A 288,358-nucleotide genomic window follows, 5' to 3' on the forward strand; every position below is an offset into this window, starting at 1 on the left:
GGCATGGGCCTGGGCATGGGTGTGGGCCTGGGCATGGGCATGGGCATGGGTATGGGCATGGGCCTGGGCATGGGCCTGGGCATGGGTATGGGCCTGGGCATGGGCCTGGGCATGGGCCTGGGCCTGGGCATGGCCATGGGCCTGGGCATCATTATGGGCCTGGGCATGGGCTTGGGCATGGGTATGGGCCTGGGCATGGGCATGGTCCTGGGCATGGGCCTGGGCATGGGTATGGGCCTGGGCATGGGCATGGGCCTGGGCATGGGTATGGGCATGGGCCTGGGCCTGGGCATGGGCCTGGGCATGGGCGTGGGCCTGGGCATGGGTATGGGCCTGGGCATGGGTATGGGCCTGGGCATGGGCCTGGGCATGGGTATGGGCCTGGGCATGGGTATGGGCATGGCATGGGTATGGGCCTGGGCCTGGGTATGGGCATGGGCCTGGGCATGGGTATGGGCCTGGGCATGGGTATGGGCATGGGCATGGGTATGGGCCTGGGCCTGGGTATGGGCATGGGCCTGGGCATGGGTATGGGCCTGGGCATGGGTATGGGCATTGGCCTGGGCATGGGTATGGGCCTAGGCATGGGTATGGGCCTGGGCCTGGACATGGGCCTGGGCATGGGCCTGGGCCTGGGCCTGGGCCTGGACATGGGCCTGGGCATGGGCCTGGGCCTGGGCATGGGCCTGAACATGGGCCTGGGCATGGGCCTGGGCATGGGCATGGGCATGGGTATGGGCATGGGCCTGGGCATGGGCCTGGGCATGGGCCTGCGTATGGGCCTGGGCATGGGCCTGGGCCTGGGCCTGGACATGGGCCTGGGCATGGGCCTGGGCCTGGGCATGGGCCTGGACATGGGCCTGGGCATGGGCCTGGGCATGGGCCTGGGCATGGGCATGGGTATGGGCCTGGGCATGGGCCTGGGCATGGGTATGGGCCTGGGCATGGGCCTGGGCATGGGTATGGGCCTGGGCATGGGCATGGTCCTGGGCATGGGCCTGGGCATGGGTATGGGCCTGGGCATGGGCATGGGCCTGGGCCTGGATATGGGCCTGGGCATGGGCCTGGGCCTGGGCCTGGACATGGGCATGGGCATGGGCTTGGGCCTGGGCCTGGGCCTGGGCATGGGCTTGGGCATGGGTATGGGCCTGGGCATGGGCCTGGACATGGGCTTGGGCATGGGCGTGGGCCTGGGCATGGGCCTGGACATGGGCCGGGGCATGGGCCTGGGCATGGGCATGGGCATTGGTATGGGCATGGGCCTGGGCATGAGCCTGGGCATGGGTATGGGCCTGGGCATGGGCCTGGGCATGGGCCTGGGCCTGGGCATGGGCATGGGCCTGGGCATGGTTATGGGCCTGGGCATGGGCTTGGGCATGGGTATGGGCCTGGGCATGGGCATGGTCCTGGGCATGTGCCTGGGCATGGGTATGGGCCTGGGCATGGGCATGGGCCTGGGCATGGGTATGGGCATGGACCTGGGCCTGGGCTTGGGCCTGGGCATGGGCGTGGGCCTGGGCATGGGTATGGGCCTGGGCATGGGTATGGGCCTGGGCATGGGCATGGGTATGGGCATTGGCCTGGGCATGGGTATGGGCATGGGCATGGGCATGGGCATGGGCCTGGGCTTGGGTATGGGCATGGGCCTGGGCATGAGCATCGGCCTGGGCATGGGTATGGGCCTGTGCATGGGCATGGGCCTGGGCATGGGCATGGGCCTGGGCATGGGTATGGGCCTGGGCATGGGTATGGGCCTGGGCATGGGCCTGGGCATGGGTATGGGCCTGGGCCTGGACATGGGCCTGGGCATGGGCCTGGGCCTGGGCCTGGGCCTGGGTACTGGCCTGGGCATGGGCCTGGGCATGGGTATGGGCCTGGGCATGGGCCTGGGTATGGGCATGGGCATGGGCCTGGGCATGGGCATGGGTATGGGCCTGGGCCTGGAAATGGCCTGGGCATGGGCCTGGGCATGGGTATGGGCCTGGGCCTGGACATGGGCCTGGGCATGGGTCTGGGCATGGGCATGGGCATGGGCCAGGGCATGGGCCTGGGCATGGGTATGGGCCTGGGCCTGGACATGGGCCTGGGCATGGGCCTGGGCCTGGGCCTGGATATGGGCATGGGCATGTGCCTGGGCCTGGGCATGGGCATGGGCATGGGTATGGCCCTGGGCATGGGCCTGGGCATGGGCCTGGGCATGGGCCTGGGCATGGGTATGGGCCTAGGCATGGGTATGGGCCGGGGCCTGGACATGGGCCTGGGCATTGGCCTGGGCCTGGGCATGGGTATGGGCATGGGACTGGGCATGGGCCTGGGCATGGGCCTGGGTATGGGCCTGGGCATGGGTATGGGCCTGGGCATGGGCTTGGGCATGGGCCTGGGCATGGGTATCGGCCTGGGCATGGGCCTGGGCATGGGCCTGGGCCTGGGCATGGCCCTGGGCCTGGACATGGGCCTGGGCATGGGCGTGGGCATGGGCATGGGCATGGGCCTGGGCAGGGGTATGGGCCTGGGCATGGGCCTGGGCATGGGTATGGGCCTGGGCATGGGCATGGGCCTCGGCATGGGTATGGGCCTGGGCATGGGCCTGGGCATGGGTATGGGCCTGGGCATGGGCATGGTCCTGGTCATGTGCCTGGGGATGGGCCTGGGCCTGGGCATGGGCATGGGCCTGGGCATGGGTATGGGCATGGGCTGGGCATGGGTATGGGCCTGGGCCTGAGCATGGGCCTGGGCATGGGCGTGGGCCTGGGCATGGGTATGGGCCTGGGCATGGGTATGGGCCTGGGCATGGGCCTGGGCATGGGTATGGGCCTGGGCATGGGCATGGTCCTGGGCATGGGCCTGGGCATGGGTATGGGCCTGGGCATGGGCATGGACCTGGGCAAGGGTATGGGCATGGGCCTGGGATGGGTATGGGCCTGGGCCTGGTTATGGGCCTGGGCATGGGCATGGGCCTGGGCATGGGTATGGGCCTGGGCATGGGTATGGGAATGGGCCTGGGCATGAGTATGGGCCTGGGCCTGGGCATGGGCATGGGCCTGGGCCTGGATATGGGCCTGGGCATGGGTCTGGGCCTGGACCTGGACATGGGCATGGGCATGGGCCTGGGCCTGGGCCTGGGCCTGGGCATGGGCCTGGGCATGGGTATGGGCCTGGGCATGGGCCTGGGCATGGGCCTGGGCCTGGACATGGGCCTGGGCATGGGCGTGGGCCTGGGCATGGGCCTGGATATGGGCCGGGGCATGGGCCTGGGCATGGGCATGGGCATGGGTATGGGCATGGGCCTGGGCATGGGCCTGGGCATGGGTATGGGCCTGGGCATGGGCATGGGCCTGGGCATGGGCCTGGGCATGGGCCTGGGCCTGGGCATGGGCATGGGCCTGGGCATGGGTATGGGCATGGGCCTGGGCATGGGTATGGGCCTGGGCCTGGGCATGGGCCTGGGCATGGGCGTGGGCCTGGGCATGGGCCTGGGCATGGGCATGGGCATGGGTGTGGGCCTGGGCATGGGTATGGGCCTGGGCATGGGTATGGGCCTGGGCATGGGCCTGGGCATTGGTATGGCCCTTGGCATGGGCATGGTCCTGGGCATGGGCCTGGGCATGGGTATGGGCCTGGGCATGGGCATGGGCCTGGGCATGGGCCTGGGCCTGGGCATGGGCATGGGCCTGGGCATGGGTATGGGCATGGGCATGGGTATGGGCATGGGCCTGGGCATGGGTATGGGCCGGGGCCTGAGCATGGGCCTGGGCATGGGTGTGGGCCTGGGCATGGGTATGGGCCTGGGCATGGGTATGGGCCTGGGCATGGGCCTGGGCATGGGTATGGCCCTTGGCATGGGCATGGTCCTGGGCATGGGCCTGGGCATGGGTATGGGCCTGGGCACGGGCATGGGCCTGGGCATGGGCCTGGGCCTGGGCATGGGCATGGTCCTGGGCATGGGTATGGGCATGGGCCTGGGCATGGGTATGGGCTTGGGCCTGGGCATGGGCCTGGGCATGGGCGTGGGCCTGGGCATGGGTATGGGCCTGGGCATGGTTATGGGCCTGGGCATGGGCTTGGGCATGGGTATGGGCCTGGGCATGGGCATGGTCCTGGGTATGGGCCTGGGCATGGGTATGGGCCTGGGCATGGGCATGGGCCTGGGCATGGGTATGGGCATGGGCCTGGGCATGGGTATGGGCCTGGGCCTGGGCATGGGCCCGGGCATGGGCATGGGCCTGAGCATGGGTATGGGCCTGGGCATGGGTATGGGCATGGGCCTGGGCATTGGTATGGGCCTGGGCATGGGTATGGGCCTGGGCCTGGGCATGGGTATGGGCATGGGCCTGGGCATGGGTATGGGCATGGGCATGGGCCTGGGCATGGGCCTGGGCATGGGCCTGGGCATTGTCATGGGTCTGGGCATGGGTATGGGCATGGGCATGGGCTTGGGTATGGGCATGGACCTGGGCATGGGCATGGGCCTGGTCATGGGTATGGGCCTGGGCATGGCCCTGGGCCTGGACATGCACCTGGGCATGGGCCTGGGCATGGGCTAGGGCATGGGCCGGGGCAGGGGTATGGGCCTGGGCATGGGCCTGGGCATGGGTATGGGCCTGGGCATGGGCATGGGCCTGGGCATGGGTATGTGCCTGGGCATGGGCATGGGCCTGGCCATGGGCATGGGCCTGGGCCTGGGCATGGGCATGGGCCTGGGATGGGTATGGGCATGGGCCTGGGCATGGGTATGGGCCTGGGCCTGGGCATGGGCCTGGGCATGGGCGTGGGCCTGGGCATGGGTATGGGCCTGGGCATGGGCCTGGGCATGGGTATGGGCCTGGGCATGGGCATGGGCCTAGGCATGGGCATGGGCCTGGGCATGGGTATGGGCATGGGCCTGGGCTTGGGTATGGGCATGGGCCTGGGCATGGGCATCGGCCTGGGCATGGGTATGGGCCTGGGCATGGGCATGGGCCTGGGCATGGGTATGGGCCTGGGCATGGGTATGGGCCTGGGCATGGGCATGGGCCTGGGCATGGGTATGGGCATGGGCCTGGTGGAGAGCCTTTGCAAATCTTGGCAGCTCTGTGGTCATTTCTCTCCCCTGCATTCTTCTTTGTCCTGTTCTTCTCAGAAATTCCTTATTCTGCACAGTGGTTTTCTTTAGTGACCGGTGGACCAAGAACCCGTTGTATTTGCCCGCATCCGGTTTGCTATGGGTCCTGGGGAAGGTCTTGCCACTGCCCTGCCCCAGAGCAGCAGGGATTTGGATGTGGCCACAAGCTCCTGGGGGCTTGCTGGTCCTAGGATGAAAGGGTAAGAAAAAGAATAGGCCTGGTTTCCAGGGGTCGACCACAGAGATGCGCTGCATCAAGGAGCCTATGAGTGTGGTCATGGTCCAGCTTTCTGCCTAGTTCACTCCTCCAGCATCACTCTTACACGTCCCCCCTGGGTGCTGTTATAGGCTGCACTACTCTTCTAGCACCAGGACGGCCATGGGTGAGATGTGCCGACAAAAACTGGAAACCCAGTGGGATTTGAGTGGGGAGGTCCTGCTCTCGGACCTCAGAGCAGCTCAGTCATTTAAGAAGGAATATTACTTTACACCGACATGTTGAACGACAACGATGTGCAGCGTGTCACACTCAGCCGTCCCAACTGCGAGGACGGGCGTGGGAGCAGTGCCCTGGGCGGCCACTTGTGACCGGGAGCTCTGCTTGGTGGGAGAGATGAGATTGCGTCTTCCATGAAGTAAGACTGGGAATCCCCTTCGATGGGATCCTGGGAGAGAGAAGATACCAGTCTGGAGCCATCACCCTGATGCTTGTTCTGCTCAGGCCAGGCTGCGTGCTGGCCTGCAGGCATGGGCTCTGAGCTTGTGTTCTAACAGGGGGAAAGGACTCTAACAGATGAGGGTGAAGGATAAACTTATCTAACCGACAGGCACAGAAATGAAACGTAACTCCTGAGCCTTGGGGATTGCTTGTTGCAAACTCGCAGTTCGCCTGCTCTGCAAGCCGCTCAGGAAGCAGCAGTGGCTCACAGCCGGGCTGGGGAGGGCCTGGGGGCAATGGGTTTGGAAACTGCTTTGCTGCTCAGCGCCCATCAGCATCTTTTCCCAGGACCCAGGCTCTAGGTGAGCAGGTGGTTTCTGAAGCACTGGGGTGGGGACCAGGGAGAGACTGGGGGTAATTTGCAAACGTATTTGGAAAAATGGGACTTTCCCTAGAAAATGTTTTGGAAAACACCGGCTTGGGACTACGTGGTCATCAGGCTTGAGCTACCATTTAGAGCAAAATTAATGGTGATGTTTGCCATTTTCTCCTTTTACTGAGACTTGCATTTTAATTTGAAGAAACTTCTTTCCTTTAGTACTGTAACATTTTTGAAACTGCCATGCTGCCCATAAGAGAAAATATCTTAAGTAAAGCAAAACAGAAATGAAAAAAAAAGGTAAAATTAACAACAATGAGCCCATTATTCCCTTGCATTTAAAAAAGACATGTGCTTAGTAGGCTTAATAAGGGTCACAAAAAAAATCCTTAATTTTGGATGGTGTAGTTGTTTTCATTTGTAAAAATATTTATTATTTGCATTGTGAAGATTTTTTAAAGTAAGCTAGACATAAAGATCTTTCTCTATATCCACCTGTATTTATAGCTATTTATCTCTGTATCAATCAATCAATCAATCATGTTGGTAGATTCCATCGGTAATGTATGGAATGCTAAAAAATTATAACAGTAAAATATAATGTAAAGATTTAAAATAGTTTAAAAAACTTTAGAAAGAAGGACATATATAGTACAAATTGGTTGATTAAGAATATAGATATAGCCAAAACCGGTTTGGCTCAGTGGATAGAGCATCGGCCTGCGGACTGAAGGGTCCCGGGTTCGATTCCGGTCAAGGGCATGTACCTGGGGTTGCGGGCACATCTCCAGTGGGAGATGTGCGGGAGGCAGCTGATCGATGTTTCTCTCTCATAGATGTTTCTAGCTCTCTATCTCTCTCCCTTCCTCTCTGTAAAAAATCAATAAAATATTAAAAAAAAAAAAAAAAGAATATAGATATAGGAGAAACCAAGATGGTGGCATAGGTAAACACCGGAGATTGCTGCCTTGCACAACCACTTCAAAAATACAACTAAAAGACAAAACGGACATCATCCAGAACCACAGGAAGGCTGGCTGAGTGGAAATTCTACAACTAGAAGGAAAGAGAAAAGCATACCGAGACTCAGAGGAGGTGCAGTGCAGAAGTAAAATACAGAGGTAGAGAGGCGCATGCAGAAAGGGTTGGCGGCTGAGGACACGATTGTCTTTTTCAATCAGGAGTGAGTCTCAAGCTCTGAGCTCAAGTTCCGGGCGAGTCTCTGGGGAACCAGCCTCATATGGGAGAAACTGGACTGTCTGGCATCAGTTGGAACTCGAGGGCAGCTTTCTCTCGGGGTGCTTGCAGCAATTGCCGGGACACTGAGAAGCATGGACTCTGAGGGCAGGACTGAGAGCAGCCATAACTGCTCCTCTGCCCTCCCTGTTGATCCCCTGGGACCCCGCCCCGCCCAAGCCGTGCACGGAGTCTTTTGCATATGAAAGGCCCGGCCCTTTGTAATCTGAAAATTACTTAACAAACTGCAGCTGCCCCAAGGCCCCAGGGCAACTTGCATTGCTTTACAGCTGGCTTCTGCTGGGTAGCCTCAGGCAGAGGCTAGATTAGCACCTCCTTAGATCCAAGAGCCAGTGTACCCAGTGGTCAGAGTGGGACCATCCAATTACAACTCCTCAGATACATAAGGGACACACTCAGGGGGCAGACTCAGTGAGCACCAAAGCCCCACTGAAGCAAGTCTTGCCCCATAAGGGTGTCTTCAGCACAGAAGTTCTCCCACTGTAGACACAGCTGATTCTCACAGCCAATTGGCCTGGAGGTCAAATCCTCCCAGCTTTAATTACAACAATCAAGGCTTAACTACAACAAGACTGTGCACAAAGCCCACAAGGGGGTGCACCAAGAGTGTCCACCTCAGGTAATTGGGGAGGCTGAGCCACTGGGCCCTATAGGACACCTAGTACAAAAAGCCACTCTATCGACACAGTGAAGCATAAAAAATTGCGGAGACAAAGAAACAGGACACAAATGACAGAAATGGAGGAAAGCAAACTGTTGGATATAGAGTTCAAAACCACACTTTTAAGGTTTGTCAAGAATTTTCTAGAAACTGCTGATAAACTTAATGAGACCCTCAAGAAATCTAATGAGACCCTCGAGGTTCTGATAAAGGACCAACTAGAAATTAAGCATCCACTGACTGAAATAAAGAATATTATACAGACCCCCAACAGCAGACCAGAGGATCGCAAGAATCAAGTCAAAGATTTGAAATACAAAGAAGCAAAAAACACCCAACTGGAAAAGCAAAATGAAAAAAGAATCCAAAAATATGAAGATAGTGTAAGGAGCCTCTGGGACAGCTTCAAGCATACCAACATCCAAATTATAGGGGTGCCAGAAGAAGAGAGAGAGCAACATATTGAAAACCTATTTGAAGAAATAATGACAGAAAACTTCCCCTACCTGGTGAAAGAAATAGACTTACAAGTCCAGGAAGCACATAGAACCCCAAACAAAAGGAATCCAAAGAGGACCACACCAAGACACATCATAATTTAAATGCCAAGAGCAAAAGACAAAGAGAGAATCTTAAAAGCAGCAAGAGAAAGACAGTCAGTTACCTACAAGGGAGTACCCATATGACTGTCAGCTGATTTCTCAACAGAAACTTTGCAGGCCAGAAGGGAGTGGCAAGAAATATTCAAAGTGTTGAATGCCAAGAACCTACAACCAAGACTACTTTATTCAGCAAAGCTATCATTCAGAATTGAAGGTCAGATAAAGAGCTTCACAGATAAGAAAAAGCTAAAGGAGTTCATCACCACCAAACCAGTATTATATGAAATGCTGAAAGGTATCCTTTAAGAAGAGGAAGAAGAAGAAAATGGTAAAGATACAAACTATGAACAACAAGTACACATCTATCAACAAGTAAATCTAAAAATCAAGTGAATAAATAATCTGATGAACAGAATAAACTGGTGATTATAATAGAATCAGGGGCATAGAAAGGGAGTGGATTGACTATTCTTGGGGGGGAAAGGGGTGTGGGGGATGCAGGAAGAGACTGAACAAAAATTGTGCACCTATGGATGAGGACAGTGCGGGGGGAGTGGGGGGGAGAGAGTGAGGGTGGAGGGGGGGGGGAACGGGTCGAGGGGAGCTATGGGGGCAAAAAGAGGAACAACTGTAATAATCTGAACAATAAAGATTTAATTTAAGTTAAAAAAGAATATAGATATAGTTTATGGTGTTTAAACCACAATTATGAATACATTAGTAAAGATTTGGTAGGGCTGCCGCAGTTCAAAAGCCGCCTGGGAGGACTGGGTAACGATACCATTTCCTGGGCTCCAGCCCCAGAGGTTCCAGTTCCATGGGTCTGGGCGAGGCCTGGGAACCTGCATTGTTAAGAAGCTTCTAGGTCCTTCCGATGCAAGGGTGCTGCTCTAGAGAATTAGGTTGGCGGTTAGGAAGCAATATGGGGTATGGGAAGTGTCTGATCAAGGCTTTAGATATGACACTCAACTACTGGAGTATTTAAAGTAGCCAATGTAAATCTGAAAACACATTAAAAATATGTATGCTTTATTATAAAATGTTTCCAGCAGCCCGGGTTCTGTGATGGGCATCGCAGTGTAAGTGGGCGTAGGGGAACTTCGGACCACGTGTCTCTCTGTTATTTCCCCGATGACAGCTGCTGTGTTTCTCGTGTCCCACTTTTATCTGCTTGGGAAGGAAAAGACATTGGTCAATATTTGCAATTTCAGGAACATTTTACATCTGCTTTGTGCGTTGAGTTTTATGGTATCTAAGGTTGCGAAACATTTTCCTCCATAAACACAGTTAACGGGCAGATTAGATTGGCCCTCCTGACCGATTAGATAGGTCTGGTCTTCGCCTTTGATGAAAGGCAGCCAGAGAGCATGGGATGGAGCTTTCTAAAGGCCCCCAGTAGAAAGTTCGGGATTAATCCTAACTGCGGCAGCTGGGAGGAAGTGGGCGAGTTGCTGGTACTGTGACTCTTGTGCACCAGGACCGTGGAAAAACAGTCCATTTTCTCCCGGAATAAGCATGGTCATTGCTGCCTTGTATGAAGACATCACTCCATCGACCGAAAGGAAGATGCTCATGTGAACTCTGAGGTCACTCACCACCCAAAGGGCATCGAAGGCTCCTTTCATTTTAAGAAACATTATCTATAGAAGCAGCTTCTTTCTACCCAATCAGTTCTACATCTTTGCTTTTCCCTGCACCTGATAGTAACGTGAGAAGAAAAGTGGTAGCAGGTGCAGGTGAGAACTTAGTAGAGAAAAGGAAAAAAACAATGGCCACGCTCCCCCCAGAAAATGAACGATGTGGTGAACCGGGACTGCATTTCCTGTCTCATCCACGCACCCGGGGCAAGTCTGCAAGCAGGCTAATGGGGGAAGATGGCCGTGGGCGTGCGTGTCCAGGGTTTGGCGTGAAGGTAAGCATCTTAGTTTGTCCAGGCTGCTCTAAGTACTGTAGGCTGGGTGGTTTATCATCAGCCAGTACGTCTTTCTCACAGTTTTAGAGTCTGCAAGTCATAGGTCAGGGGTCAGCGTGGGTGGATGAGGGCCACCTTCTCCCCGCAATCACATGGCCAGCACGAGGGACCGGCACCAGCCTCACCTCATCCTACTTCCCTTCCAAAGGCCTGCCTCCTCAGACCACTGCAGAGCGGGGTTTCAGCAGTTGAAGTTTGGGGGCCACGAACATCTAGTCCATCATAATAAGTTTTCATGTCTCTCTGGGATGAATGGCTGGGTTCGCTGTGCAGGCCGCATGGGAACTGCATGTCTCTGACATCTGACACTGCCAAGCTGCTCACCAGAGGGAGTGGGTCCTTTCTGCCAGCAAAGAGTGAGGGGCCCTTCCTTCTCCCGCGGGTGCAGCATTTGGTGTTGTCACTATTGTTTACCTTAGCCATTCTGAGGGGTGTGTAGTGAAAGCTAATTGTGGTTTTAATTTGCATTTCTTTGATGGCTAATGATGGTAAACATCTTTCTGTGTGCTATCAAAAGACCCTCTTCGGGGACCTGTGTGTTCACATCTTGACCCATCTTGCAGTTGAATTGTTTATGTTTCTCCCAGTGAGTTTTGAGAGATCGTTTCATTCCAGATGTCCGTCCTTCGCTAGGTGTCTCCCAGTCTGAGCTGGTCTTTCTTCCTGCTTTACAGGAGCTGCGGCCGAGAAACCTTTGCCTTGTATGTCACGGGCATCTTTTTGAGGAATTAAAGTAACTGTTATGCTAACCTTTTCTTGTCCTGATTCACATCACTGTTTACAGTACTCTTTATTTCTCCTTCTGACCTGTACTTATAGAATAGAGAGAAAAAAAACATTTTTTTTTTCCTTCAAGGGAGATTATTGAGGAAATAGTTTTAGAAGAGAAGAAATTTCTTTGGGGGAATTCAGCCTGTGGTCTTAGCTTTCGCAGAACTAACCATAAAGATTCTTTTAATTCATGAAAAGAAAGTGGACATGATTTCAGCAGAGAAAACATGCCCCTGTCTGCGCCTTGGGGCTGCTGGGAGGTGCCGTCTGTATAAAGGGAAGACCATGCATCACCGAATAGTAGAGACCAAAGGAGTGTTCAGGGAGGAAAAAATCAGAGAGGGGCAAGAGGCTGCTAGAGGGCTGGTCACCTGGAGACCGAGGCGGCCAGGGCCTCCTGCACTGCAGCCACCGCTCGGAGAGGACAGCGGGGCCGAGGTAGCAGAGGGGGAGGCCAGGCCTTGCTGGGCATGGACAGCGCTCTGGATTTGGGGGGTGTTTGCAGAGAGTTTAATTAACATAGCCAGGTGTGGATTTTAATTTCCTGTCTCCTAATCTAGGAGATCTTATATCCTTTAACTAAAAATAAAGTCAAATCTGTGATCTAATCCTTACCACACTGTATGGAAATGTAAGCACATGTATGTATATACTGCATATCTAGGCGATTCTTACACTTGTGGGCTGCATTCATAGTAGACACTAGCTAACACATGTGAATGTTTTTAGGACATGACTTCCTCACTCTTTAAAAGGCTATTTCAGTGTCAGTCTGTCCCTCACAAGCTGTGTCTTCCCTTTAGTTCTCAGTGTGAAGACTGACCTCTAGTGGCCGTTCCTGTAAGGACCAGTAGACTGAGCGGCTGTGAGCAGATTTGGATACACATTGCTTCGAGATCAATTCCACACACACGTTACCCACTCACCACGTGCTGACCCTGATGACCGTCTGATTCTAGAACTGCTTTCAACAGTGCCGGTCGTTGCCGGTGGCCTCGGCGAGCTGCTCGTGGTCAAACTGAAAGGCAGCCTGGGGCTAAGAGAGCAGAGCAGAGCTGGTTGTCACAAGTCAGATGGAGACGTGCAGGAGGCTGTGCATCCTGTTCACGGGTTCACCTCCGAAATGTTCACTTTTACAAAAATTCTACTCAGAGGTCAGCTCCCAACAGAGTTTCAAAGATACAATTTCTAAAATATACCAAACGTTCAGGAGCCTGGCTGGCAGCTTCGCGTGAGAACGGGCTAAGGGCTTTAAACCTTGTATTAGAGAAGAGTGTAAACACTCACAGAGGAGGAGAGAACGCACGCTCCACCTCCGGGTGCCCACAGCCTGGCCCCTGCCATCATTGCGATTCTGCCGATCTAATTCCATCGGCACCTCCCGCCTTCACTCCAACCCCCCATTTCAGTGATATTTTAATTAGTGAAGTGAATTGTCATATTATAAACATCAAAATTCGTCTTTCAGTGCTTAAAACTTTCTTAAAAATATCATCCAATGTCCTGAGATCTATTGGACTGAAGGGGAAAACAGCAGATTCGAGCAAGTAAAAGCAAGGTGCTGTGAAGCTGAGAGAGATGTCAGTGTTCAGCTGACTACGCACCATCACTAAGGCAAAGAAAAGGATGCCATCAGAAGAGAAAGAGAGAGAAGAAGAAGAAGAAGAAGAAGAAGAAGAAGAAGAAGAAGAAGAAAAGAGGAGGGGATGCAGGAGGACTGAAAGAATGGTACAGGAAATGTGTTTATTTTTCTACAGCCGCCTCCTTCAAGTAGCCTTCCCTAATAGGATGAAGCACCCTTTTCTTGGCTTGCTTTGGATTCCTCCATTCTGCTTTATTTTAGATACAGTGTTGAAGTCTGCTTTCCCCAGCAACTGCGCTGCACAGGCCAGAAGTGTGTCTTCCTCCCTGGCCTGCCTTCCCCTGTCGGTGATGAGAAGATGAAGGATGAACTTCCACGAAACCTCCCTGTGTCTGTGGTTGACACTCACTACCTCTCAGGCAGTGGTCAGGGAGAGCCCGTGAGAACCTGCCGGGGACCAGGCCACTCCTCTGTTCAAACCCTGTTCCCTGTCCCTCTGCCGGGGCCTCGCACAGCCTGTTTCCTGCCCGGAGTATTCTTCCCCAAATCCCCACTTGCTCAGTTCACTCACTGCTTGCAAGTTTTTGCTCAAATATTTTCTTTCACTCCCCTAATGCAGCACCTCTCACTTTTCTCCACAGCAGGTATGGCCCAGTGGCCCTGTGCCCCTGGGAACGCAGTCTCCATGTAAGGATGTGTCCTCACAGCCTTGCTGGGCACATGGACACAGCGGATGCTCCGGAGCCTCGTGGACGGGTCTGAAATGCATCGTGTCTCACTCTGGGTGCTGTGTGTAGGAGGCACACAGTACATGCATGTTGAGTGAGCCACTGAATACATTCTGACCCAAACTGGCTCAGATTAACCAAACCGCCTGAGAAAGGGGGAGAAATGCTCAAATGTGAGGCCAATTGCAAGTGAAGTGTAGAATCAGAGCATGGGGTGGCTCCGTCATCTCTGCAAAACTGCCCTGTGAAGCTGCAGCACGAATCCTGAGAAGTCAGTCACAGGGTCTGCCTGCTGTCCCATGTCCACTTCTGGTGCTAAAAGTTGCATTCGGGGAGAAACCAAGATGGCGGCATAGGTAAACACCGGAGATTGCTGCCTCGCACAACCACTTCAAAAATACAACTAAAAGATGGAACGGACATCATCCAGAACCACAGGAAGGCTGGCTGAGTGGAAATTCTACAACTAGAAGGAAAGAGAAAAGCATACCAAGACTCAGAGGAGGTGTGGTGCGGAAGTAAAATACAAAGGTGCGGAGGTGCATGCGGAGAGGGCTGGTGGCTGAGGACATGATTGTCTTTTTCAATCAGGAGTGAGTCTCAGGCTCTGAGCTCCAGTTCCGGGCGAGACTCTGGGAACCCAGACTCATACGGGAGAAACTGGACTGTCTGGCAGCTTTCTCTCGGAGGCACTCACAGCGATTGCCGGGGCCTCTGAGGGCAGGACTGAGAGCAGCCATACTGGTCCTCCGCCCTCCCTGTTGATCCCCTAGGACCCCCCCCCCCCCCCCCCCACGGAGGCTTTTGCATATGAAAGGCCCGGCCCTTTGTAATCTGAAATTACTTAACAAACTGCAGCTGCCCCAAGGCCCCAGGGCAACTTGCATTGCTTTACAGCTGGCTTCTGCTGGGTAGCCTCAGGCAGAGGCTAGATTAGCACCTCCTTAGATCCAAGAGCCAGTGTACCCAGTGGTCAGAGTGGGACCATCCAATTACAACTCCTCAGATACATAAGGGACACACTCAGGGGGCAGACTCAGTGAGCACCAAAGCCCCACTGAAGCAAGTCTTGCCCCATAAGGGTGTCTTCAGCACAGAAGTTCTCCCACTATAGACACAGCTGATTCTCACAGCCAATTGGCCTGGAGGTCAAATCCTCCCAGCTTTACATACAACAATCAAGGCTTCACTACAACAAGACTGTGCACAAAGCCCACAAGGAGGTGCACCAAGAGTGTCTACCTCAGGCAATTGGGGAGGCTGAGCCACTGGGCCCTATAGGACACCTAGTACAGAAAGCCACTCTATCGACACAGTGAAGCATAAAAAATTGCGGAGACAAAGAAACAGGACACAAATGACAGAAATGGAGGAAAGCAAACTACTGGATATAGAGTTCAAAACCACACTTTTAAGGTTTGTCAAGAATTTTCTAGAAACTGCTGATAAACTTAATGAGACCCTCAAGAAATCTAATGAGACCCTTGAGGTTCTGATAAAGGACCAACTAGAAATTAAGCATCCACTGACTGAAATAAAGAATATTATACAGACCCCCAACAGCAGACCAGAGGATCGCAAGAATCAAGTCAAAGATTTGAAATACAAAGAAGCAAAAAACACCCAACTGGAAAAGCAAAATGAAAAAAGAATCCAAAAATATGAAGATAGTTTAAGGAGCCTCTGGGACAGCTTCAAGCATACCAACATCCGAATTATGGGGGTGCCAGAAGAAGAGGAAGAGCAAGATATTGAAAACCTATTTGAGGAAATAATGACAGAAAACTTCCCCTACCTGGTGAAAGAAATAGACTTACAAGTCAGGGAACCACAGAGAACCCCAAACAAAAGCAATCCAAGGATGACCACACCAAGACACATCATAATTAAAATGCCAAGAGCAAAAGATAAAGAAAGAATCTTAAAAGCAGCAAGAGAAAGACAGTCAGTTACCTACAAGGGAGTACCCATACGACTGTCAGCTGATTTCTCAACAGAAGGGAGTGGCAAGAAATATTCAACGTGATGAATGCCAAGAACCTACAACCAAGATTACTTTATTCAGCAACGCTATCATTCAGAATTGAAGGTCAGATAAAGAGCTTCACAGATAAGAAAAAGCTAAAGGAGTTCATCACCACCAAACCAGTATTATATGAAATGCTGAAAGGTATCCTTTAAGAAGAGGAATAAGAAGAAAAAGGTAAAGATACAAATTATGAACAACAAATACACATCTATAAACAAGTGAATCTAAAAATCAAGTGAATAAATAATCTGATGAACAGAATGAACTGGTGATTATAATAGAATCAGGGACATAGAATGGGAATGGACTGACTATTCTTGGGGGGGAAAGGGGTGTGGGAGATGCGGGAAGAGACTGGACAAAAATCATATACCTATGGATGAGGACAGTGGGTGGGGAGTGAGGGCGGAGGGTGGGGTGGGAACTGGATGGAGGGGAGTTATGGGGGGGGAAGAGGAACAAATGTAATAATCTGAACAATAAAGATTTAATAAAAAAACAATAAAAAAACAAGATTAAAAAAATAAAAGTTGCACCCTAAACCGGCACAGCCTCTAGTCTAGGGGGTGTGAAAGCAGGCCTCTCTCTCCCTTCTGGATGCTTTCTGTGTTTCTCCTGGTGAGTGGCGACAGGCAGCCGTTACAAAAAGCGTTTTCCTCTTGGTCACCCTGTGGCCATTTCCTTGGGAACCAAGTAGTACATGCAGAAATATCCTGGAAAAAGCACAAGGCCCTTCTGAAATGGGTGGTCACTGTCACTTTAATTCTCCATCGTCACCCACACAGACCCAAAGCCCTGTGACCATGAAATTACTGTGGGGATTTCCTGTGCTCCTCACCCCAGCTGGGCTCAGGATGCTCTCGGAAACAGGCAGCTGGGGGAATGTTCCCTGAACACCTGTCACCTGCTTCAGACACGGATCTAAGGAGAATGTGGACACAAAGGCCTATTATCAGTTATGCAATGGCCAGCGTGGGCCTCCTCAGAGCGTGCGGCCTGTTCCCTCAGCGGACACATCACCACGCAGGGGGCAGGAGGGGCATGAGGATGGGTGCTGGCTCGGTGTGGCTCTGGGCATACGGAGATGATCCGGGGGTGGAGGAGATACTTGTGTGATGCTAAAGGCAGGGGCTCTGGGCAGGGCCTATGACGGCCACACTCTATGTGTGTGCGTGCGTGCGTGGCTCTGTGTGGCTGTGCACACGTGTGTACATTCATGAGCAGTTTTTTTCTCCTATGATGTTACACCAAGTTCTCTGGACTCCTGGAACTAGAACCCCGGCTTACCTTCCTCACCATCTCTACTCAGTGCCTGCCATGTCCAGGGCAGCCAGCTGTCTGTGTTCCACAGGACTGAGGGGCGCTGGGAAACTGGTCCAAGTTGGCCACCTGGAGTCATGGAAGTCAGTACTTGTATGGAGTCTCTTTTCAATGCACCAGCATGCGCACACCTGCCCTGGGATTCCCGGGACTCAGCCGATGTCACGGTACTCAGGAGCAGGCCTCCGAGCGGTAATTCCCAGCAGGTGGGGGTGCAGGGCTGGGAGCAGACGTCACCACAGAGGGCAGTGTCTGTGGAGGATTCCAAAACAATGATACAACTGACTAAAGGCCGGCACCAGCAGTTCCCCATGAAGTCCGTGTGAGATCCCCGGCTGGCGGAGGACCCTGCATCCTCCCCTTCTTATGCAGGAGGTGTTTGGTTTTTTAAATTGAGGCCTTGCTAACCCCCTTCCATGCTTTTCTCATTTAGTCCTCCCACCAATTCATAAGGAAGGGACTCTTACTTCCCCCACTTTGTAGATGAAGTGCTAAGGATGGAGGAGTCTTTTGCTCAAGGCCCCACAGGCAGTGGGTGGGTCACCCGAACCCCAGGTCCGGTTGAGGCGATTCTCTCAACCCGAGCTCTGCTGCCCCTGCACCGGCTCCCGCATGAAGACCAGGCTGACAGCTGACCTATGTTCCACACCCAGGTGGTGAACAGGGAGGTGGCACTGGTGATTCAGACCTAAGGGCTGCCTAACACATATTTGTGTGATAAATGAGTGAATGAAGGAATACATTGGTGATGAAAATTCTTTGGCTTCCCAAAGCCACCAGTTTCCAGAGACGTCATGTTCAAGTAGGACAGGATCTTCTTCATATTCCCACCAGCTGGGGGTTGCCACCGTGCTGCGGGCTTGGCATGTGAAGACTGACCTTGTTCCTGTCTCTGCCCCTCTCCTCTCTAGGGAGATGCTTACACCCGGGGATACTGAGTGTTGGGGACCAGCTGGGCCAGGAAACACTAATGTCTTTGCAAGGTTCTTCTGAGACCAGCTTATTTCAGCGTATGAACACGTGGAGTGGAACCCCCGAACAGACAGCTCCTGCAGACTCGATGTGAGGACCGAGGCCACCAGGAATGGGCCTCTCCGGAAGTCGCACCGCCTGCAGGTCTGACCGGAAACGCAGCAGCTGTGCTCCCTGCTCTGCCTTGGGGCAGTCTAATTTGGAGACTTCCACGATTGTAGGGGTGTGCTCTCAACTAGAGATTTCATGCTGATGTTCTGTGTCCGACATCTGGTCAGTGCACATGTCTGTTTGGCCTGAAGTGCTCCAACATCTTTAGAATTGATTGATGCTTTAAAGAATAGGGAGGCCTTTCCGGCTTCTTCTGAAACATGAGAAGAGCTGGGCATCCACCTACCTGGCAGCACTGGTTGAGGTGACTGGTGGCTCAGTCCTGTGGACAAGGTCTGTGTCTGTCGTTTCCACAGGCCCCACCACACCCTCTCATTGACTCAGCTCACTTCACTCATTCTTGTCACCTCTGCACTTGTAATCCTTGCTCTAGGTTTGCACTGTTCAGTACAGTAGCCACTAACACGTGACTAGTTAAATTTAAAGTTTAAAGTTTAGCTCCTTGGCTACACTAGCTATTCTTCAAGTGCCCTTAGCCACGTGTGGTCAGTGGTTCCCACAGGGGGTTAGAACATGGCCATGGTTACACGGCGTCTTGGGACAGTGCTGCTCTACACACAAACTGCTTCGGAGTCGTGGCTGGTACCACTTACCCAACAGAATTTAGAGCCAGCAGATTTCACACCCTGAAATCCTATGATGGCAAGAGCACGAGGGGGAGGGGGAGGAGGAGAAGGGGAAGGAGCAGGAACCATTTGTAGAGCATTACTCTCTGTCGAGCACTATAATAAGGTCATTCCATGAATTGTCTCCTTGGGTTCTTTCAACAGTCCTATGACATAAGGGAGACTCTAACTTTTCCTGGTTCTAAAGATGAAGAAACAGAGGCTTAAGAGTTAATTAATTGCCAAAGTTCACATCACTAATGTATGGCACAGCCAGGATTTAAACCAAGGTGTGTTTGGCCTAGAGCTCATGCTTTAATGACCATTCAATGCAGAGTCCATAGAAATGGATCGTATCTCCATCAGCAATGCTCCCACTGAGAAGCCAGGGGGAGGGATGTGGTACCTGGTGTTAGCATAGGAGGTGAATATTGACAAAGGAAGGAAGCAAGGGAATCAGACATCACTAAGCATAATCAATTAGGGAGCATAAGCCTGCTTATCCAGGGAGCTACAGCTTCACACACTCCAAGGGATCACAGCATTACCTGGTCTCCCCCAAGCCTGAGATATTACAGTCCCAGCTTAACAAGGAGGCGCTCTCTCTGGACATGTGTTCTGGCCCCTTCCTTCACATTCTCTCTCCATAGCAACCAGGTGGTACAAGCAGGTGGCAGCAACAGGGACTCCAAGCAGGAGTCTGGCTACAGCAGTGAGGCAGTGGGTCTCAGGGGACAGACTTCCACTGCTTGGACCGAGACTGAGACGGCTGGTGCCGGACCAATGGCACAGAATCATCTGGACACTAGCCTTTGTTTTGAGCTTGATGAAGACAAGACTGGGCTTTTTCCATGGTGGATGGATGGAGATGAGACATTGGGGTCCCAGGGGCAGCCATCCCATAATTCTTTCCACTAAACCTCATCCCCCACACATGAGTCTCCCAAAACACTTTTCTCTGGACTCCATGAAAGAACACGAGGACCAGCAGCATTTGGTCCACTGGAATCTGGCTGAAGCATGCACCAAATTAGGACAATTATATAACTTACTAGAGGCCCAGTGCACAAAAATTTGTGCACTCGGGAGGGTCCCTCAGCCCAGCCTGTGTCCTCTCGCAGTCTGGGACCCCTCAAGGGATGACCACCTGCTGGCTTAGGCCCGCTCCCCAGGGGATTGGGCCTAAGCTGGCAGTCAGACATCCCTCTGGAAGCCCGGGAGCCCTCGGGGGATGTCCACTTGCCAGTGGGGAGCAGGCCTAGCTGCAGTCGGACATCCTTAGTGCTGCTGAGGAGGCGGGAGAGGCTCCCATCACCACCGCTGTACTGGCAGCCGTCAGTCTGGCTTGTGGCTGAGCAGAGCTCCCCCTGAGGGAGCACAGTGACCACCAGGGGGCAGCTCGTGCATTGAGCATCTGCCTCCTGGTGGTCAGTGTGTGTCATAGTGACCAGTGATTCCTAGTCACTCTGCTGTTAAGGTCAATTTGCATATTATCCTTTTATTATATAGGATAGAGGCCTGGTGCATGGGTGGGGGCTGGCTGGTTTGCCCTGAAGGGTGTCCCGGATCAGGGTGGGGGTCCCGCTGGGGTGCCTGGCCAGCCTGGGTGAGGGGCTGATGGCTGTTTGCAGATTGGCCACAGCCCCTTCAGGGAGGAGGGTCCTGCTGGGGTCCCTAGCCAGTCTGGGTGAGGAGCTGATGGCTGTTTGCACGCTGGCCAAGCCCCCAGCGGGGACCCTCAGCCCATGAGGGTGTGGCCATCCTGGTTGAGGGGCTGATGGCTGTTTACAGGCTGGCCACAGCCCCTTCAGGGTAGGGGGCCCCTCTGGGGTGCCTGGCCAGCCTGGGTGAGGGGATGATGGCTGTTTGCAGGCTGGCCAAGCCCCCCAGCAGGAACTCTCACCCCATGAGGGTGTGGCCATCCTGGGTGAGGGGCTGATGGCTGTTTGCAGGCTGGCAACAGCCCCCAGCCACCCAAGCTTCCAGTGGAGGCTTGCTGGAAGCAGGTATCTGGGATTTATTTAGCTTCTATAATTGAAACTTTGTTGCCTTTTGTGGAGGCCACAGCCAGCCAGGGCAGGCGGGAAGCTTGGCTTCCTCCATCGCCGGGGCAACCAAGCCTCCTGCTTGCTCCAGCTCTGTGGCTGCCGACCACCATCTTGGTTGGATTAATTTGCATATAGTCACTCTGATTGGCTGGTGGGCGTGGCTTGGGAATAGTGAAGGTACGGTCAATTAGCATCTTTGTCTTTTATTAGTGAAGATATTCTTGGCCAATCCTGATGCCCACTTCAATTAAAAACTGGAAAATATCCTGTTAATGTTGACATTTATTTCTCCATTTCTGTAGTCATTCCATTTCTGCTTTCCCCCCTTGACTTGAGAATTCATAGTTGCCAATTATTAGCTGATTTTAAATATTGGTAGCTACTACATTTATTTATCAATAAGGGAATTTATTTTGATATTCAAGTAAAAAATGACATTTTTCTTTTTAAAAATTTTTAAAATACATTTTTTTATTGATTTCAGAGAGGAAGGGAGAGAGAGAGAGAAGGATGAAAACATCAGTGATGAGAGGGAATCATTGATCAGCTGCCTCCTGCAAGTCCCCTACTGGGGATCAAGCCCGAATCCTGGGCATGTGCCCTTGACCAGAGTCGAACCCAGGATCCTTCATTTCACAGGCTGACACCCTATCCACTGAGCCAAACAGGGTAGGGCTGACATTTTTCTTGTTTTGAAAGGGCTTATTATTAAATGTGTTGTTTCATTCTTATTTAGAATTGTCACATTCACAAATCAGCACTTACTTAATAACATTATGTGGCCAGAATAGGTGAAAAAAATTTTTTTTAGCTTTTGCCTACTATGTGGTAGTAGGAATTACTGATCACTTAGAAAGAGGGAAGATGTTAGACTAATTAATTTCATTATGGGTAAGAATTTGATATATTTTCATGTCTGTGGACAAAGTAATTATTATAGTCCAGGTGCACAAACATGTTTTTGTTGCTTTTCTGTGTATATGTTTAAAATTATTCTTGATATTTTTCCTGCTTTATTTGCAACTTTTTGCTATTTGATAGTACTTTTATTTACTAGCATTTTTTCCATTTGCATGTTTCAAAATTATCATTTTTCTTTAAAGAATGCGATATATAAGATTACATCAAGAGTTGCCATTAGCTGAAGAAGAGTGAAAAAAATTTTAATCAGGTAGAATTATTTTTAAATGTAAAGGGAATACATTCATTTGGTTTGTGTCAAACTTTTTTATGTTCTGTATTTGAAAATTATTTTGTAGCTTTCCAAAATATAAACATTTATCAGAAATATTTTTATGACAGGATTTGCTTTGCCAGGGCACATAATTATTATCAGCTTCACTTGAAAGAAGAACGCTTTCATCTGGAGGAATGTATGCATGGGTGGGGGCGGGAGGTTCCTTTTTGAGGGAGATCTTCATTTACTGCCTAGAGGCTGGGGGAAATTTAAAAAGTAGACAGTATTTGATTGACAAATTTCTCATTTAAGTTACACAGCTCATGACGCCAGTTCTCCCATAAATGCATCGACTGACATTGATCATAGTTTTCGTTTTTGATGGAGCTTTAAAATATCTCTGCTTTACTGTTCAGATGCATATTTGCCAACCAAATCTCTCACCAAGTTTAGGAAGAGTTTTCTTAGGAGGAAAATATACAAAAAGCAGATTTTGATATTAAAATTAGAGAGGAAAAAGATTTCTCAAAGCAAATATACTCACTTAGCAGTAAATGCTGAGCTGAACAAGTTATTTATTTAGTCTTTCAAGTAGCACTTGCCAAGTACCCATGGAGTGGCCCGCAGTGTGCCCTATGTCAGTGCTTCTCACACAATGTGCATATGATCACCTGGGATGTTGCTATAGTACAGGTTCTAGTTCAGTAGGTCATGGATGGAGCCTGAGAATTTGCATTTCTCACCCAGGTGAGGCCAATGTTGCTGGTCCAGGAATCACACGCTGAGCAGCAAAGCTTTTGGCATCCGTAATAGAGCCTTAATAGGCTCTTGAACAAATGGTAGAGAGGGGGGTAACTGAGGACTTATAAAGAGGATGGTAGGAGGAGACCAAGATGGCGGCGTAGGTAAACACCGGAGACCGCGGCCGCAAACAACCATTTCAAAAATACAACTAAAAGACGGAACGGACATCACCCAGAACCACAGGAAGGCTGGCTGAAGAGAGACTCTACAACTAGAAGGAAAGAGAACAGCAAATCGAGGCTCAGAGGTGGCGCAGTGTGGAAAATACAAAGGTACCGAGGTGCGCGCGTAAAGCGGGCTGGTGGCTGAGGGCGCGGTTGTCGTTTTCTGTCGGGAGTGAGTCTCAGACTCTGGGCTCCGGATCCGGGCGAGTCTCTAGGGACCCAGACTCAAACGGGAGAAGCGGGATTATCCGGCATCAGTTGGAACCTGAGGGCAGCTTTCTCTCCGAGGTTTGCAGCAGCTGCCGGGGCTCTGAGAAGCAGAGCCTCTGGGAACAGGACTGAGCGCGGCCATAACTGCTCCCTCCGCCCGCCCTGTTGATCCCGCCCCGCCCAAACCCTGCGCACAGCCATTTGCCGATCGCCTCAGGCAAAGGCTGGATTAGCGCCTCCCCAGAAGGCAGACGTTTTCCATACAGCTGATTCCTATAGCCAGTCGGCCTGGTGGTCAAATCCCTCTAGTGTTAACTACAACAATTAAGGCTTGGCTAGAACAAGACTGTGCACAGAGACCACAAGGGGGTGCACCAAGAAAGCATAAAAGATGCGGAGACAAAAAAACATGACAGAAATGGAGGATATGAAGCTAAGAATCGCAATTTTGAGGGCTTGCCATAAATTTGTGCAGAGCCTCACGAAAACTAATGAGACCCTCGATGCTACGATAAAGAAATTAGAAAGTAAGCATACACGGACTGAAATAAAGAATATTATACCCAATAGCAGACCAGAGGAGCACAATAATCAAACCAAAGATTCGACAAAAAACACCCAATTGGAAAAGCAAAATGAAAAAAGAATCCGAAAGTGTGAAGATAGTGTAAGGAGCCTCTGGGACAGCTTTAAGCGGTCTAATATCAGAATTATTGGAGTGCCAGAAGATGAGAGACAGCAAGATATTGAAAACCTATTTCAAGAAATAATGGCAGAAAACTTCCCCCATCTGGAGAAAGAAATGGACTTACAGGTCCAAGAAGCGCAGAGAACCCCAAACAAAAGGAATCCAAAGAGGTCCACACCAAGACACATCATCATTAAAATGCCAAGAGCAAAAGACAAAGAGAAAATCTTAAAAGCAGCAAGAGAAAGAGGCTCAATTACCTACAAGGGAATACCCATACGACTGTCAGCTGATTTCTCAACAGAAACTTTGCAGGCCAGAAGGGAATGGCAAGAAATATTCAAAGTGCTGAATACCAAGAACCTACAACCAAGATTACTCTATCCAGCAAAGCTATCATTCAGAATTGAAGGTCAGATAAAGAGCTTCACAGATAAGGAAAAGCTAAAGGAGTTCATCACCGCCAAACCAGTATTATATGAAATGCTGAAAGGTATCCTTTAAGAAGAGGAAGAAGAAGAAAAAGGTAAAGATACAAATTATGAACAACAAACATGCATCTATCAACAAATGAATCTAAGAATCAAGTGAATAAATAACCTGATGTACAGAATGAACTGGTGATTATAATAGAATCAGGGACATAGAAAGGGAATAGAATGACTATTCTTGGGGGGAAAAGGGGTGTGGGAGATGCGGGAAGTGACTGGACAAAAATCATGCACCTATGGATGAACACAGTGGGTGGGGAGTGAGGGTGGAGGGTGGGGTGGGAGCTGGAAGGAGGGGAGTTATGGGGGGAAAAAAGAGGAACAAATGTAATAATCTGAACAATAAAGATTTAATTAAAAAAAAAAAAAAGAGGATGGTAGGGTTCCACTTTTGGTAATGTTTATTTGGTGAAGCAATTCTTATCTGGTGAACATTCCTGGAAATAACTATAAACCCCGATCAAACCAAAGAAAACTACTGTCTAAAGGCCTGAGAGAACCAGAAGAGAGCAGATAAGAAAGGGACTGGGACACAGCGAGGTTCCCATTTTTTTTATAACCTTTAGCCTGAGGGCAATCCCTAGTCCGCTGTGTGAGTCAACTCAACACAGAGAGAAAGCCCTGCAGTACATGGGCTTAAACATCAGATGCCAGAGTTCCGGAGACGTAAAGCAGCTGGGAAATGAGGGGAGATGTCACAGAAAGGAGAGAGGTACAGAGAGGGAGTCCCCAATCTGAGTACAAATGTTTTCACAATTTGTGGCCGATCCCCAAGTCTCAAAAGGGGGAAGACTCCCAGCAATCCCGCTGAGGCTGGTTTCAGCTGCTGCTCCTGCAGGGAGGAAAACAATGCAGTTCGAGTTGAACAAAGCTAACTTTTTGCTCACAGAAATAATCAATTGTTTTCAAGGGAAAATAACAGAATCCTGAGGCTCTTTGATGTATTATTTTCAAAATCCAGGATACAATCTGTCAACTTATAAGAAACGTCCAAATCTATAGAAAATTTTTATAAAAATTATTTGAGCCAAACTAATGACAATTGCTGGGAAGCAAGATCGCCAATGCTCCAGAGAATAACAGTTTAGGGTTTATTGTTATGCATTTGAAATTAAGGAGGGAATTTAAGATTTCATGAAGGTGGGAAAAAGCAATGTGAGGATTGATTACAAGAGAGGTAACAAAATTATGTGCTCTCTTGAGGATGGTCATGTTCCAGGCTCCTCTCACAGACACCAGAGGCCTTATCCGACAGCCCCGAGTCCGAGGGAGAGAGCTGCCCCCCTTAATTCTTGTCTTCTCATGTGAATGAATTCGAACGAATGACGCCAGAAGCAAATTTGTGTTGTGTTGAAGCAAGTTCATTAAGAAAGTAACTTGTTAAAAAAGTAAAACATGAAAATTTATTAAAGGAACGAGGCAAGCAAATCTATCATCTGGCATAAAGCGAGGATGGTCTCCACTAATCTGAGGAGTGAATGGGGTAGGGGTTTCTGCCTTATATACTTTTCAGCCTATAGATTTTAAAATTATTCTGCTGAATATCTTGGTACAGATTAATTTTCAAGGTCCCCCTTTTACTTCATTGTGGCTTCCCCAGGATTTGTGAGAAGCGCATGGCAATTTTATCTTGTCAAGCCCTGAGACAGCTGGCTTTCCATTAGAGAGAGGGATGAGATAGGCCTGCATCTTCCTTCCCCTTCCTCCCTCCTCTCTGCTGTCTTTGGAGAGACATGAAGCCAATTGCTCTCAAGCGTCCTTGGTTGGGGGACGATAAGGGCTCACTACTTGCAAGCTGGCTGCAGGCTGCCAAACTGTTTGGCCTTGTTTAATTTTCTTGTCTCAGTTTCCCTAGTCCTCTTGCCTTGAAATTTTTCTAGCCTCTAACTATCCTGTAACATTTATGCTACAACAAAGGTATGTTAACCTAAATGCACAAACAAATGGACAGGGCTTGCTTGAGGCACAGATAAGCCTTTTACTAAAGAAGTTATATGCCTGGGGTGTGACTACCCACCATGACCTGCCCATTTAGGAATTTATGATCAGATCACCTTATGAGGTTATTTTCTGTTGAACCCTTTTTTTTGTCCACAAATCCAAATTTTCCTATAATAAGAAGAAACACGAAAGTGTGACCCATATTCAAGAGAAAAAGAGTATCAACTAAGATCAAACTTGAGATGAACCAGGTACTGGAAATAGCAGACAAGGATTTTAAAGCATCTCTTATATTCAAAGGACACAAAGGAAAATATGCTCTTTATAATAAAAAGATAAGAAATATCAGCAGCAAAATTAAACTATTATTTTAAAAACTCAATGGGAATTCTAGAACTGAAAATATAGTCTTTAAAATAGAAAGTTCATTGGGTGGTCATAAGAGCAGATTGGAGATGACAGAAAAGTCAGCCAATATGAAGATAGACCAATAGAAAGAATTCAATCTGAGGTTTAAAAAAATTAGCAGGTTTGTGAGAAACATGCTCATCTGTCCAAACTCAAATAATGGACTCAGAGACACGAAGTACAGTGAAAGGAAAACTTTTTTAAAAATATATATTTTATTGATTTTTTACAGAAATAAAGAGAGAGGGATAGAGAGTTAGAAACATCGATGAGAGAGAAACATTGATCAACTGCTTCCTGCACACCTTCTACTGGGGATGTGCCTGCAACCAAGGTACATGCCCTTGACCGGAATCGAACCTGGGACCTTTCAGTCCACAGGCTGACACTCTATCCACTGAGCCAAACCAGTTAGAGCTAAAGTAAAACTTTTAATGGCCGTCTTGCAAGATCGGGTGTCTGGTGGGTAGGCACACCTGGAACGAATACAACAAGCAATTAATCCCTAGTGCGCGAGTCCCTCCCCTGGTTCCTCATTGGCTGAGTACTATGGGGTGTACACTCTTCCCTGATGTCACCTAAGTTTCCTACTGGGTTATTTAAAAAGTGGTCTGTGGGCTTTTTAGTTGTCTCCACCTCCCTTTGTCTCTTTGTGGTGGGAAGGCCTTCCTGGGGTGTGTGCCTTCTGACATTACACAGTCTTTACCTACTTCCTCATTTCATCGTGACCCAACCTCCCCCTGTTGGTTAGCTCTTTCTAACTTCCTGTTTGCCCAGGGGCCTCTAGGTGCATGAGCTTTGTCACGTCCGCAGACCACCATGCAAGCAAACTACCAGTGACTTTCCATTCAGGGTTAAATGTCTTGCCTTGAAAATGGACCACTATTGGTTTTATTTCTAACAGGTTCTGTGGGTCAATAACCAAAGAGGTAACATTGTATAATTGAAGACCCAGGAAGAGAGGAGTGAAAGAATGAAGCAGGAAAACCATCTGAAGAAATAATGGCCCAATATTTTCTAAGTTTGGTGAAAGACCTAAGATACAGATTTATGAAACCAGTGAGTTTCAAGAAAGATAAATACAAGACAACCACGCCTGGGCACATTGTAGTCAAATGGCTAATTATACTGGGAGGTCTTCCTAATGGCTTGCCCTGAAGCTTGCCCTGGTGCTTTAATATCCATGTGACGTTGGGCAGATGCCTCTAAGTACTCAGCAGAGTTTGGGCTCATAGAGTACTTAAACTTAAGTTAAGGATCAACCGTTAGAAGAATGGTAAAGAGAGAATGGGAATATGGGATTAAAAATAAAAAAAGGTAAGAATCAGAGAGAGATTGCTAACTCTGGATCCAAAGCCTGATCCAACATACCCTTATTCACTGATGCTAGGGTTCTCTCCTGGCTAAATACTAGTAGACATTAGTTACCCTGAGTCTCCTTAGGCCAGCAGTATCATCAAAATACGATTATCTCATACGTATGTTCCCTCACAGCAAGCATAACTTGAGACAATCATGTTTATTTGTAATGTAACAAAAAGGGTGGGATGACAATATTTCTGAAATATTAATAGGTAGTTTTCCCCTAGCCTTCCTGCTTTGCATTTGTCCTTGCCTTCTTCCATGGATCCAGTTGGAGTGGGCTGGTCTGGGCTCATTGCTGCAGGGAAGTGTGGATGAAAAGGGCCACATGTTAATCTGACTAACTCAGGGGAGGCCTGCACGGCGGCCTTGCAAACTCAGAGACCTAAAGTAACCACAAAGGATGGTCTGAAATTAAAATTTTTAAATTTAAAAGCAGTTGATGGTAGTCATGTCCTAGGCCAGTGGACAAAGATCAACTTTGATCTTAACTGAGCCTATGTCTTTTTGCATCTATGATAACATACCTGTGGAATGTCAGGGTAACTAGTAAATCCATTTTTTAGACCCCTCACCGTATAATCAATGCTCCAGGGTAGAGATCACAAATTCCCTTATTGTTATTGTTATCGAGTTAATTGTTGACTGTTAACTACCTCCATCCCTTTTGCTTTCTCCCACCTCCCTAATCTATCACCAGTGGATTTCATGTAACCCACTTATGTCGCCTCCTTTGATGTTAATTTATAAAAATAGATGAAGAACTGCCATTCTCGGAGCATTATGTCAATACACTGTTAGTTTGCTTCCTGGCAATTGTTGATAGTTTGGCTCAAATAAACTCACAAAAATTCTTTACAGGCTTGACTGTTTCTTACGTTAACTGAAGGGATACGCTCCCTGGAAGGCAGAGAAAAAGGTGATTCTTTCCTTTTGAGATGAAAAGTCTGGGTCTTGAGGGGAAGGACAGCAATTCAGGGCCTTTTTCACAGATTGGGGAGACTACATGATCATTTAAGAGCAAGGATTTTAAACATTCAATCTATAAAATAATCTTAGAGCTGAGAAGAGAGAAAAACTTTGTAGGGGAAATGACAGAATCTTGGAAATGTTGAAACTCGGCACTTCTTATCATCTCTACTGCTGTCACCTTGAGTCCAAATATCTTGCATAGATTCTTGTGATAGCTTCTTAGCAGGTGCACCTGCTTCCACCCCTGCCCTTCCCCACCCCTGAGCGCTCCAGACTGCTTGCAGCAGATCAAAGTGATTCCTGTTGTAACCTATGCTAGATGGGGCCAACCTCTGCTCAAAACCCTGCGAAGTTCCCCGTGGTACTCCTTGCTGAAGCCAAGAAGTCCTTACACATCTGCCCTCAATCTGATCACACGCCTTTCCATTTCCAATAGGTTCCCTCTGTTGCCTGAGCATGTCAGCAGACCACTGTCTTCAGTGCATTGCATACTCTTCTCCTGGATACCCACATGGCTCATTCACTCTCCTCCTTCAGGTTTTTATTCACATCTCAACAAGGCCTGACCCAACACTCTCTATCCCCAACCTATAGCTCTCACTCTGTTTATATGTTCTTTTTATATTGCACTTTTAGTATATACATTTATTATGTACTTTTAGTATACAGATACTTTAGTGATTCATTATTTTCTATTGTCTATTATCTGCCTTCTTTTAGAATTATGGGAGGAATCTTTGTTTTGTTCACTGAAGTGCCTAGCACAATAAATGATGAATGCATCCTGAACCTCTTTCCTTTCTTGTCCAGGGGTGAGTCTAGGGGGAAACAGGACTGGCAGATAGGATGGGGATGTATGGGTAGAGGGGACCCTGCCCCTTCCCCAGCTATGACATGATATTGGCAGCAAAGAAAGGGGAGTGTGTGATGGAGCTGCATGGGGTTTCTGGGGGTAATATCTGTGGAGCTGAGAAGGATTGAAGCAGCAGAGGGCTGGATCCGGAGGGTCCTGTGTGGGGAGCAGGCAGAGTTAGCTGATTGCCCTTGTGGGCAGCAACAGCAGGGAGAACTGCAAGCCCCAAGGGAACTTCTGGATAGGAAAGGGGTATATTGTATGTCTGCTGGTGCCTGTTATCTAAGCAGGAGGGTAAATAGCTCTGAGGTTGTAAATCCAAAAAATAAAAAATGTCAACTGCCCGGCCAGTGCGGCTCAATGGTTGAGTGTCGACCTATGGACTAGAAAGTCAAGGTTTGATTTCCGGTCAGGGCACATGCCAGGGTTGTGGGCTCCATCCCCAGTAGGGGATGTGCAGGAGGCAGCCGATCAATGATTCTCTCTCATTATGGATGTTTCTATCTCTTTCTCCCTTTCCCTTCCTCTCTGAAATCAATCAAAATATACTTTTCAAAAAAAGATGGCAACTGAAGACTCTATGCTACCCCAACCCTTGCCTTTACCAAAGGTTGGCAAACTCTGTAAAGGTCCAGATGCCAAATAGTTTAGACTTCACAGGCCACATTTGTCTCTCTTGCATATTTTTCTTTGTTGCTTTTTAAAACAGCCCTTTAAAGATGTAAAACACATTCTAAGCTTGTAGGACATGAAAACAGGCAGCCCCCAGGCCACAGGTCACTGATCCCAGGGAAAGGGAAGGAGTCTCTGATGACACATGTGAGGACTAAAATCTTAAAGCAGAAGTTGCTGGGAAAAACAAGGAAATTTAAATGTTTCACACATTGAATTTATGGACTGAGGTTCAAATTACATGGAATAGCTTCAGGCTAAGCAGATACTATCCTTTGGCCCAAGTGACCAGGAGGAAATATGGCCAGCTGCTTCTCTGGCTCCAGGTTGGCCCAAGGGAGAAAGTATGTTCTGACTGATGGCCCCTCCAGGCCCACCAGGCCCTGGTAAAGTTGGGCAGAACTAAGAGCATTCCCGTTGTTAACTGCTGTGTGACAAATCACCCCAAACAAAGTCTCAAAGCAACAGTCATTCTATTATATTCCAGAATTTCATGGGTCAGGAATTTGGGCGTGGCTTGACAGGATGGTTCTTCTGCTCTTCATGGCGTTGACTGAGGTCACTTCCTGGTATTGGCTGACAGACAGGCTGGTCTGGAGGTCCATGCTGCCTTCCTTTTGTGTGCCTGGAACTTGGCTGGAAGGCTGAGCTTGTATGGGACTATTGCAAGAAACACCTGCCTATGGCTTCTCCAGCAAGGTCAAGGGTAGTCAGGCTTGTTCACGGTGACACAGGGCTCCAAAAGTGAGTTCTGAGAGAGCACGTAGAGCTGCCAGTCTACTCAGCCTGCGCCCTCAATCAGGCACCGTCAACCTTTCACCAAAGCTTATTGGTCAAAGCAGTCGCAGAGCCCACCCAGGCTCCAGAGAGAGGAGCTTCCACTCTCTAGGTTGGAGAATTAGCCAACACTGTTGGCTATCTTTAATCTACCGTAAGTGAAATTTGCACTGTTTTACCAAGAATAAGGTCATGGTGGATAGTTTCATGGAATGACATTTATCTTCCCCAATGCTATCAAGGCACAGGGAAAATGTCACTCTCACAAGAAATATACATTTCACTTAGTAAGCAGACCACATATTTTGTTCTATACTCTTTTGTAATTCTTGCCAACTGCCAGTGGGTAAAAGCAAGTAAACTTGATTTGGATTCTGATAGATTTGGATTCTTGGGAAGAAAAAGGTAAAGAAAAATAAAGAATTGGGAAATAGGGTTATAAAGAAACGAAGGCAGAATGAAACAGTTTATTTCAAAGAAGAGAGAAACCAAGATGTTCCTAGAAAGAGCAGGAAGGGGGAGGCAGCAAACTCAGGTGAGGAGACAAACAGCTGTAGGAAGCAGTAGAGATAAAAATCATTTCAAAGTCAGTTGAATATGGGAAAAGAAGAAATCAGGAAAAAGATATGCTTGAAGCCAAAGAAGAAAAATAGGATTAAACTTTAGTTCTAATAATTTCAATAGATGTTAAAATTATTTCTAAGGAACTCAGAGAGTATAGGAGAACAAATTACTGCAAAACAGACAACCAACTTCCTGCTTTACATTTGTCCTTGCCTTTTCATGGATCCAAATGTCCACCTTTACATTAGTGGCTATTATTATTTTTTTCTACACTCGAGAAGGGTCAATATAGAAGCACCTAGGTTTCCAATACAACATTGAAATACAAAAACTAAAGGACCAAATGCAAACAACACCCCCCAAATATTCCACCAGTACTTATTTTTGTTTTTTAATTACAGTTTACATTCAATGTTATTCTGTATTAGTTTCAGGTGTACAACATAGTGGTTAGACCAGTGGTTCTCAACCTTCTGGCCCTTTAAATACAGTTCCTCATGTTGTGACCCAACCATAAAATTATTTTCATTGCTAATTCATGACTGTAATGTTGCTACTATTATGAATCGTAATGTAAATATCTGATATGCAGGATGGTCTTAGGCGACCCCTGTGAAAGGGTCGTTCGACTGCCAAAGGGGTAGCGACCCACAGGTTGAGAACCACTGGGTTAGACAATCATCTACAGTATTTTACAAAGGGGTCCTCTTGATATTGCAAGGACCCACTCAGCCCCATGCCTAGGTGCTGCAACGTTATTGACTACATTCCCTACGTGCTTTATGTCCCTGTGACTGTGCTGTAACTTCCAATCTGTACTTGTCAATCCTTCAGTGTTTTCACCCAGTCCCCAACCTTGCTCCCCAACCTCGCTCCCCTCTGGCCTCCATCCGGCTGTTGCTATGTCCCACCAGTATTTTGAGAAGCCTCCTACATTCCTCACAGCCTTTCACCCACTGTGAAAAAAAATGAGAAAAATCTATTTTCTGTCTGTCCTGCAGTTGCCGCTGCATTTCCTTGTCGATGGAAGGCGTTTGTTCTCTGGCTACTGAATATGCATGTGAGCAGGGAGCCTCAGAAGGTTGTGACAAAAGAACTTTTTCTCAGAAAAGGCGCCTAACAGAAACAGCAGGCCCAACACAATTACTCTCGGAGCAGCAGGGCGGAGGGCCAGCGGCTGGCACAGCCCCAGGGAGGATAAAGCATAAGCAGACAAGCAGTGAGAAAGAAAATGCATCCTGTGTCCAGAAGAACTATGAAAAGATGGCCCAAGGTGGGAGTATATATTCATTTCACACACAGTAATGCACCACCTGAAACAATCAATGTACTTCTTCTCGTGTGCTGTTTCTCACCCCAATTTTCTCCTTGCTCTACTCCAGTCCCCTGATATTTTCCCTCAGATCAATAATCAGAGCTCAGTGTTAGAAAAAACTATAGTAACCCAGGTTTTATTTCTTATGTTGAGAGTTTATGTCTCCTTTTTCAAAGGAAGGTGCAAACTACTACTGTCCACTGCAGCCCAAGCTTTATAGCTTAAAATATGACACATCAAAGGCAAGAGAAGAAAGGAAAGGCAGCGAGTACATGTGTGGAGTGAGGAGACAGCAATAAAGGAGGATCTGGAGAAACTCGATGCCCCCAAGTAAATGTACACAAGCAATTTACTGAGCAGCAGCCTGCAGCCCAAAAAGGTCAATATAACTCCTGAAATTCCAGGGAAAATACATTCTCAGCTGCAATCTACCTTGCTCTCCAGTATTCCAGGTGGTGTTAGACTGAGGTCAAACCCACATGGAAACTTATCTATTTAGTGGCAGCAAAAACAGCTCAGTTTCATAGGACTGATTTTGGGGGGTAGACCCCTCCATGTGACAATGATGGCTTCTTTGAAAGACTCAGTTGTGAGTCAGGCGATGACTAAAGGCATGCCCTGCAAACAGAGCTTATGTACTGACAGACAGAATCTTCTCCATGCAAAATACTGTGTCTGTATCCGCATGAATTGATTCCATGACTCTTGATAGAGAAGATCCTTGTAGGACTTGCATAGTGAATGCATGTACTTGGATTTACATGAGTTTATCATTTACAATAATTAGGCGGGGCATAGGGAGGGGTGGAGCTATATACTCACAAGAGAAAACATGTGTTGGGCTTCAAAGAATTATGGGATGCTGGAGTTGAAAAAAAAAAAAGATCGTAGAGATCACGTAGCTCAATCTAATTTTACCTAAGGCTGGAGATAGTTTATGATTTCCTAATGGCACACACCTAGTAAGTGTTGGAGCCAAGACTTGAATCTGGGTCTTCTGACTCCAAATTAACTGGTGTTAGACTATCTTAATATTTTAGTTCCCAAACTTCCATGGTATTGATTGCTTATGTTGTATTATTCAGGGTAAGTAACTATAAGATTCTACAAAGACCAACTCCAAAAACTCAGTGGTTCAGCGAACAAAATTCATGGGAAGTCAAGTACAGGTAAGTGCGTACCTGCCCAGTGAAGTGGAGAAGCAGACTCTTCAACTTGCATGTCTGCCATATCAACAGGTGGCTAACAGTCACCATATCAGTGAACAGTGTGGATTATTACACCAATTCTTAAACACTTCTGCCTGGAAGTTTTATCTGTTACTTCCACTCACATTTCATTGGCTAGAATTAGTCATGTGGCCCCATCTAAACCATGTACCTAGGAAGGAGATGAGAAATAGACATGGGTGAGCACCTACCTCTTCCACATATGCATACCTGGTTTTCAAAAGCACACAGTAGAGAAATCTATATATATATATAAGCCTAATATGCAAATTGTCCCCACGGGAGTTCAACTGGGAAGCCAATTGCTCGCTATGACATGCACTGACCACCAGGGGGTGGCACGGAATGAAGAATGGCCTCTGCCAGCAGCTGGCAGCGGGGAGAGGGAGGCCCTGGCCGGCAGCCGGAAGGCCCTGATTGGCCCTGATTGCCAGCCAGGCCTAGGGACCCTACCCATGCACTAATTTCATGCACGGGGCCTCTATCTACACTAATAAAAGAGAAACATGGTAATTAGCGTACGACCGCTACCCTTTTCATTGGCTAATCAGTGAGTATATGCAAATTAACTGTCAGCCAAGATGGCGGTTAATTTGCATATATCCGCTGGGAGCGTAGCAAGCCAGGCGGCTGAAAACAAGCTGGGCGGCGGAGGTTGGAGCAAAACAAGCCAGCCGTGCAGCTGAGGGAGGCGGGAAGAAACAACCTGGGCGGGGCAGCTGAGGGAGGCGGGAACAAACAACCTGAGCCCGGGCTGAGGGAGGCGGACCGAAACAACCCAGACATCCCTGTGGGGTCCCAGACTGGGAGAGGGCACAGGCCAGCCTGAGGGACCCCCCCCTTCCCCGAGTGCACAAATTGTTGTGCACCGGGCCTCTAGTATTACTATAAAAGGTATGGAGCCATCCTGGGTGATTAGAAGGTAAGAATAAGACAGCATTCTTTCCACTAAATTCTTACTGAAGTATAAAGGCCTGGCAAGAAATGCTGATGGTTTATGTATTCATCTTTCTTAGCACAGTCACTCTAAATCCCCAAGGCAGACCTCACAAACACTATGATCCAAAACATCAGCCACCTGCTTTGTCTGTAAAATCTGCAGATCACCACTCTAAACTGGATCTTCCTTCCCAGGGCATAGTTGGCTCCATGTCAGGAGGAGCTGTATCTCCAATAAGATGGATAAAAACATTTGTGAAGCTCACAACAGCTGCTCCAAAGCTAGACTAGAGCCTGGCCCTGGAATCATGTGCTTTGTTGACACCTGACATGTCCTAGTCACATGGTCCAGGGAGCCCCTGGAGACTTTCTAGAAAACTCTGCAAAGTAATCCATGAGCTATTACAGCTAGTCATCTGCTTCTTGTTTTCCTGTGTGTAGTTTTTAAGACACAATACTTAGGTCCTTTGCCCATTTTTTGATTGGATTGTTTATCTTCCTTTTGTTAAGTTGTATGAGTTCCCTATAAATGTTGGAGATTAAACCCTTATCAGTGATAACATTGGCAAATATGTTCTCCCATGTAGTGGGCTTTCTTGTTGTTTTGTTGATGGTTTCTTTTGCTGTGCAGAAGCTTTTTATTTTGATGTAGTCCCATTTGTTTATTTTCTCTTTAGTTTCCAATGCCCTAGGATCTGTATCGGAGAAGAAGTTGCTTCGGCATATGTCTGAGATTTTGTTGCCTTTGGATTCTTCTAGTATTTTTATGGTTTCCCATCGTATATATAAGTCCTTTATCCATTTTGAGTTTATTTTTGTGTATGGTGTAAGTTGGTGGTCTAGTTTAATTTTTTTGCATGTATCTGTCCAATTTTCCCAACACCATTTATTGAAGAGACTGTCTTGACTCCATTGTATGTTCTTGCCTCCTTTGTCAAATATTAATTGAGCATATTGGTTCGGGCCGATTTCTGGGCTCTCTATTCTATTCCATTGATCTATATATCTGTTCTTGTGCCAGTACCAGGCAGTTTTGAGAACAGTGGCTTTGTAATACAGCTTGATATCTGGTATTGAGATCCCACCTACTTTGTTCTTTCTCAGGATCGCTGCAGCTATTCAGGGTCTTTTTTTATTCCAGATGAATTTTTGGAGAGTTCGTTCTAGGTCTGTGAAATATGCTGTTGGTATTTTAATGGGAAGTGCATTGAATTTATAGATTGCTTTGGGTAGTATGGACATTTGAATGATGTTGATTCTACCAATCCAAGAACATGGTATGTTCTTCCATGTCTTTATGTCTTCCTCTATCTCTTTTTCAACGTCCTGTAGTTTTCTGAGTAGAGGTCTTTTACCTCTTTTGTTAAGTTTATTCCTAGGTAGCTTAATTTTTTTTTAGACACCTTTCAAAAGAGGACATTCAGAAAGCCAAGAGACATATGAAAACATGCTCAAAGTCACTAATCATCTGAGAGATGCAAATCAAAACAACAATGAGGTACCATCTCACACCTGTCAGACTGGCTATCATCAACAAATCAACAAACGACAAGTGCTGGAGAGGATGTAGAGAAAAAGGAACACTCGTGCACTGCTGGTGGGAATGCAGACTGGTGCAGCCACTCTGGAAGACAGTATGGAGCTTCCTCAAAAAACTAAAAATGGAACTCCCATTTGACCCTGTGATCCCACTTCTAGGAATATATCCCAAGAAACCAGAAATACCAATCAGAAAGGATCTATGCGCCCCTATGTTCATAGCAGCACAATTCACCATAGCTAAGATCTGGAAACAGCCTAAGTGCCCATCAGTAGATGAATGGATTAGAAAACTGTGGTACATCTACACGATGGAATACTATGCTGCTGTAAAAAAGAAGGAACTCTTGCCATTTGCAATGGCATGGATGGAACTGGAGAGCATTATGCTAAGTGAAATAAGCCAGTCAATGAAGGAAAAATACCACATGATCTCACCCATTAATGGATAATAAAGACCATAATAAACTTTTGAACAAAAATAGATACAGAGGCAGAGCTGCCTTGAACAGACTGTTGAACTACACCGGGAAGGCCTGGAAGGGTTGGGGGACATGAGGGGGGGGTGGTAAGAGATCAACCGAAGGACTTGTATGCATGCATATAAGCATAACCAATGGACATAAGACACTGGGGGGTAGGGGAGGCCAAGGGATTGTGAAGGGTGGGGGAAAAAAAAGGAGACATATGCAATACTCTTTGTAATACTTTAAGCAATAAAAAAATAAAATAAATAAAAAACAAAACAAAATAATTACAAAGAGTAACTTATAGCTGAAGTCTCATAATTTTGTTTTTCTATAAAATATATCGTGTTGTAAAGACAGAGAATGTAGGTCAGTTTGTCTTTGCAGGAGTAAATTAAACATAGCATTTTTTATAGAAAAAAGAAATATGTTTTCCTTTTTTCCAGAGGTATGAATATCTCTCATGAGAGTATATTCGAATTCCATCATGCAGATTGGTCTTCACTGGAAAAGAATATATATATTTTTCAACTAGCATTTAATGCATCATTTGTACTAAGCTCTCCAAGAGATATAGAAGCACATGACAAGGTATCATATTGTTGAAAATTTTAGAAATGCAATTTTATGACAAATAAAAAACTGTGAATCTAGTTATGAGTGGTTTCAGAACTCTAATGGACAAGGCCAATAAAAATTGGAAATATGAAATTAAAAAAAAAGACACAATACTTGTTGCCTCCTCACCCATTTTCCAAAAGGGACACTGCAGATGTGGTTTACCAAATACTATGTTAGTGGAACAATGGGAATTCCAACTTTCTGATAGAAACACTTTTTGAGTTGGTTGTAATATTGAAGACTCATTCATACACACACTTACACACATACATACACTCAACTTCTTTAAAACACAGCTTGTCAACCTTGAATGTGCAAGTGCCTGGGGTCTTGGTTGAGTGCAGATTCTGATCTGGAAGGTCTGAGACAGGTCCTGAGATGTCTTTCAACAAGCTCACAGGAGATGCCATTGCTGCTGACCTCACCAGTGGGCTGTCCAGTGGGCGGATGTGGGCAGAGGCCGGTTGGAAGGGAGCCTGGAGAACGCAGTGAGCAGAGTGAGCCCTGCAGGCATGGTGAATGCAAACCTGCACCCAACCAGCTGAGTTATTGGCAGTGACGAGGGAAAGCCCATTGAACAGGGGAACCCAGGGACACTCTGGCTTCGCTGGCTTCTAACTTCCAGAGACCCACTAAGTTAAAGAGTCAACAAATGCAGCTGCTAATTTGTTATAACAGAATAATTATTTTAAAGCCAACCAAGTTCTGTTTCATGTGTTAGATTAGACCAATGACATCTAAGATCTTTATCATCCTATGATTTACCTCCACGTTTCTATGAATTCAAGGAAAATGTACCCTTGAAAGACTGAATGAGACTTTGAAAGCCAATTCATGTTTATCCATGGTGGACAGTTTCGCAACTGAGAGGCAGTCACTGTTTGAGAAGAGATCATTCAAAGAAACTGAATAGCAGTAGAAAGAAAAAGACCCATTGTATTTATTAAGAATAACATTCCATATTAGTTATAGGTAGAATATTCACTGCATTTAATGATTGTGTCACAATATGCTAAGGAGAGAGAAGAGATTTGTATTTGTGATGAGAGTGGTTTTACTTAAAATCAAACAAACCAAAGCGATCATAGTAATGATTCAGTGGGTACTTCCTACGCGTAAAGCTGTGCTCATTGCTCCAGGACACAGTTTCTCAGCCCCTGCAGTTGGCACGCCGGGCTGGATCATTCCTGGTAGTGAGGGCTGGCCTGTGCAGTGTGGAATTTGAGGATCATCCCTGGCTTCTACTATTGTATGTACCATTCCCCCTGTTGTGACAATCAGAGCTGTCTCCAGAGATTGCAAAATATCCCTTGGCGGGCAAAACTCAACCCCTGGTTGAGAAGCACTGCTCTAGGGCATTAACCCATTACCATGTCCAGAGCACAGATAAGGAGCCTGAGGCGTACAGCGGTTACATTTCTCCACGCCTCTTGGGCTAGTGAGAGGTACAGCCATCTTTCTAACCCAACTCTCAACCTGCTACTGAATCTCAGCACTGTGTTTTCTTCTTTCCTTTTACTTCTGATTCTCTCAGAGGTATTTGTGGATGATATTTTTTTAATTGGAGAAAAATATCAGGAAAGGAGCACTCATTTAGGGGATTTGAATCGGATTTCCGAAAAGATAGTGATTTTATGCTGCTTAGATCACAGAAATTCAGAAGTGCAGAAACCTCAGAGCTCATCTGTGTCAGAAAATGCTATGGTGGACAAGCAAGCCCTTAAAAACAACATCTGACAGCACCTGGTTCATTTCAGGTGAAGAAAGAATGTGCTGAAAGTCTCCCTATTTGTTTATGTGCCATGATTCTCATTGAATCTTTCTTCATAATGTTGAACTGCAGTGAATGGTCAATTTCAACCTGATGGCAGCCACCGTCAGCTGTGAGGGCACAGCAGCTTCTCTACTAGCACCAGGCAGGGATGATTTTTTGCCTTTGCAGAAGAGGACTCTTGACATGTGGAAAGTGTAATGTAATGTAAGAGTAATTAAGACATAGGTAGACTGCCGAACGATTGATTGGCATTGTCAGAAGCCTAATTAGCTTAGATGCTTCAAAAATGAATTTTTCCAGCTATGAACTAAAGGTTAGTAATTAAATCTGTGGGCCATGGCCACTGTCTCCAGATGGCATTTCATATAGAAATATTTGTGTTTGAGAGGACAGGCAAATAAAGCAAATGTCAGTTGACTCTTTACTACCAACTTTTGGTTAAAATGTCTCTTCAGAAACAAAAGGAAAAAAAATATTGAGTCAAATTTGTCCGTAAGTAAAGGTATTGCTTATTCTATCTGATAAAGTTTTAAGGATCAAGTTTTAACTATCTTCCAAATGGACCAAATCAAAGAGAGTTTAATAAAATGAATTCAGCCCTGGCCAGGTGGCTCAGTTGGTTGGAGCGTGGTCCCATGCATCAAAAGGTTAAGGGTTCAATTCCCAGTCAGGGCATATGCCTAGGTTGTGGGTTCCATCCCTGGTTGGGTGCATATGGGAGGCACTATTTTTCCTCTCTTACATTGATGTTTCTCTCTCTCACCCCCACCCTTACCCTTTCTCTAAAAGAATGAATAAAAACATATCTTCAGGTGAGGATCAAAATAATTAATTAAATAAAAAATAATAAAAGGAATTCATAACAGAGGGAATGAGGAATGGGTAAAAAAGGTGAAGCAATTAAGATGTACAAGTGGTAGCTACTGAATAGTCACAGGGATGTAAAGTACAGCATAGGGAATATAGTTAATAATATTGTAATGACTATATATGGTGCCAGGTGAGTACTTGAATATCAGGGGGACCACTTTGTAAAGTACGTGATTGTTTAACCACTATGCTGTGCATCTAAAACTAATACAGAGTAATATTGAGTGTCAACTGTAATTAAAAAATAAAAAAGTATTCATATCCATTGATTGAATACTTATTGGCTAGTGTGCTGTGTGTGAGGGAATGTTTAGTCATGAGTCACCTGTTTTTTTCTCCACACAGATGAACAGCTCTTTTAGAAAACTGCCCTTTCTCCTTCCCCATCCTTCCATCCATGTACTTATGGAAGCAGACATGTTCACAAAAAGTCACTTCTCTCCTCTGGCCATTGGCTGACAGGTTTAGGGGTAGACACATAGCCCAAACTAAGGTATTGGGAGTTCTTCCCTGGAAAATTTTTTCCCCGTTCAATGCTTTCTAATATATTCACAGAGTGTACAACTATCGCCATAATCAATTTTAGAACATTTTTATCACTCAAAAAATCCATACCCTCCTCCTTTCTCCCTACTCCGCCCCACCCCACCCAGTCCCCCCTCCAGGACTAGGCAATTGCTATGCTACCTTCTGTTTCTACAGATTTTTCTAGTCTTGACTTTTCATTACAGTGTAACCGTGCTGTAGATGGTCTTTTGTGACTGCTGTCTTTCATTTAGCATAATGATTTTGAGGTTCATCCACAATGTAGCATATATGAGCATTTCATTCTCTTTTATGGCTGAATAATGTTCCACTATCTGGCATACCATATCATATTTATGGACAGTTGGGTTGTTTCTGCTTTTGAGCTATTGTGAGTAAGGCTACTTGCTATAAACACTCCTGTATACATTTTTGTGTATTTGTGTGTTTTTATTTGTCTGGGTAGAATTGGTGGGTCATATGTTTTGAGTAATTGTCAAACTGTTTTCAAAGAGGCAGCACCGTTGTACATTCCCATCAGCAATGAATGAGAGTTCCTCCTCATCACTTGTTATTGTCCATCTTTTCTATTTTAGCTATCCCAGGGGATGTGAAGTGGCTTCTTATTGTGGTATTAATTTGTGTTCCCCTAACAACTAACGATGTTGATCACCTTTTCATGTGCTGATTGGCCACCTGTATATCTTCTTTGGATAAATGATTATTTAAATTATTTGCCCATTTTTTGATTGGGTCTTTTTATTATTGAATTGTAAGAGTTATTTATATATATTCTTGGTATCAGTCTCTTATCAGGTATATAATGTGCAGATATTTCCTCTCATTAATTAGGTTGCCTGTGCACTTTCTTTAGGATAAATGTTTGTTTTGATTTAGGCCAATTTATCTATGCTCTTCTTTTGTCATTTGTGCTTTTCGTATCTCATAAAGAAATCATTGCCTAACTCAATGTCACAAAGATATACTCACGTACTTTCTTCTAACAGTTTTATAGTTTTAGCCCTTACATTTAGGTCTTTGATTCATTTTGAGTTAATTTTTGTGTTTGTGTGATGTAGGGGTCTAACATCAATCTTTTGTATGTGGGAGCCCCGGTACCATTTGTTGAAAAGACAATTCTTTCTCCATCAAATTATTTTGGCACCTTTGTAGAAAGCTAACTATCTATAAATGAAAGGGTTTATTTCTGAATTCTCAATTCTATTCCATTGGCCTACATATGTGCCTAATGCTAGCACCACACTGTACTAGATATTGTAGCTCTGTAGTAAGATTTGAAATCAGAAAAGGTAGTCCTCTACCTTTGTTCTCTCATTTCAAGATTTGTACTATAATGGGTCAACTGAATTTCCTTATGAGTTTTAGGATGAGCTTGTCAATTTGTGCAAAGATAGAATCTAGGATTTTGACAGGGATTGTGATGAGTCTGTAGATTCACTTGGGGACTACCATCTTGACAAATATCGCTTCAGATCTATGAAGACCTAGGGAAAGATGAGATTTTTACATTTATTTTGATCTTTTAAAATTACTTTCATAATGTTTGATAGCATTCAGAGGGCAATTTTGTACATCTTTTGTTAAATTTATCTCTAAGTATTTTATTCTTGTTGATGCTATTATAAATTGTATATTGGAAACTTAAACTAAGGATTAAGCAATCTCAGCCTCAGTTTATCAAGTCTCTTGAATGGCAGACATGTACATCTAGCTAATGTCAGTGGCCATTTTTTGTTTTGTGGAGAAATACAAAAAGCCACAACATAATCCCCAACCACAAGGCAGACACAGAAATGAGAGCTGGAGAAGACTCCCAGGATTTCTTCTGGTGTGGAAGGCTCTGACTTTAGGTCATGTTTTAGGCCAGCTGCATCTCTATCGCTTGCTTAAACTACCTCAGTGCATTTCTGCTATACTCAACTTAAAGTCCCAAATAGCACACTATTGGCATGCAGAAAACAAGCCTGCTCTTGTTGTTGAGGACGAAGTGGGTCGTTTCAATGTCATCTCTACTCTCAGCTCTCAGATAATCACTCATTTTTTAATCTCAATTGAAATAAACAATATAATGTTTTAATGGTCACCATCTATCCTGTGAAATCACCCAGGCACATTAAGCTTTGGCACTCTTATTATGTTAAACTACCCAAATCACACCAGAAGTGCCTGAGCTGGCACTAGATTTCTAGAACCAAGCAGAGAAGGTCCAGTGCCTACCTCTGCAGTAACTGCATATTGTAACTGCATAAGTTAAATTAGTTATTTCACCATAGTTTATGGAATGGTGATCGTTGTTGGAATTTAGCAATGTAAGTGAAATCATTTTAGAAATCTTTTAGCAAAGTCACAAGCCTAAATCCTCTGCTAGTATTTGGGTCCTATGCCAATTATTCTCAAACTTGATTTTGATACATCTTTGTCACCAATTTTCTCAAAGGATATTAAGAAATTTTAAAAAAATAGAGACGCACGGCCTTCCAGCGGTCAGAAAGCGAGGGAGGCTCTGGCGCTCGGCTGCTCGCCGGCACTGGGGGACGCAAAGCCCTGGTGTCCTGGGTAGGCAAGGGGCCGCTGAGTCTCCGCCCCGGCGACTCCCTGTGACCCCGCCCTACGCAATTTACATTCCCATCTGGGCTGTGCCAGACTCACAAGTAGAAACGCCTTTGCTTCTGCAAACTTTCAAATCCACTGAGCTGGTTCAGGCGGGATCATGAGGCACCAGACCCTATGGGGAGAGGCAGCACGGCCTTGCAGCCATCAGAAAGCGAGGGAGACTCTGTTGCACAGCTGCTCGCCGGCACTGGGGGACACAAAGCCCTGGCAGAGATTCAAGGGGCCGCGGAGACTCAGCCAGTGCTATTTGCTCCGCCATGGCGACTCCCTGAGACTCAGCCTTAATCAATTTACATCCCCATCCAAGCTGTGCCAGGTGCACAAAAAGACCCACCTGCGCTTTTGCAGCCTATCCCAACAAATTGCAGACTTCAACTGCTCACAGCCATGGGAGACACACTCAAGAAGCAGACCCAGGAGAACCAGGATGGCGGCATAAGGAAGAGACCTGTGCGTGCTACCTCACACAACAACATCGAAACTACCAAATATCAGACAAACACCTATCATACAGAACCATGGGAAAGTTGGCCCAGTGGAAGCTCTACAACTGGAAGGAGAGAAAGAACATTGAGACTGAGTAAGATGTGACACCAAGTACAGAGCCCAACCCAACAAACTGCAGATTTCAACTCCTCGCATAGAAAGAAGCGCATTGAGACTGAGTAGGATGTGCAGAGGCACCAAGTACAGAGCCCATCCCAGCAGGCTGCAGATTTCAGCTCCTTGCATCTGGGAGGGACGCAATCGGGGGGCAGAGTCGGGTCCGGGGCCGGCCAGGGCTGGGCCTGACTGGGCCGGCACTGTGGAACTGCTGTACCAGCAAGCGCACAAACATGCCCACTGGTCCCAGTCTCTTGTGGGGCGCTGGGGGACAGCAGACAGGCAGTCTGTGCACTTGGTGGAGGGCAGGAGTGCTGGATGTTCAGCCACCAGGAACGCCTGGAGATTTTGTCTGGTGGGGAGCCACCGGCAGGGGACAGAGGGCCAAACTTCCTGTTTCCCCGGTAAGGCTGGGATGGCCCCGGTGAGGTCGGGATGGCCCCGGTGAGGTTGAAACGGTCCCGGTGTGGTAGGGACGACCCCGGTCAGGTCGAAACGGCCCCGGTGTGGTAGGGACAACCCCAGTCAGGTTGAAACGGCCCTCGTGAGGTAGGGACGACCCCGGTGAGGTTGAAACAGCCCCGGTGAGGTTGAAACGGCCCCCGTGAGGTAGGGACGACCCCGGTGAGGTCGAAACGGCCCCGGTGTGGTAGGGACAACCCCGGTCAGGTTGAAACGGCCCCGGTGTGGTAGGGACGACCCGGTGAGGTTGAAACGGCCCCCGTGAGGTAGGGACGACCCCGGTGAGGTTGAAACGGCCCCCGTGAGGTAGGGACGACCCCAGTCAGGTCGAAACAGCCCCGGTGTGGTAGGGACAACCCCGGTCAGGTTGAAACGGCCCCAGTGTGGTAGGGACAACCCCGGGGAGGTTGAAACGGCCCTGGTGAGGTCGGGACGGCCCCGGTGAGGTTGAAACGGCCCCCGTGAGGTAGGGACGACCCCGGTCTGGTAGGGACAACCCCGGTCAGGTCGAAACGGCCCCGGTGTGGTTAAACGGCCCTGGAGAGGCTCAGACGGCCCTGGTGAGGTTGAGACTACTCCAGTGAGGTTGGGACAAATAAAGGGGACCAGTATGGACTGATGAACAGGGGTAGATACAGAAGCAGAGCAACATTGAACAGAATGTTAAACTACAGTGGGAAGCCTGGGGAGGGTTGGGGGGGGGGGATTAAGAGACCAACTGAAGGACTTATATGCATGCATATAAGATTAACCAATGGACACAAGACACGGGGCGGGGGGGGGGGGGGGGGCGGGGGTTAGGGGCCGGGGGAATGTCAAGGGGGGGAAAAAAGGAGACATATGTAATACTCTTTGTAATACTTTAAGAAATAAAAATTATTAAAATATAAAAAAAAAAAAAAAGAAATTTTAAAAACATATAAGTTCAATTAATCACTTCAATGTGCATTTGTAATGTATAGATGATACACTTTGGGGCTATGTCATGTAAGACCGCTGCCATGTGAGTCATGGAACCGGAAAGACAGCATTCTAGTCAATGTATTTTATAAAAGCTCAGAAAGGCCTGGATTTTGTAGCTAGTAAACTCTTCAAACATTTGTCTATTAATAAAACTGTATAAGATAGCATGTAAAATTGTATAGACAACTCTTGATATGGTAAACTGACTTTGATAAAATTATTCTAAGGAAATTATCAGATATGTGCATTGAGATGTTCAATACTGCATCACCAATAATAGAATAAAATATGGAAAATAACAGTATAATAGAGATTAAATACATTAATTTTAGCCCATTTACATGATGGGACATTAAAGAGCCATTAGGAGTCATGTTTTACAACTTTTAATGACATGGAAAAGATTTTTTGATACAGTAAGTGGGGAAAAGGTAATATTATGCAATATTCCAATTTATTATAATAAATTTTATGTGTCTCTATTTATGCACAGAAAAAAAAACATAAAAAACTAACAAGTACCTTGGATAATAGAAAGGTCATTTTATTCTTGTGTTTGTTTGTATTTTTCACATAGCACTTATTACCATTCCCATAAGGAAAAGTGAGTGCCAGTCCATAGACTTTATAAAGACTAACGGTAATGTAGATGACAAGGGTCTCCTCAGGAGACAAAACACTGTGCTTCATTCCCCCTGCACTGAAGGAGACAGTGTCCTGGACCCGCTCAGCTGCTGAGTCCTCTCTATGCATTAGAGGGGAACCATGCTCCTGGGCCAGTTTCCATCCTGATAACACCTGTCCTGCCTACTTCCCAAGGTTATAAGAGGAGCTAACTTAAGAAGCTACTTTGAAAAATATAATAAAAGTGCAAGACATGATTATTAATGATCATTTGTGAAATAACAGGCTGTAATAAAAAGATAATATTATTATTATTTAGTAGACATCCAGCCTATTGTAACTGCATAAGCTAATGTCAAAAATTATTTTATAATAGAAGTTAGCTATTCTTTGAGTGTTTGGCAGAATGGGCTCTAATTTCCCAAGTGTTTAAGGTTACAGGAACTAAAAGATCTCGGTCTTCTTTGTTCCCTTTGCTTCCTTTTAAAAGAGGCCATGTGAAATGTGTACTAATTAATACTGCAGACTGACAGAAAACTAGTCATTTCATTCAGTACTTAAATATTTTGTGAAAATATTAACTACGATGTGGGAAAGCACATAGGGTAACTCTAGGTATTCTGTGTTCTGTAACAACGCCAACAGCGGTCTCTAGCTGCTAGAGAGGCCCAAATGGTCACTTAAACTTCCAAGACTGATGTCTTCTCCAGCTTCCCAGGATACTTTGGGCTCCACAACCCAAACCAAACACACAGAACTTCTTCACCCACTGCTTTGGCCCTGTACCAGTGAGAGAGGAGATATCAAAGAGCCCACAAACCCTTTTCTTTTGGTCCCCAATGACAGGGTAAATTAAATCACTTCCAAAGGGACGAAACAATTTATTTTCTTTTTGGTAATAATACATCATCATATCACATCATATCTCACACCATGGTGTAACATCAAATTTCTTCCAGTGAACCAACAGCCAAGAGCCCAGCATGTGGCAGAGTCTGAACTCAGATAATCACCTAATCCAGGCAGCCTCTCCATGCCAAATTCATCAGTGTAATCAAGCTACATAGATCCTATATGTATAGGGTGTCCCCCCAAAAGTATGCACATACTTTGAATAATTATACAGGCAGTGTTTATTAAAATACATTGCATTTTCAAAATTGAGCTATCAGCTGTTAAAGTGTGTATACATTCTTTGGGACACTGTATGTATGTACACATGTATGTATGTATACACATGCACAGCTAGCACTTAATAATATTATACTAAGTGCTAAAAAAATAAAATGTTCTTTCTTTTGTGTGCCGGGCCAGCTCAGCCAAGGGTTTGGCAAGCCTGAGGGGGGCGGCGAAATATGTAGAAAAGACAAAGAGAATAAGCTGGGTCTAGGTGGATCTCCTTTGCCTGGCTGAGGCCACAGAGAGAGACCCAGACAGCAAGCTGAGCCTTTATTTTATAGCCAGAGGTAAACAAGGTAGTGGTCACCATAGTTACAATGTTCTTGTGAGTTTCACTTGTTTTGGCAGCACTTGCTGCATCTCCCTCAGCCCATTAGCTACCCAGATAAGATCTAGGGAGCATCATAAAGTCAAGCCTAATTATGCTAAGAGGGCTGTGCCCTCTAAGCTGGGACTTGTTTGTGGCTTTGCCAACAGGTCAGTCTGAGGCTTAACCCTATAGCCTGCTCCCTACACTTTTGCAGATGAGGAAACTGACGACCCCTTGATCACAGTCACACAACTTACAAATTGTAGAGATGGAACCCAGATAAAGATTAAAGTCATCTTCGTGTGCATTACAATGCTTGGGAACCTGACTGCCTGATACAGAGAGATATTTATTCCTATAAGAAGTAGATGAGGTGCTCTGGCCAACAGAGCAAGACCACACATACACTTAATACATTATCGGAACCAAAAAACTATCTGAATATCCACCTCTAAGTTTCAAGGAATTTGGCCTATGTTCCTTGGGATGTTGTTATGGTTGGAAAAATACAATTAAAGAAGGTGCCACAATGAGGGGGAGAAGTGAGCATGTTATAGATACAGCAAATGCAGGGAAACCCAGCATGCTTCATTATGCCTTCAGATGATTCTCTGAGGAAGCCAGTCAGTGGTTACCTGGGGAGAATCATTGGTGGAGACAGGGCAGGGGGTGACCAAGGGGCACAAGGGAACTTTTAGGGGTGATGGATATGCTTATTATCTTGACTGTGGTGGGAGTTTCATGGGCATATACATGTTCCAAAACTCATCAAATTATTCACTTTAAATATGTACATTTCAGTGTACTTCAATTATACCTCCACACACTGCAAAGGGACGTCTCTCTTCAATAATGAAGATACCACAGAGGTCACGGTCAGGGGCTGCCATGGCATCATGTCACACCCAAGTGATTCAGGAGAACCTTCGGGTTCTGAATAATATCTGAAGATCATCATGACTTTCCTCACTGACATCACCATTTAAGTGTTCACTCTGCATAGAGCAGGAATTCTACAAAGTAGTGTCCTTGTATTATCTTGTTTAATGCTCCCACCACCAAAGGTTTATCTTCCTATCATTCCCATTTTATAGACCTAGGGAAACAAAGCCATGACAAAGGTGAAACTTGCCCTGGATTATAGGACTAGGAAGGGCATGAATATGTTGAGTCAGACACACTGGAGCGCCACCACCAGCGGGGGCTTTCTTGACAACGGTACTCAGGGACGTGGTTGGGTCCGGGTGTGAGCAGCATGCAGCTAGAGTGGCGGACAAGAGACAGAATTGCCTGCATTTAGTTTGATTATTTTATTACTTTTTTAGATAAAAGGATGGTGAATCAGAGTCCAGAGGGACTTGGAAACATTGAACATTTCCAAATATCTTGTTCTGGGTGAGGTTAACATTCTTGGTTATTGTTTTATTTTACTATGGTAAAATATACATAACATTTTAACCATTTTTAAGTATACAATTTAGTGACATTAAATATAACTGTTGCCTTATTGTTTAAAATATTTTAATTAATTTTTAGGAGAGAGAAAGGGGGAGGGAGAGGGAGAGAAACCCCAGGCATGTGCCCTGACCGGGAATCAAACCAGCAATCTCTCGGTGCACAGGACAACACCCAACCCACTGGGCCACCCCAGCCACGGCTCGATGGCCTTGTTTTCAAGGTGAGTATTTCATTCTGGGGAGACAGCATGCGTTGTGGTGAAGGGCGTGGGTGCTGAAGCCAGACAGGTTGGCATTTGATTTCCGCTACTAGTGTGTGACCTTGGACAACTGAATAACCTCTCTGTATTTCAGCTTCTTCGGCTTTAAAATGGGGGATGATGAAGAGCTACCAGACAGCGCTACTGCAAAGAGGAAGCAATAGGATGTAGGTAAATTGCTCAGCATAAGTTCTGCCAGAGAATAAAACCTTTCGCCATGGATAGAAATGGGGTTATAATTTTATCTAGCATTCCTGCGAGCCAGAGATCCTTGACCTGGGGAGTGTAAACCTTAGGGGGTCATGAACTGGGCTTGCGGAGAGCTGTGAGTCTGATGTGCAGGCTCGTGTGTCTCCCCTGTGTGAGGGTTTGGGAACTGGTACCCGGCTGTCAGCCAGATCTCAAAGTTAGACATGCAGGGCTAACCCAGAAAACGAATCAGAGAAACATGTACGATCGGATCAAGCTTGCTGCGCCTGGTCCCAGAGGCCCATGACCGCTGCAAACTGGGTGTCCGGGCCGGCAGGGTTGCTGTGGGAGTGTGACAGCCGGGCAAGGGGCTCACAGAGTCGGAGGCTCTGCCTTCCTCTGCCCACATGCCCCTCGGAAGCCTAGCTTTACATGGCACATCGCATGTGCCTCAAACAGCATGGTCATGTCCTTGCAAATCACTCAGGGAGGTAATTATTAGTTTACCTCCCTGTCTCTGGACAGCAGAAGGCAGAGGCAGGGGCAGGGGCAGGGACTTCGTACAGAGAGGACACAGAAGTTGAAAGTAAATGTTTATTAAGTGAATGAAAGGAAGAAAGGAAGGAAAAAAGGAAGAAAGGGAGGGAGGGGGGAGGGAGAGAGGGAGGGAAGGGGAGGGAAAGAGAGAGGGAGGGGGGAGGGAGGAAGGGAGGGTGGAGGCGCGCATTGGAAGAGCAAGGGCCTTTGTCTGAAAGCGTGAAGGTGTTTTCCTAGGGAACTTTCTCAGGGAACTTTCTCAGACACTTGTCTGCCTCGAAAGATGAAAAAGTCCTTCCTCCCTGGGGCTCCTGGAAGGCTCTCTCCTGAACCAGAAAACGTGGAGGGGAGGAAAGCCACATGCCGGCCACTAATAAAGACACTTGAACTTGTCAAACACCAGTTCTAAGAGAATAAGGACATTTACTGTGTGATGACATTCATCAGGCAGAATCTGCTGTCGGCATGAAAATCTGCAGGCCAGACCCTCCCAGAGCCCTCTGCATACCTCGTTTTGGAGCAGGCTGCTCTGGGCAGGGGTGCAGGTGTACCCTGGGAGTCACTGTGGATTCGCTGCTAATGCAGGGGAAGGCGAGACTGAGGAGGAAGGAAGGTGCTTCACAAACACAGGTACAAAAGAGGGTTGCAAAGCCCACGAACTTCTGTCACTTGATCACACCAGCTGAGGCAGCTGAGACCCTAGTGCGACCACACATTACCTCTTCTGCCCGTCACTGCTGCACGTACTTGCGAGCGGATCCTGTCACAGAGAATTCGAGGGCGTCGGTGGGAGAGTTGTGCCTGTCACGCTATTCACCGGCAGTGATGGATCGCCCCGGAGCCCCCACAGCTCCTTTCCCATGACCTCGGAGCAACAAGGGCAGCAGAGGAACAATTCGGGGCGTTGGCTTCCCCAGCACAGCCACAGAAGGCCCAGATGGAGCCGGCCTCTGAAACTTAAAAGGAACCACCATGTGTCACTTTTTAAGGAGCAAACTGATGAATGGGCAGTGAATACTCCCCAGACAATTCCCTGATGAGCGTGTAGCCATTGTACATCAGATCCAAACCCTTCGGAAGAAAGGAAGGCAGGCCCTTCTTCAGTTTGGCTGAGACTGCCTGTAAGTTTCATACTTTTAAAGGAAGTAAAAACTGCAAAGGAAATATTTGACGAAGTGCTCAAGGGACAGCAGGGGGAAAGCAAGCCTTTAGCATGAGTTCTGAATGCGGTCGGCTTACTGCACGTGGCCTTGACTGTCCCAGTCCACCTGTTGCCAACGCCCCCACCAGGGCCACAATAGCTGGAAAGGAGCAGCCGGTCTTCACAGCGTCAGTGCTGTCTGTCTGTCTGTCTGCAAGTTCCTGTGACGGTGGTAAAGGTGATGAAAACAACCAAGTACTCTCTTTTTTCCTAAGGGTTCTTCATTTATTAAATTATTTACTCCTCATGACAAAGTAAAATGGATGATTATTTAACCTCATTTTTGCAGATGAGGAATCTGGGTTTAGATAACTTGCCTAAAGTCACACAGCTGGTTAGTGAAGCAATTTACCCAAACTTGGGGAATATGGCTCGAGGACATCTGGTTCCACCCCCCCACCCCCACCCCCCCCCACAGCTTCACTGAGATGTAATTGACATCAAACAGTGTGTACATTTAAGCTGTAAAGTGTATTGATTTGATATTTATATTTTGCAATCCAGTTACCACCATGGCATTAGCCTCCATCACATCATAGATTACATGTCATTTTTTTGTGGTGAAATCTACTCTTAGCAACTTTCAAGCATAGAATGCAGGGTCAACTCTAATCAACACGCTGTGCACAGTATCTCCAGAGCTTTTTCATCTTCTTGGTGAGAATTTGTTCTTTTTAACCAACATCTCCCCATTCCCCCCACTCATACGCTCCTGGAAACCATCATTCACTCTCTGCTTATGCCAGTTTGGCTTTTTTAGATTCCATGGATAAGTGAGATCATACAGTATTTGTCTTTCTGTGTCTGGCATAATACTCTTTAGGTCCATCCCTGTTGTTGCAAATGCAGGATTTTCTTTTTTCTTTTGGCTGCATAGTATTCCATTGTGTGTGTATGTGCAAACATACATATCATATCTTCTTTACCCCCTCATCACAGACTGACTGTGTTGTCTCCATATCTTTGCTGTTGTGAATAATGCTTCGATGGGCATGGGCTTTTAATTCCTCCTAGCACTGATAATGAAGATGCCAGCCATCTATGAGGTAGCTCTTTTGGCTCCACTATTGCATAAGAGTCTGAGCTAACCATTGCTTCTACAGGTGGATGAGTTTACTGGTAATTGAAGTGGTTCAGTCCAAGTCAATCAAATAATGAGTATCTAGTAAGTCTTTGCGGTGGCAGAGGACAGAGGGCGATGGGAAAGGACATAAAAGACACCCATGCCATACCTTCTGCCCTCATGCCATATCTTCTAAAAGGTATGTTTGGATTAAGGGTGCTTGAACCTGACAGGCCTCACTAGGGGATGTCTGACCCTCAGGAAGGAAAGCTGAGGGGACCAGCACCCTTTAGCGCTTCTGTTGTTAACAGCACCTCAAACTTCTTTTGAAGCCCCTAATCTCCCTTTCTCCCAAGATGCACCTTTTAGTTTTGATGCCATGGGGCAGACAAGTGACTGGAACTATGTCACTTGTAGTCAACCTCTTGGGAATTCAAACCTGAGCAGAGTAATACAAGGACAAAAAAGAAAAAAAGAAAAAAAGAACAAAACCTCCAAAATATTAGCATCCACAGACACTGTACATCACTTGGAGAAGGTGTTGATTTGATTGTGAGCAGACTTCCAGATCCTAGAGCTAACCTGGCATGTCCCCTCTGGGTCTTGATCTTCACTGCTGCTTGGATTCTGCGTGAACTCCCCTGTGCCTCACACATTCGCTTTGGGCCTCAGTTGCCCAGTTTCTTCTGCTTGTAACCATACAACCCTAACTGGTACGCCAAAATTACACGTTCAGTTATTCCACCAAAGTCAGTGTTGAACTCCGCGTATCTCACATCACTTTGTGGGTCACAACGGGGAGCGATTGGGTAGGATGCAAATAAACTTGCTGATGGAAGTCAATGTGGCCATATTCCTAAAAGAAACATAGCATGTAAGTTCCTCAAACTCTCTATTTAGTCATTTCATTGACTGAACTGAGCACTGAATCAAGAACCAAAAGACCTTGCGGCTAGATCCAGCTCAACCACAAAAAGACCATGTGTCCTTGCGCAATCTCTTCCTCTTTCTGACCTTATTTCATATCTATAAAGTCAAGGTGGGGAGGGTCCTTGAGTATTCTATTCATCTCAGAGTTTCTAAGGTTCTAAACGAAAAAGATATGCTTCAGAAATTACTGAGGAATTGAATAGATGCATCTTAAGATCTTTTTATTGTCTGAAAACAGACATTTTTCTCACATGAACCAGTAAGATGCAGTTGAGTTCCAACATGACTCCTTGAAGTGGAAATCTGGTATGCATGCTGTAGAGCAGCCAGGATCTTTCTGTGCCTGTAAGGATGTCACCATTCAGTAGAAGCACTCCAACGGTCAGGATTATTAAATAGCTCTTCTGCTATTTAGCTGAAATCTAGTTACGGACCAACCCCAAGGAGGTCAGCAAAAATATAATTTAATTCTTAGCTATTAATAAATGAGTTTTAGATTAATTTACATCTTCCAAGAAACATTGTTGAAGCAAAATTTATCATGCAGTTTATTGGATTATTTTGTTGGCAACTATTCAATTTTTTTAGTCTCAGGTTCAAGCATATCACTATAGAGAAACAAAAATTACATCTCTCATTTGAAATAAACAGTTTGAGTCCTTATCATTTCATCATATTTCTTTGTCTTATACATACACCTTTGACCTCCAAATGCTAACCAAACCATATGTTTCTTAAAGGTACTCTTGACCCATTTCTGTTTGTTTTAGAGTTCTCTCCTTTTGTAATTTAATGACATCATTTCCCAGCCCTGTGGTCAGTGGCCTTGAGCTGAGCAAAATGGTCAGTTCATATGGTGAAAGGCTAAATATCAAAGGATTCAGATCAATTCCATCTAGATCCAAATACACCAGACAGATGACAGAACCTAACTGATGGGAAAGTTTACTTCTTCCAAGTATCATGAAAACTCACACACAAACTTATAAAACATAAAAACTACCGACGTATAGTCTTATACAATATACTATATTGTATATATAGTACTATATATACAATATATTGTACTATATATAGTACAACATATACTATATTGTAGTGTTTCTTTCAAAAATAATTTCAGAAGACACGCTTTCCCCATTATTCTTTTTTTCTGATTTCATCCATTGGCATCAAGATTAAGATTAAATATGATCTGTGGAAATCCATTAGCACAACTTTGGGGTTTTACAATAGCTGTCAAATCTTGAGCTCTGACATTGAACCAGGCACTGTCATGAATTGTACTGAAATCCCATCATTTGATCTTACTGCCCTTTGTTTTTTTAAAAAAATATTTTCATTGATTTCAGAAAGGAAGGGAGATAGAGAAAGAGAAACACCAATGATGAGAGAGAACCATTGATCGGCTGCCTCCTGCACACCCTCCCACTGGGAATTAAGCTTGCAACCCGGGTATGTGCCCTGACGGGGAATGGAACTGTGACCTCCTGGTTCATAGGTCGACCCTCGACCACTGAGCCAGGCCGGCCAGGCAATCTTACTGCCCTTTAAATCAGATGCTATACTGTTGCCTTTTCCTGGTAAGGAAAGTGAGCTTCAGAGTAGTAGAGAACATGCCCAAGGTCACACAGCGAGGGAGGTAGAGCTAGGGTTCACATCTAAGCCTATTATGGTTCATTATTGTAGTTACTCTGCCCAGTTAATAGACTCAAGGAGAATCTGAAGGAAAAAGAAGCAGACTTTGGATTCATGAAAAATTAACTGAATATTATAACAAAAGGGGGGAAAGGTATTTCCCTTTTTAAATGACATTGTTAATAATTACCGATGCTACTGTGTATGTACACTAGTATATGACACCTGATGTCTTCCCAAGAGCCCTGGCATACCTCCTGATTTTGCAGTTGACCCAAGAGTCTGGAATCCTCCTGGTTTAGAGGGAAGGGAGGTTGCAGCAATAATGTTGGCTCCTTGTCACTGAGAGGGAGAAGCTGGAGGTGTTGTGACTGTGGCTATGACTGGAGATGGCATTTTTCAGGGGACTCACCTGTGCTGTCCCCTCAGAGCAGGGGGCCCACATGTTTATCTCCAGAGGATTTGACACAGCCATTTGTCAGCCACAGTCACACGTGCTTGCTGTTGCCACGCTTTAGCCTCTCCGTCAAAGCAAGAATTCCTCGTTGTGACAGCAACTGTGGGATGCCAGGTGTTGATACTTTAGAAACAGCGGAAGCGACAGCTGCGGTGGCAGGTTTCAGTTTTTCAGCCACTGGCATAGCAGAGAGGCCGGATGAAATCAGTTTCACAGACGAAGCCTTTCATCTCCACCGTGTGTGAGGACCTTTCCCATGGGATTTACCTGCGTCCTGAGGCAGGTGCGTCAGAAAGTGGCTGCACCCCTGCCTGCTGCTGCCGGGGACCCCAGCTTTTCCTGTGTGAGGCTCTCCGCCACTGAGCCTGTTCTCAGCATCCCCCTTCAGCAACCTGCCTGCCTGCAGGGCAGTTCAGCCTCAATGTGACATTTGCTTTCCCTGTCCTCTGGGGGCCAATGCCCTCCTGAGCCTCCCAAGGGCTGGCTCTGGCAGAATGATGACTGCTTTGGGTCAGAATCATTTGTGTGTTCTAACTAAGAGAGAAATCATAATTCAAAGAGATTTTTACAGAAGTTTTTGTTTCTTAGGTGAGAGCAGTGCAGAGCCAACAAACATCAATGCTACATATTTTTTGATAGGTGGTAAAATCAAGCCATCAAATCCAACGATGATTCAGTTCAGTTCAGTTCAGGACTAGCAGAACATGACTTTGATACCTAATAATTCAGCTTTGTGGTTTGAAAAAAATGCTTAACCTCTTTGAGAATCTTATGAAAGCCATGCACAAGAAGATGCAACTATTTACATCAATCTTATTGCACAAGAAGATGCAACGAGGCTCCAAGTTTGGCAAACCCTCCTAGGTTTCCATGGAGCCAGCGAAAGCTTTACAGTGGCTGCTCTGGACGGGCTACCCAGGAGGACTTCCTGTGATGAGCATGTTCTGTATCTGCACTGTCAGTGGGGTAGCCACGGCCCACAGATGGCCATCCAGCAGCTGCAATACGACAGGTGCAATGAGGAACTGAATTTTTAATTTAATTTATTTAAAGAGTCACATGTGGCTCACAGTAATTAAAGACTAAAGATTCACAGACATCAATTTAAGAACCCGTTTCATAGAGACTTGTTTTATAAAACAGCTTTATTGAGATATAATCTATATACAGTATAATTTGCTCATGTAAAGTATTTAATTCAGTGGTATTTAGTCTACTCACAGTTATGCAACCATCACTTCAACTCATCTTAGAACATTTTTGTCACCCCTCAAAAAACCCAAAACTCAGAGGCAGCCATTCCTCATTTCCCCCGGTCTCAATCTCCCAGTGCCAGGTAAGCATTAATTTACTTTCTTTTCCTCCATAGATTTGTCTGTTCTGGACGTTGAATCATCCAGTATGTGGTCTTTTGTGACTTTTTTTTTACATCATTCTCTATAATGGTTTTAACCTTCACTCAGGATGCAGTATCATTGAAACTGATCGAGATGTATTAGTGATCATGGTGTATCAGTACTTGATTCCTTCATATTGTTGAATAACATTCCATTGTATGGATGGACTACATTATGTTTATCCATTCATCAATCGATCAACATTTTAATTGTTTGTACTTCTTGGCTCTTAAAAGATAGTGCAGCAATGAACATTCATGTGCAAGTATTTGTGTTCATGCATATTTTCATTTTCTTGGGTATGTACATAGGAGGAGAAGTGCTGGGTTACATGGTAACTCCATCTATAACATTTTGAGAAACTGTTGAGCTGTTTTTCTTAGTGGCTTTCCCATTTTGTTTTCCCATAAGAAAAGTATGAGGGCTTCAATTTCTCCACATCCTTGCCAATACTTTTCATTATCTACCTTTTTTATTTTAGCCACCTTAGTGGGGGTAAATTGGTATCTTATTATAGTTTTGGTTTGTATGTCCTAGGTAGTTAATGCTGTTGAGTATCTTTTCATGTGCTCATTGGCCATCTGTATATTTTCATTGGAAAAATACCTCTTCTAGTCCTTTGTTTATTTTTAATTTGGGCTGAATTTTTACTGTTGAGTTGAAAGAGTTCTTTATATATTCTGGACAAGTCCCTGCTCATATACATTTATTATTATTATTATTATTATTATTATTATTCCTCACTCAAGAATATTTTTCCATTGATTTTTAGAGAGAGTGGAAGAGAAAGGGAAAGACAGAGAGAAATATTGATGTGAGAGAAACACATTTATTGGTTGCCTCTTGCAAGCACCCTGACCAGAGCCCAGGCCAAGGAGGAGCCTACAACCCAGGTACGTTCCCTTGACTGGAATCAAACCCGGGACCCTTTCGTTTGCAGTCTGACGATCTATCCACGGAGCCAAACCAGCTAGGGTTATATATATTATTTGTAAATAGATTCTCTCATTCTCTAGATCTTCTTTTTACATTTTTATGGTGTCATTTGAAGCATATTTTAATTTTAATGAAGATCAGATTTTCTTTTATTTTGTCAGTTGTGATTTTGATGTCATATCAAATAAATTATTGTCTGATCCAGAGGTTATGAAGGCTTACTTTGATATTTTCTTACATCAGTTTCATAGATATAGCTCTTATATTTTGCCCAGGATGCACTTTGAGTTTATTTTTATGTCTGGTGTCGGGAAGGGATCCGACCTTATTCTTTTGCAGGTGCATACCCAATTGTCTCAGAATCCTTTCTTGAAAAGACTATATTTTTCCTGTTGAATTATCTTGGCATCTTTGTCAAAAATCAATACGCCATATATATAAAGGTGTTGTTTTTTTCTAGACTCTCAATTCTATTCTATTAATCTATGTCTATCCTTCTTCAGCCAACATCACCCTACTGTGGCTTTGTAGTGAGTTTTGAAATGGGAAAGTAGGACTTCTACAGCTTTGTTATTTTTCAAGACTGTTGTGACTATTCTGAGTCCCTTTCATTTCCATAGGAATTTTAGAATGAGTCAGCCAATTTCTGTAAATAAAAAAAAAATTCCAGTGAGGATTTTGATAGAAATTCTATTAAATCTGAAGATCAATTTGGAGAGTATTGCCATCGTGACTAACAATATCATGTCTTCTGCCCATAAATAAGGACCTGAATTACTGAATATATTTATTTGACATTCTTCTCCAACAATCCTGTTTCACAGTATTTTTCTTTCATTTACTTCAAAATTTTCATATTCATCTGCTAGCATAGAATCATTTTCAAACTTCAATAAAATAGTAATCATTAGAACATTTTTATGATAACTCTAATTACTTTTTGTTGACTTACGCAATAATTCTTGTGTGCTTACTATGTTCCTGTACTTTTCTGAGCGTTCTAGTTTTAGTAACTTGTCTTCCATTGTTTCCCTCATCATTCTGGCTAAATGCTTGTCAATTTTGCTGATCTTTTCAAAGAAACAACTTTTAGTTTTATTAATTTTGGGTGTTTTTAAAATTTTTAATTTTATTAATTTTTGCTTTGATATTTATTTTCTTCTTTTTGTTTGCTTTAGATTTATTAGCACTTCTTTCCTATAGGCATTTACAGCTATAAAATTTCATCTGAGAACTCCTTTACCTGTAGCTTATAATTTTGATATGTATGTTTCATTTTTATTCATCTCAAAGTATTTTTTTAAAATATATTTTATTGATTTTTTTACAGAGAGGAAGGGAGAGGGATAGAGAGTCAGAAACTTTGACCAGCTGCCTCCTGCACACCTCCCACTGGGGATGTGCCCGCAACCTAGATACATCCCCTTGACCGGAATCGAACCTGGGACCCTTCAGACCGCAGGCCGACGCTCTATCCACTGAGCCAAACCGGTTTGGCTCAAAGTATTTTTTAATTTCATTTGCAACTTTTTTGATCCATTAGTTATACATATAGGTTCATTTTGAAGTGTAATTTGGTTCATTACATTAATTATGGAAGGGAAAAATACCAATTTATCACCTGTTTTATTTTGATTTTTAGAAATTCGTCATTTGGAATAAACACATTCTGTCATTATCATGTACATTTTCACGACTGCATCTTTGTACTGGTCCTCAAGCTTTCCCCTGAGTACAAGTCATGTGGGGACTTTCCCAAAACACAGATTCTGTAGTTCTGGTGTGAGCCCCAAGAGTCTACCTTGCCGACAGGCTCCCTGCTGGCTCAGAGAACACAGCAGGAAGGCTCTAGGCAACTGCTTGGAATGCCCTCCACTTACTCTTTGAGATTAGGTGCAAATGGCCCTTTCCCTGAAAACTCCTGCCCTGGTCCCTTTCCCTATAACCTCTAGCACTGTCCTTGGACCCTCTATTTCCACTGGTCCCATTCTTGTATCATTTCTTACTACATTGCTTTCATCCAAAGGACTATGAGGCAAAGGGGAGCAGGTCTCTGTTCTCTTCATGACTTTATTGTCTGGCTTAGTGTTTGATGTCTCAGACTAGATGCTTATTAACTATCCATTGAACCAATAAAGATGACTAACACCATACATGTCTGCTGTGGGCCAGTGCAGTGGCAAATGCTTGCCCATGATGTCATTTAGCCAGAACAGCCCTATGAGAAAGAAACTGTCATTACCCCCATTTCACAGACAGGAAGTAAAAGCCTGTCAGAGCTCATGATTTCATCCTGGTTTCCTTAGAGAATGAACTCACTCCAATTTAATTACAAATCCCCGAGGAATCTAACACATTTTATTTGTGTATATTATGACAATCAGTTTAGAAAAAGGAAAACGATAAAACCTTTCTTTTTATGCTTGCCCTGGGCAGTAAAAAAACATGGGCAGCAACATTGATATTCCTAGTCTAGCCCTGCCCTCACCTCTTCCTGCTTGGTTGGAAGCAGGAAGCTCCCATCTGGGTCCAGACCCCTCTGTTATGTTTCCTCTAAAATGTGGACTTGATCCTGTCACTGGTGACCTCAGACTCACTCTATTTCTCACTCACTGTTCTGCAAGCATTTATTGAGCATCAGCTAAGCGTGAAGCACTGCGAGAGGCACCAGTAGCACAGAAGATTAGTAGAGATAACAGAATGTTTTAAAATAATATTTTCAACATCAAATGCAAGAAACATCATATGCAAACAGCAAGAATAACACCAGAAACTGCTTTAAGCCATATGAGCATTTGAAATCATACTTGCTGTTGGATATTGCAAAATCAATAGCTGAGATAACGATTCTAGCATTTATTATCAATATTGCCACTCGAAGACAGTGGTAATTAAAATTGATGTCACTGCTCCTAGGATGAAGACAAATATTAATATGGCCATAACCTCATGCCCCAGCACCTTCCTTCCCCCCAATGGACTCAGCCACACTGGTCTTTGTTCAGAGTCTTGAACACTTTCTGCTCCTATGATAAAGTTTGCACATACTATTTCTTCTGCCTGGAACCATCTAATTCTTCCCCCATTCACATGAATAACCCCTATTTATCCTCAAAAAAAGTCACTTCCCTGATTCCCTAATCAGGTCATATCCTCCTCTCATATACCTCCCTGCACCATACCTTCTCTTCATGGTATTGGTGGCAGTCACAATTTTTAAAGATCTTATTCTTATTTACTCCTCTGGCACTTCTACTAGACTCTAATTTCCATGAAAGTAGCATGCGATTTAGTTTTGTTCACCCCTGGTTCCCCATGCTCAGCAAAGCACAGGGAACACAGTGGGCAGCCAATCAAAATATTGTTGAATAAATGAATGAAAAATAATATTACTATAGTTATTACTATTATTATGTTAGAGTTTGAAAATTATTTTTTGTTAGCAGATAAATATGAAAATGTTTGAAGTGAATGAGATATGGATTCAATGTGGATTCTAAAAACACAAAAAATGCCTGACAAGTACATTATAACCAAAGGGAATTTATAGATGAATTATAATACCTTCTCCAAAAGCTCTGATGGTAAGAAAAATATGAACCATAGTCCTTTAAAACTCTAAGTAAAAGGAAGCAGGGACTGGCAAAACATCTCATTTATGTAGAAATGTAAACTTCTCTTAGACTGAGTCTTAAAAATGCATGAGAATATAAGTACTCTGGATATCAGTCAATCAAAACTCTAACTGAATCCACCCTAGAGATTTAACCAGTGTTAACTATAAACTAAGCACATAAATCATCTGTGCAAGAGTGAAGTGAGGGTGTGGGTATGTGGAAATGAAAAGTTGTGATTACACATCTGTCAGAAACTAGAATGCCATGCCAGTTGGTGATTTCCTTAAGCTTCTCTCCCTGCAAGCTCAGGCTGCAGAAGATGCCAGTTGTTCAGTTTGACACAACCATTTGTTTTTGCTGGACCACCTACAACTGGGTCTCAGTTCTACAATGAAAGAAGTAGGAAATTAATGGATGAATTATAATACTTCCCAAAAAGCTGTGATGGTAAGAAAAATATGAGCCATAGTCCTTTCAAACTATAAGTAAAAGGGCTATGGACAAGGCTTATTTATTAGCCTTGAAGAAGCCTGTGGGCCACCAGCTGCTTGCTATGCATGGCCAGGAAAACTTAGGTCCATAGTCAAACCCTATGGAAGTAGCTTGTAGAAAACTCTTGGCCAGGGGTGGCTGGGTGTTTGCCAAAGGTGACTCCAAAGTCCACAGGGACCTGGCGCAAAGAAACCTGGGTCCCCCAGGCACGACAGAGCCCCTTAAAGGAACAGGCTTGCACTGGATGGTTTAACACTTACAGGAGGCAGTTCAGGGGGTCCCCACCAGGTGAAGTCCCAGGCGCACAGGAACAGATTGGCTCTGGAATGACATTCTGACCTGGTTTCTCCACCTCCGCCATCCTCAACCTCCGTCCTTCCTCAATCCCGGCACCCCGTGCCTGCCTGGCTCTGCAGGTGGTGGGCTCTCTGCAACAGGACTCTGCAAAGAGCCTGTGGCTCATTACAGAAGAGACGAGGTTTGGAAAATCAGTTGTGCAATGCACCTGTTCATAACCGATTCCAGGCTTGCTCCCCGCTCTGAGTGGCACCTGGCCAGCTTCCTGAGGGCTTGGCGGGGGGCGGGGGAGGGGGGGGGGAATCTGCACATGTGGGGCAGCGGAAATCCTCTGGGCATCATGTCAGTGGCAGCGAACAGTTACTTGGCTGCACAAAACTTAACGGGATGACAGAGACACTCTTTTGGAAGGAAATTTGGTGATATTTACCAGCATCAGGAAACGTTCACAGCCTCTGACACAGCATTCACACTTTGCTTTAAAAGAAAAATGACTTTAAGGAAATAATCAATATACTGAGAAAAACTATATACATAAATATATTTATTGCTGCATTTTTATAACAGCAAAGAAACAGAAACAAATCAAATGGCAAATAGAGGAACTGTTAAGTAAAAGGTGGTTTATCCAATTGTGGAAACCAAGTGGTTTTCGTTGATGGTAGTTATCCAAGCCAGGAAGGATGCTCTTCCAGGATCAGCCTCCCAGGCAGCTGGACGGTGGCAGCTAGCCTCAAGGTGCCCTTTAGCTGAGTGACCCCAGGCCGGCACTGGGGGCAACCAGCCTTGGTTTGCAGTGTGGCCTCCCCCACATGTTTCGAGCCCAGCACAGATAGCTACCAACCATGGATCACTCTGTAGCACTCCTACAGGTAGGATGTCTACATGTAATACTTCACTTTTAGGTAGAATATAAAGAACAATATAAACACACAAAACAGAAACAGATTCACCGATACAGAAAACATACTATTGGTTGCCAGAGGGGTGGGGAGTGGGGGCTGGGGGGATGATGAAAAAGGTGAAGAGATTAAGAAGTTTAAAGTGGGTCTGGCTGGTGTGGCTCAGTGGTTGAGCATAGATTTATAAACCAAGATGTCATCTGCCTGGATTGCAAGCTCGATCCCTCATAGGAGGTGTGCAGGAGGTAACCAATTGATATTTCTCTCTCATTGATGTTTCTATCTTTCCATCCCTCTCCCTTCCTCTCTTTCTAAAATCAATAAAAACATTGATTACATAAGTGTAGGGTGACAGGTGGGTACTAGACCTATTGGAGGGTCACTTTGTAAATTATATAAATGTCTAAACACTATGCTATACACTTGAATCTAATATAAAATGCAATTGAATTTAACTGTAATTGATTTTTTTTTACTTTTTGAAAAAAGTCAATAATAGTTTCCATGACCTAGCAATTCCATTTCTCAACTATCACATGTGGGTTTGGGACCTACCCATTTTGTGTCTCCACCTTTACGATCAGTCTTGACTCGGTTTCTTCTTTATCTCCTTAGTTATAGGACTTCTGTCCAGTTAGTCTTCAGATGGTTCTCCAGGTTTATTGTTCTATGACGTAGTTGTAATTAAGATGTGGTCATGGGAGAGGTGAGCACAGTGTTTACTTACTCCACCATCTTAAGCAAACTTTATGCTTAACTTTTGATGATCTACCAAATTCTTTTCCAAAGTGGTGGCCACATTTTACACACCTGTGTGTGAGGTATTCCAGTTTCTCCACATCCTTACCAACACTTATTGTTTGTTTGTGTTTTTTAGACATCTGTGTGTGAAGTGTTATTTCATTGTGGTGTTGGTTTGCATTTCCCTGATGATCAATAATGCTGAGAATTCTTTCATGTGCTTATAGTTCATTTGTATGTCTTCTTTGGATAAATGTTTATTTAAATCCTCTACCCTTTGAGTTATTTATAGTTTTATTATTGAGTTGTAAGAGATCTTCATATATCCTTGATACAAGTCCCTTATCAGATATATGACTTGCAAATATTTTTCCATTTGAATGGTTATATGGATGGTGTCCTTTGAAGCCCAAATATATATATTTTTTAATCTTTATCCGAGGATATTTTTCCCATTGATTTTTAGAGAGTGAAAGGAAGGGGGGGGGGGGGGAAGAGAGATAGAGAGGAACATTGATGTAAGAGAGACATATTCATTGATTGCCTCCTGAACACACCCCAACTGGGGCTGGGGATGAAACCTGAGACCCTTTGGTCTGAGGGTCGATGCTGTAACCACTGAGTCAAATCGGCCAGGGCCCAAATATTTTTAATGTTGATAAAGTTCAATTTATTTTTTCTTTTGTCACTTGTGTTTTTGATGTAATAAATAAGAAACCATTGCCTGATTCAAGATCATGAAGATTTTCTCCTATGTTTTTTTTTCTAACTTTTATAATTTGAGCTCTTAAATGCAGATATATCATATATTTTTATTTAATTTTCTCTATGGTATGAGGAAGGGTTTCATTCTTTTGTAAGTGGATATCCAATTTTCCCAGGACAATTTTTTGATTATCCTCAACATAAACTGATGAACAAAAACAGATCCAGAGACAGAGAAGCATTGATCAGACTGTCAAACCTCAGAGGGAAGGTAGGGGAGGGTGGGGGTAAGGGGGAGAGATCAACCAAAGGTCTTGTATGCATGCATATGAGCCTAACCAATGGACACAGACACCAGGGGGGTGAGGGCATGAGTGAGAGGGGTTCGGGGGGGTGTTAGGGGGATGAGGACACATATGTAATACCTTAATCAATAAAGAAATTTAAAAAAAGATTATCCTTTGCCCATTGAATTTTCTTGGCACCCTTGTAAAAAATCAACTGACCATAAGTAAAAGAGCTTATTTCTGGACTTTTTGTTGTTGTTGTTAATCCTCACCTGAGGATATTTTTCCATTGATTTTTAGAGAGAGTGGAAAGGAGAGGGAGAGACAGAGAGAAACTTCGATGTGAGAAAGACACATCGATTGGTTGCCTCCCCTCCCGCACATGCCCCGACCAGGGCCAGGGATTGAGCCTGCAATTGAGGTACATGCCCTTGACTGAAATCTAACCCGGGACCCTTCAGTCTGCCGCAGGCTGACACTCTATTCATTGAGCCAAACTGGTTAGGACTATTTCTGGACTTTTGATTCTATTTTATTGATCCCTATTTCAATCCTTATGAAATAGCATACATACTGTCTTGCATACTGCAGCTTTTAGTAAGTCCTGAAATTGGAAAATGTAAATTGTCTAGCTTTGCTTTTTTTAAAGATTGCTTTGGCAACTCTGGGTTCTTGCATTTTAGATAAATTTTAGAATGTGGCTTTGCAACAAATGGCAGCTATATTTTGATAGAAATTCCATTGAGTCAGGACACAGTTTGGGGAAGTATAGCCATCTTAACAATACTAAGTTTTTTGGTCTGAGAACCTGGAGTTTCTTTAGATCTTTCTTAATTTCTTTGATGTTTTGTACCTTTCAGTGTATAAGTTTTATACTCCTTTTGGTTAAATATATTCCTAGGCATTTCATTATTTTTGATGGTATTGTAAATGAAATTTTTTTCTTAATTTCATTTTTGGATTGCTCATTGGTAGTCGATAGAAATACAGTTAATTTGATTTTGTATTCTATAATCTTGAATGAACCATCTAAAGCAGCCGTGGGCAAACTATGGCCCACGGGCCCGATCTGGCCCGTTTGAAATGAATAAAACTAAAAAAAAAAAAAGACCGTACCCTTTTATGTAATGATGTTTACTTTGAATTTATATTAGTTCACACAAACACTCCATCCATGCTTTTGTTCCGGCCCTCCGGTCCAGTTTAAGAACCCATTGTGGCCCTCCAGTCAAAAAGTTTGCCCACCCCTGAAGGATGTGGATACTCTGGGAATCTCTAGTTAGGCCTGAAGACGTTCATCTAGCTTAAGGTCCTGGCAAGATGGTGCACTCAGCTGGTGTGTTTAAAGGACGTGGATAAAATCTGATATAATTTTGTGCTATGTTTGTGTCCCCCCTCCCCAATCTGTATGTTGACACCCTAATCTCAAATGTGGTAGTATTTGCACGTGGACCTTTAGTAGACAATTAGGTTTAATGAGGTCATAAGAGTAGAGCTCTGATGATGGAGTTAATGTCCTTATAAGAAGAAGAGACCAAATTTCTCTCTCTCCACCATGCAAGGACAGAATGAGAAAGTGGCTGACTGCAAAACAGGAAGAGGACACTTACCAGACACCAACTCTGGCAGCACCTTGATCTTGGGCTTGCTAGCCTGTGGAACTATGAGAAATAAGTGTCTGTCACTTACACCAGCCAGCCTATTGTGTTTTGTTCCCACAGCCTCAGGGGACTGTGAGTATTTGTTTGTATATAGTTGAGATGGTAAGAAAGAAAGGCAAATCCCTGAGTACAGAATAAACAACAACAAGGATTTTTGAGAACCAAAGCCCCAGGCAAGTAAGTTGACTGGCACTAACAGAGATTTCTGAACTGGTAGCAGCTCTCAGTTTGGCTCTTAATGCACTAAGAACAGAAAACAAGTCCTACACTTGATAAGGCCAGATAAGCTGGGGAGAGAGCACCAAATCCCTGCACGAGGCGGGCCCTGAAAGAGTAAGACTCCAGTGCTAAGAGGACAATTAATCTATCTCCACCCACTGACTCAGGGAAGCGATAGGGAGATGATTTCTGGGTCCTGCCTTTGAGTGAAAAAAAGTCAAATTTCCTGGGAAAATAAAACTCTGCACTTGCCTAGGATCTAATGGACAGCATGGTGATTCTAGTTTTCAAAATTGTATGCTTGAAAGTTGTTCTGAGAGCAGAGCTTTCACCATAACAACAATGACAATATAGTGGTTACGTGAGATGAAGGAAATGGTAACATTTATTGTAGTAAACATTTTGCACTATATACTCATTTTACAGTGTTTTATGTCAATTATATCTCAATAAAGCTGGGAAAAAAATCCCACAATTCTGAATTTACACCCCTTGTGGGTTTAGAGTGAAACTGTTTGCTACTCAAGTGCAACAGGTACTACCCACACTGAGAAGGTAGTAGAAACTTGTATGGCCCAGGGGTACCCCGGGATTATCTGAGAAGAACTATAAAACCCACTCTGAAGGGGCACTTCACTTGCCCAGGCCACATGGGATTTATATAAACATACACAAAACACGCTCTATTGAAGACTAATACACAATCATCCGTAACAAAACATAGGACAGCCCTGGCCAGTGTGACTTGGTTGAACGTCATCCTGTGCACTGAAAGGTCACCTGTTCGATTCCTGGACAGGGCATATACCCAGGTTGTGGGTTTGATCCCAGGACAGGAGGCAGCCAATCAATGTTGTTTTTTTCTCTCTCTCCCTCTCCCTCCCCCTCTCTCTAAATCAATAAAAAACAACAACACAGAAAAAAAACCCAAAAACCCAAAACATAGGAGAAACTGACCCACCATGAGCAAAACTCAGCAAACAAACAAAAACAACAGAAAAAAGGAATAATTAGCATATTAAAGACTTTTGATGAATCTATAATAGTGACAGTAAATCAAATCTAACTAAAATGGGTAAAGTGATAAAACAAGTAGAAATAAAAAGGAAATGCACAAATAAACAATAAGAATATGTGTATCCCTAGCCGGTTTGGTTCAGTGGATAGAGCGTCAGTCTGAGGACTGAAGGGTCCCAGGTTTGATTCCAGTCAAGGGCACATGCCCGGTTTGTGGGCTCAATCCCCAGTGGGGGCATGCCGGAGGCAGCTGATCCATGATTCTTTCTCATCATTGATGTTTCTATTTCTCTCTCCCTCTCTCTTCCTCTCTGAAATCAATTAAAAAAAAAAGAATATGTGTAAAGTAGCTCAGTTAAAGATAAGAGAGCAAGTTCCAAGCAACCTGAAGAGATTTGTGGGTGGAAGGGGAGGGAAAAGCCACCTGGGCTTTTAAAAATGTATCCCTCTTTCTCAACAGCCCTGTTTTATTTTCAACGTATTAGGAAACACAATACGCCTTTTGGTAAATGGCATTGTATTAAATACTGATACTCTTATTCCAAAGAACTCAAACAGCTGTATTTCTTTAACAATTAGCAATGAGTTCTATAATTAGAGCATCATTATAGATCCATAAGCAGGAGTCAGGAAAGGATAACTAGGTGTCATAGCCACTTAGCTCCTCCTGCTTTGGGCATTCCACACCACTGGTGGCACCTCTCCATTCCCTGTGAATGCCCCACCATTGGCTGAATCAAATCTATTCCTTCCTTGCTACGTTCTATTTTTAAAAAGGCATAGATGGTGCTCTATTTTTTTTACAGCTTTCCTCTTTTGGAAGCTGGTTCAAGTCTCCCAATTTGGGAACATATTTAGGTTGCTATTTGAGATGTATTCATATTTCTACAATCAATGGAATTCTTCAGTGACCTGTCTACAGTGATTTATAACCTTTTGTGGCTATTCAATTATTTGTCACACATTTCAATAGATCTATTTTACTTTGCTTGTGTTGTGAATGCTACCACTTTGTTCATTACTCCCTCTGTCCCTTCAAAGTCATTCAGGTCATTTACTTTCTGCCCCACTTAAAAAAGAAAAAAATGCTGACTATTCTTTAAGAAACTTGTGGTTGCTTATGAATGCATGAAATGTATTTTTTTCTTAGAGAAAATCTAAGTCTCACAAATGTTAATTATTGGATGAACTTTAAAGTTAATCCATAAATAGGATCTCAGTATTCATACTTTATTTTCTTTAGACATATCCATAAAAGAATTCAAATGAATAGTTTGAGGATATAATATATATATATATATATATATATTTAAAGGGTGCCAAACTTCCTAAGAGTTACTAGATATACCTTTCCTCCTAGATTTTTGATGATTGAAGATTTGCTCATTAGAACCCCAGGCACAGAAAGTCATCATGTGCCAATATTTGAACATTTTGGTGTTGAAAATCTTGCCACCTGGAGTTAGATTTGCTGACTAACACATTCACTCATTGGGGCAGGCAGGTGGGTCAGTAGGAAGCATTTAGCATTTAGTACCTTCCCTTCCTGTAAAATCACTAAATGTCCCCAATCTTTCTACTCACAGCTGAGTCCTTTTTCCAATACAACAATAAGTGGTCCTATTCTCTCTGACAAGAGCGTGGGTCTTCATGAATCACTTCCGTTGTTGGGCTTGAGACTATAAAATAGGGGCAGCTGCATAACTAAACTAAAATAAAATGCTGTCTACTAGAGGGGCTCAACAGCATATATGAGTTAGTAGAATAAAGAATTAGCAAATTTGCCCTGGCTAGGTAGCTCAATTGGTTGGAGTATCATGCCAATACACCAAGGTTGCAGGTTTGATCCCCAGTCAGGGCATATGCAAGAATTAGCCAATGCATAGATAAATAAGTGGAACAATACATCAATGCCTCTCTCTCTTTCTCTCTCTCTCTCTCTTTCTCTTTCTCTCTCTACCTCCCTTTATCTCTCTCCCCCCAAAAAATCTACACTAATAAAAGAGAAAGATGCAAATTAACCATCACTCCATCACTCTGCCACTCAGTTACACCCACAAGCCATGCCCACCAGCCAATCAGGAGCAAGTATGCAAATTAACCCAACAAAGATGGCCACGGCCATGGAGCTGGAGAAAGCAGGAGGCTTGGGTTGCCCCTGGCTTTGGAGGAGGCCAAGCCTTCCACCTGCCCTGGCTGGCCCTGGGCTCCACTCAAGGCTACAAAGTTTCAATTATAGAAGATAAATAAATCCCAGATACTTGCTTCCAGTGGCCGTGGCCTCTGCTCAAGGAGGGACTGGGAGCCTGGGTTGCCAGGGAGCATGGCCAGCCTGCAAACAGCCATCAGCCCCTCATCCAGGCGGTCCAGGCACCCCAGTGGGGACCCCCACCCTGGTCCGGGACACCCTTCAGGGCAAACCAGCCGGCCTCCACCCATGCACCAGGCCTCTATCCTATATAGTAAAAGGGTAATATGCACTATGACACACACTGACCACCAGGGGGCAGACGCTCAATGCAGGAGCTGCCCCCTGGTGGTCAGTGCGCTCCCACAGGGGGAGCTCTGCTCAGCCTCAAGCCAGGCTGGTGGCTGCCAGCATAGCAGTGGTGGCGGGAGCCTCTCCCGCCTCCTCAGCAGCACTAAGGATGTCTGACTGCAGCTTAGGCCTGCTCTCTGCTGGCAAGTGGACATCCCCTGAGGGCTCCCGGGCTGCCAGAGGGATGTCTGACTGCCATCTTAGGCCTGATCCTCCAGGGAGCGAGCCTAAGCCAGCAAGTGGACATCCCCTGAGGGGTCCCAGACTGCGAGAGGGCACAGGCCGGGCTGAGGGACCCCTCCGAGTGCACAAATTTTTGTGCACCAGGCCTCTAGTTAGCAAATAAAATTTAAAAAAGAATTAGCAATCTTAAAAATTGATCATTGAGATTATCCAGTCAAGGAAAAGAAGTTAAAAAGAATGAGAAAAAAATTTTTAGTAGTCTCAGAGACCTGTAGAACACTGCCACATGCATCCATATATGCATAATAGGAATCCCTGAAAGAGAGAAGATAAAGAAAGGGGCAGGAAGAATATTTGAAAAATAATGGTTGAAAACTTCCCCCAAGTTTGATGAAGAATATTAATCTATATGTTCTAGAAGCTCAATAAGTTCTCAGAGAGATAAACTCAAAGAGATATACACTTGGAACATCATAATCAAACTGTCAAAAGCCAGGGACAAAGAGAGAATCATGAAAGTAATAAGAGAAAAGTGATTCATCATGTACAGTGGATCCTCAATAGAATTAATAGCTGATTTTTTAAATAAGAAACCATGGAGGCCAGAAGACAGCAGATGACATACTCAAGGGCTGAAAGAAAAAGACTATGAACCAATAATTATATATCTAATAAAATTATCTGTCAAAAACAAAGAAGAATTTAGAACATTATATTTTTTCTTTTAAAAATATTTATTGATTTGAGAGAGAAACATTGATTTTGCTGTTCCACTTATTTATGTATTCATTGGTTGTTTCTTGCATGTGCCTTGACCGGGGATCAAACCTAAATCTATGATCCAAATATATGCTGCCATCTTTTACATTTACTATGTAGTTGCCTTTTCTGGTTCTTTCTTGTCTTCATGTGCTTTCATGCTTTTGTCTGGCATCCTTTTATTTCAGCCTGCAGCATTCTGAATATGTTGAAAGCAAAGGAATGGAAAATGACATGCCAAGCCAACAATAACTAAAAGAACACTGCTGTGGCGATAGTATTAGACAAAATGCCAGTTGTTAATATAAAAAAAATACTTCATAAAAACGTTACTGAGACAAAGAAGGACATTTTATATAGTAAAATGATCAATCCATCAGGAACACATAACAATTATAAACATACTAGAGGTCCGGTGCGTGAAATTCGTGCACAGAGCCGGGGGGGGTGGGTGGGGGGGTCCCTCAGCCTGACCTGCACCCTCTCGCAATGTGGAACTCATTGGGGGATGTCTGACTGCCAGTTTAGTCAGCCATCCCTCTCGCAATCTGGGACCACTGGCTCCTAACCACTCACCTGCCTGCCTGCCTGATCACCCCTAACCACTCTGCCTGCCTGCCTGATGCCCCTAACTGCTTGCCTGTCTGCCTGATCACCTCTAACTGACTCTGCCTTGGCCTCCGCCACCATGGCTTCATCCAGAAAGACTTCCAGAATGATGTCCAGAAGGTCATTCGGCTGTCCAGTCTAGTTAGCATACTATGCTTTTATTATTATAGACTAGAGGCCCGGTGCACGGATTTGTGCACCAGTGGGGTCCCTCAGTGTGCCCTGCTGGGATCAGGCTGAAACCGGCAGTCCAACACCACCTGCCACTCCTGCCTGCCACTCCCATTCATCCTGGCCTTTCTGCACCTGCCGCGGGCTCATGCCCAGTCATTCCCAATTGGGAGAGGCTCACACTGCCACAGCAGTGCTTGCCAGCTGTGAGCCCTGTGTCTGGCATCTGTTGGTCAGCTGAATGGTGCTCCTGCTGTGGGAGCACACTGACTACCAGGGGGCAGCTCCTGCATTGAGCATCTGCCCCCTGGTGGTCAGTGTGTGTGTCATAGTGACCAGTCATTCGGCTGTTCAGTCTCTTAGGCTTTTATATATACAGATATGCATATAACAACAGAGCTTCAAAGTATGTGAGCAAAAACTGACAAAACTAAAAATAGTAATAATTCCACAATTATAATTGAGGACTTCAGTACTTCTTCACTTTCAGTAATAAATAGAACAACTAGGCAGAAAATAGACAAAGCAAAGAAAGGCTTGAACAGCATCATAAAGTAAAGTAGAACTAATAGACACCCACAGAATACGTCACTCAAGAACAGTAGAACATAAGGTTCTTCTGAAATGCATGTGAAATGATTTGTAAAAATTACCATATGTTAGGCCATAAAATAAACCATAATAAAAAACAATTAATTAAAAGTATGCCTTCTAGCTACAATGCAATGAAATTAGAAATCAAAAACAGATGGACATTCTAGAAATTCAAGAATATGTGGAAATTAAATGACAAATTCTTAAATAGCCAATGGGTCAAAGAAGAAATAAAAGGGAATTAGCCCTGGCCGGTAGCTCAGTTGGTTAGAGCATCATCCCAATATGCCAACATTGCAGGTTCGCTCTCCGGGCACATATAAGAATCAACCAATGAATGCATAAATAAGTGAAACAGCAAATCAATGTCTCTCTGTCTCTCTCTCTCTCTTCCAACCTCTCTTTCTCTAAAGTCAATCAATAAATAAAAATTCTGGCTTGGCAGCTCTGTTGGTTGGAGTGTTGTCTTGTACACCAAAAGGTTTCGGGTTCAATTCAGGGCACATACCTAGGTTGTGGGTTTGATCCGCAGGCAGGGTGCGTATGGGAGGCAATTGATCAATGTTTCTTATTCACATGGATGTTTCTCTCTCATTCCCCCTTCCTCTCTCTCTGAAATCAATAAAAAGCATGTCCTTAGGTGAGAATTAAAAATAATTAAATAAACAAATACATATTTTTAGAAAGGAAAGAGAAGAATAAAAATGAACACACATTTAAATTTATGAGATCAGTTAAAAGCATGTTTAGAGTAAAATTTTTAGATGCAAATGCTTTCATTAGAAAGAAAGAAAAAGTCTCAAATTAATAATCTAACCTTGCCCCTTTAAAAAAACTAAGGGCAAGTAGGGGTCAATGGGGGCAAAAGGGGATATATGTAATACGTTCAACAATGAAGACTTAATTTAAATAAATAAACAAACAAATAAATAAAAAAAGGGGGATAAAACCTCAACCCTAGCAGAGGGAAGTAAATTAATAAAGATTATAGTGGAAATTTATAAAATAGAGAATAGAAAAACAATGGAGAAAGTCAATAAAACCAAAAGTTGACCCTTTGAAAAGACAAACAACAAATGACAAAACCTTACCTTGACTAATTGAGAAAAAAGAGAGAAAATTCAAGTTATCACATCAGAAATAAAAGAGGTACATCATGACCACTCTTAGAGATAGAATAGGAAGCATAAAAGAATACTGTAATTGACAGCAACAAATTAGATAAATTAGATACAATAGGAAAATTCCTATGAAACTGATTCAATAAATAGAAAGTTTGAATAGATATATAACAAGTAAAGAGATTGATCAGCAATAAAAAAAATTCTACAAGATAAGCCAGGCTCGGATGGCTTCACAGATGAAATCTACGAAATGTTTAAGGAAGAATTATTACTAATATTTCACAAAATATTTCAAAAACTAGAAGTGGAGGAAATACTTCCCAACTTAATCTGTGTATCCAGTATTACCTTGGTACCAAAACCAGACAAAGACAGGACAAGAAAAAAAAACTATAGATCAATATTCCTTATGATTTATAAATGCAAAAATACTAGCAAACCAAACTCAGTAAGATATAAAGTATTATACAAAATCTGACAGAACTTCACAAGTCTAATTTATCCCCCAGGGATAGAAGATTGATTCAACATATGAAAAATATCAGTGTAATATGCTATATTAACAAAATAACTAACAAAAAACACATGACCATCTCAAGAAACCTAGGGAAAGCATTTGACAAAAATCCAACACCCTTTTATGATAAAACATTCTGCAAACTAGGAAGAGATGGGAATTTTCCCAACCTGGTAAATGTTATCTATAAAAAACTCATAGCTAACATCATACTAAATGATAAAGGGCAGAATGCTTTTTCCTAAGATCAGGAACAAGACAAAGGTACCCACTGAACACCTTTATTCAGCATTGTACTTTCAGTCAGGGCAATTAGGCAAGAAAAAGAAAGCATTCAGATTAGAAAGGGAAGTGTAAAAGTATCTCTATTTGTAAATCACATGATCCTGTATATAGAAAATCCAAGTAATCCACTTAAAAAATATTAGATCTAATAAATGAGTTCAGAAAGGGTACAGGACACAAGATCAATTGAAAACTCAATTGTATTTCTTTACACTAGTACTGAATGATTCTAAAATAAAACAATTATACTTACAATAGTTTATAATATTTATAAAGGTTCTGTTTATCAAAAATAATAAAATACTTATGAATAAATATAACAAAAGTGTATAACACTTATCACTAAAAACTATGAAACATTTTTGAAAGAAATTTAAGAAGACCAAATAAATGGAAAGACATCCCACAGTCATGGATTACAAGACTTAATATTGGTAAAATGGCAATACTCTCCAAGTTGATCTAAAAACTCAATCTATAGCCTATTAAAATCACAGCTGCTACTTTTACAGAAATGGAAAATGGTGAACCTAAAATTCATATAAAAATACAAGAGTCCCAGAATAGTCCAAAAAAACCTTGAAAATAATGTCTTTTTTGAGATGATGACAATGTTCTGAAATTAAATCACGCTGATAGTTGCACAACTCTGTGAACATTCTTAAGAAACCACTAAATTATATACTTTAAAGGGGTGAATTTTTTGGCATGTGAGTTATATCTCAATATAGCTGTTTTTAAGGAAACTTGTGGTAGACAGATCAGGTCAAATCCATTGATGGTGTAGAGTCTACTTTGCTTTCCCCCTATTTGTTTCACACTAAAATACATTGATGTACTTATGCTTTCTTTAGAATAATTGATCCAGAATTATTTTCTGTAAAATAATACTCAATGCCTGAATTCAGAGTAATTAGTTATTGCAGAAATGGATATTTCTAAGAATTTTCAGGAATGTCTTAATGAGCAACCTTCATCAGGTGTGGCCAGTGCTTGCCCTTTAAATGTTCTTCAATGGAACAAAGATTTCAAGGATCTTTATGGAAATTATAAGAGGTCTTGTTTTGCAAAGTGTTTAATGTGTAATATAAGATCATCAGTAGAAGGTCAGAATTGTTGGAAGCAAACCAGGTACCAAGGTTTTTCACTCTCGGCTAAAATCAAGGAAGCATAGTCAAACATCTTCCCTATTCCTCAGGACCAGATGTTGGTCTTTGTAAGATCAGCTCATCTGGCCTCCTAAATTATGGATTACTGACTTTCAAAAGTCGAGGCTAATAAGCTTCCTAGGATAAGTAATGAAATAAATATTTCATGAATGAAGAGCTGCAGGCTTAACTCTAATTTCAGATTCTGTTTCCCTGCTTGCTTCTTTTTTGACTTCTTAGATTAAGTAGACACAGAAGAGAAGAAGGAAAAAAGCCTGAGGCTATTTGAAGAAATCAGTTATCATATCCTGAAAGGTTCTTTTAAGATGTCTATGTCTTGTGGAGAGAATGTTAAAGAAAGGAAACAGGTTTTGCATAGCAAAGTTTATAGTAGAAACAATCCAATAGTCAGGAGCTAGATATTTATTTTCACTCGTGATATTTAGAAAATGTGGTATTGACTCTGAGATAATCCACTCACGTTCGCTCTGCTGGACACCTGACACCAGGATCAGCATCTTCACAGAGAGAGGTCACCTCCTAGGACATAAACTTGTCTATCAGGCACCCCTTCTATCAGCTTGGTGAGTGCTGTGTACATACCAGCAGTGGGGAAAACTGAAGGAGGACTGCGGAAGGGATATGTACAAACAAATGCACATACTTAAGGCATGTCCCATTGATGGTGGAGCTAAGGATGGAAGTTTTGTGGAAAACTTGTGAGGGGTCATTTATAAAACTGAAAAGCTACCTATTGAACATTTTCTACATCCTAGCTGTTTATATACATTATCTGATGTGGTAGATGCCAATATCTCTGTTTTAAAGATAAGGAAACGGAAGTTTAGAGAGATTTACTAACTAAACACAAGGTGACCAAGTTGGTCAGGTTTACCTGGGATAATGCACCAAGACGTGAGATTCAAAAGCTCAAGCGCTGGACCATAGTCCCATGTTGCCTCCCCAAACTAAAAGCAGACTACTCTTCATTTGTTTCCCTTTTCCAGATCTACTAATGCTGTGTAGGATAGTCTTTCATCCCACAATATCTATTAAGTCTTACTGTGGCACAGTCTTTAAGATGCTATGCATGCTTTGGATGGAAAATGAGTGGGGAGAGGAGGAGGGGAGAGTTGTGCTAAGTCGTTTTCACTCCCTGAGTTAGTGCTGTAGCTGCACGTCACCCAGAGGTTCTCTCTACAAACAGCTTTCTTACCAAGTAGCACACAAATACTCTGAATGATAAGAAAAAAGAGTCATATTTGTGTACCACAATGCTTTCACATATAAATACTCGTGTTCACTTGGATTATTATATGATACACAGATTTTTTTTAGTTAACTCTTAGAAGACAGCTATTGGTCTTCTGGTAACATTTTAAAGGGGAAACTAAACAGAGATGGCTAGGTTTATAACTAATCCTACCAGAGAATAACTACTAAGAATAGATGGCTGATGATGTTCCTGTTGTCATTTTTGCTTTTCTCCATCCCAATCCCTAATATGTGTAAGATGAAACATTGTCAGCCCACGCTCAGGCCTGAAAAGATGGGAAGTCCTTTGTGTTGAAGCACAGAACACACATAGTTTGCTTGTCCTTAAACATCCTCTGCAGCTTGAAAACCTTCCCACGTGCACCGCGGAAGGAATCAGCTTTTATCCGACGAGGCTGTGTAAGAAGTGTGACCCCGGCTTCCTTTACATCACCGAACTTCACTCCTCACGCAGTGTGGCCGGCACACTCTTTTTTTCATGCAAATTTCCTTGTCAAAATTACAAATGGACATTTGATCAAAGGCCAGTCCTCCTTCATATTCCTGTTTAGTAAAGAAACTTCCATTTCATCTTCGGCTTCAGGGCCAGTTTGAGAAAGTGTTACCTGACAGAGAAATTATTGATGCATTTCTTTCCTGCTCCTCCTTCAAGTTTTTCCTCCTCCCTCCTTTTTCTTCTTTTAAACCTGGTGGGTGTTTTACTTTGAATATGTTTTCACTTTTTAATGGGATACTTAAGTTAGCTGTGGAAGGAATCTTTGCTTGTTTACCGAGGTTGAGTTGCTGGTAGATAAGATCCAGCAACTGATAATAATCACCGAATTTTATTTTTTTATCCGCAGTTTTGAGTCCTGCTTAACTTATTGAACTGCTACAGTAGGCAGTTAGAGAGGAGCAGAGTCGGCACGATAGGCCAGGTGCAGAAGGTCACCAGGGCAGAAAGGCCTGGGTGCCGGGCAAGGGGCAAAAGTGGGAACACCAGTCCTGCAGGCGGGGACCTCCCTCCCAGGGTGACTTTTCTCCCCTCGAATATCCCTGGGCATGCGGTTTAGACGCCCTGACTAAGCAGCATTCTGGAATATTGTAAGTGCTCAGTACATGTTAATATTATTGTATTCACTCTTATTGTTCACGGGACTCTGCAGAATGGATTCCAGTTTACATAGTAACTCAACCTGCCACAGCTTAACAATGTCACTTTCCCCTAGTGAGGTGACTGGAGTTGTCACTTAACAGGTCAACTGTGAGAATGGCTTTAGAGTAAGTACTACGGAAGGAGACGATGCCAGGCCACAGTGGGTGGAGGAGAGAATAAGACGTGGCTCGCTCACATAGGTGTGCTGCACGTGTAACACACATGTGGAATGTAAAAGATTTCATACAGGAGAAATCTCATTAGTATTTCTTATATTGATTATATATTCAATGATGCTATTTTATTTTGTGTTTTTTATGGGTTGCTGGGTTAAAAGTTTTTTAATCTTTATTGTTGGAAGTATTACATATGTCCCTTTTTTTCCCTTTGATCCCTTCTAGCCCACCCCCACCCCCTGCCCCAGGCCTTCACCACCCTGTTGTCTGTGTCCATATGCATACAAGTTCTTTGGTTGATCAAATGAGACTATTTTAGATACACAGGGTTAAATAAAATGTGTTATTACAATTGTTTTCACCTATTTCTTTTTTTAAAAATGTGGCTCCTAGAAAAGTTAAAATTGCAGATGTGGCTGACACTATATGTCCCCAGATACTGACCTCTGTCACCTTCCCCAGACTCTCATTCTCACTTCCCAGGACTGCACTTCAGTTATCAGCCCCGTTCTTCCTAAAACACCCCCAAAGGTTCCTACCACAAGGCCTTGCGGTTTCTGTTTCCTCGGCCAAGAATGCTCTTCCCCAGCTTCTCCAGGCTTCTTCCTCCTGTCAGTCATGACTCCTCGCCATTCCCGGCCTCTCTGTGCAGACAGTGTCTCCATCGCTCCGCATGCCCTGACCTTGCTCTATTTTCTTTATAGCAATTTGATTGGTGTGGCTCCTCTGTCACGTCTATGTTTATATTAGAGTGAAGTGAATGGATTGCTGGGTGAAATGGGTTTTTGGAACCAACTTTTTGAGTAATGCTCAAATTTTTTTTACAGCATAACATTTTTTTTTTTTTTTTAGCATTAGGCTGCTGGACTCAGGTTAGATGATCCCAGTTGTGTTGGCAACATCCAAAGCATCATCGTCAGGAGGTGTTGAACATATGCCTTCTTCTCGCCATCAGGCCTGGTCAATGTCCTAGAGCTTCTCCACAGTCTGTTGATCTGGTGCTTGTTGGCCTTGACATCCACAAGGGACACAGTGTCTTGCTGTCTTCTCTCCTCTCCATGGCTGACGGTGGTCGGGGGAATGTGATGGTGGCACAGTGGGCCAGCTTGCTTCTCCTGGGGGTGCTCTGCAGAGGGTATTCAGGCGGCCTCCGGGCCGTCGGAAGGGGGGTGACGTGAGTGCGGATCTTCTTTCATGTGTGGCTCTGGACGCCTTTCAGCGCTGCTTTCTTTGCCTCCAAAGCCTTTGCTTTGGTTTCGGCTTTGGGAGGGAGGGGCAGGGGCTTCCTTCTTAGCTTCCAGTGCCAACTTCGTAAAAAAAAAAGGATAATGCTCAATTTTTAAAAGAAAGTTTGCCCACCTAGACACTTCAAACCTGCTGGAGCTCCCTCCTTTCCGTTAGGAGGAAGGACCCGCTTGCAGGGGAAGTCTTGTTGCCAGGTCTTCTCCCTCAGAAGGGATGCTGGCCCGTCCTGTCCCCAGGGCCTGGGGAGTCCTGTCCTCTCAGTTCTCAGGTGCTGGGGTTCCCTGTCCATCGGCGCCCTCTGCTTGAAGGGACAGTAGAGGGCAGCAGAGTCCTTCCCACCAGGGCATTTTGAGCAAAGACCAGCTAAAGATTCCGACTGTGCGCAGTTAAATGAAGCCCCTTTCAGAGAGAAATTGCTGCTGAGCCCTACCACGTGGAGATGGGACCCACGGCTGTGGCATATTTCCTTCCATCTCTGTTATATAGGCGGTGAGACTTCTGAAGACATGGGGTTTGCGTATCTGGAAGTTAGACCATTGTAACAACCTTGTCTGAAAAAAGCTGCAGTCACTATTTTCTGTTCTCCAACCTCCTTATTAAACATCTATTTTATCTGGCTTTTTATTTCCTCCTTTCCAGGTTATTTATAGCTGTTGGCTAGGGGTTTGTGGGACTGGAGCAAGTTGATTTTTCTGGACTCACATTTATTTGGTCCCCATCTCCTCCTACACTTTCATTCAAGAATTAAAGCTGGCTCCCTGTGGCATGTAATTCCCGTGTTTACCTGTCATGTTAGCTCAGGCTCCTTGTGGCATGTAACTCCCATATTTACCTGTCATGTCAGCTCGGGTTTCTTGTGGCATGTAATTCCCGTATTTACCTGTCATGTCAGCTTGGGTTTCTTGTGGCATGTAACTCCCCTGTTTACCTGTCATGTCAGCTCTGGATCCTTGTGGCATGTAATTCCCCTGTTTACCTGTCATGTCAGCACTGGCTCCTTGTGGCATGTAACTCCCATATTACCTGTCATGTCAGCTCTGGCTCCCTGTGGCATGTAACTCCCATATTTACCTGTCATGTCAGCTCTGGATCCTTGTGGCATGTAACTCCCATATTTACCTGTCATGTCAGCACTGGATCCTTGTGGCATGTAACTCCCGTATTTACCTGTCATGTCAGCTCTGGCTCCTTGTGGCATGTAACTCCCATATTTACCTGTCATGTCAGCTCTGGCTCCCTGTGGCATGTAACTCCCATATTTACCTGTCATGTCAGCTCTGGATCCTTGTGGTATGTAACTCCCATATTTACCTGTCATGTCAGCTCTGGATCCTTGTGGCATGTAACTCCCATATTTACCTATCATGTCAGCTCTGGCTCCTTGTGGCATGTAATTCCCGTATTTACCTGTCAAGAGCGCTCTGAAGGGCAGAAGATTTTAACTCTGACTTTCCACATGATCCACAAATAAGTGTCTTCACTCACCTATTATCATTGTAGCATCAAAAATTTTCAATACAAAACATATATGTTGGACAAGTGATTAATGACACACCAGGAGTGAGCAGATGCAATGCTTGTAAATGTTTTGGTTATGCTAGTCAGCTGTTCAGACATGCTTCGTAAGAACGTAAGAAGAAAGATCCAACTTCCCAAAACGTATTTTTAAAAGCCAGTAGGTGGTGAAGGTGCTAGTAAGGAGTTACAAAGTGTCTTGGACGATCAATGATTTTAGAATGAACTCTTAGCTAGAAACTTCCATAAACCAGCAGCTTACGTGTGTTTTACCTGCTCAATTTTTTTAATCTTTATTTTTTAACTTTGGTTATATTTACAAAAAAACAAAATCACAATTATTCCTTCATCTCTGTATTGAATGGATCAAAAAAAAACAAAAAAACCCAAAAAAACAAAAAACAGTTTAGAAAATGTCACCTGACCTTGCCATGTTGGTTGTGCATGTCAGCAGCGAGAAGGGACCTAGAGCGCCCTCTATTGGCTGGGCTCCTTCGGGCGCCACCTGGATGCTAGTTGCTGCATCTCAGTAACAGAATTTGGCTCAACTGAATTCATACATATATTGTGCCCCACTGTTTTGATACGTGGTACTTACATGGATACCTGTTATCATGTTCTGGTTGCTTTTATTATGAATGTTACGTTCTCTAAAAATTCTGTTTAGGAAAAGCAGATCCAGCATGCTTAGGGCCAGAAGAGAGAAGCTTGACTTTGCTAAGCTGTAATCATGGTGACTATGCCCATCGCCACTGGGAGATTTTGTTGCTGCTTATGGCCACACAAATCAGTCTCAGCCTGGATTGTTGGGGCTTTGTTTGAATTTGATACTTAACTTTGAACTCTAGGTTTTGAACATTTCCACTCAGTCTCAGGAACATAACTTTAGGAAATTAGATTCTCAAGAGATAGCTATAGATAGTGTTGAGCATGCCTTTTAGATATAAGATGGGATTAAAGTTGTTGAAGTTATTTGTCATTGAGCCTCTGAATATAAATGCACTCCTAAAGGCAGTGAAGCTTCAGGCAGCCAAAGGGAGAAGAGTACAAAAAGATTTCTATTATTATACACATGAGAGCCCGAGAGGAGAATCCTACAAGGCAAACATGAAATGGTTGTGAGATAAACATTCCGTTTGAATTGATGAAGATCCTGTCAAGGAACAACTCTATTTTCACTTCTAATAATTCCATGCCACACACATAAGCCAACCAGATCTTATTAAATAACCTAATTCTGGTTTAAGAAGTAAGAAAAGACCTGTGCCTCCTGAATCCGTACATGTATCGAGAAAGGACAGAATCACAGCGTGAACCCTTATGGAAGAGAACGCAGGACACTTGAAGTCTGTATTCAATAAAAATGCAACGAACCCTCCTTCATCCCAGGGCTGGTGTGTACCGGGTACTGTGGGCGCAAAAATGAGCACAAAGGAGAAAGAGCGCTCTGGCTGGCGGAGTTCACTCCTGGTCAGGAAGACTGAACAAATCAATTAACACATTTACTTAACCAATAATTACAGTACAAGAGCCAAAATATGGGCAAACCGGTGCAGGAACAGGAACAAAGAGGAGACGGTTTCTGGAAAACATCCTGCATACTCACCCATTCAAAACAATAGGATCTGAAAGTCAGTCAGCATAGACACACACGCGAAGGTTAGGCACTGTAACTTCCCATCACTCTGAGCACAATTATTTCTGTTTAATGACAGTCCAATAATTTAGTTTCTATGGCTCTTTGGGCTCCAGTTTCATGCAGTCAGTATATGATTCTCTCCCAGAAAACACAGTTCGCATCTGACGTGTTTTTTGGGGTTCCTTCACAGCATCTAACACTGGGTCAGCATTCGGCAAAAGTTTTGGAACTAAATTAAATGTAAATATGTCCTCATAGTCAGATGAAGTGGGAAAAGGTTAGTCATTGGTAATATTTGAAGCAAAACTGGATAAGGTCCTAATAAAAAGGAAAATTGCATATGTCCCCTATATATGGTCATGTGCCAAAACTCTACATTAAATACACCATTTAGGACTGAAAAAAAGATAACCTTACAATTTCCACCATTTGAGGCAGAGTTATTGTATTTTTGGCAGAAAATACGTATCAGGTAACTAAAGAGTAGAAAACGCTGACACAGAGATGACTTTGTCATTTGCCCAAGTTACATTCTCCATTATACAGATGGGACTGACCGCACAGCGTGGATTTGGAGTGGTCTGGTCTTAGATAGGAATGAAGCCTTACAGGATTTCAGCAATGAATTATTTCCCCCTTGTTATAAATATATGACTTTTCATACTTGCATCTTAAGCTTTGCTTCGTTAGGGTAAAGGCGCCCTGTCTAAAGCCTCCGCAAGAGGCTGGGCAATTCATTTGCAGGGTAGTGGTGGCTCTCCCTCGAAACCCTCTCCCAATGACCTCTCATAGATGTGTGCCATCCAGATCCAACTGAGATTTGGGCTTTCCAAACGGTTTCCTGTTTTTCTAAAACAGCAGCTCTTAGATCAACTGTCTGCCATGCAAGGAGCTGCCCAAACCACCGCAGAACCACTGGCTCCACTGTGCTAAAAGCCCGTGTGGCAGCCATGGGAACCCCAGCGCCCAGTGCTCTCCCCGTACAGCACCTCATACGAGTTGAGAAACATCACCGCCCACGTGCCGGGCCTCCACTCCTCAGATGAAGAACCGCTTACAGAGGTTACAAGAAATGAAAAACATACATGATGTGCACAAACTTAGCTCTTCCATCAGCTAGTGATGCCGGTCTCACTGGGTAACTTTTCCGCTCCAGGCCTGATGCTTTCTAAAGCTGAGGAAGATGCTGTCTATGTCACGGACCTACCCTTTGTGGGAACTTGAAATTGCTAACTCTAGTGAAAACCATCACACATGCAGATGGGGCGCCACCAGCAATGATTTCCTGGGAGCATTACAGACAGGATTTGAGAATGTTCTGATCCTGAATTCTGTAACAAACATTTAATGAGCACCTACTTCCCTAAAGATGTAGTATTAAAAGTACAAATTATATAAATTTATAACCTTCTTTAAGAAAACTTGCAATTACTTGCAGAGACTAATTATACACAGAAAAATTTAATCAGTGTTTTGGGGCATATTTCACAAGAACCGATGACAGATGAGAACATCAGCTCTGGAGGGCAGGGTGTTTTGTCTGTCACTGCCTATCCTTAGCTACTAGAACAGTAATGGGCACATAGTTAATGCTCCAGAAAAAAATGTTTTGAATGAATGAGCAGCACAGGCTGTAAGGGGTGATGGGGTTCACAGGGAGAGACCTGTCTTGAGAGAGGGGTCCTCAAAGGCACTATGGCAGAGGGGAGATTTGAGCTGGGCCCTCAAGTACACAGAGTGTAAAAGGTGGCTCATTCAATGCAGTGCCTTATTTTTTCAATGTCGCCTACATGCCAGGTACTGGTGGGAGGGCAGAGCAAAAAGCAAATCTCTAGGATGGTCCTAGAATGTAACTCATAGTCTAAAATCCTGTCCTGTGTTGCTCATAGTTCCTATAATTCAAACTATGCATAGAAAAGCAAAATTGGAGTGAAATAATGAACACACAGTTGCTTGTCTGCACGCAGAGGTGAGGCTGCAGAAGAGGAGACCACGCAAAGTTCCTGCCTTGCCTACCATGTCCTCTCACTGCTTTCTAAACTCGGTTCCAGAGTCCTGGGAAGGAGCGGAAACTCGGAGGGACAGACGCCACATCTTTGTCACTGCGTGGCGAAGGGCCCCTCTGCCTTTGTCTTGCAGCCCGTAGATCGGCCCCACATTAGGCATGGTTGTCTGGCTGGCTGTCCCCGCTCCTCACCCATCCCCAGCCCCCAGCCCAAGTCAGTGAATAGCAACACACACACATGCACTGGCTGTTTGAGTCCCTGCAAAATCAACTTGTGTTTGTTCTTAGTCATATGTCTTGCAAATCTAAAATTTCCCAGGTGGCTATGGGCTTTGGTGAGTTAGGAGGTAACTGGGAGGCCAGAAAAATACAGATACTGAGAGGAGGTCTGAAATCTCACCACCACCAGTTTTCTAAGTAGGAAAGCCAGTTTCAAGGTGCCAGATTTTAATGGAAGGGATCTCTCAGCATTCTTCCTGCTCTAGACAGCTAACCATGTTCTCTGGCATCTTGGTTGTGGCAAATCATTGCAGACTGTTTTATTTATTTATTTATTTATTTATTTATTTATTTATTTACTTAGTTATTTATTTATGTTAATCCTCACCTAAGGATGTTTTTTTCCATTGATTTTTTTAGACAGAGTGGAAGGGGGTGAGGGGAGGGAAGAGAGAGAGACAGAGAGAGAGAGGGAGAGAGAGAGAGAGAGAGAGAGAGAGAGAGAAAGAAACATTAATGTGAGAGGGACACATTAATTGGTTACTCCCTGCATGTTCCCTGACTGGAGTCAGGGATCAAACCTGCAACCGAGGTCTGTGGCCTTGACCAGCAATTGAAGCCGAGACCCTTTGGTGTGCAGGCTGAAACTCTAACCACTGAAGAATGCTGGCCAGGGAAGCAGATTGTTTTCATATGTTGCTAGACTCATGCTTTTAAAATATATATATATATATATATTTTTTTTTTAAATATATATTGTATTAATTTTAGAGAGTAAGGAAGAGAGAGAGCGAGAGAGAGAAACATCAATGATGAGAGAATCATTGATTGGCTGCCTCCTGCACGCCCCTACTGGGGATCGAGCCCACAACCCAGGCATGTGCCCTTGGCCGGAATCATTCCTGGGACCCTTCAATCCGCAGGCCAACACTTTATCCATTGAGTCAAACCAACTAGGGAAAAATATATTTTAAAATATATAATTATGCATGTATGTACAGTATTGTGTGTATGTATGTATGCATGTATGCAAGGAAAAAGTCACTCAAGTTCAGGAAACTCAGAGACTCCCAATCAAGATGAAACCAAAAAGATCCACACCTAATTAAAATGGCAAGCATTAAGAGAGAGACAGAAAGTTATCTACAAGGGAGCTCCCATTAGAATGTCAGCTGATTTCTCAATAGAAACACTTCAGGCCAGAAGGGTGTAGCATGAAGTATACAAAGTACTGAAAAGCAAGGGTCTGAATCCAAGACTACTCTATCCAGCAAGGCTATCGTTCAAAATTGGAGGTGAAATCAGGAGCTTCACAGGCAAAAAAAAAAAAAAGGCTAAAAGAGTTTATCACCACCAAACCAGGACTGCAAGAAATGCTAAAGAGAGTGTAATTAAAAAAAGAAGAAATAGAGAGATGCACAAGCATAAAGAACAAAAATGGCAATAAATAAGTACCTATTAACCTAACCTTAAATGTAAATGGATTAAATGCTCCAATCAAAAGAGATAGGGTAGCTGAATGGATAAGAAAATGTGACCCATATAAATGCTGTCTATAAGAGACCCACCTCAGAACAAAAGATTAACACAGGATAAAGTGAAGGGATGGAAAAAAATTTCCCATGCAAATGGTAATAATAAAAAAAAAGCTGGGGTAGCAATACCATATCTGACAAAACAGGCTTCAAAATGAAAGCCATAACAAGAGACAAAGGTTACTACAGGGGTTGATACAATGAGAAGATATAAACCTGGTAAACATATATGCACCCGATCTAGGAGCACCTAAATATATTTAAAAAACTTCTAGAGGACTTTAAGGTAGAGATCAACAGCAAAACAATCATAGTAGGAGATTTTAACATCCCACTGACATTGTTGGATTGGAACTCTCTGAGTTTAAGACAAAAAATCAACATGGAAACAGTGATCCTAAACAACACATTAGATCAGATGGAATTAATTGACATTTGCAGAACATTTCACCCCAAAGCTACAGAATATACATTCTCAAGTGCACAGAGGTCATTCTCAAAGATCGGCCATATGTTAGGACATAAATTAAGTCTCTACAAGTTCAAGAAGATTGAAATTATTTCAAGCATCTTCTTGGATCACATGGCATGAAATTAGAAATCAACTACAATAAAAACACTCAAAAACATTAAAAAACATGGAAGCTAAATAGAACATTATTAAACAATGAATGGGTTACCAAAGAGATCACAGAAGACATAAAAAAAATTCATGGAAACTAATTAAAATGAACACACAACAACCCAAAATTTCTGGGACACAGCAAAAGCAGTTCTGAGAGAGAAGTTCGTAGCACTACAGGCCTACCTCAAAGAACAAGAAAAATGATCTAATCCTACAACTTAAAGAATTAGAAAGAGAACAACAAGAAAAGCCCAGAGTAAATAAAAGGAGGGAAATAACTAAACATCAGAGTGAAAATAAGTGACATAGAGACTGTATATATATATATATATATATATAGATAGATAGATAGATAGATATATGTATTAGAGGCCTGTTGCATGAAGAGACTCATGCAATAGGCTTTCCCTTCCCCCTGGCTGCCGGCAACGGTTTTCCTCTGGCACCAGGGACCCAGGCCTTTCGCTCCGGCCAGAGCCGCCTTCAGTCTTCACTCCACCGCTTCAGGCCTCTGTATGCAAATTAGCCGCCATCTCTGTTGGCGGTTAATTTGCATATCACACTAATTAGCCAATGGGAGGCATAGCGAAGGTACAGTCAATTACCATGTCTGTCTATTATTAGACAGGATTTATTTATTTATTTATTTATTTATACAAAACATTAATGAAACCAAGAACTGGTTCTTTGAGAAGATAAACAACACTGATGAACCTTTAGCCAGACTCATCAAGAAAAAAAAGAGAGAGGATCCAAATAAATAAAATCAGAAATCAAAGAGAGGAAGTAACAACTGACACCACAGAAATACAAAGGATTATAAGAAAATACTATGAACAGCTATATTCTAACAATCTGCACAATCTGGAGAAAATGGACAAATTTCCAGAAGATGCAGAATGTCCAACAGGTCTTGGTTTAATGCAAGTCCCTCTGAGTTCTACAAGTGATCAAACCACCAATGTTCCCATCTATATATGGGGCATGTGAACACAGTCCTCAGAGCACTGCTGTGAAGACCTGAAGGGGCCGCCCAGTGTGCTGCTCCCAGTCCCCGAGGCGGTGCATGTGTTAACAAATGTTAGCTAGTGTTGTGATTGCTGTCTTGTGTTTCCAGTTCTGAGCCTGACCTCAAATAAATCACCTTAGACTGGCTTTCTATGTTGTTTATCCTAATTAGTTAGGCCAAACACCTTAGCAGGATTTCTCAGTCTGGACATTTTGGACCAGATAATTCTTAACTGTGGGGCTGTGCTGAGCCTTGTAGTATCTTTAGCAGCATCCCTGGCCTCTACCCACTAGATGCCAATAGCAATCATTCTCCCTCCCTCACTGTGACAACCAAATCTGTCTCTAGACATTGACATACATCCTGTGGGGGCAAAATAACCCCTGGTTGAGAACCACTGTGTTGGAGTCATACTTGATTCCTCCCTTTTGGGCACACTCTTTCACCGAATCCCTCAACAAACCCTGTTAGTTCTATTTGACAATGACCCTTTCTTGCTCTCTCCACTGTTCCTACCTTAGTTTAAGCCACTAACATCTCCCCTCCACGTTACTGCCTGGTCTTCTGCTGGTCTGCTCACCCACTAGCCCACCCCTCCACTCTCACTCAGTTCCAGCCACACTGGCCTCCTGGCTGCTCCCTATACCCAGCGACAGGCTCCCACTGTGCTGTTATTGTGCTGTTCCTTCTGTGAGAGCCATCCTTCCCACCCCCCCCCCCCCAGGTCCCTCCCCCTTCACTGTCAGGTCACTACTGAGATGTTGTTACCTTTGAGGGAAGGTCTTCCCAGTGGACCCCAAATTCTGGCAGTCTGACACTTTGTCCCAGAGCACTTTCTCCATCTAATATGTTTTATTTTGTTTGTGTTCCTTCCCTAGGTGGTCAACCCCACTAGGGTAAGAATTTTTGTATGCTCAGTTATTGTGCTCCCCAACATCAGTCATTGTGTTCCTGGGCCTCAGGGGGCACTCAAGTATTTATCAAATGAATAAATACATGTATTATCATCATTTAATTTTTAAAATTGTGGTAAAATAGACATCATATAAAATCACCACCTTCACTGTTTTAACTGTGCAGTTCAGGAGAATTAAGTACATTCACATTGCTGTTCAATCATCGCCAGAACTCTTTTGGTCTTGAAAAACTGAAACTCTATACCAGTTACACAACAGCTGCCTGTCCATTCCCCCCTCTGGCAACCAGCATTCGACTTCCCACCTGTGTGACTGTGACTACACTACGCACCTCATGTAAGTGGAAACACAGCAGAACTTGTATTTTTGTAACTGGCTTATTTCACTTAACAGAATGTCCTCAAGGTTCACCGATGTATCAGAACTTCCTTTCTTCTCATGGTGATTCTATTCCATTCCATGCATAGTTTTATCCATTCACTTGCCAATAGACAGAAGTGAAATTCCTGGATCCTATGGTCCTTCTAGCTTTGATCTTTTGAGAAGGAACCACTACATTGCTTTCCACAGTGCTGCACCATTTCACATTCCCATCAACAGTGCACAAGGGTTCACACGTCACACCCTCACCAACACTTGTCATTTTCTGCTGTTTTTTAGTTAATTATTTTTTGTAGTAGCCACCTGATTAAGTGAGAGCTGGTATGTCCTTGTAGGTTTGGTTTGCATTTCCCTAATAATTAGGGGTCTTGACCACGTTTTCATGTGTATCACCACTGTTTTAGCATCTGGTCCCTCTTCTTTGTGCCGGCCAGTGGCTGGCCCAGGCAGCATCCTGTAAATCTCCATCTCCCAGTCCAGTGCCTGTTCCACTCCATGTGCCTCTGGACTTGGCATCTGTCTCAGTCTCACCTCAGCAGGCTCTGCTCGTTAGTCCGGAAGGAGGCTGCCCGCTCTCATCTGAGAAACTATAAACCTCTGGACAAAGCCCGTTTTTGACTTGCACTGATGTCAGTCTTTATGCTTCTACAGACAATTATCTCACAGAAAAGTTACAAGAGCAAACAATTAAATGTTCAGATCAGGACTGTTGCTGGCAGGACTTTCAGCAGCTTTCTGAATAGATGACTCATTCAGTCAACTCATATAATTCCAATGTAACAATCAGATGTTTCATCTGGGACAGGGTTTCTTTCCCCTCTATCAACATTTTCTTCTTTTCAATCTTGCGACAGCTTGACTTTGAGCAGTTATTTGCAGTCAACTTTAACTATATCTTGTACATACTACCCATATTATTAGTAACATCCTCTCCACTAAATCTGGAACGAGTTGACGTGTGCTCGCTAGACACCTACCATAGATAAAGAATTCATGAATGAATCTCATATCATGCTAATTTTTCCCCATTTAGCATTGATGACTTCCTTTAAGAAACTCCAAAATGTTTCCTCCAAGAAATATTAATTTATACCTATAACATTCTATAGTGATCTGCCTTTAAGGGCTCATTCCAACCAACCCTTGCTCTTCCTTCACTATGGCTGAAGGTGGTGTTGGTACCACGATCCAAGGGCGATTGTACTGTCATGTGACAATATAAATTTACATATTGCTCAGCCTCGAGGACGCCAGATGATTGACTGCCCAGAGAGTAGATGGTATGTCATCTTTCCTGTTTACTGTCATCCTCTTCTCCTGACTTCTTGATTCCTCCTGTGACTTCTCCACATGCTGCTGTTTTCTCTTCTGCCTCCAAGAGCTCTTCTCAGTTCCTTTCACGAGTTCCTCTCCTTTTTTAGCCTGTAGACGCAGGTGCTCTTCAAGTCTCTTTGCTCAGTCTCCTGCTTTTTCTCTTTCTTGTCAGCCCCATTCACATTTCCATTTTCACCTCTCTGTATGAGACCCTAACTCACAGCCCTGGCAAGGCCTTTCCTGAACTCCAGCTCAGAGTCCTCAGCCAGGCATCTTGTCAAAGCCACCACAGCACCCTAACCCAGTCCTACTTTCTTTTTGATTATTGACTTAAGCTTCCCATTAATTTCAGTTTATTAAAAAAATCTTTTTGGTTAATCCTCTCCCAAGGATATTTTCTCCATTGATTTTTAGAGAAAGTGGAAGGGAGAGGGAGAGACACAGAGAGAGAAACATTAATGTGAGAGAGACACATCAATTGGCTGCCTCCTGCATGCACCCAACCCAGGGCCCGGCTAGAGCCTGCAATTGAGGTATGTGCCCTTGATTGGAATGGAACCTGCAATCCTTCAATCCATGGGCCAGCGCTCTAACCATTGAGCCAAACTGGCTAGGGCTCAGTTTATAAAAGTTAATGTCTTTTCTTTCATTCCCATTAGCAGCACAAATAGATAGTGCTTAAAGCATTTAAAGGAGAGGAAACATCTTGGGGCTGGAGAACCGAGGGAAGGCTCCAAGAAAGAAGTGGCTTTGAGCTGACTTTGAAAGGATCTGGAGAAGAATACGTGAGCTCGAGATGAAGGGGAAGCCAGTTTCCAGACAGAAGGTGAAAGGCAAAGAGGCCGTGTTTCAGGAGCAGAGGGAGCTGAACTGGCTGGAATGGACTGCAGAGAGGAGGGGAGTTTAAGGCAGAAACCATTCGGAACCAGGAGTTCAGAGTAAGGAGCTGACTTGAAGTGAGGAGGCCCCAGAACCCAGTAAAGGTTTCCTAGTGGGAATAACATCATTTGAATGTATAATCTATCCCATTGTATCCCCTGTTTTACCTTCCCTGGGACACGTTATGTTCTTGGGTAATTTATCTATTTATCCCTCCCTCTTTCTCTGGCTCTTCTCTGCATCCCTAGCATGCTACCTTACACACTGAATTTCAGAAAATGTTTGATAAATGGATAAACGAGTCATGCAAGTGTAAAGGTACAAGGAGCACAGACAGTAAACTGCTACAGAAATAAGTCCCCTTCAGCGCTTGGGCGTTTTAAGCTCTCAGGCTCCTCCTCCAGGGCTCCAGCTCCCCAATCCACACCCTCTAGCTGGGCAGCCGGTTCTGTGTGCTTGCAGTGCATCAGAGGCAATGGATACCAAAGAGTAAGAACTCAAGAAGCTGCCTGGAGGGATCAGAAACTCTGAAGCATGTGGCAAAGAGAACTATAAGAGGAAAATGCCTAAAGTAAATGGAAACACACTGAGAAGAACAACTAGCTACGTGGAATGACATCTGAGCCACACAGAAATTCATTCAAAAGATACAATCTCCTCTGTGCCTGTGATGAGGCGGGAGGTATCCGGAGGGGGATGTTCACTAAGTCGGGACCTCTAAGACCTCTTAGTCTAATTAATAGTCAAAAACTGTTGTTTATGCGGCAACCACCCTTTAACCCTGGACCCTCACATAAAGCCTTTCTACAGACAAAGGAACTAAGACTCAGAGAGGAGAGGTAACCTGACCTATTGGAGGTGGGGCTGGTTCCAAAGCTTATGCTCTTCGCTATACCATGCCTCTCACCGACAGTAAAGAGAAGGAGGTACGAAGTATTATGGAACTGAAAGGCGGAATAAGGGGGAGAGTCAGGGAAGTCTTCCTGGGTGGCTGTTACCTGTTATTTGCCTGAATGAGAACATTTTAATGTCCTGGCCTCCTGACAGAATATTCTTCACCAGCCCTGTCACGCACTGGAAGGGCGCAGAGGTGCCGTGTTGCTGTTCTGCTGCAGTTGGCAACCTGAGGCTGTGTGTAGAGGTGACTTGGGGGTGACATTTCCAGAATTTATTCACCTCAACAAAAGTCTGTTGCATGAGACCTCTTCTCTTTTATCCTAACACAGTGGTCGGCAAACTGCGGTTCGCGAGCCACATGCGGCTCTTTGGCCCCTTGAGTGTGGCTCTTCCACAAAATACCACGTGTGGACATGCATGTACAGTGCTATTGAAACTTCGTGGCCCATGTGCAGAAGTCGGTTTTCGGCCTGGGCGAGTCTATTTTGAAGAAGTACTGTTGATATTTGGCTCTGTTGACTAATGAGTTTGCCGATCACTGTCCTAACACAAGAACACAATGCGTGGGGCTCAGAGTTCACTACCTATTGTTACAGAAAACAAAGCCAGGGCCCTGAGGAAGGTAGGCTAGTGCACCCTCACCAGGCTCCACGGAAATGAATCCGTTTCTGTGCACTGGGTTTGAGATCAGACACTTGAGTCTTATGTGTGTAAAGGGCAAGGCTCCGTGTCCCTAGCCTGGATAATGAGTATTGTTTATAATGGCTCTGCTAAGCCTTTCTATTAAACTTGAAGACAAGCTTTTTTTCCCTGAATCAAAGTTTATTATGACTCAGGTTTTAACATCCCTCAAGCTGGACTGTTCCACTATTTGATTCAGTATTTGGGGGCTTTGGAACCTACTATAGCCATGGTCGGCAAACTGCGGCTCGCGAGCCACATGCGGCTCTTTGGCCCCTTGAGTGTGGCTCTTCCTAAGCCTTAGGAGTACCCTAATTAAGTTAATAACAATGTACCTACCTATATAGTTTAAGTTTAAAAAATTTGGCTCTCAAAAGAAATTTCAATCGTTGTACTGTTGATATTTGGCTCTGTTGACTAATGAGTTTGCTGACCACTGTACTATAGTATTCAGCGCCTCCCTACGTGGTGAATAGGTGGAAGCCTAGGAGGCTATTTCTAATTTCTCAAGGGTCTGATTACCACCTAATTTTCTTTTCATCAAGTGTTATTCACTAAGTAAGTCCAATCAACTGCTGTGGTGTTGTAGCTTGCTATGATTCTACAGATAGTAAATGTCAGCATGGGGAAGCTTAACGATCTGGGCCACAAATTTAATAATTGTGTTTGTTTGAAATTGGCTTCACTTTCATCATACCAGTCTCACAGGGGGCAAGACCTTTCCTCAGCCATCTTGATAAGATTCTGGGTGGTGTCTCTAGGATTTGCCACATTGCAAGAGAAGAAAAGATTTGAAAGAGCTAAGAAACAAAGCAATCTATTATTTGTCTTGAAAATCATATTATGTTCTATGTGTTACAGGCACAGTAGGCATATTAATGTGTAGTCCATCAAAGACAGGGACAAAGACGTTAAATTAATGTCACCTAAAGCGTGGCAAGGAACAATCCTTTCTACTTGGAAGACAGAAAGATTAAAGTGCGAGTCTCAGCAGCCCCTCTCCACCTCGGGAACCTTTCTGCACCAGACCAGGCTCCTTCACGCTGAGCTCAGAGGCAGCGCGGAATCCTTCTCAACACAGCCCACCAGGAGACCGCGGCCCATCTTGAGCTGTCGTGCCCAGGGAAAAGTTTACCCATCCCTGATCTCTTAGGTCAGTTATCCCCAAATTCAGGCACAGCTAAGGTCAATTGAGAAGCTGCCTGAGAGAAATGGCACTAAAATAACCTATCCGTGTGGGGTTCTAAGCCATCGCTTCCGCGGTGGTGGTATCAGACTCTGTAAATTCGAGGACCACACCCTGGTTCGCCTGAGGCAGGCCCGGTTCCACCTGTTGCCCTGGATTAGCTGTCAACAGCAAAAGTGTTCTGCTTTGGACAACAGGGACAGGGTTGCCAGATAAATGAGAAAATACCAACTATTGCATGGGACATACTTCTACTCAATTTTTCATTGTTTCTTTGAAATTCCAGTTTAAGTTAGTGTCCTGTATTTTTATTGGCTAAATCTGGCAACCCTATGAACCCTATGCAGTGGCACTCAGGGTCTACCACACTGTTGTCACCGCTCCTAGCCCTCCCTCCCCCCACCCCGCTCCAGCCCACCCTCCCCATCCTCACATACCTTAACGTTGGGACTCACTCCCTCCTGTGGACCTGCACCTGCCCTTGATGTCCCTGTGTCGCTCACCTTCTGATCTTCACCCAGCTGTCTCCTTCAGATCAACTGTTTCAGCAGGTGCCAGTTCAGAAAGACCTCCCACCTCCCAGCAAAAGCAGCCCTCTTCCTTCCCTTCTGCCGCCACAGGAAATAGCAGCATTTGTTTGCATGGCTGTCCTTGTCTCCCTGTTAGGGTGAGGCCAGGGGACCTTGTCTCCTCAGATCGCTGCTGCAGTGGCGCAGACAGGCCGAGAGCAGTGTCAGGAGCACAGCAGATACGCAGGAACTGACTGTGGGATGTTAAGTGGACACATACATGTGTGTCAAAACGTGTGTTCGGAGTGTCACGGGCACAGCGTCTCGGGCAGCCTTCAGAAAGGCCTGCGACTGAATCTGAACGATTTCCAAATGTGCAATGTTAGTGCACATGGTCATGGTTTCATAGAGTTAATCAAGGAACCACAAAAATCACTTCATCTAGGAGGTTTCCTCACCGCCATCACAAACTGACTATATTTACGCAGAAATGGCCTCATTATGTGCAGCTGACACACGTCGCCAAGGGAGAACCTGCAGAAGCAGACTTGCCGGAACGTCCGATGGCAGCTGCTGACGGAGGTAGTGATTGTAAAGATCGCCGCACAAAACAGGTGCATTCCTGCTTCCTCAGATGTCCTCTCTCTCCAGCAGAAAGCAAGGATTAATAAAGTTTATAAAAATATTAAAAAATAAAATGTTAAGGGTATGGAAATGTATGGTGATATAGGTGTGAAAATGTCCTAAATAGGAACTAAAATCACTGTGTAAATTTCTAAAAATCTACTGAGAATGTTAAGCTGTTAAAAAAAAAAAAAAAAACATGTAAGAAGATGGAGAATAATGAAGTGATTCCATGTCTCTTCTTTTTTTTAAAAAAAAAATATTTTATTGATTTTTTACAGAGAAGAAGGGAGAGGGATAGAGAGCTAGAAACATCGATGAGAGAGAAACATCGACCAGCTGCCTCCTGCACATCTCCTACTGGGGATGTGCCCACAACCAAGGTACATGCCCTTGACCGGAATCGAACCTGGGACCCTTCAGTCCGCAGGCCTACGCTCTATCCACTGAGCCAAACCGGCTAGGGCATCCATGCCTCTTCTAGTGGGTATGCATGCATGAAACCATTCTCTAATTCTGTATGGAAGTGAGCACACACAGACACGCACACACGGGAAGTAAAATTCTGTTTTCCTTAAGTTGAAACAATAGTGTGAAATGTTTATTTAAAGCTTCAAGCACATATTCTCGTCTAATTTGCATTCTTCAGTTTGTTTTTAAACAAGCCTCCTCCTCACTGATGCTGGAGATAATTTCAATGAGCACAGACTGTGCACAGGAATCTGGCTCCCCCTTGACCTGCAGTGGGAACCAGCGCTCCGCTGTCCTCCCTGCGGCCTGGGGTGGCTTCCCTGCCCCGCCCACAGGGGGCGACCTCGGTTATAAGCTACAGTGAGTGCTCGGTAAGGTCAGCCCTGCCGGCCTCAGAGGGGCGCTGTTTACAGCGCTCGCTTGTTCTAGAGAACGTGCCTAGGGCCTAAACTAATCGCTATGCTGCAAAATGTGTTATGTGATTAGACTTTAAGACTTAAGTGACATCAATATAGTGATTAATTTTCATTTCTTCTGATCTACGTCTCACTCAGATACATGTGAAATTACGATTTCAGCAAGTGATTTGCTGATAGTAAGTAATTAGCTCATGATTCTATAAAGAGACTTTCTACAAACTCTGCCTTCAGTGACATCTGAAACTGCAAACAGGTCCAGCAAACTGTGCTGAAGCTGAGTTGAAAGTTGTGGGAGGTGAGCCGGGAAGCGTGCTCTGCAGGGTGCAGCACCTAAGAGTCTGGGTGGCCTTTGCTTGCCTGTGGATCATGGAAGATATTTATATTTGTGTGACTCTACTCAAGGCAAACCTCTAGCTGACATTGTCAGCAAAGACGGCACGATTTAGGATGAGATTGTGTTCTATTCATTTTTATGTTCAAGCTACTCAATGACGTAGTTAAATTCAATACAAGGAAAATATTCTGCCTGCTCTCATGTGTAGCAGGAACAATTCTATCATCTCAATTGTATCAATCTGGGTGGGGGTGGGGGTGCGGGCACAAGCCAGAGTGTCAGGCAGAGGTGGGAAAAACCAGGCAGCAGCCTTGGCAGATGTGGTCAGGAAGGAAGCTCGCTTGAAATTGCCCAGCCTCACATCTGGAGGTGTATTTGATCCTAAGATATTTAGTTCTAGAGGAAGTTGTTCTGTAAAAGAATGCAGTACTGTGCATACAGGTAAACCACTTACCAGGAGCGTTTCCCAAAACTGAGTTAAGTCTATTACAGTCTTGTTTTAACAGTCTTGGGCAATTTTTGTGTGTGAAGTCAACCTTTAGCATTTACTTTTCCAGGCTTCAATCATTACTATAATTAAAATAACAAAAGACACATAACAGAATATTTCTTTTGGCCTATGTTTTCACTTATGAAGATTTACATAAAGTACAATTTAATGAATAATTCCAAAGCTTACAAGAATAAGAAATACATGTCCTCAGCTTTATTGAGATATAACTGATATGACATTGTGCATGTTAAAGTGTACCAAGTGTCTTGATATTCGTGTATATTGCAAAATGATGACCACCACAGTATTAGCTAACACTTGTATCACACCACATAACTAGCATTTCTTTTTCGTGATGAGAACATTTAAGACCTACTATCTTAGCAATTTTCAAATATATTCTAAGGTATCATTAACTATAATCACCATGCTGTATATTAGATCCCAAAACTATTCATATTTTAACTGGAAGTTTGTACCTTTTGACCAACATCTCATTTCCCCACCTCCCACCCCTTAAAACCACCATTTGAGTCTCTATTCATATTATTTGGCCTTATTTAAAGCTACATATATAAGTGATATCATTCAGTATTTCTGTAAGAAATACATTTTGATCCAATATTACACATTATGCACTTTTATTTTAAAACTATTCCAAACTTACAAGAGCTGCAAGTACAGTGTAAGGAACTTTATTCTCTTGAGCCATTTGGGAATAAATCGCTGGCCCCATACCCAAGGCCTCAGAGTGCATTTCCCACAAATAAGGACATAAGGACATTCTCCTATATGACCATAATACATATCCAAAATTGGAAAATTAACATTGACATATTACCACCATCTAATCCTCAAACCCTATTCAAGTTCCTCCAGTTACCCTACTAATGACCATTATAGCAAAATGATCCGGTTAAGAATGAAATGTTCTGTCTAGCCACAATGACGCTTCAGTTTCTCTCAGTCTGGAACAGTGCCCCTGCATTTTAAACACCTTGCTCGACTTGGCCACCTCTGAGGATGACTCTCCCTTGCTTTGTGTTTGTCTGACGTTTCCTGGCGGGTGGACTCCGGCTCTGAGCTCTGGCAGGATCCGGCATGTTGTGCTGTTTTCATTACACCCATCAGCTGTCTGTTCACCTCATTACCGATGCTGTCGACCTTGGCCGCTTGGATAAGGCAGCCTCTGCTGTAAAGTTGCTCTTTTTTTCTTTGTAACGTAACCATTTGGAGGAGGTACTTTGAAATCATCAAATATCTGATTCTTCATTAAACTTCCGATTTATGCATTCATTTACTTAAAGCAGCATGATGTAGGGTTTCCTGTGTTAGACAATGGGTTATAATCGTCACTGTCCTTTTTACTTAGAGGTTCACTTTACCCCAGATTTGGTCACTGGAGCCCCTTCGAACCAATAGGCCCCACCATTCGTTGAGCACTGCCTTGTTTCTGGCACAAGCTACACCAGGTTCACCTTCCACTTCGCCTATCCAGCCTTGGATCAGCCTTCTGTAAGAAGCCCCGGTTGGTTTCCGTGGAGATTGGTATGAAGCCAGGATGTGGGTGCTGGCTGGGCTCAGCGTACTGGGGTGTTGCTGCTTGCCAGGCTTCTCAGTGGGCAGAGCCAGGGAGCATGAACATGAACACACACACAGAAATCACAGGTGTATCAATATGAGTGTGTACACATGTATGTACATACATTTGCATCCATCTATATGTAAGAATGTGTATATTGACATCTCACTATATAGATGGATTTCTCTCTATAGATGGATTTATATTTATCTATATGTTGAAATCTATAAATTCATACCAATATATTGAATTTTACTCCAACACCACAGGATTCATTCTAGTCTTCTCCATTTCCAGATTTGTATTTTCCTTTTCAGAGAGTGAGAAACCAGGCTTCCATGTACTCATTTGGGCCATGCCCCTCTGCATCCCTAATTTCCATGTCCACCCACTCTCTCCCTGTATTGTTTCATCACCCAGCGTGGGCTCTGACTTTCCCTTCGGGCCACACTCTTGCCTGGCAGCCTTTTCACCAGCGTGGGCTCTAACAGCTGTGCCAGATCACCCCGGGTGCCATACCTTCCTCGGCTGCACCAACAAGCCACCCCATTCCCATGGGACCAATGTCCTCTTCTGTGTAGGCTGAGCCCACAGGCTGGCTCTTGGCCAGAATCTGTCCTCACCCCACCTGGGCTTCACACCCTGTGCAGGCCTTGCCCATCCATGGATGCCACCTTCACACTGCCCAGGCCCTGACTCCCCAAGCCTGCCCACACTCACCTGGCAGCCTCTTCACCTTGCAGGTCCCACCACCCACCAGGCCTTTGCTCTACACAAGGCCTACCTTGCTGTGCCCTACCTACTTGCCTGCAGCCTGGACTGGTAGGGAAGGGAAGAAAATGGAAAGAAAGGGAAAACATAGAGCTACTGGATTCTTAAAATTGTTTTCATTAAAATTTCATTTGTCATCAAGGAACTAGCAAAGAAGCCTTCATTGCACACTTGCAAACAACAAAGCAATACATGCATCTAATGAAAATTCAGGCAGCTCTAGGGACCTCAATGTCCCAACCCACCCCTATTCCCACCTGTAAGCATACACAAACATATGTAAGCACAGGTGTTTTCTTTTTATTCTATACTAGAAGCCTGGTGCATGAAATCTGTGCACTGGGCGGCGGGGAGGGGGGGGGGGGCAGGGGGTCTCTCAGCCGGCCTGCGCCCTCTCACAGTCAGGATCCCTCAGGGGATGACCAACTGATGGCTTAGGCCCAGATGGGGAGTGGGCCTAAGCCATCAGTTGGACATCCTTAGCGTTGCCGCGGAGGCGGGAGAGGCTCCCGCCACCACTGCTATGCTTGCCAGCCATGAGCCTGGCTTCTGGCTGAGTGGCACTCCCCCTGTGGGAGTGCACTGACCACCAGGGGGCAGCTACCGAATTGAGCGTGTGCCCCCTGGTGGTCAGTGCACATCATAGCTACCGGCCGTTCCGTTGTTTGGTCAATTTGCATAGTAGCCTTTTATTATATAGGATTAACTGGTCTACCACTTTTTCTTTTCTCATTATATACATATATATAAAATCTTGGATATATTTATAAGGCAGCATAAGACGTATTTTAATACTCGCATAACATTTTTCTGTTTGAATTATGAACGGATCTCAATCTTCTACTGATGTACACTTCAGCTGTTATCTATTCTTTCTTCCTATAAACAATGCTGCATTGTACATCCATGTGGAAGTATCTTTGGGTATGTGTCTATTCAATTTTTCATGCTTTAAAAGCTTAGTCTTAAAGTCAAGTAGTTTAAGTAAACAAGAATGTGAAATGCAGACTACTTAAAAGGTATTGTATGCTATGCTAACTGTGAATTTGTTTTGTGATCTTTAAAAGGGCACAAAACATCATTTTGTCCACACACCAGATTCTGCAAACATCTCTCTTGTAACAGATGAAGGAAGTCCCAGGGGAAAGGTAGAAGCAATTTATTGATGAACCCGGTCCTGGCACCCACGAGGCCAGAGGGCTGCACTCAGGAGTGAGTGCCCCCAGAGCACACTGCACACCCGAGCCGATGGTCTCGCCCGCTTGTGCCCAGCGCTCTGCCTGGCAGGGCAGTGCTCACACTCACAGGCCCCCGAAGCGCCATGCCTGCACTTACTCATCCACACAGAGACCCGGGAGTTGAAATCGAGTTAAGCATTTTGCTCTTGTTCTCTTTGCCTTCCAGGGCTAAATCAATGGCTGTTTCACACTTAATTATCATGATCATCCCCAAATACATCACATGTAATGGAGGGCCAGAGCCATATGAAAGAGAAAGATCAATGGAGATAGAACTGAAGACAGTACCTTACAGATGAAGCCATCCAGGGAAGAGGATAAAAATAAAACAAAACAAAATGAGGAAAAGTGGTTCTAAAGGGCAAATTACCTCATAAAAATGAGAGGGAAGTCCACTGGGGTACAGGAGATATAAAGGCAAAATAGGGATTTTGGAGAGATACATTTCTTAGGTAGGATTTGGAATAAGGAAAACAGAAATAGCAAGGAAGAAGGAAAAAAATAAATGCCTTGGCTTCTCCTCCTCCTCCCCCTTAAATGTTTCACCAATGTGTCGTCATTTCCCACTAAATCTTCCTAAATCTCAAACTGAGCAGCTACATCTAGGTCACATTTATTAACCCTTATCTTAAATCGTTCTTCATTGTATGCTCCTCGACCAAAACTCAGAGAAACCATTAACACAGGATAAAACACCAGGTCTACCTCACCAGGGAAATGTCCATCACAGCGTTTATTAACAATCTAGTTAATAAATTGAACTAAATTACCATGGGCCTCAGCCTACTTATGAAAAAGGAGATAGATCCATTTTTAAAACATTTTTCATACACATCTGAAGTTAATCCTTCATGTCTCGTATCATAGAAATAGAACCTGCAGGAATTTTTCAGTACATTCTTTTACAACTCTGAAATACACCAAGTCAAGTTTTTTATGTTTCTTAAAGTGGTAACAGCCTCAGGGGACTGCACTTGCACTGTTCCTTGTGATTCCCTTCCACCCTGCCCACACATTTACAAATAGTCCCTTTATTAAACCTTCCTTGAGTTACTCCAATTCCATTGTGCCACCTGCTTCCTGCTGGGGCCCTGGCTGGTGCAGAATGTGTGTGTGGAATGACCTCTTATAAAGAGACAGGCTATGGTAGGTACCAGTAGAGGGAGCCAACGGATGAAATCATTTTTTTTTCAATCTGTTAGAACATGTGTGCATCATATTATGTTATTTAGAGTGAAAAAACATAAAGCCATGTTTTTTAAAATTCTTAAAATGAATCTGGCTCCAGCTTTCCTTGCCGAGGCTAGGAGTCGCTCTCTAGAGCAACTGGGCTTGCAAGGGCCAGGAGCAAGGGGCAAGCCTGGCATGGCTGTCCCTGCGCCTTACTCGGCAGTTGTCCCTTCCCCAGAGCTTCTCCACCCAAGCCCTGCGTCTTGGCATGCACCGTGCCTCAGGCGACTGCCACCTGCACGCAGGCAGCCTTCCTCCTCCTCTCACCGGCCGTGGCCTGCAGCCCAAACGGATTCCCGATGGATTCCAGATGGATGGGAAGAGCACACAGTGCTTTCCTTCCGACCATCTTCCAGAGAACCTCGAGATCCCCTTCGTTAACTCAGGCTGACTTTAAAGCACAAACACCAAATAAAAAACTGTTTGCGATCCTGCCGCCAGCCTCCTTCTCGCCTTTCCTTGGGTCCTTCCTCACCAACAACTGTCTATATTTCAGCTTCGCAGAGCTACTGCTCATCCCCGAACGCCCGGGTAATAGGAGAGACGACAATGAAGGAGCATCGATGATGTGTTACTCACTGTGCCCTGCGTTTGGCATGTCTCTCATTGAATGCGCACAACGGATAAGGAGATGGAGGTCCAGACACATGATGTGGTTCACCCAAGGTTTTGTTAAGGGACCTTGAATGCCAGGTTCTTGAGCGTAGAGATGAGCACTGAACTCAGCTCAAGATCAAGCAGATAGTTTACTGGAAAGAGCTGTGCACAAGAGGGTCAGCCAGGAAAGGGAAGCCCGCCCCCAGGGTCTGGTGGACGGTCACAGAGGCCCTGGGTGGGCTGGGCTTGGGAATGAGGGTAAGGTCTGTTGCCCCACCATCGTCATCTGGTGGTGGTTGATCCCGGGGTGATCACAAGGCGTTCCCATGGTGGGTGGACCTGTGAGCTAAGGCTTCCATAAATATTCTAGTTACCATTTAAGTGAAAAAACAATGATTTTGCAGAATATGATGCTAAGAAAGATGTTATCATTATGCATTCTTTCCTTTAAGAATGTGGTTAGGTGAATTTCAACTATGAAATTTTATTGAAAGCAAGGAGTCAGGACTCCAAGATGGAGTTCTGCTAGTCAAATGGGGTCCAGTGTCACCTCTCTACTGTCTCAGTTTGAGAGCAGTGAGTGGTGGAGCCGGGGCCGAGGGGGGCCCGTCTTTCTGATACAGTGTGACCCCCAAGGCGCAGAGTCACCCCTGCAGACGCCCTTCTGACCCGTGACCGGTCCCACCTCCTCCACCTGGCAGAGCCTCTGCTGCCTCAGAGCCGAGCCCTATTCCCACCTCCCGGAATGCTTTCACACTACAGGAACAGGGTGGGTCCCTCCTCTCCCGCAGACCCCACACTGTTCAATGCCTCCCTATCACAGTGTTATCGCATGGCACCTCGTTACCTGCATTTGCACCAGTCTGTAATTTCTAATTGCAGGGGGTGTAGGTAAGTCAGCACTGAAAGCATACTATTCCTTTTTCATCCTCAGCTCTTGCACAGGGTGATAAGTATAAGATGCTCTATCAGTATTTGATAAGGGAAGGAGAAAAGGGATGGAGAAAACATGTTTTGCCCGGTAGGAAAAGTTCCTAACCATAAACAACATAATCATGACAAGTAATGGGATGTGCCGTATATATATGATACTGGGAATAAAATATTTATTAAAATGTCAGTGAAGCCTGGCAAGCGTGGCTTAGTGGTTGAGCATTGACCTATGAACCGGGAGGTCACGGTTTGATTTCTGGTCAGGGTTGCGGGCTCAATCCCCAGTGTGGGACGTGTGGAAGGCAGCTGGTCAATGATTCTCTCTCATCATTAATGTTTCTATCTCTCTCTTCCTCTCCCTTCCCCTCTGAAATCAATATATATATATATTTAAAAGTCAGTGAAAAAATAACATTTAATGAAAATAGTATTAAAAATAATGACAGAAGTACATCATGCCTTATGGTTCTGAGATATAAACTCTATTTCCCCAAATTGACCCAGAATATAGAATATAGAATTCCTGAATTGAGGTGAGAAAGCTTAGCAACAAAGATGAATTTTTTTTTTTCACATAAGGAAAAGGATAAGATATGATAAAACAAAGAGAAGAGACTTGTGGAAACAAAAGACTAAAAAAAAAGGAATTAATCATTTGCGATCAGAGCTGACTTCTCTAAGACCCTTAAGCTCAAATAATAATTTTTAAAAGTGGATTACAGTGATTATATATTATTTTATAGTGATGGAGATTAATAAGAATTAGCAGAAAGTAACACAATTAGGGTCAAAATTGTTATTTTCAGTGTTCTAATCTAAAATTAAAAGAAAAAATGAAATAAAATATATTAACAACTGTGTATTAGAAACTCAAAGCATATAGTATTAGTAAAATCTCACTTGAGAGATGTGGGATAAAATTATTTCCTTCTGAGGGGTGGAGGGAAATCTGTTTACACCGCAATCCTTCATAAGTCATGGTATAAAGAAATTTCCTTCTGCTTTCCCTGTGTATGGTGTATGAAAACTACAGCACTGAGAAGCTAACGTCAAGTGGAAACACTAAAGTAGTAATTATTATAAAGATATACTTTTCAACATTCAATACCCTGTCTTTCCACCGATTACAGTAAGCATGAAATAAAAACCACCAATTCTCAGAAAAAGCAGAATAGTCAATATCAGATGTTTATGAACAGCGGTCCCGCAGTTAGAAATCGGGGATGCTGTTGACCACAAAACAAGACCTATTTATGAAAGAACCTCAAGGTGACAATTTGCAAAGTTACTTTGCCCTTAATTAAAGAGTAGGAGTGTCCAGGACGATTATTTTCCTCTTGCATATATTTAATCAGTTGATTTTTAAGAATCTTCTTAAAAGTAACCAAGTACAAAACAGGCATATTTTTTTCCTGAGAAACAGTCCCTGATCTAGTTACCATACAGTGAATGCGCAATGAGAAAGTGTTTTATCCAACAGAGTTCAGGACCCGTTGTTTGTGGAGCGCAGCTCTCCCTCTGAGGCTTGGCACAGGGGCCGTGACGATAACACAAGTGCATTCAGGGTGACAAGTGGCCTCCAGTCACTGATTTTGTTCCCTGAGACCAAACAAGACCCTTGGTTCCAGAGGCAACACCATCAAAACCATTACCACGTAATTAATGCTCCCGTTGGGGAAAAAATGCTGCTGCCAATCACAGATGAGACCCAGTCAGAGCAGACTGTGGTTCAACAGGTCTCATTTGTAAACCTTTTTAATGAGGGATGTTTGTAATATGCTTTCTGGTTTCTGCTTTAAAATCCAGGACCTAAAAGTAAGATAATTATTTTAAATACCAGTCACACATTCCTCTCAATCTTGTATAATAAAAGCCTAATATGCAAATTGTCCCCTTGGGAGTTAGACTGGAAGTTTGACCGCTTGCTATGATGTGCGCTGACCACCAGGGGGTGGTGCAGAACATGGCGGGAGTCAGCGACGCAACACTGGCAGCGGGCAGCAGTGGAGGTGCTGCTGGCTCCGATGGGCCCTGATGAGAGTGGGACTGCAGTGGGATGGTGGAGCGGGTGAACAGGTGGCACCAGGCCAAGATGGGTGCTAGCGGGGACCCGATCATCCCACAGACGGTGACCAATGGCGGTGGCAGGGGGCGGGGCCGCCATCCGGCTCCCAGGCACTGAGGGAGCTGGGCAGGGGGCCTGGCCCTGATTGATGGCCCAGCAGGCGGGATGGTGGAGCAGGTGAGGGGGCGGCGACAGGCCAAGGCAGGGTGCCAGGCAGGGCTGTGGGGCTGTGAGCTGGGGCCTGATCCCCGCAGGTTACCCTGAGGGACCCCACCTGTGCACGAATTCATGCACCGGGCCTCTGGTATAAAATCAGACTTGAGCTTGACACCAAACTTCTACAACCATCCTCTTTAGCAAAGAGAGATTGACAGCCTAAAAATGTGTGTTTTGAAATAAGAGTGAAATGTTTATTTATGTTTCTAGTTCCTTGTTTCCCTGGTTTTTCACTAATTCCTACTTCTTGAGCACTTGCTGAGGATGCGGGGAGTGTGCTGGGGCAGAGAGCAGAGCAGAGAACGCAGACTCACTTCTGCTCTCCAGACTGCACAGGCTAATGGTGAGGACAGAGGGACACGATATTTGCAGGAAATCTAATTCCCGCATGCAGGGTGGTGCAATAGGAAGCTCTCAAGCTCTGGAACCAGGCAAGCCTGAAAGAAGATCATGCCGAGCAATAAACTTGTTACCACATTTGTCTCCTTGTTGTTAGCAAAATAGGGATTGTGACCCACTACAGAGAATTCTTCTAAAGACTAATCCTGTTAATGCCTGGAAAGGCATGGCAATTAATAGGTATTCCAATCACTCCCTCTTCCTCCCTTATTTTCATTCCCTCTCCTTAATTTTCCATCCACATAATACTGAATAACAAAAATTTGACAGTGAAAAACCTTTTCCTCTATCAAAGTTAAGAAGCTATTCATAAAACAACAAACAAACAAAACACTTCAGCCCGGCTGGCATGGCACAATGGTTGAGCATTGACCTATGAACCAGGAGGTCAGGTTTGATTTCCATTCAGGGCATATGCTTGTGTTGCAGGCTCGTTTTCCAATGTGGGACAAACAAGAGGCAGCCAATCAATGATTCTCTCTCATCACTGATGCTTCTGTCTCTCTTTCCTTCTTCCTTCCTCTCTGAGGCCAATAAAAAAATATATTAAACACACACACACACACACACACACACACACACACACTTTAAAACAAAGGTTAAAAACATTTTCTTAGTTAATGACGAAGTTATCTATATTGAGAATAAGTGTATATTGAACTTTGTTATCAACTGCCTCATCTATTCTCAATGCTCAATTTCCTTAAAATGGAAAACTCTTAAAAAGAATAATGTTTTTGTTGCCTTAGGGAAAACTAGATTTTACATTCAACATAACAAAACTCACAGAAAACAAAGAATAAAGTACGTGCACCCTGTACTATTTCTTCTTAGCTTTAAGAAAACTAAAGTTTATAGAATTAAAATTATTTAGGTATATGCAGTCAATATAAATTTGAACAAAATGCATTTAATGCAATTATCAGTAGTTTATAACAATAACTTTTTTGTTACAGGGTTGTTGGGTAAAATAAAATATTAATCTTTAATAGAACTGTTCGTGTATATTAAATATTCTCCTGGTATTTTTTTAGAAGATAATTTTATTTTTTATTTAAGAAGATATTTTTATTTTTTATTTTTTAAAATATTTTTTTATTTATTTCAGAGAGGACTCTCCAGGTATTTTTAAGACATTAAGCAGAACACTTGATCTTGCAGGTTCCGTTAAGGAGAATGGCAACCATACTCCTTCTTACATCTCTTCAGGTACTGAGGAGGCTTTCCCGTAGACTTACCTCTGTGTGCTATCGTCAGGATCAGCTAGCTGATATTAATAAGAGGAAGAGAGCAAAGGGGAAGCCAGACATTGAGAGCATGGTCATCACATGGAACCACGGGTCCATTCCCTGCACATCACTGGGGGAAAGGGACCAAACAATGGGAAGCTGTGCGCGTGCACAATGAAGTTGGGGTGACGTAGGGAAGGTGCTGGTCTGTCAGTCTAGCCTGGGGAAAAGATAATTGGCTGTGGGGGTAGAGCCACTGCAAACGTGCACAATTTTGAGAAGTTAACATCTGCAGACAAAGGAGTTCTGTCTCTTGCTTGTTTGCTTTTGTGCTCCTGTTTCTCACTTGCTCTGGAGCCCACACTGGCCCGTGCACTAGCCCACACATGGCCTTAGCAGCCTCATGGCCCATGGCCACTCGGACCCCACACGCAATGGCCTACAGCTGGTCTCCAGATGACCCAATCTATAATAATAAAAGCATAATATGCTAATTAGACCGGACAGCCCAATGACCTTCCAGACGTCATTCTGGACGTCCTTCCAGATGAAGCTGCGGTGGTGGGGGGCCGAGGCAGAGGCGGTTAGGGGTGATCAGGCAGGCAGGCGAGCAGTTAGGGGAGATCAGGCAGGCAGGCAGAGGCAGTTAGAGGCGATGAGGCAGGCAGGTGAGTGGTTAGGGGCATCAGGGAGGCAGGTGAGCAGTTAGGGGCGATCAGGCAGGCAAGTGAGTGGTTAGGGGTGATGAGGCAGGCAGGCAGAGTGGTTAGGGGCGATCAGGCAGGCAGGCAGGAGAGCCATTAGGAGCCAGAGGTCCCAGATTATGAGAGGGATATCGACTGCCAGTTTAGGCCCAATCCTGCGCTGTACCCTCTTGCTATCCAGGACCCCCTCTCCCCACCCCTCCCACCCCTCCCCCTACCCCATGCAGGAATATCATGCACCAGGCCTCTAGTAAATTTATAATCCCTTATCACTTTTGGCCTTGTGTGTTCCTCCTTCAGTGATGCTAACATTATTAATTCACAAATTACCACAAGCTTTGTGGTTTTAAACAACACAAATTATCTTATAATACTGGATGTTAGAAATTCTAAAACCAAAAGTGAGGGCACACTCCACTTCCATCATCACATCTCCTTTTTCTGACTTTGACCTTTTTTTCTCCTTCTTACAAGGACGCTTGTGATTGCATTGGCTCCACCTCCATAATCCAGGATATTTTCCCCATCTCACAGTCCCTAGTTTAACCACATCTGCAAAGTCTCCTCTGCTACAACAGAATACTATACATCGGGCGGCTTATACGCAACAGAAATTTATTTCTTATAGTTCCAGGGATGAGGGAGTCCAAGCTCAAGGCACTGGGAGATTCAGTTTCCAGGGAAGGCCACTTCCTGGTTGTCTCACTGTGTCCTCACAGGTGGAAGCTCTCTGCAGTCTCTTTATAATAAGGGCACTAATTCCACTCGTGAGGGCTCCACTCGCACACCTGATCCCTTCCCAAAGGCCCCACCTCTTAAAAGCAATGGAGATAAAGCTTCAACATGAATTTTGAAGTGATACAAACATTCAGTCTCACCCTAGCTGGTTTGGCTCACTGGATAGAGCGTCGGCCTGGGGACTGAAGGGTCCCAGGTTCGATTCCGGTCAAGGGCATGTACCTTGGTTGCAGGCACATCCCCAGTAGGGGGTGTGCAGGAGGCAGCTGATTGATGCTTCTCTCTCATTGATGTTTCTAACTTTCTATCCCTCTCCCTTCCTCTCTGTAAAAAATCAATAAAATATATTTAAAAACAAACAAACATTCAGTCTCTATTTATATCTACCTATCTATCATCCACACCTATTGTTTTTAGTATTAAAACTAGAACTTTGTACAATGCCTGCCCAGAATACAGGTTGGGTATAGGGTAATACATATTTTTGAGAAATCTAATATCCCTGCCACTAGTTTTACAGTCTCTTTTTTCACATGTATGCTAATTTTCAAATACTTAAAAGATAAATTAATGTGTTTTAATATCCAGTATGGTCAAATTCAGTTATTCCCAAAGCACCATCTTCTAGTTATTTCCATGTTGAATTTTTACATCACCTCAAAGGGAATAAAAATTAAAATACAACAAAGGTCAGTAATGTCTAATCAATAAGCCTGATGTTAATATCTATTTAGAGTTTTGTATTTAAAAGAAACTAAATCATATGAACTACACAAGGTTCTAGAAATTAAAACAACAATTTTGAAGTACGTGGTGTTATATTGAATTTATATTAATACAAATTTTGTTGCTTTATTTTAGGCATTAATCCAGGCAATACCAAAGTCTTCAGCAAGGAAAAGTGTCAGATTTTGTTGTAGCTGTAGCCTGAGAAAGATCAACATATAAGGATGTCACTTGCTAAAAGGGAAGAGTCACAGGTATTCTCTCGTTACTTTCATTTTCTATAGCTCTAGTCAATTTCACAGCCTATGCCCGGACCGAACAGGCAAATTGGAAAACGACAAAATCAATTTGCAGAAGTGAAGTCCTATTTTCTTTTACACCTTCTTCTCCAGAGCTGCTACCATTCCTGTGTTGTGTGGTATTATTTCCCACAGTAGCCTGGGCACAACTGATAAAAGTTATTATCTTAAAGTGGAAGCAGAAAAAAATAACCCAAAAAGGCCACTGGGCAATTTTCTCATTTTCTAAAGTTGCTGCTTTCATAATCCTTCATCTGTGCTAGAATTCAAATGTAAAGACTTTTGTACTCTCAAACAACCATGATTATAGCAATCTTCGTGGCTTCTGGTTCCTCGATAATAAATGTTAAAAGAATAAGGCTCTAAATGTCTAATTTAAGCTAAATATAATCCTTCAAATGTTCTGGTTTGCTTTTTCAATTTTCACCCTTACTAAATTTTACTTTAAACTGTAAATATATGAGAAAGTTATTTCAGAGGACAGTATAGTACTTAATACTTTAAGAAGAAAACTGGTTTACTTTTGTTGCTGCCTTCCTTGATTGACAGGTTTTTATTAAATTTCAAATTAGATCTTTTAAAAAAAACAAAGCTGTAGCCTTTGGCCATTTAGTATAAACCCTGAAACTATTGGCGCAATTTCCATATTCTTCTACTTATTCTGTTTTTTAGAAATGCATTTCTAATCATGAAGAAGTCTATCATGCAGTTCCATCTGATGGCAGAAAGTCATTTACAGTGCCACATTAACAGCAGCCTTGCAATGACAACATTGCTTTTTTCTATTTATATTTTATTTTATTTTTTTGTATTCTGTCCATCCCCAACTTCAGAAATTTTTGTCAGTCAAAAAAATCAGAAAACTTTTAGTTAACTAAACAATATTTGCAATTCTCTTTATTAACTAGGGGAGAATTAAAAAGAAAATTGGCCAAGTTTCTTAGGCTGAGATACATAGCTACAACAAAATCAAAACACAAAAGAAAACCTCTATTTTTAGAGGCTTGAATAGGCTGCAAGATAAAATAAGAACACCCAATTAAATTTTCATTTCAATAACAAATGATATTTTACTTTAAGTGTGTCCCAAATAAGTGTGGACGAAAAAGGGCCACTTGCTAACCTGACCAGCTCAGGGAAGGCCTGTCTGGCAGCCTTGCAAACTGAGAGGCCTAAAGTAACCACAAAAGATGGACTGAAATTAAAATTTTTTTAAACTAAAAAGCAGTTTAGGGTGGGTAGTCATGTCCTAGGCCAGTATCTTCCCTGACAAATGTCAATCTCTACCTTAACTGAGCCTGCCTATTGTCTTTTTGCATCTAGGACAGTGATGGCGAACCTTTTGAGCTCGGTGTGTCAGCATTTTGAAAAACCCTAACTTAACTCTGGTGCTGTGTTACATATAGAAATTTTTTGATATTTGCAACCATAGTAAAACAAAGACTTATATTTTTATATTTATTTTATATATTTAAATGCCATTTAACAAAGAAAAATCAACCAAAAAAACGAGTTCGCGTGTCACCTCTGACACGCGTGTCATAGGTTCGCCATCACTGATCTAGGATAACATATCGTTGGAATGTCAAAGTAATTTCCCTTTTTCTGGGCCCCTCAAAGCAGAGGCACCACTCTGCAGATCCACAAATCTCCTTATTGTTATTAATTGTTGACTGTTAATTATCACACACCCACCTAAATAAAAGTATGTGTCTGTCATCTTTTTATCCAACCCCAGAGGTTTCCCTGCTTTGCTTTCTCCCACCTCCCTAATCCACCACCAATGGATTTCATGTAACCCACTTCGTCTCCTCTTTTGATTATAATGCATAAAACCAGGTGCAAAACTGCCACTCTCTGGAGCATCACTTCAACCCACTGAGATTTTGCTTCCCAGCAATTGTCAACAGTTTTGCTCAAATAAACTCCCAAAAATTCTTCACAAGATTGAATGTTTCCTGTGTTAACAAGCATGTCCTTTTATTTGCTAAATCTGGCAACCCTAACGACTAATGCCATTTTTTTTCTTAATACCATCAATATTGTGAGTGAACCCACCACTATTTCCATAAGTTAGAAAGCAACTTGTAGAAAAGGGAATTTAAAGTTATGTGTAACAAAATCTAAATCAATTTATTGATTTCACCCATGCAGCACTGTGCAGGCAGGGTGCTCATTAAGGGGAGTTAGTTATAAGTGCTTATCGACAGCCATACATCCCAGCCCCAGGAAACACCAATTCTTGTTAACTCACAAGGAATTATATTTTTCTAAATGTAACTCTACATTTTTTTAGCAGATCAAAGGGAAAGAACTGGATTGTTTTTCATCATTTTATCTCTTTCTTCATGACAACTTAAATTCCAAGAGGCTTCATCAAGTTCAACTGTTTAATCTTTTCTGTTAGAAAAACTACAAGCATGGACTAACTCCATCCCTACTAGAAATTTCTTCCCAATTCTCTGATAATACTTCGTTACATTTCCAAGGGCTAGAAAGAGCATTTGCAATGTTAGTTCATTTGTGCCTGACATATTTTTTTGAAATATTAAGTACCTATAATGTACCAGACACCCTTTTAGATACCAGAAACACAAGACAAGTAAATCAAAACATGTCAACAGTAAAATTTCTACTTCCTTTCAAAAAGCTTGCAGCCTAGGAAGCAGAAAGAACAGGAAGTGTTATTCCCAATGCACAGGTGAAGAAGCTAAGTACTCAAGAATTATAGGGTCCCCTCTAAGGCCCCATATTCAGAAATCCTCCCTGGCTCCAATAGTTCTTCAAAGGAAATCCCACCTAGTATCCTAACTCTTCCACATGCTCTTTAGGTGGAACAGGTGTTCTCTGGGTGTCCCAGGAAAGCACGGTGTGAGTGGAAGTTAGGATCCCAAGCAGCCTGGTAACCAAGGGAATCTGAAGAAACCAGCGCACTGGGCCAAGGAGATGCTGTTTCAATCGGGTGTCACAGGTGACTCATCAGAGGTGGGTTGCTTTGGGGCCTCCGGATATTTTTCTGCAGGGTGAGGTGTCAGATTTCCTTCGCATCTTTTGGACAACATCGCCTTTGTCCATTTCCCAATTTTTCTGGTTTCACAGCCTGCTTTCATACTGGAAGCTAGTCATTGGCAGGAGGTTTAGGGAATGAAGAACAAGATTAAAAAACAAAAAATGAGCTGGGGCCCTGGGAGAGGCCTAACATGGGGAAATTTGCCCTTTAAGAGCTTCCCCTGCCCCAGCCCCTCAGAATGACAGCTATCTGGGCTGGAGGACTACCTCTCCTGGCAGGCACTGCGCGCCCCAAGGACACAGGCTGGCTGCCTCTACGCTCTCCACCTCCTCCAGAACCGACCAATAGGAATCCCCGGCTTTGGACTCCACCCGACCCGGACCACGCGGGAGCGGGGGCAATAAAACTACATTTCCCGAGGCGCCTTGCGCGTGTTCTGACCAATCAACGCCCGGAATTAGGAAACGAGGGGCGGAGCCGAATGCATAGGTCACCCCATTGGCTAGGGGAAGCATAGAAGAGCCGGAACCCGGGAGCAAGAGAAGCGAAATGACATTTCCTCTTTAAATAGCTGGAGCGGGGCCCCGTAGAGAAATGGCCGCGTCGGCAGGTGGGTCGTATCGTGGCTAGGGAGGTGTGTTGCGGGGGAGGCGGGCCGGGGCCAGGCTCGGGCTGGGAGCTGTGCAGGTGGCGATGCGGGGCCGGAGAGAAAGATGGAGAGGTGAAGAGGGATGAGGGGAGGAGATGGATGGCGAGGAGGGCGGTGGGCGGTGCGGTCGGACGAGGATGGGGAGGCCGGGTACCCGACGCCGGTCCGACCTCTCGGGAGGCGGTTGAAGCGGTCCTGGCGGCCGCCGTCCCTCGCGCGTCCCTCGCGCGTCCCTCAGGAGGCTCGTGCCCGCGGCGCACGGCCGGGACGGTCCGGCCGTTCGGTCCGCGCGGCCCCTCCGCGAGCGCGGGCTGCGGGCTGCGGGCTCGCCGGGCTCCGAGGCACGCGGGCGGGCGCGGGAACCCGCCTCGCAGCTCGCCTCGCCCGGGGGCAGCCTCGCGGCCCCGTTGGGTGGTAGGCATGTGTGCACACGTGCGTTCCGCGTGGGAATAAAACACGCCAAGCCGGCGAACGCACAATCACACACACACACACACACACACACACCCACACACACCCCACGCCGCCGTCCGCGGCCCCGCACTCCCGTGGTTGTCCGCTTTCTCTCCTAGATGGAAATAAGCCTTCCCCGCCTCCGCCCGGGACGCCGTCCGCAGACACCGCCGGCGAAGCCGTGGACCCCGCTCACGCGTGCAGTGTTCTTAGGCAGCTCAGAACCATGTACGAGGAAGGCCAGTTGACAGACATTGTAGTGGAAGTGGATCGCGGGAAAGCGTTTTCCTGCCATAGAAACGTCCTCGCTGCCATCAGCCCCTACTTCAGGTACGACGCGGCTGGGAGGGCGGAGGGGAGGGCCCCGCACACCGGCCCCCTCCCCGCAGACCGGCCCCCTCCCCGCACGGGCCGCTGATACCATATGGACGCGCTGCACGGAAATGACACCCAGGAGGTTGTTTCCTGGAAAAGGATAACAGTCCCTATTTTTTTCTTTTTCTTTCTTGTTTTTGACTTGTGGGATTCTTCTAGAATACAGGTGTTTGTTTGTTTGTTTTAAGTTAGTATGTTTCTGTTTGTTTGTTTCAGGTAAATGACCAGAAAATCTAGAATTGTGCTGCCTAGTATGGCAGCCATTAGCCACATGTGGCATCGAAACTTTATTTAAAATGAAACACAATTAAACACTTCAGTTCCTTAGGCACACTGTCCACTTTAAATAGTGCTCAGTAGCCACATGGAGGCAGTGGCTGCCACCTGCACAGCCCAGATAGGGCATTTCCATCCCTGAAAATGGTATGGGGCAGTGCAGGTCTAGAATTCGTTCCAAACATTTATCCATGATGCATACTCCTTTAGTGCATGTAACTCTTTTAGAGTTTAAAACATAATAGCCTGTTCTTTTGAAAAGAGACTACTATTAATAGATTGTTTTACTGCCTTGGGGATAAAAGCAGTGAAATAAAAATAAGTGAAATGTAGTTTTCTGTGTACCTTATGCCCCAGACAAATAATTATTTCTAAGATTTTGAAGCATTTCAAAGCTAAGTTCTCATTTTCATTTGTATCCATCTTTGTATGAAACTTTGAAAAGTTAAATTTTAAAACTGGAGTCTAAAATATAATTTCATATTCTAAGAAAAGATCAGTGATAAAGGCAGCTTCCTGCTTGAGTTTAATTTCTTTTGTTTCAAATGCTCTTTTTTTAAAAAAAAAAAATCCATTCAATGTCCAATAATGTGCATGAATGAACAGGAAGTAATTTTCTCAGCCACACTCTTTCCTTTTGAAGGTGCTTACCTTTATAGGGCATATAGCAGTGTAGTGTTCCCCATGGTAGTTTCTGGTTCCTGTTTCTCAGAACACAGTTAAATATAGTCACTTCCCCCTCATGCTTGTGAGGTAACCATTTAGACTTGCTAGGTAGGGTAGGTCATTGGACTATTAAGTATTAACCGTCACGAGGTAGTGAGCTGGAAAGGAAAAAAAAAGACACACACAAAAATTATGAAGTTTGGGCTGATAATGGAAACTATTGGTGAGATTCACTTACCCAGAGTATCCATTAGATATGGTTAGGGTATTTATGCATAAAAATATTGAAATATATGTCATAATTAAATACTTATCAAGCTCTGGGCTAAGCTTACTTTGCATATATTGCTTTATATCATGTTTAAAACTCTGTCTCTGCATAGTTGTTATTCCCAATCTACATTTGATAATACTGAGGTGAGGGTGCAGGTTAAGTGGCCTGTCTAAATCGTCTAGGAAGTGGCAGAGGTTGGATTTGATTCCAGAGCCAGGCTTCTTAGTCTCGATATGGCTTTTAAGAGTGTGGGTCCTCTTTAAAGTTGCCCTTCAGAAATTTTTATTACATAAGATATAAGTAGTTAAAAAAAACCCAAAACATTGAACTTCAAAGTGAAAATGTCTGTGCCTTACTGAAATGTTATACTGTCTTATATCATTGAATGCCATACTTAATTAAAATTAGTTTTGAAGACCTAGACAAATCACTTTAAAGGAAGTATGCTATAATACATTTTCTTAATTTCTAAGAAATTAGATCTCTGAATTCAAATGAAGATATTTGGCTAGAACACTTAAGGATTAGGTTTTTTCCTCTTGCTTGTCGTTTTTGTACAGAAGTTTCTTGGCACAGTGCAGTTGCGGTGAAATCTGGAAAGTCATACTTAATGGTTTCTAAGTCTTGCATCACTGGTGGAAGCATTAGAATAGCTTGGAATCTGGCATGGCTGATTCATGATCCCAATGACTTCTCAGAATTAAAATTCTATTATTACAAAGGCTTTGCTGCTCAGGGTTTTGTGTGATGAAGTGCTTCTGTTTTACACAGAGTTTACGTAAAGCACCTGTTAGAACCGAGGAGCGCTCATCAGGTGTCACACTGCTCCTGTTGGGAGACCCGCCTGTCAGGTCAGCAGTGGTTCCCATGATAAAGGGACCTGGACCAGTGCGCTCCTTTGGGAGCTCATCTGTACCTAATGAAGGGCGATATTTTTCTCTTTAATTGGTAACTGTGTTGCTGAGTTTTTCAGCACCTGAGTTGAAAACCAGCTCATACATGGGAACATCTAGTTTTCAGTCATCAAAAAAAGCCTGTGTGATATTAAACTTAACATTTACATTGTAGAAGTAAAAATAGGACTCAAAGATGGTTAACCCAGGCGGCAAGCTGAGTCCTTGTGATACCTTGTATACCTCCAGGATTTCTCAGACTGCATTTTTAAATTCATTTGATGGAGACCCAAAGGACTGGAAATCCTCCTATTTAAGAATATTTTCCTTAGCATGACACTTGAAAATAAAATGGGAGGTGAATGGGTCTGTATAGTTAACTTTATCACCAATGTTAGGTCAGTTTTTTTCAATAGACATCTAGTCAGCATTCTAGGGCACGCAGTCCCTTTTTGAAAAGGCTTTTAAAAGAGCTTTGGATTTGATTTTTATATTTTAATTTTAAGAGCAGCTTTGAAAGAAACCTTAAAGGAAGAAAAGAAACACAAATAATGTTTGTAAATAACTAATACTTAAAGAGCCAAGCTTTGGCTATTTAATGTTTAGGCCAAGAAAGGCCCATAAATGCACAGATATAAAAAAAACAAAAAACAAAGAGCTTGGCCTCAAAGGCAAAAGTTTTGGGTTTAAAAACCATTATCTCCAAGAATCAGTTAATTCCTAAATTCCCTTTAGAAGTAGACATTATTATCAGCCTACCATAATCTTTATTCACACACAGATATAATAGGTAAAATATTGCAACTATGAGAATATTACGTATATTTTTTGAAGAAAAGGTTTTCAAAATGTCCAAGGGTAAGTCATGCTCTGTATATTCCTTATTATGAATAAGGAAGCATGCATGAGATAGTTTTAAATACAAGTAGGTAGAAAATAAGAACTTATGAAGAGTGATTTGTTTTTCTAAGATGAAAATTATAAAGATATATTTTGGGCATGAGTTGCCTTGTAAATTTCCCCTGGGACATGAGAAGTTTTGCTAGACAGTCTCTGTATGCTAATGCATCACATTAACACCCTGTAAGTGTTAAACTTTCTGACTGGCCTGGGGATTTAAGATCTCAAGTCCCTAATGCAACTTGACCAGAAGCCTGGGTAAGAGCTCTAAGGAGTAGAAGGTGTCCTGGAATATGTTGTCTCAGAGCTGGCATAGAGTGGACTGATCCCGGTAAGATTTTCGAGATGAGGCAGACTACATTTTTCTGCTAGATGAGCAACTTTAATCCTCATTCAGAATATAAGGAAACACAATAGGAAATATTTTTCAGTTTCAAGGGTTATGTCTGTGGTAAATTTATACTGCTAAATATTTGCCACCATAATTTTTATTTATAGAGCACATATAATATTAAGTATTTTTTCCTTCGTAGATCCATGTTCACTAGTGGCCTTACAGAAAGTTCTCAAAAAGAAGTTCGAATCGTCGGTGTTGAAGCTGAATCAATGGAGTTAGTGTTGAAGTATGCCTACACCTCCAGAGTTGTTCTGACAGAGGCCAATGTTCAAGCCTTGTTTACTGCAGCTAGCATCTTCCAGATTCCTTCCATCCAAGACCAGTGCGCTAAGTATATGATCAGTCATTTGGACCCACAAAATTCTATTGGGGTCTTCATCTTTGCCGATCATTATGGTCATCAGGAACTCGGATATCGATCAAAAGAATACATTCGTAAAAAGTTTCTGTGTGTCACCAAAGAACAGGAGTTTCTCCAATTGACAAAAGACCAACTGATAAGTATACTAGACAGTGATGATTTAAACGTGGACCGAGAAGAGCATGTTTATGAAAGCATTGTAAGGTGGTTCGAATATGAACAGAATGAAAGAGAAGTGCACCTTCCAGAAATTTTTGCCAAATGCATACGTTTTCCTCTAATGGAAGATACCTTTATAGAGAAAATTCCACCTCAGTTTGCACAGGCTATAGCCAAAAGCTATGTAGAGAAGGGACCATCCAATACTAATGGCTGTACACAAAGACTTGGAATGACTGCATCTGAAATGATCATATGTTTTGATGCTGCCCACAAACACTCAGGAAAGAAGCAAACAGTGCCTTGTCTAGATATAGTCACAGGAAGAGTGTTTAAATTATGCAAGCCACCAAATGATCTAAGAGAAGTTGGGATTCTTATATCACCAGATAATGACATTTACATTGCAGGAGGATACCGGCCAAGCAGCAGCGAAGTATCCATTGACCATAAGGCAGAAAATGATTTCTGGATGTATGACCATTCCACCAATAGGTGGCTACCCAAACCATCCTTGCTGCGAGCCAGAATAGGCTGCAAGCTGGTGTATTGCTGTGGTAAGATGTATGCCATTGGAGGGCGTGTTTATGAAGGTGATGGGAGAAACTCACTAAAATCTGTGGAGTGCTATGACAGCAGAGAAAATTGTTGGACAACTGTTTGCGCAATGCCTGTTGCAATGGAGTTCCATAACGCTGTGGAATACAAAGAGAAGATCTATGTTTTACAGGGTAGGTGCCTAAGTGGCTTAGTTCTTCATGAAAGGGTAGCAGGTAAAGTTGTCAAATTGTGTTTTACTTATGTTCTTGTGTTTTGACATTATGTGGAATAAGTATTTTTGAAAGCATTCTTTAATAAGTAGTAGTTTAGTATTTTTGGAGGACTATTTCTAAGAGCTGTTTTTAAGACTTGAAACAAGAAAGCAAGGTTGATACATGACCTTTTTTTTGCTCTTCAATAATATATAATCAGGAGATGTAGCAACTATTTTTCTTATGGAACTTAAAGATTAGTTTAGAAGAGAAAGAACAAAGCATTAACTAAGGATATATTAATCAATCACCCAAGAATTTTGTATAAGCTTTATGATTGCAAAGGTTACAAAGTTTTAAATTACAGCCTTCCAATTTTAATTTTAGTGCAGTTTATTTTACCTTCCCTGATACGTTGTTTTCAGTTTTTTTTCCACTGGAAACTTTGAGATGTCACCTTTTTCTTACCTTTAACATTATAAATAAGAGGGAATATTCAATATACTTAGCTTTTTAAAAGATTTTAAATGATATAGGAGAGGTAGAAAAAGTGACTAGGTGAGAATAAATCAGACATTTGTTCCAGGGTTCTGATTTGAGATTACTAATGTTTTCCTTATGTTTGGGTTTACACATTTTAGTTGTTTGAATGTTGAATGCAATGTCAATAATACCGTCATCCTTATCTCTCTTCTGTGTTTCTTAATTGCTTACATATGAATGTTTTCTGTACTTATGACTTTAATAAAACAAGAAAAAAGGGGCAACTTTTTGTAGATACACATGAGTTTTTAGTTCTTATCCTCTTGTTTTCTTTAAGTTATGTTCTTTGCTCTAATCCTTTATTTGACTTAAATTTTCCTAGCAAAGCTTGAACTTATATATTTAAAGTTCAGTAAAAGTTAATTTTCCAGGAGTAGTACTCTCTAGTGCCTTATTTTAGTTGAGAAACACAGGCATGATTAAGGTGTGTTGGTCTTGCTGAAAACTGGAATATAAGAATGGATGTATAATCTATTGAGTGTGGTTGTATAGGTTGTAGCATCCAATATGAGGAAGCTCTCTTTACATGTATTTTGGTCTTACTGGCTAACCAGTTAGTTGATAAATGTAGAATTAATTGTAAGACACTCAATTGGAAGGTAAAGGTTGTATATTAATATAAATACTAAAGCAAAGTAGCATTGAATTAATAGAATTTCAGAGCTGGAATGAACATTGTTTGATCCAAGATTATATTTTATATAAGAGGAATCTGAGGCTCTGAGGATTTTCTTAACTGCCCATCATTGCTTTTAATTTATTAAAGTGGATTTTAGATTGTAAAAGTCAACTTTCTTTTATGTATCATCTTTGCTTTCCATAAGAAATTTGTAGAGGGGTAGTACACGTTAGAAAGTTTTGATTCCTATATTCTTTACTAAGAATCCTGTTAGAAGTTCATTATTTAAGGGCAGGTGATGTGCAAGTGAAGGCAGGGAGTTTAACAAGCTATTTTAAGAAAAATTGAAATTACAGCATCACTATTAAGCAGACAGTTAAATTTGTAGATCAGAGTAAACCTAGTTCAAAACAGTTTTCAAGGAGAAGCTCAATTTAGAAGTAGGTATTTCTAATCTAAACAAAGCTTCTTTATATAAATAAACTTGACATGAGTAGTCAGAAGCTCATGTAGGTATTTAATCTGTTCATAAAGGGTTCAGAGTTTTATATCAAGGATTTTATAGAAATGTTATAATTAGCTAAATTCTTATAAGTCTTCACTAGTTGAATTCTTTCAGACATTTTAATATTAGCAGTCTGACTCAGCACACCCTTTACTATTAAAATAGAATTGAAACAGACTCAAAGTCACCTCTATAAACTATGTGTGTGTTTTCTATCATGTAAAGCATGTTTTCACCTGTTGAATATTTGTCTTTGCATTTTGGCAATATTAAAATGAACACAAAATGCACCATAGACACAAATCTGAACAATTTCATGTACTATCTTCTAATTAAATAAATAATGAGCAAATAAATTTATAGTGGCTTATTCTTGATCAAGCTATATATAGACTTTGACCTCACTGACTAACCATCTATAATAATCAAAGCATAATATGCTAATTAGACCAGGCGTCCTTTTGGACGAAGCCGAGGCTGCGCGGGAAGCCAGTGCTGGCAGCCCGGGGAAGGAAGGCCTGCTCTTGCACAGCCTCGAGTTAGTAATAATGCTTCTGTAGAACTGGCTTAAAATACATTTTCTGAATATATAATTGGATAAAATAAATGAAAACAAGGTCTTTTTTTTAAGTTTTTTAGCTTATCTCTTTCAAAGTTTTATTGATTTTTTTCTAGAAAGAGGAAGGAAGAGAGGAAAGGGAGCAGGGAGCAGGAGGGAGGGTGAGAGAGAGAAAGAGAGAGAGAGAGAAACACTGATTTGTTGTTCCACTCATTTATGAATTCATTGGTTGCTTCTTGTATGTGCCCTGACCAGAGATTGAACCCACAACCTTGGCGTATGGGGACAACACTCTAACCTTTGCTACTTGGCCAGGTCCAAACCAGGTCTTAACTATTGTTCTGCCATCAGGCCAAAATCACTCCTCACCTCTCCCCATTATGAACACTCCCAATTCAGGCCGACTATAATATTCTGTGTTATGTTGTGCCATGGAACAAAGAAGTTTTAGGCTATTTTATAAATAATGTATCTCTGGAGATTATAAAAGCAATATTTTAGAAAGTGAAATATTTGAAAAATTGTTTTTTAGTCTTCAACATACAACCAAAAAGAGACATGTAAATGTACATAATCTTGTTTTCTCTTTTTCTTTTCTTTTTCAGGAGAATTTTTCCTCTTCTATGAGCCTCAAAAAGACTACTGGGGTTTTTTAACCCCTATGACTGTGCCTAGAATCCAGGGCTTAGCAGCTGTATACAAAGACTCTATCTACTACATAGCTGGAACCTGTGGAAATCATCAACGCATGTTTACTGTAGAAGCCTATGACATTGAGCTAAATAAATGGACTCGTAAGAAGGACTTTCCATGTGATGAATCCATCAATCCATACCTTAAACTGGTACTTTTCCAGAATAAACTTCATTTATTTGTTCGAGCTACTCAAGTGACCGTTGAGGAACTTGTCTTCAGAACCAGCAGAAAAAATTCTCTTTATCAATATGATGACATCACTGACCAATGGATGAAAGTATATGAGACCCCAGATCGGCTCTGGGACCTTGGCCGGCATTTTGAATGTGCTGTTGCTAAACTCTATCCTCAGTGTCTTCAGAAAGTACTTTGAGTAGCCGGCCTTAGTGAGCTCACTGACATCTACTGCTTGAGGAAACTTTGTCTTTCAATGGTATAAGAAGTGCTGTCAGTATTTAAGAAAGCTGGGAGTTTGTGCACGGAGTGAGTGCTCTGAAAGATTACAGTGTAGGGAGGGATGTCTTTTCATCCTTGTGATGTTTTCATTTCAGTAGCAAAAGGTAACAAAGTGCAATTATCAGCGCTTTTTTTTCTGGTATAAAAGCAATCATTTTCATTCTAGAATTTTGTGATAGTCTCTGAGATACCAGATGAATTAATAACTATGCAGTCTTATAAGAGCAATTAGGTATTATTGGTTAGAGAGTCATCCAAAATAGTGTGTGATGTGACTTTTTATTTTAAATACGGGTAAAACTCTGAGGCAATATCACTAGGACTTTAGCTGTGACCTCTCCAACACAGAGAAGCACTAACTTAGATTCTCATTTTTAATATATATATATATATACATATATATGTACAGCTTTCAAGTGTACTGAGATTTAAATGTGTTCTGTTATTAGAGTAAATCGAAGGGAAAAACAAATCATCTCAGAAAGAACTTTCAGTCTAATTATTTCATAATATTATTTCCCATATAGCTTTAAATTAAGCTGAAGTTTTAAAGTAGCTGTTTTCTGTTGATAACTTTCACGTGCTAACACTGTCTTATTTAAAAAATCCTGAGAAGGGTTCACATTCACAGGTGGCTGGTGCTAGCATAATAAGTTCATTCGTGTGTTTAGCTAGACGGATTTCAATGGTCTGAGCCTATGCCTGCCTTTCAAGTTGGTATGAGTTCTCTGGCCATCATACTTTACTGTTGAATTCTTGTGATTTCACAAGATTCTCTACTTACATGATAGCAAGATATGGCCAGTTATTGGTCTAACTCAGTCTTAGAATAGTGAGAAGATTGAACATAGTTTGCACTAACACAGGCCATTTTGTTACCTGATCTCCTTTTCCATCCTCTACTTGTCTAGTCTTAATCGGTACAATGAAAGGTAACTTATTTCTGTTCTGCACAGAGCATAATGTGAAGTTTTATACCTACTTTTAAAATTCTGTTTCACAGAAACAAAACTCGTGCAGTGGTTGAATTTCATGGCTTTTAAGTTACATGTGACAATTAAAACCTCATTTTCTTTTTAATTTTTGCACTTAACAGTGATAAATATTTTTACATTGAAAACTTTGCTCTAGCTGAAGGTGATTGAGAAGGAAAGAGTGAGTGAGTAGGACCATAGCATTATAGGTACTAAATCATGTTTCATATTTAACAGATGAATTTCTAACCATCAGTTAGGAATATTCACATAAAGGACAAACCAACTCGTTCATAATACCTTAGGTAGATATTTGGATCGGTAACTTATTTTTTACTATGCCTAGAATAATCAGTAAAGGATACAGGTATAGTGCAGAGTCTGTCCTCAACTAGAATATTTTGATTTTCTTTAAACAAATTGGCATGGTTTGTATTAGAAACTCTTGTACAAATTGTGATGTGATACTGTGAAACAATTTTAAAACATTGCCTCTTTGCATCACATACCTCGTTTTTCAGAAACTTTCCAATCTTAGACCTCTACTGTAGGAAATGTTTTCTGAAGAAGAATTCAAAGTAGACAGGATTTATAGAATTAACATTTTAAAATCTAGCCTTGTGAAGCTAGATATGTGGTTCTTTTTCTTACTGGCCTTGAGAATGTATATATAATCTCTTTATAAACTTTGTCAACCAATAACCTTTTTTTCTTCCCAGTTTTTCCTTCATCTTTATGCTGTTTGGGGACTATTTCTGTGAGTTTTTTCAAGCATCTTTAAAGTGTTGTATTGCAAAGGAGAAGAAAAAACAGAAGTAATTAACTTTTGCAAGAGATGTTCATGTAATTTATTTTGAAAGCTTTGTTGAGTATCTAAGATTTCCTGATGCTTTTTGACAATCTTCTGTATTTATTTAGGAAAAATACGTTACTTGAAAATATGACATAGAACGCTGAGTTAGTAATTTACATGTGCCGTGTGACCAATAGGAGTACAACATGCTGTGGTCCCACAATAGATTGTTTTCCTGTTGATCTGCACAACAGTTGATCCTTTTACTATAAAAATTTATGTTGGGAGTGTGATCTAAGTATAGTGTGTCAAAGCCAAGGTTTAGAATTTGCTATGGGAATAGAATATATGTTGAATTTTGTATGAATAACTATTTGTTTAAGTTATATAACTAGGATACTTTGCCACTTTTTAAATGATTTGGATATGAAACTAAGATGACTAAGAAAACTAAGATGAGTAATATGTGTGAATATATGTTTAGATAGTGAAGGTACATTTGCATAGTATGTTAAGAATATAAGTAAAATGCACAATGGGACCGAAGAATTAAATAAAATAAAGGTCTAAAATATGCCTGTCCCACTTTAACTTTGTTTTTACATTTGAAGAACGTATGTAGCACTTTCCTATATATTTTTTAGACATTAAAAACCGGGACTTGGTATAACTATATTATAGGAAAGTTTTAATTGTATTCTTTAGTTTCCCATCTTTGTTTTCTGTTATCCTGCAAAGTTGATCCATAAGATCAAGCTCATCTCATTGGTGCATGAAAAAAAGTGGAAGTGATCCGCAAGGAATCGGATTCCCTGTGTGAAGCAGTTTAAATGTCATTCAATGTTCAGTGCTCAGGTATGTAGTAAGTACTGTAGTCCTTTGGGGGCAAATGTGTAGATATTTTTAAACATTTTGCCAAAATTGCACAGTTTTTTGCATTTTTACATGATGGCATTGTTTCTTATAATAAAACTTTTTTTCTGATTGAAAACTTCCATTGTAAACTGACCTCTGATTAATGAATTTGCAGAATGAATATTTGGTGAAAATCAGGAAATACCTTATGTCATGGTGGACTAAAATGAGATTTTAATCTATCAAATATTTGGCTTCTGGTGCATAATGAGCTAGTTAATATCACCTTATATAATGCTCTTTAAATTCTAAAGCAAGCTTACTTATATTGGTAACCCCTTTGTTCCATTTGTTCTGGCCTAACCTCTTATTATTCTACTCCTCTCTCTTATATTTCATATCCAATCCATGAGAAAAGCCTATTGCCTCTTCCTTTAAAATATACCCAGACTCTGATCAGTTACCACTTGCACCACTGTCACAGTAGCCTAAACTAGCCTACCTTAGCCTACCTTATCTACCTGAACACATTCGCTAGTCTCCCTTTGATCACCTTTGACCCCCAGTAATCTATTCTGTTCTCCACACAGTAGCCAGAGTGACCCTGTTGAACTGTAAATCAGTTATGTTCCTCCTGCTCAAACCCCTCCAATGGCTTCCCATTTGCTTTTGTATGAGAGCAGGACTCTTTTCTTACATGATTTACACCTCCAACCCCACCTCTTGGACCTCATTGCCATTCCACCAGCTCACACTGCTGTTCCTCCAACATGCCAAGCCTTTCCAACTCATTTACTTTATTCAAGTCTATTGAAATTCCATAGAGGCTTCCCTGACCACTTTATGTAAAAAAAAAAACACACCTTTCTTCAGACTCGACCCCCCACCCATACCTCCTGTTTTTTATTGCTTTCTTTTTCATATATCTTCCCCCACGGAGGTGGAAGCTCCACGCAGGCTAGGAATTGGTTTTATTCATTATGTACCTCAGATCAATGCCTACTGTATACGAGGCAGTCAACAAATGTTTGTAACAAGAAATGAATTTTCAGATAAGTCTTAAAGCAACCTGAAAAATGGTAGGATTGGTAGTATCTATTTTATTGGACAGGAAACACAAAGACCAAGTGAATTGCCAAAGGGCCTCACCTGGGATAAGAATCAGGATTTTCACTTCCACCTTAACCTAGTTCCTACATGCTGCATTAGTTCCAAACAAAATTGATAGGAAAGGTAGATGTGTTGTATCTTGTGTTTAATGATTACTTTTTTTGAGTCCCAACTTTTCTCCTACACTATTATTTAAAACTAGTGTCCCCGTATATGGATTCGTGCACATTGAAAGGAAATTAATTAGAAGAAATACTTTATCGCTATTCACCCTTTCTCTATAATAGAAGTGTCAAATAAATTTACGATCGACAATGACAGATGGAAACACACGCATATGATTGGCGCCAGCGAGAGCTCTATATGTATTGCACAAGTGCGAGTCAACATAGCCTTTTATAGGTATACAATAAACTTGTTTAATTAGACCTGCTTTCTGATTTAGCTAAACTTTTTCTAGCCCAGTGAAGCATCCCGACTTCTCTTTCAGGTAATTGTCAGTAACACAGCAGTAAATATCAACATGAAGGAGATTATTATGTAGATAACACAGGGAGAACAAACGGTAAAATATTTAACTGTAGCAGTGTTTGACTATATTCTGCACAATGAGAAAACCTGAAGTCATTTTCAAGTTCCACCACTTTTTACCTCTTTTCAGTTGAGTCAAGTTTCTAAACTTTCTAAATCTCCACTTTCCGGCTAATGAAAAGAAAATGGGATTCTACCAAGTCTATCTATCTACTCCAGGACTTCTGTGAGGATCAAATGAGATGAGGCACATGAAAATGCTTTATAGACATTTGGTTAAAGTGTAAAATGTTTGCACCTGGCTATAAAGCAAGTCGTGTTCCTGGGCTGAAGAAACTCCAAGGAGGCTAGTGGCTAAGGCAGCCGTGGGCAAACTACGGCCCACGGGCCGGATCCGGCCCCTTTGAAATGAATAAAACTAAAAAAAAAAAAAAGACCGTACCCTTTTATGTAATGATGTTTACTTGGAATTTATATTAGTTCACACAAACACTCCATCCATGCTTTTGTTCCGGCCCTCTGGTCCAGTTTAAGAACCCATTGTGGCCCTCGAGTCAAAAAGTTTGCCCACCCCTGGGCAGGGAGAGGAAGCTGGGTGTTGCTATGTGACGTCATTACTCGGCACTCACAACCACCGTTTCCTGGCTGGACTGAGCTGTGGGCCACATTTTGCACCATGGGGTCTTCACAGCATTGGCTGCGATTTGGTGGGTGTCACTCTGGGGTGGTGGCGGGGCCTGTGTCCCACTTGGGGGAAGCCGAGTGTTGGCTTGTCGGTGCCAGGTGTGTGGTGCTGTTTCTTTATAAATGGCCAGTGCGCGTCATGGCAGCTCCTGCGTTGAGCGCCTGCCCCCTGGTCAGTGCATGTCATAGCTACCGGTAGGATGGTCGGACGGACACTTGGGCTTATATATATATGGATATCTACTGTAGTTTAACTGATTAATTCTCAATGAGGGAGTAGATGAGGTAGGAAAATACTTTCTCTTTGTTGACCCACTTACACCCCACCATCATGCTACTTATGAGTTCTGTCCCTCAAATAAGTTGAAGAGAAACAAAAAGAAAAGGCTTGTGAAATACTAGAGTGTAGTCATGCACCACATAATAACTTTTCAGTCAACAATGGGCCGCTTATACAATGGTATTCCCATCCTATATAATAAAAGGCTAATATGCAAGTCAACAAAATGGCAGAATGACCAGTCACTATGACACGCACTGACCACCAGGGGGCAGATGCTCAACGCAGGAGCTGCTCCCTGGTGGTCAGTGTGCTCCCACAGTGGGGAGAGCCACTCAGCCAGAAGCCAGGCTCATGGCTGGCGAGTGCAGCAGCGGTAGTGGGAGCCTCTCCCGCCTCCATGGAAGCACTAAGGATGTTCGACTGTCAGACATCCCCTGAGGGCTCCCAGACTGCAAGAGGGTGCAGGCCAGGCTGAGAGAGCAGGCTGGGCCTCTAGTAAGGTTATAATGGAGCTTAAAACAATTCCTACCACCTAGTGACAGAGCCGTTTAATATCACAGCACAACATATCACTCACATGTTTGTGGTGATGCTGGTGTAAGCCTGTGATGCCAGACATATAAAAGTATAGTACATACAATAATGTACAGTACTTAATACTTGATAAAAGATTATGTTACTGGCTTATACATTTGCTATACTAGTATTTTTATTTTAGAATGTACTATTTTTACTTATAAAAAAGGTTTGCTGTAAAACAGTATGCCATTATACCAGCAGCAGCCTCATGAATCTCGTGGTTACCTTGTCTCTGGGTTTTATGATTTTCTCTTATGCTTGGTTTAACCTGATATTGTTTTGTTAAATTACATTGCTGCATAGGCTTGTAGCTTAGGAACAACAGACTATACCATTGGCCAAGGTGTGCAGTAGGCTATACCACGCTGGTCCATACATTCTCCTCATAAGCAAAACCTTGTAGAAAGAGGCTTCCCCCTCCCTATCTACCTGGTCCAGTTATTCCAGGGCCAGTGGGCACCTTCATGGGGCAGGTGGGAGGTTTCATCATTGGCATGAGCAGCCTCAGTCCAGGAGGAGGAGGGGCAGTCATTGGCATCTTGGAACCCCACTCCCCACCCCCCTAGAGTGCTGGCATTATACCAGGGTGAGGAGGACTCAGAAAACTGGGGGAAGTGGGATCAGTGCTCCTGCAGGAGGAGAGTGGAATGGAGTAGAAGGTATCTTTCCTTGCTACAGTTGTTTTGTCAATCAAGCTCTGAGCCTGCTCGTCCATCCATTTCTGATAGTAGCCTTTTACATTCTCTTTGTTTCTGACCACTGCAGTGTGTCTTTCTCATAGATCAAGAGTCACAAGTGAGGTATGTATTGTAGTCATCACAATAAAACTCGGGCATTTTGTTCTGCCTACAATATATATATTTTAAACGAAGTTCACCTTCATGTGCAGTGCAGGTATCTTACAACAGAGTTCCCAATCCTTTCTTTTCATCCCTTATGACATTATTACTCATTTCACTTATCCTTATGCTATAACCACTCAATATATTTTGACTATTTTTAAAGTCTTTCCTTCCTAATGCCGCCACCCTTCAATACAGTTCCTCATGTTGTGGTGACCCCCAACCATAAAATTATTTTCGTTGCTACTCCATAACTGTAATTTTGCTACTGTCATGAATCATAATGTAAATATCTGATATGCAGGATATATTTTCACTGTTCGCGACCCACAGGTTGAGAACCGCTATTAGATCAATTAATATAAAAATTAAAATATTTTGTTTTGCCGTCATCTTTTGCCTTTTCTGACACTGTTTATTTCTTTATGTAGCTCTAAGTTGCTGACCTATATCATTTTGCCAGTTTCTGAAGAACTTTGTTTAACCTTGCTTACAGGGTAGGTCTGCAGTGATGAATTCCTTCAGATTTCTGCTTCATTTTTAAGGATAATTTTACTGGATCTGGAATTTTAGGTTGGTGGGGCTTTTGTTTAAACCTTTTAAATATTTTGTTCCACTCTCTTTTTGTTTGCATAGCTTTTCCAGAGAAGTATGATGTAATTCTTATTCTTGCTCCTCTGTAAGGCTTATTTTTTATTTTCTTTTTCTCTTTGGTTTTCTTCAGCTCAAATATGATATGCCTATGTAAAGTTTGTTGTTATTTATACTGCTTGGTGTTCTCCGAGCTTCCTGTGTCTGCAGTTTGGTGTCTGTCATTAATTTCAAAAAATTATCAGTCATTATTATTCAAATATTTCTTCTGCTTCCTTCTCTCTCTTTTTTTTTCTCCTGTACATGTTAAATCTTTTGTAATTTTCCACAGTTCTTGGGTATTTTGTCCCATTGTTTTCATTATATTTTTCTCTTTTCATATCAGTTTTCAAAGTTTCTACTGACATATATTAAAATTCATGAATTCTTTCCTCAGACGTGTCTAGGCTACTGATGAGTCCATTGAAGACATTTTTCATTTCTTTTACTGTATTTTTGACTTCTAGTATTTCCTTTTGATTCTTTCTTAGGATTTCTATCTCTCTGCTTAATCACCCATCTGTTCTTCCATTTGTCTGCCCTTTCCATTAAAGCCCTTACATGTTAATCAGGATTAGTTTAAAATTCCCACTCAGACAATTCCAAGATCTCTGACATATCTGAGTCATTCTGATGCTTGACTTTTCTCTTCAGACTATGTTTCCCTTGCCTTTTAGAGTGCCATAACTTTTGTTGAACACCAGACATGGTGCATCTAAGAACTGAGGTGAGTAGACCCTCCGTGTGAGGAGTGATGTTAACATGGCTAGGAGATTGGGCTGTATTTACCGATGGCTGTGCTTATTGGTACCAGAGGTGTCAGAGTCCTCTACCACCCTTGTTTTTTCTCCCCTCTTTCCTTTGGGCTTCTCTAAGTACTCAGAGATTCTGAGGCTGTGTTTTACAGCTTCTTCAGCTATCGTAATCTTACGTCAGCCCTATTGGTATTATGGACGAAAGAGGCTACATGCTAACCTGACAAGCTCAGGGAAGGCCTGCGTGGCAGTTTTGCAAATTCAAAGACCTAAAGTAACTACAAAGGATGGTCTGAAATTAAACTTTAACTAAAAACAGTTATGGTGGGTAGTCATGTCTTAGGCCCGTATCTTCATTGACAAGGGTCAATCTTTACCTTAACTGAGCCGATTGTCTTTTTGCATCTAAGATAACATACTAGTACCTCTGAAATGTCTGGGTAACTTGTAACTTCACTTTTTCCGGATCCCTCGGGGTACAACCATATGTACCTGGGCGCCAGGACAGAGACCGTAAATTCCTTCATTGTTATTGTTGCCATGTTAATCGTTGACTGTTAACTATTCTACACCCACCTAAGTAAAAGAAGTATGTGTCTATCACTTTACTTTTTATCCAATCCCAGAGGTCACCCCCCTACTTTGCTTTCTCCCGCCTCCCTAATCTATCGCCAATGGATTTCATGTGACCCACTTATGTCTCCTCCTTTGATCGTAATGTATAAAACAAGGTGAAAAACCGCCATTCTCCGGAGCATTCTCCCAGTCCATTGAGTTTCTGCTTCCGGCAATTCTCCACAGTTTGGCTCAAATAAACTCACAAAAGTTCTTTACCGGTTTGAGCGTTTTTACGTTGACATTACGCTGGTTGGTGTGGGTGAGGGAGCACACTGTCAGTACTCTGATTAAGTCTCGGTGTTTCTGTAGGCCTGTGCCAGGGCCTGTGACTCACAGACATAGCTCCAGCGGAATAGCTTTTCTCCCTTCGCCCCATCTCCCCTCCTCGCTGTAGCATTCCTAACTCATTTCCTTGAAACTTGACCCCTATTGACTATTTCTTCCTTTTCCTCTTAGGTGAGACAGGAAGGCTAGCTCTTCTCCCAGCCATTTATCAAGTTCTGTCAAAGTATTTTCTCCTGGACAGTAGACCTTTGTGATGCAACAGGCTTTGGGCATATTTCACAGTTATTAACCCCCCCCTCTCCCCCCCGCCACCAGAGGCACTCTCAGCCCTTCACCATGAAAGTCGAGTAGGCTTGCTGTAGGTAAAGCCCACACAGAGGGAGCGGTTCCTCCGAGATGGTGGCTCCCAGGAGCTTCTCTCTCTTGTGTCGTCCAAGCTCAGCCTTCAGAAATTCATCACAATTACCATTTAAGTGTCCTTACCAATCTATGGCTCTTCGGACTTCCGGTCCAAGTAAGCAGATTTTCACTGGAAGCACCAGGACTCACCTGGATTCGAGTTCAGGGTCACCGACCTGCAACCCAATTTCTCCGATGGGTCCAAGAAAAGTCACTGACTCAGTCTGAGCAGCATTTCCTTGTCGCAAATGTGGATGAAAAGAGGCCACATATTAAACCTCACAAGCTCAGGGAAGGTGTGCGTGGCAGCCTTGCAAACTCAGAGAACTAAAGTAACCACAAAGGATGGTCTGAAATGAAAACTTTGTGACTACACAGTTTATGGTGTGTAGTCATGTTCTAGGCTAGAAATCTTCCCTGACAAAGGTCACTTTTCACCTTAACTGAGCCTGTCTGTCATCTTTGTGCACCTAAGATAACATACCTTTGGAATGTCAGGATAATAATTTCCTTTTATCAGACCCCTCAAAGCACAGGCACCCCTGTGGAGAGCACAAATCCCCTCATTGTTATTGAGTTCATTGTTGACTGTTAACTACCCTATACCTACCTGTGGAAAAGAGGTAAGTGTCTATCATTTTCCTTTCTATCCAATCCCAGAGGTTTCCCTGCTTTGCTTTCTCCTGACTCCCTAATCCATCACCAATGGATTTCAGGTAACACACTTAGGTCTTCTCTTTTGATTGTAATGTATAAACAAGGTGCAAAACTGCCATTCTCTGGACCACTGTCTTAATCTATTGATATTTTGCTTCCCGGCAATTACCGAGTTTGGCTCAAATAAACTCACAAAAATTCTTCACAGGTTTGAATGTTTCTTGTGTTGACACACAGTTTGGAATGACAACTTCTGAGTTCTTTACATTTCAGTGCTGAGTCTGGAAGTCCCTATATTGAGTTTCAAAAATATATATTTGTTTACTAAGTGAATGAATTATTCTTTACTTATTAGTAAATATTTTTGCCCTCTTTTATATGTATGATATATTTCACAATAAAGAATAAGTTAGTCTCACTTTATAAAACATGTTCAAACCTTGATCATAGTTAAGTATTTTTTGTTTGTAATTTTATATGGTCATGGAATTATTTAACATATAGTTCAATGATTACTGAACCAATAACCTAGCTTTCTAGGACCAAATTAAAATTGTATATAATTTAATTAAAATCCAACACCTTGAGATATATTTTTATATATATGAAAACCATATTGAACATTATGATGGATGTAGTCATTGAAAATTATCCTTACCATGTATATACAGAGTGTTTTCCATTGTTTGTTTTGTTAGAAACAAGTGGGATTTAATAGATAATTTTCTTCCTTTCTTTCCTCTTCTATAAATATGTGCACAACTGTATGATTTGGTGAAAAAAAAACCTAGACATAAATATTAACTAATAGAAAATGTGCGATATATTTTCTAAGTGTTTTATATAGGTCTTATGAACAGGAATTATAGTGTTTTTGGTGACTATAAGCAGATTACTTAAACTCTCAGAGTTTCCGTTTTCTCATATATAAAGTAGGGCTACTAATATATTCCACTTTATAGAGTTTTCATAAGACTCAAGCATGAAAAACTATCATATGCCTGGCACTATGAACACTATAAGTATTCACTGTTAGTATTATTACTAATTATACTGCTGTCTTAGATATACTGAAAACAGCCTTAGAGGAACAATATTTCCTTAATAGCTAATAGAAGCTATATGCTGAAGCGGAGAGTCACCATGTGAACTCTCATTAATGAGACTGTGCTCATAATCCATGCATGAAAGCAATTGTCACAGTTTTGTAGTCGCACGGTTCTCACTTTCCTTTCTGCATTGTGTGTTTCTAGAGGATTGAAATTAAACTGTACTTAAAGCCATTATATGAAGCTTTTAACCTCTGTGTGCAAAATAAATATCAGGGTTTGGGGGGGGGGGAGTTTCTTGGCTTGTTTTTAAGGACTGAAAAAAGGGTCTGCCCTTAGAGTTTATCTTGTCCTCTACTTAGAGATAAAGTTCTAATAGAGTTTAGGTCACATAACTCAGTTCCTGAAATATGTGATTACAAAGATCCTTTAAGGATAAAAGGATAAGTTCAAAACATCTCATTCCAACACTTAGATTAGGGTGTCAAGACCTACCGTGAACCAAGTGCCACAGCTGCATTTTGAAGCTCAGGAGCCAGGAGGAGCAGGGAGCATGGAGCTTTCCCTGGGGATCTCACAGCATCTCAGATGGCAAGAAACCCACGGTGCTCTCTGATAAGAGTTCAGTCAAAATTAGCAACAGAACTGGGAGTTTGGGTTGAATTTGAGTGAATGGATACATGGGCTCAATGAGAAGAAAAAGTAGCTAAGAGGAGAATCTGAGAAATCCTGTTGAAGGGCAGAGGGAAGGGAACGGAGCAGTTATTGGGAAGAAGGGATCCCTGGAGAGCAGCACCCAGGAGAGAACTTCAGGGAGACCCAGCGAGAGCAGCGGGTGTGCAGCCTGCAGAGGCTCCTGGCCTGGCAGTGCAGGGGCAGGAGGAGGACAGGGACGGGCAGGGGGCTAGGGACAGGAATCCAGTTACTGTGAATAAGGTGCAGGCCCAGGTGTGTGTGGGGGCAGGAGCGGGGGGCGGGGGTCGGGGGGGTGAGAGTGCAGGCATCTTGTCCAGGGAGCCTAGAGGAGGGAAGTTCCAAGGCATGGGGTGCTGAAGACATGGAGTTAAAACTCAGAGCACTCAATACCTCCTCAGTAAAAACAGGAAATGAGAAATAGCCATGCAAAGAGACCCTGTCCCATTTCTAGACTATTCCCAGCTGAGAATTCTGCTTAGAACCCCCGTCCCACCCAAAAGTGATGAAAACCACAAAGACATGGACACACAAAAATCTACAGGCAGAGTCTGGACTGAGGAAAAACACCCCTACAAATAGGAGCAGAGTGAAAAAAGGAAAATAGTGAGTCAGAGAGAAATAGGAACACTTTTTGTGGCCTCACGTTTTTGCAAGAGTGCAAATGTTAACAGTTTTTGCAACGTCTTGCTACTTTGCCCCACAAGCCGTAAGAAATTCTGTTGAGAGCCAGATCTGGTTCCCACCCCTGACCCAAAGCATCTGGTTTGTGATAAAGACTGGAATATCCCTGTTCTCGAAAGTATGTGGTGGGTGTGGTGACGGCAGGAGCCACAGGCAGAGCAGTTGAACTAATCAGAGCACACACACAAGGTGGGAGGACCGGGTCCATCCCCAAGTGTGTGCCTCTGCAGAGGCCAGGGCGGTGGTGCCCTTCACCTAGGCCTGCCCCCCGTCATTCCTGGGTTCCCGGATTTCATCCGTGGTCTCTAGATTGCAACCCCAGGCTGTGCAGTATGTGACGGGCATTTAGGCCTGGGATGATTGTAGCCCACAGTTTATAAACACTCGGTAGAACTACAGCCGGAGTTAGTTCCGGCATGTGGCTGTACACGTTTACAGTCATACATGAACGTGACATACAGCTAGTAGGTGCATCTGTGTGTGTGTGTGCGTGCGTGTGTGTGTGTGTGTGTGTGTCTTGAAGGTTTCTGGGAGATGGTTAAAATCTTCTCTTCACCCTCCATTTCACTGTTCCAAAAGTAAATACTATCATACTTTCCTGGGTACTCAGCTGTACAAATACGATTTGCTGTTCAGCATGACAAAATCCTGTTTATCATATTTGTATGTATATATGTCAATAACCTCGCACATGAAAAAGATATTAACGTTTACGAGCTACTGGCTAACATCCTGTTTTTGCATGGCTTTCTACTTCCCAACATGCTTTTGTATATGCTATGTTTTTGGACCCAAGTCTGGGTCCTGCAGCCAATTGTCACTATCTCCATTTTTATGCCGAGGAAACAAACTGAAAGGGGACGTTAAACTTCTGGGATCCAATGTAGCTGTAAGGACAGTGGACGCGTTACATTCTTTCCGGAGCGAGTGGGGACCCAGGAGGACGCCTGTGGTTTATGCAGAAGCAGAGCGCGCTGGGCCAGGACGAAGGCAGATGGGAAGGAAGCGGGTGGGATGTAGAGAGCGTGAGCTCACTGTTGGAAGAGCTGAGCTCCGAGCCGGTGGGAACACTAGGTATGATGGCCGGGCGCGGGGCAGGAAACGCAAGGAAGGTGACGGGTCAGGCAAGATGTGGGCTTGGCAGCCTTCCCAATGCGATCCGAGCTCCGAGCCGAGGCCTGTGTGTGTGCTCACGAGGGAGTGTGCAGAGAGGGCGCGGGGGAAGCCAAGCTGGAGGCCCACGCGAGGCGCGGGAGGGGGGCGCCTTTCTAAGGAGCCAAGAGCAGAGGTCCTGGGAGAACCGGGAACTGAACCGAGAAAGGAGCGAGGCCACGTCATGAGGGGAAACTGATGCTCAAATGACCGATTCCTGAGAACTCGGGAGCACCTTTTGTTCACTACTTCACTTAAATCTTATATTCTGACTCTAAAAACTGCTTATTCATTTAGAATAACTGCATGATTTAAGGAATCAGAACCCCTCATTCTCTAACCAACTGGATGGCTCAGAGGCACTCTGTCGGTGAATGAATGTTGCCTGAAGTCGCTTACACCTGTGCACCCGGCGTGCACCCGTTCCTCCTCCGCCCCCCCGCCCCCCCCCCCCCGCCGCCCCGACTGGGACTGGCAGCCCCCAGGGCAGGGCCTGGGTCTGCGTTTGCTCTTGAGGGTATGCCTGCCCAGCAGGGCGGTGCCTGGCAGACGGAGGCCTTCATTGCATCACGGGGAGGCACGGATGCCCCTCCTCCTCACCACGAGCTTGTTTTTCAGCCCTGGGACTTTCTGACCCCACAGTTTCCCATTGTTTGGAAAGATACTTTGAGGCTTAGCAGGATTGGCAAACATTTTTCCATGGGGCTTGGCATTTCACATGTGTACAAGTTGTGAAATCAATTTGCTGCAGATAAAGATAGACAGATGGAAAGAGCTGGTGTTTTCCTACACATGTGCAATATGCATGATGAGGTCATTGCTTATCTGCTACACTTGCAGCCTGTTGCACCAGCGTTTTTGAAGGGTTGTCTTTTGTTTGGGAGCATGAGCTGAGCCCTGGGCAGAAGCATTGCCCCTGACTGAAATGAGAAGGGGTGGGGTGCAGAGGGGGGAATAGTTATCAGTGTTGCGTTTTCATACACTTGTCCTAAACAGCAAATCTCTTTGGAGAATTTAGATTTTCATTTCATTCAAGCAAGGTACACTTGTACTGATTCCATCTGTTTTCTAATGTAGTGGTGGAGGAGGGCGAAATTAACGGAGATGGGGAAGGAAACTAATATATTTTAATCACAGGTAGGAAACCATCTTGGCAACTAAAGCACAGGTATCCAGCATGAAGCAGGTCACAGAATTTTAGTACCGTGACTTACATATATGGGGAATATTTGTTTATACCCAGTCAGGCCTTCCTTCCAGGTCCCCACTCACTGGGGAGTGGGGGGAAATTAATAAAATGTCCACATTCATTTAAAGCCAAGTTTGATCCAATATGTGTAACAATTCCCTTTCAGGAGCCTTTCATTTCTTTATCTCTGCTGGACCAGGCTATCCTGCCAGTCAAGGCCTCTGTGCCCGGTCGGTGTGGGGCAGCCCCGGCTCCTCTGCTACATGGCTATCACAGCCCCTCCTCTTCCAGAAGAGACTATTGACAGTCCTCTTGACCACTCAGTTCCTTTCCTTCCACTGTACTTGTCACCACATCTCCCGTCCCCTGGAGTCCTGTCTGACAGAGACTTCTGTTCTGGGTGGGTAAGCCTGGCACCTGGTCAGGTGAAGTGACCCGTACAGGAATGGAGGACTGTCCTTTAAGAGAGAAGCTGGGCTTGCAAGATTATTTTCTTGCTGCATAATCCTAATTTGCATGCCATAAACTATTTTTTTCTGCATTCATTCTCTAAAAAATTCTAACCACCTGTAGGAGACAGTTAAATTCAAGGGGCTAGGGAAAAATTCCTGAATGAAAAAAGAAAAAATATTACCCCAATTTAAATACACACACTTAAGTTATTTTTCTAAATGCCCTTCTCTCTCTCTCTCTTCCTCTCCTGCTCTTCTTTCCTGGAGACCTCCAGCATCCCAGAGTTCCCCATATTCTGTCCCCAAAGTTCTCTTTTTCTCCTCCGCTGTTTTGGGTTTACTGTTTCATTTTTCTTGACCTCTGCCTGGTTTTACATGAGCGCATTCTCTAATAGTTTTCTTTAAAAAAGAACACTTGGATGTAAATTTTATTAAATCCCTGTTTATCTGCAGGTGTCCTCATTTTACTTTGGCATTTGATCAATAATTTTACTGAGAACAAAAATTCTATGTTGAAAATAATTTCCTTATCATACTGAAGCTACTGCTATGTCTAGTTTGCAGTGCTGTTGTCACAGGATAGGAGAGGGGCTCTCTCCCTGGTTGCTTGTGGAAGTGGGGTTCTTGGGGTACCACTGGAATAAGCATTTACAGAGGCCCCAAGGGAGGATGAGATATGGTGAAAGCTCTATTTCCATGGAATTACACCCGGGGTTTTCCTAGGTCCAGTCATAGAAGGGTAGCTGGGGTTTCAGTAGAACTGAAATCAGAGCCCGGGCCCAGAGTTTCCTTTCCATGTTGGATACGGGTCCAGTCCAGCATCAGGCGGGCTTAGCTTGTGTCCTGCTGCAGTCCATCAGTCCACTGCATGTGGGGTCCACATGGCCGTACATCATAGGGACCAAGGCAAGGAAGCAAAGAGCAAGCCACAAGCGAAGAGCAACAAGAGAGCACACTCCTTTGTTTAGGGGATTATGTGTTCCCAAATGTTGGCATGCTTGCTGTGACCACGCCCATTCTGGCCAATGACTTCTGTTCCCAGGTGTAGCTGGCAAACACTTACCTTCCCTATGTCATCCCAGCTTTATTGGGCATGCATCCATCTTCCTTTTGCTGAACCTCCCCCCCCCCACAGTGATCTGCAGGGAATGAGCCTGTGTTCCCTGGGGAGTGTGAAATTGCAGCTTCCTGGTGAAGCTGCTCAAATGACATGCCTATAATGACTGGCCTTCCTTTCTATAATAATAAAAGCATGATATGCAAATCGACCAAACGACCAAACAGCAGAACAACCGCTCTAACGACCTTCCGGACGACCACGCAATGACACACGCTGGTGCCAGGCCAGCCAAGGCGGGTGCGATGTGATTCATCTCAGGGGCCCCGCCATTGCCCCAAGATTGCCCCACAGAGGGAGACCCAGGCCACCCTCTGTGGGGCGATTGATGGGGGGCTCTGAGATCGAGCACCCCACAGAGGGAGGCCTAGGCTAAACAACCGGTGGCCTGCAGCAGATGGGCATGGCCTTGCTTCATGCAGTGACCAATCTATCTGGGGGTCCCACAATCGATCGCCCCACAGAGGGAGGCCCAGGCCACTGGCCAGCGATGCTGTGATGGGTGTGTGGGGCCAACCAGTGATTGCCCTGCAGAGGGAGGCCCAGGCCAGCCAAATGATCACACCCCATGCCTGTCCCCCACAGAGGAAGGTGACCGGTGGCGGGGGAGCGAGGGGCAGCACCATACAGATGGCAAGCAGTGGCAGTGATGGGGGTGGGGCCAGCTGCTGGCAGCCGAGGAAAGGAAAACCCTGATAGGCCTTGATCACTGGCTAGGCCTAGGGACCCTACCCAAGGGGTCCTGGATTGTGAGAGGGCACAGGCCGGGTTGAGGGACACCCCCCGCCTGTGCACAAATTTCATGCACTGAGCCTCTAGATATTAATAACTAGCTAATTACAATGATATCACTATCATTGGTAAGTCATAGGTCAGATGTCTTTATGTTCCCTATCCCATTTTCTTTATTATTATATATTATGGCATATATATACCATTTTATTTATACATGCAAACATAATATATATATATATATATATATATATATATATATATGTGTATATATATATATATATATATATATATCCTATATAATAAAAGACTAATATGCAAATCAACTGAATGGTAGAATGACTGGTCACTCTGATGTGCACTGACCACCAGGGGGCAGACACTCAATGCAGGGGCTGTCCCCCCCTCGTGGTCAGTGCACTCCCACAGTGGGAGCACTGCTCAGCCACAAGCCAGGTCCACAGCTGGCACCTCTCCCGCCTCCGTGGCAGTGCTAAGGATGTCCGACTGCGGGCCTAAGCTGTCAGACATCCCCTGAGGGCTCCTGGACTGCAAGAGGGTGCAGGCCAGGCTGAGGGAGCCACCCCCCAAGTGCACAAATATTGTGCATGGGGCCTCTAGTATATATATATATATATATATATATATATATATATATATATATATTTGCACGTATAAATAAAATCTTTCAACCATCATTTTGGTGATGGCTGAGGATGATCAGGAGAAATGTATGCATGGTTTATATACTGTTTTTTTTTATCAGAAAGTTTTCTCTTTTATTGTGTTGTTTTATGTTATATTAGGGTATGCTCAAGTGATGTTCATAAAGGTTCATGGGTAGTATACTTTCTCAGTCCTCATGTATCAGAAAATGTTTTTGTTTTATCTTTACCCTTGAGTATGAAAATTCATAATCTTTATTCTTAGGACTTTGTAGGCATTTCTTCATTATCTTCTAGCATTTGGTCTCATGGATAAGAAGTATGATGCTAGTTTAATTCTTATTTCTTTGTAAATAACAAGATTTTGCTTCATTCTATAACGTGTAGGATTTTAACTTTATTTTGGAAATTAGAAATATCAGGAAAGGCACCCATTCCTTCACATGAATCAGAAAGAGTATAGGGAATGGAGAAATGTGCTGTCACCATGCCCACCCAGGCACTCCATTACAGTCAGACCAAATGGCTTGCATTTCTGTGAACCCACCATACATTTTCATGCCTTGATGCCTGAGCATTGGTGCACCCTCCCTCCTCTTCTCTACTGGGTACTTTTGCTTGTCATGTAAGGAAAACCTCAATTGTCACTGCATTTAAGAGCGTTCTCCAGTTTGAGTTAAGTGCCACCCATTTGTTCCCCACAGAGCGCCCAACATACCACTTGCAGGGTTCTGTGTTCATCTCTGTAATCTCTTTGAGGACAATGACAAGACCTTTTTATGGGCAGTGACTGTGACCTACCCATATCTCTTCTCTCAACCCCTAGTGCAGTACCTGGTTACACAGTTGGGTGTTTTAAAATATTTATGGAAGGGAATTAGAATTTAAAAATATATGACTGCTTTTTAGAGCACTGCAATCCACATAAATTTGATGTCATTACAAATTATACATCCTGAGTTCCTTCATTCAATTGATCCCAGGAATATATAAGAAATAATACATAAGATTCATTGAACACTAACTGTGTGGTAGGTACTGTTCTAAGGCCTTAAAACATTAATTCATCTAAGCTTTACAACAACCCCGTGGGGTAGATACTATTATCATTCTCATTACAGATAAGGAAACAGACTTGTAGGAAGATTAAGATTCTTTTTAAAGATCACACAGTGGGTGAATGAAGTGGGAAAATTTTAACCAGGACAGTCTATCTCCACTTTAAATAACACTGTGATGGTCATTTGATAAATAGTTCAATTAAGTTTAGTTCTACTATCAGTATCATGGGAGTGATGTGTCAGTCATGAGCTAGGCACTGAGACACACAGTGATTCCTGCCTGAGGGAATCAATAATATTGAGAATGAAATGATTGTACAAGTAATTAAAATACCATGTGATAGTATAGGGGTAATAGGAGCTTATCTATTGCCAATAGGAGTCATCTCCTACTATGTGACAATCTTAACAGCTTAAAACAATAAATATTCTCATACTTTCTGACGGTCAGGAGTCTGACTTATCTGGGTGCCACTGTTTCCAGCTCTGTCCTCAAGCTACAATCATGTGTTGGCCAGGGCTGTGGTCTCATCTGAAAGCTCAGCTGAAGACCATATGGTTGCAGTTGAGATTCTCAGCTGTGTGTGAGCTCCAGGAATTGTTTATTCACCTTCTTAGGTTTCACCTACACATACATAAATTAGTATTTGGCCAAAGACCTTAGTACAGATTACTGGGGTCCCTATCTTTGGAGACTCTAACATGTACAGTGGAACCTCAGTTCTCAAACTTACTTCGTTCTGCAAGGCTGTTTGAGAAGTGATTTGTTAAAAAAAAAAAACAAACAAAAAAAACAAACAAACAAACAAAAAAAAAACACAAATCATTTTTTTCCACTGGAAATACTGTAAAATGAATTAATTAGTTCCAGACCCCAAAGGAATCACTTTCAGCTCTCATTCCAGGGGTGTCTTTTTAGATAGTCCGCATGGGCATCTTGGCTTTTTCAGATATCACTGCCTCTGAAGTGCTGTCAGGGGTTAACTGCTTTTTGCTTATCCAAATCAATAGCAGTTTTTCTAACTTTTCAATGGCCTGTGATCATTGTTTCTTTCACATCCTTATCAACATTAGCACTTGTGATGGCCTCTTTATGTTTTAAAATTGTGCTAATCATCCATTTCACCAGCAACAAAAGCAAAAAGCACTAAACATATATTCACAGCAAAATTTCCTGAGATGTTAGCGGTAGGTAAACTGACTGCATTCTCTCTTTCTTTTCTTTGTGGCCTGAGAGAAGCTTTTTGTCATGCCGACCTATTAGCATGAAAGGGTTGTCAGGTTGAGAACCAAAGTTTTGTTCAAAGACAGACATTTTTTCCCATGAACAACTTAGTCAAGAACCAAATTGTTTGAGATGGGAAACGTTTGAGAGGCGAAATTTGAATATATATTGTTGTTCCTTAGAATCAGGTGATTTATTCAATATAGCTGGAGTTATAGTATTCTGATATAAACATGTCTAGTGGCTCCATATTAGTGAATACCCCCATCTCCTCCTTTTCTCCCCTTCCTCTTTCTCTCCCCCTCACACACCCACCTCACTACCACAAATTATTGAATGACTCAATACTAGTGTGATAGAGAAAAGTATTGTTCAAATGTGGTGAAGATTGTTAACCAAGGTGAAGACACATTCTTTACTGTGACATGTATGGCACCAAATATTCTAGTCCGTACCTCCAAATATATTCTCTGCTCACTGTTACAAAAATATGCCTGATATAAATATTGCTTTAAACATGTTATTTAATCTAGAATGCCCTGCTTTCTGAAACAACCCTCTTACAAACACCCAGAGGCACAGACATAAGCACACACACACACACACACACACACACAGTCAGCATAAGACTCAGACACACAGAATGATATTGTCTCTATTGTCTTCAAATTCACATGGCATTTTGCTTATTTTAATGCCTGTGTTGCTTTTTCTAAAGTATAATTCTTTGTGTACATGTCTTTTATCCTTTGCCAGATTAGTAGTTCTCCAAGCCAGTGCTGAGTTTCAGTCCTTGCTTGCCTCCTCGGATGCTTCAGAAAGTGCACACTTAGTAAATCATTTTGATGCGTGACTTTGCTTTGTTTCTAATAGAGAAGTCCTTGAAATGAGAATCAGTGCCTCTTAGATAATTACTGTAAACATGGCCCTGGGTCCCACACAGCACTATCAAGAATGGACTGTAGTTTGTATCCAATTTGTTGCACATCAAACAATTATTTATCTGACATAAAATAGTGTCAGAAATAATTTTCCTTTATCATTAGAAAAAAAAGTTAGTATTAAGGAACAAAGTAAAAACACATAGATAGCCTATGGGGTCTGTACCTATTTAAATAGTAGCTTTTACTCTGCAGCTTTTTAAATCCCTTGACACCAAGGTATTTTAAGCACCTTTCTACCATTTAATTGTGTAAAATGACAATGGTTTTAGAGTTGAACTTCTAAGTAATTTTTCTCTTTTGTGTACTTTCCAGAATTCATCCCAAACATAATTTTTCAAGTTTGAATAATAACTTAAAAATCAACCCCAAGGTAAAAGTTGTAGGACAACATAAGAAATGAAGCCACTTTTCCTGTTTCCCGTTGGTAAATTACTGTGTTTTCTGCCATCAGGGCTTCATCTCATGACGTGACCTTTACTGTACTAATGGGCGGCAAACAGAATCTGCCAAACTGTGATAAAATAGAGGTTTTAAAGATAAAATGAATTACGCTAAGAAGATTTATAAAGGTCAAAAGCATGGGAAGAATTGAGTTGAAACAGTGATGTGTTTTGACATGTTATACTAGGATTTCTCCAAGGTTATTTTTTAAAATCATAGTAACCATACAAGGAAATGGTTTTTGTTTGTTTGTTCGTTTGTTGTTTTTAAAGTAACACTGGGTTCGTTTTGACTAATGTTTGCTTGGGCTCAAATGTTAGTTTTTTCAACAACTGTTTATTGTGCACATAATTCGTGCCAGGCAATGAGGACACCCTGGTGAAGAACTCAGTAATGATCCCTGACCTTTTGCAACTTATGTCTTAATGAGATGCAGACAAGCAAATGTTCAACTCTTCTACCTACCTCCTCAGACTTCTCAGTTAGCCCTGAGGAAGGATGGAGTGCACTGGGCATAAAGGAGGGGGAGAGCATTGCACTCATCCAGGGCATGGAAGGTAAGAAAGCACAGAGGAGAAAGAACAGTGTGTGCTCTGAAACCGAGAGTTCATTATGGCTGGAGGGTCAAGTCAAAGGCTGTAAAATACTATAAACGGGTGGTTCTCAGCCAGGGGGGAGTTGGGACCCCAGGAAACATTGTCAATGCCTAGAGATACTTCTGGTTGCCACAACTGAGTGTGGGGAAGAGGCCTAGGGTGCTGCTAAACATCCCACAATGCACAGGGCAGTCCTACAACAAAGATTTATCTGGCCCCAAAGTCAGAAGTGCCTTGGCTAAGAAACCCTGTTAGAGATAAACCTGGAGGCTTAGACTGCATTTAGATCACAAAGCTACTGGAAGGAATTTGGGATTTATTCTGGGAGTCACGGGGTGCCACTAAAGGATTTAAGCATGTGTTGTTTGTCAGCCCGATGGCCATTCGGTAACTATGGCTGAAATTATGTATTTGTTTCTTTATACTGAGTCTCACTTGATCAGAAAATTCTGCTTACCCGCTTACTGTGAATTACACCTACCTGTCTTACAAAGGTCAAATGAGCATCATTGTGGAAAGTTTGTTAAAAAGTTTAAGAGCAAAAAGAAAGGATGGCTTATTTCATTGGTCTTCACCAGTCACAATATCATTTTTAAAAAGAGTGTGTGTTTATTTTATTAACTCTCTCCTGCCACAGAAGGTCAAGCATGACCATCCACTCTCAGGACCATGAAGCACTGGCCATGCTGCCATTTCAACTGGAAACAAAAGGCTAGTGCATCCTGAGCAAAGAGGTGTCATTTAAGGCTCCAACGCAGGGCTTCTGAAATTGTTAAAGGTTGCAGTCCCTTTGGAACATCCCATGACACTTATGACCTCTCTTTTCAGAAATATGACTTATCCCCCCCAGGCTTTCACATGCCCTACAGAAATACAGTGATTTCTTATGTGATGCTGATGTTCCCAGAAATATCTACAGGTCAAATTGATAGCAACAAAAATTTGTGAAAGGAAATCTAGCATGATTTAGAGTCACCCAGAGAAAATCTTTGCCTTTTTTCACCAATGAGGAACCCTTTCCAAAAATGTTCACCAAGATACCATTTGTGTCATCTTGCAAAAACATAAGTAATATTGCATCACAGCCAAAAAATTCAATGGAAATGAGCAAGTTTTCTTATGATCCATAATGAAGACAATATGTTTCTCTGGTTACAATAACCTCTGTGATGAACAATTCTGTAAACCATGTGCTTTCTGCAGATTCCCATCCATTTAATCACTCCTCCTAAAAATAGTGATTGATTATAGGCCCAGTGTCTTGTAAATGGGAAGAAAAGGTGAATTGACCTGTGCCTGGGTCACACACACACACCTCCTCAGTTCTTTTGAGGAGAAAAGACATGTTTATGTTTCTATTTCTACTGACACCACTACCATGAGCTCAATGCATTTCCATGTCTTGATTGTCACTATGCCCATCACTTTTCACATTTCCTAATTCTGCACAGAGACTGAGTACCTGCTTCATCTCTAATTCTAGCTGCAATTTCTAGTTATTTGTTCATTTGATTGAGTAAAATCCTATATAATAAAAGCCTAATATGCAAATTATCCAAACAGCAGAACAACTGGTGGAATGACCAGTTGCTATGATGTGTACTGACCACCAGGGGGCAGATGTTCAATGCAGGAGCTACCCGCAGCCCACAGGCCCCAGGCCCCAGACCCCATAGATCGGCTCTAATCACCAGCCAGGCCTAGGGACCCTACCTGTCCACCAATTTCGTGCACTGGGCTTCTAGTTCCATTATAATGTCAGAATGTCCCTTAATGCTCTTTAGATTGGGATTTTGTGGATTCCAAAGTTAACATCTAGTTAGAATCAAGGTGGCAGCTGGGACTGCAATTCTGTCTTGGACTCAGGGTTTCTACAAGCTCCTTGGTCTTTGCAGGACTCATTTCATTCTCATGCTTTCCACGTGCAGTTCCATTGTGAAGCCAGCAATGGCAGTGAGAGTCCTTCTCATGCTCCCAGTTGCTCCCTCTTTCTGCCACATTTCTTTGACTTCTGAAGGAGAGAGCTCTCTGCTGTGAAGACCTCACATGATTATTTTGGGTCCACCTGAATAGCACAGGATATTTTATCTCAGGATTCCTAACCTTAGTTGCTTCTACAAAGTCCCTTTGCCATGCTTGTAGGTTAGATTCTAAGGAATAGGGTGTAGACAGCTTTGGGGGCCATTATGCTACCAGAGAGACCTACAAGGTAACATATTATGGACATTGAGAGAGAGAGAGAGAGAGAGAGAGAGAGGAAACTTCTAATTAGAACTATCATGAGAAACCAAAACCAAAATGAGTTATCACCTCACACCTGTTAGAACGGCTATCATCCAAAAAACAAGAGATAAAAAGTGTTGGCCAGAATGTGGTGTGAAGGGAACCCTTTGCACTGTTGGTGGGAATATAAACCGATACAGCCACTATGAAAACACCATGGAATTTTCTTGAAAAATTAGATGTAGAACTGCGGTGTGATTCAACAATCCCACTGTGGGTATATATGCAAAGGAAATAAAATCAGGATATTCATTGAAACATTATTCATAACAGCCATTATATGGAAACAAACTAAGGGTCGGTCAAGAGATGAATGGGTAATAAGGATATGGTATATACGCATGATGGAATGTTATTCCATCCTGAGAAAAGAGATTCTGCCACTTGTGACAATACAGACCTTGAGAACATTATGCTAAATAAAATAAGTCAGAGGAAGCAGGCTCCTGGTCCTGGTCTGGGGCATGCAGGAGGCAACCAATAAATGTGTCTCTCTCACATCAGTGTTTCTCTCTTTCTCTCCCTCTCCCTTCCACTCTCTCTAAAAATATGGAAAAATATCCTCGGGTAAGGATTATTAAAAAAATAATAATAAAATAAAATTTAATGTTATGATACCAATAAAAATACCAAATCTTTTTTTTTTTTTTTTACTGGATGAACTGAATATAAAATTCACATGGCAAAATCAAGAAGAATACACTCCTCAAACCATAAAAAAACAAAAAACAAAAAAAAACCAGAGAGGTGAGACTAGCCATTCCAGACAGTAAATCATACCCTAATGTCTTAATAATGTAAACACTATGGTAGCAGTCCAAGACTAGATAGAGAAACCGATGAAACAGGACAGGAACTACAGAAAGAGACCCAAACACGTGGTAAAGAGGCCATCTAAGGTTGGAGGGAAAATACAGATTAGTCAGTAAATAGTACTGATCCAGATGGTACTGGCTGGCTATCTAGAAAAAGTTTGTATCTACAGGATAAATTCCAAGTGGATTGAAAATGCAAGTGTAAAAAGTGAAATCATAAAAGCACTAGAAGAATCCATGAGAAAATTCCTGTATGAGCTTGAATGCTCAGAAGCCATGAAAGAAAAGGTATGTTTAATTACATTAAAATGTCTTCATAGCTAAACACAATGTTAGCTAAGTCAACATACACTAATTAAGTGGTAAATGTATTTGTAGCCATATTTGAAATAGCAATAATATTGGAAACATTTTCAATGTCTTCTGTAGGGACCAGTTAAAAAATCGTGTTTGATGCATATGCTGCTGTAAAAAAGAAGGGAGTTCTCTGTGTATTGATATATAAAAGAACACCGAGATATATTATGAAGTGAAAAATTCAAAAAAGAAATCACACACACACACACACACACATATATATATGCTTATAAATGGATGAAGAACCTACTTCTCATCTAGAAGTTGGAAAATTGGAGAAAGAGGGTCACAGGTGAGAGTAAGATTTTTCCCTGAATCCTTTTTATATTATTTTATATTATATTATTTATACTTTATTTTGTGTTGCTGATTCAAAAATTTAAATAATAAAAATATCAAGTAATACTTATCTTTTTCTAAGCAGCCCTAATTCATTCTTTCAATTCCTGTTTTATTAAGTTATCGTGGGGAACGCATACCGACAGCAGAACTCCTTTAAGGAGTCGGAATTCTACGGCGCTGATGGAAAGAAACCGCCAGTTTGACAGGGGTGAAGTCCTTCTGGGTTTTGGTCTTCTGTGGCTTCATTGCCAATGCCAAATGGTAGCTCACATTATGGTAGCTCTCTGGGTCCATCTAATGGTTATCCAGGTGGTAGGCTCTGGGGCCAGGAACTGAGCAGGTCAATTCATGAGTAAGACATAGAGTAGGAAACATAAGGGCCAGGACCTTCTTAGCTCCTTCTCTGTGTCTTGGCCTCAGTGAATGTACCCTGCCCTCCTGCTTCCCCCGGTCCCTGTGAGTTCCAGCATAGTATAGAGTCGAAGGAGAGAGGTAGCACATAAAACAGAGAGGAGGAAATTGCCATTTTCAGCTATTATGTGTACAAACGGTATTTTCAGCTAGTGAGAGGTTTTGGAGAAACTGCCTTATAGTTTCATGTAGACCATTTTTATATTGTGTTTAGGTGTGTCTTTCTTGAAACAGTTAAATTCTGGATCCTTTCAAATAGGGCAAGCTGTGACTCTCAGTACCATTATGCACATCTAGAGCGCAGAGGGCAGCAGGGCGCAGGAAGCTTGGAATAAATGACATTCTATTCCAATTAAGAAGGCTCCTGGAAGCCCCTCAAGCGAGCTGGAATTACTGTCCTGCCTGCGGATGTGTTAATCTCTCCTTTCTACTGGGTGAGAGGTATTGAAAGGAGTAGAGAAATAAGGCAAGTAACTTAGAAACCTGATGATTTTTTTTCTTTATAAATTTTAAGTAGAAAGAGGCTGGCTGAAGTTGAGATGAGATTACGGCATAAATGGTATTGAGAACAAAGGCTCTGTGGCTTAGATAACTGACCACAGTGGGTAGAATTTTAATTCCTTAAAAAAGCCCAAGGAAAAAGGAGAGAAACATAGTGAAAGGGACTCACTCAAGCTTTGAAGGGAAACTCAAGGTTAAATCAATGAGCAATAGAGCTGAGGATGAATTAGAAAACTGTAAATCTGATTTAAAAAGAGTATGTCTTCATGTTTCTGCTTTCTTGTTTAATAAAGAATTCTATTTCAGATAAACCCTGGTTAGAGAATTTGGCTAAATCTTAAGGCTGACTTAATGATGCCAGTGGGAAGCTATTCAGACCCTGTAGCTGTACCTTGATATTGCTGTGAATTGCATGGCAGTTTATCCCAACAGAGGACAGAAGACCAGGAGCAGGTAAAGGCCGCTGAGGACTAGTGGGACCGCGCTGACCTACAGAATAGCCTTGGTTATCGGCCCAGAGGGTGTGTATCTGTTGCGTAGGGACAGCACTGAAATTGGCTGTTTGGGCAAATGCTGTTTTCAAAATGAGAATTAGATCTTAGTTCTTCAGAACCCAAATGACAAGAAAAGCAAGCAAAACTTAGGGGTAATTGTTGAAGTATATTTAATGTTTATGTGTGCAACTGAAAAGCCAGTAATTTTGATCTTTGTATGCTTTTAACAAAATAATTTTCAAAATTTTTAAACAACAGTGAAACTCTTCTTTCAAATGTTACCTTTTACAGGATTTAGATACATAAAAAAATAGAATTTTAGTAGTTTGAACCCTATTTTTTAAGTTCATATTTATAATAATTTTTATTTATTGATGATACCAAAGAAAATAGGCTTTTTTTGACTACCTGATCACTTGAAAGCAAGGGTTATTATCACAGTTATATGACAGCTGTAGACTTTTATCAGCTTCAATATTCAATATATTTTTGTCTTTTGTTTTGTTTGCACAATGGGGATAAAATAAATTTTTTTTTTAATAAATTCATTAAACAGTAGCAGATAACACACTTCCCCTCAGTTTACAACTCAGGCTACTGGACAATTCAATCCCACTGATTCAGAACTATCACAGTAGATGCTAGATGTTTTCCTATATTTATTCATTAATGTTATCACACTAATAAAGTAATTCTTTTTTTGGTGGAAAGTACTTTACAAATTTATATTGTAACATAATGGGATGTTTGGTATAGTTTTTTAAAACGATCTTTTGTATACTTCACTGCTTGTCTATATTTAATAGAGTCACTTAACATTTCAAAGTAGTAAAATGAATTTAGTTTTGCACGTGACGTCTGAGATGTGGTTTCGTTGCTGATATTGTCTGCATCTGTGAGGATGGTACTGCTCCCCCTGAACAGCCTAATAAACTTCCTCATATTGGCAAAGTATTGGCAAGACCAGAACCAGATCCAAATGCGTCACCAAAGGTGACATACGCTGTCCTGAATAATTAATAAAAAGCCGTATGCAAAGCCACATAGATTTTTAAAGACTATATTGCTTTATAAGAAGTTCAACTTTATGCAAGAATAGGTCAAAACAAACAGTATTTTGACATTTGTACCTGAATGATTTTGCCTAAGAGCCTGACCTCAGGCAGGAACGCTCTCACGTGTGTTAAAATTCCAAAGGAGACACTTTTGAACAAGTGCGTTACAGTTTCAATAATATCTAAATATGCACAAAGCAGTGTTTGCCCTGAACCACCGTGGGACTCCGGAAGCACATTTTGAAATACCTCTTAAGATATCTCAATAGTGGAGTCAGTGCTGGGCTGCGGGGTTGGAAACAATTAGTGCAGGCCTCACATCCCGAGCTTTCATGTTGGTGAATAAATCCCATAAATCTCTTAATCACTCCTAGAGCAAGCTTTCATCTCCTTTCCCCACTGCAGAGCTATCAAAGCAGTTGCCGGAGCAGAATTAGGGCATGCGGAGCTCTTCCCAGGGCAGGGCTCAGACACTTCCCATAAATCAATGTCTCTCACGCTTGCTGCATAAAACAGCTGCGAACTTCATTTCTTCAGAGTGCTGTGCTATGGCATTATGTCTTCATAGTGTTATCACAAAAGATGAATTACTTGTCTCAACAATGTAAAAAGTTAACCCTTGTTTAAATAAATAATAGAGAATATTTTATAAGACTGTACATTTTTTTGGGGGGGGGGGGTGGCCTCTTAGTTAATTTTGACTTTTTCCATAACAGTGATTGGACTTTGATTTAAGATGTCAAGAACTGTCGCATCTTATGAAGAGAGAGCACTAACTTTTGTCAATAGGCTGGTAATCCAGTTAGAAGCAGAAAAGATTAGGGTGTGTCTCCTTTAGGTGGCTGATTGGACTAAGGGTCCATGGTCATCGCTGGATTACAGCTCTCACTTCCTGTGTCAGTTAGAGTATGAAACTGAAACAAAACCTACTAAAAACATAGTGTCTTCACATCTCAGTTTGCTCTCCTTCCTGTTCTGTTTCAGAAGAGGGATGAACTCTGGTTAGCAACTCCTCTCCGTAAGCAGGCAACGCAAAGCTAGGCACTTTCTTCTAAAGCGCGCATGCTAGTGATTTTAGCCATTCTTGAGCCTGGACTTGTACTCACTTTCCTCATTATGGTAATTTTCAAGCAATCTGTGAAAAGCTCATATCACAACTCTGACTCCATAGCTGGTTGTGAGAACTGTATTCCCACTCTCCCACCCTCTCCCTGTGTGTCCTTAGGTTGACCTGTAAGGGAAACACATCCTTTTTTTGTGGTAAGAATGCTTAACATGAGATCTCTCCCCTGAACAGCTTCTTAAGTGCACAATATATTATTGTTGACTAGAGGAACAATGCTGCATTCTCTTTGCCTCTGTATTTTAGTGGCCAGGTGAGGCTCCTGAAGGGGGCGTGGCACTACCTGGCATGGGGGGCAGTGCCAGGGGAAGGCAAAGAGAAGGTCAGGAGGGTCATTCAGAGCACTCCCTGTGAGAAGCAGGGGCTGCACTGGGTTGGGATTGACTGCAGCTGAAGGAGCCTGGACAGCCAGGTGTATCTTATCTGGTAGGAAAAGCTTATGGAATGTCTATGAAATAAATCCATCCACATCCCCAGATGTGAGAAGTTGTGTTAGCAGATTCTTGGTCTTATAGAAACCCCATTTTTCACCAAGGCACAATAAAAAGGCTCTGTTATAAAGCTATGTATAGCAATAACAAAGCCACACTAAACTGAGTGAAATAGTAGTCAAGCGAACATTACCTGACTCAAGAGCCTACAAATTTGTCTGTTTCCCATCTTTCTTTGCTGATAGGTCTCCATGTTCCGAGGCAGCACACCATTGACAAGCAAAGTGGTGACCTCATAAGTGTTGTTTCTTTTTTTCCATTTACTAATGGTCACCTTATCTACCATGTAGGGAAAAAGAAGTGCTTTATCATAGATTCCAGATTCCAGAAAAAGGTATATTTATATACATTAGGAAACTCTTAAAGTGAAGCAGGTGATATTGTCAATACAAGTTGAAGGCATGAGTTAGCATGGCTCACCAGACGTAGTCTCCAAGGTAAGGCCCCAGGCTGTGCCGCACGTAGCTCCTCTTTGACAGGTAACGTAGAGGCCTAATGATCCCATCCATGCTTTGTCTCTCGGGTTGCTTCACACAATATGCAGAAGGTATTTCAGGTGGATAAAAGACCTAAATGAGTAAAGCAAACTTCTAAAAATTTGTGTGTAGAATTTAGAATAGTTCTATGATATTGAAGCATAAAGGATCACATTGTGAAAGATATGTTTGACCACATGAAAATAAAAACTTGTGCCCCGGCTGGGTGGCTCAGTTGGTTGGAGTATTGTCTCATACACCAAAAGGTTTTTGTTTTTTTTTAATATATTTTTATTCATTTTTTTACAGAGAGGAAGGAAGAGGGATAGAGAGTTAGAAACATCGATGAGAGAGAGACATCGATCAGCTGCCTCCTGCAAACCCCCCACTGGGGATGTGCCCGCAACCAAGGTACATGCCCTTGACCTGACTCTAACCTGGAACCCTTCAGTCTGCAGGCCGACGCTCTATCCACTGAGCCAAACCAGTTAGGGCCCAAAAGGTTTTGAGTTCGATTCCTGGTCAGGTGACATACCTAGGTTTTGAGTTTGATCCCTTGTATGGGAGGCAAATGATTGATGTCTCTCTCTCACATGGATATTTCTCTCTCTCTCTCTCTCTCTCTCTCTCTCTCTCTTTCTCTAAAGATCAATAAAAACATATCCTTGAGTGAGGATTAAAATTAAAAAAAGAAAAACTTGTGTATAAAAAGACACTATAAATTAAGTTAAAAGACAATGACACATGGGGAAACAATATTTGCAAGATTTTAACAATAAAAAAAATCACTTTCCAGAACTTGTAAATAATTCCTACAAATCAATAAGAAGACATCCCAATAGAAAAATGGAAAAGGTTATGAATAGTAAGTTATAGATGAAAAAACCTAATAAAAATATTAAATGATGCTCAACCTCACTAGGAATTTGGGGAATGAAAATTAAAACAGCAATGACATTTCATGCTCTAAAATCTCCCAGTTGATTCATATCAGGTGTTAGCAAGCATATAGAGAAAGAGGGAACTCGCATGAACTCAGTCAGGAATGTAAATTGATACAACTACCTGGGAAAGTATTTTGATAATCAGTAAAGCTGAAGACATGTCCGCTTCCAGGTATGCACTCGTGCACGAGGAAACACTTAATATTCATCAGAGGGAATGGACACGTAAATGATAGAATTCTATCTGGAAGCTACATACAATGTTGGGTGAAAAGCAAGTTTCATAACGTTAACTATGCAGTTTATGTAAAAATATGTAACTACAGTTTATGTAGCAAATCTATACAGATATGAGCAGGGAGACACAGGCCATCTTCAGACAGAGGTTGCCTCTGGAGGGGAAAGCATGAAGGGAACTAGTTCCAGAGTTAAAAGGGGCTTTCAAACTTATTGGTAATATTGTATTTCTTTAAAAATAGTTGCTGATGCAAGCATGACAAAAGTTAATATCTATTATCCTGGGTCCTGGATACCTGAATATCTACCATATCATTCTCTGTACGGTTCTGCTGATTTCAATCATTTCATAACTAAATAATAAAATAGTAACGATACATCTTAAAGATAAATTAATAATAGAAGTTCACAACCAAAAATTCATACCATTACATTTTAAAATTTTATCTCCCAAAATAACTATTAGGTAAAAAATATTTTTAAAGTAAATAACTGACTTTAAAAATAATAAAAATTGAACATTACATAGGACTTGTGAAATGTGGTCAATGTGTTATTTAGACAAAAATTATCTTTAATGCATTTACTTCAATAATGAATTCAGAATATTTACTTTAAAACCTGGGGCAAGTAGCTAAAAGGAAAAATGAAGATGGTTATATAAATTAATGATTTCAAAACTTGGTCTTTATAAAATAAAGATAATGGACAAATTTCTAAACAAATCTAAGAATATAAGAAAAAAACCTAGCAAGCGAAATTAGAAAGAAAAAAGATGTAACTACAGAGAAAACAGAAGTAAAAATAAAAGAGAATACTGTGACACTGATCTAGTGTTTTTGAAAACACTAAAAATAAAAGGAGTATTTTTTTCTAAAAAAAAGTATATATAAAATATTGACTCTAGAAGAAATAGGAAACCCAATATAAGGGAAAATTAAGGAATTTATCAAAGGCTTTTGCCCGCAATAATAATGTAAAAGAATTGTTTAAGATTAAGCAATGGGTAATTCTTTTTTTTTTTTGTGCTCTACTTTTTTAAATTTTTTATTTTTTTATTTTATTTATTTATTTTTTTGTTGCTTAAAGTATTTCAAAGAGTATTACATATGTCTCCTTTTTTTCCCCCCCACCCTTGACAATCACCTGGCCTCCCCTACGCCCTCAGTGTCTTATATCCATTGGTTATACTTATATGCATGCATACAAGTCCTTCGGTTGATCTCTTACCCCCCATCCTGCTCCCCAACCCTCCCCGGCCTTCCCGGTGTAGTTTGACAGTCTGTTCGAGGCAGCTCTGCCTCTGTATCTATTTTTGTTCATAAGTTTATAATGGTCTTTATTATCCATAAATGAGTGAGATCATGTGGTATTTTTCCTTCATTGACTGGCTTATTTCACTTAGCATAATGCTCTCCAGTTCCATCCATGCTGTTGCAAATGGTAAGAATTCCTTCTTTTTTACAGCAGCATAGTATTCCATCATGTAGATGTACCACAGTTTTCTAATCCATTCATCTGCTGATGGGCACTTAGGCTGTTTCCAGATCTTAGCTATGGTGAATTGTGCTGCTATGAACATAGGGGTGCATATATCCTTTCTGATTGGTGTTTCTGGTTTCTTGGGATATATTCCTAGAAGTGGGAACACAGGGTCAAATGGGAGTTCCATTTTTAGTTTTTTGAGGAAACTCCATACTGTCTTCCATAGTGGCTGCACCAGTCTGCATTCCCACCAGCAGTGCACGAGTGTTCTTTTTTCTCCACATCCTCTCCAGCACTTGTTGTATGTTGATTTGTTGATGATGGCCATTCTGACAGGTGTGAGATGGTACCTCATTGTTGTTTTGATTTGCATCTCTCGGATGATTAGTGACTTTGAGCATGTTTTCATATGTCTCTTGGCTTTCTGAATGTCCTCTTTTGAAAGATGTCTATTTAGGTCCTTTGCCCATTTTTTGATTGGATTGTTTATCTTCGCAATGGATAATTCTTATGCATTAGGAATTATTTTGGACCACAGAAAAATAGAAAAAGCTACCTAGGCCATTTTCCACAGTTAACAAATCCTGAAATCTACTTGTATCAAATACAGAGTTTAAAATGTATTTTATAGTTCTTTCTTACTTACAGTATAAGATGCACTTATAAATATAACTAAAAATAGAATTAACTAAAATATTAAAATATTTCATCATTTGATATCAGTATGTTAACTCATCAATAGAACAAATTAAAAACCCCATAAAGCAGTCTCAGTAGGTTTTAATGGGCATTCTGATAAAATTCATTGCCTACTTAAATATCTCTTTAAAACTAATACTCAAACAAGTTATCCTTAATAAGACATCACATTTTCATTTTAAATGAATATTCAATGTCATACATAAAGATTAAATGCTAGAGGCATTTGTATTAAATTCTAAATGAAACCAGAATTCTGTATTTAGCTTAGTTCTTGAAATTCTGGAAAAGACAAAAAAGAAAAAGAAGGAGAAGAAGCAGAAGAAGCAGAAGAAGAAGGAGGAGGAGGAGGAGAAAAAGCAGAAAACAGTTGTATATGTGGCCTGGACGGTGTGGTTCAGTGGTTGAGCATTGACCTATGAACAAGGAGGTTCGAGATTCAATTCCTGGTCAGAGCACATGCCTGGGTTTTGGACTTGACCCATGGTGGGGGACATGCAGGAGGCAGCTGATCAATGATTCTCTCTCATTATTGATGTTTCTGTCTCTCTCCCTTTCCTTTCTCTCTCTGAAATCAATAAAAATATATTTTTAAAAATTAAAAGTTGTATATGTGGAGTAAAATAGAATACATAATATTTTTTGCAGGTGATACATTTTCATTTAAAAACTCAATAAAATCAATTGAAAGTCTATTAGAATTAATGAGTGTAATCAAGACTGAATATATATATATATATATATATACACACATATATAAATTACACATCCTAGTAGCTTCTCAACATATCAATCAGAAAAAGACATATTACACACACATATCTATCTATCTATCTACCTACCTAACTCATTCACAATAATATTACCTTGTGATAAACCTAAAATGGAATATTAATGAAATATATTGGGGAAATATCCTACTGCTTAAAAAAATCCACTTGTACATACTAAGAGAAAGCAATAAATATTGGAAGGATATTTGTTATTCCCAAATCAATACATTAATATAATAAAAATTTTCACTTGCTGAAATAATTCTAAAATTGTTGTGGAAGATTAAACAAGTGAGCCTGCAGCAGCGTGCCTGGTCTGTGTAAACACTCAGTCTGTTTAATAAAAGAGAAAGTTGAACCAGGAGCGGAGACTCACACAGTGTGCTGTCATGCAGCCTTATTTCTGGGCTCTTCACATGTCCCTGTGGGTCGGACGTTCCCTGAGTGATGTGATGACTCTATGCTTCTACCCTCTCTCAGGGAGGGGGCGGGGAGATACCAAGGAGCAAGGAAAGGTGGAGGCCAGCCGTGGAGGGGGGCTGAAAGGTTTTCTATTTTCACCTGGTCCGGTGGTAAATACGATGGATATTTCCTTTTATTTTTTATGGTTTTTTTTGGGGGGGAGCCTAATAATATAAAGATTAAAGCATGGAACTAGCATCTTATTTTAAAGCATAAGCATCTATGAGAGGACTTTACATTTTACCCTAAAATACAAAAGTACCCAGAGAAGGAGAAATGTGTGAATAAATATGTGGTCTTCACTTTTAAATTGATATTATTGACAACCCAGGAACAACACTAAATGTTGAACTAAATGGAAGTGTCAGCACATTCCTAAGCAGCTGACTTTATAAGGTAAAATACCACTTTGGGGGGCATCTATAAACATTTAAACAAGAATCAAGCCTTTTCGGCAGCTAAATAGTATTCATTTAGTATATAAAATATAACAAATCGATTACAAATTAGCTAATTTTTACTAAAACCAAAAGACCCCCAACTTGCAAATAATATTTATTTATAAATAATTAAAAAGAAAGAGAATATTTTTTAAGTATTGTTCATAAATCATATCTTTCTGGCATTAACTTGAAGTAATAAAATTTTACTTTATTTCAAACTCAAATTCTGATAATATATGTCAGCTTCTCTGGGTCTCTGAGTTGTAAAATGTATCCTTGTCTGATTGAGCCATTTACTAAGGTCAAAGCAAGTGTAAAATAGGAATTTGGGAAGTGTTTTGATGTAAAATGTGTAAGTTGTTAACGTGGTTGGTAGTTTATACTGTTGGTTTTAAGTATGTTCAAGATTAAGGTTAATGACTTTCACATGAACTGTGCGTAAAGCATTGCAGACTCTGCCCTCATGCCCACCTGGCGGCATCAGCCCGGCCCTCCAACGTGGCTGCATTGAAGAGACGCTGCCTGCTGACTCTCTCCATTGTACGCACCGGGTCTGGACAATTCCAAGACTTTGCTGCCTCAGAGATATGCTTCACTAAAAATGGTTTCAAAATACATCGAAAAAAGGTCATCTGCTAATGGCATTACAATGACAGGAGTCAGACTGGCTGCCACGGTATCACTGTGCTTGTGTTCAAGTATCACTTATTCTACTTAATAACGGCTCCAAAGTCATTCACATAACTTTTATTACAGTATATTGTTAAAAATTGTTCTATTCTATTATTTTTGTTAATCTCCTACTGTGCCTAATTGATAAATCAAACTTTATCATAGGTATGTGTGTATAGGAAAAACATGGTACTATAGGGTTCAATACTCCATGTAGTTTCAGGCATCCACTGGGGGGCTTGGTATGTATCCCCCATGGATGAGAGGGACTGCTGTATATAGAGATCACATAAATTAGCATACATTTTCTAGAACACATAATCTTTCAGTATTGTATTGTCTTGTTGCTAGGATGGCTTTATTGAGATATAATTCAAGTACCAAAAAAGTCACCACTTAAACTGTACAATTTAGTGACTTCTCGTGTATCCATGGAATTGTGCAACCACTTAACTAATTCCAGAACATTTTCGTCCCCCTGATTCTGCTGCAAAAACCTCACATCCATAAGCAGTCTCTCTCCTTTCCCCTTCCCCCAGCCTTTTGTAACCACTCACCTACTTTCTGTCTTTATAGATTTGCCTACTGTAGACATTTCATATAAATGGAGTCATATACTATGCCTTTTGTGACTTTTATTTGCCATGTTTTCAAGATTCATGCATTTTGTAGCCTGTATCAGTATGTCATTCCTTTTTTTGTAAAATATGTTTTTATTGATTTCAGAGAGGGAGAGAAACATCAATCGGCTGTCTCCTGCATGCCCTCTACTGGGGATCGAGCACACAACCCAGGTATGTGTCCTGACTGGGAATCAAACCAGCGAGCTCCTGGTGCATGGGGTGACAATCAACTGAGCCACACCTGCCGGGCTGTCTTTCTTTTTATTGCCCAATAATATTCTATTGTATAGCTACATGACATTCTGTTTGGATATATTTGTTTATTCATTCATCAGTTGGAGGACATTTGCATTATTTCCACTTTTTTTTTTTGCTATTATGAACAATTCTGCTATGAATATTCAAGTTTTTGTGTAGATACATGCTGTCAATTATCTTGGGCAATAAACTAAAGAGTGGAATAACTAGGTAATATGGTAACTTTCTATTTAACATTTTGAGTACTGCCAAACTCTTCCACAATGATTGCACCATTTTGCAGTCCCACCAGCAACGTGTAGGGGTTACAGTTTCTCCACGTTTTTGTCAACACTTGTTATAGCCGATCATTTTTATTTTAGACTCCCTGGTTGGTGGGTCTGAGAGTACATAGTGTATGATTCTTTCTATTCTGTTAAATTTGTTAAAGTGTGTTTTATGGTCCAGAATGTGAATTTTCTGTGAGTTTGAGAAAGATGTGTTTTGTGCTGTCTTGAAAAAGTAGTATGTAAATATCCATTATATTCAGTAGATTGATCATGCTGTTGAATTAAACTATGTTCTTACTAGTCTTCTGCCTGCTGGACCTGCCCATTTCTGATAGAGGGATGTTGAAGTCTTCAACTAACAAGTGGATTCATCTATTTCTCTTTTCAGTTTTATCAGTTTTTACCTCAAATTTTGACTCTGTTGTTAGACACACGCACATTAAAGATTGTTAGTCTCCTCGGAGAACCGAGCATTCATCATTATGTAATGCCCTTGTTTCCCTGATAACTTCCCTTACCTTGAAGTCTGCTCTGTCTGAAGTGACTACAGCTACTTTAACTTTCCTTTGACAAAGGATAACATGGTGTATTTTTCTCCATCCCTCTACTTTTAATCTATATGTGTGTTTACATTTAAAGTGGAGTTCTTGTAGACACCATATAGTTGTATCTTAGTATTTTTAAATCTTTTTTTATTATTATTGATTTCAGAGAGGAAGGGAGAGGGAGAGAGATATAGAAACATCAATGATGAGAGAGAATCATTGATTGGCTGCCTCCAGCACACCCCCCGGCATATGCACTGACTGGGAATCAAACCTTGACCTCCTGGTTCACAGGTTGAGGTTCAACCACTGAGCCACAACGACTGGGTGTATCTTAGTTTTTGACTCACTCTGACAATCTCTGTCTTTTCATTGGTATATTTAGACCATTGACACTTAAAGTGATTATTGACAAATCTGAATTAATATCTACCATATTTGTTACTGCTTTCTATTTGTTGCCCTTGTTCTTTCTTTATATTTTTGCTTTCCACTCTTTTTCTGACTTTCGTAGTTTTAATTGAGCATTTTTAATTCTATCCTCTCTCTTTTCTTAGTATATAAGCTATACTTCCCTTTTTAGGTTTGGGTTTTTTTTTTTTAGTAGTTGTCCTAGAGTTGTAATATACATTTACAACTAATCCAAGTCTACTTTCAAATAACACTATACTATTTCATAGGCAGTCCAAGCACCTTATAATAAAAAGCATTCCCAATTCCTTTAAGCTTTTCCTTATATCATTACTTACTATCATTCATCTTATACATAAGCTTTAAGCATTGAACAGACTGTTGTTATTATTCTTTTGGGCCAACTGTTATTTGTTAGCTAAAAGGAGAATCAGAAAAACAAAAATTTTAATTTAACCTTCACTTATTTCTTCTCTGTGCTATTTCTTTTTGTAAATTTGAGTTACTGGTATATTATTATTTTTCTCTCTGAAGAACTTCTTTTAACATTTCTTGCAAAGCAGATCTACTGTTTCTTTTTCAATTATGAAGGATAATTTCACAGGATACAGAATTCTAGTTTGGTGGGTTTTTCTCAACACTAAATATTGCACTCTACTCTCTTCTTGCATAGCTTCTGAGAAGTCAATGTAATTCTATTTGGCAAATCTACAGGGAAAGTGTTTTATTCCTTTGGCTTCTTTTAAGACTTTTTCTTTATTTTTGACTTTATGGCATTTGAATATAATATGTTTGGGTGTAGTTTTTGTTTTGTCTTGTTTTGAAGCTGCGGCGGCAGGGAGGAGTATTTATCATGCTGGGTAATGTCTGAGCTTCCTGGATCTGTGGTTTGGTGTCTGCCATTAATTTGGGAAAACTCTCAGTCATTATTGTTTCAAAGATTCTTCTGTTCCTTCCTCTCTTCGTTTCTTGTGCTCTCATTACATGTTGTTACACATTTTGTAGATATCCAGTTCTTGGGTATTATGGGTTTTTTTTTTACTTTTTCAGTTGTATTTTTTTCTTTTTGCTCTTCTGTTTTGGAAGTTTTTATTGACATATCCTTCAAGTTCAGAGAGTCTTTCCTCAGCTATGTCCAGTCTACTAATGAACCCATCAAAAGTATTTTTAAATTTTCTTTTTTTAGAATTCCCGTCTCTCTGCTTACATTAACCATCTGTTGTTTTCTTTTTTCAGCCCCTAGTATAAGTTCATCATAATTCTTTTTTAAAATTATACCTTTCAATTACAGTTTACATTCAATATTATCTTGTAATAGTTTCAGGTGTATAGCATAGTGGTTAAACAAAAATATACTTTACAAAGTGGTCTCCCCAATATTTCAAGTACCCACCTGGCACCGTACCTAGTTATAAAATTACTGACTATATTCCCTATGTTGCACCTTATATCCCCATGACTATTTTGTGATTACCAATTTGTACTTATTAATCCCTTCAACTTTTTTACCAGCTCCCATGCACAACTCTCTCCCCTCTGGCAACCACCAGTCTGTTCTCTGTAATCTATGAGTCTGTTTCTATTTTATTCTGCTTTTTAGATTCCACATATAAGTGAAATCAGATATATTTGTCTTTCCTTGTCTGGCTTAATTCACTTAGTATAATATCCTCTAGGCCAGTGGTTCTCAACCTTCTGGCCCTTTAAATACAGTTCCTCACGTTGTGACCCAACCATAAAATTATTTTCGTTGCTACTTCATAACTGTAATGTTGCTACTGTTATGAATCATAATGTAAATATCTGATATGCAGGATGGTCTTAGGTGACCCCTGTGAAAGGGTCGTTCGATCGCCAAAGGGGTTGCGACCCACAGGTTGAGAACCGCTGCTCTAGGCCCATCAATGTTATCACAAATGTTAAAGATTTCATTCTTTTCTTTGGCTGGGTAATATTTCATTGTATATATGTACCACAGGGTTGTTGTTTTTTTATCCACTCATCTATTGATTACCCATCTGTTGTTGCATATTGCTTACTTTTTGCATTAGAGCCCTTAGCATATTAATTATAGCTGCTTTAAACACATGCTCTGATAATTCTAACATCTCTGCCATAGCTAGTCTGATTCTGATGCTTGCTCTGTCTCTTCAAACTGATGCCTTTTTATGTTTGTTTGTTTGGTTGGTTTTTCTGCCTTTAGTATGTCTGTAATTTTTGTTGAAAGCCTGGCATGATGTACTGAGTAAAGGGGACTGAGTAAATAGGTCTTTAGCACCGTGGAGTAAAGTGGTGGTAGGTGTGGGAGAGGGAAAATGTTCTACAATTAGGTTTCAGTCCTTTAGTGAGCTTGTGCTTTTCAGTTCCTGAGTTTTATAAGTGCTTTTTGGTGTTTTGTCCCTCTTTGGAGGGACAGAATGTCTGGGGGGGGGGGGGGGGGCGGGGGGATGGAGGTAGGTATTTCCCTTCCCCAAGGTCAGCTAGGCGCTGATAAAACCTTACAAGTTAGGCTATGATCAAATAGCTTCTCTTGAGGTCAGACCTTGTTCAGAAGAACAGAATGCTCTGACATATTTCCTCTTACAGATCTTTACTATGAGAATCCAATAGAGCGCCTGGAGGTAGAACTCACAAAAGTGAGGGGGCCTCCCTAAGACTGGGTTCTCCTGGAGTTTATAACTCTCAGATTGTCCACAGTGAACTGCAACCGTTCCTCGGGGATAGCTCAGGTTTTCCTGCCCATCACTGGTTCTTGTGGGGGTCTCTGTGTCCACCTGTCTGTCTTTCCAGTTTGGTTTTCCCTGTGATCTCAATTTTCTGATGGAACTAAGAAGACTTGTTGATTTTGTTTGTTCAGCTTTTACTAGTTTTAGGATGAAGTGACAACTTCCAAGCTCCTTAGATGCCAGATCAGAAATCAACAACAACAAAAATTTTTTTAGCTCTAATACATACAGCAATAGCAAACAGCAAACACAGCCTAACTCACACGTCAGACTGACATAAAGTCACACACTTTCTATCTGATATAGTATGCCAGGCTTTCAATAAAAAAGGCTTACTAAATGATGTCACGCGACATCTCTGGAGATCAGTTTTTCTCTCCACTTTCAGGATTTGCTATGTTGTTTGTTGTTGTTATTGCTCTTTGCTTGTTTTGCGATTTTCCTGGTCAAATGATGTGAAGCCTGTATTCTTTGCCATGTACAGTCACCGAAGTTTGGTCAGTTAGGTAATGACTGACACAGCTCTTTGTGTTAGCTGGGGCACGTCCTCACTGCTCAGGCTGGCAGTTTAATACCGGCCTTAACCTTTAGTTCTTCCTGGAAGAGCCCCCTTGTCAGCCAAGGGTGACAGAAAAGGGCCTTCCCTGTGTCTCCGGGCCGCACATCACCCTGCCATGCTGTGTTCTAGATTCCCAGGAGTACGTCTGAGATTTCAAAGCCCTGTGGCCATCTAAGTTCCCAGTTTTCCCTTTAAGTGTTTTGTCAATCTCTTATTAGCCCCAACTGATATCACTGCTTCAGGCAAAAGTGATGTAAAACAGTTGCTACAGACTTTTATTTATTTTTTAAATCAATGCCCTAGTGATGGGGCTGTTTCCACAGAGTGAGCCCGGAATCTATTGTTTTCTTATCTCAAATAGAGATGAGCCCTGAAAACGGAGCTTCTCCAGGAGGTTTTCAAAGGAGTTGGAGAGTAGCAATTCCCTGGGGATGGTGACTTTCAGGCGACTCCACACCTGTTCCGCCCCCACCAGTGGCTGCAGGCTGCTGGTTTCATAGCCACCCTGGCTGTGAGCCTGTTGTCTTGGTGGCTACGGTAGAGCTGAGGGAATAGGGAGAGAGGAAAGCCACAAAGCTTACCGTTCTTATGCAGATTCACCTGTTTTTCTTGTATAAATGTGTAAGTTACCGAAGGACTGTTGCTAGGCTTTGGCTAATATCCAGAGTTTTGAAAACGCCAATTTTCATGATTGATTGATTGATTGATTGATTGCCAGTTGCTTTAAGGAAGAGCACTTTGTGGAGGCCCTCAGTTTACATTCCAGACGTGCTCCTCCCAGTGGTTTGGTGGCAGGTGTTTGGTGTGACAGACTCACTGCTGTTTGAAACTCTTTCCATCACAGTGAGGCCTCCCTGATACACAAGCTGCTGGCAGGCATCTTGGTGGCAGCGTTCTGCTCTCATTGCTTGATGTTCAATTTCTCCTCATGCCTTTTGTCTTAAATGTAGCTACAATAAGAATAGGTGAAGGCAGGTCTGCCAGGACAGGAGAATGAGTGCTGCTTCAGTTAACCAGAAACTCGAAGGATGAAACTGCTTGCTTGTCAGATCCAAAAAATGAAAATGTTCTATTGTTTGTTATCATTGCAGGAGAATACATTTTTCTTCAAAAAGCATTTAAAGTAAAATGCTATGTTACTTTTAAAGGTAGAAATCATTGGAAGATCAGATGAGTCAGGGTAAGGGCAAAGTAATTGCTTTTATCTTTCCCTTATTCTTAAAATATTCACTATTTTTATTTTTTAATTAAAATAGCAAGACATTAAGATTCTGACTTTAGGTCTGATGCTCGCTTATACAACACAAACTAATATTTTTTAAAGCAGGCCGGATACAAGGAAATTAATTACATTAAATGTGCTAATGATAACTTAGGAATATTTTAATAGAGAGAAGATTACTACAGTATTTCCTGTGATTTAAGAAAGCCAGTCTGCTGGCAAAGTTTGGAGATTATGGATGCTTTGTATCATATTAGGCATCATTACATAAGATACTTCCTATTTATAAACTGGAACAAAAGGAGGTGATATAATTGTCTAAATTAATTTTATAGAACAACTAAATTCAGATCATTGCAATTTAGAATGTCATTATTCTCACAATATTCAACTTAAAATGTCTTTGAATGAGCCCAAGTTTTTCTTTACTCTCTTCATATTTTAAAAAAAATGTTTGTAGAGCTAGTTAATTGAATAAGTAAATTCTCAGGAACAACCTATAAAATGTAAGAACATATAAATCTTTAACATACAAATTTGCATTGTTATTATTTATCTGTTAATCAGGGCAGAAAATTTCCCCACTTAGAAATACTTTAATACGTGTATCAAGGTATTTATTTGGTCATTCATCCATTCAACATGCAGTTTATTCAGTGCCAACTGTGTACCTGACACTTGCAATGTAACCGGGAAAAGAGAGACATGGGCTCCATGGAACACACAGAAGACCCCGCTCTTCTCCCCGCCATCCTCCCCAAGGCCAGCAGAGATCAGGTGGGTGCAAGCTGAGGTGAGTGTTACAAAGGAACCAAAAGATGCTGAAATATAGAAAACAGAATGGGTGTGAGAAGCGGGAGAAGTAGCCACTGGGAATGCTGGAGCCCGGGAGACCTCGCTGACATTGAATCCCGGGAGAGGAGAAGGCGGGGGGACGACAGCCTGCACAGAAGTCCTGAGGCTCGAGAGAACCCGATTATTCCATGAACCGAGAAGCGCCGGTGCAGGGTGTGACGCTGGTGGAAGGGGAGAGTGAGCTGGGCAAGGGGAATGTGATAAAGTTGGGAAACAGCGGAGTCCAGGTCAATGGAGGCCTCAGCATGGAGCTCAGGGCTTGCCCCTCAAGGATCCGGTGCTTACATTTATTCAGCAGATAAAGCAGGCATGTTTGGGGCTAAATGCAGAATGGAAAACCCTTAGGACTTGGTTCCTTTCATATGGAAAGAAAAACTTTGTCAGTGAAGTGGATACAATTGATTCCCTCCCTCAGTAAATAAAAGCATTTGCGTGTGTCTGGTAGGTCAAAGGAAGGTCAAAGGACTGCCACGTCAGATTCTCAGGACTTGAAACATTTTGGCTTATTAATGAAGGAAAGCAGTTTCAGGCTGAAAATCAAAGACTGTCTCAATAATAACAACAATGACTAACTGTTATCAGTGCTTTATATCAATTAACTCATTCAATCTCCATACCCTATATAATTTCTATTATTATTTCCATTTTAAACATGAGGGAAGACAGAAAGAACTTAACTTGCCCATGGCCATGCAGTTAGAAAGTGAAAGAACTGGGATTTGAACCCCCATAGTCTGATACATGTAGAATAGTATAGTCTATTGGTGACTTGTGTCCACACCTCCCTCACTACTACTAGGGTGATTCTTTGTACGTCAAGGTTTGGTTGAGGGATGTTGATGGCTGGAAGCTCTTGGTGGGGAAACCAAGTTAATGTGAGATGACTGCCTGAGACACATACAGAGTCCAAGTCAGAAAGGTGTCTGCTAGGCGGGAGGTGGCTGCTTGGGGTGCCCAGCCTCAGAGAAACAACCTGAGATGACTCACAAAGGAGGTGGCCATGGAACTGTAGCTGGAAAGCTAGCCCGACTACATTTACTAATAAAGGATGGAATGCTATTTGACATGAACACATTTTTAATAATCATATTTCTAAAATGTTGATTTTTCAACTCTGTCGATTCAAAACTATTATTCAAAAGCTATATTTTCAGTCTAAAGAAATTCAGAGATATGTAACTATTTGAGGAATAAGGGTGTTTCTTTTTGTGTGTGTGTGCGTTTTGGTTTTTTTTGCAGAATATACAAGATGCATATTTCCAGGATATGTCAAAACTTTACACCTTAGAACATTTTAAAAGTTATTTTCACATCTTTTTAAAACTTTGTTTTATTGTTGAGAGTATTATAAATACCCCCATTTTCTCCTCTTTGTCCCACTCCCCCAGCTCCCCCCCCCCCCCTCAGGCCTTCACCTGTCTATTGTCTGTGCTCATGGGTTGTGCATATCTGCTTATAAGTTCTTTGGTTAATCTCTTCCTACCCTCCTCCCCATCTTCCCTCTGAGATCTGTCACTCTGTCTCATGCTCCCATGTCCGTGGTCCTATCTTGTTGATCAATGTATTTTGTTCCTTAGATTCCATATATAAGAGAGGTCATGTGATATTTATCTTTTTCTGATGGCTCATTTTGCTTAGCATATTTTCCAGGTCCATCCATGCTATCTCAAAGGTCACTTTCACATTTTCTTTTAAAAATTAAATGTTGCCCTGGCTGATTGATTAGAACATTGTCCCAATACACCAAGGTTGTGGGTTCAATCCCTGGTCAAGACACATACAAGAATCATCCAATGAGTCCTGGCCAATGTGGTTCACTTGGTTGGGCGTCATCCCAACTGAAAGGTTCCTGGTTCAATTGCCTAGGATTTGGGCTCAATCCCTGAGTGCAGGAGGCAGCCAATCAATGTTTTGCTCTTACACAGATGTTTCTTTCTCTCTCTCCCTCACACTTCCTCTGTCTCTAAAAATAATAAAAAAAAGTATTAGAAAAAAGAATCAACCAATGAATGCATAAGTAAATGGAACAACCAATTGATGTTTCTCTCTCTCCAAAATTAATAAAAAACAAAAGCTTTAAAAAATTTAATGTTAACATGTAGAATAGTATAGTCTATTGGTGACTTTTGCAAATCAAAGGGCATATCTATAGTAATAAAAGCATAATATGCTAATTAGACCAGACAGCTGAACGACCTTCTGGACGAAGCCAGGGCTGTGAGTGCCGAGACAAGCTGCCCCACCTGCCAGGGACAAGCCCCTTGCACGAATTTTGTGCATCGTGCCTCTAGTGTTGCCAGTAAAATAAAATCCATTGCAGTAAAACACTAATATCCCAAGCCTTTCTTGTGAGCATTTGGGCCCCACCCCCCTGGGAGACATTGAAGACTGCCACCCTACTCAGAGGAAAGGAGAAAGAGTAGGAGACCAAACTAGAGAACCTTTGAGACCCTTGGGAAGTGGTGGTTGAGATGACAAAGGGCTGGACATAAGTGACAGGCTCTGCCTCTTAAAATGAGATTGCTTCAGGTCTGTATCCAAGCATATCCCCTCATAAGTGACACAGTATTTGAGGAATTCTGTTTTTCTGAACCGACTTGCATGTTTCTAGTGTTTCCTCTCAGTGTTTACCTGGTGGCTGAGTATGTTTCAGAGGACAGGCAGCACCGGCATTGCCAGGAATTTGTTAGAAATGCGGGCGCTGCACTTTAACAAGACTATTAAGTGAACTGTGTGCTGCTAACCTTGGAGATGCACTATCTTAGGGGACTATGAGAGAAGAGCAAGACCTCATGGTTCTCAGCTACACCATTTGGGAACGTGTTAGAAATGCAAATCCTTAGCCTTAGCCAGAACTTCTGCCTCAGGAAGTCTGGGGGTGAAGACAGTGATCTGTGTGCTAACAAGCCATCCAGGCGATGCTGGGACTCGCCAGTGCTTGATAAGCATCCATCCAGGCAGATGGCGAGTCATCAATCACGGGCAGGCAGGAGACCGAGGCTGGGTCTCTTTTGCCAGCTGCAACTAATTAACAGGGTGACCTTGGGGAGGGAGGTGGCCAGCTGCCTGGATCTAGTTTACTTAGCCTCAAAGAGAAACACCTGTAAATTCCTTAAAGTAAAAGCTCTTAAAGTGTGGTTTGTAGTGGTCCAGGTGGTTTACTGAGGGCCCTGTCCGCAGTGTAGTTATTTCAGAGATAGAAATAATAGCACGCATAATACATAGCACACATAATAGCAAAATGTATTTTGCTTAAATGCACTTGATGATTTTGAAGAGTAAGACCTGAAGCTACCAACTGACTCAACGTCGCTGCTGCCTCTGCTTTTAGATCCCAGTGAACAAGGCTAATTAGTTCATCTCAGCTGACTTTTAGCCAACAGGGTGCAGACAATTTTTCTAATGTGTTTGCACATCATTTACTTCTTACATTTACATTCGTTAATTTGCCATTTTTGTTTGTTGCAATTATATTATAATCAAAATTTGTGAAAGTGGTTAAATGGCTCAGAAGTGGTTCCCTGATGCAGACAGTACAATGTAGTAACTAGGTAAGTACTTCAGGGTAATCGTGAGGGTGTGATAAACAGGGCTTATTGTGGGCTAACAGCAGAATTTGAACCTGATCAAATGAGGACAAATGTCTTCAATGTAAGGATTTTGCTCAGGCCGTAGGAGTGTGAATATGGACTAAAAAGACGATCTATGTATTTTCTCTTAGTCTTCACCACGTTGTCTGTTAAGAAACATTGAAGATATGTACTGAGTGGCCAGATTATTACGACCACCTGACATTTGTAGGCAAATTAGCTATAATTTCACACTGAAGTTGCTAGAGGGCCAGACCATTATAAATAGGGAAGCAGGTTGTCTACCACGACAGTAGAAGTGATTTTTTCCTGAAGATATGGGTAAACAACACGATTTAACAGCCTTTGAACATGGGAGATACACACACACACACACACACACACACACACACACTGAGTGGCCAGATTATTATGACCACCTGACGTTTGCAGGCAAATTAGCTGTACACTGCATCGTATGGGATATGGAAGCCGAAGGCCTGTTCAAACACCTTTGCTGTCTGCAGTTACCAAGATAAAACATCTTCAATTCGCACAGGAACACAAGGATTGGACAGTCAAGCATTGAAAAAAAAGTTATGCGGTCTGATGAATCGCGTTTCCAGTTGCATCATGCAGATGGCAGAGTGAGAATTTGGGGGAAACAACATGAAAGCATGCACCCCACATGCATGAGTACAACCCTTCAAGTTGGTAGGGGCAGTGTTATGGTTTGGGCATGTTTTCCTGGCATGATTTGGGCCCTTTAATTCGTGTGGAACAACGTCTGAATAGCACAACATACCTAAGTATTGTTGCTGATCAAGTTCATCCTATCATGTTGATGGCGTATCCCAATGGAGATGGCTTCTTCCAACAAGACAATGCGCCATGCCATGGTGCTCGTATTGTGCAGGAGTGGTTTCAAGAACATGAGGGAGACTTTACCTTGCTTATGTGGCCCCCACAATCACCAGACCTCAATCCAATTGAGCATTTGTGGGACGAAGTTAAAAGAGCCATCAGGCAGCTGGTTCCACACCATCAAATCTCACAGAACTGGACAGTGCTATTCATCAGGCATGGTGTCAGATTCCTCGCATCACCTTTCAACATCTCATGGAGTCAATGCCAAGAAGAAACGCCGCAGTATTGAAGGCAAAAGGTGGGAAATTATATATATATATATATATATATATATATATATATATATATATCCCACGTTCAAAGGCTGTTAAATCACGTTGTTTACCCATATCTTCAGAAAAATATCACTTCTACTGTCATGGTAAACAACCTGATTCCCTATTTATAATGGTCTGGCCCTCTAGCAACTTCAGCGCAAAATTATAGCTAATTTGCCTACAAACGTCAAGTGGTCATAATAATCTGGCCACTCAGTATATATGCCTTCGTGTTCGTTGCTTTTCTCCTTGCCAAAGTGTAAAGGGCAAGGTCTTTCCAAGAAGCTTGTAAATGCAGCATCAGTGAGGTCCCATTGGAGTGGAAGGAGAACCCGCGGCTGTTCCTTTATGCGGTGCGGAGGGTGCTCAGATGGGCTTGTGCTAAGCCCCAGGCAAAGCGGGAGTCTCCATGGGGAGCACCGCTCAGCGCGTGGGTCCTGGAGGCGCGTGGGTGACGCTTCACCCCGCTGTGCACCTGCCACCACGTCATACAAGAGATCCGCCATTTAGCGCTGTTCTTCTCGCTGTGCGTGCCCTGGGAGGCAGCCGTGGTCAGTGCTGCGGGGTAGCAGTAGCTGTGAGAGCCTGAAAGAGCACTGCGGGGTGTGTGTGTGTGGGGGGGGGGGGGGGGGGGCAGAGTGCCCAGCGGCACAGGCTGGTTCCAGAGAAATAAGAAAGAACCGGCTTTCAGCGAGTGCCTCTCCACCTCGACTCGGCACCCATGACTCTAAGGACAGTTGTGAACACGATTGGATCGTGGCCCCTGGGTGAATGCATGTTCAATAGGGAAGAAATGGCAATGAGTTCCACTGTTCTCCACAGTGAGTCACTCTGGCTTTCCACGGCAGGAAGTGCTTTTGTGGATTGTTTTGTCATGTTTATTGCGGTATAATTTGCACCATCCTATAGCTGCCACTGAAATCCTGCCGTAGGACATCCCTGCTCCCCAAAGTTCCTTGTGCGTCTGCCTTCAGGTCTCCCTGTCACCCCAGTTCCTGACAACCACGGATCTCTTTTCTGACCCTGGTTTTGCTTTTTTCAGAATGTTATGTAGTATTCACGCTTGGGGCCTGGCTTCTGCTCAATTATATGTGGATTTGGGGCTGAAGAATATGATACAACAGTATTTGGAAAAGGCAGTGGGTTTATTTTTATTTATTTCATGTGGTGTGCTCAGGAGTGGCATCTCAGTAGAGTATTTATATCTTCAATACCTAAATGCATCACTTCACAGCCCAAACACTAGGATTTATCAAGAAAATCAAACTGTGGAATAGATGTCTTGATCAAGAGTCTAAGAGTCCAACAATAAAGATAAATATTAAAAAGTCTAAGAGCTAACTCTTTCCCACAAATTAGCTTTTTTTCCACTTTTTTTGAAAAAGAAATTCACAATCTTATTGGCCATTAAGCACACGCATATACACACACACACACACACACACACACACACACTTGTGCATGCACAGGAGGAGAGTATGAGGAATGTTGTCCAGAGCTCGGAACAGCCAGAGTGCAGTAAGGATCCATTAGCTATGATCTTTCAGGCCAGTCAACCTCACAGCTTTTGAGTGTGAGGTGAGTGTGAGGTGCATTGTAAATGGTCTCTAGTGAGAATCCTGAAATTTCTTAGTCCATCATGTTTAAGAAAAAGTCACTTGCCACTATTTTTACCTTGTGTTTCATATTCATATTTTATCCATAGCTTATAAAACTGGCTTATCTGCTTAACATTTCCTAAATTTATATTCATACCATCATGACTATTTTTGTTATGCTATGTGGCACACACATTTTGTATAATTAGCATGGCCCAGTTTCTCTCAAAGAAACCATGGATTTCTTTACTGTTTGATCTGCTTTCCTTTCTCTAGGCACTTAAATAAATCTCAACTCCCAGTTGAGATTTTCAGGGAAGCACTGAACTACTGGCTGATCCACTGGATCTTCATGAGAAATTGAATATGCAAATATTTTTACAGACACATGTATGTAGTAAAACACTGGCACATCTGGGTTCCCAGCAGCCCCTGTTGATTAATGTGCATGTGACCCAGAACTGCCCATTCCCTGCTGGGTGACGAGCATTTAAAATGCGCTCGGCTCAGTTTCAAGTAGATGCCCGGGTCTTCTGTGCAACAGTGACTTGCCAGGCTAGATGCTTGTTTTATATTAAATCAACTTCCTACCCAATGAAGAAGCTCCTCTGTTATATTCAATACTAGGGGCCTGGTGCACGAAATTCGTGCATGGGTGGGTCCCTAGGCCTGGCCAGTGATCAGTGCCAATCAGGGCCTTTCTTCCCCTGGCTGCTGGCTGCCGGCTGCCAGCTGGGACCTTCCTTCATTCTGCTCCACCCCCTGGTGATCAGTACACGTAAAAGCGAGTGGTCGAACTCCCGGTAGGTGGAACTCCCGAGGGGACAATTTGCATATTAGCCTTTTATTATATAGGATATGTATTTTTTTCCTCAATTTAGGAAAAACAATGACTCTGTTAACAGCAAACAATAGGCTTTTCATTGTAGAGTAAATCATCTGGCAAACAAGAATGTTTTACTGATTGAAAAAAATAGTAGGGAGATGACTCCTGCCAAGCAACAGCCAAAAGCCCAAATGCAACTGAAAAACACAAGTCAGGGGGCCAGCTTGCCCTGTGAATGACAGATCCTTGTTTTGTGGAGTAATTACAAAATTCCAACTGTACATTATTTCACCCGGGCATCTACCAAACCTTGGAGGTAGGTAGCAAAGAGTAGGTGTATTTTGAGGTGGAGAAATTAAGGTTGAGCATCATGGGGTCGCACTGAAGACCTTCCACGCTGGTGGAAATACAGGTCAGAAAGAGAGGGGATGCAGCTTGCTCCCCTCGGTGGGCCTTGGCCAGGCTGCATTGCTCTCCTGGGTCTGTGGTTCACTTAGTCCATCTTCACAGGAAACAGAAGCTTTAACCTATGACCTCTTAATATAAGTGAAATCATGTACATTTCAGTGTAAATTATTTTGTCTCCAAGAATCTCCAGGCATAAAATCTGCAGGAATTCATTACCTACCACACCGACTGAAAAGTATGAAGTTCAAACTGGTTGCCATTACCTGCAGGCAGGGGTGACCAGATAAGTCTAAGAAGTATTTGATAGCTAAACCTGACACTTCTCATGGCTGCCCTCCAGAAGGAATAGTTACTGTGAGTGTTTTATTTAAAACATTTATTCTTTTTGTGCCTCAGCAATACCATTTACCATCTATCATTAAAAATGTACACTCATATAAGACAGTACTAATAAAACTTGGTGTGAACCCAAGTGCATTTGTGGATTTACATAAGTTCTTTTTTATGTCAAGCATTATATCCTTAGTTTCATTTGTTTAATTTAATCTTCAAACCAATTTAAGGAGATTTGTAGCATTATTTTCATTTTGCATATGAGGGAAGTGATGGGGGGGATTTATAATCTGATAGAGCACCTGATTAATCTGAAAAAGTAATCATATTATTTTAATCTTAGAACACATGTACTTATGTGAATAGGGGATTAAGTATCCCTTTGAAGGCCTGTGCAAAGCGATTGGGGAGGTGACTCAGCTGGGAATCCAGCAAGAAGAACTGATAAGCATGATCAGACTGACCCACCAGGAGTCAAAACATCATCTTGTCAACATCATCTCATCAGTATCATCTCATCGCCTGATGACAATAGCTGAAGTCTGTTCCCCAGCCCCACTCCCCCCTTTATATCCTGTCCCCTGCACTTGCTGGAAGACAGGATTTGATGCCTGTAAGCGCCCTGTCTTCTTGGTGGGCTGGCCTTCTCAATAAACGCCTAATATGATTCAACTCTGCCTTCGTTATTGGACACAGCGACAGGCGGCCCAAGCCCAACCGGGAGTTCCCCGGTAACAGACCTAGACAAGGTGAGTGACTCGGCTTTTACCTGCCTCCCCGACCCTGACAACAAGGGTGCCCCATCCCTTCTCCCTCACATCCCACCTTTGGTTGATTAAATATACTTTTGTTCTTCTGAACTCAGGTGAGCACATATAATGTCATGAAGAGAAGCTAGTGAAGAAAAGCAATTAGGTTTAGCCCTGAAGAAGCAGCTTAGGTAACATAGGAAAAGAGGTGAGATCAATAAAATATGCTGAAGATTTGGTTCTAGTGTTTTAATGTTTGCTTGGCTAGTCTTGTTCTATATCTTACACTAACTTTTGGAATTATTGGCTTTACATCACTTCAGCCCCCATGTATAACCACATTTACACTTGTTAGTGACATCTTCCCTCTGGACACTGTAAACTCAGACATCTATGCTCAGTCACAACCTATTTTCTTCCAATTCTCTCCATTCTTCAGGAATTCAGTTCTTCTTCCTACTGCAACCTGGTCTCTGCTTTCTCTGGCAGCCTCCTTTTTAATTTTTTCAATATTTACTGTCTAGCTTAGAAATTTTTTCTCTTCGATTACTATCTTGCAAATATCTTTAACCCTCTTGACCGCTCTCTCATCCTTCTTTTACACTTGACTGACCAAAATGCCACCCACATGGGGATGAGCACCAGAGTCCACCTTCTCCACATCACGTTCCTGAGAAGTGCTGGGCACACCTGGAACGGGGCGATATGTTTGTGGCCACTGACCTGAAACAGCTTGTGCCTTTTCTCTGACAATCCTATTTTTATTCTGAGTCAGCTCACGCCCATTTTTCAAACCAGCCTTGCCAAGTCTTCAGTTCCCCATCTCATAATCTCCTTATTCTATATGATACTTTTGGTTCCTATATTACGCTGTCTTAGTTGGGGTCCGCAGAAAACCAAAGCCTATGTAAATGCAATACTGAAATGCTAATGCTTTACAGGGAAGTGCAGTCCCAGGGAAGTGGGCATGAAAAAAAAGGGATGCGAGTCAGGGGAGGGGGAAGAGAAAATACAAGATGATACCTCATTCAGCTGTCTAGTTCTTCACAAATGGACAGAGACATGGCCAGTCACTTACCCAAGTGGGCTCTCTCTCTCTTCTCTCTCTTATTTCTGCATGTGGTTTTTTATCACAAAATTCAGATTGGAACACTCAGAACAGAAGCATATCTTAGTCACTCCTAGACTCTGAGCTGGACTTGGTCTGATTTGACTTCCTCAAAATTTTTATCTCAAGGCCAGGGTGAGAATTTTGAGCAATAAATCAATTGAATAGTTGAAGTGAAGGATATGACATTGTCAGAGCTACTTGTCCAAAGAAAAGTAGGTGTGATGAAGATCTGACAATAGAAGTCATGGCTGAGCTAGACAGACTTGCCTAGAGACACCAGCAGGGTGACTGCACCAGACCAGGAGAGCAGGGAGGAAATTTGTGTCTCTTGTGGGTCTGGAACACTGATCCAGGCTTAGAGTTGCGGACCCATATCTATCTACACTAATAAAAGAGAAACATGGTAATTAGCATATGACCGCACCCTTTTCATTGGCTAATCAGTGAGTATATGCAAATTAACTGTCAGCCAAGATGGCGGCAGGCAGCCAGGCACTGAAGCGAGCATGAGGCTTGCTTGCTGCGGACTCCAACATTCCCCGCCTCACTTGCCGGCCTCACAGTTGCAACTCTAAGCAACTATGTACTATGTTGCAAATAAGAAGCTAAACAAAACACCAGAAACCAGCCAGACTAAAAGCCAGTGGACCGAAACTTTGTATCGATGTTTTCAGCAGCGAGGCCTCAGAGCTAAAGCTGGCCCAGAATAAAAAAAAAAGAAGAAAACAAGGAGCGGTTGGAAGCTTCAGTCACTCGCCAACGTGAAAATGGCCCTCAGCCCCTCACCCAGACTGGCCAGGCACCCCAGTGGAGACCCCCACCTTGATCCAGGACACCCTTCAGGGCAAACCAGCCGGCTCCCCCAATGCACCAGGCCTCTATCCTATATAGTAAAAGGGTAATATGCCTCCCAGCACCAGGATCAGCGGAGCAGCGAGGCTCCCGGCACTGGGATCAGCGTGACAGGGGGCAGCGCCCAAACCCCCTGATCACCATGCGGCTCTGTGTGTGACAGGGGGCGGGGCCACAACCTCCCTATCCTCCCTGCTCTGTTCATGACAGGGGAAGGTGCCCCAACCCCCTGATCAGCCCTGCTCAGCTTCTTGTTCCTGGAGATGTAGAGAAGGAGGGCAGTGAGTCAGCACAGGCGGTGAGGGAACTGAGTTCCCTGAGGGATGGGAACTTCCAATGATCATAGTCTGGTGGGCACCATAGAAATTCTGTTGGTACAAGCTCACATTCTATGTTCCAACACTGTTATTTCTGGTGTAGGGGAGGGTGACCACAGAAACCAAGGCCTCCTGCCTCAGCACAGACTAAGCCCAGCACCATTTCCCTGGGCCTGATGCATGGAAGGAGGATGGGGACTTTAGGTTTCACTGGTCAGTGAGGTCTAGTCTCATCCATCAGCTGTAATCAAGAGCTTCTGCTGTGACATGGAGACCAAACACAGGACCTACATCCAAAGAGGACATAGTTCTTCCAGTGGGTCCAGTGTTTTGATGAGACGCCACTGGTGCTGACACAGCAAAACCACCCACTCTATCCAGTGCTGCTGCTCTTGCCAAGGCAGTAGGCATGGGCTTTCTTTTCCGGGTTCCCAGTCTGGTCTCTTTTGAGACTGAATCGGCTCTTCCTGATTCCCAACTGGGCTGTCTCTTAGAAGGTTGTATAGAACACAGGTATTGCAGAATAGTCCAATGCAATGAGGAATGAAAAGAGAAGTTTCTAAAGGTTCCTACCCATCTCTTGTCTTGAGCCACTCATTAATAGCCACAATTGGCCTCATAGGTAGTTATCTCCTCCATACTTCTCTTTACACATTTTCGAAAATTTTTTTTCTATCCTCTGCTTTCTAGCCTCTCTTTTTTGGGATTCTATTTACTGATATATTTGGCTGTCTGAAATTTCTCAGGGTCCACTGATACCCCTTTTAATTTTCATAGCTGTTTATCTCTGTGATTTCTTTTAGACTAGTGGCCCGGTGCACGAATTTGGGCATGGGTGAGGTCCCTCTGGGTGGCCTGCAGGGATTGGGCCAAAACCTGCAGTCCAATGCCACCTGCAGCTTCTACCTGCTGCTTCTGCCCATCCCAGCCCCACTGTGCCTGCCATGGACTCATGCCCAATCAGTCCCAATTGGGAGAGGCTCGCGCTGCCACAGCAGCGCTCACCAGCCATGAGCCCTGCGTCTGATGCTCTCGTCTGATGCCCTCCCAAGGGGAGTGGCCTGCAGGATCAGGCTGAAACCAGCTCTTTGACATCCCCCGAGGGGTCCCAGACTGTGACAGGCAGGATGCAGGCCAGACTGAGGGACCCCACCAGTGCACAACTGGGCCAAGGAGGGATCACGGGAGGGCTCCAGGGTGTGTCTGGCCCATTTTGCTCTGTCCCATTTGGCCAGACCCCAGCAGCAAGCTAACCTACCCGTCAGATCATCTGCCCCCTGGTGGTCAGTGCACATCATAGTGAGTGGTTGAGCAGCCTTAGTATATCATTAGCATATTATGCCTTGATTGGTTGTTCAGTTGTTCTGCTATTCAGTCTATTTGCATATTACCCTTTTATTATATAGGATAATTTTTATTGTTATGTCTTTAAGTTTACTAATCTTTTCTTCTGCAATGGCTAATCTGTAATTATTTTCCTATTCAGTGTATTTTTTTATGTCTTGGCAATTGTAGTTTTCACCTGTAGAAGTTTGATTTGTCTTTTTTAAAAGTCTCTAGTTAACATATTCAATTTTTCCTTTAACTTCTTGAATATTCTATATAATAAAAGCCTGATATGCAAATCCACCGAATGGTGGAACGACCGGTTGCTATGATGCGCACTGACCACCAGGGGGCAGACACTAAATGCAGGAGCTGCCCCCTGGTGGTCAGTGCGTTCCCACAGGGGGAGCACCACTCAGCCAGAAGTTGGTCTCATGGCTGGTGAGCGCAGTGGTGGTGGCAGGAGTCTCTCCCACTTCTGCAGCAGCACTAAGGAGCAGCGAGCCGAGCAGTAAGGAGCAGCGAGCGGGTGGGCTGTAAGGAGTGAGGGGTCCCAGACTGCAAGAGGGATGTCTGCCTTCCGACTTAGCTGAAGGGTTCCCCAAGGGGTCCTGGACTGTGAGAGGGTGCAGGCCAGGTTGAGGGCCCCCCCCCCCCCCACCCCCCAGTGCATGAATTTTGTGCACTGGGCCTCTATTATGGAATAGATAAATAATTGTTTTAATATCTATATCTAATTAGTCTAACATTTCTAAGTGACTTTTGATTGTCTTTTCTCTTTATTATGGCTCACATTTTCTTGCTTTTTTGAAAGGTTGGTAGTTTTTGATTAGACAGATATTGTGTATTTTAGCTTGTTAGGTGTTGGATCTTTTTTCCCCACTAAAGTTGTTATTTGGCTTTTTTGGGGAGGGGGATTTGTTTTAAGACATGGTTAAATTGCTTTGAAACTGTGATATTTTAGGTCTTGCTTTTAAGCTTTGTGGGAAAGACTAGAATAGTGTTCAGTTTCAGTTTAATTCTCCCACTCTAACTGATGTGTTTAGTTCCTCATAGGTCCTCACACACCCTCCACAAAAGCTGTAGTAGAACTGGGTTAGCACTTGTGTCTGTGGTCCCCAAACTGCCGGGGTCCAGCCCCAGCAGTCCAGGGGTTCCCAAAGGTGAGGACGGCGTCGGCGAAGAAAGAAGGACATGGAGACAGCGTTCAGATCATCAGCATAGTTGGGTTCTTTTTTGTTGTCCTGTTACCGCTGTATTTATACTACTTGATTCTATAAGCATGCCTCTATATCATGGTATGTTTTGGGTCCTCCCTTGACCTTCTACAGTTCCTTATTTTATGTTTATAGTTTCTTCTCTGACCTTTGCTAAAAATCTTATCTCTATCTAGCTCTGCTGATTTTAATCCTATCCATTCTATTCCAAAGGTTAGGGCTAGTTTGTTATCTCCATTCCAAGGTCACTACTCTATTGCTCTACTGTTAAGCTACAAGGAAGTAACTGAAGGAGATTTTCCTATTCTATGGCCCAAGTAAAGGTTATGTCCCTTTAGCCTTGCTGGTGGTCTTCCTTGGGACTGCCCTGCTTCGGCGGGTTTTCAGGGGCATAGGCTTTGGTACTTTCTCTGGTGGGAAGACCCCTGGGGATGTGGGCCTACTAAGTCCCAAACTTATTGTCAACAGTCTTAGTCTAAGTTCTTCATAAGTAGTACATGGTATCTCTGTAACACTAGGGGGTTTTACTGATTTATTCCCTTCCTTAGTCCCCTTAATCCCTAATTCTAGGGAAACATCCCCACCTGGGAAAACAACCTTTCTAGGGGAGGTGGCCCTGGTTAGAACACACAGGGCTAAGAAGGGGAGCAAACATATTAAGAACAGTATGCCATATATGCCAGGTCCCTTGGAACATATGCTGTGCATATGTTTCTTCCCTTCATCGACTGTATCAAGCAGCAAGGATGGACCGGCTTCTGGCACCAAACCACCCAAAGATTCTATGATTTGCTAGGAGAAACCACTGAACTCATCACACCTTACAGTTATGATTTATTACAGCAAAAAGTAGGTCAACGTCCATGCAGGGAAGATACACAGAGTAAAGTCTGGAGAAAACAAGGCACAAGCTTCAAAGGGTCTTCTCTTCGTAGAGTCACATGGGACATGCTTCATTCTCCCACTAACAAGTTATGACAGCACATGTGAAGTGTCATCTACCAGGGAAGCTCACTCCTACTAAGTGTCCAGGGTTTTTACTGGGTGCTGGTCACACAGGCAGTATGTGCCTGGCACATACCAATATTCCAGATTCTCAGAAGGAAAACATACTATTTGTATGGTTAGTTTTGGCACAAGGAGCCATTCTTATCATGAAATGGATCAATCTTTGTAAAGTACAAGGGCCACTCTTATAATTAACCTGTTTAAGGGTAACAGTCTCAAGCTGCAGTATTAGCTCTTCTGACATTTTTTATTTATTTATTTATTTTTTAAAAATATATTTTATTGATTTTTTACAGAGAGGAAGGGAGAGACATAGATAGTTAGAAACATCGATGAGAGAGAAACATGGATCAGCTGCCTCCTGCACATCTCCCACTGGGGATGTGCCCGCAACCCAGGTTCATGCCCTTAACTGGAATCGAACCTGGGACCTTTCAGTCCACAGGCCGACGCTCTATCCACTGAGCCAAACCGGTTTTGGCTCTTCTGACATTTTAATAGCACCTAGTACTTTTCCTAAAACCCACTTGTCCAACTGCCTGTCTTTCATAGATGGTATACTTTGTGGGAAAAGAGAAAACTGATTTGTCCAATAGATTGTCTCCTGTACCTACCATAAGTTTAATGAAGACAAAAGTTTAATTAAGTTTAATACCGTGAGAGCATATAGAACTGTAAAAACTATAAGGAAAAAATGGGCAAGTGGCATAAACAACTATTCACTAATAAGCAGATATATCTCATTTAAAATCGAGGTATGTTGCCCTGGCTGGTGTTTCTATGTGGTTAGAGCATTGGCCCATGCACCGAAGGGTTGTAGATTCAATTCCTGGTCAATGGCCTGTACCTGGATTGCAGGTTTGGTCCCTGGTCCCAGTCAGGGCATGTGAGGGAGGCAATCGTTGTCTCCCTCTCACTTTGATGTCTCTCTCTCTCTCTCTCTCTGTCTCTGTCTCTCTCTGTCTCTCTATCTCTCCTCCCCTCCCTCCCTCCCTTCCTCCACTCTCTCTAAAAATCAATGGAAAAAATATCCTTGGGTGAGGATTAACAAAAAAAACCACTCCAAAACCTGAGATATGTTTTTATGTATCACAATGATAAAAATGTGTAAATGTTAATACTCAAAGTTAAGAATGTCATTAAATAATAACTGTTATACATTGCTGACAAGAATGTGTAATGTGTCTCAAGAGTTTTAAAGTGTTAATAATTATGTTTCAGAAAATTCTTCCTATAGTAATGTATTATGAGAAATGAATCAAGAGATAAAAAGGGAAAGAAATAAAGATGTTAACTGAAGCATTATTTATAATGGCAAATATCTGTTAACACCATAAATGTCCAATGATAGAAGATTAAATAAATGGTAGGATATAAATGTAACAACTATAGATTGTTTTCCATAAATATTTTATGACATGGAAAAATACTCAGTATAATAAGTGAAAAACTCAGAGCAAATAGTTATATTTTTACCCAAATTCTGTTACTATATGTGCATTTACATACATGTGTGTTTCACTTAAATATATAATATATGTGGATTATATGTGCTAAAATGTTAATCACTACTTCTGAAGAGTTTATTCATGGGGGTCATTGGTCTTTTCCTCTTTTTATTTATATGTGCTTTCTAGAATGGGTTTATTTTGTAATTAGGATATACACACATGCATATAAATACATCTATATTACTCATCGTTATCAATATTTTCTTTAAAGGTACACTTTTGGCAATGTGTTAATTTCAGTAGTTAAAACTTTTTCCATCTCTGCTTTTTACTTGTTTCCTTTATGATCTTAGGGTTATGTCTAATTCTGAAGTCTCATCTATTAAAATATTCACTAAATATTTTCTATCTCCTTTGAAAATTTAATTTTACTATCTTTCACATTTTAAATTTTAAAGTATTTGCTTTCAATATGTGAATAAGATGTGCAATAATCCAGGGTTAATTAAATTCATCCAATCTGGAAATCTGAACATTCTGAATATTTACATAGAATTAAAGGATTTGGACATACACACACATACACACACACAGAGACTTGTAATTCTGGCTCCAAAGTCCTTATAAGGATGGTTATGTAATTTGATGACAAATGATTTATTAAAAAGAATCTTTCCTGACAAGTTGTGTTTTCTGCAACATCTGTCATTTTCCTATCTGATTATAATGTTTACATTTCATTCAAATCATTACAGACCATGGATGTTTTTATTTTAGAGCTGAATTATCGCTAAAACCAGGCGTTCTTTCTGTCTTGGTTTGGGTTCCTCCTAAACCAAACCATAAGCCAAGGATTTGGGTACAAGTAATTTTTTGCGAGGCGATCCTAGGAGACATGGCGAGGGGAGGGGGATAAGAAGGGAAGGAGGAGTGCCAATGAAGAGGGTACACTTCAGAAATGCCCCACTTACGGACAAGGAAGCTGGGGTGTGAATCCATTTATTCATCAACACTTCTCGGTCATTGCCTGACTTAAACTTTCAGTTGTTTCCAGGCCTCCCCTGGACCAGGCCGCACCTGCCCACAGCAGAGAGGGCAGCAACCATCACTAGCTTTTCCCATCTCTGCTTGTTACTTGCTTCCTTTCTGATCTTAGGGTTATGTCTAATTCTGAAGCCTCATCAATTAAAATAGGTGACTCTGGTAGAGACTCGAAGGCTGTCAGGAGAGTGAGAAACAGGGAAGGCTGCCTGGCTGTGGCTGTCGGCCCGGGAGGCGGCAGATGGGCTGACTAGAAGCCAGGCTCCTATGGGATTGGCTCGGGGCATAGTTGGCTGTCCCTGTTTGGTCCTAGGTGCGAAGTGGGGCAAATATTAGAGGAGCTGTCAGTTATTAAGTACTGATGGCTCTGTGGTTTGGCTGACTGGCTGCTGCAGATGTGGATCAGAGTTTTGTTTTTAGATAAGGTCTGGCCACGATCCATGTGTTTATTCCATCTCTCAAAACTGAAGCTTAATTATGTGAAGTTGCTTGAGGTCTCACTCCGAGGGGCCAAGGGAAGACTCCACATTGCCCATGAAGTCCAGCCTCAGCTTAATGGTAAAGAGTAAATCTCCCTTGGTTAGGAAGTGACACAAACCCCCAAGACCCAGACCGGCTCCCTGCGAGTGCAACAGGAGGAGAGCTTGGCAGAAGGGCTGAAGGGCAGCTTGTAAATACAGGTGAGAACCCCCCAGGCCGCCCACAAAATGAGACTTCAAAAGGGGCAGGGAGAACTGAAAATGTAGGGGTTGCTTGAAGTTGGCTCCAGCCTTGGTGTTTAGGTGACCTCTAAAACCCCAGGCTCGGGGAACCCCTGAGGATGAAGGTTACATCTACATTTACACTTGAATAGCTCACAGTGGACCTTATTCCTTCCTCAGGGATCCGCACACAACCCTTGCAATCAGAGCCTGGCTTCTTCCCTATCTGAGAACAGCTTTACCCGCAGAACAGAAGGACTGCTTGCCAGGGGGATGGATCAAGAGACTCTTTGATCAGTCATTCCACTCGCGTGAGCCTGTTACTAAACCAGGATGGCAGCGAGAGTAATTTAACGTACATCTATAATTAATTCGTTACACTTTTCCTGCTGCTGGCAAATCATACTATTTTAGAAAAGTTTATGGAATTAATCTCCCCAAAGAGATATGAGATGGAAACCCTTCAAAAATAAATTATTTTGTTTACTCCCAAACATGTGAGTTTTAAGAGCCAATTTTGGCTATAGGTCAAGGTTGATTTAGCGTTTCAAATTTATCATTTAGAAAACTGTATAAAGTCAAGATCTTTCCACCACATACACAGGTGGTGTGCATCATAAAAAAACATTTTTCCTTCTCAAATGGCTCTTATGATCTGGTAAAGGCAGTAGATAATAAGGTTTTGGTTTTTTTTAACATGAAAACAATACAAAGTTAAGTAATGTTAGAAAAAGGACACTATTCAGTTGCACCTTGAGAATAAAGAGAATATTATACATTCCTGGTGTGGGTATTGCTTAAATAACGTAGATGACAAGAGTATGTGCTATTAAGTTTAGAGGTGGCCAAAGTTGGCCAGACTGCTAAGTGAGGTATTCAATTCATCCTGGCTTGGCCAGAATTTTCCTGGTTATAGTGACAGGGGCAGAAATAGAATGTTGGGGACCCAGCTAGAATTGTAAAATATTAATCATGATTGTTTTATTCTGATTAAAGAAGGCACATTCTAACCTGGCTGGCAGCTGCACTGGGGACCTGGGAGCTCACCTGGAAATGCAGCCCGATCTCCCCATTTGGAGCTGCCTGTCATCATGGAAAGATGAACAAGTTGGCTCCAGGAACCAGAATCACCAGCCCTTTGAAGATCCTCAGCCCTTGCATATCACTAATGGTGTAATATTGAATTGAGTCAGGACCCCTGCCCTCTGCTTACCTGTTCACTGCCCATTGGCATACCCTTTGGCTACTCCCCATGTAATCTCTGTCCTTTTACCCAATATAAGCAGCTGCCTTATGGTGGGGGGCAGAGCAGATTTTGTGGATGACCAGCTGCTCTCCCATGCTGCTGGCAGTATTGGAATAAACGCTCATAATGATTCAACCCTGTCTCTGTTTAATTGACTCAAGTAGTGACAGGCAGCATGGACCCATTGATTGTCTGGTTACAATAGCACTGAAATTCCTGTGTCCTAAGAACTGGGCAAACTGGGATGACTGGTCATCCTACCGAAGACTTCAGTCTAAACTGATTCAATTTTGAAAAATGATGAATGGTGTAATATTGAATTGAGTCAGGACCAGTCCTGGGCTGTATCCTTGAGAATGAGAAATAGATTTCTAGGTTATGGGACAGGAAATATTGACTGGAGAAAGATAAGAATTGAAGAGATCACAAATTGCGCAAAATTCCCAGAACTGGAGGTTTGAAGAAATCATTTAAGAGTTACCGCTCATCCTGGCCAGGTGGCTTAGTTGGTTGGAGTGTCAACCCATGCACCAAAGGGTTGCTGGTTCAATTCATGGTCAGAGTACACACCTAGGTTGTGTGTTGGATCCCCAGTCAGGGCATGTATGGAAGGCAACTGATTGATGTTTCTCTATCACATACATGTTTCTCTCTCTCTCTCTCTCTCTCTCTGTCTCTCTCTCTCTTTCTTTTTCTCTCTCCCCCCTCTTTATCTCCCCTCCACTCTCCCTTTCTCTCTCTCTAGTCAACAAAAGCATATCCTTGGGTGAGGATTTTTTTTAAAAAGTTACCTCCCATTTCATATCCAGCTAGCAATGCAATTACAAGGCAAGACATGACTTAAATTTTGTGATCCTCTTTTCTGTTTTCTCCCATCCCACTAGATGTTTTTTGTTTGTTTCTAAGAAAACCTAGAGCAGCGGTTCTCAAAGTGTGTTGCATAGACCATCAGCAATAGCATCCGTTGGATACTTATTAGAGATGCAAATTCTCAGGCCCACAGTTACTGAATCTGAAACTCTAGGGGAGGAGCAGAAATGTGCATTTCATCAAGCCCGGCAAGTGACCTTGATGAATGCTAAGTGCTGAGAACCACGGGTTGAGAACAGTCCTCCCTAATATTTTTTATATAAGGAGACATCACATAGGACAATTTGACACAGTGTATGGGGAAAATGGATGAGGCTCCGTGGGGCTCTCCCATTAGGGCTCAGGTTCCTGCCCGCCATGGGAAGGGAAGAGAAGGCTCCACCTACTTTCTCCACATTCCTGCCACTCTTTCCCATCTGTGATATCAGCCGATAACCAGGAACCAATGACCAGTAGCCATTAATGGACTGTTTCATGTTTCTGATGACTTCAAATCCCCTTGTGCGGATAAACCATAAAAACTGAAGGCAACCTAAATAGTAGATCTGTGCCTCAACAATGCTTCCAGAAACAGACCCTCTAAATCCTGGGCATCATGTGCACAAGGTCAGTCAAGGGATCAGGAGAGCATGTGAGTCATGCCCTGGTTTAGAGCCATATTGAATTGCATCCTTTTCTGTTTAATCTAATAGATTGGTTAGTCAATCTATATATTGATTTCAGAGAGGAAAGAAGAGGGAGATAGAGAGATAGAAACATCAATATGAGAGAGAATCATTGGTCAGCTGCCTCCTGCATGGCCCCTACTGGGGATCAAGTCTGCAACCTGGGCATGTGCCTTGACTGGAATCGAACCTGAGACCCTTCAGTCTGCAGGCCGACGCTCTATCCACTGAGCCAAACCAGCTAGGGCTATCTAATAGATTCTTGTGTTTTAGTGAAAAGAGTTTGAGTTTGTCATCTTCTTCGGTATCCAAAGGCAACCTTTGCCCTTTTGTCTGAGGGGGATGTTCTACTGATCAATAAAGCTGGATCTTGATCCCAATGTCCCAAAAAGCAATTAACTGGGAAAACAGCTCGATGAACTCTCCGTTTCTTGTTGTAAGAATCTCAATGTCATGGAGGAAGAAATGAGTTGAAAGAACTGATTTGTGATTCAGGGTGAATGATGTCAATGTATTAACCAGTATGTTTACAGGGGGAGTTGTACCAGAAAATACTTAGACCTAAACTAATCATTTAGATGGTCTCATACTGAAAAGTGTCCAGACATATACCAGCTGACTCCTCCCAAAGCAGCCCGAGTTTATTTAGCGCATGGCTTTCTGAAGATGTGTGTCTCAGCAACAAAACAGGAACTTCCCTGCCTTGAGAAGCATTCAGAGCCATTTAAAAGTATTCAGCTATGGACTAAATTAGAAAAAGGATGTCTGCCAATTAGGAGCAACTTCCAAAGCATTCTTTTCTTTTCAGATCATCAAAGCAATATTTTCAAAGTCTCGACAGAACACATGCATCTTCTAGTATGCTCATTGTTTCGTCATCCAAGTTAATTCAATAGTGAGATAACTTTCCGTCCATATTAGGTTGGCAGGGTGGCTGCCTCTGAGTGGGCCTAACATCGAAGACATCGTATAAGGTCAGAGAGGCAAACAGGATCAAAAATAGAGCCATTTCCACAAAAGAGCTGAATCCTAAAGCTGTGCTTATATTTAATATGTGGTCTTCAGCCAACATTTTTCTTATTTGGGGGGCGTTTTATTTTGGGGGTGTAGTGTTGATAAAGAACACTTTTGGTAGGAATGTGGTTTTATTTAAACCAACATCAAGGATATAGATGTTAATGTGCCCATGGAACTTCAACACAATTTTAATTTCAAACCAGCCTCCTAGAAATGAGCAGCAGAGCAGCAGCCAGTGTTGGCTGCACAGAATGGCATGGGACTCGTTTTCACTCCGTGAGAGTGTGTGTGTGGGGGGGGGGGGGGGGGGGGATTTGGGGAGGAGAGGGAGGCCTCTCTAAAACCAGTCTTCTCTTTCCAATACAATATTTCTGGGAGGAATATTACTTAAAGAAACTTACAATCAGGTATAGGCGATTTATTAGAGTCGCTCTCCTTCCTGAGAGAAAACCAAGGATAAAAGGGAAAGACCTCCAGTAAAGGAGGGACGAAAGGTGATCAAAAGGCCAACTTCTCAATTTTGTCCAGGGTCTGAACTAGCTAGGCACCCCCACCTATCGTGGGGCAGTGACATTTCACCAGGTGCTTCATCCAGGTGAGCGGACTACGGCGATGCCGGCCCGGGTGGGACAGCAGCCTGTTTCCTGACACTACAGTCCCCGGGTAGGACAGCAGCGTGTTGACTGAGCACAACAGGCACCGGAAATGCAATGGCTTATTGTTCATTTAAATAGGACAACTCTTCATATTAAACTATTATTACTCCAATTAAAAGACCAGGAACCAGAGATTTAAAAGCAATAAATAACTAAGTCAACTATCCACAAGAAATACTTGGTAAAATCAGGAAGTAACTTGGTGCTTTGAATAGAGAACTACGCTGCTCCACCCAGAAGCAAAGGCCTCCTTGCTCCGGGATCAGGGATGGACTCATCGAGGTGTAAGAGGAAATTTCAAAGGCCCACAGTTAGCAGGAGTTAATTTGCCTGTGAGTCAGAACAGAACCCAAATTGGAGGAAGGGTGTTCCTGGGATGGGCAGGCCTCTGCTCTCCTAAGAAATTCCAAACGCCTCACAAAGCCCTGATTCAGTCCACAGCCCGCGGTGTTGGCGTCCTCTGGCCCTCTCCCAGGGAACTGTTATGTTCTTGTTCTCAGATCTGCCCCAACTCAGAAAGAGGCGCAGAGCTCCCTGAAACGCTAACGCTGAGGTCGGCACTGGAACGGAGCACGTGCGTCACCCCCATGAACAACCACACAGCACGTGTTTCACCCCCACAGACAACCACACAGCACGTGTTTCACCCCCACAGACAACCACACAGCACGTGTTTCACCCCCACAGACAACCACACAGCACGTGTTTCACCCCCATGAATAATCACACAGCACGTGTTTCACCCCCACAGACAACCACACAGCACATGTTTCACCCCCATGAACAACCACACAGCACGTGTTTCACCCCTACAGACAACCACACAGCACATGTTTCACCCCCGTGAACAACCACACAGCACGAGTTTCACCCCCATGAACAATCACACAGCACATGTTTCACTCCCATGAACAACCACACAGCACGTGTTTCACCCCCATGAACAATCACACAGCACGTTTCACCCCCATGAACAATCACACAGCATGTGTTTCACCCCCACAGACAATCACACAGCACATGTTTCACCCCCATGAACAACCACACAGCACGTGTTTCACCCCCATGAATAATCACACAGCACGTGTTTCACCCACACAGACAATCACACAGCACATGTTTCACCCCCATGAACAACCACACAGCACGTGTTTCACCCCCATGAATAATCACACAGCACGTGTTTCACCCCCGTGAACAACCACACAGCACGAGTTTCACCCCCATGAACAATCACACAGCACATGTTTCACCACCATGAACAACCACACAGCACGTGTTTCACCCCCATGAATAATCACACAGCACGTGCTTCACCCCCACAGAAAATCACACAGCACGTGTTTCACCCCCATGAACAACCACACAGCACGTGTTTCACCCCCATGAATAATCACACAGCACGTGTTTCACCCCCACAGACAATCACACAGCACGTGTTTCACCCCCATGAACAATCACACAGCACGTGTTTCACCCCTACAGACAACCACACAGCACATGTTTCACCCCCATGAAAAATCACACAGCATGTGTTTCACCCCCACAGACAATCACACAGCACGTGTTTCACCCCCATGAACAACCACACAGCATGTGTTTCACCCCCATGAACAACCACACAGCACATGTTTCACCCCCATGAACAATCACACAGCATGTGTTTCACCCCCACAGACAATCACACAGCACGTGTTTCACCCCCATGAACAACCACACAGCACGTGTTTCACCCCCATGAATAATCACACAGCACGTGTTTCACCCCCACAGACAATCACACAGCAAGTGTTTCACCCCATGAACAACCACACAGCACGTGCTTCACCCCCATGAACAACCACACAGCACGTGTTTCACCCCCATGAATAATCACACAGCACGTGTTTCACCCCCACAGACAATCACACAGCACGTGATTCACCCCCATGAACAATCACACAGCACGTGTTTCACCCCTACAGACAACCACACAGCACATGTTTCACCCCCATGAACAATCACACAGCATGTGTTTCACCCCCACAGACAATCAAACAGCACGTGTTTCACCCCCATGAACAACCACACAGCACGTGTTTCACCCCCATGAATAATCACACAGCACGTGTTTCACCCCCACAGACAATCACACAGCACGTGTTTCACCCCCATGAACAACCACACAGCACGTGTTTCACCCCCATGAACAATCACACAGCACATGTTTCACCCCCATGAACAACCACACAGCACGTGTTTCACCCCCATGAACAACCACACAGCACGTGTTTCACCCCCATGAACAACCACACAGCACGTGTTTCACCCCTACAGACAACCACACAGCACATGTTTCACCCCCGTGAACAACCACACAGCACGAGTTTCACCCCCATGAACAATTATACAGCACATGTTTCACCCCCATGAACAATCACACAGCATGTGTTTCACCCCCATGAACAACCACACAGCACATGTTTCACTCCCACAGACAATCACACAGCACGTGTTTCACCCCCATGAACAACCACACAGCACGTGTTTCACCCCCACAGACAATCACACAGCAAGTGTTTCACCCCATGAACAACCACACAGCACGTGCTTCACCCCCACAGACAATCACACAGCACATGTTTCACCCCCATGAACAATCACACAGCACATGTTTCACCCCCATGAACAACCACACAGCACATGTTTCACCCCCATGAATAATCACACAGCACATGTTTCACCCCCATGAACAACCACACAGCTCGTGTTTCACCCCCATGAACAACCACATAGCATGTGTTTCACCCGATGAACAACCACACAGCACGTGTTTCAACCCCATGAACAGCCACACAGCACGTGTTTCACCTGCACAGACAATCACACAGCACATGTTTCACCCCCATGAAAAACGACACAGCACGTGTTTCACCCCCACAGACAATCACACCACACGTGTTTCACCCCCATGAACATTCACACAGCACGTGTTTCACCCACATGAACAACCACACAGCACATGTTTCACCCCCACAGACAATCACACCACACGTGTTTCACCCCCATGAACAATCACCCAGCACATGTTTCACCCCCATGAACAATCACACAGCATTTGTTTCACCAGCATGAACAACCACACAGCACATGTTTCACCCCCGCAGACAATCACACAGCAAGTGTTTCACCCCATGAACAACCACACAGCACGTGCTTCACCCCCACAGACAATCACACAGCACATGTTTCACCCCCATGAACAATCACACAGCACATGTTTCACCCCCATGAACAACCACACAGCACGTGTTTCACCCCCACAGACAATCACACAGCACGTGTTTCACCCCCGTGAACAACCACACAGCACGAGTTTCACCCCCATGAACAATCACACAGCACATGTTTCACCACCATGAACAACCACACAGCACGTGTTTCACCCCCATGAATAATCACACAGCACGTGCTTCACCCCCACAGAAAATCACACAGCACGTGTTTCACCCCCATGAACAACCACACAGCACGTGTTTCACCCCCATGAATAATCACACAGCACGTGTTTCACCCCCACAGACAATCACACAGCACGTGTTTCACCCCCATGAACAATCACACAGCACGTGTTTCACCCCTACAGACAACCACACAGCACGTTTCACCCCCATGAACAATCACACAGCATGTGTTTCACCCCCACAGACAATCACACAGCACGTGTTTCACCCCCATGAACAACCACACAGCACGTGTTTCACCCCCATGAATAATCACACAGCACGTGTTTCACCCCCACAGACAATTACACAGCACGTGTTTCACCCCCATGAACAACCACACAGCACGTGTTTCACCTCCATGAACAATCACACAGCACATGTTTCACCCCCATGAACAACCACACAGCACGTGTTTCACCCCCATGAACAACCACACAGCACGTGTTTCACCCCTACAGACAACCACACAGCACATGTTTCACCCCGGTGAACAACCACACAGCACGAGTTTCACCCCCATAAACAATTATACAGCACATGTTTCACCCCCATGAACAATCACACAGCATGTGTTTCACCCCCATGAACAACCACACAGCACATGTTTCACTCCCACAGACAATCACACAGCACGTGTTTCACCCCCATGAACAACCACACAGCACGTGTTTCACCCCCACAGACAATCACACAGCAAGTGTTTCACCCCATGAACAACCACACAGCACGTGCTTCACCCCCACAGACAATCACACAGCACATGTTTCACCCCCATGAACAATCACACAGCACATGTTTCACCCCCATGAACAACCACACAGCACGTGTTTCACCCCCATGAATAATCACACAGCACATGTTTCACCCCCATGAACAACCACACAGCTCGTGTTTCACCCCCATGAACAACCACATAGCATGTGTTTCACCCGATGAACAACCACACAGCACGTGTTTCAACCCCATGAACAGCCACACAGCACGTGTTTCACCTGCACAGACAATCACACAGCACATGTTTCACCCCCATGAACAACGACACAGCACGTGTTTCACCGCCACAGACAATCACACCACACGTGTTTCACCCCCATGAACATTCACACAGCACGTGTTTCACCCACATGAACAACCACACAGCACATGTTTCACCCCCACAGACAATCACACCACACGTGTTTCACCCCCACAGACAATCACACAGCACATGTGTCACCCCCGTGAACAACCACACAGCACGTGTTTCACCCCCATGAACAATCACCCAGCACATGTTTCACCCCCATGAACAATCACCCAGCACATGTTTCACCCCCATGAACAATCACACAGCATTTGTTTCACCAGCATGAACAACCACACAGCACATGTTTCACCCCCGCAGACAATCACACAGCACGTGTTTCACCCCCGTGAACAACCACACAGCACGAGTTTCACCCTCATGAACAATCACACAGCACATGTTTCACCACCATGAACAACCACACAGCACGTGTTTCACCCCCATGAATAATCACACAGCACGTGCTTCACCCCCACAGACAATCACACAGCACGTGTTTCACCCCCATGAACAACCACACAGCACGTGTTTCACCTCCATGAATAATCACACAGCACGTGTTTCACCCCCACAGACAATCACACAGCACGTGTTTCACCCCCATGAACAATCACACAGCACGTGTTTCACCCCTACAGACAACCACACAGCACATGTTTCACCCCCATGAACAATCACACAGCATGTGTTTCACCCCCACAGACAATCACACAGCACGTGTTTCACCCCCATGAACAATCACACAGCACGTGTTTCACCCCTACAGACAACCACACAGCACATGTTTCACCCCCATGAACAATCACACAGCATGTGTTTCACCCCCACAGACAATCACACAGCACGTGTTTCACCCCCATGAACAACCACACAGCACGTGTTTCACCCCCATGAACAATCACACAGCATGTGTTTCACCCCCACAGACAATCACACAGCACATGTTTCACCCCCATGAACAACCACACAGCACGTGTTTCACCCCCATGAATAATCACACAGCACGTGTTTCACCCACACAGACAATCACACAGCACATGTTTCACCCCCATGAACAACCACACAGCACGTGTTTCACCCCCATGAATAATCACACAGCACGTGTTTCACCCCCGTGAACAACCACACAGCACGAGTTTCACCCCCATGAACAATCACACAGCACATGTTTCACCACCATGAACAACCACACAGCACGTGTTTCACCCCCATGAATAATCACACAGCACGTGCTTCACCCCCACAGAAAATCACACAGCACGTGTTTCACCCCCATGAAAAACCACACAGCACGTGTTTCACCCCCATGAATAATCACACAGCACGTGTTTCACCCCCACAGACAATCACACAGCACGTGTTTCACCCCCATGAACAATCACACAGCACGTGTTTCACCCCTACAGACAACCACACAGCACATGTTTCACCCCCATGAAAAATCACACAGCATGTGTTTCACCCCCACAGACAATCACACAGCACGTGTTTCACCCCCATGAACAACCACACAGCATGTGTTTCACCCCCATGAACAACCACACAGCACATGTTTCACCCCCATGAACAATCACACAGCATGTGTTTCACCCCCACAGACAATCACACAGCACGTGTTTCACCCCCATGAACAACCACACAGCACGTGTTTCACCCCCATGAATAATCACACAGCACGTGTTTCACCCCCACAGACAATCACACAGCAAGTGTTTCACCCCATGAACTACCACACAGCACGTGTTTCACCCCCATGAACAACCACACAGCACGTGTTTCACCCCCATGAATAATCACACAGCACGTGTTTCACCCCTACAGACAACCACACAGCACATGTTTCACCCCCATGAACAATCACACAGCATGTGTTTCACCCCCACAGACAATCACACAGCACGTGTTTCACCCCCATGAACAACCACACAGCACGTGTTTCACCCCCATGAATAATCACACAGCACGTGTTTCACCCCCACAGACAATCACACAGCACGTGTTTCACCCCCATGAACAACCACACAGCACGTGTTTCACCCCCATGAACAATCACACAGCACATGTTTCACCCCCATGAACAACCACACAGCACGTGTTTCACCCCCATGAACAACCACACAGCACGTGTTTCACCCCTACAGACAACCACACAGCACATGTTTCACCCCCGTGAACAACCACACAGCACGAGTTTCACCCCCATGAACAATTATACAGCACATGTTTCACCCCCATGAACAATCACACAGCATGTGTTTCACCCCCATGAACAACCACACAGCACATGTTTCACTCCCACAGACAATCACACAGCACGTGTTTCACCCCCATGAACAACCACACAGCACGTGTTTCACCCCCACAGACAATCACACAGCAAGTGTTTCACCCCATGAACAACCACACAGCACGTGCTTCACCCCCACAGACAATCACACAGCACATGTTTCACCCCCATGAACAATCACACAGCACATGTTTCACCCCCATGAACAACCACACAGCACGTGTTTCACCCCCATGAATAATCACACAGCACATGTTTCACCCCCATGAACAACCACACAGCTCGTGTTTCACCCCCATGAACAACCACATAGCATGTGTTTCACCCGATGAACAACCACACAGCACGTGTTTCAACCCCATGAACAGCCACACAGCACGTGTTTCACCTGCACAGACAATCACACAGCACATGTTTCACCCCCATGAAAAACGACACAGCACGTGTTTCACCCCCACAGACAATCACACCACACGTGTTTCACCCCCATGAACATTCACACAGCACGTGTTTCACCCACATGAACAACCACACAGCACATGTTTCACCCCCACAGACAATCACACCACACGTGTTTCACCCCCATGAACAATCACCCAGCACATGTTTCACCCCCATGAACAATCACACAGCATTTGTTTCACCAGCATGAACAACCACACAGCACATGTTTCACCCCCGCAGACAATCACACAGCAAGTGTTTCACCCCATGAACAACCACACAGCACGTGCTTCACCCCCACAGACAATCACACAGCACATGTTTCACCCCCATGAACAATCACACAGCACATGTTTCACCCCCATGAACAACCACACAGCACGTGTTTCACCCCCACAGACAATCACACAGCACGTGTTTCACCCCCGTGAACAACCACACAGCACGAGTTTCACCCCCATGAACAATCACACAGCACATGTTTCACCACCATGAACAACCACACAGCACGTGTTTCACCCCCATGAATAATCACACAGCACGTGCTTCACCCCCACAGAAAATCACACAGCACGTGTTTCACCCCCATGAACAACCACACAGCACGTGTTTCACCCCCATGAATAATCACACAGCACGTGTTTCACCCCCACAGACAATCACACAGCACGTGTTTCACCCCCATGAACAATCACACAGCACGTGTTTCACCCCTACAGACAACCACACAGCACGTTTCACCCCCATGAACAATCACACAGCATGTGTTTCACCCCCACAGACAATCACACAGCACGTGTTTCACCCCCATGAACAACCACACAGCACGTGTTTCACCCCCATGAATAATCACACAGCACGTGTTTCACCCCCACAGACAATTACACAGCACGTGTTTCACCCCCATGAACAACCACACAGCACGTGTTTCACCTCCATGAACAATCACACAGCACATGTTTCACCCCCATGAACAACCACACAGCACGTGTTTCACCCCCATGAACAACCACACAGCACGTGTTTCACCCCTACAGACAACCACACAGCACATGTTTCACCCCGGTGAACAACCACACAGCACGAGTTTCACCCCCATGAACAATTATACAGCACATGTTTCACCCCCATGAACAATCACACAGCATGTGTTTCACCCCCATGAACAACCACACAGCACATGTTTCACTCCCACAGACAATCACACAGCACGTGTTTCACCCCCATGAACAACCACACAGCACGTGTTTCACCCCCACAGACAATCACACAGCAAGTGTTTCACCCCATGAACAACCACACAGCACGTGCTTCACCCCCACAGACAATCACACAGCACATGTTTCACCCCCATGAACAATCACACAGCACATGTTTCACCCCCATGAACAACCACACAGCACGTGTTTCACCCCCATGAATAATCACACAGCACATGTTTCACCCCCATGAACAACCACACAGCTCGTGTTTCACCCCCATGAACAACCACATAGCATGTGTTTCACCCGATGAACAACCACACAGCACGTGTTTCAACCCCATGAACAGCCACACAGCACGTGTTTCACCTGCACAGACAATCACACAGCACATGTTTCACCCCCATGAACAACGACACAGCACGTGTTTCACCCCCACAGACAATCACACCACACGTGTTTCACCCCCATGAACATTCACACAGCACGTGTTTCACCCACATGAACAACCACACAGCACATGTTTCACCCCCACAGACAATCACACCACACGTGTTTCACCCCCACAGACAATCACACAGCACATGTGTCACCCCCGTGAACAACCACACAGCACGTGTTTCACCCCCATGAACAATCACCCAGCACATGTTTCACCCCCATGAACAATCACCCAGCACATGTTTCACCCCCATGAACAATCACACAGCATTTGTTTCACCAGCATGAACAACCACACAGCACATGTTTAACCCCCGCAGACAATCACACAGCACGTGTTTCACCCCCGTGAACAACCACACAGCACGAGTTTCACCCTCATGAACAATCACACAGCACATGTTTCACCACCATGAACAACCACACAGCACGTGTTTCACCCCCATGAATAATCACACAGCACGTGCTTCACCCCCACAGACAATCACACAGCACGTGTTTCACCCCCATGAACAACCACACAGCACGTGTTTCACCTCCATGAATAATCACACAGCACGTGTTTCACCCCCACAGACAATCACACAGCACGTGTTTCACCCCCATGAACAATCACACAGCACGTGTTTCACCCCTACAGACAACCACACAGCACATGTTTCACCCCCATGAACAATCACACAGCATGTGTTTCACCCCCACAGACAATCACACAGCACGTGTTTCACCCCCATGAACAATCACACAGCACGTGTTTCACCCCTACAGACAACCACACAGCACATGTTTCACCCCCATGAACAATCACACAGCATGTGTTTCACCCCCACAGACAATCACACAGCACGTGTTTCACCCCCATGAACAACCACACAGCACGTGTTTCACCCCCATGAACAACCACACAGCACGTGTTTCACCCCCATGAACAATCACACAGCACATGTTTCACCCCCATGAACAATCACACAGCACATGTTTCACCCCCATGAACAACCACACAGCACGTGTTTCACCCTCACAGACAATCACACAGCACGTGTTTCACCTCCATGAACAATTACACAGCACATGTTTCACCCCCATGAACAATCACACAGCACGTGTTTCATCCCCATGAACAATCACACAACACATGTTTCACCCCCATGAACAATCACACAGCACGTGTTTCACCCCCATGAACAATCACACAGCACATATTTCACCCCCGTGAACAACCACACAGCACGTGTTTCACCCCCATGAACAATCACACAGCATGTGTTTCACCCCCATGAACAACCACACAGCACATGTTTCACCCCCACAGACAATCACACAGCAAGTGTTTCACCCCATGAACAACCACACAGCACGTGCTTCACCCCCATGAACAATCACACAGCACGTGCTTCACCCCCACGGACAATCACACAGCACATGTTTCACCCCCATGAACAATCACACAGCACATGTTTCACCCCCATGAACAACCACACAGCACGTGTTTCACCCCCACAAACAATCACACCACACGTGTTTCACCCCCACAGACAATCACACAGCAGGTGTTTCACCTCCATGAACAATCACACAGCACATGTTTCACCCCCATGAACAATCACACAGCACATGTTTCACCCCCATGAACAATCACACAGCACATGTTTCACCCCCATGAACAATCACACAGCACGTGTTTCACCCCCATGAACAATCACACAGCACGTGTTTCACCCCCATGAACAATCACACCACACATGTTTCACCCCCATGAACAACCACACAGCACAGTCAGTCCTCTTGTCTGCGGACATCTGAATGGTGTTTAAACAGGAAAAGTAAAATGAACTGTTGAAGCAGTTTCCTGAAACAGCTTAGGCAAAAACTTCAGATAAATGATCAATGTTCTCATTAGCCAAGTAATTGTCCAACTCTTGACTCTTCTGTACCTTGAAAATTTTTATTTTTTAATTGAGTCCACAGAGACTTTTACCACTGGGAACAACTATACACAACCCAGGAGCAATATGGCTCTGAAAAAATATGTCAGCACCAAACCAGAAGCATAACTTTTGGAGGCCTAAACAAAAATCCGCAATTCAAACCAGCCATAGTCAGATGTGTTTGCTTTATTTCTTTGAAGGAGAACTTCTATTACCAGATGCAAGTTATGAGTAGAAAGTTCCTATCTTTCTTTTAATCCTAGCTGCCCCATCAGGGAGGGTCACACCCCTGCAGAGATTCTTGCAGGGGTGGGGTGGGGAAAGGGCCTGGCAGCCTCCAATGCTTGAATCCAGGCTCCGCCCTCTGTGAACCCAGCACTTTTTCTCAGGAGTGTGCTATGAAGAATAACGAATGAATGATCATAAACCACTCAGACAATGTGGATGCTGCATAAGTGATGGGTCCTACTTTCCTCTCGTGGCTTTTTTTCTATTTTCTATGGAGCACCGAGAGTCTGGTTTGTGTCTGTGCTCTGTGATGTAATCCCTGCAGCTTTTTGCAAGTAACAAATGCCCCTCCTCAGCTCATACAGACATCGGAGCCCCACGTGCCTGTGTTCTGTGGAGACTGCTTTTATGGATGAGGGTGCAGGGTGTGACTCCGCCTTCTGTGGTAATGACCTTGTAACTTTTTCATATGTGAGGACCAAGCCAATGTGACGCGAGCCCCCAAATATATCTCTGCTCCATGGAAACAGCTGCTGAGGACAGGAACATTTAGAACAGATTTGCAGTAGCTGTCTGTCACTGTCAGAGTCAAGGCCGAGGCCAAGGTTTCTCCAGAACCCATTAGGAGGGAAAGGGAACACTGCTTGGGGCTGACCACCTTGTTAAACAACAGGAGAGTCTCAGAACATCATAGAAACATAAATTCACTCAATCTTCTGAGTAGGAAAGTACAGAGAGCAGAAAGTGGGTCCCAGAAGCCATTTGCTGGGGCCTCGGGTAAACAATCATCCGTGTAACCTCAGGGTTACAATCTTCCCAGTGGAAAGAAAGGTACAAGGGTCCCTCTCCTGAGCTGCTGATTGTTAACAGGAGCCTCAAAGAATGGATGAAACAGCTGCTTGTTTCAGCGTCTAGTTGTTTATTTTGAATTGGGCAGAGGCCACAGGAGAGCTAGGTTCCTGGGTTGAGTCTTTTATTCTGTGAAACTTATCCCAGCTCTGTCACAGCTCTGGAGATTTCATCTAAGTCTAGACCAGTGATGGCGAACCTATGACACGCGTGTCAGAGGTGACACACAAACTCATTTTTTTGGTTGATTTTTCTTTGTTAAATGGCATTTAAATATATAAAATAAATATCAAAAATATAAGTCTTTGTTTTACTATGGTTGCAAATATAAAAAAATTTCTATATGTGACACGGCACCAGAGTTAAGTTAGGGTTTTTCAAAATGCTGACACGCCGCCGAGCTCAAAAGTTTCGCCATCACTGGTCTAGACCATTACTTCTTGTTTCAGCTTAGACATTTAAAGAACATGGGGTTAACACTCGTGACAAGAAAAATACAGACAAACTAAAATTCAATGATTTTGTTGGACCCATCACAGTATCAAAGTTGCAAGGCAAACTCACACTCCAGATTATGGAGAGACAGGGCCTGCTTACATGGAGTGGATACTGCTGGAGCCACACACTGGGACGTGCATTTAAAATCAGAAGTGGGATGACTTGCTGTAGGTTGAGTGTAGACTAGTGTGAGAGTGACAAACTCCTGGATGCCAGTCCTGGGGATGCTCAATCCCTTCTATGGCTTTTACATATCGGATCTACCAGAAGATAAAAAATAAAGGTATTCTTGTGATTTTTGAAAGGGGAGAAAAAGGATAATCACAGCCTCTTCATAACAAAGGTCTATAGCTCAAGAGGAAAGACTTTGCCAGACTCGAATCTCAGTTGAGATAAGGGCATTTCTCTCAGCCCCGGTAGCCTTCCTGTCTCATCTAAGGGGAAACAGATCATCAACAGAGGTCATGCTTCAAGGAAATAGACTGGACTATTTCAGCCAGAGAAGAGAGTAGGAGCGGGGAGAGGGTGGACAAATGCTAGACCAAAGGAGAAACACTAGTCACAGGACTGTTACAGGAGAGCCTCCCAATTCAAAGGGCTCCGGGTCTCCTCATGTTGGCCCTTATCATGCTCCCAAGAAAGAATTCAGATGAGTGACAGAAAGCAGTGTTGAAGCAAAGCAAGTGAATTTATTAAGGAAGCAAAGCAAGCAAATTTATTAAGAATACGCTTGGCATAAAGCACAAGTGAGCAACTCAGCTAGTCTGAGTGCCTCACCTGTTGGGGGTTCAAGGGTTTTATACTTTTCCACTCTATGGGTTTCAAAGTTCCCCTCTGGATAGACTCAATTTCAAGGTCCCCCTTTTCATGTTGCAGTTTTCCCTAGAATTTATGAGAATAATCTGGCGATTTTATCTTGGTAAGTCCCAAGACTATTAACTTCTTTGTTCGGAGGGGAGATGAAATCCTCCTTTTCTTTCTTTGTTTTCTCTTTCTCCTCCCTCTGCCATAGCAGCTATCTTTCCTGCCTAACATACCCCTTCAGATGATACCATCCGAGTACTTTGGGGGTTTTATTATTTGTCCCCCAGACGTTATCTGTCCTTGGGTTTAGCTGGCGCAAATGGCATTAATTGGGTCTTTGTTTTCTATTTTCCCAAGCCAGCATGACATAAACTATGTATAATCTGATTAGGGAGAAGAGGTATAAACCATTTGCTCTCAAGTGTCTTTAGTTGGGGAAGTTAAAGTTTTGTGACTCATAAGCTGGCTGCAAGCTGCCCTAACTGTTTGGCCTTGTTTAATTTTCTTGCCTCAGTTTCCCCATTCCACTTGCCCAGGAATTTTTCTAGCTTCTTACTATCCTACCACAGGACCATTAAAACACTGAGATTTAATTGGAATGTATAGAATACTCCTCCTCTCCTACACCCCACTCCAGGACATACACTAGCAGGACTATGATATTATAACAGTGGATTACAGCAGAAAGAACTGTGAGACACAGACTCTCTCTGAGTAGTAATACTTAGGGAAGCCCAAAGTCAAGAAGGGAGACTCAAACAAAAACACTACAAAAATTTGTAGCCTTTGGCATCTATAGGTACAGTAAACCTTAAATGCAGCCTAAGTCCTAGGCCACTTAACAAACATCCTACACACTGAAAGCCTATTTATGTCAGTTCTTATTTGCCAATACAACATTTCCAGCTTTCAACAAAAAACTACAAGGCCTTTAGAAAGGCAAAACAAACCCCTAAACTACACACTATGATGAGACAAAGCAAGCATCACAACCAGACTCAGATATGACATAGATGCTGGAATTATCAAACAGAAATGTAAAATAACTGTGATTAGATGGACCTGGAGAGTATTATGCAGAGCAAAATAAGCCAATCAGAGAAAGATAAGTACCACACGATCTCACTCAGATGTGGAATCTAATGAACCAAATAAACTGATGATCAAAAATAGACCCAGAGCCATAGAAGCATGAACAGACTGTTGAATCTCAGAGGGGAGGCAGGGGAGGGTGGGGGGGAAGAGATAACCAATGAACTTGTATGCATATATGCATAATCTGTGGACATGGACAATGGGGTGGTGAGAGCCTGGGTGGGGAGGACGGGAGCAGGCTGGAAGAAGTTAATGGGGGAAAAGGAGGACCTATGCAATACTTTCAACAATAAAGAGTGAGAGATAAAATAATGAAATAAAAGTAACTGTGATTATTATGTTAAGGGCTCTAAGGAAAAGTAGATAACACACAAGAGCATGTGGGTAGTATAAGAGGAGAGATGAAAACTCTAAGAAAGAACCAAAAGGAAATGCTAGAATAAAAAAAATCACTGTAAAAGAAGTGAGGAACCAGTGACATTGAAGATAGATCAAGAAAAACTTTCCAAACAGAAATACAGAAATGGAGAAAGAAAGTGGGTAAGGAGGGGGAGAGGGAGGGCTAAGGTCCCACGGTAGAAAAGGATGGTCTCCAGCTTATTTAATGCCTCAAGAAAAGAAAGCAGCAGTCACCCTTCTTAGGGGGCCGCTTTGTTCATCTAGGAGGGATAGATTCAGGATTATAAACTTAGAGGACACCCCTCTGCCCCCCTAATGCCAAGAGGGACAGAATCTTAGGCTTAGAGTTTAGAAGTAAACTTGCAGTATTTGCTTGCAATAAAGTTTCTGTACTTTTTACCTACCACCTTTTGTCCATGGCTTCATTCTTTGAATCCATCTGAGCAAGTATTTGGGAAAGAAATCACCCTTGCATCCTGCTCAACAGAACAACCTGAATCAATGGGGTCTCTACAACCCTCTCGTCACTGAGATTTCCCGACTCATCTTGACTTCTGAATCCGTGATGGAAGCATCTTTCCCACTGGCTTGTAGGATGTTGATTTTTTATTCATCCTTAGTCCTCCCACTCCCTCGAATCCTATGTAGAATACAACAACCCAGTAACGTGAGGCTGAGTGACCTCCTTTCTCTTCCATTACCACTGCCCTAGCTTATGTCCACAGAGCCTAAACCCGAAGTCTCTTAGCTGCTTCTTCCCTATAATCCTCCTCCAAAAATGCTTTCTATAGCTGCCCTTTGGGTTTTCCTAGCAGAGTTTAGTAGCACAGACTGATACCATTTGCTCAAATCTTTTACCGTCTCCCCACTACATGATAATACTAAATTTGTAGCAACTCCCTTGATTCCTAGCTTTCTCACTTCCCCGCAAGTAAATTAGATGTATTTGCATCCCAGAGACTTTGCATGTACTGGCCCGGGATTCTCTGTGTCCGTTGTTCACATGGCCAGCCTCCTGCAGGCAAGCCCGCACTCAAATTTCACCCTCTCATGACCAGCCTATCTCATCCAGCTCCTACTTTACTTTCTGTTGTATTGTATTGTGTTTGTTTGTTTTTTTAAGCACTTGTCATTTCCTAACATTATTCAGCTATTGTTTGATAGTCGCTCTACTAGAATACAATTCAAGGGCCCATTTATTCACTGCTATACCCAGCACCTGGCACTGTGCCTGTGCACCCAATAAGCATCTGTGAACTGAATGAGGAATGTGAAACAGAAACCAGAATAGCTTTATTAAGTCAGACAAGCTGATTACGAGGGACAGAAACTCAGGATGGCAAAACTTAACATTTGGGAGCGGAAATAACTGATACATTCTGGAGTATTGGTCTCCAGCAGGGGTCCTCAAACTATGGCCCGTGGGCCACATGCAAATACAAATATTGTATTTGTTCCCGTTTTGTTTTTTTACTTCAAAATAAGATATGTGCAGTGTGCATAGGAATTTGTTCATAGTTTTTTTTTAAACTATAGTCTGGCCCTCCAACGGTCTGAGGGACAGTGAACTGGCCCCCTGTTTAAAAAGTTTGAGGACCCTTGGTCCAGTGTTGTATTTCCCAAATGGCCCTACCAAAGATTTCTTCTGCACAATCCACTGTGAAACAGTATCATGCTGACAAAAGATTTAATAAATGCTGCATTTCATAATCCTTTCATGAAGATTCACCATGCTCATTAGCATATTGAAGGTTCTGAGCAGTCCTACAGTTAATGAACTGAATTAATTTTATTTTAAAATTCCTTAAATATATCTTAGCAGACTCATGTTGGGATGGTCACCTGCATGCAATAATTCTACCCTACTGTCTTCTGATACACTATATCCTGGCACAGGCGTATGACCATGCTGGGTCAATCATAGTGACTTCTGGTTTGTGGAAAGGATGGGCATTTAACAAGCCAAGCCAATTAGGACATCTCTTGAATTAAAGTCTGAGATTGGCAGACAGACCCTCCTTGTCTCTTAGGCCATGGATTTAAGGCTGTAACTTTTAAGGGACCTGCTCCACACTCTTGGCTAAGTGGAGAAAGCCTGTGTATGGCAGGAGAGAAGCCACCATTCAGGGAGAGACTGACATGAGAGACAGGGAGGAAAAGAGGAAGAAAAAGCAAATAATTGAGAAAAACAGCGAGAAATACTAGTCAATGCCCATTTAAGCCTCTAAATCCAGGCATCCCTGAAGCCAGATTCGCCCCTGCCCTGATAGATCCTTTTGTTACATAAGAAAATAAATTTATTTTTTAAAATGTTCTATATTGGTTCAGTAATACACAGCCAACCCCATTTCCTGCAGAATGTGCTGTGGGAAATCCTGCCGTGTGGCAACCTCAGTAATAATCCTGAGCTGTTTACAGCACGGTCACATTTGAAAGGGCCAATCGAATACCTAGCTAATCAGCCAGAAGCAATGACATCCTTGTCTCTGAATTATGGACAGGCTTTACAAACATAGGTCCACTTCCTGGATGAAATCTCCTTAGATACTTAGCTTCGCGTCAGAACGAGGTATGCACCGTGTGATACTGCGCGGAGTCCAGGGAAAGTGCCCAGAGCGCGTAGTGCTGTCCTAGGGTTGGGTGGGTGCTGTTCGCAGCAGTCTGTGGGGTCTTCTTAGAGGAGCAAGCCGGGCTGGGAGAGTTCTATACCGCTGTTATCTTCCACCCAGGAAAGCAAGACACGTACCCCACACGTCTGTATGTCCCCCAACAGTGGCTCACGCCGAGAAAGGGCTGAATTCATGTTTGTGGATTGAATGAAACTCAGGCTGATCCTGTTCCTTGCTAACATGGTTGACTTAAGGAATTCTTAATAGCATTTATTTCCAGCACATTACTTCATGAATGCTATCCTTGTCGTTTCATATATATTCAGTGGTTGCTTTTGAGAAATCTAAAAATACCATCCCCTGGCATTTGCCCTAGAACAGTGTGCTGCCTTGATGTAGCCGTAGCAGCCCCGCCATATGGGAGGGAACCTGGCCGCTTCCACACAGGCTCTTCTTTTAGGATCCAGTCGGCTGGCTACTGTCGCTCTCTGCCCTCTGCCCGGCAGCCTCTTGAGCCTCATTTAGGTCAGCATTCCAGGGCTATTCTTTCCTCTGTGGAGGGGTTTTTAAACAGCTTGCAGTGTGGGCGCTTCACCACTAGAGTTCAATCTTGCTCTTGTCTAGATGACTTCATAGCCGAGAAACAAACTAAAACAGCACCCCCCTCCCCCAAACAAAACAAAACACAGAGAAATTCCCAAAGTGCTTTCTCTATTTCTGACCCTGACCTTTGACTATGAAGAGCTGACTTTATTAATGTGCCTTTTCAATCAGACAAGATTTTCCGGTTGGTATCGTCATCAAGTATAAAATTCTTGAATGCCTTTGCTTTGTTTCAAGTCATTTGTGAATGCTTGAGGAACCATTTCCTTTTAGGTTAAGTTTGTTTATTTCTAGGTACAATCTTCAGCTGCAATTACCTGGCTGATGGAAGGGTGAGTCTGCTTCTGGTCAGTGAACTTGGGGGCTCACGGCGGGGCAGTGTGGGCTACAGCAAACACAAGCGCTGCACTGGGTCTCCAAGGTGATCATTCATTTACAATTTCTTTTTTTCCAAAAAGTTTTCTGTGAGCCTGTGATTTCCAAATTAACAAACTGCCACTCCTTTCTCTTCCTTTGTGACCACAATCTTCAGATACATTTCTTATGAGACCAAAACCAAGTGTGAGGGCGTAAGTCCCAAACCTGGCTTCCTGTAGAAGCAGTGCTCCCAGGACTTTGTTACGTGCCCAGAGCAACTCAATCAAGCACATTAGCAGGTGCAGGTCTATGGGATGCAGCTGTGTCTATACCGTCATTCTCGCTGCCGAGGCTCTTCCTCTTCCAAGTAGCTCTTAGTATCGCAGGTGGCACTTGAAGGGCACGTTGGAATGAGTTCATCTTTGCTGGATGGAGAGGTTTTCCCAGAGTTTGGACCCAGAAATGATGAAAAGAAAATGACACTTAGTTACATAATATTAATTTTTGGACAAAAGGCTGAGAAAAAAGTTGAAAACACTACCTCATATTCCTAGATTTTGTTTTATAAACAAGCCAGTCCCGATTTACAAATTAAAATGCAAATAAGCCCGAGGCATGTTTTTCCATTATTTATCTTTGAGGGGAGGTGGGTGGTGGGAAATAAACTCAAAAGAAAAAGAACCCTGGCAAGAGAGGCACCAAAGACACAATTTTGTCACAATTTTGCTGCGGGTCAGGACCTCTAAAAACGGTGCTGTGCCCAATTAGGAATATCTAATAATAGCCAATATTTTCTGAGCATTTTCATAGCAGCCTCATGAATAAAGGTTGCTTATTAGTCCCATTTTACAGATAAATAAACAGAAGTAACTTGAAAAAGGGCACCCAGACAGTAAATAGTGAAGCAGCAAACATCGATGCTCACCTGAACAAGGTGGATGATAAGAGTTCCACATTCATGTGGTCTGAGTTTTTTGAAGTTACAGATGAAGAGAATGGTGACAATTCTAATATAGTGAGCGGCCATTTCTAGGCAGAGCAGTAAGAAACGTGCAAGAGAAGATGAGCAGGAATTAAATAAGACAAGTTTGCTAGGGTGAACATTACCATCACTGGGGTTTTGCACCAGCCCAGACATGCTGCTCAGACAGCTGAAGGACGGAGATGTCTCCATCTCTAACAACAGAAAGCAAGGTCTGTGGAGAGAACTCTTAGTAACACTGGCTACAGTTTTCATCAACTTTTCAAAAAGGAGAATCTTGAAATTGATCTTAAAAACTCATTATGTGCTATTTGCAGTTGCAACAGATAATTACACTCAGATTGGCTCTATAGTGAATTTTCTACATTCTCATTCCATAGTAGAGTTTGGACAGGTGCCATCTAATCTTTTTGTTATGATTTTAAGATTCTGGGTTAAACAATCTTACCTCCCATCAAAAACTATTGCAAATAGTTACTCATGATGAGCTGCTCATTCATTCATTCATCCATCAAATATGTATTAAGAATCTACTGCATATCAGGCACCATACTAGATACTGAGACAACAGAGGCAAACAAAACAAAACAAAAATTTTTAAAAATGAAAATCTCTGTCTACATTCTGGTAGGGGAGATGTGAAATGAATGAGCAAAGATATGGTACTAATGATTGTGATAAGTTCAATGGAGAAAAATAAAAGTGGGAAGGGAGATAAGGAGTGCTGTTTTGTTCTATTTGCTTGTCTTGCAATTTTGCGCATGGTGGTTCAGGAAAGATACTATTAGTAAAGTAATAATAAGAGTAGTTCTTATTATTGTGTCATGATAGGCATGATGCAGCTAACACTTATTGAGTGCTTACTATATATAAAGCCACTTTAATTTATATCTCATTTAATCATTATATCACCCTTTCTCACACAAAAAAGACCAGAAAAATCATCCAATTTGTCTGAATCACATAGCTAATAAGAAAAAGATGCATACATTCCGAGTCTTAGCCCAAGTTCTTAACCCCAAAAGAATATTTCTCTTTGGGTATCCCTGCTATACACTATAAATGCCTACACAGGAGACAACACCACGTGAACCATGCTAACCTAATTTTATGCTCCTGGTTTGTTTCGTCCATGGCATTATAAAGAGTAACTGCTTATTTTCCAATAATAACTCCTCAAGTATAGTTGTTACATAGATAAAGTTTATAGAAATTATGTTTTAATTATATGTCTAGAATATGTACCCCCTCTACATTATAATATTTATAGCAACTGACAATATGTGGTACAAAATAGACAATCTGTAAGAATTGTAAATTATAAATGATTAAAATGTTATTTGTCAGTGCACAGAAAGACAAAGAAGTCAGTTATTGATAAAAATAGAATACAGATCATAGGAGAGGCAGGGGGTGCTGAGAATATCCGGCATTTGAGATGAACTCATTGCTACTATTAGAAACTGGGTTTGGCTATACATTTCCTGGCAGCTAGGACTGAAAACCACACTAGGTTACATAATTTTTTTTTGAAAAAATGAAGGCAAAAAGTTTCCTTGGGAGAAACTTTTCTTGTAACCAAATCCCTTTTAAAGGTTCATGGATAACAGTGAAGAATACCTTTCACTCTGTAGAAGGCACAGACTCTGGGAAGAATCATCTTCACCAATCTTCTATAAATAATGTTGGTATTTCTGTGGAGAAGTAGCTGGGGTAATATGATTCAGGTATTCTGTGTTCTGCACATCTTATTTAATAACGGGTAAAGAATGAGAAAATGAATAGTTAACATTCCAATGGATTCTTCCTCATATTATTAATTATCGTAAGCAAAATTTTGGCAGGTGCTATATCAAAACCAGTTCCATGACTGGAAAAACTATAATCATATGACTAATGAAAATAATAGCAGCGGCCTCAAAATGAGAGTAGCAGCTAATAACTACTGCATGCTTACTGGAAGCCAAGATCTGTGCTGAACATTTCACAAGCATGTTTCATCTAAAGTTTTCCATGACTCTCTGCGTTAAGTACTTGCTATAGTTCCATTTTAAGGATGAGAAAACTGAGGGTCAGAGAAATTAAATGAGTCCCCCAAAGGTCCCAGCCTATTGAGCTCAGATTCAAACATAGTCAAACCGATTCCAAAGCTTGTTTGTGTGTGTGTGTGTGTGTGTGTGTGTGTGTGTGTGTTTGTTTTGTGTGTTTTTTTGGTGTGTTTTTTTAAATCCTCACCCAAGGATATTTATTCATCGATTCTTAGAAAGAGTGAAATAGAGAGGGAAAGACAGAGAGAAACATCGATGTGAGAGAGACACATTCATTGGTTGCCTACTGCATGCAACATGACCAGGGCCTGGGCTAGAGAGGAGCCTGCAACCGTGGTACGAGTCCTTGACCAGAATCAAACCCAGGACCCTTCAGTCCGCAGGCTGATGCTCTATCCACTGAGCTAAACCAGCTAGGGCCTAAGCTTGTGTTTTTAACTACTGATCTGTGGTTCTCTGCTACTTTTAGTATAATTATTCTATATTTTGGAATAATCTGTAGCATTGCAACAACCTACAGTCAAAGACCTAAACATTAGGATCAGAATGCATGAAGAAAAAAGCTTATGTGTTTCCAACTTCTTCAGTAAAAATAACCAGTGTAAGAAAAGTGACAGAACCATAAAAATTACATGAACTCAATTCTACTGCTTATCAAGACAGGAAAAAGAAACAAGGAACAATTCTTGGCAGTGTATAGCTCAGACCAGGAAACCTCCTTCGGCCCCAAGGCAATGAGAACCTGCCTTGACTCACGCTGAGTGCTATTTCAGAACCAAGGACAGAGGCACGCGTGCCTTCCACTAGGGGGCAGGGTGGTCATGCATTGCGAACTTGATTTTCCAACAGGCAAGATAACCAGCTCAATGCCCACAGTCTCAGAGTGAGCGGCCAGGGGCCAAGAGCCCATATTTGCCCCAGATAATAACTTTGGATCTCTTCAAGGATCTGTGCAGTGGACACCTCAGGTGTTGCACTTGGTAGTCAAAGTGCCAAAGAGTTAGAAAAAGTGCAAAATATCAAATTTTGGAAGATAGTTTTTGGAGGATGATGCCATTTTGAAACTGCCCTTTCTAGCCCCTGTACTAATGTTGATTTCATATTTACCTACTGACTGACAGCAGTAAACAGCATTTCTAGGGCATTATTTTGGAACTAGACTTATCTACGCTGTTAAAGGATCTGCAGGGGGAGTTCTGGGAGGAGTATAACAAACATGATTAAATAGGATTTTGAGTCAGATAGACCTGGATTTAAACTTGATTTCACCACTGACCTATGTGACTTTGGGTAAGTGATAACCTCTCGGCACCTCAGTTTTCTCAACTATGAAACAGAATAATAATAAAAAAAATAAACATCTTACAGAACTGCCATGGTGACTAAATGAGTCGGTAAAGCCTCGGCTGAAGCCTGGCACACATGCTCAAAGAGGATGACTACATGATGCTGGTGACGATTCTGACTCGTGATGTAAAAGAGAGAAGCAATACTTCAGGGTATGTCAACTTACATTACTCAAAAAAGTTTATACACTGCAAACAAATTTATATACAGAAAAAATATATATCCATTCACTTGTTTATTTATTCACTTATTCATCAGGCATTTATTAAGCATCTACTGTGTACCAGGCATGGTAAATACAAAACTAGTCATTAAGACAGCTCACAAATCTTGCAGCACACGGTAAAAACTGCTTTAGTCAACGGAACAAGAGCACTACATGCATCATTGCCAGGTGAGAGGGAGGAAAGCTGGTGTGTGCTTTGCCACACCATTTTCTCTTCCCCACAATAGTGCACAATGCTTCAGGCAGCACCTGCTCTACCAGCCTGGTCCCTGGGTGAGCATGAAGTCAATGTGGAGGAGGTACTCTAGGTGCCCCTTGATAGACATAAAATGTGCACAAGAAATCAACTTTTAAAAAAGTACTTTGGATTTAGGGTCATTTAGTCCTTCAGCATAAACATGACCTATCCTGGGTGAGGTCAGGCTATTGTTCTTAAAGCAACTCAGATAATCCAGGGGTGGGGGGAGGAGGTAAGCAAGCAGGGGAACAGCCATCTAAACTGTAGTGTAAATGCTGTAAGAGATTAAGAGCAAAGTACTATGGAGCAGAATCTAAAACTTCGTGATGTGGTGTGGCAGAGTTTCCCAAGAAAATGACATTGTTGGACTTGAAAGGGTGACTGTGAGCCTCTGGTGAGGGTCTAATGTGGAACTTCTTTCCAAGCAGAGGAGACACTGTCAGAGGAGACAGCAAAGCCACAGGATCCTGGAAATGTAAGGCTTGGAGCACGGGGTTGATAACAATCCACATTGTAACTCTATGAGGAACATGGAGAATGAGGCAAGGGTGAGGTTACCTTCCAACAACCTAGTGAAGATACCAGTCTTAGCGGCATATCCACTCAGATGCTATCTATACTAATAAAAGGGTAATATGCTAATAAGACTGGGAGACCTTCCAGGAGACCAGCCAGGGAGGGCAGTTGAGGGCCATGAGGCTGACAGGCAAGAGCAGTTGGGGGCCATGAGGCCAGCAGGGGAGGGCAGTTGGGAGTGATCAGGCCAGCAGGGGGGGGCAGTCGGGGGCAAGCAGACCAGCAAGGGAGGGGCAGTTGGGGGAGAGCAGGTTGGCAGGCAGAGTGGTTAGGGGCGATCGGGCAGGCAGGCAGGTGAGCGATAAGGAGCCAGCAGTCCCAGATTGCGAGGGGGATGTCCGACTGCCAGTTTAGGCCCGATCCCTGCCTAAACTGGCAGTCGGACATCCCCTGAGGGGTCCCAGATTGGAGAGGGTTCAGACCTGGCTGAGGACACCCCCCCCCCCAGCCCCCGCATGAATTAAATGCACCAGGCCACTAGTATTGTATATTTTGCTTGAATTCCACTCTTGATCAATAGCCACAAACAAGAGGCAATAAAGGACCATCTAATTTGGTCACAACAATGTTGGACTGCAAATCAGATGCTCTGGCTGCTCATACAAGGGCCTCAGTTATGTCACTGAGAACCAGTGTCAGAGCCTAGATAGTCACTGTCCCCTTTCCACTCTGAGACCATATGTTTCTAGAGTGCATGTGAAAACTCCACTGCCCTTTGAAGAGACTCCAAGCCTGAAAAACTCAGCTACTGGCATGATTATAAATGGGGAGCTATTGGCTTGCTGTCAGGAATGCACCATGACCTGTAGCAGGCCCTGCTGAGCGCTCACCATTCCTCTTTGGCCATTACCACTACAGCACACTCTGTGACTCAGTGGCCGAGGGCTTTCTCTGGTGGCAAGAATCTCTTCTGCCCCCTGGATAGGCTAGAAAGCCAGAGAATTCATGTTCTTTGAGAGCAGTCATCAACCATGACTGTTGTTGGTTGATATGCAAATGCCCAAGCTCCCTTCTCTCCAGGCAGGAAAATTCTGAGGCTGGAGCCCCTCGAGTTCCCCAGGATTATGTTCCCATCGCTCAGAGGGACAACACACATTTTATTGTGCCCCTTCCTGTGTCACTCCTCCTCCTTCTACTGGGTTTTCTGGGTTCACAACTAAAAGCCACCTGCCCTTGAATCCTTTTCTCACGATTTGCTTCTAGAGATCCCTGAGACAAATGCTAACACACGAGTGAAGGCACGCCTACACTTTTCTATCAATTATTTTTGTAATTGGTATAAATTTCCATTCTATACTTGGGTACAAACAAACACAGTTTAATTAATGAAGTCTGATTTTGAACGCTAATCATTATTTGGTGTCCCTGTTCCTTCTCCTATCTCAGGAGGCTAATGCCAACTAGGAAACTTGGAGAAAGACCTCTGGCCTCGGTGCAGCATGGTGGTCGCCTCAGTGCTCATTGTGCCGACCTTCATAATGACTCAGAGGTGAGTAACTCTACGGCCTCGATGCCAACCTGGGGCAAGGGGACATCTGCAGCTCTTCCCAAACACGGGAGCCTGCTGGCAGGTCAGGACGGCAGCCCCCGCTCCTTCTTCCTTTTCTGGGGCCGGGATCCATCTCTGAGTTGGAAGTGACCCAGCCTCCCGGTCCACGGCTCTGAATCACAGAAGCTGTTCCCTTCATGTCAGAGTGTGTCAGTTTGTGTTGAGTCTCGTGTGTGTGTGTGAGAGAGACAGAGATGGAGAGGATAACATTATTCTTCTGAAAACCCAGCAAGGCTGCCTGTTTCTCAGAGAGGAGAAATAAAACGTCTTATTCCTCCCTGATCAGCTACAGCCAAAAGAAAAGAAATTCGTGCTGAGGCGTGGTTGCTATTCTTGCTGTTAAAATAACTTGCCTACCACCCTGTGTAAGTTTGAAGGGCTTCATGGACCTGTGGGCTGGCAGGAATAGAGAAGAGGGGGAGGGGGAAAAGTCGAGTTCTAACTGACACTTTTTCATAAGAAGAGCTCAAATCATCAAGATTCGGCACTCCTTTAAGCATTTAAATCGTGACTACGTTTCTATTTCTTTGTATAGTAACCTGGGAGAGCCTGACAGTAGGTAGAGGAAACATGGGAAGGTTCTTTTGATGGCTACACCACTCTGAGAATAGTTGCTGTTTTTTGAGTAGATATAGACATTCACCTAATAGCTGATACTGCCATCTTCATACACACGCTGGGCACGGATTCCCTTCAGATGAATGAAAGCAGCCTTCTCAGGGGAAACAGAGTTCCAAGGTAGGGCTTTTCCCTCTCTCCAGCAGGCCTCCCTGCAGTGTGCGCTGCAGTGCAGACCCCAGGGGCTACATGTCTGAAAAGGGCCCATCTATGCACCCGAACAAAGAGCCGGCTTGACTAATGTGGCCCGGCTGCTGACGATGGCAGAGGCGCAGACTCAAGCTCCATCCGATTGATGACTTTCCACAGCCACCGCCCCCCTGGCTGTCCCCCCTGAGCATCTCCCAAGGCTTTCCAAAAGGTGCCTAGTCGTGCGTCTGGCTATCAACTCAAATACTGTCACCCAAAGTAACCAAAACAAAACTCTGAAATTCAGCTAAGGATGGAGGGGATCAGGAAGCAAGTCAGTAGCTAGGATATTCTTCATTGGCAGGATGAGGTTATAAGCGACTCACTCCCTGGGAGGGCAATTCATGTGATTCTGCCGAGTTACTTAGGAACATAATCTGATTCTAGTTGTTATGGCAACACACAAGGAAAAAGGTGGAAAGAGTTCTCGATTACATTTTTCTTGAAATGATCCAAAATATTAACTGTAAGGATGAGCCTTCTGTGGAAAATGCTATTTACACTCGCAGAGCTGTGGCTGGTCCCTCGGAGCTGCGCAGGCAGAGGGTCCCTCTGAGACAGAGCAGACAAAACGAGCATCTGGAGGAAATAGAAGCGGGCTTTGCCCTCAGGACATCTCTTTCTAACTCCTTCCTCCATCAGTCCGAGAGGTGTGGAACACTAACTGCACAGCCGTGTCATCCTCTGACGCCTATGAACCATGGAAGCAAAGGGGAGAATTCTTTTGCCAACATGACTTGGGCTAAAAAAAAAAAAAAAGAAAAGAAAAAAATCCCCATTAACCAGAAGAAAAGGTCAAAAACATAATTCTTAGTTTTTCTTCAAATTTTCCACTACAATGAGGACAAAGTAGGGAAATTATTTTCCAGGCTTTGAAGCCATCATTTTCTCAGTTTCCTAGTGGGAAATAGTGCCCTGGATAGAAAGGTCATGAAAAACCATCAAATTCTCTTTTATCAGACATGAATAAAAACATATAGCTTCACCCAGAGAGGGACTGATAAAACCTTTTAGGGAGAGAGCCACGGTTGTGTGTTCCTTGCAAATATTTTTTATTGCTATTATTTTGCACTATAGCGAGCTTATATTGTTTTCATAACCAGGCATTTAATGATGGCAGGACGGAAGGAAGGAAGGAAGGAAGGAAGGAAGGAAGGAAGGAAGGAAAGAAGGAAGGAAAGGAGAAGTGCCTCCCATAACCCGGGCATGTGCCCTTGACCAGACTTGAACCCGGGACCCTTCAGCCCACGCTCTATCCACTGAGCCAAACAGGCCAGGGCAGACCCTCTCTTTTAATGTGCCCCACACTCTATTAACCTTCCGCAGAACGACTATGACGCTAGCTGACTCCCAGGCAGAGGGAAAGGCAAGTGAGAGCCACGGCCAGCTGCTCTCTGTGACTCCATATACTCTGTGGGCGGCACCTCGTGTGTTCCAGGCGCTGGTCTATGTCCTGTACATGGATTATCCTATTTAATGCCACCAGGACCTGTTGAGATGGCCACTTTTATGATCCTGTTATTCTGATGGGAATGAGGCTCAGAGAAGTTGAGAGACTTGCCCATGGAAACCCAGCAGGACCTGGAGGAAGTGGGACAGGAAGCGGAGGGCCTCTGCTGCGAGGTTTCTCCTGGCGGCTATGCCAGCCCCACCCCTGACCCTCCTGCCTGACATGATCCCCCGTGGCTGCACAGCTCCCAGGGAAGCGAGACCACGGGCAGAGAACAGCTCCCAGCCAGACGCCCAGTTTCATGCTTACTCTCCGCGCGGCCTGGGCCAGGCACTCAACCCCTCTGAGCTCAGCTTCCTCCTGCTCCCAACTGGACAGATCACAGACTCTCCTTCCAAGGATGCGGGTGAGGGTGAAACAGACAATGTGCTTCGGGCAGCGCGGTGCAGGAGCGCTCCATAAGCACGCTGGCCATCGAGTTTGCTTCTTGGATAAGAGGCTTCGGCTGTCAGTTGTCTAAGGAGCAGCAAGGCCCTGGAGCTAAGGCCTGGCTGGATGAAGGCTGTGGGGCGGACACCAGCGGAGATGGCAGTTTGCGGCAAAGAGAAAGGCAAGGGCCAGGTCCTTGGAAGCGGGCGCCTGAAGAGCAGGTTCAGCAGAGCCCATCACACAGCTCCCACCCGCGGAATTGTACGTTTCCCTCTCCCATTAAAGAGTCTCATCTGGATCTGAAGTTCCAGCGCAGACTGAACACGGGGCACAGGAGCTGCTCCCGAGCTCTCTTGGCTGCGGTTCACGGCCCGGGCTTTCTGTCTCTTGTTGTCCCTGAATTATTTATCCCGAGCAGCTGCGCTCCATTATCTTTGCGTAATGGCACCGCCGAGTGGGAGAGCCGCGCCGGATGCCCCCCTCGAGTCCCCGGGACCGGGCGCCCTGCGGCTCCCAGGTGTCCTGCCTGCCATTCCTCCCTCCCTCTCCAGCTGTCTCTCCCTCTAGCCGGGCGCACCCCTGCGCCTCGGGGGCCACAGAGCCAGCCTCCAGGCAGCGCAGGCATCACTGGCGGCCCAGCGCCCACTTAGAGAGAAGGCAGTGGGTCTTTCTCCAGAGGACGCAGACCCCTGGGCAATCTGCACTGCAGACACGATGCCGGTCCTCCGCCACCAGAATACACACGCCTGCGGGTGCCTGGGAGGCAGAGGTTCCTGGAGCCCCTGAGAGCTTGGCACCCGCCTCAGAGGGTCTCAGCTAGAGCTTCTACACTGCACTGGAAACAGCACTAGCATCTAGCAACTGCTAATACTGAGTGGGCATTAAATATAGGCGGGGAACTATGCCATGTGCTTCACAGCGGCTCATTTAAATGTTACTCCAAGCCTATGAGGTACAGATCCTCATTTTAAACAAATGGAAGAAAACAGGGTTCAGAGAAGCTAAGTGGCCTAAGTTTGCCACTGCGCAGGCAGGGAAGCTAAGATTCGCCCCCGATCTCAGCCCATGCTCTTTGTTACTGCTTTTTTTTTATTTTTTATCCTCACCTAAGGACATGGTTTATTGATTTTAGAGAGAGAGAGAAACAGCCACGTGAGAAAGAAACATCGATGGGTTGCCTCCTCTGTGCCCCAACTACCTAAGCCACTCTGCCAGGCCTTTCTTACTCCTTTTTGATTAGTGTTGGCATGCGGTGTCTTTTTGCCAGTTTTAATTTTAACTGGTTTGTGTCTTTATATTTACAGTGGTTTTCTTGGAAGCAGCATGCAATTAAGTCTCAAATTTTGTCCAATTTAGAAATCTCTGAATTTTAATTAGAACAATTAGATCATTTGCATTTAATGTGATTATCAATATGTGAAATTTACTATTTTTATAAGTACCGCGCGCTAACCGATTGCGCCACTGGAGCTCCAATTTTTAAATCTTTGATGTATTTATTATTATTAGACTCGGGAGACATAAATTATTTGGTGGACTTGCTATGAAGAGTTCTAGGTGGTCGTGACTTCTGTATTTATCTTATTGTGAAAACAAACAACAATAAACTCAGTTTGCAGATTGGCTCTGAGCAGCGTGCTGGCAGCAGCTCTCATCATGCCCTCAGCTGACAATCCCACCCAGGCCCGCCCGCTGCCAATGCAGTCAGAGTATTTAGGGTGCTCCAAACCTCCTCTGTTGCTTTAAAACAAGATCTCCGGGGGACTCTGACCCGCAGCTTTATAGAGACCCAGTTGCTTCATTCAGTACATCGTCCGAAAGGGGCCCTGGAGGCTCCTGTCCTTAACTCAGCCCTAGTGTTTGGTGGTGGAATGTTTGGTGAAGCAGGGCCTTCTGACTCCTGTCCTTTTCTCAATTTTCACCAAATCCATGACCACGTTTCCTGAAGAATTTAGTGCATGGCAGAAAGTAGGTATTAGGATACATGTCAGAGCCGGGTAGATAGAGAGTGTGAGATACACAGGATGGCCCTTTTATGAGGGCGATGCTGGGATCAAGCTCTTGGGAAAGAATAAACACATTTGAATCCCCTTTGATGTCAAAGTCAAACGGGGCTGAGGTTGAATTTCCATAACTGAAAATTCATTCTTTCATTCGCTCAAAAAACGCCGTTGCCCAGGCCCTGGGGATGACTGAGTGTTAGATGGACGCCTGCCCTCCCGGGCTTAATGACCACGTTTATTTCCGAGAGAGCTGCGTTGGTGACTTTGTCTGTAAGACGTAATTCAATCGAGTTGAATTTGATCCATTAACTATCCTGATGTCCAGCAGATGCTAATGAGTTAGGACCAGACAAGGATAAGTCTATTGGAAAGAAAGATCAGGCTTTACCCACCTACAGGCTTGCCTCCTGCAAAGCTACAAGAGCAGCTCCAGCTGAGTGACTCAGGCCCTGGATCCTGACAGAGGGCCCAAGTGGTGAAAATGTCACCCACCCACCACATCATGTAAACTTCAACCTCCACACCCCTGACTTTGGGGAGGGGCTGGCTGCCCACCCCCGAATGCTGAGGTGCAAACATAAAAACAAGCCTTCCCTGACTCATTGTTATGGAAAGAATTATTGAAAGATAACTGCATGTCAGAAGCTGTACTAGGTAAGTACTGGGGATACAAAGGTAAAGATGAGTCTCTGTTTTTAAGTATGTTTTGTAAAGGAGGCCAACAGTAACATGATACATGTTACAATGGGCATGCATACAATGCTATGGGAGCACAGACAAATGAATAGCAAACACTATTTGAGAAAAGTCAGGAATGAGATCCCAAAAGAGGCAACATTTGAGGTGTCTCTGAGGATGGGTCTACAATCCACTTGAGGAAATCTCAAACAGGGCCCTCCAAACTGCGTGCGGTTAAGATACATCTGTTTCTAGTGGACACATGAAGCTTTTCCTCGAAACCTGGGTTCTACATGCATGGTACAACCTTGACATTTGCAAAGGAAATGTGTTGAGCCATTCTGAATCCTTAAATTCACAAATACTAATTAAAATGTAGAGACTTACTTCCCGGTGAAGTACTTGCTTCTGCACTTGAGCCACGAGGCAGCACATAGTCGTGGTCAGACTCTGAGGCTGCAAGTGCCAAATGCCTTGAGTCTGGGGTGCTTTAGAGGAGACGCTTCATGGTGGTGGGGTTGTCCCAGAGGGCACTGATGCTCAGGTCAGAGAGTGGGACCGTCCCCGAAGAGGACGACGGCCTGCTGGTGGAGCTTGTTTTGTGCTGAAGGCAAAGACCAGACCAGCAGGTCATAATAAATGCGAAAAGTCCTCAAAAGGCTGATGGACTTCATGATATTCAGCAGTGCTGAAAATCTGCTTATTATTACCTGCTGCTGGCTGAACAGCTGAAGGCAATTCCCCTAAACTGATAATCTTTTACTGTTACCAAACTGTACCTTTAATATGTATGTTTGCTTTGCTAAAGGGCAAAATGTGTAAATAAAAAGCCATGGGCCCAGAGATTCAGGGAGCCCAATTCACTAGAGGGTGAGGCCTCCACCTGGTTCCCCCATGCCTTCCAAATTTATATTTCTTGTCTAGTCTCTTCATTTATGTCGCAGCCCCTTCTCCAGATTCCTGAACCCTAGCTGCAAAAACACTGCGGCAGTTTTGCACACTTGGTTTCTTGGAGGCTACAGAGAAGGAGGAAATCGGTGTCTGGCCTCAAGTTATATGACCTAATGAGACATCATCGGCCAAAGTGGATTTCTTTCAGATTCCTATGGGTCAGAAGTCCAACACAGGTCTCATTAGGCTAGAATCAAGGTGTTAGCCAGGCTACAACTCTTCCTGAAGACTCTCAGGAGAATCACTTTCTTGCTCATTTGGGTTGTCGGCAGAAATCAGCTTCTCATGGCTGGAGAACCAAGGTCATCATTTTCTCACTGGCTATCACCTGGGAGTTTGTTCTTAGCATCCAGAGGCGTCCCTATTCCTTAGTTTGTGGCGGCCTTCCTCCAGCTTCAAAGCCAGCAATGGTGGGCCATATCCTCTTCACGTTGTACCTCTCTGACTGCTCTTCCATCCTTGCATCTCTTTCTCCTTTACTACTGATCTCCTATTTGATCTGTCCTGTGGTATTTTCTTTTAGTATTTCTTGCATTCTTTTAGCTGACTGCTGTTTATTACTTTATTTTATCCCCACTATTGGCTTATTGTCTCTTCATCTTGATTGTTTTATAGTGGCTGCTCTAGAGTTAACAATACGTACTTAACTAATCAAAACCTTCCAATAATTGTATACATCAGGAAACATCCATTCCTCCCTCCTGTCTTTTGTACTGTTATTATATATTTTACTTCTGTGTAGTCTATAATTCCCATGTTATTATTTTTGCTTTCAATAATCAAATTCCTTTTAAAAACTCTTTAAAATGAGAAAATATCTGTTATGTTTACCCACATATTTACCATTTTTGTGCTCTTCATTTCTTTGTGCTGTCCCCATTTTCATTTGGTGCCATTTTCCTTCTTCTTGACAGAAGGACTTTAAAGGTTGTCATAAAAGACAGGGGGCAACTCAGTCTGCCTGTGGCTGCTCCTCTGAAGAAACCCAGTGCCAGGCTCAGCATCCGGTATTGCTGTGTGGCAGGGGAGGAGGGCCATGCTAAAGCAGGCAGCTACAGAGGTTGTTCATGTGCACCTAGGAGCTGGAAACCTTGGCCAAATTCTGGGGTGGGGTCCTGGGGAGGAAGTCTCCAACAGGAAGCTCAGTTAGTCACCTATTGGGTCTCCTTGTCCTTGGTTGAGACTGAGCTCAGATTGTAAGAACATTTTAGGAGTCTATTTCTACCTTCCTGGGTCTGATGCCTTTCAGGAACAGCTAATTGATAAATGGGGGCTCCACCAGCCAGCTGTGTCTTTACAACAGCTGAGGATCCAAAGAATGGGGTGTGTCTTCTACACAGAAGCTGCCTCTCTGTCCTCCAAGGGCCAGGAACCAGTTCAGCCTCCGGAAATCTGTTCAGTGGCGATCATACTGCACAGAACGAGGCCTGGGGCCAGGCACTGCTGGGGCCTGGCTCTAAGAGCTACTGATGATTATGGTGGGTAATAATAATAATGCTGATAAATAACACTAATTGAAGATTTGATAAGGACCAAGCACTGATCTAAGGCCTTTATAGGCACTAATTCATTCAATCCTGATCATAACCCTACAAAACAGATCCTGTTGTTTGTGATCACTCCTACTTCCAGGACACAGAGAATCTAAATTTCCCAAGGCCATACAGTTACTAAATGGCAGAACATTCTTAAATACTATACTAGAATGCTTCTGAGCAAGCTGGAACTTCCTACTTTGCCCAACCCTGCCTTTCTTCTTCCTCCTCCTCCTCTTTCTCCTCCTCCTCCTCCTCACCCTCCTCCTCCTCCTTCTTCTAATATATTTTATTTTAGATAGGGAGAGGGACAGATAGAAACATCAATGATGAGAGAGAATTATTGATTTGCTGCCTCTTGCAGACCCCCTACTGGGGATCAAGCCCAGAAACAGGGTATGTGCCCTGACAGGAAATCGAACCTGGGAACCTTCAGTCCTCAGGCTGATGCTCTATCCATTGAGCAAAACAGGCCAGTGCTCTCTTCCTTCTCCACAAACTCCCTTATCTGCATTTTTTCTCCCTAGTGACCCTTAAGAAGCAGTGTTTCACTTGGCTCCACCTGGTCTGAAAGGATCTCATTCACTTGGAGGAAGAGAAGGCCACTGAGGCTTAATACTTCAAGGTCTCAGTTTTGGGTTCTCAATGCTGAACAAAATTTTTCAGGCCTCTCTTTTCCTGGAGTGAGTAGGAAAAAGGTAGGGGGTGCATATAGAGTTCATGTTTCTGTGTTTCTCTGGCAGCTTGGCCATGGGCCTGCGGTCTAGCTAGGGCTCCAGGGCTCAAAAGAAGTGATCCTTGCACAGGGAGCCTCACTTGTAGGGTTGCATTTCTGCAGAAAGCAGAAGTCACAGCAAGATGTGGTTCTTAAGGATTTGTGGGCCGAGGTTAAACAGGCCATGATTTTTGTTGGCATTCTTAGAGGAGATGCCTGAGGTATCATCCTTAAAGAGGAGATCTCTCTGATTGCAGGTCAGTAGTCCTGGAGGCCCCTTGAACCATGACATGCAGAAGCAGAAGCTGAAGTGTTGGATACTGAGTACCTTCAGGCAAATAGGGCAGAGGTCCCAGCCCTGGGAGCTATGAAGCTTGTGGCAGCTACCTACCTGGAGAAATCTTGGATTTTGGAACATAGAGACCAGGGCCAAGACTCGCTTCTGGACAGGGCATAGAGTATCCTACAAGGAAGAAGGGGGGGGGGCAGGGATGCTGGGATCCCATTTCTCTCCTCTGGTCTGTCTGCAACTCAACTCAGTGATATCCGATTCAGCTCTCACCAGTCACATCACTGCTTGTAAGGTCACATGACAAGTAATTCCTCAAGGTGGCTGGGATGATGTAGGGAATTCGTGGGGAGAGAGAAAAGCTGTGCCATTTGTCAAGCTGTTAATATGGGCAGTTTTGCTGCCCAGCAGCCAGTGTCTTTATTCCAGAACATCTGTCCCTCGCACCATACACTGAAGTAGGATTTGATAAAATTTTCCAGCCAAGAGAGGAGATAATGTTACAAATAAATTTGGATATGAGTGCCAGCACATGTTACTAACCAACCACCTTATCGCTACGATTCACATACCTTTCTAAGACAGTGGGTAAGGAGGAGGAGAACTACGTATGATGACATTGATTCTGCTATTCTTAGCCCCATAAGACAATCTGTAGCCCCCAAATTAATTTTGTCTATTTGGCTGCTGTGACACTAATATGATCCCTCCTGTCATAACAAGAGATTTGATTTTAAAAAAATGAATGCTACATGAGCAGGATTTGAGTAATCATGATTGGTGACTAAGATCAACAAGATAAACCAGTGAGGTCCCTGACTTGGGCCCTTACTTCAGAGGCCTTTCCTATTAAAATACGAACAAAAATAAATTTATTAAAGGGCATGCGGGTCTCTGCCCCTCGGTAGCCCCTGAGGCAGGGCAGCGTGGCCAGAGCCTGAGTCACTCGCTCTGGGGGCTGACCCTGCTCGGGTCAGGGAAAAGCTGTAACCGTCTGTGTGTCATAAACAGAGTGACGGCTTCCGAACACTGTGAGTATTGTGTGTAGTGACTATGCAATGTAGAGAGGGTTTTAGAGGTGGAAGAACTTAGGTGAAAGGTAAGACAAATGAACTCCTATACATTTCTCAGATTGTGAGGTTCTTACCAAAAAAATCATTTAACAGGAACATGAAAAGGTGCTCAATATTACTAATCATAAGGGAAATGCAACTCAAAACCATAATGAGATATTGCCTCCCATCTGTTAAAATGGTGATTACAAAAAAGATAAGAAATAACAAGTGTTGGTGAGGATGTGGGAAAAAGGGAACCCTTGTGTGCCGTTGGTGGGAATGCAAATTGGTGCAGCCACTATGAAAAACAGTGTGGAGCCCTAGCCAGTTTGTCTCAGTGGATAGAGCATCAACCTGCGTCCCGAAGGGTCCCAGGTTCTATTCAAGGACAGGTACCTCAGTTGCAGGCTCCTCCCCCGCCGAGGCCCTGGTCGGCTCGTGTAGGAGGCAACCGATCAATGTGCTTCTCTCACACTGATATTTCTCTGACTTTCCCTCTCTCTTTCACACTCTCTAAAAATCAATTGAAATATTTCCTCGGTTAGGAAATAAAAGAAAGGAAACAGTGTGGAGGTTCCTCAAAAAATTCAAAATAAAACTACCATATATCTAGCAATTCCAATTCTGGATATTTATCTGAAGGAAATGCAAGCTCTAATTAGAAAAGATATATGCACCCCTATGTTTATTGCAGCATTATTCACAATAGCCAAGATCTGGAACCAATCTAAGTGTCCATCATTGGATGCATGGATGAAAAATGTGAAATAAATATTATTTGGCCATAAAAGAAAGAAAATATTGCCATTTGCAACAATATGGATGATCTTTGAGGGCATTATGCTAAGTGAAATAAGTCAGACAAAGAAAGACAAATACTGCATGATCTCATATGTGGAATCTAAAACAAAAAGCAAACAATCAAAAAACCATACTCATAGGTACAGAGAAAGATGGGTGGTTTCCAGAGGCAGGAGTTGTTGGGTTAGCAAAATGAGTTAAAAGGTAGTCAAAAGTAATAAACTTCCAGTTATAAAACACATAAGTCCTGGAGATATAATATGCAGCATGGGACTACAGTAAATAATACTATAGTGTATGTAGATTTGAAAGTTGCTAAGAGTAGGTCTGACAAGTTCTCATCATCAGAAAACATACTTTGTAACTATGTGTGGTAATGGATGTTAACTAGACTTATTGTGGTGATCATTTTGTAAGACGTACAAATATTGAATCATTATGTTGTACACCAGAAACTAATATATCAAATGCCAATTATACCTTTAATAAAAAAAAATTAAAGGGAGAACTAAAGTTTCAAAACAAAACAGAACAAAGAGACATCATTTCCCATTAGTGTTGAATGTCTACTTTCTGGTTACTCTGGGTTTTCCAATTTATGGTTCTGGGGATAAATGCAAATTAGCATGGTGGTCACAGCAACTGCATGTGGCAGGTGAAGATATCTTGCAATTGAACTATCAATATTATTCCTAAATGTGTGAGCATGTTGCTCTACTCTTGATTGACCAGGGATGAACTGTCACTCATGCTTTGTATCGGCCACTAGGTGGATATTGAAGCCTAGCATTGCAAATAGTATGACTTTTAGAAATATTTATAGGATAATTTAATTGAAATAAAACTTTAGTTTTAAAAAATATATTTGAGTTATAATGTATAATTACTTTTTAACTCTTAATTTTAGCAAATACTTCTTCACAGTTAAAAAATTAAATTTTCATGCATTTGAAAATAATGTTGGGTTTAATTTTGTACATTTAGTTTAATTGATTTGTATTTCGGATGAAATATATTTAAATGTAAGTGGATGAAATACTATTACATTTCATTTTCAATCCTTTAGATTATGACTGTCACCAGAATGTAAAATAAGTAAAAATTATGATTATAACAATATAATTAGTTATTTTGCTGAAATGAAGACCAGAAAGATAATTTGTGCAATAAATAATTTTAAAATTATATCTTTATTTTATGCAAATATAACTATCTTAATAACAGACCACCCAGAACAACTCAATAATAATTCAATTCAGTTGCCTTTGATATTCTGCAAACTATCAAATGCATAAAAAAGATACAGTTTTTATTTTGTATAATGAAAATTCCTTTGTCAAGGTAAGAGGATAGATTATGCTTTATTTAATAGTTTACTAGACTGACTTGTAACTTTTAAGCATTCAGAGCTATTGCATGTGGGCTTCCATTTACTCTCTTGCCCAGAAATGTTAAGGTCATGAGTGAGGGAAACAAGAATTCTTTTCAAAGTCATGGTCTGTGATACATGTCTCTTGACAAGTGACTATGACCAGCTTCTGACAGGATTGTTGGCAGTGTCCCCTAGACTTGCCCTCAGCCAAAAACTCTTAACAGTAGCAGGCTCATGTTTACAGCCTAAAAGTTATGGGCATTGATTTCCTCTCCCATTAACCTTGACACACTTAATGGATTTCTGAGTAAGGAACCTGGAATTCATTTCTGCAAACACCACGAGGAATCCAGGGATCTTGCTCTGCTGCTGCCTTCCCAGGCCAAACCAGGCCTCTACCCTTTTCAAAGCCTCCTCTCCCCCTTAATGTTTTCCTCCTCCTCTGCCCTGGCCTCCTCTCTACATCACCTCCTCCTGCTGCTCCCTTTCCTGCTGGGCATGCCCTCAGCCTGGCACGCAGGCTCCCTGGGCCCGAGTGACCTCATTACCTGTCTGGCCATGAAAAGGAGCAAGGGGAGCACCTCTGGCTGAGAGAGCTGTCACTCCTCCTGGGCAGAAAGATGCTGGTAACTCCTGACTCGGCAAGGAGGAGCCCGAGGCAAGAGAAGAGCTGTACAGGTGTCAGTCTCTCTTATTGCAAGATGATGCCCAAAGATTGAGGCCAGGTGTGGGGAATCCCCACTATGTGTACTTTCTTAAGGTAAATACGTTCCTGGAGTCCCCATAATAAAGCAGTTTTCAATTATATACGTGGCAGGATAGTATATTTACACTTGGGTTGCAGGAAACGAGTTAAGTCGGCTCGCGTGAATTGCGCGTACTCGGCGGGAGCCGTCTTAACTCGGTTCATATAGATTTGCGGTGGAGTGCGGGAAACGTGTAAAGTCGGGCCGATTGTAACTGCGTATTACCAAATATTTGTTTCAAAGATACCTACCTGCGTATGCGAACCGTTTCATACCCATTTCAATCGAACCCATACTTCAAAAGATATAGGCATTTTAAACTAACTCTGATTTTGCGCGGGAAACCTAAATAATTGCCCGCGCCATCTTATATTTTGGCGGGAAATTCACCCGACACCGGAGTGTTTATATTCAATTCATGTTTGCTTTTGCTATAGTTTTCCCTGTACCCATTCCAACCAAGTAGCCACAGAGTCTTTGCATTTCTTGTGTGGAGGATTTGGGCGGGGCTGAGTAAGAAATGTCAGGAAGGTGACTCCCTTTTCTAAAAGCTTGAGCTCATGAGACACAGGACGTTCAGGATGTCCAGGGATGGGGGGAGAGGCAGCTGTCTTTCTTTCCCTAGACCGGGAGGCAGTGGGAGTCAGGAGGCCCAATGCCAGTTTCCTACAGAGGGACTCAACGCCCTGGGGCCCACTCTCTGTTCTCATGCCTTCAGATGGTGTAGGAAACTGGTTGTCAGCTCTGGGCTCCCATTTAGCCTGTGCTCCCCAATATGACAACACAGTTTTAAGTGACTTTGTTGGGGTAGACAATGATGACATCACTAATAATTGTTGTGGACAAAAATATAAAGAAGAAAAGAAAACTCTGAAGCCATGAGGATACAATGCCGGGGTTCTTGTCCCAGCATCAAGAAGGGTTCAGGAAATCTGGAGAAGGCTGTGCGTAGATTAAATAGGAGTCCAGAGACGAAATATAATTTTGAAAGGCATTTGGGGGTCAGAGGAGCTTAGCTAAAGGAGCTAAGTTCTAAGATCTTAAGTCTAAGGCTCCTTGTCCCAGGACCCCATGCTTTTTATTAACACAATTTGTCCTGAGGCAAGGCAGAGATATACACTTCAAAGGATCAGGTTTTGTAGAGAGTCCATTGTCAGAATGGGGGAATTAGCCTACGGCTGTACAGGTGTTTGGCCAGTAGGAGGCAATAACATGTAGATTAAGATGCCCTTTAGCTGTCTGGCAGCCACAATCAATTTAATGTATCCTATTCAGGTTTGGGGAAATGCCTTCAGCCATTCCCAGATGCAGCCCTGCTGTCATGCTGGAATTGGTCTCCGGCAATACAGGAAGGTCTAATGGTGACTGGGACTGAATGTAAGATTTGTTTTTTCTTTAACTTTTACTTTGGAATACTTTTAGATTTATACAAAAATTGCAAAGATAATAGAGAGAGCTCCCATATATACCTCACTGATTTCCCTATTGCGACTCTCTTATATTACTTTGGAACATTTGTCAACACCAGGAAATGGACATTGGTATATTACTATTAACTAAAGCCCAAACTGTATTTGGATTTCAGCAGTTTTTCCACTAATGCCCTGTTCCTGGCCCAGGACCCAGCCCAGGCCCACCTCACAGCTGTTGTCACATCTCCCGTCTCCTTAGTCTAGGACAGTTTCAGTCTTTCCTGGTTTCTCATGACCTTGGCAGTCTTGAGCAGTACTGGTCAGGTCCTTTGTAGAAATTCCCCCAAGAGGATTTTCTGATGTTTTTCTTATGATTATACTGGATTATGAGTTTGGGAGCAAATACATTGTATGGGAGGAGTAAATACATCAGTAAATGAAGAGTCCTTGTCACTTACACATTCACATGTAAATGGCGTTTAGAGCACTGCCTGGGAGAATCATTATGCTAATCATTACAATTGAAGAAGAATTCAACAGCTCCTACAGTCAACTTCCTTAAACATTTTCATCAAAGCTCCTAACAGACCTTATCTGTTCCACTGTGAATCTGGGACTGTTTAGATAAGAATTTTTTAAGTATTTGAGAAAGTCTATTGAAAACTCATCAAAATCAACTTCTTTACTTTCTATACCATTAATGTACCTTTTGGCCAAGTAAAATAAGTTTTGACCTGGCCACTGTGCTCAGTGGTTGAGTGTCCACCATGAACCAGGAGGTCAGGGTTCGATTCCTGATCTAGGCACATGCTCAGGTTGCAGGCTCAATCCCCAGTTGGGGGCATGCACAAGGCAGCCCATCAATGATTCTCTCTCATCATTGATGTTTCTAGCTCTTCCTCCCTTTCCCTTCCCCTTTTTGAAATCAATAAAAACATATTTTAAGAAATCAGTTTTGCATGAATCTAGAAAAAAAGGAAAGAAGTACCTAAACCTCAAACATATTATATATCAGGGGCTCAGACCATCAGTACCCTCTCAGTGTGGTATGTTTTATATATATATATATATATATATATATATATATATATATATATTTTTTTTTTTTTTTACCCTCCTTCTCCCAGCCCCTACCCCCACCCAGGCCATCACCACCCTATTGTCTGTGTCCATGGGCTATGCATATAAGTATATACATCTCATCATCCCCACTCATTATGGGTTTTCTAGAATACAGAAATTCATTTATAATAACATATTTGACTGGGTTACAATAGTGTAAAATAAAGTTAGAATTCATGATAAGAACCTTGAGAAGGACAATGACCAAGGTTATTAAAAACAATTATTCCATATCTCATTTTCAACACAACTTTCAGCCCTCAGCGTCATCCAGGTCACCGTGTGTGGCATCAATCAAGTGTTCCCTCTAGCCATGCTGGAAACTGACCCGTGGACGGTGATTGATGGTCCTTCCCAGGGCCTGGACACAGACTCCAGAGAGGCTGAATCTCTGACAGGGCAGAGAGCATTCACAAGGCTCAGCAACTGTCCAGCAAAAGGTCACATCTGTGCTGTGAAGAGGGCGCCCACCTCCCTTTGCCACACTTTCTTATTCTTATAAAAGAGTGCCCGGATGTTGACATAGATCTCCTTCCCTGGACATAGAGAAATCTAGAGACACAGAATGAGTGTTGGCTTAATTGTTATTATTCTTTTAAATGGCAACTTTCTGTTCACCAGGGAATGCTGAGATGATAGTTGAAGTTGACAGGCTCTGGTGTGTGATGATGGAGTCACTAGAGTACGAGAAGAGGGTCAAGAGGTGGAGGTATCTGCAGTCAGTGTTGACCACAGAACAATTGTTGGGGAGCACATGGGACTTAGTTGGAAAGTTTGTAAGGAGGACATTCTGAGAAAAGGGAAGTGTGCAGAAGGCCACCTGCCCTGTTTATTGGAATTCTGACTTAAGGAAGTGTCGAAGGCGATGCCCCTAATTATTCCTTGACCTTTCCAAACAATCCTGTGCACGTGCAGACCCCCAGGTAGTTTACTGGAATCCTTATTCTTAATATTTAGGTGTCCTTGCTTAAAGGACATTGCAGACGCATGTGTCCTCCCAATATTACTTACCCTACTGATTGTATTTAAACTGCTGTTACAATAAAAGCTTAACAAGGCAGACAATCAAGGCTGTCTGGTTCCTTTAGTCAAGCAGTCCCTTAACCCTCTCTTTCACAGCAAATGTATCAGAGTAATCATTCATCCATCACTCAGGGTCTGCTGGTCAGCCCCAGCAAACAATAACGCTGTGCTCTGTTGGTCAGCTTGGGAGAAAGGGACCATCTTTTTTTTCTGCCTTATAAGCACTTGCACACCACATGCCCCTCTCCACTGAGGGTAGGGAGATCTTTGCTTATTCCATAGTGGAATCTCTGCCATTAATGAATTGCCCATTGCTCATCCTTTCATTCACATGGAACAGTTTGATATTATTTCAAAGGAAAAAGTAGTAAGGATGTGTGCAATGGTTAAAACACCCGGTGGGGGTCCAATCCTTGCAGTGGGTGAGTGCCAGGTCCAAGGAGTCAGGCTAGGCCTGAGCAGACCTACAGAGAGAATCTTAAAAATAGGAAAACGATGAATATTCCAGTGACTCAAACCCTAATTTTGGGCTGATTTTAGGTCATGAATCAGTTAGCCTTTTATTTCCACAAAATGCAATTCCTACTCTCAATGCGGTTGGCTTACACTAATGGGTCTGCCAGGTGTAAGTTAGGTGGAGCCACTAACACAAAGATAAAATGAAAATGCATGTTTAACTTTGTTCTCCAAAGAATTAGAAGGACTGGTCTGGTTCCTGCTCAAATGCAAGTGGTAGTGGTCCGCTGTAGCCCTTGCACTCACACGGGTCCGTGGAACGAGAACGGAGCACCTGTCAGCATCAGCACTGCAGTAAGAGAGCCTCCTGGCAGACGGGTCACAGGTGCTGGGATGTTGCTCTCCTCCTCACTCCCTCGGCTGCTGTGAAGTCTCCACCCTGCTCCCTGCAAGCCAAGGAGGGAGGGAGAGTGTCAGGACACATCCAGTTCTCCCAAGTTCCTCTCTTCTGCTGAATACTCCTTATATGCTCTTCCAGAGGCAGAAAACGGCAAGCTGATCAGACAATTAGTGGGAGATTTAGGAGATACTACCTGCCTCTGTGTCTTCACAAAAAGGAGGAGAACAGCAATAATGCCAAGTTGAATGTCTTAAGTATATCTGGCACTTTCTGAAACTACCTAAATGGACATCACTGGTAAACCCCAAATTCAGGGAGAAAAATCAAAGCAAATTCTTATTTAAAAATCTGCAGTACAAACATGGTTTGAGTCTATTTCCCTTAGTTCCTAAGTCACATTAAAAACCCCTTGAAGAAAATAATGGACTTCTAATGCCTCTGACATTTTATCCACAGCAAACATAACAGAAATACAGTATAATGCCTAACAATGTGCACACTCTCAGATTTATTAATTCCACAGAAATGTTTGCTCAAGTACACCAAGATGTGTATACATGAATGTTCACTCCAACATGGTTTGTAAGAGTAAAAAGTTGGGAACAATTTAATGTCCACCAATAAAGAACTGGTGAAATATATTATGGCACATCCACAGAATGGAAATCTTTCCAGCAGTAGATATACACTTTCTAACATGGAGAAATGTGTGTACTTTATTACACAGAAAAGTGGTTAAGTTAAAAATATGTGTATAACAACACACCATATTGAAAATGTGTGTATGTGTGTACTTATTCACACATAATTACATATAAATACAGAATAAATGTTTAAAAAGACATTTACTTGAATGTTAATAGAATCTGAATGTGTACATTAGGGGCATTTAGTTTTTTTCATTTTTTTCTGTAATTTGTAAATAAGCTTACATCACTTTTTGCAATAATATAAAGATGAAAGCCAACACAATGTCTACAGTACAGAATTACAGATTATAGTTGCCAGTGGGAGTGTAGAATTCATTAAAAATTATCTAGTTCAAGAAACTCTTCCATGTTACAGATAAGAAAACTAAGACCCAGAAGGGAAATCGAATGGTCCATACACAGATGCATGACTCTGCCCCAACGTTCTCCCGCATTAACACCTGGCAGGTGCTCATTTAGGTGGTGACTGAGGTGATTGGTTAATGCTGATGGGGAGGAGCCTGAGGGCACTCATGGTCCACTGGGGGGCTGTAGCAGGAAGCTTCAGAGTGGACAGGGGTGGGTCAATTTCCCTCTGCACCAATCACACAGCCTCTGGATTTGCATTGATCAGGAAGTCTTTTTGGAGAGCAAAGGTGTTGATAGAAAAATGTTAATGTAAGGGTTCCTCTGACCAGAATGCCTTTAATTACCCTTGCACTCACTGGCAAATTTTTGGTGTTCATGAGACAAGCATTTGCCCAAAAAACACATTTTTTTCAGGCCTTAATTATTTTATATAAAGTCCATCTTGATACAGGGCCCAGATCTAACGTTGATAATAGAAATGTTCTACATAGAATTATTCTCTCCTGAGCTTGGAGAATAAAATAGTGATGTTGAGAAAGAACATATGTTGATAATGAGGAGTTTAAAAAATTACTTTCTATAAGGGGGCAAAAGTGCTTCAACAGACACTCAGATTCCAGTCGTGTATTCAGCTTGGAGTTTGTGAAGCTGACCTTTGCTATCTCCTGATAGAGGAGCCACAAAAAGGGGGCGAGAGCCTGCTGGAGCTTTCTGATTGTCAAAACACTATTAACTTTTTCAAACTGAAGTGGAGCAGAACTCTTGCATTTTGGCCAATTTTCCAGTTCAGTAGTTCACCAAGAAATGACCACAAGTTGTGGTAACCAGTGGTAGCATCTTCAGTCATCCTGCCAAGAACCAAAGTCACACAACCCTGTGCATCTTTAACAAAGAGTTAGCAAATGGAAATAGCCTTTTTGGCCTCAGTGTCAAGGACACTGGACATCAATGAATTGTTTGTACATAATGAGGAAAAGATATCGATCATGAAGGTAGAAATAACTACCGTCATCTTTCTTGCCCACAGCTTACTTCCTACAAAACTATTATTCAGAGAGAGGAAGTGCTGTGTTTATTAGGGAAATCAGAGCCAAGCCAGGGGTGCTTGACAGGAGACAGTCATCTCCTCCCCAGTAGGACGTCTCCTTCAATAGGCTGGCTGTGCAGACCCTCTCCCACAGCCTCTGCAGGAAAGCGGTGCGAACTGTGCGTTGATTGCAGTAAGTAACCAGGGCATTGAACTTTGTTGCTCTAGGTTTGCTTTTCTTTCTTTTCCTTCTTTTTAAAAACCTTCCACAGAATGAATTATCTGCACAGCAGTGTGACTCATGTGTCTGCCCTTTACCTTTTAGGACATTACCTACTTTGCACAAAATAGCCCCTTGTAAAAATCGCTGGACTGCGCATGTGGCTTTATTGTACCCCATTCTTTTGCAAATATGCGGCCCTGAAATATATAAGACCCCTGACATGCACTACTGCAAAGCAGCTCAGGAAGTCCTCCCTGTGCACTTACTTTTATGCCAACATAATATTCCCATCAATATAACTGCCATCAGCATCCAGAGCTCCGGAACGGAGACAAAGGCCTGGGTTCTTGTTTCAGCTGAGACTCCAAGTGGCTGTCAGACTTTGAACAAGTCACTGTATTTGCTTCCTATGGTGCCAGGAACAAATCCCCACAACGTTACTGCGTACAGCCATGCAACCGTGTGCCCTTAGGTTCTGTAGGCCGTAGTCCAGGCAGGTCTGCTCTGGTTCCACGAGGAGTCTCGGGGAGAGAACCCTCTTCCAAGCTCGTCTGTTCTTCACAGATTATTTGCAGGCTTCTGTCCATGCAGCCATAGGGTTCCTGCTGCTTCTCGCGGGGGCTAGTCTTGGCTTCTAGAAGTCTCCTACGTTCTCTGACTCTTGATTCCCTTTAGTTGAAAGCAGCATCAGTGGGGTGAGCCCCTCGCAAGCTTCGAATCTCTCCTCCCCCTCTGCTGCGTCCTCTCTGACTCCAGCAAGAGAAAATGTTCTGCTCCCAAGGGCTCAAGATGTTAGACTGGGCCCACCCAGACATTCAAGATTACCTCCCATAATAAAGATCAGAGCAGAAATAAATGACATAGAGACCAAAAAACAATAAAAAAGATCAAAGAAACCAAGAGCTGGTTCTTTGAAAGGATAAACAAGATTGATGAACCTCTAGCCAGGCTCACCAAGAAGCAAAGAGGACCCAAATAAACAAAATCAGAAATGATAGAGGCGAAATAACAACAGACCCCATAGAAATACAAATGATTGTTAAAAAATACTATGAACAACTCTACTCCAACAAACTAGACAACCTGAAGGAAATGGACATATTCCTAGAAAAATACAACCTTCCAAATCTCAATCAGGAAGAATCTAAAAATCTCAATAGGCCAATAATTATGGAAGAAATTGAAGCAGTCATCAGAAAGCTTCCAGCAAACAAAAGCCCAGGGCAAGAAGGCTTCACAGGGGAGTTTTACAAACATTCAAGGAATAACTAAAACCTATCCTCCTCAGACTACTACAAAAAATTCAAGAGGAAGGAACACTTCCAAGCTCATTCTATGAAGCCAGCATCACCTTAACACCAAAACCAGATAAAGACAACACAATGAAAGAGAATTACAGGCCAATATCCCTCATGAACATAGATGCCAAAATCCTCAACAAAATTCTAGCAAATCGGATCCAGCAGTACATCAGGAAGATCATACACCATGACCAAGTAGGTATTTATCCCAGGGATGCAAGGATGGTACAATATCCACAAATCAATAAGTGTGATACATCACATAAACAAATTGAGAGATAAAAATCACATAGTCATATCAATTGACACAGAAAAAGCATTTGACAAAATACAACACCCTTTCTTGATAAAAACTCTCAGCAAGGTGGGAATAGAAGGATCATACCTCAACATAATAAAAGCCATATATGACAAACCCACAGCCAACATCATACTCAATGGGCAAAAACTAAAACCATTTCCCCTAAGAACAGGAACAAGACGGGGATGCCCACTCTCACCACTCCTGTTCAACATAGTACTGGAAGTATTAGCCATTGTGATTAGATAAGAAGAAGAAATAAAAGGCATCCAAATTGGAAAAGAAGAAGTAAAACTGTCCTTATTCTCAGATGACATGATATTGTACATAAAAAACCCTAAAGACTCCATCAAAAAACTATTAGACTTAATAAATGAATTTGGCAATGTAGCAGGATACAAAATTAATGCCAATAAATCTATGGCATTTCTATACATCAATAGTGAACTTACAGAAAGAGAGACTAAAAAAGCAATCCCATTTACCATTGCACCAAAAAAATTAAGATACCTAGGAATAAACTTAACTAAAGAGGTAAAAGACCTCTACTCAGAAAACTACAGGACATTGAAAAAAGAGATAGAGGAAACATAAACAGTTGGAAGAACATACCATGCTCATGGATTGGTAGAATCAACATCATTAAAATGTCCATACTACCCAAAGCAATCTATAAATTCAATGCACTTCCCATTAAATTACCAACAGCATATTTCACAGACCTAGAATGAACTCTCCAAAAATTCATCTGGAATAAAAAAGACCCCGAATAGTTGCAGTGATCCTGAGAAAGAAGAACAAAGTAGGTGGGATCTCAATACCAGATATCAAGCTGTATTACAAAGCCACTGTTCTCAAAACTGCCTGGCACTGGCACAAAAACAGACACATAGATCAATGGAATAGAATAGAGAGCCCAGGAATCGACCCGAACCAATATGCTCAATTAATATTTGACAAAGGAGGCAAGAACATACATTGGAGTCAAGACAGTCTCTTCAATAAATGGTGTTGGGAAAATTGGACAGATACATGCAAGAAAATGAAACTAGACCACCAACTTACACCATACACAAAAATAAACTCAAAATGGATAAAGGACTTAAATGTAAGATGGGAAACCATAAAAATACTAGAGGAATCCAAAGGCAACAAAATCTCAGACATATGCCGAAGCAATTTCTTCACTGATACAGCTCCTAGGGCACTTGAAACTAAAGAGAAAATAAACAAATGGGACTACATCAAAACAAAAAGCTTCTGCACAGCAAAAGAAACCATCAACAAAACAACAAGAAAACCCATTGCATGGGAGAACATATTTGCCAATGTTATCACTGATAAGGGTTTAATCTCCAACATTTATAGGGAACTCATACAACTTAACAAAAGGAAGATAAACAATCCAATCAAAAAATGGGCAAAAGACCTAAATAAACACTTTTCAAAAGAGGACATTCAGAAAGCCAAGAGACATATGAAAACATGCTCAAAGTCACTAACCATCCGAGAAATGCAAATCAAAACAACAATGAGGTACCATCTCGTACCTGTCAGATGGCTATCATCAAACAAACGACAAATGCTGGAGAGGATGTGGAGAAAAAGGAACCCTCCTGCACTGCTGGTGGGAATGCAGACTGGTGCAGCCACTATGGAAGACAGTATGGAGTTTCCTCAAAAATTTAAAAATGGAACTCCCATTTGACCCAGTGATCCCACTTCTAGGAATATATCCCAAGGAAACAGTAACACCAATCAGAAAGGATATATGCACCCCTATGTTCATAGCAGCACAATACCATAGCTAAGATTTGGAAACAGCGTAAGTGCCCATCAGCAGATGAGGGGATTAGAAAACTGTGGTACATCTACATGATGGAATACTATGCTGCTATAAAAAAGAAGGAATTCTTACCATTTGCAACAGCATGGATGGAACTGGAGAGCATTATGCTAAGTGAAATAAACCAGTCAATGAAAGAAAAATACCACATGATCTCACTCATTTATGGATAATTAAGACCATTATAAACTGTTGAACAAAAATAGATACAGAGGCAGAGCAACATCGAACAGACTGTCAAACTACAGTGGGAAGGCTGGGGAGGGTTGGGGGGCGGGTAAGAGATCAACCCAAGGACTTGTATGCATGCATATAAGCATAACCAATGGACACAAGACACTGGGGGGTAGGGGAGGCCGGGGGGAGGTCAAGGGGAGAAAAAAAAAAGGAAACATATGTACTACTCTTTGTAATACTTTAAGCAATAAAACAAAATTAAATAAATAAATAAATAAATAAATAAAGCCAAAAAAAAAAAAGATTATCTCCCATGTCCAGTCTGACCTCAGTCACATCTGCTCTGTCCCCTATTCCAGAAGATGACCTATTGACTGGTGAGGGGATTAGAGTGTGGACATCTTTGGGGGGAGGGGGCGCTATTCCGCCTGTGTCACCTCTGTGGACTGCCGTGCTTCTTTGAAAGGAGGGGTTGAAGGGACAGTGTCTCTCAGTGCAGAAATCTTCCGCTGGAGACCAGCACTCCAGCTCAGGTGGGACCTGGCCTGGATCCCCCCGGGCACACGCTGTCTATGTCCTCATGTCAGGAGAAGGCAAACGTCTGTCTGGAGTCAGTATGTCCTGTAGACTGCTCTAAAACTTCACTGTTTCCTTTCTCATTGGGCTGGGGGTAGAGAAGATAAACAGGAGAGAGAATAGGACCCAGGCCCCAAATTTGGCCTAGTTACATTTAATAATGTGATTTTGATTTATTTAACTGCTATCTTCTATTTACGACAAGTTGATATTGGTTTTTCATTTACTATATTCATAAAATTTTCATTTTAAAAATCAATGTATGTAAAAATAAAGTGAGTCAAGTTAAATAAAAATATCAGGTAAATAACTGCAGACATACAGATAAGACGCACACTTGTAAAGGATGAGAGAAGATGGGAATATTTCTGCACAAGGTGACCACTTAAATTCCCTCAAGCTCTGAAAAAGTCAATTTAACCAATGGGAAAAAGGACCAAAGCTTGAGTAAGCACTGCAAAAAACAATGCTTAGTGTTATTAGTAACTAGGGAAATGCAAACTAAAACTCTAATGAGATACCATTACATGATTAATTATTATGCTACTCCTTCCATAATGCTTTTTGTGAACAAAAATATAAATGCAAGAAACAAATAAATCTAAGAAAAATTTGAAAAAAATAATGTGGCAAAGATTTACAGCAATGGGAACTCGCATAACCGCTGAGGGAGTGTGAAGTGGTCCTGTAGGGAAAAGTTGTGAAGACTTTTTTAAGAATCAGAAAGGTTACTATGCATCCTGCCTAGTGCCCTCCATCCCCCTTCCAGGTCATTGCTGGCTTTAGTTGTCTTTGAGCTATTTTACAGCTCTGTAAATTGTAGAAAACTGACAACGATACAAATAATTCTTGTCCATAGAAATGCAAACTGTGTCCTGTAGCATGGCATTGATTACTACCTACTGTACATCAGCCAATTTTGCGTTTGTTTGTAAAGTATTTTCAGCATTCCTGATATTTATATATTTGTCTGTTCTTTAAATTCTTCCTTGAACTGACTACAACACTGTCTGTTTCCTTCATTGATTAATGAGTTAAATAAAATCTTTGACATTTATTGAGTTTATATTGGTATGAGAGTCAGGATTCTTTATTAAAAATATATTTTAACAGTACAAACTAGAAATCAGTTGAATATTAACAAGTAAAGGTATGAGTAGCCCAGAACTCTGCTCTCTGTATACACCCTATATACTTGCTCACACATGCAACAGAACATACATATAAGAATATGAAAATACATTGTTTGTAAAAGCCAAAAATCCCTGGAAAAACCTATGTGTCTCCTCGGTAGAATGGATTAATATGATTATGATATAGTTGTATGATGACTGTTCATATTAAATGAAAATGAAGTACAACCGTGCATGCCATGGATGAACATATTTAGTAAAAGAATTCAGACACGAAGGAGTGTATATTTATAATTCCATGTATGTAAACTTCAGAAGAGAGGCAAAGCTAAACCATAGTGTTTAGAGAAACATACTTAGGTGTCAAAACTCTAAGGAAAAGCAAGATAACAAAATTGCGAAAGAGAGACAGGAGCGTGGCTCCCTGGAGAGGAGATGTGGCAGATGTGAGGTCTGGGCAACACTCTCTTTTGTAAGCTCAGCAGTGAATATGGAGGTGTTTCTTTTACTATCTATTTAAGATGTACATGTGCATTTTATATTTTCCTATATATATGATACACTTTACCCAAAAAAACCCCCACAAAGTCAATGAATTTATAATTCTGAGTCCTTTGGACAGCAAACTACTCACTGACATGTTAGAATAAATGACTTCAGAGATGGTCCTTTGAGCCCTGAAACTGGTATTTGATAATTACTCCTTCATGGGGGCTATGACATCACAGAGCCTAAGAGTAAGTTCTGGCTGCAAATGGCCTGCCTCACAGAAGGTCTCATCCACTCCGTTATCCTTGTTTCTTTTCCATGTTAAGTTGAATTTTGCTTAAACAATAAGTTTTCTTCATCTGACCGCTCTACTTTTCAATTTCTATTAATTTTGGAGATTGTTTAATGGAATATGAATAGATGGAGATATTAGATTTGAATGCACAACTGGTGTAGCATAGAACCTTATACTGTGAAGGTACCTGTTCAAGTTTCTCAACCCTTAGTTGGGTAATTTCATGAAATCAATGCTTTTGGCTAGTGAGATTCAGGAAAATTGAGATGTTAAAAAAGTATCAAAATTACCAGTAACACCAGGTATTCATTAATAGTCTTAAGAATACACCTAGTAGGACCTTTTAATGACTGAAAGTTAAGTGCTCTGGGTGTTAAGATTAAACCATGTAGAACAGAACTCTAACTGTGTTTAAGCCCAACACTTAATAGAAATCCCAGATTTTCTGTAATCTAGATTTCTTTTTAGTTTAGACTATGTAAGGAAAATTAATAATTAAACATTCTGAAGGAAAAATGAATGACTCTCCTTGAAAAATCACAAATTAGGATGTCAGGGTAATGAAATTATAGCCAGAACAAAGAACTCTCTCTCTCTCTAAATGACTGTTTATCATCCCCATTGAAATCATCTCTTAAAGAAAGGACCCTCAGATTCTAAAACAGCTTAATTATTCATGATAACACCTTAATTAGGGTCTTAGAAACCTTAAACCTCATGACAAATATGCTCTATCTTGGCTCAGAGAACACCTAGTATTTATTCAAAGAGATTTTTTTTTTAGTTGTGTCATCTATGATTATAATTACTACTTTGATCCATGACTATTACTGATCCTACTATTAAATGCTACGGCTCTCATTGTTTGAACACTTACTACAGTCTAAGCTTTATATATGAAGGCTTGAACCAAGTAGATGAGCCATTTATAGCAGCATTACCTTTTAGGTAGAGGTAGTTGCTGATGATTGCATGTAAGTTAAAAATTGAGTACAGTTAAAATTACCCTTAAAATGTATTTCAATCACCTACTCAATGTAGGTAATATTTTTGTCCATTGAATCATCTCTTAAAAGTCAACAAAGCCCATTTTTCCTGAGGCATTGGAACTGATCTCTCTTTGGTTACATGAAAGAGTGGGATAATATGAGGAGCCATGTGTATAAGTTAACATATGTATAATGTGAACATAATGTGATCTCTATTTTTTTTTAACATCCAGTGCTGTTTAATAAGTAGTGATAAATGTACCCTTTCTCTCTCTTCAAATTGGATTCTCTCTGTATAATATAGTTTTTGTTTGGAGTCAATTTATGTTTTAGGGAATTTGTAGGCTTAAATGAATGAAAAGAAAGAGTGTTTGCCTCATTTGCGGACCCACTGGTTCTATCATTCAAGGTCTGGAAGGGTTGATTTGTTAGCTTATTCATGACTTGAGTTAAGATCTCAGGCATTACTCTGGATGGCTGGAGACCCTGGGATTTAAACCAGTGATTAATGAGTCTTTACACAACTGGTCGCTTCTGTGTAACTATACAGCTCAGTACTATCTTATTTAGTTATTTTTAAACACACCTCAACAAGACAATAAATCTTGAGAGAAGGCTTTGTAAAGAGGGAAATCACATTCATGGACCATTTAGAATAATGATTACCATCCTCATCCCAGTGTTCCCATAACAATTACTGAGGGGTGTTTTAAGAGACACAAGATCATGCATGTTTTTAGACCATGACTTAGTTTCATCTCAGTCCAGAAAGAACCTCCACGTTCTGTCTTCCTCAAGACTCACCTGGAGAAAAACCTGTGTTCTGGCCTCCAAATACAAATTGAAGCTCTCTGTTCTAAGTTGTTAGTGTTGCTTGTGTTTCCCTCTCTTGGTCTCAGTTTTGACCAAGGACTTACTCCAACCTACCACATTTTTAAAATGTCCTCCAATTAAATAATACTCAAAGCAACTGAGATTTGTGGAACAATTTTAACTTCTTCAAACACTTCTATAGCAATACCCATTTCACCCTCCCAACCGTCAGATGAGACTCTCCGTATTTTACCAGTGCAAACAAAGCCAGAGATCAAGTGGCATATTTAAGGTTCCATAGTTATCCTGCATCTGACAGGAAACAGAACCCAAATATAGCTTCCCATCCTGTGCTCCTTTGGCCAACCTGTGCCCTGGTATGGAGTGGTTGCAGAGTTCCACTGTGCCTTTGCTCCTGCTCTATCCTCTGCCTGAGACACTCATTCATCACTCTTACTTGCCGGCTCCTTTTTTTCATTCACATCTCAGCTCAAATGTCATATCTTTGGAAAAGTCCTCTCAGACCTCAGCTACTGCTCATCTCAAGTCATTCCCCTATTCTATCTATTCATAGCACATCCAGTGTTTGCAATTACTTATGTTTTTACATATTTATTATTGGTTCTCCCACTGGAATGTGAACTACTTGGGAGCCATTGTTCACTCTAGTCTTCCACATCTAGAACATTAATTACTTCATTACATCTTCATAACACCCCTATGAGAGAGGACCATTATCATCACTGTTTCAAATCAGGGAAACTGAGGCTCCGAGAGCTGAAGAAGTTTTCTTGAGATCATGCAGTTAGAAAATAGTACCCTAGCTCCAGAACCTTTTCTTTACTATCTCTGCCTGCTGCCCAAACAAATAAATTTCTCAACTCACTCCTATATTAAACCATACTCATAACATCCAGGTTCAAATCCCAACTGTGTAGTTCTGGACAAGTGGTTAAATTAACTTCTATAATTTGGTTTCCTCATCCAAAAAATAGACATAATGTGGACTGTAACTCAGGATAATTCTGAAGTTAAATTAGTGTAGGTCCGTGGTTCTCAAAGTGTGGTCTCTGGACCAGCACATCAGCATCACCTGAGAAGTTGTAAAAAATACAATTTTCATACGTTTTTAAGTCATGTGTAGGTCCTCTTCAGAGAAGTGTCTATTCAGGCCCTTTGCTCATTTTTTCAATGGAATTTTGGTGTGTTTTTTATTTTGGTGTTGGGTTTTATAAGTTCTTAATAAGTTTAGATGAAAAGATGCTCAACATGACTATTCAGCAGAGAAATGAAAATTAAAACCACAATCAGATATCACCTCACACCTGTCAGAATGGCTATCAACAATAAATCAACAAACAAGTGTTGGAGAGGATGTGGAGAAAAGGGAACCCTTGTGCACTGTTGGTGGGAATGCAGATTGGTGCAGCCATTGTGGAAAGCAATATGGACTTACCTCAAAAAATTATAAATGAAACTGCCTTATGATCCAGCAATATCACTTCTGGGAATATATCCAAAGAATTCTGCAACACTAATTTGAAAGAACGTATGCACTCCTATGTTCATTGCAGCATTATTTACAACTAAGGGCCTGGTGCACAAAATTCGTGCAAGAGTAGGCCTTCCCTGTCACAGCAGCTGCCTCGGCCCTTGCAGCTGCGGCTTCATCTGGGAGGTTGTCCAGATGGTTGTTCTGCTGTTTGGCTGTTCGGTAGATTTGCATATTACGCTTTTATTATTATAGATAGTCAAGATTTGGAAGCAGCCCAAGTGTTCATCAGTAAATGAGTGGATAAAAAAACTGTGGTACATTTACACAATGGAATATTACTCGGTGTAAGAAAAGAAGAAACTCTTACCTTTTGGGACAGCCTGGAGGGACCTGGAGGGTATTATGCTAAGTGAAATAAGCCAGTCAGAGAAAGACAAGTACCATATTATTTCACTTGCATGTGGAATTTAATGAACAATATAAACTAACGAAATGGAGACAGACTCATGGATACAGAGAACAGACTGACAGCTGTCATGGGGGAGGTGAATAGGGGCTGGATGAGATGAGTGATTGATTAGCAAAGAAAAAAAAAGATAGACTCATAAACACAAACACAGTGTGGTGATTGCCAGAGAGAAGGGGTGTGGGTGGGAGGAGGTAAAAGAGGATAAAGGGGGGCTAAATGGTGATGGAATGAGACTTGACTGGGGATGGTGAACACACAATACGATATAGTATGGATGATGTATTGCTGAAATGTATACTTGAAACTTATATAATTTTATTACCCAAGGTCACTCCAATAAATTCAATTGAAATGCATTTTTTTTTCAGCCTTATCACCCTACAGCATTGCCCTAGCTGGTTTTTCTCAGTGGTTACAGCATCAGCCTGCCGACTGAAGGGTCCCAGGTTTGATTCCAGCAAGGGCACATGCCTGGGTTGTGGGCTCGATCCCCAGTGTGGGGCGTGCAGGAGGCAGCCAATCAATGATTCTCTTTCATCATTGATGTTTCTATCTCTCTCTCCCTCCCCCTTCCTCTCTGAAATAAATAAAAACATATTTTAAAAAATAAAAATAAATTAAAAAAGACCTACAGCATCAAAAACTCTAGGTGTTGGGAGCAGCAATCTGCATTTTAATCCATGTTGCAGGTGATGCTAATGCACACTAAATCCGAAGAATCATCGGTAGGTAAACAGTGTAGCTAGTGTCTGGTACAAAATAAGTGAACATAGTGAAGGCAATTATTAACCAAGCCAGGTGGAGTCCAACAATGTTCTCACAGGGACATTATTGACATGTTAGCAGGACAAGTTCTGGTTACCTAGGACTGTTCCCCACAATTCATATGTTTAATATCCTTGGACCCTCGGCACTTAAATGTCAGTTGGAACTCCTCCAAAGTTTATAATAAAAATGCCTTTCCTGCTTTCCAAAACCACTTGTCAGGGATTGGAGGTTCAGTAAGGTCCCCAGTTAAGAACCACAGCTCACTAATCAGAATGGTCTTCCAATATTCTGTCTGATTCAGGTTACAAATGAACTTCTGTCACAGTTGGATGTGAGTGTGAATTGAAAGAAATTTGAGTGACAAAACAATGCTGATATTTTGGATCCTCTGCAGGGAATGCAAAGATGGGTCAGAAATGGTTACTGTCCTGTAGGAGTTTCACTATAATTGGAGGAGTTATGGAAATTACAAAAATAATTATATCATGTGAAATAGTGGAAGTCTGTAAGAGATAGCAACTGATCTTGGAGTTCTGAAAGAGTAATCATTAATAGTATAGGGAAGTAGGATAGAGTACTTGGTGAGGGCAGTATTTGAGATGATAAATAAATACCTTTGGTTAAAAGATTTGCAAAGTCCTCAGTTTAAGTGGAACAGAATAATGACACTATGTCTATCTTTATGGATAACAACAGCACATTTGTATACGGATGGAAGAGAAAGCGAGAGGTAGAAAGACACAAGGCAATTACGAGGGAAAGAAATTCTAGCAGAACTAATGATCCACTGTTTCCCAATACAAACCAACTAACAAAGGTTTTGAAAAGACTCACAACATTATAACAATTCTGGTCAAATTCTCATCCATAGGGATCTCCATGTCTGCTTATCAAACTAGTGAGAGATTCTAACAGCCTTTAAACCAGTGGTTCTCAACCTTCTGGCCCTTTAAATACAGTTCCTCATGTTGTGACCCAACCATAAAATTATTTTTGTTGCTACTTCATAACTGTAACGTTGCTACTGTTATGAATCATAATGTAAATATCTGATATGCAGGATGGTCTTAGGCGACCCCTGTGAAAGGGTCGTTTGACCACCAAAGGGGTCACAACCCACAGGTTGAGAACCGCTGCTTTAAACAAATGCTGCCCCTCCCCCCAGTCAGGTGGAAACAATATTCCAATAGGGATTAGAAGTGTTGACAGGCAAGTTCAAATGTCTTCAACTTTCACAAGTTTCATGCTGACCCTAGTTCTGGTCTCATTGCAGAGACCCCAGGAAAGGCAGGAGGTGAGCAGTGAAGGCAACCTGCAGTGCTCATTTGGGAGGGTGGGTCTCCTTGAGGCTGGGATGGCAAAGTCCTGAGTGCCAACTGTAACTAACTGCCATTGGGTGTCTGGAAAGGATTCTGAGGCCACAGCTAATAAGAAAGAATGCCATGCAGAGGACCTGAATAGATTCTTCTCCAAAGAGGACAAACAGAAGGCCAACAGACATGTGAAAAGATGCTCAACATCACAAATCATCAGAGAAATGAAAACTAAAACCAGAATGAGATATCATCTCACACCTGTCAGAATGGTTGTCATCCATAAACAACAAGTGTTAGTGAGGATGTGGAGAAAAGGGAACCCTCATGCACTATTGGTGGGATTGTAAAATGGTGCAGCCACTATGGAAAACAGTATTGAGGGTCCTCAAAAATTAAAAATGGATCTGCCTATGACCCAGTGACTCCACTTCTGGGTATACATCCAAAGAAACCCAAAATACTAATTAGAAAGAATACATGTATCCCTATGCTAATTGCAGCATTATTTACAATAGCCAACATAAGGAAGCAACCTAAGAGCCCATCAGGAGACAAGTGGGCAAAAGAATTTGTGGTCCATATACACAATGGAATATTACTTGGCCACAAAAAAGAGTAAAATCTTATCATGTGTGACAGCATGAATGGACCTAGAGCAGTGGTTCTCAACCTTCTGGCCCTTTAAATACAGTTCCTCATGTTGTGACCCAACCATAAAATTATTTTCGTTGTTCCTTCATAACTGTAATGTTGCTACTGTTATGAATCGTAATGTAAATATCTGATATGCAGGATAGTCTTAGGCAACCCCTGTGAAAGGTCGTTCGACCACCAAAGGGGTCGCGATCCACAGGTTGAAAACCGCTGACCTAGAGGGTATTATGTTAAGTGAAATAAGTCAGACAAAGACAAATACCAGGTGATTTTACTTAAGGTAGAATAAAAAGAACAAAACAAATGAACAGACAAAAGAGCAAATACAGAGCTGGAATGAGGGTGTTGTGTCTGAGAAACAGCAAAAGGGCTGGTGGCAGGAGGAAGGTGGCCTGAGATGAAGAGTGAGAAGTAGGCTGGGGACAGATCCTGGGGGGCTTCAGGGCTAAGGTAAGGAGAAGGGATTGTGTTCCAGTCCAAGTGTAAGTTCATGAGGGGAGGCACTTACACTGCTTATTCATGGTTGCAACCCCAATGCCCAGAATTCTCCGCTTTGAGCTGGCACTCAGCTGAGATCTGCTGAATCAAGGACGAATGAAATCTCAGCATCTGCCCCCCTCCCCAGGCAAGCGCCACGTGGTGGGACATTTTCCCAGGTGACAAAGTGGGTGAGATCTCACTTTAAACCTTTAGCTCACCACTGGATGAGCCACACAACTGCATCTATTACCACCTAAGTGACAGCGCATAATTGGGAGCTAATTATAATGTGTCTTTCCCGGCTCTTGAAAAATTAAATGTTTTATTGTGATGTTACAATGTGAATTTATTATCCTTTGCTGGGGAACAAAATTAAGCATAATGAGGGCTGTTAGTCTCCTCTTCGTTCTGCCTGTATCCTGTACTTTACATCATTTTTACCACTTTGATTAATGGGTTTAATTTACTTTGACTAGATTATTCAGGAGTTGGTAGAGGGGAAGGTGAGATTATTAAAATCCTTTTAATTAGACTTATAATGCCAAATCTACATGTGTTAATAATGCTGTACTATTAATTAGCTTTTGTAGGTAGTTTCTGGAAAGGTAGCAGAGTAGCTTTGAAGTAATCCCTGGGGATACCAGAACTATTAGGTTGACAAAGAATGGCATTGCATATTCCCACAGGAAGAAGAGGCGTTAGTACACAGGGGGAGAGAATCACATGACAGGATGATAGGTGGACACATCCTTAACTTGTGTGGCACATCTTCTGTTTACCCCTCCCGGTCCAATCTCCGCCCCCCCCCCCCCCCCCCTTCCCCTGTTCTCTGCCTCAGTGCTGTCCTGCAAGGACTCCATGGGCCCCAGGCACTCCGCCTCCTGGTTGGATTGGCCCCAGGATGCTCAGCAGGAGACCCGGGGATTGATTCCTTGGCTGGGCTTTGAGATGCCAGGCCTGTCTTTGAAGCTGGGTGTGTTCTTTGGTCTAAGATCACGCTGCTCCTCCAGACAACTTTCCCTTCAAAACTCTCTAAGGCTGGGTTCTGTTGACATCTCCCTAATTGCGTCCCCTACAGGCCTAGAAGAGGTAATCGTGCACAGATCCTGGCTGTTCCCTACCCTTCCCCCAGCTTGGTAGATAGCAGTTCCTTTGAAAATGGACCCTCCTGCTCTGGGTGTGCTGTTTCCTGCCGGGACCCTGATTGTTGCCCCTTGGTTAATGCCAATGTTTGATTTATTTTATTAAAATTTAATTTTGCTTCATGAGAATTAAAATGACTGCATCATTTAAACAGGCTTCCTTGTTCTGTTTGTGAGATGAGATAGCATTATATTTAAAAACCTATGCATTTTCCTATGTAAGCTTTTTCTCTACTGAAAACATTTGTTTTAATAAGAAATAAGGAGTATTTTTGGTGGAGGGTAGGTGGGGTGCCATCTTTAATAGCTGAGACAAGTAGTCAAATAAATAAACCACTTTTTAAAATTGAAATTTCCCAAAATATATGAAACAAAATGTCATGATTCAATCAACAAATTTGCTTTTGGGTCACTTTAAAAAAATACCATATCAGCTATTTTCCATGATAATTCACAAACTCCAGTGTGTATGTGAAGTAGATATTAGACATTTTATTAATATAAAATCTACTCTACACACATGCCCATAAAACATGCTTCAAGGTTTTTGAGGCTCCAGTGATTTCACCCAAAACATGATGATGCTTGTGAGCAGCAGCTTCTGAAAGTGAGTCACCATTTTCTCGTGAAGTTTGCCAGAGAGAAGCGGGCCCCTGGGCCTCCTGGGGAGTCCCCGAGGTTGGCCTCCTTTGCTTGACTTGACTTCCATTCCCATACCCTCCTCCCCACTAAGAGGCTCCAACATGTTCTGGGGGACCCAGCGGCGGGTGATGCAGAGCAGGCAACCCAGTGCCCTTTCTCCCCTTGGAACGTCGCTAACAGATTCTCCTGGGAGCAGAGGTGGGCTCCCTCGTAGAGTGTGAAGCCCTGAGCCACAAGCAGAGAGGTTGGCTAGGGTTTCTGGAAAAAATACCTTTGAAACACGCCTTTCGATAGAGCTCCAGGACTATTTATTTATTTATTTATTATTTATTATTTATTAGTTGTAGGGTTAGATAGTTTATTAGTGCTTTTCTTGTCTCTTGAGGTCTGTATTGCTACAAACTTCCCTCTAGGACTGCCTTAGCCTTGTCCCCTAGGTATTTGGGTGGTTGTGTGTTCATTTTCATTTGTTTCCAGGGAGTTTTTAATTTCTTGCTTAATTTCATTGGTAACCCATTCATTATTTAATAACATGCTATTTAGCCTCCATGTATTTGAGTGTGTCCGTCACATACACACATACCCGCGCATGACCACACACTCGCCCTCTCTCCCCTCACTCACTCACACTCTCTCCCTCATCCACTCCTGCTGGCTGCCATGTTCCTGGAGTACTACTTTCATCTCCAGGACCCTCGAAAGCAGATGTCATATTAAAATAGAAAGGGCAGAAAAAGGCAAAATTCTAGGCACTAATGACATCTTGGGCCTACAGCAGCAGCCCAGGTGACTCACCATGGACAGTGTTAACAACCCTCTTGTTTAAACCACTGTTACTTGTAACTTAACGACATTTCAAAACAATGCCCAGAGGAAACTACCATGGGTAACATCTGTGCCATACTTGGGAGGACATTGGCGTATTTTATGATTAAGGGAAATTTCTGAAATGTAGGCTTAGGCAAGCTTCCACTCCTGAAATGGAATTAGATTATAGACACACCTGAACTTTTGTCCTGACAGAGTAGAAAGTTCCTCGATTCTCAGAATTCCCCTACAGGTTTCTGTGCCTGGATCTTTCTCCAGGTTCTTGATAACTTGTTCACCCTAATATTTCATACAACTTGTCAATTTTTTCAACAGTCGTATTAAATGTGACATCCTATGTTGAATTATTTATGGGCTCATGTGTGTAATGACTTCTTGAAATTCACAGTGAATCTATGAGGCCATAGACTGTGCATTTTTTTTCTCTAGTACTGAGTACAGTGGCATCAACAGGCAATGAATAAATAAGAGACATCAATTAAAAAATAAGTGAAAATAAGTCCAAACATAAAGACTTTTTAAATGAGAAATGAAGCAATGAGGGGAACTATGTAATAGAACTTAATTTTGACTTGGGGGTGGTGGAGAAGGGGCCAGCTAAATCCTGTGTGTATGTGAGGTGGAGGAGGCAGGAGCTTGGGGACCAGGGGACAATGTCTGTGAGATCTATTCTGTCTTGTTCCAGAAGCCAAACTGTGACCCAAGCCAGGGGGAATGACCTTCACAACTCAAAACAACCTCTAAACTCTGGCCAGAGCATTTAGGCCCACCATGACAAGAACATCAGAAAAACATCTTGGTCACTGTTCAGTCAACAGGTGACTCCAGTCAGTATGTGGGCAACAGAAACTCATTTCCCAGGGGCACCCGCACTTGGGCCTCCCTGGCCCGCTGCTGGGATCGGCAAGCTCACTTCTACAAGGAGCTCCCAACGCCACGGCTAAAGCTCATCTGAGTGTCTCCGGGGTTCCACAGTTTTAAGCATGTTTGCTTTTCTGATTTCTTGTTCTGACGGCTCACTTATCAGAAAAATGTTGTCAAGGTCCCGGCTAATGTGGAAGCAGAGCTTTTAGCTTGTAGGACTGAGTCGCTGAGTCCGCTGGGTCCTGAGACCCTCAGAAGGTCAGCATTACTCATGTTATTCTAACATATTCTTTCCTAAGAGATGGACGAGTGAGCGGTTCTTTGCATGTTCCTAGTTCCACATGGGCTTGTTTAGTACATATCACCAAAATATGTTTCACATGCAATCCAGAGCTTTACATTTGGTGATGTATGGTCTCCCCTATTTTTAAAGAAGGGGGGAGGGGAGAAAGAGGAAGACAGAAATGTCGATTGTTTTTCTACTTATTTATGCATCCGTTGGTTGATTGTTGTATGTGCCCTGACCAGAGATTGAACCCACAAAGTTGGTGTCTCAGGATAACGCTCTAACCAACTGAGCACTCGGCCAAGCCATGCACTCTCCTCCTGACTGGAGTTCTGAGCCACTCTGTTCAGCTCTCAGATAATACAATCAAATCCGCAATCAGTCAGGTTTTCTTTTCTTGCAGGAGCAACCTTGCTAATATGCCTCCTTTGGAGGTGCCAGGCAGTGAGCAGGTGGCTGCAGGCGGCAGGCAGCTGGCTGGATGGCATGGTGTGAAGGGCACTGAACGAGGAGTGAGGAGGACTGCTTTGGGCCTCTTCTGTCATCATCCAGGTCCTGAACTCAGATAACGCTCAAGTCACTCTTCCTTGAGGCAACCTTCCCAGGCCTCACTACTTCCTTCACGAACCCTAATCTGGGTTCTCCTCTTGTATCCCTGAAATTGATGAAGCACTTGAAACAAGGACAAAGCATGCCCACACAGGAAGGTAGAATGAGAACATAAAACACCCCATTACTCTCTCAAAATAGGATTTCTCATCACTTCCTTAAAATATGTATCAGATTTTGCATCTATATGAACCCATTTAAATAACTGTTTTTTGGGGATATTTAAGTCTAATTGCTTCTGGATTCTTCTATTCCTAGATTTGTAGCTTAGGCGTGGCTAAGGTATCGCCCCAACAGGGGAAGAGTGTCCAATATGCTTCTGATTCCTGTTCCCTGCTCCTCAGTGGCCTCCATAGAGATGTCCCTGTTCTGCTGGTCCCTGGACATCCTCTGCTAGTGTCTGCCAACTGTGTCTCGCCTGCCTCCCCACGACCACCCCTTCCACAGCCTTCATCTGATATTACCACCCTGAGCACAGAAGACTGAAGATATGTTACACCTGTGAGCATGGCAATGGATTGGGATACTCTTTTATTCTGATATAAATATGTTCTTCCTATTCAAAAGAAGATGGTTCCTTATGGTTTGCCTTTTCGATGACCTGTAATTCACAGACAGACTCCATCTGCTTATACCTGAGATCAAAAAGTTACTCATGAACATGTGTTGCTCTTTCAAGAGCTTGATCATTTAGGTCCATCAAGTGCTGTGTTTGAAAGAAACAAGATTGGTAACTGCGTTTTAATAAAGTGTGTAAGTACTTAAACACGTTAATATTTTATTAATAAGTGTTAGAGTGTGATCTACTAAAGATACAGGTGATTATTACTATTTTTCTTGTTTTTAAATAGACTAGGATTTCAAAAGAAATCTTGAGGAATTTTAAGTCATGTTTTCCAACCTTTTTACAGAGAAAAATAGATTCCTTCACAAAATCAGCTAGTCATATTTAACTATGAATATCGACATTTAATTACGTATTTGCCTTGAGCCAGGGAAAATGGAATCCGCCCATCACTCGCATTGAATGTCTGCCCTAGAACACCACAGAGTCTGACATACGCACTGGGATTATTCACACTGCTGGTATACTTTACAGGATAAACATCTTGAACACAAACTCAGAATTTTAGTAAGTTAAACCTTAATTTTTAATAACTGAAAGCAGAGCCGTAAATAATCCAAAACAGCAGATTTAAATGTAACTGTGGAATGTGTTAGACAGCTACGCTCTTCTAGATGCATCTAATTATGTTTTACTGAGATCCATATTCAAATTGACTTGACTACTTGTTGGTAAGAGGCCAGCTGCACTATTGGGTAAAATGAGTCTGAAACAAGATATACAGGCAAAGTAGATTAAAAATTCAGATATAATTTCATTTTTGTTACTTTTCAAAAAAGCTTCAACAAAAGCCCATGATATTAAAGAACCACACTTTTCACATTGTTCTCAGAGAATATGTCTTCTTTCACATCTAAGTGACTCCGATGTTAGACAGTTACAAAATACAGCCACACACCAGCCTTTACCTCACAGTCCACATCCACAACTAGCCCACTAATTCATTCTTTATTTCAGACAAACTCGACAATTTGGACTTGCCTCAAATGACCTACAGTTTTTCAAGTGTTGGTTATACTGTTGTCTTTGACAAACACACTTTCTCTGCCTTTATCACATGGTGCAACTCAGGAGGGTGTGGTGGAAATGGCTTTGGGGGTTGGAGCCCAACAGAAATGACAATGAGAAAGAGAGAGAGAGAGAGAGTAGGCAACAATAATTAAGTCCTTCCTTTGTGACAGGCACTGTGCTAAGTGCCTGACACATGTCATCTCATAACATTTTGGGTCGTGTTAAGGTTCCAAAACTGTCAGAAATGTTCAAGGCCCTTCAGAGGACAGACAAACTGAGCTTATGTCTCAAACACCAGAAAGAACACTACACTCCTATATCTAGGAAATGAAAAGGACCCAGCGAGACAGAGAGAAAGAGAAATAGTAATGGTAAATAAAAGAACTGGACAGGTACCAGACAGTCTTAATGGGCACTTTCTGAGCAGTCCCTTCACCTTCACCTTGTTTTGTGACTTCATACGAGTACTAAAGCATGTTTCACAAACCTTAGACTCAACACATGCTTGGGGTTAAGGTTACAACTTCTGATGGACTAAACCCTGCTCTGGCACAACAATTGATAAGGAAGTCCTGTTTCTCAACATCGGAAGTTGGAAAATGCAATAGAAGGCAAAGTCACTGCAGTTACAAGACCATTGCAACTTGGTCTGCCTCTGGACTGTTGCAGTGTTCTCATTCTTCTGTAATGACATTTTTTACACTGTAAGTTATACTTTGTATGTTTGTCTTAATCTCCCTGCTAAACTCTAAGTAATTTAAAATAGGGATGGATATATTCCTAGAAGTGCGATCACTAAGAAATCAGAAACACCGATCAGAAAGATTGGCTCATAGCAGCTTAATTTGCAATAGCTAAGACATGGAAACAGCCCAAGGGCCCATCAGCAGATGAGTGGATAAAAAAGCTGTGGCACATCTACACCATGGAATACTATCCTATCTAATAAAAGAGAAACATGGTAATTAGTGTACGACCGCTACCCTTCCCATTGGCTAATCAGGGCGATATGCAAATTAACTGCCAGCCAAGATGGCAGCCGGCAGCCAGGCAGCTGGAAGCAAACATAAGGCTTGCTTGCTCCAGTAATGGCGGACTCCAACGTTCCCTGCCTGACTTGCCGGCCTCTGATCTGGCAGTTTGAAACATTGTAACAAATATAGAAGCTAAACAAAACCCCAGAAACCAGCTTTCAGCCGGCCGGGATCTCAGAGCTGGAGATGATACAGTGTTTCGATTATAGAACCCAAACAAACCAGATACCTGCTTTCAGCAGCAGAGGCCTTGACCCAGAATAAAAAAAAAAGAAAAAAAGGAGCGGTTGGGAGCTTCAGTCACCCACCAGCCTGAAAACAGCCCTCAGCCCCTCACCCAGATGGGCCAGGCACTCCAGTGGGGATCCCCACCTTGAAGGGTGTGTGACCAGATGCAAACAGCCATCATCCCCTCATCCAGGCTGGCCAGGCACCCCAGTGGGGACCCCCACCCTGATCCAGGACACCATTCAGGGCAAACTAGCCAGCCCCCACCCGTGCACCAGGCTTCTATCCTATATAGTAAAAGGGTAATATGCCTCTGAGCACTGGGATCAGTGTGACAGGGGGCAGTGCCCAAACCCCCTGATCGCCCTGCGGCTCTGTGTGTGACAGGGGGCGGGGCCACAACCTCCCTATCTGCCCTGCTCTGTTCTTGACAGGGGAAGGCGCCCCAACCCCCTGATCAGCCCTGCTCTGTGCCTGATACGGGGGAGCTCCCCAACCCCCTGGTTGCCCTGCGGCTCTGTGTGTGACATGGTGTGGCCCCCCAACCCCCTCCCCCCCCAACGGAACCTGCTCTGTGTGTGACGAGGTAGAGCCATAACCTCCCCATCGGCCCTTCCCTGAGTGTGAGAGTGGCGGTGCCCCAACCTCCTGATTGGCCCTGCTCTGTGGGTGATAGAGGGCGGTGCCCCAACCCCCTGATCCACCCTGCTCTGTGTGTAACAGGGAGTGGTGCCCCAACTCCCCTATTGGCCCTACTCTGTGCGTGACAGGGGGGAGCTCCCCAACCCCCTGATGGGCCCTGCTCTGTGTGTGACAGGGGGTGGCACCGCAACCTCCCCATCGACCCTGCCTTGAGTGTGACAGGGGGCGGTGCCCCAACCCCCCAATCATCCCTACCCTGAGCATGACTGAGGGTGGCATTGCAACCTCCCAATCCGCCCTGCTCTGTGCATGACAGGGGATGGTGCCCCAACTCCCCAATCGGCCCTGCTCTGAGCCCAACCAGGGGCTGCACCTAGGGATTGGGCCTGCCCTCTGCCACCCGGAAGCAGGCCTAAGCCAGCAGGTCGTTATCTCCCGAGGGGTCCCAGACTGCGAGAGGGCACAGGCCGGGCTGAGGGACCCTCCCTTCCCCCCGAGTGCACAAATTTTTGTGCACCGGGCCTCTAGTGCAGCTATAAAAAAGAAAGAACTTTTACCATTTACAACAGCATGGATGGACCTGGAGAATGTTATTCTAAGCAAAATAAGCCATTCAGAGAAAGATAAGTATCACATGATATGTGGATCTAATGAACAAATTAAACTGATGAACAAAATAAATCTAGAGACATAGAAGCATGAAACAGACAGTTGAAACTCAGAGGGAAGGTAGGGAGGGTGGGTGGGTGGTAAGAGATCAACCAAAGAACGTGTATGCATGTATGCATAACCCATGGACACAGATAATAGGGTGGTGAAGGCCTGGGGTAGCGGGGGGGAGGGGGGCTAAAAGAATGGGGGGGGGAAGGGAACATATGTAATATTTTCAAGAATAAAGATTTTTTTAAAAGAAAGGAAAGAGTCTGTAAGACAAAGAAATAACCACATCATTAAAAGGGGAAAAAAATAGGGGATGGGTTTACTTCTTCAAAAAATATGCCGCAGCACTTAACTCAGTGCCCAATGTGACTGAATCTCAGTAACTGTCTCTTGAATTGGCTTTTGCCTGCAAATCATCTAAGAGGGAGAAAAACCCTCTCAGCTGTCATTTAAGAAGCAGTGCAGCCTAATGGTCACCAGCAAACTGCCTGGGCTCAAATCCTGGCTCTGACACTGAAGGCTGCTGAACTCTGAAGGAATCTACCTGTGCCTCAGCTCCCTCCACGTGAGTCAAATTGTACTAATGACAGTGGTTTTAAACAGGCAAAACATGTAAAATACCACAAACAGTGCCTGGCACGCATGCAGCAAACACTTTGCACATGTTCATTATTACTATTACTGTTACATCTTTCCTAATTTAATTGTCCACAAAAATTACATTGGGTTAAAGATCCAAGGGAAGGGGATATAATAAAGATGTTTCATGCCTCATGAAGAATGTCATTTACAAGAGATCACAATTTTATAAATCTTCCTTTTCACACATAAAAATATGGGGACCCACTATGAAATGTAATCTCCTACTCTCTCTAGAGAGAGTATCCCTGCTCATACCCCCAAATACTCATGCAAATTAAACAGACAGAATTTATGCAAAAACAGAGTGTGTTTTGCCTCTCAAGACGACTGTCTGAGTTTTTGTTGTGCTTTACTTCTGATTTCACTTCCATTGGAGACAGATACAAGACTTAGGAATGTTTTGTGGTTGGTGTCTGGTCAAGGATAGAAAACAAATCTAGTGGATCACCCTATACCAAAAGACAGCAGAAAATCATGACAATTTGGTAAGGCATCAGCCTGGCTGATTAGCCATCAATAAATTGCGATTTTTCTTTTTAGTGCTGATTAGGAATAACACACTAGACTTACTTGGAAAAGTCCAAGAATAACAGGTGTTCCACAGACAGACCAGTGCTGACTTGCTTTATCAAGAGCTTCTCTCTCCCACCTTGCTCTCACCTCATCCCCCAATTTGCTCTACCCTTTACTCCTGGGAGGAGATTATGTGTGGTAGAGTTAATAAGGTGTCTGTAGGAGTCCAGCCCATCCTTGTTCAAGCAGACCAAAAATAAGAAACTAGAGGAATTGAAAATTAAATAGTTAAGTTTGTTTTTATAGCTATGCATTAAAACTTATTCCCCAGAGAGACTACGGTTTTCTTAGGTCACAAAGAACATCTCAACAAAATCTTCAAGTTGGGAATTGTACTGGCTCGTCAGGTTTGCAGAGGAAGTATAGCTGTAATAGGGTCCAGGCTGAGTAAGTTTTGGGTGTACACCCATGGAAGGGCGAGGGAAAGCCCCTCCAAACAGGGCCGGGGGAGTCAGAGAGGGTTGGGCATGGCCAATGGTGTACTGGGTGAAGGAAAATGTCTACAAAATAGCACGATTATTTGATTATATTCCCTAAGAGTCTAATGGACAAAGACTAATGTTTCAATTTAGTAGTTCTTGTTGCTTCCTCCAGTAATTTTTCATCTTAGTCTTAAATGTTGCATCAGTTTGTTACTTCAAAAATTGTTGAAAGCGAATGTTTAGGCCAGAGGTGGGGAATGTGCATCCTGAGGGCACATAAGCATCACAAAATCATTCGGTCTGGCCCTGCCAAGGCACTAGGGGTGAGTTAGTTAAATGATTGACCAAATATAGCAAGCTAATTTTTAAGTTGATAAGTCTCTATGGCCTGAGAATTATGTTAGTTTAAAAAATAAGCCCAATTCCTTAAATTTTACAAATCTGGAAACTGAGCTCCAGAAATGGCAGGTGGCCTTTCAAAGCCTTTGGCAGATAAAAGGTTCTCTGCCCCTGGTTTAGGCAAATATACTCAAGTACAGCTTTTGGCCCAGCACCCATTCCATTCCCAGCCATGAACTTGGCTCAATTTTAACAGGTTTGACAAGAGACAAAGAGGGTGGGACATATCTAAGAATTGGGCTGGAAGGCCAAGATAAATCAAATTCTGCTGAGCAGACATATTTGATTATTATGGGCAATTCAAATACTTACTCTAAGCACTGGAATTATGACTATGATTTAAAGCTGGTCTTGTCCTCAATGTGATAGGGAAGAGAGAGAGAAAGAAAGGAAGAAAGAAAGAAAGAAAGAAAGAAAGAAAGAAAGAAAGGAAGGAAGGAAGGAAGGAAGGAAGGAAGGAAGGAAGGAAGGAAGGAAGAAAAAGTAAGCCCAACCCTATAGAAATGTTACTGGCTCTGGAAGGGAATTCTGACAAGTGAGAAGTGGGAATGTGGATAGGGGTTAGGGAATAGGGAAGAGGAAACTTTTTAGTTGGTTCAAGAAGACCAGGTAAGCAGGACTGTCTTGACCAAGGGGATCGCCTAAACTGAGTCTTGCAAACAAGAAAGAATTTTGTCTGTGGGCAGTTTCAGGGAGTCCCAAGGACCTTCAAAGTCAGTAACAGTATTTGCTTATTCCAATGTTTCTGAAAACACAGAAGAAAACAATCTGAACCTTTTCTCTTACCACATCTCAGTTAAATCAATCTGCTTCTAATATTCTTTCCAAATCCTAGGGTGGAAACAACACATTTACCAAAATTCTTTAATTTTACGTAGGAGAGAAAATATCTGTTTTTCTCTTCAGATTATCCATAACATTTCTACTTGTGTTCTTTCTGTCTCATAAAAAGAAACATCTTATGATTAGGAAACTAATAGATACTTATTGGGAAAATATTGAAAAGCAGAGAAACCTATAATAGAGTTAGTCATAACTCTATCACCCAAAGATAACCAATATTACTACTGTGATATATACCTTCCAATTTATATATATAATGTATATTCCAAAAATTAAATAATAAAATTAAACAGTGGAGGAGAAAATGGCGGAGGCTTAGACGGACATGTTGGTGCTTTGTCCCGGACCAGATAGGGGCGAGCAGCTGAAACGGGTAACAATCAGCCCGATCAAGCTGGGGAGGTTCAGCTGAGAGACAGTCTGCAGCCAGGAAAGACAGAAAACTCCTAAAAAATGCGGATGGTTAGAGATTGAGGCTGAAACCTCCCTCTGGGCGCCAGCGCAGCGGCGAGACCGCGCCATCTCAGGCAGCGGTTACCGGCATCCAGAGATCGGCTACTAAATCAGCTACTAACCCGGCGGCTACTAACCCGGAGGCAACGATTCGCAAACAGCGCGACTGCAAGAGCCCAGGGGAGACCTGCACCCCTCCACGGAAAGGTTAGACTTACCTCAAAGGTGCGGTTCGCAGTTCAGGTTGGAGCGAGGAACGCGCGCGCGGGCGCAAGAGGAAATCTGCGTCCGCCAAAATCCGCGCTCTCCAAAATCCGTGCCCATAGAGGCCAGTGTGTCTCGCAAGTGGGGAGGGCTCCCGCAGGGCTGCTGCCAGAAGGTAACACTATAAATGAGCCCATAGTTGGACTGGATGCAAAAGGGCTGCCTCAGAGTTTCCCTGATAGCCGGCTACTTGTTGCCAGGGGCTTGAGCGCGCGCAGACACTCCGCGCGGTTCTGGAGGGTGGAACCCTGCGAGTTCAAACAGCTTCCCAGGCTCCTGTTTGCACACTTCCTCTTACTTCTGTGAGTTTGATTGTTGAGCCCAGTGCATGTGAGTGCCCAGTTGGGGTCACTAGCAGAGCTTGTAGGGGAAGATTGTTTTTGGGGAGCCTGGGAAACAGAGCTGGGAGTGGCGCCGGGGGAACCACCTCTGGGCGGAGCTGGTTCAGGTACAATAGACAGCTCCTGGTCAGAGAGAACTTATAGCCTCGGAGGTCAACCCAGACACACTGCCACCCAGAGGCAGAGCCACGAACTGACTCCTCTGTAAATACAGATAAGGCAATAAGGACTGTGGCTTACAACAAGGAGGAACAGTGTATCAGAGGGAAAGTCAACATTCTCCTGAATTCCGGGCGTGCCAATAAGAAGAGTAGAAGATCTGAAGCACCTGCATTACCGCACATTTTTATTTTTATTCTTTTAAATTACTTTTTCTCCTTTTAACTAAGAAAACATTTTTTTTTTCATTTTTCTTTTTCTCCATCACCTGATTTTGCCCTTTCAGCTACTACATTTTTATTTTTAACTAGTATTATTACCGCTACCATTTTACCATTTTTTAAAGTGTCATTTTATCTTGTCTTTATTTTATTTTGGGACTAATGTTCTCCATTCTATTTTCATAGTTCCTTTAGCAACATTTTTCTCTACCTCAATTTGCCTCTGTGCTAAACAATCTTCCCCACTTTTTCCCTTTTGCTGTCCTGTTTCTCTTACCCTACTCCAGCTTTTGATCTTCCCTATTCTTTTTACCCTCTGTCAAAATTTAACCCTGCTTAAATATCCTATGTCCAATCCCCTGTTCTAAATCCTTATACACCTTTCCCTTATCTTCCTTCACTATCCATTTTTTTTCTCTCTCTTCTTCTTCTTTTCTCTCTCTATTGTTTTATTGTTGTTTGCTTGATTGACGAGTATATTGTTTTTTTTTTTATTGTTTGTGAGGTTAGACTGCTTATTCTTTTTATTTTCCTGCCCCTCCCTCTCCCTCCCCCCCCCCCCCCCCGGTTATTTCTGCGCTTCTCTGTCCCCTTGCGTCGCTTGATATTATTGGTTGTTTGTAGTTTGTATTCATCTCCAGGAATCTGTTGCTGCAATTTGTTGGTATTAGTGGCGGACCTATAGGAGTTTTCTCCTCATATAAATAGTCTCTCCCCCTTTTACACTTCACTCTCTTTTCTCTCTTACTTTTTTTCTTCTTTCTTTTTTTTTTTCCTCCTCTTTTTCCCCTCCCTTTTCCAATCTCATTTTTGCACTCCTTTTTTTCTTTCTTTCTTTTTTCTCTTCTACCTTTTTCTCTTCTTTCCCCCTTATCTCCCAACTCTCTTAGCTCGGGTGGCCACCTTTATTTGGGGTTAGTAATATCGTAAATACAATAGTGTTCAGTGCCTGGTACGTTGTGCCTTGTTGTGTTGTATTTTGTGCCTTTAAATCAACACAACAGATTCAAGCAACAGCGGCCTCCTGATCACCACACGCTCTGCCTGGGGAAGAGTTGCTGCGTCTGAAGCCTCCCTCCACCAGCCAGAAGAGCCACCATAACTGTGAACAGCACCCACCAGAGGCTCTGCTATCAACAGAGGAGCCGCTGCTACCACAACCGCCCAAGGAGCAACCACAGACCGAGGAGCCACTGCCACCCAGGGAGCAGCCACTGCCACCCAGGGTCCAGCCACTGAACGATTCAACAACTAGTAATGTCAGTGAGATCAAACATGGGTAGACAAAGAAACCCCCAAAGGAAAGAAAAGGAGGACTCGCCAGAAAAGCAGCTAAGTGAGACAGAGATATGCAACATGACGGAAAAAGAATTCAGAATAAGGTTCCTAGAGTACATGCACCGGATGTTCAAGAAGCAAGAAGAAACAGATGAAAAACTCAACTACGTATGCAAGAAGCTAGAAGAAACAGATGAAAAAATCAACAATTTAAGTAAGTCCCAAGAAGAAATGAAGAGCGACATAGCTGCAATAAAAAACACCATTGAAAGTATCAACAGTAGACTGGGAGAAGCGGAGGACCGAATCAGTGAATTAGAAGACAAGGAAGCAAAACACACTCAAACTGTACTGCAAATGGAGAAAAAAATTAAAAGACAGGAGGAGAGCCTAAGGGAACTTTGGGACAACATGAAACGAAGCAACATACGAATAATAGGGGTGCCAGAACAACAGAAAGATGAACATGGATTAGAAAACCTATTCGAAGAAATAATATCAGAAAACTTCCCTGAGGTGGGGAAGAAAAAAGTCACACAAGACCAGAGAGTCCCAAACAAGGTGAACCCGAAAAGACCCACACCAAGACACATCATAATTACCATGGCAAATGTTCAGGATAAAGAGAGAATCTTACAGGCTGCAAGAGAGAGGCGGAAAGTAACATACAAGGGATCTCCCATTAGATTATCAAATGATTTCTCAACAGAAACACATCAGGCCAGAAAAGAATGGACGGAAATCTACAAAGTGATGCAAAGCAAAGGACTGAATCCAAGAATACTCTATCCAGCAAGGCTATCATTCAAAATTGAAGGGGAAATAAGAAGCTTCACAGACAAAAAAGGGCTAAGGGAGTTTATCACCACCAAGCCAGCCATGCAAGAAATGCTAAAGGGACTGGTGTAAAAGAAGAAATATCAAGCTCAGAAAGAAAACAGCCACACACACACACAAAAAAAGAAATGGCTACAAACAAGTACCTTTCAATAATAACTTTAAATGTAAATGGACTAAATGCTCCAACTAAAAGACATCGAGTGGCTGAATGGATAAAAAAACATGACCCATACATCTGCTGTCTACAAGAGACCCACCTCATTGGAAGGGACTCACACAGACTGAAAGTGAAGGGATGGAAAAATATCTTTCACGCAAATGGAAAGGAAAAGAAAGCTGGGGTAGCAATACTTATATCTGACAAAATACATCTCAAAGTGAAGGCCATAACCAGAGATAAGGAAGGCCACTTCATAATACTAAAGGGATCAATACAACAAGAAGATATAACCCTGGTAAACATATATGCACCCAATGCAGGAGCACCCACATACATAAGAAAACTTCTGGAAGATATCAGGGGAGAGATCGACAATAATACAATCATAGTAGGGGACTTTAATACACCACTGACATCACTGGATAAATCCGCCAGACAAACAATCAGCAAAGAAACAGCAATCCTAAATGACTCACTAGATCAGATGGACTTAATTGACATCTTCAGAACACTACACCCCACAGCTGCGCAATATACATTCCTCTCAGGTGCTCATGGGACATATTCAAAAATAGACCACATATTGGGTCACAAGCAAAGTCTCCACAAATTCAAGAAGATTGAGATCATAAAAAGCATCTTCTCAGACCACAATGGCATAATGTTAGAAATAAACTACAATAAAAACAACCCAAAATACTCAAACACTTGGAAGCTGAATAGCATGTTATTAAATATTGATTGGGTTACCGATGACATCAAAGAATAAATTAAAAACATCCTGGACACTAATGACAATGAAAACACAACAATCCAAAACCTCTGGGACACAATGAAAGCAGTCCTGAGAGGGAAGTTTATAGCTCTACAGGCCTATCTCAAAAAACAAGAAAAAATGGTAGTTAATCATCTAACTGTACAACTCAAAGAATTAGAAAGAGAGCAACAAGAAAACCCCAGAGTCAGCAGAAGGAAGGAGATAATAAAGATTAGAGCAGAAATCAATGACATAGAGACCAAAAAAACAATACAGAAAATCAATGAAACCAAGAGCTGGTTCTTTGAAAGGATAAACAAGATTGACAAACCCCTCGCCAGGCTCACCAAGAAGCAAAGAGAAAGGTCCCAAATAAACCAAATCAGAAATGATAGAGGCGAAATAACAACAGACCCCACAGAAATACAAATGATTGTTAAACAATACTACGGGCAACTCTACTCCAACAAACTAGACAACCTGGAGGAAATGGACAAATTCCTAGAAAAATACAACCTTCCAAAACTCAATCAGGAAGAATCTAAAAACCTCAATAGGCCAATAACTATGGAAGAAATTGAAGCAGTCATCAGAAAGCTTCCAGCAAACAAAAGCCCAGGGCCAGACGGCTTCACAGGGGAGTTCTACCAAACATTCAAGGAAGAACTAAAACCTACCCTCCTCAGACTACTACAAAAAATTCAAGAGGTAGGAACACTTCCAAGCTCATTCTATGAAGCCAGCATCACCCTAATACCAAAACCAGGTAAAGACATCACAATGAAAGAGAATTACAGGCCAATATCCCTCATGAACATAGATGCCAAAATCCTCAACAAAATCTTAGCAAATCGGATCCAGCAGTACATCAGAAGGATCATACACCATGACCAAGTAGGATTTATCCCAGAGATGCAAGGATGGTACAACATCCGTAAATCAATAAATGTGATACATCACATAAACAAATTGAAAGAAAAAAACCACATGGTCATATCAATTGATGCAGAAAAAGCATTCGACAAAATCCAACACCCATTTTTGATAAAAACTCTCAGCAAGGTGGGAATAGAAGGATCATACCTCAACATAATAAAAGCCATATATGAGAAGCCCACAGCCAACATCATACTCAATGGACAAAAACTAACACCATTTCCCCTAAGAACAGGAACAAGACGGGGATGCCCACTCTCACCACTCCTGTTCAACATAGTACTGGAAGTATTAGCCATTGCAATTAGGCAAGAAGAAGAAATAAAAGGCATCCAAATTGGAAAAGAGGAAGTAAAACTGTCCTTATTTGCAGATGACATGATATTATACATACAAAACCCTAGAGACTCCATCAAAAAGCTACTAGACTTAATACATGAATTTGGCAATGTAGCAGGATACAAAATTAACCCCAAGAAATCTGAGGCATTTCTATACACCAATAGTGAACTTTCAGAAAGAGAGATTAGAAAAACAATCCCATTTACCATTGCACCAAAAAAATTAAGATACCTAGGAATAAACTTAACTAAAGAGGTTAAAGACCTCTACTCAGAAAACTACAGGACGTTGAAAAAAGAGATAGAGGAAGACATAAACAGATGGAAGAACATACCATGTTCTTGGATTGGTAGAATCAACATCATTAAAATGTCCATACTACCCAAAGCAATCTATAAATTCAACGCACTTCCCATTAAAATACCAATGGCCTTCTTCAAAGATCTAGAACGAACTCTCCAAAAATTCATCTGGAATAAAAAAAGACCCCGAATAGCTGCAGCGATCCTGAGAAAGAACAAAGTAGGTGGGATCTCAATGCCAGATATCAAACTGTATTACAAAGCCACTGTTCTCAAAACTGCCTGGTACTGGCACAAGAACAGACATATAGATCAGTGGAATAGAATAGAGAGTCCAGAAATTAGCCCGAACCAATATGCTCAATTAATTTTTGACAAAGGAGGCATGAACATACAATGGAGCCAAGATAGTCTCTTCAATAAATGGTGTTGGGAAAATTGGACAGATATATGCAAGAAAATGAAACTAGACCACCAACTTACACCATACACAAGAATAAACTCAAAATGGATAAAGGACTTAAATGTACGACAGGAAACCATAAAAATTCTAGAAGAATACAAAGGCAACAAAATCTCAGACTTATGCCAAAACAATTTCTTCACTGATACAGCTCCTAGGGCAGTTGAAACTAAAGAGAAACTGAACAAATGGGACTACATCAAAATAAAAAGCTTCTGCACAGCAAAAGAAACCATCAACAAAACAACAAGAAAACCCACCTCGTGGGAAAACATATTTGCCAACATCATATCTGATAAGGGCTTAATCTCCAAAATTTATAGGGAACTCATACAACTTAACAAAAAGAAGATAAACAATCCAATCAAAAAATGGGCAAAGGATCTAAATAGACAGCTTTCAAAAGAGGACATTCAGAAAGCCAAGAGACATATGAAAACATGCTCAAAGTCACTAATCATCCGAGAGATGCAAATCAAAACAACAATGAAGTACCATCTCACACCTGTCAGAATGGCCATCATCAACAAATCAACAAACGACAAGTGCTGGAGAGGATGTGGAGAAAAAGGAACACTTGTGCACTGCTGGTGGGAATGCAGACTGGTGCAGCCACTATGGAAGGCAGTATGGAGGTTCCTCAAAAAATTGGAAATGGAACTCCCATTTGACCCTGTGATCCCACTACTAGGAATATATCCCAAGAAACCAGAAACACCAATCAGAAAGGATATATGCACCCAGATGTTCATAGCAGCACAATTCACCATAGCTAAGATCTGGAAACAGCCTAAGTGCCCATCAGTAGATGAATGGATTAGAAAACCGTGGTACATCTACACGATGGAATACTATGCTGCTGTTAAAAAGAAGGAACTCCTACCATTTGCAACATCATGGATGGAACTGGAGAGCATTATGCTAAGTGAAACAAGCCAGTCAATGAAGGAAAAATACCACATGATCTCACTCATTCATGGATAATAAAGACCATTACAAACTTTTGAACAATAAAAGATACAGAGGCAGAGCTGCCTCAAACTGATTGTCAAACTGCAGTGGGAAGGCCAGAGAGAGTTGGGGGGCAGGAGGGAGGGGAGTAAGAGATCAACTGAAGGACTTGTATGCATGCATATAAGCATAACTAATGGACATAAGACACTGGGGGGTAAGGGAGGGTAGGGGTTTGTCAAGGGCGGGGGGGAAAAAAGGACATTTATGTAATACCCTTTGTAATACTTTAAGCGAAAAATAAAAAAAATAATAATAATAAAATTAAACATATACATTTAAGAATCTGCTATGGCCCCTTATTATTGTTTTTTCTCCTATAATATCATTTCTAGTACATAGTGTTCTACAGTATGGATATTCTATTTTTAAATGGTTCTTGAACATCTTAAAATGTTTCCATTGTTACTACTTTTGAACCCTTTTTGACTAATCAGACCGTCTCCGGTCTTTTTCTTCTCCTGTAGAAATCCTCTTAGGGCCTCTGCAAGTAGGCCTGGCTCTTTAAGGCCTCCTAAATTAGTTCATGTGACTGAACTTGCTGAAGGTAATTCTGGAGCTGGGCAACTTTTACTGCAAAATGAGCAGCATCGGTGAGAAAGGAGCTTTTATTTAATATTAAATGATTCATTGACCACTGTGTCCTGGTTTGGCAACACCCTCCCAACCTCACAGCTCTCCCTTTTCTCTACATGAAAGGAAGTATAGGATCTCTGACTGGACATGGTGCTTCTTTGATCTAATGTTTATTATGTGTTATTTGCTGTATTTTCTAAACTGTAAATACCTGTGACTCTTTCCCCAGCAGCCAAATAACTGTTGTCCTGTGGGAAATTTAAGGGAAGAAATTCAGGTTATAACATGAGGTAATATGAGGCAATATTTTGCTATAACCAATCCTCTTACTAGCTGAGGTCCAAAATGCTATATTGGGTTAAATAACATGATCAGAGTTAAATAATAACAGACAGCTAAAAGAGAAATAGACTAGAGATATGTTATTTCTGATTATTCAGAAAGGAGATGTTGCTCATAGGAAAAAGCCCTTTACTAGTATAATAAGAGTGGCAAAATAAACATTGTGTTCCATGTTTAAAATCGTCCACCCCCGTCCTGGCCAAGTGGCTCAGTTGTTCTCAACTATATAACAGAGGTTCTCAACCTGTGGGTCGTGACCCCTTTGGCGTCGAACGACCCTTTCACAGGGGTCACCTAAGACCATCCTGCATATCAGATATTTACATTACAATTCATAACAGTAGCAACATTACAGTTATGAAGTAGCAATGAAAATAATTTTATGGTTGGGTCACAACATGAAGAACTGTATTTAAAGGGCTAGAAGGTTGAGAACCACTGCATAATATAGAGGTGATATGCAAATTGACCATCATGCCCTTGCACAAGATGGCCACCACAAGATGGCCGGCAGGGGAGGGCGATTGTGGGTGATCAGGCCAGCAGGGGAGGGCAGTTGGGGGTGACCAGGCTGGCAGGGAGGGCAGTTAGGTGTGATCCCAGTCCCCCAGGGCCGATCCCAGTCCCCCCCACAAGATGGCTGGCACGGGAGGGCAGTTGGGCGATCGGGCTGGCGGGGGAGCAATTAGGCGTCCATCAGGCTGGCAGGAGAGTGGTTAGGGAGTGATCAGGCTAGCAAGGAGGCGAATGGTTGGGAGCCAGCAGTCCCGGATTGTGAGAGGGATCAGGCCTGAACCGGCAGTCAGACATCCCCCAAGGGGTCCCAGATTAGAGAGGGTGAAGGCTGGGCTGAGGGACAACCCCCTCCAGTGCAGGAATTTCATGCACCGGGCTTCTAGTAAAGAAATAAAGTTCTAAAAAGTACACTAGAAAAAGGGGGTGGATGATTTTTTTTAATCCTCACCTGAGTATATGTTTTTTGTCTTGTTTTTAAATATTTTAATGAATTTTTAGAGAGAGAGGAAGGGAGAGAGAGAGAAACATCAATGTGAGAAACATCGGTTGTTTCCCATATGCGCCCACACAGGGGATCAAACCTGAAACTCAACTATGAGGCCTGACTGGGAACAGAACCCACACCTTTTGGTGTACAGCACCACAGTCCAATCAACTGAGCCACTTGGCCAGGACGGGGGTGGACGATTTTAAACGTGGAACACAATGGGATCTGATGAATGGAAGGAGATGTGATTGTGAGAGGAATTCCAAGTTCTTTATTCAGACCAGGGATCTTCAAATTCTTTCTCTTAAGGGTTAGGTAATAAATATGCTAGGTTTTGCAGGTCAGACACTATCTCACTATACTCTTCAACACTGTCATTGTAACAAGAAAGCAGTCATACATGACACCTAAACAAATGGGTGTCTATGTTCCAATAAAACTTTATTTATAAAACCTGGGGGGACAATCTGGATGTGGCCCATGGATTATAATTTTCTGACCCCTGGTCCAAATGATCACAGCTCTAAACCTTCACTTCCTTTCTCTATAAAGTTTAAGTCATGCTTTCCTGGTTTGGGTGTTCTGAGGGTTAAATAAAAGTCCAGAAAGATCCCAACACATTGTCCCAAGGTCTGCACTCAAATGTGAACTCGCCACCACCCTTCGAGTCAGTGATCATTATGCACATGGGTGCATGGCCCCCGTCAATCACACATACAAATTGAAGACAAAAAAGCAGAGAGAACAGAATGGCATGATAAATGGAAGGCAGTTATTGATTTTGGTTGTGGTTTTTCTATACAGGCAATTCAGAACAAATTAAAAAGGATCGTCTTGCAAATTGAAGAAACAGCAAAGTACAACTGCAGAAACAAATTGACTCAAGTTGATGTAAGGTAATTTCTGTGACAATAAGTTCATTTCCCTTCTAGTCTTTAGTTGAGCTTTTCAGACTTTTAAAAATATATTTAGTTTTAAGGACTGGACATTAAATTAAAAAGTAGAGGCAGATTGTATTAGTATAGATGAATTGTACTTCACTATAAGTGTGAAACGGGGGGATTCCAACACTGGGTGAAAAAGGTGAAGGGATTAAGGGGAAAAAAACCTCATAGACTCAGACAACAGTGTGGTGATTACCAGAAGGAAAGGGAGGTGAGGGAGGTAGGTAAAGGGGGATAAATGGTGATGGAAAGAGACTTGACTTTGCATGTTGAACACACAATATACAGATTATGTATTGTAGAGTTGTACACTTGAAACCTATATAATTTTATTAACGACCGGATTCCCAATAAATTCAATAAAAAATAAAATGTGCTAAATAAAATAAGTAAAAGTGTGAAACAGTTTGTTTAAGGTTACTACTTTCAGCTGGAGGCGTCTGAGTTTTGAGGGGCAGTGGAGCCACTGTGGCTTTTCTTCAGGAAGTTCTCGCGTCCTCTCCGCACAGCACCGCTGCAGAGCGCTTGAAGCATTTCTGAAGGAGGTAATTTTATTTTGCATAGGGTTTCTTACAGAAATTATTGTCTCTCTGTACATCTAATTAAAATAAAGATGTAATAAAGAACTTACTGTTTTAATTAGGGCATAGATCTTAAAGCAATTATCACATCATTAATAATTCTTTAACAAACTTTCTTGCACAAGATGAATAAAAAGAGTTTTCACACCATGAAAAATCAATACACATTACTCATTTGCATTAGCAAAGCTACAGAAAGCAACCCAAGTCCTTATTAAATTATTTCTCCCATAAACTAGAGGAGTTTGGAGAGTCATCAGCTATTTATAACCTAATGCAACTTCATTTAAAAAGGAAAAAATATTATACATGGCTAGATACTTGTATCAGTGTCATTTAAATGCAGAAATAACATGTTAGTGAGTAGAAATAGAAAGATAAATTCCAGAAGGGGAACTAAATGATGAAAGACAGCCCGCATCATGGTGATATAATTTAAATTATTATAAATAATACTCACTCTTTTGAAAAGTAAGTCTTAAATTTTTATTTTCATAAGTTGTGATTAAGGTTCTCCCACCACCACACTGCACACCTCCCCAACACCCCAATTTGGGTTGTCTTTGAGACAACTTAGCATTCAGAAGACACAAAGACCAGTGACCATAAAATACAATCATGAAGTCATCTTAAGTAATATTTTCAGAATTTAGTATTTTCTATGATTTAATCTAATATTATTATTACAGGAGAATCTGGGAAGGACAAAAACCCCAAATAAACATTCAAAATAAATTTTTTGGTCAAATGTAGAAGGGCTATATTGTTATAAATAGTCACTAAGAGGGAGAAAAATATTCGGCAGTTTAAATTTTAGCCACATTTCCCCCAATTGCTAGTTGGGATGCTGATATGGATACCCACACATGACTGCAAAGGCCCCAGAGCTCTGACACGCCCAAGGCCCTGGGGAAGAAGTCTGAGGCACTGAATGAAGGAATGCATCATTGCCACAGTGACTTCCGGTCCTTGTTAGTGTCTGAGTTGTTTCTGGGGCCCATCCAGGTGACAAATGATGGGAGGAGATGTCAACACAAGGCCTTGTTGGGTTATTTGGTAAAGTTCTCAGCATGTGGTTTTTGATGAATAGTAAGTAATGTTGGTGAAATTAATCCAGCAGGAACATATAATCAAACCAGTCGGTGAACATATGGGTGAAAGAGCTATTCTTGGGGCCTGAGATGAATTTGTTCCTGGAGTCTTATAAGAAAATGGAGATAATTTATAAAGTCTTCATCAACTTTTAAAGAAAAATAATTGAATAGCAGATTTCTTGTTACTTCTAAATTCTCACAACTTGGCCAGGAAGAACCCAGGTAGAGGGGATGCTCTGCTGCGGGGAACCCGGGAGGCTCCACATGTGTTTGCGGGACACGCTGCTATGACACGTCATGCTATAACGAAGTGAATTTGGACTCAGAACACCCAAAGTTATCTTCCTCTGCTTGAAAGCTAGGAGCAGAAGAGATGCGAGAAGCAAAATTCACAGTATTATCAATGATCTTCTATTAGCTCTATAATATTTGATAAAATATTATTGTCTATACTAGTAATTCTGCTTGCCATAGGTGGAATTAGCTGTTTAATATGGGTGCATTTTGAGGATCACAAAATACCTCAGTCCTACCTAACAGGAAATACAAAGGCATAGATACTAACTAAACATTGCTTATTATCAGCAAGAAGGTAATAAAAACTGCTGGTTATCTTCTCAATATCTATTCTCCCACTCTTTCCAAGTGAGAGGACCCAGGAATCCTAGATGAGCTCACAGCTGAGTGTGGGTGTGTAACTTCTGTCCAGTAATATGTATGGGAACATTTCATGGGGCATCTTCCTTAAAAACAACCAGAGCATGTCCTTCACCCTCTTCTCGCTGTCTGTCCCACCTTCCTTTTTGCTTCTGGAATGTAGATGAGGTCGCTGTGGCTGAAGCCCACATCTTAAACCATGTATTGACTGTGAAAATTGAAGCCATGCAAACAGAGCATCAAGATCAAAGAGCCTGGCCCACAAGAACTTCACAGAGCAGGAAGGGAGGTGTGGGGAGCCCTTACAGCTATTTTAACCTGGTTGCAAGTTCATGTCTGCTATGGCAAGACAGGGTTTGCATTTGGATTCTGTAAAAATCATAACAATAACTATGTTCTGCACCATCAGGGATATATTTTTTTACTTGTGATGAAATTTTGAATCTGAAGCCAAATTTCCTACTTTTTAAAATAGCTTCTGAGTTTTGATTGCTATGTTCTTCTTTTCAAGATTTACTGAAAAAAATTTTCTATGATTTCCCTCACAAGAGTTTGGTTTTATTTTTTAATATTTAGAGTTGTTCTCCAACTAGAGTAAATAGTATTGGACTGGTTTATATAGGAGAGTGTGTGTACAATTTATACTAAAGTTAATTTCAATGAGCCTCAAGCAAGCATTTTTCAGTATCATGCCCAGTGCTTTTGTTCTCAGAAGGATGTGAATTTATGTTTCACAGAAGAAAACACAACCCATAAATCCATGGGAATGTTTATTAATAATGTTATTAAAAGTTTGCTTATTAAATTAGTCAAAATTAAAATTAAAAACTTGACTATGATGAGACAGGTTCTTACCCTGATGGTGGAAGTGTGAATTACTGTCTGGAAAGCAATTTGGCAATTTGTTACAAGAGCCTTATACAAGTTCATATTTTCTAGCCTAGTAATCCCACTTTAGAAATCTACCCTATGGAATTAATTAGACATTTGATAAAGAAGTTTAAGGATATTCATCTCAGAATTATTCTTGGTAGTGAAATATTTTTTTAAAAGTCTGAATGTTTCTCAACAGAAAATTAATTAAATTATGGCACATTTATCACTGAGCTATTACACAGCTATTACAATGGCATTTTTGAAGAATTATTAATAAAACTAGAGGGCCAGTGCACAAATTCGTGCATGGGTGGGATCTCTCAGCCTGGCCGGTGATCGAGGGACAGTTGGGGGCCAGCCGGCTGGTGGGAGGGATCGCAGGAGGTTGGCTGTGGAAGCGTATTGACCACCAGGGGACAGCTCCTACATTGAGCATCTGCCCCCTGGTGGTCAGTGCACATCATAGCAACTGGTTGACCAATTGTTCAGTCGACCAGTCGTAATGGTCGCTTAGGCTTTTATATATATAGATAGGGCAATGGTTACAATATAATGATGAATAAAAACAACATATATGCTTAAATCTTAAGTAGGCACAAAAATAGCATAGGAAATGCACATATTATCATTTACCTCCTTAGGAGGTAAAATTATGGTTAATTTTTATTTTTTGCTTTATATTTTTCGGCATTTTTCAATTTTTCTATAATGACAATGAGTTTTTATTGTAATCATAAAATATTAAAATATAGATATTATTCTAGATCACAGTTTGAACATAAGAAATAGCATTACTTACCAAAAAAAAAAAAATGACTTAATCAAGATTTTCCCTCCCAGTTTGAACAAAAACAAGAAATAGCATTATTTAAAAAAAAACTTGACTTAAGATTTTTCCTTTCTGGGTCTTCTACATGTAACATTATTGCTGTTTTGCTGCCAAATGCAGCATTTATCTCTCATTAATAACTTGATGAATATGAGTGAGTTATAAAAAACTCATTACTGCCTAATCAACATAAAATAACACTAATGCAGAAATGCATCTATTCATGCACTGACCATCTTGATGATCAAACAGCTTGGAAAATGAAGCTTCAGCATTGAAATGTACCAAACCAGGAAATTTCACCAGAATCTTAGTTACTTCTTTATCTAGTAATATAGTTTTTTTGGTTGGTTAAGTATTAAATGATCATTAAGGTTTATTGAACAAAGACTGGTTTTACTTAATGTCGTCTAGAAGTTCAGCAACTCAAGAACACAGAAATGTTGATATTTTTTTATTCCAGAAAAGGAATGGTGGCCTCAGTAAAGAGCAACATAACCTTGGAGAGAATAATATTCTATTGGTATGGTTGAGTGTAGAATAAAATCATACTTTATTTTGTCTAATTCCAGGTTTCATTTTGTTATTGAAATTCTAAGAAATTTATTTAAAATGACCCTACAGCAAGCCCAAAGATTTATCTACAAAAGTATTTCTTATAGAAATATTTATATTAATGAAAATGGGAGAAAATTTAATGTTTAATAATTGAGCTTTTAAAATATAAATTATGTTCCTATATAATGAAATCTCATGCCATCATTTAAATAAATGTTGTCAAGGAATACTTAGGGAAATGGAAACAATATATATTAAGTAAAAATGTGGTTATCAGGTTGAAATATATGTATATATAAAATTTTCATATATATATATCCACATGTATATTGATGCATGAAAACAAAATTTTGCCCCCAAATGTCATCTGTGGGTAAGAGTATCATAATTTTTATTGTCTTCAGTTTTATTTTCTTTAGTTTCCAAATTTCTTAGATTTTTTAAAAAATTTAAGTATAGTTGCTATACAGTCTCATATTGATTACATTAGTTTCACATGTACAATATAGTGATTCAACATTTTTTTATACCTTATAATGTGATCATCACACTAATTCTAGTGTTTGGGGTGGGTTTTTTTTAAGATTCCATATATAAGTAAAACCATAAGCTATTTGTCGTTCTCTTTGTGGCTTATTTCACTTAGCATAATTCCCTCTAGCTCCCTGGGTGTCCATGGATGGGTGCATGAATAAAGAAGATGTGGTGGGTATATGCAATGGAATATTACACAGTAATTAAAAATAATAAAATTTTGCCATTTGTGACAATATGGATTGATCTAGAGGGTAGTTTCCAAATTTCTTACTATAAAAAATATGACCCTAAAGTCTTTGCAAACTTCTCAACTATGATCCAGTAAAATAAATTATATTAATAATAAAGACATACTTTAGTATGTATTAAAACATAGTAACAGAGGCTAAGTCTCAATGATTCTGAAATATTTCCTCATACCAGTGGGAACAAAAAGCTATTTTAAAACAACCAGCAGTTTTCTCCTATTGGTAGTACATTGCTCTTTTATAGATGTAAAGAGAAAATCGCCCTTCAGTGGGACTGCTGATTATGCAAAGGCAAAACTCTACTGGAGTGGCCAGCAGCTGAATTAAGGCCAGGAGGATTAAACTGCTCTGCATGACATTGCTAAAGTTCCTCTTTCGGCTGAATTGTCCCTCTGAGGTTTTGTGTCATTGGAGGTGAGCACAGAACTTGGAGAAGGGGAGGTGAGGGAGAGAATTGTGTTTCTCTTTCCTACTGGGTGGACCAGGGGTGCTAGGGCAGATATTTCACAGCCTTGGGGGCACCTAGATTCCAAGTGTGCAGACCACAGTCCAAGGCTTTGTCAGTGGTGCTAGGATGTGCCACCCCTGGCCTCTCCTGTGTGGACATGTTTTCTGAAATAAATTGTTATAACGTTTGTTTGTTTTTCATAGCTTGATGTTTGTGTAAAACAGAAAGCACAAAGGGCAGACAAAGCCCCTAACAAGATAACATCAGTAACATTGCTCTGCGGTGGTGATGGAAAGATGGAGGGTAGGCACTGCCTGATTCTTCATCTTTTATCTGCTCCTTGTTTTATTAAGCTCTGGACACAAAGAGAGCACAGCTGCTAGAGAGATGGGTCCTGGTGCCGGATACTCAAGGAGTAAACTATATACATGTTTCTCGAGTTTACTCATTAGTGCCCAAGTAAAAGCCTGTTTAAACCTATTTTTTCTAATTGCCGCCCCCATAAAGTTTTAATGGACAAATTACTAAATATCTGTATATGTACTGTATGCATATCTGTACTTCACACATAAAAAGAGGAAACATTCTTATACTTCCCCCATCCAATTCCGAGCCATGTTTTGCTCCCCTGGAGATAATAATGCTCCGTGGAGAAATGCATGTCTAAACCATAAACACTTTGTAGGGAGGGGTGAGTGGAAGGAGTTAAGGAAGTATCTGAACGGACCTTGGAGGATGGAAAGGTTTACATGAGAGACAGAAGGAAAGGCACTAGGTGTGTGGGAAGGAGGAAGGAAGCTGAGGAGGCAGGAGGCTGGTAGGCGTGTGTTGGGCCTCGAAGGAGTGAGCAACTCAGCTGGTGTCGGGGTCAGATGGGCAATAAAGGGAAACAGTTCTCAAGGACATGCTAGCTCTCAGGTTGTTCCCTTGGGTAGCAATGTGGGCTCAGGACTATAGACTGTAACAAATGGGAGCTCACTAGCGGGAAGTGAAATCTTCAAGCAATGGTGGTTGGGGTGATAATTTCTCATTTAACTGGTCTCCATGTCTTTCTTTTTTACTTGTCAAAGCAACTGCTTCCAAGTTAGAATTAGAGAGACTACTTTGGTGATCTCTACGAGTTCACACCAGAATCCCTCTAAGTTCCCACTGACAAGAACCGTTTCACTTGAACGGGGAAACAGTGTCCAGATCACCGCCTGAGCAGCACTTGAAAATCTCAGAGCACAGCTGGAATGACTGAGCCAGGAAGAGACCAACCGCGGGAGGGCCAAAGGCAACCTCTCCCCTGAGCTCCTTCCTGCGAGGCGAGCCCCTGGAGGCTCAGAGATGAATAAAAGTGGCTTTGTGTTGTTCTTTTCTTCCAAAATGGTCACCATTAATTTTGTTGACACAAATCCACAAGAGGTAAAAGAGGAACACGCCATGTTAGTGAGGAGGCAAACCCATTCTTGCCTGATACACTGGAGAAGTCCGCCCAGGCCGCTCACCCACGTGCAACCACCTTCCTCAGTTCCCAGGGCTGGGAAGACCTCTGCTAAAAATGAGCTAAAAACCTATCGCATGAATGCAAACACACCAGGGTCACATTGTGTATTTAATTTAACCGACATTTCAGACGAAGTTATGGACTAAAAATAAATGGGAAAGTCATAGGGACCTCTTCCATTTTTTCTCTCTGGTATTATCTCATCCCTTTAAAATAACTCCCACTTTGAGAAACACACACACACACACACACAGAATAAGATATTGTCAAAAGATGTGCATTAAAAACAAAAATGAAATTTGTTTGGGGAGAGGTCAATGAATGCATTAAAGCTAAATAAATTTCTTTGTCTTAGAGATATTAGATCAGTAAAGTCAAAAAGAGGAAATCTAGGCAGAATTCCCCCACTGAACTTATTGACTCTTTTGCTGTTATGAAAATAATGAGAGATTATCCTATGGGATTGATTGATCCTTTTTCCTCAGTCTGGAAAACAAATCTGTGTAAGGGCCGTGCTATTCAAGTTCTGAGGCACTGACCCCGCTCTGCACAGAGAGGAAACCATCACGTGAGGTGCCGGTGTCTTTATCCCATGATCAGAATGCATGACTTGGAGCTGCGCGCACCAGTTACAGTTTCTCAAGCTTTACAAGGAACCTCGGTTCAGTTTGGTATCCTGGGAAGGATCCCAGATAAAGGATATTAGTGGGAAAACTGGTGAAGCTCAAATCAAGTCTGTAGTTTAGTTAAGAATAATGTACGGATGTGAATGTCCTGGTTCTGTAAGCACTTTGGTGAGGTAAAATGATGCCAATTTATGGGAAACTAGATGAAAATTTCTGTACTATCCTCACAACTTTTTCCATAAATCTAAAATTATTCCCCAGAAAAAGTTTACTTAAGGAAAGGTTTTTCTCCTGGAGAATGCCCTCAGCATTCCTTGGAAAGACCCATGTCGTTCATCACTAACACATCAGGGACCACTGTGCTTGTCTGTATGTATGGGGTGTCCCAAAATTCACGCAAGAAGTAATTTTGATAGAAAACACAAATTTATAATTAAAAATTGTAAATTTTTTATTGATTCATAAAGTATACAGTATAGGGTTATGTATGAAATAGCACATTGGGTAAATGGCCTCCATGGCTTTGCTGGCACATACACAAAGCCGTGGTCTTCATTGGTCTTCACTGTCCCTGCTCCTGGGCCATAACTGGTACTTGGTAATGCTTATCAAATTGAAGGGATTTAAATCAAAGGGCAACAGATATGAGAATCTGATTCAATAAACCAAGTAAAATTATGCTTTTATTTTTTTTTTGTTGTTAATGCTCACGCAAAATTCAAATCTTGCGTGAATTTTGGGACACCCTATAGAATCCCCTAATGCATGTTTACTGCATTCAGTTCTACAGCCAGCAGAGCAAAGTGGCTCCGGACTTAGAAGTGGAGCCCTGGGTGTAGATGTGGGGTGAGCTGTGAGGTCTGTGCAAGTGGTGGACCCTGAGAGCTCTCCCTCCCACTTCCACCCTTTGGCAGGGACCATACTGTGCTCATCTTTGTCGCTTCAGTCCCACTTCTTGGGGGAATGTGGGTCAAGAGGGGCTTCAGAGTGGAACAGTTTAAATTTCCAGCTCCCCCCTTGCCAGGCCCGTTACTTTGGGACACAGCGGTTAACATTTTGGAGTCCTGGTTTCCTCATCTGTAAAATGAACTGTTGACATGATTACATGCGGTGGCACCAGCAGAGCCCCAAGCCGGAACAGAAAACACAATAAACCACTCACACGGGTTTATTCCTTCTGCAACGCTCTTCTGGTGCTTATGTGTGAGACCCCATCCTAAATGATTTCCAACCAGTGACTCTATTATCTAACTGCCTGCTGAGGTAGGTATAACCATTGTTATTATCATCATCCTGTTTAACGGGGAGGAAACAGAGGCATAGCCAAGTCACTTGCCAGCTCACACAGCTGTGAAGTTGAAGGTTCTGGGGTTTGACAGGTCACCTCCAGGGGGTGTAACACTAAACACTAAGCCAGTGGTTCTCAACCTTCCTAATGCCGAGACACTTTAATACAGTTCCTCGTGTTGTGGTAACACCTAATTTCATTGTTACAAATTGAACATAATTAAAGCATAGTGATTAATCACAAAAACAATATGTAATTATATATGTGTTTTCCGATGGTCTTAGGCGAGCCCTGTGAAAGGGTCATTTGACCCTCCAAAGGGGTCGCGACCCAAAGGTTGAGAAACGCTGCACTAAGCTATCAGGGAGCATATGCTGCTGAAGAGACCTGTAGGGTAGGTACTAGGCTGGCCTTCTTCAACATGGTGCCCTGAGCTTGCTCAGGACACAGCGGTGGGAAACACGCTGTGGGCTAAAGGAACGATAGTAGCCCCCTAAAGACGTGCTCGTGGCACATCCAGCAACCCATCTCCCAGCATCCCCAGCGGTGCCAAGGACCGGAACTGACACTCACTAGGGGCCTCCTACATTCCAGTCAAGGGGTTCGCCTCTTGGGGTGCTCTCTTCAAACACAAGATGTCGTTGTAGCAAGGCAGTTTTATTTGCTGGCGGCAAGTAGAGGAGACGGGATTCATATCCAAAGCTGTGTCTCCCAGGAGGGAGGCTTGTCCTGTTTACAGCTGCCTCTGCGAAGTCCTGCGCTACATTTTAACATTTGGCAAGAATAATACTTAGAACTGCCCAGCCCTTGAGAGCCTTGTCCTGTCCAACAGAGCCATCTTATAAGATGTGTGGGGCTATTCACTCTTCCCTCCTGGAGAAATCAGAATACACAGAGAGATCACTAACTTCCCAAGGTCACGGAGCTCATCAGAGGTGGGGGCAGGACCAGGATCCCCAGATTCCGGCTTTCAAAGCCCTTTCCCAATGCACTTGTGGCCTCCACATGAGATCACACCCTGGAACATCGATCTTAGCCGTGGCTTCCCCTTTCCCTGGGCCCAGTCTCTGTGAGGAGCCACCTCAGAGAGATGCCCCTGAGCTCCCCACATACGCTGCACCCCACTCACGTGCTGTCCATTCACTCTGCTTGATCCGTCATTGTATCCATCCTCCTCTGACACTGCATTCGCTTACCTTCTGTCCCACTACCTCCTGGTAATCCTAAGAGGGGAGGGACTTATCTGTCTTGGTCACACAGCATGCCCCGGCCTACAACAGTACCTGGTACAGAGTAGGTAATTTTTTTAAAAAATTGCTGAATAACTGAACAGACATGTAGAGATTGGTTAGTAGGATCTCCTTTTATCATTAGGTAAGTCAGTTGGCACAAAGATTTATATTAGAATGTAAGACTGATGAGAAATGGAGGTTTCAGTCAGATCAGATCACGAAGTGTGAGCAGCACCATGAAGGCCTGTGAAGGCCTGGGAGAGCCACGCGGGTGAGGTCCGGGGGGCGGGAGGGTTGTGAGGCTCCCAGGACAGGGTGGGTGGTGAGGCGCCCAGAACGGGGGGGCGGGGGGGATAGGTGGTGAGGCGCCCAGGACAGCCGGCCCGCTGAGCCAGCCGCTGAGTTAGCAGCACAGAGCCTGATCCCCTGAGTCCTGAGTCCTGGGAGCTCAGAGCAGCTGGCCTTGGTTTACTTTTATCTCCGTATGTACATGTCGGCTGTAAGACGGGAGCATTGATTTTCCTAAGAGGCCATGTCAATAGGATCAATAACCCAGACTAGCACGTATCAAAGGCCACTTCTCACCCTGACCCGGGGCAGGCGCGGCAGGCTGTGCAGTCCCGGCTCCAGGGCCTGCGAGGCGTGGGAAGGCGCCTGGCTTACAGGCGGTGTGAGCTCCGCGCTGTGCCGACCAGATGACATGCCAACGCCGCAGCACCGAGAGCTCCGAGGGAGCCGAAGCCCCAGTCCTACCCAAGGCTCTCTCTCCAACACCGTCCAGCTCAGGGACAAGCAGTGGAGGCCCAGGGCCAGGGGTACGCGGGGGCTCATCCTCCGTGGGAACCCTATTGGGAATGAGGAGACAAGCCGTTCCCAGGAGGCCTCACCTCGCATCTATTTTCATAAGTTTCTGGTCCCAGCACATCCAGTGTGGGCGCGGAAGGCAGCCAGGGGCTCGCTGTTCACTGGCGGAGGGAGTGGGCCTTGCAGCAGGTTACTGAACCACACAAACCTGGTCTCACTCCCTCCTGTTTCAAGACTCCAATGCCCCTGGCAGGGAGGCCTGCGTCCTGAAAACGCACCATAGAACCCCTGGGCTCTCCACAGTTACAGTGTAAAGTCCGGGTCTCTCTCCGGCAGAATCAAGTAGGGGCTCTCCTGGGAGCACAGCCTTGGAGCAGTTCATAACCCCCCCACCACCCACCCCCTCCCACAGCCCCCACCCCCCACCCCGCCTGAGCTGAACTTGACTCCCTCACCTGTGCTTCCAACTTGAGAAACTCACGCACTCAGTGGAGAGCTTTGGAAACTAGATTCCTATGGACCTGCTGGCCAGGAGGTTGGGGCAGAAGCCTGGGTGGGAATCAGGGAATGAGAATCCACATTTTTAAATGCTTCCAAGGGATTTTAAGAGGACAACCAAAGTTGACCAAAGTGAATTTTCTAAACTTGTTTTTTAACCAGTCTAGGGACATAGTGTCTACAGAATATTAAACAAACATAGTGTCTAAGAAGATAAACTTCCAGTTATCAGATGACTAAGTTCTGGAGATCTAATGTACAGCACATTGATTATAGTTAGTAATATTTTATTGTAAACTTCAAAGTTGCTAAGAATATAGATCTTAAATGATCTCACCACAAAAAAGAAATAGTTATTAATGGATGTGATGTCATTTTGCAATAAGTGTTTCAAATCAGCATGTGATATGTCAATTATATTTCAATAAAGCTGGGGAAAAAGAATTTTAAATTAGCAGAAAAACTAATTACATTAACAAAGTCAACTCAAAGGGGAAATTGATATCATGCTGAAAACAACAATGACAATAATTAGTTGGTAGAGATCCTCTATAAAATATTTGTATAATTGGAAGTTATTTCTTTAAAATAAGCACATTGTGGTTCAAAAGCTAGGCAGCCATGAGTCCGCTCAAGTCTTTGTATTGAGCTTTAGAAGTATTGCTGGGAGCCGGTCCATCCTTGCTGTTTCAAGGGACCTGGCGTATATAGCATACTGTTCTTAATATGTTTGCTCACCTTCTTGGCGCTGTGTTTTAACCAAGGTCACCTCTCTGAGAAAGGTTGTTTCCCCAGGTGGGGATTTTTCCCTGAGGTTAGGGAGGGGATACAACCCCTTAATTAAGTGCCAGGCGGGTAGTTAAGCTACATAATCTTTACTCCCTGGAATGGAGATAAGAAATGGCCTAACCTTTGTAATAGAAATTGACAGGATTAAAATTGGCTGGTATAAATACGGATGTAACAAGACAATAAACATCAGATCATCATCAGATCCACATCAGCTCCACATCAGCTCCTCATCAGCTCCTCATCAGCTCCTCATCAGCTCCTCATCAGCTGCTCATCAGATCCTCATCAGATCCTAACCAGAACCTAGCAAGAGAACATGGCAAAAGATCCTGGACAGAACCTGGCAACAAAACTTGGCTGGAGAACCTAGACAGAACATGGCAGGAGAACCTGGATAGAACCTGGCGACCGAACCTGGCTAGAGAACCTGGCGACAGAACCTGGCTGGAGTTCCTAACCAGAACTTCGCTGGAGATCCTGGAGGGAGAACCTCACTATGCTGATGAACTGAAATCAGTTTCCATGTCATTCATTCTTCGCCGACTCCGTCCACACCTTTGGGGACCACTGGACCCGTTGGGGTTGGACCCCAACAAAGTATCAGCCCCTCTTTCCAAGGCCATATTAACATTGTAGATACATTTCCAAAGGGATCATTTGGCAAATACCCTGCTCTAACTTCCTACACTGAAAACTCATGTTTGAATAGGTTCTAACTTCTGACATAAACCTTTGTAATATTATATACACCTTCATATTTTCTGAGTGTGTAACTCAATTTGAATAATGTCTTTCATCATAGTATTGTAAAATACTCTGGATCCTTGAATTTCAAAGTTTGATCCAAGAATCAAAAATTTTGTCATCACCTGGGAGTTTGTTAGAAATGCAGAATTTCAGGCACCACTCTGACCTACTGATCCCTATTTGCTTTTTTTGTATGTTTGTTCTGAAATTCTTAAAAAAATTGTTGACATTATTACAGATGTTCCCCATTTTCTCCCCCTTTGCCTCCCTCCACCCAGACCCCGCCTTGCCCTCCCTCTGGCCCTTACCACATTGTTGTCAGTGTCCATGGAATATGCATATATGTTCTTTGGCTTTTCTCTTCACCTTCTCTCATCCCACTGCCACCTGCATCTCCCCTCTGACATCTGTCAGTGTGTTCCATGTTCTATTTTGTTCTTCAGTTTATTTTGTTCATTAGATTCCACATGTAAGTGCAAGCCTGTGGTACTTGTCTTTCTCTGACTGGCTCTTTCACTTAGCATCATACTCTCCAGGTCCATCCACGCTGTCACAAATGGTAAGAGTTCATTCTTTTTTATGGCCGAGTAGTAAGTACCACAGCTTTTTAATCCACTCATTTATAATTAGCTTTTTAAGGAGACCTCAGATTATTGGTATCCTCATTAAAATCTGAGAAGCTCTGCTCTAGAATATGGGCTCTCAAGATGAAATTGAGGCAGGGTAGTAAGAAGCTAGAAAATTCCTTGGCAGGTGGAATGGGGAAAAGGAGACAAGACAATTTGACCAATTTATAGCCAGCTAGCGAATCACAAGACCTTATCTTCCTAACTAAGGACACTTGAGAGCAAATGGTTTACACCTCTCCTCCTAACCAGAGAATAAATAGCTGAAATCACCCTGGTCAGGGAGAGAGGTAACAGACCCAGTTAGTGCCATCTGTGCCAGCAGAACCCAAGAAATGATGAAGGAAGGGGAACAAATTACAAAAACCCAACTAGAGCCAGACAGACCCAAGATAAAAGTGAAGCAGTAGCCTGGCCAGTGTGGCTAAGCTGGTTGGGCATCGACCCATGCACCGAAACGCTGCCAGTTGGATTCCCAGTCAGGGCACATGCTGGATTCGAGCTCGATTCCAGGTAGGGGGCTTGACCCCATTTAGGGGTCATGCAGGAGGCAGCCAATTGATGTTTCACTCTCACATTAATGATTCTTTCTCTTCTTCTCCCTTCCTTTTTCTCTAAAAATCAATTTAAACTAAAAAAGGAAAGCAGTGAAGCTGACCAGAGAATGGTCCCAAACTCCCCTAAATGCTCATTTTGGTAAATCAACATATTGAAGGACACACCTGGAAAACTCATGAACATTCTGTTAAGATCCTCTCCCGACACTTCCCCCAAGATTCCCGCCTACAGCAGAGAGAGAAAAACCTTCAAGACAAAGGACGCTGGTGTGGACTCTCCCTGTAGCACACCTGTGCCTTTTCTGGGGCATGAACTTTTTACTTTCTTTCTCCTAAACTCTGATGGTCCCCACCAGACTTGCAACCACGGGAGCAGGGGCAGTGGCAGGGATTACCTCCTGATCCTGTCTCTAAGGCCCCTCTTTTCTCTGACTTCCCAGCAAGCCAGCAGCAGCCACCGTGGCTCATTTCTTTCCTGTCATGCTTCTCGGAGGTCAAAGCAGAGCACGGCCGAGCTCTCTTCTGTAGCTTCTCTTACCTAAGCCCTTCCTTCGCTTCACTGTCCCCAGCTCTAAGAAACGTACTCTCAAAGTCACCTGGATTCCCGTTGTGAAATCTTTCCTGCACGAAGTCAAGAACCTACACACTACCGCTCGGCCTGGGGCAGACCAGCTCTGGACCTGGTCCTATCTGGTGACAAAATTACTTGTCCAACCTTTCCAAGTTTTCTAGTTGCCTGAAGAGAGGAAAGGATCCAAATTTTTCATAATTAGAACCAATGCTATTGCAAAATTTTTTGTGGTCTTTGCTTTGTGTTTAGGTAAATGCTTTTACATCATACAAGTAAAAATGAGTTGCAAATTCAATTGGCAAGAGTCATGTTGAATGTATAAAGTGTATGTAGTTTAGTTTTTCTGAATTAATCTGTAACTTGGAGACAGTGTCCTCCATAGGGGGATGGATGGTATAAAGACACTCAGTGTCCTTTAGATAAATTACAAAGTCAGTAAAGAAATAGGTGAAGGTACAAGTAAAAACCTCCTCTGAGTCTCCCCGAAGGGCTTTAAAGCCAACCTGGATGTGACAGTGTCCTTTAAAACAATGGGAAAGCCCTGAGTTTCCAGGCAATGAGGACGGTGATTGCCAGGGTCACTGCTCTTCAGCGGAGATGAGCCACATGCCTTTTAAAGAGGCTCTGCACTTTATTAGTAATTGTAAGTAAATATTCAAATGGATATGAACAAACATGGCTGTGATACACAAGGACAACATGCTGACTCTTCTGTTTCCTCTACCTCCAGGCACTGATTTCACAGAAGAGCTCAATTGAATTTGCAACTCATTTTTACTTGTATGATGTAAAAGCATTTCTTCCCAGGGGCTTAAACTGCATTCTAAACATTATCGCATTAATTGCTCCCTTAAATCTTTCTCATTGATTTTTATATTTTTGAACCAACAAGTTCATTTTTTTTAAATTTTTTTGCATATAAAGGAAAGAGTTAACTTCAGTTAGAATTCGAGATCTTAAGCATTTTTAAAACTGCAATGTTGTATCTCAATTGACAAGGGGTTACTGCAGTGACTTGAAAAAAACAAAGTCACCTAACAGTATAATATATTTATTTACATGTAAACTAGCCTACAGTCCTGATGATGTCTTGGGGGATTGTATCTGGAATGTAAATATTTGACTAATGTACCTGGGCTCTATCAACTAGGAAAGAGCTGCCTGAAGCTCACAGATGTGCAAATGTCCATTGTGAAAGGAAAACAAAAAGCCAGCATACATTATGAAATAAGCCGACTAAAAACTAATGCAGCGACCTTCAGGGACCAGCAAGGGTACAAAACAAGGTCGTTGCAAACTAGCCACAGTCCTGATTTGACAGAACGACTCTTTTGGTAGAAGGGAATGCATAGATGTCATAAAACTCAACTCATACTGGTAACTTTCTTCACTGAGCACTGCCCATGTGCCAGAAACAGAAGGGGAGCTCTTTTTAAACATCTTGTCTAATCTTTTGAAACCTATGAGAAAGTATCATTACTGACAGTTTGTGTATCAGGAAAAGTGATAGTCCATAGTCACAGACTGCTCCCAAAGGCAATGCTTCTATGCAACCCATGGTACTATCTTCAGCAAGTTCAATTTGCTTGTGAAATTATATGGTCCCTTTTTTCTATCTTAGTGATGTAACACTTTGTCCGTAATTTCTGCTATAGTACAATGATAAGAGTAAGGAGCGACCAGAGGGAGCTGCCAGCTGACATGCATTAGGAGGGCTACCACCAAAACCCAGAAAACACGTGTGTAGATAGTGAGAGCTGAGTCCCCCGCTGGTGGGAATGTAAATCGGTGGGGCCGCTGTGGAAAGCAATGTGGTGGTTCCTCAAAAAAATTAAAAATAGAATTAGCATATGAGCCAGCAATTCCATTTCTGGGTTTATATCTAAAAGGTTTAGAAGCAGTGTCTCAAAGACACTGGACAGTTAAAATTGAGTAAGATGGCATTTTATGATAAGTTTATATTATGTCTAGTTTTATCATAATAAAAAAAGAGCAAGGAGCATAAGAACAAAAATAATAGTCAGAAAATCTAAAAATAGTTCTTCTCAGTCTGTATCAGGGCTAATGAAGGAATAAAAGGACAAAGGGTGGTAGTTCTATCACTTACCTGCGATGATGTCTATGATGTCATCTTTTGGTATTACCCAGGCACAGCTTCTCTTCTGTAGAAGAGGCTAGTAATAACTAGCTTTGCCCTGCCTCAGCTGTAGTGAAGATCCAAACAGGAAGTGCTTTGTAAACTTGTGAGTTCGGGTCTCTGAGTTTGCTTTATCCAATTGCATTGCCTTTACTCCAAACTGTGTGCTTCTGTCTCCTAATCTAGATTTCAGCGCACACGGCTCTCTTGGACCCATGCATTCTAAATGTCTCAGGGGAATCTCCAATTTGAAATGTTCCCAACTGGATTCATTATTCTGCCCTCAGTCCCATTTCTCCCCCAAGGATCCTTAGTTTGTTGTATGACATCATCTCCTGATGAGCTGATTTCCTCCTTCTATCCAATCAAAGGCAAAGCCCTGTCCATTTTCTTGCTCACCTTTGCACTTATGATTTCTTAGAGTCTTTTCCTAACCAACTCCTGTGGGCTAAGTTTATACTCCGTCATCTCCAAGAAGCCTTCCTCAGTACCCCCAAACCCACATCAGATACACCTCCACGTGCTCCCCCTTATTCCTCTCTCACTGCGCCTATGCCTATCACAGCGTGATATATGTGTCTATAAGAATCCCCACTAATCTGAGAGTCCAGGGGAAGATATAACCTACGACCATTTCACCACTGTCACATAAGCCTTCTGTTGGCCTGTGCACCAGGCATTGGAATATGAATTGTGGACAAAATAAACATGATCCATACCCTCATGGGGCCTCCCATCCTGATGGGAGATAGACAATAAGAAGTAAAGCAAGCCGAGCCGGTGGCTCACCGGCTAATCACCAGCTAAACATCCACCTGTGAACCAGGTGGTCATGGTTCGATTCCCTATCAGAGTACATGCCAGGGTTGTGGGCTCGATCCCCAGTTTGGGGTGTGCAGGAGGCAGCCGATCAATAATTTTCTCTCATCATTGATGTTTCTATCTCTCTCTCCCTCTCCATTCCTTGCTGAAATCAATAATATATATATATATATATATATATATATATATATGTGTGTGTTGAGGACTGACTATATATATATATATATATATATATATAAAGCAAAAATGTTGGAAATAGGTAAATGCTATGGCGATAATGATCATGGTCTGGGTTAGACAATACAAGGGGGAGGAAACCTACTTTGGCTGGACAATCAGCAATGACCTCTCTGTAAAGGTGTCATTTAAGCCGGGACCTGGTCGTTGAGAAGGAGCCAGCCATGTCTTGGGCAGAAGGAGTGGCCACACAGAAGGAACAATGTATGTGAAGACCTGCAGGCAGAAAAGCATGCGAGGAGTTTGGAGAACTGAAAACACCCAGTGTGCCTACTGTGCAGGAAAGGGGGAGAGTGGACAGGATGAGGCAGGAAGATAGGCATGGGTCATGCTGTTCACCTTAAACTTGATCTGCAGGACAAAGGAGATCTCTGAAGGGTTTTAAGCAAGGATGGAATAGACATGACCCAATTTAATTCTTTAAAAAAGAGCATGCTGACCAACTCTGAAAGCCAGCAACGAAGGGAAAATATGCAGGCACTTATCCTGCTTTTCCTGTCTGAACTACATTTCAGAGTAACCAAGCAGCCCTAGTTGACAAAAAAAGTTCTGTACAGAAGAATTTTAGTTATTAAATGTAGATGAAGTTGAGAATTATAAAGCCCCCATTTTACAGCCCCAAAATGAAATATCTCATTCAGACAAAGTCACCAGTGGACAGAATTACTCTAGGAAGGGTTGTGTGGGGCCATTCCCATGCTGGGATAATAAGGCAGCCACTGCCTGAACCCACTAATCAACCTTAGCCATGTTGGCCTGCTGTGGCATGAGGTACCTAGAGACTACAAAAGAAGTGTTTTTGCAAAAAAATTCAATTGGAAATTATTCAAACTTTTACAGTTAACTTATAGTTTACAGGGAAGATAGAAGGTAGGGAAAGAAGTTAAACCAGTTGTTTCCAGGACAAGTCAACAGTATGGAAAAATAAAAGAGAGTACGAAATAGAGACCTAAGAAATACAACAACACAAGGTATTTGCAGACCTTGTTTGTCCCTTGATTCAAACAAGCCAACAGTAACATTTCTTAAATAAGTGAGAAAACTTGAATGTGGAGTAAGTGTGAGATGGTACCACAGAATTATTGTTAATTAAGTAGGAGGTGTAATAGCATCATACTTATGTAAAAAAAAATCCTTATTTTTATAAATGCATAATAAAGTAGATAGATGTAAGACAAGATGGGATGTGTATTAAAATACTCTAAAGGTTGGAGTTGTGGGTGGGAGGGCAGGTACATGGAAGAACTATGTCTGAATCTTGGTAATTTGGGTATTGAAAGACATCACCTAGCATGTGTGAAGAGAAGGTGTTAGGAGGTGTAAGTAAAGCTACCACTCCTCTGGCCTATGAGGGAAATAACAGTAGCTTGGACTGAGGAAAGCAGCACGTAGTCAGTCCTTAATAAAGATGATATGAAATGAAGCAAAGATAATAAGATGTTTTACACACACACAAACACACACACACATTTTATTAAAAATTAGAGGCCCAGTGCACGGATTCGTGCACTGGTGGGGTCCCTCAGCCTGGCCTGCAGGGATTGAGCTGAAACTGGCTCTCTGACACCCCCTGAGGGGTCCCGGATTGCAAGAGGGTTCTCAAGTGATGCACCCTGAAATCAGGCTCCCTCTTCTCTGGTTCCAGGTGCATCACCCAAAAAACCACAGCTGCCAAGTCACCGCAGCTCGGCAGCTCCTGTGTTGAGCATCTGCCCCCTGGTGGTCAGTGTGCATCATAGCTACCGGTCAGACAGTGGAATGGTCAGACAGTCCCTTAGGCTTTTATATATAGAGACTAGAGGCCCGGTGCACAAAAATTTGTGCACTCGGGGGGAGGGAGGGTCCCTCAGCCCGGCTGTGCCCTCTCGCAGTCTGGGACCCCTTGGGAGATAACAACCTGCTGGCTTAGGCCTGCTCCCGGGTGGCAGAGGGCATGCCCAATCCCTAGGTGCAGCCCCTGGTCAGGCTCAGAGCAGGGCTGATTGGGGAGTTGGGGTG

At 42.9% G+C, this 288,358-nt stretch overlaps 2 protein-coding genes across 3 annotated transcripts; both read left to right on the plus strand.

Moving 5' to 3' along the window:
- Positions 1-1,088: 1,088 nt before the first annotated feature.
- On the plus strand, positions 1,089-99,816 carry LOC139022424 (uncharacterized). Its single transcript, XM_070433582.1, has 3 exons — positions 1,089-1,248; positions 2,890-3,309; positions 99,734-99,816. The coding sequence occupies exons 1-3, from the start codon at positions 1,089-1,091 to the stop codon at positions 99,814-99,816; spliced, it is 663 nt and encodes a 220-aa protein (XP_070289683.1).
- Positions 99,817-113,694: 13,878 nt separating this feature from the next.
- On the plus strand, positions 113,695-125,410 carry KBTBD8 (kelch repeat and BTB domain containing 8). Of its 2 annotated transcripts, none has more exons than XM_070390974.1 (4): positions 113,695-113,755; positions 114,367-114,577; positions 118,165-119,321; positions 122,132-125,410. In XM_070390974.1, the coding sequence occupies exons 1-4, from the start codon at positions 113,740-113,742 to the stop codon at positions 122,593-122,595; spliced, it is 1,848 nt and encodes a 615-aa protein (XP_070247075.1). In that variant the 5' UTR covers positions 113,695-113,739; the 3' UTR covers positions 122,596-125,410. The 2 variants fall into 2 exon arrangements, with proteins under 2 accessions (XP_070247075.1, XP_070247076.1); XM_070390975.1 differs by having other exon boundaries at positions 118,165-119,279.
- The last annotated feature ends 162,948 nt before the right edge of the window (positions 125,411-288,358 follow it).

The sequence above is a fragment of the Myotis yumanensis genome, unplaced genomic scaffold (assembly GCF_028538775.1).
Source record: "Myotis yumanensis isolate MYYU_CA2020_CCGP unplaced genomic scaffold, mMyoYum1.0.hap1 SCAF_14, whole genome shotgun sequence".
In the NCBI taxonomy this organism is placed as follows: Eukaryota; Metazoa; Chordata; class Mammalia; order Chiroptera; family Vespertilionidae; genus Myotis; species Myotis yumanensis.

Bases quoted from the DNA above. Each gene is read 5' to 3' on its own strand.
- LOC139022424 (XM_070433582.1), top strand. From the start codon at position 1,089: ATGGGCATGGGCTTGGGCCTGGGCCTGGGCCTGGGCATGGGCTTGGGC. The intron at 1,249-2,889 runs GTATGGGCATGG...GACCTGGGCAAG, and splicing joins GGGCATGGGCATGGGCATTG to GGTATGGGCATGGGCCTGGG. The intron at 3,310-99,733 runs GTATGGGCCTGG...TTCACCTTGCAG, and splicing joins GGGCATGGGCCTGGGCATGG to GTCCCACCACCCACCAGGCC.
- KBTBD8 (XM_070390974.1), top strand. The intron at 114,578-118,164 runs GTACGACGCGGC...TTTCCTTCGTAG, and splicing joins GCCATCAGCCCCTACTTCAG to ATCCATGTTCACTAGTGGCC. The intron at 119,322-122,131 runs GTAAAGTTGTCA...TTTCTTTTTCAG, and splicing joins TCTTCATGAAAGGGTAGCAG to GAGAATTTTTCCTCTTCTAT.